At 38.3% G+C, this 288,358-nt stretch overlaps 1 protein-coding gene and 1 pseudogene across 3 annotated transcripts; one reads left to right on the top strand and one right to left on the bottom strand.

The window, feature by feature from the left end:
- Window positions 1-72,429: 72,429 nt before the first annotated feature.
- Window positions 72,430-253,130, bottom strand: TBC1D4 (TBC1 domain family member 4). 3 transcript variants are annotated; one of them, XM_087435978.1, is made up of 21 exons: window positions 251,844-253,130; window positions 141,468-142,055; window positions 139,594-139,683; window positions 135,841-135,945; window positions 129,776-129,908; window positions 122,964-123,055; window positions 122,572-122,682; window positions 118,751-118,870; window positions 111,749-111,823; window positions 110,214-110,440; window positions 108,234-108,398; window positions 104,346-104,369; window positions 97,389-97,546; window positions 95,116-95,325; window positions 91,776-91,934; window positions 88,148-88,306; window positions 85,346-85,590; window positions 82,362-82,521; window positions 79,600-79,769; window positions 76,423-76,599; window positions 72,430-74,777 (listed from the first exon to the last, which is right to left on the bottom strand). In XM_087435978.1, exons 1-21 carry the CDS (start codon window positions 252,339-252,341, stop codon window positions 74,544-74,546), a joined length of 3,900 nt encoding a protein of 1,299 aa, XP_087292104.1. In that variant the 5' UTR covers window positions 252,342-253,130; the 3' UTR covers window positions 72,430-74,543. The 3 variants fall into 3 exon arrangements, with proteins under 3 accessions (XP_087292104.1, XP_087292102.1, XP_087292103.1); XM_087435976.1 differs by lacking the exons at window positions 104,346-104,369; window positions 108,234-108,398 and having other exon boundaries at window positions 251,844-253,126; XM_087435977.1 differs by lacking the exons at window positions 104,346-104,369; window positions 108,234-108,398; window positions 139,594-139,683 and having other exon boundaries at window positions 251,844-253,128.
- A 16,663-nt stretch (window positions 253,131-269,793) lies between these two features.
- On the top strand, window positions 269,794-270,750 carry LOC101387361 (V-type proton ATPase subunit E 1-like; annotated as a pseudogene).
- The last annotated feature ends 17,608 nt before the right edge of the window (window positions 270,751-288,358 follow it).

The raw sequence follows: 288,358 nt of genomic DNA, 5'->3' as shown, positions 1-288,358 counted from the left end.
GATGGTGCCTGATTTACAGAGACCTGAGCACACTGTGAAACATCCCATGGATAAAGAAAGATAGGGGTTTCTGATGGCCTCTGAGTTGTGCTATAGCTACGGATGTGTGGATGTGGAGTTTTGTGGATGACCATGGCAGCTTTCTCAATTTGGGGGAAAAAAAAGATAGCTTTGCTGGTCGATGATGACTAGGTATTTATGGTAATGTCTGATGGATTAAGGCAATAAGGTAGAAAAAGCAAGGGATTGGTGAACAGGGAGAAGGGGATTTATAATCAAAGAATCGCAGTACTTCTTAGGGACTGGCAGATCTCTGATGTGCTTCCTTGGCCAACACACACTCATTTGGGTCTGGCAAGCTACTTCTCCCAGATTCCAAACCACTAACTTCCTTAAGTCTGGCCCACAAGGAAAGGTTTCCAAGTCTCTGCTTTCCATGAGGCTAATAATACTAAACCTGCAGTTCTATCCTTGGGATTCAAGGATTAGCGGAGACCAGCCTTCCTCTGTTGCCCTTGCCAACCAGCTATATGCTGAGTGCCAAGCAAAGACCATGTGATATTTTAAAAGCAACACACACATTAAACACCAAGAACAGTCCTATTTTTCAACCTACACCTCTCCACCTCATCAGGCAGCACTGGTGATTAAGATTTATTTAATCTGTATTGGAGCAACTCCTTCAGGGAAGGCTGAAAGAATTTGAAGATAAAGGCAGCGTGGACAGTTACTGTAGAATCTTTTGCTCACTGAAATCTTCTAATGAGGCCCATATCGCTGTTTCAATGCTCTGCTGAGAAGGCTCAGAAGGTCAGGGCAGAGACACTTCACGCTTAGCAGGATTAGCAACCACTGCCCAAGAACTTGACTTTAAAGTGCTCGATTATCCAGCCAGAGAGGGAAATTCTCCAAGAGATTATAGAGAGGGAAAGTGTTTTTGTTGTGACCTGGTTAAAAATCGAGGCAGAATGAAAGGCAGACACAAGGAGTAGAGAAAGGGCTGACTTTGCAATGAGTTATAGGAAAGACACAGCCAGGTAACAAACAATATTTTTAGATGAAACAGAACAAATCAGCAACTTTCTTATTCATTTGCCCTATTTGCTATGTGTATCGGGTATTTTTAAACAGTTTAATCTCTGTACTAAACTAAAATTATTTTCCCTATACCCTTCCCCCCAAAAAACTACATTGAAAAACATCCTTCTCTGAACCATCGTTGCACATCTAATTACGGCATACACTACTTAGTGCTGTGATTGTAACCATTTTAAGGAGATGAAGATGCTCTTTGCTCAGTAGGGGAGGGACGAAAAGGTCTGGTTTTTCAGGAAAATATAGATTGCCAAATGAATGTGACTTGAAATAAAATCAGCTTTAACTCTGCGGGAAACTGACCCTCTGACCTCATGCTTCCCAGCCCTCCACCACCACACCCACAGGCCTCCATTTCATGTTTCACCCTGGCGGGTCCCCAGGATACCAAGGCTACAGATCTCCCTCCCATTAGCTGCTGGAATCCAGAATATCCATGGCAACCGGTCTCTAACCCCAGGGAGAAGGCAGCAGAATTGAAAGGCTCCATTCTGTTTCTACATCTACAGCTCAGTGAATTGACAGCGTGGTGGTTCCCTTAGTTCAGTTAGATTAGGATACACTTTTCTCCCTTCCTTTGTGTCATCTTTTTACCTGTGTAGGTCTCAGCCAAGGTTGAGGAATTTTTCAAATGCGTATTTCCGCTCTCACCAGCTACTTCTTCACCTATCCAGAAGCATATTCCTTAAACATTCCTGGCTTTGCAGCATTCTTCTAAATAAAACAAAACATAGCTCTACTATTGGGCTTTTTACCTTCCTACAAAAACACCCCACATTTGGTGTGCATGTTGTGCAAATTACAATGGATATCCGATTTCAAACAAACTAAGTCCTTTGTGCGGCAAGATCTTATGAAAATTGGCACAGACATAATACATACGTAAAATTTTATCATGAAATTAAGTTGCAGCATCAAATAACTATAATCATGTTTAAGTGATTGTTTGTGCCACAGATATTTAGATGGGGTAACAGATTGCACAGTGCTCTCACTGTTTGCCAATGGAGCCTGAATAACTAATTGGTGCTCCATGCCCAGTAGAATGGCAGCTGAGTCCCCAGTGGATATGGGGAGAACTTGACAGGAGCAGACCATTTGGTCCGCAGAATCAAAACGAGACCGAAATGTTATGTACCGTATGCAATCTAGAGTCTTATGTTGCATCCTAGTTGCCTAATAATAGGTTTGTAAAGGGAAGTCAATCTGCCAGTCAGTGCTTCTTAACCCTTTTGAGTAAAAAGGACCCCATATAAAGCCAATGAGAACTGGAGATTCTCCTCCAGGGGAATGTATATATGTGTGAGATGGAAAGTCATATACGGCATTCTCTGTTGCTCAGAGTTTTGGCAGAAGCCTCAGAGGATGGGTATACAGTCAGCATCAAGGACCTCCCATATCCTAAGTGGAGAGGTCACTCCCTAAAACAGTAACTACTGGGGTACAAGTATAACTGGGGGTACACCAAGACTTCCAAAGGGGAACATGGCCACAGATGGTTTTAGGAAATTAATTTCTAGACATAGATAGATATAAATTTTTTTTCACAGAATCCCTTTTTCCACAAGAAAGGTGAATGTCTCACCATCCCTAATTCAACTCTGGTGTATTGTTTCAGTTGGAAGCAACTCCACGGTTCCAAAGAGACAATATACATATCCATGTCTGTTGAGATGATTTTCATCAAGCCCAGGTTTGAGTCTCAGCAGCATATTTTATATGATTTTAAGAAAGAAAAGGTAAAAAGTTCCAAGTTTACTGATAACAGATTAATATTACGTCTTTGAGTAAAAGGAATACAAAGATGGAGTATTACATTTTCTTGAACATTTATTCAGATTGTTAAGAGAAATTTTTTTAACTGTGACAAATGATTATTGAATATTCTTAATATTTATTTGATTTTTACTCCTTACTGTCATTCGTTAAACTCCTCCCTCCTCAATTACTCCCTGACACCATGTACTTCTTTTATTTGGATTTACTTATTGGGAAGGCATTGTAGATTTCACTGCAAATAATGCCGTAAAGGGTTGTAATGAATCTTTTGTAACCCCACACTTATTCATGACCCAATACTTTCTTTCACGGTTGCTGCTGATTTCCAGTAAATCCTCACTCACCTCAAAATTAAAAGAAGAAGAAGGAGGAGGGTAGGAGGAAGAGGAGAAGAAGGAAAAGAAGAAAGGCTTCATCTCTCTTTAGAAAGTACATTTCTGATAAAAGTTTACTTTTAGGGTTAGGGTGTATTTATCAAAACCTGTAATATTTTTATGCTTTGATCAACTGAGTATTAATAATTCTTATGATAATATACTTCAGAAGAAATTTTCTAATAGTACCTTATGATCACAAGAAATAACTTAAATTTAAATATGTATTATTTAACAAAAGTATGATAGGAATAAAAGATTGGAAAGCTCCAAAACATATTATGTATGGAAAAATTCTTTGGGTGAAGTGAAATGAAAAAAAGAGTCCAAGGGGGAAAAAAGAAGAATGTAAAATCTCTGACTGTTAGAAACGAGTTATCCATTTTGTGGGGAGGGTGGTGATATGTTATGGTGATTTATTTAAAAGATAGTAGTGGGCACCCAATTACTGTGGTAAGTTCCATTAGGTACATTTAAAAGAATAATGTAACAGTTTTATTTTTAAAAATTGATATTTACGATAAGTAACAAATTACATCCTTTGGTCCTCTTTAAATTTATGACTTGCAGACCACTTAAACTTATTTTGAAAATTGAACTGTGTACTCCTTACACATTTTTATGTTAATACCTAAATTTTTTTATACCGTATATACTGTATTGTATATTTGAAAGTTGCTAAGAGAGTACATCTTAAAAGTTCTCATCACAAGAAAAATAACTGTAACTATGTGTGGTGATGGATGTTAACTAAACTTCTTGTGGTAATCATTTCATAATATATACATAAGTCTAATCATTATGTTGCACATCTAAAACTAACACACTGTTATTGCAATAAAAAAATATTGCAATAAAAAAAAGGAAAATATGTTTTCCAAGTTACAGGTGGGTCTGTCATGGACATCAGCGTTGATAAAAAAAAGACTTACTAAGTTCAAAAGATTTTTCGGGGTGGCCCCATGGCCTACTGGTTAAGTTCAGCATGCTCCGATTCCACAGCCTGGGTTCGGTTCCTGGGTGCAGACCCACACCACTCATCAGTGGCCATGTTGTGGCAGTGACTCACATACAAAATAGAGGAAGACTGGCAACAGATGTTAGCTCAGGGCTAATCTTCTTCAAGCAAAAAGAGGAAGATTGGTGACAGATGTTAGCTCAGGGTGAATCTTCCTCAGGAAAAAAAGCGGATTTTGCTCTAGGCCACCTAGTACTTTACTCCTGGAACAATAAGTCCAGGTATTAAATGATGGTATTCCCCTAGCATACCTGTGTCAGGGCTCCCCTAGACATAATGCCCAGGTAATAACAAGCATAACATAACATTTTCACCATCTGATCCCCAAAGAAACCACAGTAGCCTCTCATTTTTTCTGCACACCTGAGATGGTACAGGGTCCTCTTTTTTAGATCACTCTACTTTTTCCCCTCCAGCCAAGCTTACCCACAATTGAAGGAGAAAAAAGCACTCCATCTTCCAGGCAGCCCATCCAACTGCTTAAAGTCTCCACAAAGGAATTACACTTCCTCCCCTAGACCAAATGTTATGCTTAGGACTAGAAGGGCCTCTCACGGATGAGTACCACAGCTGCCCTTCAACCCAACTTTTCTTCTCAAGGCTCTCACATCTACCACTTGCCTTCCCATTGTCAATATTCCAGTCCTCAAACTTAAATGCCTCCAGGATCCTGCCTCTCCATCTGGTTACTAAAATACTGCATTCATAACTCATTCTTCCAGGTGTAAACTTGAAATGGGTACTTGTTGTCTAAATCCAAACACCTTAATCTGCCGTTAAAGTTTCTTCATGGTTTGATACCCAATCTCCAAATTTACCTCTCTCATTCTCCTAAATACAGCTAGGCTTTGGTTAAATTGATCTCTTTCCCTCCACACTATTCCTACCTCTGTGACTGAAGTCATCATTTCCCCCTACCTGGAAATCCCCTGATATTTCTTCTGACTTACTTACTATATTGAAAACATTTGCTGCACTGGAAAGCACTACATAAATGACAGAAAGGTTTTACTTTGTTTTGTTTGAGATGTACTGTAGTCTAGTGAGAAAAGCATGGCACTTCCCAACCTACCACATTGGTGCATACATGCTCTCTATAATTCTTGTTTAATTGCCTGGCTGCTCAACTAGGTTGCAATCTTCATTCTAGTTGAGGGCAGGGGTTGTGACTACCTGTTGAATTCCTACTACCTGACAGAGTGCTTGACGTATTTGGTGAATGAATAAATGTTGAATGTCTGTAACTGCTTAGTAAGTTGCAGAAGTAGAATTCAACCTAAATCTTTGACAGTTTCCTTGGGTCTGTTTCTTTATCTGTAAAATAGGGAAATGTTTTATACAACAAATATAATGTCTGCATCCAATCCAACCTGTACTTTTCTCCCTGAGATTTCTTCATAATATAGTTAAGTATCTTTGTCTTCTAGATGAACAATGGCAATGCAGAGTAGAACACTGAGGTTATAAAACATTTAATACAGGCCCTGGTGTACACTAGGTATTATTGATGGAAGGAATGAAGGAGAGGAAAGAACAAATGAAAATAGGAAGACAAGATAAATTAAGGCAAAAAGGAAGGAAGATGTAACAGAGACTACTGCTTATTCCTGATACCTATTCTTTCTCTATTCCATAATTATAAAACGTTTAGCTGGGTACGTGGCTGTCCATAGTAAAACTAATTTTATATCTTCCTTGCAGCTAGATATAACCGTGCATTTAATTTATCATTGTATGTAAAGACAAGTTTTGTGGGCCAACTCCCTGGAACCTTCCCCCAAGAAACAGCTGGATCATATCTTTTGCTAATCCTTCTTCATCCCTGACTTCATCCTGCTGCATAGGAGGTGGTGTCACCATCTGGGACTAAATCCTAGGTTTGACAGAGAGGTGAACTGGAAAGAGACTGGATCCCTGAAGACTTTGTGAAGCAAAGCCACTGTATCAGACCTAGATCGCTTACCACCAACCTTCTTCGTGAGAGGAAAATAAACTTCTACCCTGTTTGAGAGTAACAGTTAACCCTACATCCCAATTAATAGGATCAATAAGAAAGAGATAAGGGCAGAAACAAGTGAAGGAAAATAGGCAGTGAGGCAAACATGGTCCCTGCCTTCAAGGAACATACAGTCTATGGCATAAACACTCCAGAATCCACAACTACCTGTTTTGTGGGAACATTATAAGGTCAAAAAGAGAGAACAGCAACCACGATAGTGTTTGCTTCCTTGCTCAAAATTAGCCATAGTGAGACTCTTGTAAAGAAGGGGAATTATTAGACTACCATTGTGAAAAACTGTGAGAAGTACCGAGGAAACTGAAAATTTACTTGAAATGGTAGAGGAGGAGAGAGTGACCCGAGGATAAGCTGGAGGAAAGCTCTTAAATTCTGCTTTTATGTCTCCCAAGCCTTGCCCAGGGACAGTCTTTGCCTGGCACTCTACTGCAGCAATTGGTCCCAACGCTGGCCTCACGATAACATTAACTTAAAGCAAACACCTTGCATGCCTAGAATGTTAATGAAAATAAGTGGGGGCTGACCAGCTCCTCTGGAACCTTCACTCCTCAATCCTCTCCTCGGCTAGGGCACCAAACTGTCTTCTCCCAATGCTGCTTCTCTCTGAGTGTTTAAAGATGAAAACTTACCCCAAGTGTTAGGTAAAATGTCATTGATGGTGGCAAGGCAGAATATAAGGCTACAACATGAGCTCACAAGGCAAAATAACTAGATATCTGAGCAGCATAATTACTATAAAGACAACAAAAAGAACGATATCTGAAGCAGAATTGTTGGAATGACAAAGAATTTAAAATAAGCATGGCTTTAAATATCTTTGAGGAGATAAAAGAAGTTACTAGTAACATGAAACATCAACAGGAAGTCATAAGAAAAGGAACCCACTGAAAACATTAGGTATGAAACATATAATAGTTGGAATTTTTTAATAGAGCAATGGGATAAACAGTAGGATGGAAACAGAGCACAAATTTGTGAGCTGGAAGATTAAATTCAGAAACTTTCCTAGAAAACAATAGGAAAAGATAGAAAATATGTACAAAGGGAAAGGTCACCATCTTAATATCTGACAAAATGTTCACATAATGTTACACAGAAAGTATAACTCAAAACTAGGACTCAAATCAGATCTATTGGACCACCAAGTCTGTTCTCTGAACTTCTTCTATGTTATAAGCTCTTTTGCATAAAAATTCCAAAAGTAGGCAAAGATGAGAGAAGAATAAATATAGATCTTACATGTGTGCCCCACTAGTTCTACACATTCTGGCAAAATCTCAAGGTATAGTCAGACGTTAGGACATTCATACAGAGGCAGGTTGTCAATATGAACTCCTGTAATTTTTGGATCATACTGCCTAAAAATCCACTTTGACAGTGTCTCAGAAACTGCCATTAGGTAATGGCCTCTTAGCTGTCTATCTAAGAGAATAAGGAAGAGTGAGAGAATTTTTTTTCTTCCTTTTGCAGCTCTTGTGCATACAGATACACCCTTACAGGGGAGTGCTATAGACTACAATACATGAAAGATTGGACAGAGAGCTATCCAAGAACAGGGACAATGCCTGGCTGATAGAAAGTAATCAATACCATGAGTTAAATTCAACTACAGTAAGTACAGAGAAGTCATCATGTCACAAAGCACTGTTGGGATGTGAAATATACCTCTCAATAGAAAAAAAAATTTTTAAGTATAAAAGAAGATAAATTAACTCAAATTTTAAAAAACAAGAACTGGGGGGCCAGCCTTGCGGCTTAACGGTTAAGTGTGCATGCTCCGATACTGGTGGCCCAGGTTCGGATCCCGGGTGCGCACCAACGCACCGCTTGTCTGGCCATGCTGAGGTGGCGTCCCATATACAGCAACTAGAAGGATGTGCGACTATGACATACAACTATCTACTGGGGCTATGGGGAGAAAAATGGGAAAAAAAAAAAAGGAGGAAGATTGGTAATAGATGTTAGCCCAGGGCCAGTCTTCCTCAGCAAAAAGAGGAGGATTGGCATGGATGTTAGCTCAGGGCTGATCTTCCTCACAAAAAATAAATAAATAAATAAAATAAAAATAAAAAAGAAGAACTGAGTTGCAGTAATGCAATAGAGAGAAGGATATCTGATATATCACTGAACACAGAGGATACAATTTGATTCAAAGTATAATTGTAGACTACTACATGCTTTTTTTTTTTTGCAGGGAAGAATTTGCCCTGAGCTAACATCTGCTGCAAATCTTCCTCTTTTTTCTTTTTCCTCCCCAAAGTCCCAGTACATGGTTGTATATCCTAATCGTAAGTCCTTCTAGTTCTTCTATGTGAGCCACGCCACAGCACGGCAACTGACAGACGGGTGGTATGGTTCTGCGACTGGGAACCGAACCCGGGCTGCTGAAGTGGAGAGCATAGAACTTTAACCACTAGGCCTTTGGGGCTGGCCCTACATGCTTTCCAAGATATTCATCTGAAGCATTTTTTCAAATCGAACCAAAAATTAAACTTAGTTGTAAAAGAAATCAACAAACATTGTTGGAACTTTGACTTTCAAATATACTGTAATTTTCAAACCTCAGAAACATGAGAAAATATTTTTGCTCACTTTTCAAACATTGGCCAAATTGTAACTGAGGAAAATCTACTTTTAACAATCGCGACTTAAAATTTCCAATATCCACACAAGTTTCAATGGCTGGACATCTATTTTCAAAAACATCAAAGAGTTAACTAAGATCTTTCAGATATACCTGCAGCTTGGGCACGGTTGATAGAAACATTTGTATGACAAGTTTGGGGGTTTTTTCCTACATCAGCAATAATTTTCTGTGTTTTCCCCTGCTGTCATCAAAGCAATTTGCGTCTGAAAAAGAGCTTCTCCTGCATAGAACCCAGTATCTCCTTCTGCTTGATCCTGCAGTGAAGTCATCATAATCTTGTTTTTATGATGCCACAGTCTGTTGCCATGAAAATAATTGCAATGTCATAAATTCAGCATTTCAACTTTACAGCAGGATCAAGGAGGAAATGATGATGAGGTTGTTCAAAGGGAATGGTACAAGTGCTTCTGGTAATTAGCTAGAGGAACATAGAAATAGTAAAATGCACAGGGAGAAAGAAAACGGATATATGGATCCAAGTCCTTTAATTTATGCCACAAAACTGCCTTGCACACTACTCATGAAGGTTTTACCATATATCCCCTTTTACCATTAATTACTGTGTGCCCATTGCAAAACCAGTGGACTTCCACGCCCTTCATGGGCTGAAGCATCTTTTCTTTGAATACCACACCAATACCTTGGACCAGAGTTTGAGTTTATGAGATACAGTCACTAGACTTTTGAGAAGAGAAGTGCTTGAAATGTTGCATTTAGAGTTTTTTCCTACCTAATTAGAGTATTTTTAACCTCACTTTTAGCAGGGATTTTATATCATGTTGAGGAAGTAAATGGATGTTAATTTGTGATTCAATTTAAAAATAAAATTTTGAAGATCAAAAGAAAAACATTACTCCCAGATTCATGAATCCTCAAAAGCAATCATTCCACATTTAGCTCTCTCTGGTGCCTGGTACCACGTCCTCTTTATCTCATATTATCATTTTGATTCTTATCTCCTTATATTTGTGTAGGGATAATAGAACACTCCTCACAGGGATAGCGAGAGAGACAAGAGTTAACCTAAGCATCTGGCACATAATACATGCTTAAGAACTACAAGTACTTTCCTGACTCCTGATCTTCAGTCTAGTGCCCCTTAAACTATGACCCAGTCTAGTTTCTGAAGTGCTTTGTGACAGCTTCACTGTCTATTTTAATTTGGCCTTCCGTCTTAATGTAAGTAACATCTTGAACTTCCATGAAAACTTCTCTCTTAGTTTTTCTCCTTTGTCTCTGGCCATGTCTTCTCTTTTCAGGTTCATCCTTCCTTATTTGACCATTAACTATTGCACTCCTCAAGGCTTCTCAGTATTTATCAAGGTTCTCATCTTTTCTCTATACAATCTCCCCACGTCAACCTCATTCAGCTCCACAGCTTCAGGTACCATTTACATATTGATAACTCAAAAATGTACTTCCTAGTCTGGACCTCTCCTTTGAGCTCATGACTCATCTACACAAATACAGCATCTGACATAGTGTGTCCAACTAGATGATTCGAATGTACCTCATACTCAACTTTTCAAAACTAAATTTTGCCCCTTTCCCTAAATTGGCCCTGTTCTAGGTGTCGCTCTGTCGGCAAATGGCACCGTGTACAAGCCGGAAGCTTTGACCCCTTTTTGCACCGCACACCTTCTCTTACCCATCTCCAATACCTGTCAATTTTATCTCCCAAACAGCTCTCAAATCCATCTGTTTGACGGCATTACCACCTCAGCTCATGCTGGTACCATAGCAATAGCCTCCTAACTGGTCATCCATATTTATTTTAATCCCCCCTGTAATCTGTTCTCTGTGCTGCAGCCAGAGCAATTTTTTCAAAATCCAAATAAGAACATATTATCTTCTGCTTAAGACCCTTCCACATTCTCTTGAAATGAAGGTCCAGTCATGAATAGGAGCACCTGGACCTGCATGATCTGATTCCTGTCTCCTCCTATTTCCGCCACTCAGACTTTTTCAGGTCCTGAAATGTATCTGTTTCCTTTCACTTCAGGGCCTTTGCATATGATGTTCCCTCTTTCTGAAATGTTCTTCCACCCTCCCTACCCTCCAGCCCTTCCCATAGTTTATCCCCTTTCATCCTTAATTATCACTTCCCCTGGGAAGCCTTCCCTGACTCCAGGTTTGGAAGTCAGTTTAGTGTATTTTAGTCTTTCACAGAATCACATTCCTTTCCTTCAAAGCACATATATCAGTGTACAATTATACAATTATTAGAATAGCTATTTAATTAACTATAGTTATTTAATGTAACTATAAGCTACATGAAAACAAGTAAGGTATCTATTTCCATTGTATCCTCAGCTCTTGGCACAGTGCCCAGCACACAATAGACGATTAAGATATTTTTTGAATTTCTGATTGGTATTCTTTTTGCAATTCATTGAGATATTATTATAAGCGACATTGCAAAAAGTCTTTTCCAAAAAAAAGGTAAACACACACCTACCACACTGCTCAACCATTTCACTGCTACTATTTTTTCATAGCAGCTTTATTCACAATAGCCAAAAAAAAAAAAAAAAAAACTAGAAAAAACCCATTGTACAGCAACAGGTGAATATATAAACAAAATGTGTAATATTCAGATAATAAAATACTTCTCAGTGACGATATATGCTTGAAAATATCTTTTATGCTCAAAAGATGCAAAAACATAATGATCTCAAAATCTTTATGCTGAGTGAAAGAAGCCAGACACAAAAAAGTATATGCTGTATGATTCTATTTTTATAAAGTTCTAGAAAAATGCCAACTAAACTATAATGACAGAAAACAGGCCAGTGGTTGCCTGAGGACAGAGGAGAGGGACAGATGATTGCAAAGAGGTACAAGAAAACTTTTGGGAGCCAGCCCTGATGGCCTAGTGGTTAAAGTTCAGCACTCTCACCATTTCAGGGGCCCGGGTGCATTTCCTGGTCACAGAACCACCCCACCCGTCCGTCAGTTGCCATGCTGCGGCAGCAGCTCACATAGAAGAACTAGAAAGACTTACAACCAGGATATACAACCATGCACTAGGGCTTTGGGGAGTAAAAAAAACAAAGAGGAAGATTGGCAACAGATGTTAGCTCAGGGAGACTCTTTCCCTTAAAAAAAAAAAAAAGAAAACTTTTGGGGGCTAAAGAAAACGTTTGTTATCTTGATTATGGTGACCATGTCATATGTGTGTACATATGTCAAAAACTATCAATTGTACCCTTTAACCATACGCAATCTATTGTTTGTCAATTATACTTTAATAACATTGTAAAGATGATACAAATTCAATAGGAATCATTACGAGCTGAATGCAACTGGTTCATACTTAACATAAACATATTATGTATTAAAGAGATCAGAGGTAAAGTAGGAAAAAAGAGATATAAATCCCAGGAGTTTGCTAACCATTACTTCATTATTTAGTCATGCAACAAATATGTTTTATTTCTAATAGAAATCAGGAAAATAAAACAATTAAGAAATCCTAAATTTTCTAACTAGAAAATAGCTCTAAAAATAATATTCCTTCTCATAAGCTTTTGGGTAAATTAAAAGCAGCTGCAACTAGAAGGATGTGCAGCTATGACATACAACTATCTACTGGGGCTTTGGGGGAAAAAAAAAGGAGGAGGATTGGCAATAGATGTTAGCTCAGAGCCAGTCTTCCTCAGCAAAAAAAGAGGAGGATTAGCGTGGATGTTAGCTCAGGGCTGATCTTCCTCACAAAAAAAAAAGATTAAAAAAAATAAAAGTAGCAAAGAAAATATTTTTACTTAGATATTTATTTGCTGGAGGTTACTAGAAAATATCATGACTTGAGTCCCAGAATCTTTGAGAATCTATTCCATATAACGGCCTTAAGAGATGGCACGACCACTGGCCCCATGGCACAGTGGTTAAGTTCGGTGCACTCCACTTCAGCAGCCCAGGGTTCACAGGTTCGGATCCCAGGCGCAGACCTACACCACTCATAAGCCATGCAATGGTGGTGACCCACATACAAAGTAGAAGAAGATTGGCACAGACGTTAGCTCAGGGCTAATCTTCCTCAGTAATAAAAAAGAGATGGCACACCAGAGTTTAAAATAAATTAGAATAAGCATAATTTTTTAAAAGGCGGTACTTCTAACACTAACAATAGTAAGCAACTCTCCCACTCAACTTCCTTTCTCTTGAGTTTTCACTGCAGTCTAGCAATCTGTGTTTAAGTAAAAGCTTTGCACCTTTTTGCTATAGGCAAAATTTTATATTCTCTTAGTTTTGTGATATGGAGGAGTCAGCCATTTCAAATTTTTGCAGACTAAATAGAATATTAATGGCCCTAATGATTTTTAAATACTATTTGCAAGGTTGTTTAAAATGACTGTGTCATAGTAATGATCGGTAAGGTAATGAATGTGAAAATACTCTGTACATGGCAAAAGGCTACCTAAGCATAAGTGAAAAGATGAAAATATTCAAACAAATTATTTTTCATTTGAAAATTATCTGGAAGAATAGAATGGATGGTAAACAATCATAAGTTATTCAAATAGAGGAAGTATTGAAAACAAAAAAGAGACAAGCATAGGTCACTTGAGAAAATGGAAGCCCACAGCCAGTTGTTTTAAAACTGGGAGAGATGATTTCCCAAATAGAAAATAAACCATGCTGAACGTATACAACTTTTTTAAAGGGCCAGAACAAAATGTTCCTTCATTATCTTCAGCACAGCAATCCCAAATCTAGAACAGTGTCTGCCAAAATGTTTTCCTAAAATGGTTCTACAGGAACACAGAGTCAAATAAGTCTAGGTCATTCTGAGTTAAACAAAGTTTAAAGGGCTATTAGAGCAATTTTCATAAACTCTAATACAATAATAATACGAAAGAGAAAATACCAAGAGAGAAATATATTATGCAACCTTTTCCATTCTTACTTGACCACAGAATTATTTTTGTCCCAAAGCCTATCGTGGGTCTGTGAAAGGATTTTAATCTAAAACCGAACCAAAGGATAGGAAATGGAGAATCTCACACACGCACCCTCAGAAAAACAAAACTTCAAGACTGAGAAACTGATTTTCCGTAAATGCGTGATTTACAGAACATCAAAATTCATCTTTAGACCAATGAGCATCCACCACGAATCTCTCCCAGTCTTTGAGCTAATGAACTCACTGCAGGGACCCTGGCTGGACTGCCCACTTCTGCACTCCTTGCCGATAAAAGCGACCTGCCCTAAACCCTCATCCAACCGCCCTGTAGCTTGCAGCAGTTTGTGCGGCTCCAAATGCAATTTCTCTGCTATTTCTGAATAAGCTTGATTTCTGGTAACTCAAGCTTGCCTCTGTTTACCTCTTTTCTTTTAGGTCGACAGGTGTAACATGGTCAATCCTTAACTAGAAACACCATGAGTTAATCGATATAGATGGTTTAGGAACCCTGATGAAGATCGGAGTGTATGAATCTTGCAAAACATAGTGTAACTTTGACTACATCGGTGTGAGGGAACGAGAAGATTACTGATTACCAAGCATTGCCTAAAAGGAACACTGCAGAAGGAGTCTGATTACAGAGAAACATGGGAGAAGCTTGTTTCTGGACAGAAGAGGAAACTGTGGGCATAAAAGTCGCTACTATGTTGGCCAAATAACTTCTATTTAGTGAAACCCAGCTTGTGTGAAAGTTCAGAGCTCCAACTAAAGCCAATTCCACAGCCCAGGATACGATGAGAATTCAACAACCCAGGGTCAGCTGCAGGTAAGTGTTTCTCAAACTGGTCTTCCTGGAACCCTGGCCACCCACATGAGTTCTCTACAACATCTGTCCTGCCTAGTCCCTGGGTGCATTGGGCAAAGTGGCTGGTTCCACCAAACATCAACCACTTCCCTCAGCATTCCTCACCCTCTTCAGTAGCCTGGGAAATCACAGTCATTTTCTAAATGCCACGCTGGAAAGTGGAGGCTGTGGGAAGTGATTCTCAGGCACAGGCCTTCTGTGTACGGTTGAGCCACAGGTGCACTGCGCAAAGACCTCTGGCCAGGGGAGCAAATGGGACTCCAAATCCTATCTGTGTCATGCTCACCAAGCTGTGTGCCCTGGCATTGCACTGCCCCAGTCTGGAGGAAAAGAGTCTTTGACTTTTGCAAAAAGGCACTGGGCAGCTGGGCAAGTTTGTACCTACCACTGTCCCTCCCTGCAGAAGGGGTGCCTTTTTCTAATTCTCACAAAGCCACCCTATCAGCTTGTAGCACCCTGCTCAGGACCATCAGCCTCGACCCCTTGATCAGTTATTTCTTCTCTGCTGCCTGAGAAGTGCCTTGTGGCTCTGGTGACATGAATAAAGGGCTTCTTGACAGGACAGAACATACACCTGAATGTGAACCTGTTAGCCTGGAAAGGCTAGAAAGTCTTTTCCTCTGCTCTTCCCTGTCCCCGAGCAAAAATAGCAGGACTTCAGGAAAAGAAATAGGACTGCTGAAAAGTGGAAATACAGCGGGGTATATTTCAGAAATAAAATCTCCGTAACAGAAACTATTGGCCTAACCCAGTCTCTGGATGGGACATTCCTGGGCCAGATGTCCACTCTTTTGGTCACTCAACACAGCCAGGGAGAAGTGGGTAGGGTTATATGATGCAAACAGGGCCGGCTGCTGGCAGTGGGGAGAGGGGTATCTGTTCTTAGAGAAAGTGACTATGGCCTGGGCAGGCCATAAGAAATCGACCGCTATATCTCTCTAGCCTTGAGAATAATAATCATTTTTATAACCCTTCTTCTTTAACTTTCCATGTTGGATTTTATATCCCAACTCCTTGAACTATAACTTTCATATGCATCTTTTTTGAGTTTAAAGTCTGCTTTTAGGTGTGAAACCGAGTTTTATAAGCACTTTGGTAAAGAGAGACGTGGGAGAATGACTTGGTAATTCGTTATGGTTTATGTCTGTTTCCAGTTCCTAATCGCAGACACACATTTTAAAGCATTTTCACATTGATATCGCGTGACCCTCCAATAAAGGGAAAAACAGGCAAACCCTTCAACAGGGAGGCTAGCTTTGTGAAAGAATGAGTCCCTCCAACTCCTTCCCCAATTTCTCTACCAGTTCTTATTCTCACCTGCTGCACCAGGGAATGACCCGGCCACAACTGTGCCTCTCAGAATAATATTCAGGGAGGAAAAAACAAACAAAAGATTCCATTAGATACTGACAAAGGAATCAGCTTTACTCTTTCCCAGGAAAATTAAAGGACTGTGGTTCTTTCTGCCTCCGTATTATGACATATCCCTAACATGCCTGGTTGAGGTAGTGCACCAAAGCGTTGACTGAAGGAAGGTGCGAGATCAGACGGGCTAGAAAGAAAGAAGAGGAAAGAAACCATCTCCTGCGCTCACCGAGAACTCCATGCACGGAGGCCAGCAGGGAATTACCCCAACTCTCTAACAGTGTGGTTGGTAACAGACACTGAAGGGAAGTGAGCCATCACAAGGTGTGATGGGGGAGCTCTGACAACACAAATGAAATCACAAAGGCTGTCAGCCCAGGCTGGCTGCTTTGGAATTCCAGTTCCCCTTCCTTCAGAGAGAATTCCCGAAGCTCATTTCTTCTATCTTATAACCAGTTTAACACTCATTCCTAACGCCCTGTCTGCGTGCCAGGACATTTTTCATTCATCTCTGGGATGTCCGGCTATTCGGGGAAGGTTTCATGGGAGGAAAACAAAGCACACACCACTACCCAGGTAGGAGCCAGGCACCGCCGACCTTGTCCTCACGCAATCCTCAGTGGATTTCTCCCCACCAGCTCTGTGCAAACCATTTGCAGCTGGGTATTTTGCTACTTGTGAAACAAGATTGTCTTCCCAGCAGAGCAGGACCTATTTGATGAATGGTGGCAGAGGGCTCAGGGGGAAGCGGATTTTGATTGCCTTGATTGCAAGAATCCAGGCATTTAAAAACAACCTAGATGGCTTAACCCTTTCTTATCTGTGCTACAGTAAATGATATAACAATAACAAAAAACTCGTGAATATACTCTGACACGAAACAGAAGATAAAATAGATGTTTCTTTCAGTGTGTTTGAAGGACTGTGATCACATTTATAGTCACTCTTTAACAACTACTTTATGACAAATAATTCATTAATATATTTCAGCAAAAAAGATAAAAGAATATAGAAGTATAGAGAGTAAAATGTACAATCCATTTTTTATCCCTCACCCACTGCCATTTTTCTCCCCGAAGGTAACCAAAGTTACCATTTAGGGTATATGCTGTAGTCGTTTTTCTATATATTTAAGTAAACAACAGATTTTTTCCTAAACATATTCTTCTGCCTGTTGCTTTTTTCACTTAGTGCATCTTTTAGGTCCTTCCACGTTACTATATACAGGTCTGCCTCATTCTCTTTAATGGCTACATAGTTGTGGTCTGATATAGTAGAAAATTATAATGTGTTGTCATGGCTAAAAAGAACTTTGAAAAGGAAGTGTACGACTTGCCTGGTTTTGCAGCAACTTTTTGAAAAATTAAATGGTAGTTTGCAGAAGCATGCTTACATTGCTGATCACTGAAAAAATGCTCAGCAAAATGAACCACAGAGCTCACTGCTCCCAGAGGCAGCCCGGCGTGCACCCCACCTTGTAACCTGGACGGTTTAGGGGGAGCTCTTCAGGGAGCAACTCTCCGCAATATCTCCTTGAAACTGATCGAGTTCAAATAATTTCCAACTCTGACAATACTTGACATATAACCTGTATTATCCTGTGACCCCATGAGTCCTTAACACAAAGTGAAGCCTGTTGGGGGGAAAAAGTGAAAACAAGAAACAGAAGAGCAACATTGATTTGTTAGGTTGATTTGTCTGACAGTGCATGCGGGCTTTCCATAAATCCTGGAATGGTTGGGCAACCTTTCAGTAAATTAGTTGTTCTTGATTGGGTTACTCACCTTATTACAACATTGGTCTCTATTTTTCCCTGTGAATTATTACTCTCTTGCTCTGAGCAAGTTAAACATTCTTTTTTTGTGTGTGTGTGAGGAAGATCAGCCCTGAGCTAACATCCGTACTAATCCTCCTCCTTTTGCTGAGGAAGACCGGCTCTGAGCTAACATCTATTGCCAATCCTCCTCCTTTTTTTCCCAAAGCCACAGTAGATAGCTGTACGCCGTAGCTGCACAGCCTTCTAGTTGCTGTATGTGGGACGCGGCCTCAGCATGGCCGGAGAAGCGGTGCCTCAGTGCGCGCCCGGATCCGAACCCCGGGCCACCAGCAGCGAAGCGCGTGCACTTAACGGCTAAGCCACGGGGCAGCCCCTAAACATTCTTTAATCTTTTTGGTAACCAAGTTTCAGCTATTGCAGGAGGAATGCATCTTGAGGAGTTTTCTAGTACCTTCCTTTTCTTTTTAAGAAAGTAAAATGAGCCTGAAGTTTAACAGGAAAAAAAAAAACTAATTGCATCCTGTAACACCTCAGGATCCTACACTTTTAAGTGAAAGTGTATTTTAGCTTTTCCCCAAGAGCTAAGAATATGGTCATTTCATGTCAGCTTGTAATGAATTCACACAACACTTTGATCAATGGCATCAAAGGCTATTGATAGCACCAATAATATAGATGTTAGAAAATTTTGCATTGACTTAACGCCTGAAATCAATCAACCTTGCACCATTCTATTTCCCTTCCATTGCTCCAGCAGGCCTGGATAACATTCAGATCCTGAATCTCCAGAGCCTCCTCTAAAGAGAAGAGTGTGGCCACTGGAGAGTCTAGTATTCCACAGCTACTAGATTTGAACCCATCAAAAGCTAGAATGGGTCACTTTATCCAAAAGAAAATTCTTCCTGCAAGGAAATGTCAAAACTGAAGCAGGCATTGTACTTCGAGATGGCCATATTTACAGAATTTTCTGATTTCATATCTCTTGCAATCCACTGTGGTTACTTGAGGTCCATGGTGGCAGCAAGGCCTTGCAGCCGAAACTGAGCCTGAATGCAGCTCAGGCTCTCCTCCACATTCCATTTGTTCCAGTAACTTTTCCAGGGCTATGCAGTCAGGCCAATTATCTTAGAAACAAGCAATTATAACCACATTCACAGCTCCCTAAAAGGGTGAATGCATTCTAGTAACAATTTCTCATGAAAGAAAACAGTAATTGAGGGATTGGCAAGGCTATTGCAACAGCCCAAGGCCTCTGGAGAGACATTTAATAGCACACGCGTGTGCCTACACACACACACACACGCACGCACACATACATGAGTCTACTTGCTTTCCCACCAGAGGAATTTTTCATTTCCATCCAAATCCACTAAATATTTTCTGGGAAAAAATATAGGCAATAGGAAGCAAAACAGATGAAGCTGTGGCTGGCATTCTGGGTTCTGATCATGCATTGTTCCTTAATATCTGTATCTGTTCATTCTTGCTTACATTTTGACTCACATTTGAATGTAAGTCGCAACATAAAATATTTGCAAAGTCTTCTTCCTGAGATAATATATATGGAAGTGTTTTAGAAAAGGTAAATTGTTCTATCACCATAAGGTAAGTTTTTAATCTTTTTTGGAGCCTAATTCACCTCGTCATGGATGGAGCACAATACCAGCTCCATCCAGGCGTGGCGCTTTGAGGCTACCGAATGACCCTACTTATCTAGATATATTGCTCTAGGTCGATAACAGCCCTCAACCTTGACTGAATGCGGCACACACTAACATGCACTTGGAGCGTACATGCACTGATTCAAATCCATACACCACACAACACTTGTGTTCTAATTGTCCAAAGGCTATTTTTCTATGACTAGGTAATACATTCTTTGAGGATAAGAACTTACTTATCTGAGTATTCCCCACAACACAGACTATAAAACTTGGCACATCATCACAGTCAGTAACTAATTGTTGAATTGATTAACTATCAGACATTTATGATAGTTTTTCAGATATTGGACCTCTGAAATGACATGCAAACATATGCTTTGAGTAGACTGGTGAAAACACTGTCCACAGTTGCTTGCTTTCGCCCAAAGGAAAGAAATATATTTTTTATTTATGTATATGTATTTACATATTTCTTTCCTTTGGACAAAAGTACATGTTTGTGGGATATATACATATCCTCACACACATGAATGTATATTTGGGCCTGAGGGCCACTCATTCCATTTGGTTCTGGAAAACAAGCAAGACAAACTATTGTGAGAGAGAAAGGAGACATCTGACCTTGCTGCTTTGTTTTTCACGCATTCAACCAGAGTATTAGGACAGAGGGGAAACAAAAGGTAATTGAGCTGGGATTCTGGGGAAGCATTTTGTAAGTGAATAAAAGGCCATAGTGATGAGTTCAGTGGCAGAGGGGGTTTCCAAACACATCTCCAGAGAATCTGGCCTGAACCTAAATAGAAAGGCTTTCTTTCTCAAAATGCATAAAATGCTAGGTTTAATATTTGCCTCGTGCCTGCGCGGGTAACACCGGTTTTCGATTTGAACGACAGAGCCCAGCCAAGGTGCCTCGGCTCCCTGGACGGCTGAGCGGGGACGGAGCGCCATCTACTGGCCGCAGGTGCAAGGAGCGCCCCGCTCCTCTCCCGAAATGGAGCCTTGAACAAACCATACATCGTTTCGGCAACAGGGCGTTTGGAACTCGGCTTCTTCAAAGTTAGGATCCGAAGAGAAATGACGAAGTGCAGACGCTTTCCATTCCCTGCTCTAGCTCTCCTTCCCCAAATATCCTTGAGAAGAAAACAGAAAGGAAAAGTAATAGAAACGTTCCCTTAGAAAAGCAAGAGGTGGCAGGATTTCGTTTTGGGGGAGAGGGAAGAATTAGGCTGGTTTCTGCCTCTGTAAGCCAGGCTTTAGAAAAGGCTCGAACCCGTGCTGGGCGCCATCTCCTCCACCCCCTCAGCTCGGCTAGTTAATGAGGTTGCTGGTTAACTGAAGGCTCAGAGGTGACCTGGAACAAAGAGACAGTGGGACAGAGCTGCAGGCAGATCGGCCCGGGGCTGCACCGTGAGCCGTGTCAAACTCTGAGCGAGAGGTGCTTCCACTCCAGGACAGAACAAAAGCCCCACCTTCCTCTGTGTCCCAGATTTCTGCTGGACCCAAGGACAGCCCTGGTGTCTCCCAGAACTACCCGGAGCCGCAGCCCCCAGGAGAGTATCTCCCCATAGAAAGGCCTATTTTCAGACCTCGGAATAGTTTGATCTTCACGGCCACCCTTGATTTCCGACCCAGGGTGGGGCTCCTCAACCACAAGCAGGCACCCTTTCTCACTGCCGACTGAGGCTCCATTATGAAGTCTCCACTCCCAACGAGTCCAAAGAACCACAGAATTCTCCATTTCAAAGGACCAAAATTCACAAGACCCAAATTAGGAACAGTTTCTTAGCTGTCATTGAATGAACAGTACAACTGATCCCTTCTGTGAGGTTTCTGATGTGTGTTTGTCGAAATGAGGAGCCATTCGCTTGTATACATAAAGCACAGGGCAGCAGTGTGAGTGAGCACGGTGGTTTCCACCATGTCTTCAGTCTGCTCTCCCCAACACTCCTTCCTCAGGGAGTTCTGGAACCAGCCCCCATCACCCACCCCACTGTTGACAAAATCCCAATGAATAAATCCCAGAGGCTGGCACTTTGACTCCACAGACAGGGTAGCCAACTCAAAAAGATGAGAATCTTTTTTAAATGAACTGAAAACACATGTTTTTAAAGGATGTGATGACTGTTTTTTAAAAAATGAGGCAAAAGACACTGCATTGGGTTGTCTTCATTTTGCCAAATACTCTTAAAATAAAAATAAATCCCAAGAAAGAAAGCAAAGAAGCACACTGCTGATGTATTTTTCAGCCTTACAAAACTTAGCAGAAGGGGCCATATAATCTAATTGCTTGGGTTTGGGTTTTCAATTACTTATAACCCAGGATCTATCTCCATGTGAAAGCATCAAGCAGGGATGATTCTTAGAGTGGTGGTTACAGCAGAAAGTTCTGGTATATCTATGACATTAAGAAAGTGAAAAACACCTATTCTTTATATGACACCATGTCCCTTCCTTCTTTCAAAAACCCTGCAATATTTAAGACTCTTTTTTTAGGAAACTAAGTCTTATCTACCTCTAGTGGATTCACTTACTGAGGCAACACCTAAGTATTGGTGTGTGTGTAGTGATGTTGACAAAATGGGGAGGAGGGAGGCGTGTCCTGATGGATGATGTGTCTATATGTGTTCTTCTTGTGTTGACCACACCCCTCTTGTTAAAGCTTCAACTCCTCTTGGAGAGAAAGGCTTTGTTTTTCCTCCTACTCCGTGGTTCAGGTTCCTAAAATAGTGCTTTCTGGAGAGCAAGTCCTCAGCAATGCCTTGTTCTAGCCCACTCAGCCTGCCTGATTTCTAAGCAAATCCACACTCAAGGGGAAAGCATAAAAACATGCCTCTGGCTCAGTGAGGCACTTAACTGACCATCTCAGACTCAGAATCAGTTAGCTCAAGAGCAAGCCCAGAACGGCTGCTCTCTCTTGGCTCCCATATAGGACCTGGATCCTCAGGCAGTTCTGTCCTGTGGCCCCAGAGTCCCCTCTACCATCACCACCTCCCCATGTTGGCCTTACCATAGATGTGCTCCTGCTCTGGGCCTTGTGCCTAGATTCTGGCCAGTGATTCCAGCCTATATCCCCTCACTCCTGAGCGTGAAGTTTGGTCTTGTGCTCCTGGGTCACTGAGCTCTGTCCTTCAATGATGATCAGCCATCTGCTTGCCTGGACTGCCAAACACTGAATGTCCTTGTCTCTCTGACTCACCCTCCTCACCACCTTCATCTCATCTTGATCTCCATGTCTGTAAATGATTTGCTGATTTTAACTGATAATGCTGTGGTTCTTTGCACATCTTTGTATGCCCAAGTGGCTGGCACATAAAAGAGATACATGTACAACAACTGTGGAGAAACAAATGAACAAATTAACAAATGGATGATACTGGTATTACCCAATTGACATCACCTCTTGGACAGCTCTCCAGAACAAATTCATCCCTAATAGGTACATTGCGTACCTGGCCCCAGGGTCCCCTACCACCTGCCTTCCTCTTGTCGATACAAATCTGGAGATAAGTTAGTGTTCCAAGTCTTCCTCCCCAGAGCCAGTGGCAGGTGTTGAACCAGGTTCTGGGTCTTTCAGAAGTTCCATCCAGTCATGAGAAGACAGCCATACCTCTGGTGAGTTCCCAAGGGGTGGCAGCTATGGTGAGAGACAGATATAGACCTAGCATCTCATAACAGTAACCATTTTATTTAAATAACACATCTAGAGTACTTACTACTGTGTATAAGACATTCATTTAATCCTTATAATAACCCTGTGCTTAGCATCTCATTGGACCCATGAGAAAACTGAGACACAGTGATGTTAAGTCACCTGCCCAACGTCACACAGTGGAGGGCTGGGCATTGAACTTCAGCAGGCTGGCTCCAGAGCCCACATTCTTGATCTCTATGCTACACTGACTTTCTATTCCATGACCACACTGTGGCTATTCTAGTCATCCTATCAAGAAAGGAGACAAAGATAAGTTGACACAAGCAATTTATGAAAACACTCAAACTTACACCAAACACAAAACTAATCTATCTCTTCATCTCTTCTCTGCCCCAATAAAAGGCTATTTAATTTAGAAATGGGACTAGGCCATGATCTTTCAGTGGAGGGGTAAGACTAAGGCAGTAGGGACTCTGAAGAAGGGCAGATGGGCAAATGCTTTGAGAGACATATTTGAAAGGACGTGATGTTTTAATGGGCAAGGAGTTAAGAGAGAAAGTAGAGCCTAGGATGGCTCCAGTATTCTTAGTACTGCTGCTTGGGTGAATGGTGGCACTTTTAACAAAGGTTAGGAATATAGGGATAAGAGCAGGTGTGACAGGGAAGGAGTGGAGGTGATGACTTACTTTTATATGGGCTGAGAAACACCTAGATGATTAAGACATGCTCTGCCCAAGAAGCACAATGTAAATGAAAGCACCTTTACAAAACTGCAAAACAACTTGAAAACGTTTTAGACCCATAGGAATTTCCATTTACCTAAAATTTGATTATGTTCTGCTCATAGTATCACCTAAATATATCATCGAATGCACTATATTGTGTTCAATGATTTCACATTTCACATTTTCAAATCTACACGTGGACACACTCATCCCTCTAATATTTCTGGCCAGGGTAGTCCAGGAGGCAGAAGGCCATCTGCCCTCCAGGTTCCCGCTTGTCTCCCCAAGCAGCCTCAAGGAGACCAGGCTGTGGCAAGGGAATGACCGCCAGGCAGGCCCCAGGTGTGGAGAGCATGCACAGACGTGGACTGTACCTCACCCAGGAGGTATAGGGACAGCTGGGCCCTGCTCAGAGGGATTCAGGACCGAAACCAAAAAAATTGACTTAAGCAGGAGTCAGGAATCTGGAGTAAAGGAATCACCAAGTCTAATATCGAAAGCTGCATGGGCTGCTCCCCTAAGACTTCAGCTGGCAGTCAGCAGAAGTGACAACTGGTACAGAAACATTGGAAGAATACTCGGGAGGGGAGGGGTGATTCAGGTAATCCTTCTCTTCGAAGAGACATTTCAGGGGAGCGACGATACACTACAGACCCACACACACGTTTAGTATCACGCGTTCACATTTAGCCAGTTTTCCACGGACTCACACTCAATTCTTTGCGGTCATCCTTCCTCTTACTTTCCCTACTCCAGCCTCACAGGACGCTCATGTGCAGTCTACACCTACACTGCCTATTACAAAAAACCTGTTTGTCAGTCAGCAGGCCCTACGCTGTGTTTACTCTCGTTTCAGAGCAGCCAATCAGAAGTGTCTCCCTAACGAGTATAGGGGAGGCTGGGGTTGCCAGCAAATAAAAATACAGGAAGCCCAGTTAAATTTGAATTTCAAATAAACCATGGATTTTTTTTAGTAAAAGAATGTCCCATGCAATATTCAGACATATGTACAGTAAAAAATTATTTGTTGTTAATCTGAAATTCAAATTTAGGCATCTTATATTTTATGCAAGAATCCGGTGGGCCTCCAAATTGTTTGGATTTTGACAGCTTTAGGGCTGAAAAAAATATCCCCTACAGTGTGCAAGAGTCTACAAGAGAGACTAACAAATAAGCTGTTGCTGGATATAGTTTTATAAAGGACTGGGAAACCACGTGCACTCAGACTCTGCCAGAAGCTTCTCCTCTTCCTGTTTTCCTAATCTTAATTAATGGCACTACCAGTCACCCAGTCGGAAATTCTGAGAACCATCCTAGACTCTGCCCTTGCCCTTAGCCCCACACTGGGTCACAAATCTACCTCCTAACTAGCTTTCAAATTCGCCCCTCTCCTCCCGCCGCACTGCCGAAGCCCCTTAGCTGAAATACTGCCATAGTCTTCTAAGGCGATCTCCACCTCCGTCTGACCCTATTCAAGTGAGCCGGGAGACACAGATCCATCTAAAATCCAAAGCTAATTGAGTCACTTTGCTCAAATCTATTTAACAACTAACTCTTTGCTTGGACGCCTAGGCTGTGTGCCTCAGTGCTATGCAGGAGCCTCACACAGGCTTAGGAGAGCCACCTGTTCACGTCTCTTCTCAACTCTGCATTCGGTGGCACGTTGTTGGTAGCTTAAAACCAGTCAAGGTTGGACTATTTACACCATAGGAAATCCACAAGCACTACAAATCAAGGCTTTTTTTTTTTTTTTTTTGAGAGCTGATTATGAAAACACCAGGTCAGTTTAGGACACATTCAGCTACAAGAAACAGAAAATGCAATCAATGATAGATAAACCACCAGTGATTCTCCAAATCTGGCCCCAGACTAGCAGCATCAGCATCATCTGGGAACTTGTGAAAAATACAAATTCTCAGGGCTAACCTCAGACCTTTGAATCAGAAATACAGCGGTTGGGCCCAGCAATGTGTGTTGAAACAAACACTCAGCTGACTCCGATGCCCACTAATGTTTGAGAGCTATTGACATCACCCCGTGCTCACAAACTTTAATGTTCACATACGTTAACTGGAGAGCTTGTTAAAATGCAGATTCTGAGCCAGTAGGTCTGGAGTGGGGCCTGAGATTCTGCATTTTTAACAGGCTCCCTGGTGATGCCAATACTGCTGGTTCACTAACTACATCTTTAAGTAGCAAGGGCTTAAGCCACCAAGACATTTGTAATTTATTTAGCAAGAAAATGAGAAGCAGGCAGTTCAGGACCGGTTCAGTGGCTCAGTGACATCATCATGCATCCTTTTTCTATTCAAGTGGTGTGCTAATAAATTTTAACAACTAGTTGGGGTGGGGGCGCCTGCTGATGTGTAGCGTTTTGATTTGCAGCATTTGCCAATTTCCATGGTGTAAATACTCCCACAATAGTTAATTTCAGTCTATCAATGTGATGCAAACTGGCTTGCAAATTCCTGAAAACTTAACAATCAGATCTCATAAGCCAGTAGGAGCTGGCTCCAGTCCACCAGTGGATAGAGAGCTGTGATCCCAGTGTAAAGGGAAAGATACCACTGGTGGGCATGACAGTGCTCTAAGCATGGGAGTCTTCAGCTCTGCAGATATATGAAGCACAAGAATGTAAGCTCCACGAGGGCAGGAATTTTTGTCCATTTTGCTCATGGCTTTATCCCAGCAACTCCCATTGCCTGGCATATTGTGCTTAATAGTTACTTGTTGAAAAGAATGAAGGTAAGCCACTCTTCCATGCAGCATCCCAGCTTCAGTGTTCAGATCAGGAGATGGCCAGGGAACTGTGAAATACACACTGGAATGAACAGATGAGGACACATTAAAGTCAGATTCCTCTGTGAAGCCACAGAGTCAGGAAATGGTATCTGCTGCTCTGTGTGGCTCTGCGGTTAGTTCAGGAAGAAATCCCATCCAATTGATAGTGAGGCCTAAATAGGACAGATGTTAAGGGGCAAGAAATACCCAGAGCCTGGCAGAGTGCTCTGAGTCCCCATGTTTCTTGGCACTTCCCCTAATTCACAAGAAATTAGCCAGTAGCAAAAGAAAGCCATTTGGCCCTCTAGGTGTGGTTCTCCCAGGGTTTTGAGTTCCCTCTGTGAGTGAGTTTCTTTCCTTTCAATGTTTAAATTTTTTCCCTCCATTCTCATGAGTTACCCCCAAACTTTTATGTTCTAACACACTGTATTAGTCTGCCAGGGCTGCCATAACAAAATGCCACAGATTGGGTGGCTTAAACAACAGAAATTTATCTTCTCACAGTTCTGGAGACTGGGAAGGCCAACATCAAGGTGACAGGAGGGTGATGTCTGGTGAGGGCTCTCCCCTCGGGTTGCAGACGGCTGCCTTCTTGCTGTGTGCTCACGTGACCTTTCCTCTGTAGATGACTGTGGAGAGAGGGAGAGCAAGCTGCCTGGTGTCTCTTATTATGAAAACACTAATTCTATTGGATCAAGACCCCATCCTTATCACCTCATTTAGCCTTAGTTACTTCCTTAGAGGCCCCATCTCCAAATACAGCCACAATGGGAGTTAGGCTTCAACATAGGAATTTGGGGGGGACACAACTCAATCCATAGCACACACCCTTTGTGCAATTTACACTAGTTGAAGAGAAAGAAAAAGGTTTAAAATATAAGCCCTGAGAATGGATGATGAGCTCTGAAAAGAATAGGTAAGGTGGACTTAAAGCATGAATACACACTTCATTAGCTAATAGAGGCCTCTGTCAGCAAGAAATTCCACTCCACTTGAGATTCTAGGGAAACTAAGAACTTCTTTAAGTTGATAACACTTTCATTTTTACAAACCTTCCCCCTAACAGGCTAGGCTAAGGTTCAAAACAATTTGAGTCATATACGAGGCAAATAACTTTAGGAAGTAGGAACTCGAGCCTCCTTCCCGCACTGGGCATCGGATATCCTAGCACAAGCTGCAAAGGGCTGGGGAAGGAGGCCACTATCTCCTCTTCTCTGCCAGAGCCAAAGACCAATGAAAGAGTTAAGTGCACCCTACTCTTCTCCATGCCACCCCAGCCTAGGGGAATTCAATATGATCACAGTAACAATATAAATTGCATTTTTCTTATTCTGCCCCCATCCTCTACTAAAGGAATTTCAACCCCCTCCAAAGGTCCCATCTGCCCCCTGCAGAACTATTTCTAGGCGTTCCCAGAGGAAAACTTGAATCCAGACTTCTCTCTTTCATAGAACTCCTTGTGGTGAAATGTTAATGAGATTTCTGCTCCTGAAGAATCCAGAGCACCTCAAATTCACCCTATATCTTCCCGAGCCTTCTCAACCCACCTTGATGCTTTTGAACTGCCCACACTGGCATTTTCTGGGGCCATAGCTGCCATTCTGCAGCTCCCAGTACTGGAGAGAAACTCCAGGGGCTTTACAACATTCAGATATATTCCTGGAGATCAAGAAAGCCACACATACACATAGGTCTGTGTGCCTACCAGAAAGACCTGAAAAGACCCTAATCTCTGATTCTGCCTGACTTTAAGGTTCCACACAAGCAGAAAGTGAAGACTAAGGCAGAGTTATAGACTGCTGATCATTGACGGCATGCCTATAATTAGTTTCCTGTTGCTACTATAAAAAATTACCACAAACTTAGTGGCTTAAAACAAGACAAATTTATTATCTTATATTTCTAGAAGTCAGAAGTCTGAAGTGGGTTTCACTGGGCTAAAATCAAAGTGTTGACAGGGATTCATTCTTTCTAGAGTTTCTAGGGGAGAATCCATTTCCTTTCTTTCTCCGTCTTCTAGAGGCTGTCCATATTCCTTGGCTCATGACCACGTATGACTCTGACCTCTGCTTCTGTGGTCACATCTTCTCTGACTCTGACTCTCTTGCCTCCTTCTTTACTTTTTAAGGACTTTATAAGGTAATACTATGAAAAGCTGTATACCAACAAATTAGATAACCTAGATGAAATGAACATATTCCTAGAAAAACATAAACTACCAAAACTGACTAAAGAAGAAATTAAAAACATGAATAAGGCTATAACAAGTTAAAGACATCAAGTTAGTAATTTAAAACTTCCCACAAAAAAATAAAGCCCAGAGTGCTTCACTGGTAATTTCTACCAAACATTTAAAGAAGAATGCCAGGCCTTCACAAACATTTCCAAAAAAACAGAAGAGGAGGCAAAATTTCCCAACTCATTCTATGAGATCAGTATTATACTAATACCAAAACCAGACAAAGATAGTACAAGAAAAGAAAACTACAGACCAATATCTCTTATGAATACAGATGCAACAATCTTCAACTAAATACCTGTAAGCCAAATCCAGAAACATATAAAAAGCGTTGTACACCATGACCATGACTTGGGATTCATTCCAGGAATGCAAGGTTGGTTTAACATCTGAAAATCAATTAATATAATATACCATATAAAAAAAATAAAGGACAAAAATCACCTGATAATCTTAATAGACACAGAAAAAGCATTTGACAAAATTCAACACACTTTCATGATTTAAAAAAAAAAAAAATTCGGGCCGGCCCCATGGCTTAGCGGTTAAGTGCGCGCACTCCGTTACTGGCAGCCCGGGTTCGGATCCCAGGCGTGCACCGATGCACCGCTTGTCTGGCCGTGCTGAGGCGGCATCCCACATACAGCAGCTAGAAGGATGAGCAACTACGGCATACAACTATATACTGGGACTTTGGGGAGAAAAGGGGGAAAAAAAAAAGGAGGAGGATTGGCAATAGATGTTAGCTCAGGGCCAGTCTTCCTCAGCAAAAAGAGAAGCATTGGCATGGATGTTAGCTCAGGGCTGATCTTCCTCACAAAAAGAAAAAAAAAACATTCAATGAACTAGAAATAGAAGAGAACTTCCTTAACTGGATAAAGGATTCTAAAAAAAAAAAAAAAAAAACCCACAGCTAACATCATATTTGATAGTGAGAGCCTGAATACCTTCCCCCTAAGATCTGAAAAAGACAAGGATGTCCACTCTCATTTAATACTTCTATTTAACATTTTTACTGAAGATAAGGGGAATTAGGTAATGAAAAAAAAAGGCACCCTTATTGAAAAAGAAGAAGTAAAACTATCTCTATCCACAAATGACATGATCTTGTAGACAGAAAATCCTAAGGAGTTCACAAAATACCATTAGAGCTAATAAACAATTTCAGCAAGGTTGTAGGATCAAGATCAATATACAAGTCAATTATCCTTTTAAACACTAGCAATGACCAATCCAAAAATAAAATTAAGAAAAAATTCCATTTACAATGGCATCAAAAAGAATAAAATATTTATGAATAAATTCAACAAAATAAGCACAAGACTTGCACACTGAAAACAGCAAAGCAGGGGGAAATGGGGAATTACTGCTAATGGGTAATGAATTTTGTTTTGGGCTCACGAAAATGTTCTGGAATTAGTGGTGATGGTTACACAACTCTGTGAATATACTAAAAAAACACTAAAGTGTACACTTAAAAAGGGTGAATTTATAATATGTGAAGTATATCTCAATAAATTGTTATTTTTTAAAATAGGGGCAAAGAAAGCAGTAAGAACTGTACTCACTCTACATATATTGAGGAGCACCTGTCAAATGACAAGGGACTTTTACATAAGAATACCCTGGGTGCTTGGTAAAAATGTAGATTCTGGAGAAAAGAGATACAGAGAGAGACCAGAATCTACAGCTTTAATAGATCTTCAAGAAATTCTTATGCACACCGCCATTAGAGAGCAATCCATGTGTAGAGAGTATAAAATGCAAAAGACACAGTTCTTGCCCTCAGGGAGGTTATAAAACAGTATTGGGTAATGTGTCCCCAGTCCTGGGATTCCATCATTAGTGTTGGCCTCTAGAGTCACATGGGGTAATCTGAGCAAAGATCAAGCTGGGAGTTTAGACAGTTTAATTATCCTCAAGACACTCCAGAAGAGAAGAAGGCCTAGCTCATAGGGTACATTATTGATCAAAACTTACTTCAGTCACAAGAAACATTGTGGACAACATTTCACACTCCCCTCCCAAATTCTGGCCCCTCTGCATCGTTGTAATTGTTGGGGAGAAAGGCTATTATCAGAAAAGCAGGAGGACCAAAAAATTTCACCTAAGATTCAGAAATGACAGTCTTCTGAATTTGACGATCTTCCTTGACTATCTAAGTGTTAGGGTTCTCATGATCCTTAGTATACGCCCAAAACACTGAATATCTCAGCTCTAAAGGCAGACATAGGCCCCTTTTTCAGGTACAGAATCAATGTGTGAAGGGAAATGGAAGTTTCTAGCATGTACCTATCTGCTAGGGTAAGGAATGTAGATCCTACATATAACGAAAGTAAAAGGCACACATTCTAAGAAAACAAGGAGTGCAGGCTACCTCTGGATGACACAGTTTAACAGATAAAGACACAGAGAATTGTGACATTGCTTAATGTAAAATGACAACAGGCTTATTGAATGCCTAATTTTTGAAGACAAAGAGAGAGAACTTTTTCCCAGAGCTGATTTGAAGCCTCTTTAAGTGGAAAGTCCATTATATTTCCCCATTTCCAAAATATGTCCTCTGTTTCAGCCTCCCCAACAGATAAAACATAAGTATAAATATAGTTACTAATTCATGGTATCAAGAGTGCTCCTAGAATGCAAAGTTCTCTTCCATCTGCAGAGGCCAAGTCCGTGATGGGGAAGGTGGCCTCGTAGTTACAGGAGAGATGTACCGTGTACCACAGGGTACAGTGCAATAAGCACTGGATTTGGCTTCTGAGGTCCTGAACTGGAATTCTGAGTAGTTATTGGCTTACTGGGTGTTTATTGGCTATGTAAAATTGCAAAATTTCCTTAACCATCCTGGGCCTTCATTTCCTCATCTGTAAATGGGGATCCTCTGAGGATAACAGGATGTAGTAGATACTGTGGTGCACCGCCCAGATCTGTGCCCCTTCCCGGTAAGACTGAGGCGCTCGTTAGTTCTCTCAGCTGCTGAGAGTGTTGGGGACTGACACTCACCCAAAGTTCTCACTCCAGAGATTGTCCTAGGCTGAAGAGAGTTGCTCTTGCCCAAAGACACACCTCCTGGGGAGTGGTGGGAGGGAGCAAACTGCATCCCATAGAGAAAGACGGTATTAAAGTTATTCAAGTCCAAGTCCCTGTCCCAGCTCCCTACAACTCTGCAGAGCCATCCCAGCTCCAGAGCTGGGTGCTGCAGAGATCAGCAGAGGCCTCGTCCTAACTGCATTGCAGCCCAGCTCCTCCCTCTGCTCAGACTTCCTTCCTTTACTCTCCCAGTTAACTGCCTGCCTGCGAACCTCAGAGTCTACCTCCAGGAATCCTGCAAGAAAGGAGATAATGCAAATGAGTTGCGTTTTGCAAACTGTGAACTACTACTCAAATGTTCTACATGGTGACACCAGCTTATGGGCGCAATAGGGAGTAAATTGGTGACAAAACAGCTGCAGTGCCCTCCCAACATCTAAGGGGACCAAACTCCCCATCTCTTTACCAGTTTTCAAACTAACACTTTCCTCTAACCACTAAGCAGGGCGTATAAACCTCCCAGATACGTGCATCAACTGTTAAAAGCTCCAAGAAAAGTCTGGGCTGTTGTAAGCACCTCTTTCTCCATTACAGTCTCCAGGGCTGCTGTGGCCACTGCTGTCCTGTTATTTACCAACGCCTTTATAATCCCTGCTCGGCCTCTGCAATGTTGTTCCACCATCTCTGCAGGAAAAGACTCGAGATACTCCCACAGTATAGCTAACCTGCTCTCCTCCCACAGACATGGAGTTGCTTTTAAGCTCCTTTCCTTTCCTGGCTCCTTTCCTCCTTTCCTCCTCCTGGCAGAGGGCTCTCCCAGAAAGCGAAGCTGCCTGGGTCTTGGATGTAAACCTGGGCATTGTATCCATGGAACATTTTTTCTTTTCCCCTTTCCCAGGCTAAGCAGCAGCTTTGACCCACCTTCTCTCCCTCAGCCAGGATGGGGGCTTCCAAGGTATTCATGAGCCTCTCTCCAGTCCAGAAATCTGCTTTCCCCATTCCCCTTTTAGTCAGCCACGGTCTCCATACGATTCCAAGGACAAGTTCAATTCTGTCTTTTTTTTTTCTTTGGGGTTTGTGTAGTTCCCATTAATGACGGGTAAACTCTCAAGAGGTAGAGGCAGAGTGGATGTTGTAGAAGAAAGAAACAGCGGAAAGATGTGAAGAAAGAAGGTGCATAATTTGTCCTGCAGACTGATGGAGACTCACGTAAGGGAGTACCGGGAGGAAAGACTGGAGAAGGACATGGTGGTCAGATTGTCCAGGAACTTAAAGGCCAGTCCAAGGAGTTCAGAATATGACCGCAGACTAGCGGTTCTCAAACTGATGCCCTAAGAAACTAATCCCATGAGACCCATTGTGGAGAAAAAACTGGAGGGGCAGAGACAAGAGTGTTCTATGGCCAAATAAGTATGGGAAATGGGAACCACCATAACCAACACCTCCTCAAGCATATTTCCAACTCACAGAAGTCCCAGAGTGAAAACTACCACCTCCACAGCTAATTTGTTTTACTTTGTTTACCCCAATGCTTTCAAATCCATAAGACCTTTATTTTGGTTAAAGGCAATTAACACATTCCATGGCAACATGCTTTGGGAAATGCTGCTATGGTTTAGGCATTAGTAACTGAAGATGTTCGAAAGAGGAAACTGATATAACTAAACCAATACACAGAGAAAATTAATTTGAAGTTCAGAATCTATTGGAGAAGAGAAGGGAGAGAGATCAATTAAAAGGAGAGATTTGGGCAAAAGTTGAGATAAAGTTGTACAGATCCAGATCGAGGGAGCTGTAGTGAGAATGGAAAAGAAGAGTGAAAATTAGTAGAAATTGTTGGCTTGAGTTAGCAGAAATTTCACTGACTGAATTTAGGAAGATGCCAAGGGAAAGAAAGGAGATAAGGTTTAGCACCTGATTTCTGGTTAAAAGAATAATGTCATGGCCGACAGAAACAGGGCCATCAGAAGGAGAAAGGTAATGGATTTGATCTCAGATGTGGAAATTTTCTTTCCATGTTATCTGGGAACTTGTTTTTCTTGTTTTATTCTATATTCCCAAAGCTTGACCCATGGTAAATTCCCAATTAATGTGATTGAATAAGTGAAAAGGACTCCAATAAGAAACATTAGTAAAATACGTAAGAAAAAAACCCTGAGACTTCTGTGGCCAGGAATAGTACTGAGGCTGTGAAAAAGGCTACGGATAAACCAAAATTGAGTCATCTTAGTCTTGCACATCATTTCACCCTAAATCCACATGTAAAATAGGAAATTAGGGGTTCTGACATCCAGAAAAATCAATGAAGGAGAATGGATTATCCATTTTCAAGTACTGTGAGTAATATTTTTAAGAAGACAAATGGGGAAATAGACCCATCAAAGGAGATAAAAATAGTAATCAGTAGGGCGTAGGGAGGGACGGAAAAATCTAAGATAGTGATTGAAATGATGTCAAAGAAAAAAGAAAAGAAATGACTAAAGCAAAAACCCTAAATGTAGATGGGATTTTTAAACATATTTGTTATGCTTATATTCTTAATGCTTATTTTTTTATGTGAAAAATATCCTCAACCTCAAGAAAGAGGAAGAGAAAAAGAGAGCTTTAAAAATCGCATGCTTCAGGCCTGTGGAAATCTGTTGTCTGCCAGCATCAGACATGGTATTTACTTCAAGCCATATTCAGCCATGTACCGTATTTCAAAAGTGCCACCTAGTAATTTAAAATGACAAGAAAAATAATATAATGGATGCATGCCTGATTTCTCCTTCTCCCATCCCACAATAAGCAAGGGGTCTGAAGGCTCTTGATTATTCTCTCAACAGAAGTAGCAAAGACTTTGAAAAGAGCAAAGTTGGATTTGATTTCTATTTATGGTGACCTGGACTCATTGATTCATTTCCCAGGAAGGGACAGAGCACACTGGGAGGGCATTAGCGTGGGGCAGGCAGATGGCCTGGTGGTGTTTCTGTTTTCTTCTCTGTGGAGTTTTTCCCTTTTAGGGACATGTGTACAGGAGTTTGTGGACCACTGTAACCAACACCAACCCAATCACTGATTAAAGCCTTTGGGAAATGCCTTATGACAGGATCTTTCACAGTGAGGCTCCAATCTACATTTTCCCCATGCTATCTCCCATCTGCCCTTCCCTGGACTCTACTCCCCCAAGCACGTGAACACACTCACAATTTCCTAACGGACTCATGCTCTTTCACATCCTCACTCGTGTGCACCTTCTGTTCCCTCTGCCTGGAATACCCTTCACTCATGCCCAATTCCATCTCTTCCTTAAGAGGCATTAACTTCCTCAGCGAAAACTTCTTTACTGTTCCACCACAAGGTCACCCCCCACAGCATGAAACATAGTAAAGGAGAGGTGAAGAGAAAGCCTAGGAGAAAATGAGGCTGATAACATCTATTTAAAATGCAGGGCTCATCCTCTATTTAAAAAAAAAATCAATCTAGGCAGTGATAATCAGTGGCTGCTAACATCACAAAAACAGAGACAACCAGACATTTAAGACTTGATGGAAGTACACAGCACCCTCTATGAAGTGTCCCTGCCAAAAAATCAAACCTGCTTCTGATCAAGCCTCTAGATCTAATGCCTACTGATAGGAAACACAGGCAATAGCACAAGGATGTAATCAGCAAAATCTAGGTTACGGGAAACTCTACAAGATGAATGATCACATTTTGTCAACAATGCAATTACAAGGAAAATAAAAAGAGATGTTAGGGAGAAGTTTTAGATTAAAAGAGACTTAAAAGACATCTCAACCAATTGCAGTGTATGGACCTTATTTTGTTCCTAAATCAAACAAACTACTTAAAAATAGTGAAACATCAGAAGTCTGTGAATACCGGATATTTGTTGATATTAAGCAATTGTTATTAGTTTTTAAGGGGTGGGTATTGGTGTTATGGTCATGTTTGAGAAAAGGGCTCTTACAGCCTCATCTGACTCCCCCCTCCCCTAAACTCACCCCAACCCCAATAGTGAGACCCCCATAGTTTCTGACTACCAGTGTAGAACCCAAGAAGAAAGAAACAAAATCAAACTTTGACTTCAAAATCAAACGGCATCATCCCAGTGTAAAGCAGCAATATTTTAAAGGAAATGTGAGCAGGTGGCTAAAGGATAATTTTCAAAATATTAAAACTACAACTCTCAGGCCGATATAAAATTAATATATGTTAAAGATTTTGTTCAATTCATTCATTAATGAGGGAACCAGTAAGATGTTAAAACCAATTCAAAAGAGAATTTGAAAAACAGATATATAGATAGATGATGATAGAGAGAGAGACAGAATCAGAAACACTGAAATAAATTTGCTAATAGATGCAAAATTGGTTATTATCTTGTAAGTCAATTGTGAGATGATAGAAAATATATATACTGGTCTCTGCCCCTAGTTCCTGGCACAGAGCTCCTAAAATCCTTGTAAAGTCCTAAGTGATAAGAGCACTAGGCCATCTTTTGTTCTAATAAAGCAACTCTGCATGGGCTCCTGGATGGGAGCTGGTCACCAGAAAGACCAAGCAATGATCAGAAGCTTAGAATTTTCAGCCCCACCCCCCGACAGTTTTCCAGAGAGGGGAGAGGGGCTGGAAATGGAATTAATAATCATGCCTACGTCAGGAAGGCTCCATAAAAATCCCAATAGCACAGGTTTCAGGGAGCTTCCAGGTGGGTAAACACATCCACGTACCAGGAGGATGATGCATCCCAACTCCACGGGGGCAGAAGCACCTGCGCTCAGGACCCTCCCAGATCTTGCCCTGCCTATGTATCTTTTTATCTGGCTGTTCCTCTGTATCCTTTCTCATATCCTTTAATAAACTAGTAAACGTTAAGTGTTTCCCTGAGTTCTGTGAGCCACTCTAGCAAATTAATCCAACCCGAGAAGGGGGTCATTGGAACCTCCCTTCTATAGCTAGTTGGTCAGAAGCACAGGTGATCACCTGACCCGGGCTTGTGACAGGCATCTGAATTATTGGCGGGGGAGGGGCAGTCATGTAGGACTGAGCCCTTAACCTGTGGGATCTGATGCTATCTCCAGGTAGATAGTGTCAGAATTGAGTTGAATTATAAGACACCCAGCTGGTGTCACAAAGAATTGCTTGCTGTGGGGAAAAAATCCCCACACATCTGGAGTCAGAATTGTTGTGAGTGTGGCAGCAATGTGAAAAGAAAGGAGGCACGCAGAAAAGAAAGAGAGAGGGGAAAAACTGGTGATTTTTCTTACACAGCAATAAATAATAATATTTGGGATCATATTTTCTATAGGTGGAAACCAACAGTATCTCTAGTGGTCAAAATTCATTTGCATTGTTATGGACAAAAATAATTTGCATTACTAATAATTTTTAAGAGTTAACTCCTTCTTCTACAGAGATGTAAAATAGTCTAGTCAATAGAAAAGCAATCAAAGGTGCACCCCCCCCATAGAATCATATAATCCTCAGAGGGTCTACAAAGCCATGATGTCTCAACCTTGCTACCATTGTACTTTTGGGCCAGATAATTCTTTGTTATGGAGGGCTGTCCTGTGCACTGTAGGATGTTTAGCAGGATCCCTGGCCTCTACCCACTAGACATCAGTAGCACATGCCTTGCCCAGTTATGACCATCAAAAACATCTCCAGACACTGCCAAATTCCCCTGGTTGAGAGCCAGTCTTCTAGACAATGCCTCATACTCCCTTGAAAGTGTAGTCTCTTTCACCCACTTTCAAGTCTTAGACAATGTTTCCCCACAAGTTCAAACTAATGTTTTCCCCACATCTTTCATACCCACCCTCTAGACTAGAAAAGATCCTCTGAGCTGGGTAGAAGTGGAGAGAATTTTTAGAGAGAGCCAGAGATATTCTGAACCACTGTTCTATTGAGTTAAGTACCAGGGCTGGAGTCAGGGAAGAGCAATGGAATCTCCTGTAAATAAAAGGATTCAAGAGAAGACAGAACTGTGTCTGTGGCTCCCAGGTATAGCTCAGGGAAAGAGCAAACCTCAGAGAGAAGTTCCCCACCTATGTGGTGCAGAGTAGAAATAGCAGAGGGCTTAACATAGGCACAGGAGGGTTTTGTAAGACCCTTGAGTTTTATAAGACCTCGAGTTCAAAACCTAAACGGGACCTAGTTTTTGATGAGAAAGATTGAGCATGCAGGCCTCAACTGAAGCTTAAACAAGGGGAAGCTCCCTCAGAGAGATGCAGCATGGACAGTCCTACTGGGAACTAGCCGCAACAAGTTGCATGTCAGAAGACTGCTGGCTCCAGGGAGCTGAGGAGAGCCCAGTCAGGACCTACATTCAAGGAAGCACCCCACAACGCCTGTGCTGAGTGCCAAAGGAATAGGTCATTAGCTGGCATAGGACAGAGTTAGCACAGAGAAGAGGCAACTCTGCCCTCTCCACCACTATGCCTTTATTCCCACCATAGAGTGTAGCAACAAGTCCATGGGGACAGGAGAACAAAACCTAAAATGTCCTGACTGTGACTGGGTTAAGCCTGAAGTGACTGAGAAATTGCCGAATGTGACTGAAATTCCCAGGAGGTTACTAGCTTGAGTTTTATGCTATGCTCAGACTGGGAGTCCAGAGCCCCAAAATAAAATTTTATGGACAATAAAGTTATATTTTTTCACACTCAAGTTGGTGACTATAAAATCTGTACCAGTGCAGGGATAAGAAAGTTAGTCCCTGGACTATCCAGAAACCTGAGATTTTTCTACAGATAGACATGGCACTTGCTGTGGAAAAAGTAAGACTGAACTAAAGAGAATGAACAGTAACCAAGAGAAAAATATGGCCTCTCTAGCAACTGAACCATCCCCCAAAACTGTAGGAGACATTGGCCAATGCTCATGGCGTGATAATGAACTACCACAAAATGCCTACAGCATAAAATCTAAATAATAGCTGGTTATTTTCATAGTATAATTTCTTTCTCATGCATTTTAGCACTATACCACAAACAAATGAGTTACTTTCAGAAAATAGGGACACCCGGAAAACAGATATTCCAAGGTTTCAATCTACTGATGGAGTTTCAATCAGAAGTGTAAATCATTTACAAATTCAACAACTGTGCATCCGGCATCTTATGTGCTAGATGCTGGTCTAGGCACTGGAGACAGAGCAGTGACAAGTGGATTAACACCCTGCTTTCCTGATATTAATGCTATAGGAGGAGAGATAGACATAAATCCCCCCAAAATAAATAAATACATAATGGGATAGGTACTATAAAGAAAAACAGAACAAGGTAAAGGGCACGGAGTGACATATGTTAGGTGAGTATTGAATGGAGTCATGAATAAGGTGACAAAACTCAGGGAAAGAGTGTTCCAGACAGAGGGAAGAGTAGGTTCGAAAACCCAGAGGTCTGAGAGTGCTTGGCCTATTTAAAGAATAGTAAGGAAGCCACTGGGGAAGGAGCAAGTGAGCAAGAGCAGAGGATGGTAGGAGTTAAGGAGAGAGAGGTAGGTGGGAGTAAGGTTATATAGGTCATAGTAAGGACTTTTGGGCCTTATTCTGACGGCATGGGCATCTCTTGGAGAGATGTTGACGAGAAGAATGGAATGATCTGGCTTACTGCTGTTTTGAAAATAGACTACAAAAGTTACAAAGGGAAGCAAGGAGAATATCTAGGAGGTTTCGCAAGAGATTATGTGGGATTAGACTGGTGACAATGGAGTTGGTGAGAAATGGTCATAATTATTACACACTCGAAAGGTAGAGTCAACAGGATTTGCTGATGGATTGAACATGGGATAACAAAGGAAAAAGAGGAGTCAAAAATAACTCCCAAATTTTTGGCCTGGAGTTATTTATTGAAGACTAGGGGAAAAGCGGTTTGGCAAGAGAATCAAGAATTTGGAAATGCTAAGTAGACATTGAATATTCGAGTCTAGAATTGAGGAAAGAGATTGGGGCTGAATACATTATCTTTGTGGATGACATCAGCATATGGATGACATTTAAAGCCATGTTCCGGGCCGGCCCTGTGGCTTAGCGGTTGAGTGTGCGCGCTCCACTGCTGGCGGCCTGGGTTCGGATCCTGGGTGCGCGGGACGCACGCTTCTCTGGCCATGCTGGGGCTGCGTCCCACATACAGCAGCTGGAGGAATGTGCAGCTATGACAGACAACTATCTGCTGGGGCTTTGGGGGAAAAAATAAAATAAAATTATTTAAAAAAATAAATAAATAAATAAAGCCATGTTCCTTTATGAGTTCCCCAAGAGGACTTTTGTCTTGAAGGACTTCCAAATGTATGAAGAAATATTGTCAATTTGAAGGTCAAAATTCAAACTCATAGAATAGATATTTTTGAATCTTTTACATCTGTCAAAGAAGAATCTCAGGATGAATAATTCATTTCTGTCATGACAGATGGTACCCCAGCTAGGCTAGGTCAAAAGTCTATATTTATCAAAATTTTAAAACAAGAAACTGACATTTCCCTTCTTATAGCTTTGTTCCATTATATGCTACATACTGAAAATATTTGTGCTCGGTTCTCTGAAGCAGACTGTACAAAAAGCATCACAGTTACAGTTGTTAAAATCACTCAGTAAATAGGCGCAAATGATTAATCATTGTCAGTTAATAGAATTGTTAAAACAAACAACAGGCAATAGATTAAAAGATCGTATATTCTTGGCCAATGCTGTTTGGTTTAGTCACGGAAATTCTTTACAAACATGTATTGTACTGTTAACTCCTATTCAAGATTTTCTTTGGGGGCCGGCCCGGTGGCGTAGCGGTTAAGTTCGTGCATTCCACTTCAGCGGCCCAGGGTTTGCTGTTTCGGATCTTGGGCGTGGAACTACTCACCACTCATCAAGCCATTCTGCGGCAGCATCACACATAGCAGAGCTATAACTCCACAACTGTGATACACAACTATGTACTGGGGCTTTGGGGAGAAAAGAGAAAAAGAGGAAGATTGGCAACAGATGTTAGTGCAAGGCCAATCTTCCTCAAAAAAAATAAAAGAGAGATTTTCTTGAAACAAAGAGAACACTTGCCAAATATTCAATAATCAAAGACAAAAGGGGCAATGTGATTTATGATTTCTCATAGATATCACACTGCATATGAATGAGCTAAATTTGAAGCACCAAGGAAAGGGAAAGCCTATTTGTGACTTAGCTAGACAAGTACAAAAATTTATATTGAAATTGAAATGGTTAATTTTACATTTAAGTAGTCATGATTTTACACATTTCTTCTGATATGAATCAATATTCAGAAGATTTTAATTATAATTAAAAGTGTTATGCAAATTGACTATGAAAACTATAAGAAAAATTTAGTGAACCCTGTTCTTGATAAGTTCTCTAAGTTGATAAATTTAGAGTTGCTTTTCAATTTATGCACTACTCTCCTTTGAATTTGATGTTAACAGTACTGCCTTGACACAAGAGTTAGTGAATTTACTTAACTTGGACAGATGTAGTTCCAAAACTCATATTCAGCTTCAAAGTCAAATTGATGCTTCTAAAAAAGATGAACAAATTTGTAAATGTGAATGTGAATATAAGAAGACAACTATTTTTCAGCACTCAGTTTAGTTACTGGAAAACTTTTAAGTATGTTTGGAAAAATTTGGGTAAGTGAATTTACTTTTCAGCTATAAATTTTATGAAATCTGAATGCAGATCAAGTATTGTCAATGAAAATTCTGCATTTAACATCCAAATTCAGGCATGCTGTAAATGTAAAATCCATACCAGATGTCAGAGTTGCTAAGAAAAAGAGAATGTAAAACATTTCATTAATACTTTTTATATTGATTACATGTTGAAATGACATTTTGGCTATATTGGGCTAAGTAAAATATTATTAAACATTATTTAAATTAACTTTGCCTGTTTCTTTTTATTTTTTTAGTGTGGCCACTAGAAAATTTAAAATAACATACATGGCCAGCATTTATTTCTGTGGGACAGTACTGGTCTGGGACATGTGCAGCAGTGAATGTGTTTGCACAGTGGGGTGAAGATTAGAGAGAATGTTGCTATGTAACCAATATGTACCGGATGTGAATGTCTAAATAGGAACATCTCCAAGCCTGGGGATATTTTACAGGTGTTGTATCTGAAATGGAATTTTTTTAATCTAATAAGGCATTCGTTTTCTGTTAAGACCTTAAGCAGGAAGTGGTTCTTCCAACCAAAAAGATCAAACTCATCTGCCAGCTTTAAACATGACAAATTTGTCAGAGAGGTTGCAGATGACAAAGAACATAGATACTGAGCATTCAGATTAAAGAGGCAGAGAGCATATCCCCAGTACGTTACAGGGAAGCAAGTGACCAACTTTTACAACGCATTTCATAAAAAAGTCAACGTACTTGAACTAGATTTGGTATATCGATACTAGACCTTGAAAAGTGCATGCACAAAGATCAACTTTCCACATTTTGTATCAGGAGTCCTGAAGCAGCCACTCCAGCATAGACTGTGATAAATCTACAAAAGGGCATCTACAAAGCCAGAAAGGAAAAGAAGCTAGTCAGACTAGATTTTCTGTTAGGCACATTGGCTAATTATTGCCAGCACTGACTTAGAAAGAACTGGAAGTTAATATTAAAGCCCACCATAAACTATTCATAGTTGGTGCATATTTTATGCATTTTTTATATACAAGGTAAAAAAATAGAGAAGTCTCACTCAATAATTTGAGTTCATGGATTCACAACTTAAATTTTTACCATTTTCATTAAAATCTGATTTAAACAACCCACCTGGAAACATTCATAGAAAGATACAGGGACTGAGTGGACTGTCACTCTCAAGACTAGGCGCTGGTGCCATAACAGGAGAAGACAAAGGAACAGTCTCTCCTGAAGAATTCAGCTTGAGGCCTGTTTCCATCTGTATGTGGATGTTAGCTTGCCCTAACACCCTCACAAATCAGGAGAGAACCAACGTCATTACATAAACACTTGGATTGTATATACCGATTGTGAAGAATAATACATGAAAAACATTACCAGGAAGATACATTGTTAGAGGAGGTCATTGAGAAGATGTGACCACCAGTTGACCCTTGAACTGGACCCAGACATTCGGAGGCTCCTTAATACACACACACACACACACACACACACCCCATCCTTGGAATGTATGATCCGTTCACTATTCCTGCACTAGGCGCCACTTTAAGGACAAAGTCTTGAGACAACAATGTGTTGCTGAGACCGTCTGAACTGCATATGTGGCTGAACCCCATTAAGGCCTTTATATAAGCTCTCAAGGGTCTGGCTGATGGGTGCAGAGATCTACTCATCCTTCTGCCACCCAAGACAAGCCTCATATGTAAATTCCCTTGCTTATTAAAACTGCCACCTACCAATCTGGAGTGGTCTGCCTCTTTCTTCTGTCTCTCGTTGCCCTCTGCCTATGGGGGCCAGTTTCAAATTTCACCCTGGGAACTCCCAAGTTTGCAAACCAACATATATTGGATATTAGATATATATTGGACATAAATTAGATATTATATATCTAATATCCTCAATAGATTTGAAAGAGAAATGGCCTGAGAATTAGGTATCAGCTTTGACAATATCACTGATGAGTGTTACTTGACCTCTCTGAAATGTCTTTCTTTTCTTTTCTCATTTTTCATAATGTGAATATGAAATTTATGGTTCTCAGTCAGAGGATCCTATCCAAATCCCCTAAGAAGTTTTTCTAAATATACATTGCCACCTCTGGGGGATTCTTACCTGCCATGACAGGAGGAAGATAGGGAGTGATCAAGAAGAGGGGATTTGTCATGTGGCTTTTGAAAAAACTCCTCAGCTGAATCCCATACACTGCTTGCCTTGTCCACTACATCCCCTACCACAGTCCCCAGCCAACAAAGACAATCCCTGATTCTATGAGTCATTGAATCATGAAATATCGAACAGATATGGCATAATACAAAGCATCTCTTCCCAGTGAATTATTCGACATTTGACCACAAATAGCCTATTAAGAATAATGAAGTTCCTATGAATGAGTACTCCCGCTGCTCCCCTCCAAAAATGAAACCCTCAACACCCTCCCTCTGTCTTATTCAAATCAGTTTCACATGCAAACCAGAGCCAAATTAGAAAATTAAACCTAGCAGACAGAACTGCACTAAACATTTGCAGAATAAGCACATGGAAAGTACAAGAATCAGTTTTTATTATGAAATTTGTAAAAGCAACTTGCTTCCAATTTGGAATCTTCTTCCTAGTGAAATCATTTTTCTCATCCTCCCAGCTGTGCAGGGAGTGTGAATTATCACAGTCCCCACTGTCACAACTCCAGTTCCACTGATGTCAGAGGAGTAAATGAGCTGCTCTCTCACCATATTGAACTGATATAGGGGATTTCAAATTTTAGTCAACTAGAGCACATTCTGCATATGTCGTCTGTCTCAAATGTTTGGACACCAGTTACCATATATCACAAGGTACCTGACAAATGACAATGTAACCAATAAATGGTTTAAAGTGTTCCTCTCTTCTACTTTGCATTTGAAGATTAAAATGTTGCTCTAGGATTATTTTGTTTTGAGGATACATTTTGAGATTAAATCAACAACCAGAGGGGGTGAGGAGTCAAGATGGCGGCGTAGGCAGACTCGGAACTCACCTCCTCCCGTGGACACAGCCAATTTACAACTACTCGTGGAAAAATTACCCCTGAGACAGAACTGAAAACTGGATGAGAGGAACTCCTGCAACAACGGACAATCCTAACTGGGGTGGAAGAGGCAGAGACTCCCTTCTGGAGAGGAAAAACGCCGCCTTCACAAGCCGCCAGCTTCACGGCCGCCGGGAGCAGCCCACAGGTACGCAGCCTCCCTGGAGACGCGGGGCCCTGAGCCGGGGAGCCCCCGCTGTGGGCATATTGTGGACCCAGCACAATCGACACCAGCGGCATAATATCTGACTGTGCCTGCTACTAAAACACTGGGGAGCACCCCCAGAAAACCCGGTTCACAAGGAAACTAGAACTGGCTCTTGAAGGGCCCGTGCACAGACTCACCCGTTTCGGGAAGCACCCTAAAATCACCAGAAAGAAAGGTGTACAGTGCTTTGGTGACAAGAGACTCACCTGATGGGCCCTGAGTGCATCTCGGTGAGGGGTGGGACCTCTCCAGGGACTGGGACATTGGCGGCGGCCATTGTTGTGGCCTGGTGTGGGCGGGCTCACACAGACGCCATTGGAGTTCTCCCCGAGGCCTGCTAGCCCAGGTCTGCCCCACCCGCTAGAGCACCTATTTAATCCAGCTCAGACAGGGCAGGCAGCCCACCCTAGAGACTAGCCCCACCCAACAACAAGCCCTCAGGCAACTTGTGGGCCTGCATAGATTGGTGACTGGATTCTCTGCAGCCTGGCAACTGAACCGACTTTAGCAGGGCAGGGTGTGCACAAGGAGCGGGTGGAGAGTGTGGGGCAGTGGCGGAGTGTGTGGGGCTCCCGCCGTGGAGAGACTGGGTCCGCTTGGGGAGGTCGGGGCACTCACACGGGGCAGGACTGTGTTGACTGTGTGTGTGGACCCGTGGGCGGCAGGGCTTCTCAGCCACAGAAGACTTGTACTTCTCAAAGACCCACATAGGAGGTTTGCTCCACCTTCCAAAACCTGAAACAATTGGGTGCTCCTGTGCCTGAGGCCAGCCCCACCCAGCTGCAATCCTCAGAGAGCTGACAAGAGACCTAATAGGCTAGAGGCTTACAGCAATTGTAAGGCCCTGAGCCTAACAACCTGCCACGGTGGAGGCCTACTCACTTAAAAGAAATACTGCAACACAAATGTGGTATTAGAACTTGCAGCCAACTGTGCTGGGGATCCCCACACCTGATAAAGAGACTGAAGGGCCCACAACAACTACAAGCAGCTGAGCATTACAACAGCTGGCCAGGAGCATAACTCAGCCTCCCTGGGCGCCTACAGGGAGAGCAAACAGGCCACAGCAGAAGGATACACGTAGCCCACATAGGGGTCACCCCTGGAACATTGAGAACTGAGGGAAGCACACTGGAAGCCTCCTAAGCCATCACTTACATAAGGTCACCTATCCAAGAGCAGGAGACGTAGCTGACCTACCTAATACGTAGACACAAGCACAGGGAAAGAGGCAAAATGAAGAGGCAAAAGAATACATTCCAAGTAAGGGAACAGGACAAAACCCCAGAAAAGGTACTAAGTGAAACAGAAATGAGCAACCTACCCGACAGACAGTTCAAACTAAGAGTGTTAAGGATGCTCACCGATCTGGGGAGAAGAATAGATGAACTCAGTGAGAATGTCAACAAAGAAATGGAAGATATAAAAAAGAACCAATCAGAAATGAAGAATACAATACTGGAAATGAAAAATTCATTAGAGGGACTCAAAAGCAGAGTAGAGGATACAGAAGAACGGATCTGTGAGCTGGACGAAAGACTAGAAGAAATTACCCGAGGTGAACAGGTAAAAGAGAAAAGAATTAAAAAGACTGAGGACAGTCTAAGGGACCTCTGGGACAACATCAAGCACACTAACATCCGTGTTATAGGTGTCCAAGAAGGAGAAGAGCGAGACAAGGGGTCAGAGAATCTATTTCAAGAAATAATAGATGAAAACTTCCCTAACCTAAGGAAGGAAACAGACATCCAGGTACAGGAAGCACAGAGAGCCCCAAACAAGATAAACCCAAAGAGGCCCACACCAAGACACATCATAATCAAAATGTCCAGAATTAAAGATAAAGAGAGAATCCTAAAAGCCGCAAGAGAATGTCAAGTTACGTACAAAGGAAACCCCATAAGGCTATCAGCTGACTTCTCTGCAGAAACCTTACAGGCTAGAAGAGAATGGCACGATATATTTAAAGTGCTAAAAGGAAAAAACTTACAGCCAAGAATACTCTACCCAGCAAGGTTATCATTCAAAATGGAAGGAGAGATCAAAATTTTCCCAGATAAGCAAAAATTAAAGGAGTTTGTCACCAAGAAACCAGTGCTACAAGAAATGTTAAAGGGACTGATTGAAGGGGAAAAGAAAAGACCACAAATAGGAAAAGTTATCTATTTCCATGATTAGAACGTAATGGATACAAATGCACAACAAAGAGGTTAGATATGATATCAAAAACATGAGGGAGGAGGGGAGTTAAAGAGTACAGCTTTCAGACAGAGGTCAAACTAAAGTGACCATCAATTCTGTATAGAAGAAGAAAGGAACAGAGAAGGACTACTAAAACACTGAGAAAAAAAAAGTTAAAAATGGCAGTAAGTACATACTTATCAATAGCTACTTTAAATGTCAATGGACTAAATGCTCCAATTAAAAGGCATAGGGTGGCTGACTGGATAAAAACAAGACCCATATATATGCTGCATACAAGAGACACACTTCAGACCTAAAGACACTCACAAACTGAAAGTGAAGGGATGGAAAAAGATACTCCACGCAAATGGCAATGAAAAGAAAGCTGGGGTAGCAGTACTCATATCAGACAAAATAGACTTTCAAACAAAAACTGTAAAAAGAGACAAAGAAGGGCATTACATAATGATCAAGGGAACAATCCAACAAGAGGATATAACACTTGTAAATATCTACGCACCCAATGTAGGTGCACCTAAATAGATAAAGCAATTATTAACAGACATAAAAACAGGAATAGACAGTAACACAATAATAGTAGGGGACTTTAACACTCCACTTACACCAACGGATAGATCATCCAAACAGAAGATCAATAAAGAAACATTGGCCTTAAACGACACACTACAACAGATGGACCTAGTAGATATATACAGAGCATTCCATCCAAAAACCGAAGAATACACGTTCTTTTCAAAGGCACATGGAACATTCTCCAGGATTGATCACATATTAGGCCACAAAACAAGTCTCCATAAATTTAAGAAGATTGAAATAATACCAAGCATCTTTTCTGACCACAACGGTATGAAACTAGAAATCAACTATAGGAAGAAAATCAGAAAAGCCACAAATACGTGGAGATTAAACAAAATGCTACTGAACAACGACTGGGTTAACGAAGAAATCAAAGAAGAAATCAAAAAATACCTGGAGACAAATGAAAATGAAAATACGACATGCCAGAATTTATGGGATACAGCAAAAGCGGTTCTAAGAGGGAAGTTTATAGCAATACAGGCCTATCTCAACAAACAAGAAAAATCTCAAATAAACAATCTAACAATGCACCTGAAGGACCTGGAAAAAGAAGAACAAACAAAGCCCAAAATCAGTAGAAGAAGGGAAATAATAAAAATCAGAGCAGAAATAAATGAAATAGAGACCAAAAAAACAATAGAAAAAATTAATAAAACCAAGAGCTGGTTCTTTGAAAAGATCAACAAAGTTGACAAATCTTGAGCTAGACTCACCAAGAAAAAAAGAGAGAAGGCACAAATAAGTAAAATCAGAAATGAAAGAGGAGAGGTTGCAACAGACACCTCAGAAATACAAAAGATTATAAGAGAATACTATGAAAAGCTATATGCCAACCAATTCGACAATCTGGAAGAAATGGATAAATTCTTAGAATCATACAACCTTCCAAAACTGGATCAAGAAGAAGTAGAGAATTTGAATAGACCAATCACCAGTAAGGAGATTGAGACAGTAATCACAAACCACCCCAAAAATAAAAGTCCAGGACCAGACGGCTTCCCTGGTGAATTCTACCAAACATTCAAAGAAGACTTAATACCTATCCTTCTCAAACTCTTCCAAAAAATTGAGGAGGGGGGGAAGCTCCCTAACTCATTCTACGAAGCTGACATTACCCTGATACCAAAACCAGACAAGGACAACACAAAAAAAGAAAATTACAGGCCAATATCACTGATGAACATCGATGCAAAAATCCTCAATAAAATACTAGCAAATCGCATACAACAATACGTTAAAAAGATTCTACACCATGATCAAGTGGGATTTATTCCAGGGATGCAGGGATGGTTTAACATTTGCAAATCAATCAACGTAATACACCACATTAATAAAATGAAGAATAAAAATCACGTGATCATCTCAATAGATGCAGAGAAAGCATTTGACAAGATACAGCATCCATTTATGATAAAAACTCTGAATAAAATGGGTATAGAAGGAAAGTACCTCAACATAATAAAGACCATATATGAGAAACCCACAGCTAATATCATCCTCAATGGTGAAAAACTGAAAGCCATCCCTCTAAGAACAGGAACCAGACAAGGATGCCCACTGTCACCACTCCTATTTAACATAGTACTGGAAGTCCTAGCCAGAGCAATCAGGCAAGAGAAAGAAAGAAAAGGGATCCAAATTGGAAAGGAAGAAGTGAAACTGTCACTATTTGCAGATGACATGATTTTATATATAGAAAACCCCAAAGAATCCACCAGAAAACTTTTAGAAGTAATAAACGAATGTGGTAAAGTTGCAGGATACAAAATCAACATACAAAAATCAGTTGCATTTCTGTACACTAACAACGAAGTAGCAGAAAGAGAAATTAAAAATACCATCCCATTTACAATTGCAACAAAAAGAATAAAATACCTAGGAATAAACTTAACCAAAGAGGTGAAAGATCTGTACACCGAAAACTATAAAACGTTTCTGAAAGAAATTGAAGAAGACACAAAGAAATGGAAAGATATTCCGTGCTCTTGGATTGGAAGAATTAATATAGTTAAGATGTCCATACTTCCTAAAGCCATCTATAGATTCAATGCAATCCCTATCAAAGTTCCAACAACATTTTTCACAGAAATAGAACAAAGAATCCTAAAATTTATATGGAACAATAAAAGACCCCGAATAGCTAAAGGAATCCTGAGAAAAAAGAACAAAGCTGGAGGTATCACACTCCCTGATTTCAAAATATACTACAAAGCTATAGTAACCAAAACAGCATGGTACTGGCACAAAAACAGACACACAGATCAATGGAATAGAATCGAAAGCCCAGAAATAAACCCACACATCTATGGACAGCTAATCTTTGACAAAGGAGCCAAGAACATACAATGGAGAAAGGAAAGTCTCTTCAACAAATGGTGTTGGGAAAACTGGATAGCCACATGCAAAAAAATGAAAGTAGACCCTTACCTTACACCATACACAAAAATTAACTCCAAATGGATTAAAGACTTGAATGTAAGACCTGAAACTGTGAAACTTCTAGAAGAAAACATAGGCAGTACGCTCTTCGACATCAGTCTTAGCAATATCTTTTCAAACACCACGTCTGACCGGGCAAGAGAAACAATAGAAAAAATAAATAAATGGGACTACATCAAACTAAAAAGCTTCTGCACAGCAAAGGAAACCATCAACAAAACGAAAAGACAACCTAACAATTGGGAGAAGATATTTGCAAACCATACTTCTGATAAGGGCTTAATCTCCAAAATATATAAAGAACTCATGCATCTTACCAACAAAAAAACTACCAACCCAATTAAAAAATGGGCAAAGGACCTGAACAGACATTTCTCCAAAGAAGATATACAGATGGCCAACAGACACATGAAAAGATGTTCAAAATCATTAACTATCAGGGAAATGCAAATCAAAACTACAATGAGATATCACCTCACGCCCGTCAGAATGGCTATAATTAACAAGACAGGAAACGACATGTGTTGGAGAGGATGTGGAGAGAAGGGAACTCTCATACACTGCTGGTGGGAGTGCAAACTGGTGCAGCCACTATGGAAAACAGTATGGAGATTCCTCAAAAAATCAAGGCTAGAACTACCATATGATCCAGCCATCCCACTGCTGGGTATTTATCCAAAGAACTTGAAAACACCAATTTATAAAGGTACATGCACCCATGTGTTCATTGCAGCATTATTCACAATAGCCAAGACTTGGAAGCAACCTAAGTGCCCATCAAGGGACAAATGGCTAAAGAAGCTGTGGTATATATACACAATGGAATACTACTCAGCCATAAGAAACGATGAAATCCAGCCATTTGTGACATCATGGATGGACATTGAGGGTATAATGCAAAGTGAAATAAGTCAGAGGGAGAAGGTCAAATACTGCATGATTTCCTTCATTATGTAGTAGATAATAACAACAATAAACAAACACATAGGGACAGAGATTGGATTGGTGGTTACCAGAGGGGAAGGGGGGAGGGAGGAGGGTGAAAGGGAAAATTCGGCACATGTGTGTGGTGATGGGTTGTAATTAGTATTTTGGTGGTGAACATGATGTAATCTATGCAGAAATAGAAGTACAATGATGGGCCGGCCCTGTGGCTTAGCGGTTAAGTGCGTGCTCTCCGCTGCCGGCGGCCCTGGTTCAGATCCCGGGTGCGCACCGAGGCACCACTCCTCCAGCCATGCTGGGGCCGCGTCCCACATACAGCCACTAGAAGGATGTGCAGCTATGACAGACAACTATGTACTGGGGCTTTGGGGGAAAAATAAATAAATAAAATCTTTAAAAAAAAAAGAAGTACAATGATGTACACCTGAAATTTTTACAATGTTATAAACCAATGTTACTGCAATAAACAAAAAATTAAAAAATAAATAAATAAATAAAATAAAATAACATAAAAAAAAAATCAACAACCAGAAATTGCATTTCTAAATAATATTATGTGAAAGAGATTGCCTGAAAGATTTTGCCAGCCTTCCTGAAAAGATGCCAGTGAATGAGCTAGCTATCTCAGAAAATTTTAGATTGACAGTAAAATGATATGTACACACAAGCGGAGGCAACATTTTTGTTCCCTTTCTGCAGTAAAAGTTTTGAAATTACTTCTCCATTTATATGCTTTATAAAAAAAAATAAATTCCAAAATGGAGGGTGAAATATAGTTAAAATTTATATTCAGAGTATCATAACAAAAAGTCCAGAGCAAATGTCACTAAATTGTATGCATGGCTTGTTACCAGCACCTGCATTTCAGAAAGTAAGCAAGTAGTGCTAGTAACTAGATATTTTTATAAACTCACTTGCATCTGAGTTTGACGTGAAACAGAGGATAAAATCTACAGATAATGTCATGTATTATTTTCAAAGATATTCCAGCTCTGGCATATGTGGTTGATATCTTTTATTCTAAAGTTATGGATTTATTTGCTTTATATTTCTTTACTTTACTTCTAATATTTTATTGTTCAAATAACATGTATTTATTGAGGAGAATAAGAAAAATCAAGTCATGCTTTGCAATCTTATTATCTAGAGATGGTTATTGTTAACACTCTCAATGAAATTTAAGAGTATGTACATATACGTGTGTGTGTGTGTGTGTGTGTGTGTGTTTGTTGAGAAGAAATTTTAAAATAGTGTTTATTCCAAAAATTCTTGCATCTATAGATGAACATAACAAGGCATCTTGGATTTTTCGGAGAAGAGTCACTTGACTGACTCCTCTTAGTTACACAAAAATAAGGGTAGTATGCTACCTATTGCCCGGGGGAAAGATATAGCAGAACCTTCTGGGACCTGACAATGTCTTGCCCTCCTTATATCCCGTGATATGCAGAGTTAGCATTTGTGGAGAAGGTGAACAAATTTGCATGAGGGTCTAGGAGCCTCCTGGGAGGAAAGGAAGGTGAACATGATATTTTCCCATTTCAAAGTTCAATGTTATTAGAATGTTTGGGATGGTCCCGACAATGGCCTGATGGTAGGAAAGGACCACAAGGGCTCCAAGTGGAGCTCTCTAGGATAGGGGAGGTCTAGGGTAATCCATTCTCTCAAAGTGAGGGCCTGAAGTCTGGAGAAAGGGCTTGTCTCAGCACAGTGTGTGGCTGAGCCTAGAAGAGCCTCCAGACCCCAGTGAGTCCAATTAAACACAAAAGAAGTAACCTTGGGATTCTGAGCATGGAGCCACAGGCGGCCTATGTAGATATCTGAAGCAGCCAACAGATGGCTGCCTCACTGCAGCAGGGGACAGCGGCACATGAGATAGTACCCCTAGAAGAGTGTGTGACCAGAGAAGGAACTCAGTAAAGATCAGGGGAGGAAGGCAGGCAAGAAAGCATATGGACCCAATCAACCAAAGCAATGCCTGCTAAGGAAAGGCCCGCCATTGAACCCATCAGATTGTGCACAGACCCTTTTAGACTGAATAATTCGGGGTGGAATAGTCCTCAAGAAAGCTATGGGACCTTCTCCTAAAATAAAACTTTGGAATCCCAAAAGATTTTAGAAATGAGAAGGAAACGACTGTATTTGTAACTCAAGCTTGTGAAGAGACTATACCGGTAACATGTATGAATATACATGTATTTTAAAACAGAGCATCATATAAAACATAAATTCTTATAAATTGATGATTATCTCTTAGGTTTATTATATGTTGATTTAAATATTCATTCGGTAAGTATTTATCAAACACCTATTATGTACCAGGCGCTGTGCGTACTACGTTGAGGAATGTACTGCCTAGCCCTCAAGGATTTCATAGCTTAATAGGCAAGAACGATAAACTACAACACAACTTGCTAAATGATATCATTGAGAATTGAACAAAGCATCATGGAAGGCCCGATTAATATTATATAAAAGTGGTTTTATTTCCTATTTCTCTGACCACTAATCCTCTCCCTTTTTTTCTGCTTTGCCCACAGAAGGAAAGAAAGCCAAGTAGGATGCTCAGCATGTCAAATGGTCAAGTCAGATGATGTCACTGGATTTGATACTTAGAGGACCACTGGTGAATCATACAAACAACATTTTTAAAAAATACTGCAACCTTTGCATTTCAGCGAGTTAGGACCCAAAATGAAGGTGAATTTGGTAGAATTTAATAAAGAAATTTGTTAATCTTTTAGAGTATTATGCAAATGGTAGTTGTTATTATTCCATCTCTGGATCTCCATCACCTTCCCTCTCCATTCAGAGCAAAGAGAATAACCTACCCTCTGCTTTTGGAAACCTCCTTTGTTTCCCAAGACAAAGGAAGAAATGGTCTTGCACCACTCAGAGGATCTCACTCCCCCTTCTGTGCAGCCTTGGTCCTCTCCTCCCTGATTTATGTATTTTGTGTATGTGAAGAAGGCTCTGTCTATAGAGGTAAGGGGTTGGGGGAGCTCATCCTTGAAAAAGACAAAGAGAAATTATTCTTTAAGTCATTCTGTAACCACTCTTCTCTATGTCAGCCAACCCCTCTAGAGTGCCCCTCTGGCTTCCCAGATTCAATGTGATACTTGTGTACCGAAGACGAGGAAGAGAGAAAATGATTTGCAATTCTCCCAGTTCTGTCCTTACAAAAAGATATTCCTTCCGCTCCTCTCCATTTTTTTTCCACTTCTTCTAAGAAGGTATTATAGAAACTTATAAATGGGAAATTGGGCTTCAGGAACTTGGAGCTTTACAAGCAGATGATATTAAAAAAGAAGTCACTTGATGGACACATTCACCCATCTAAATTTACCTGGTTGTAATGGGAGCTGCCCAACCCATTTCCCTTTAAAAATTCACAAATGTGTGTGGCAATAATTGTAGATCCACTGGCAGCTGATGTGTTTTGACAACGTGAAGGAGTCGCCATCTAAAACCTATAAACTGTCACAGTCTGTCATCACTGCAAAGATGTGGCCATTATTTAAATTAGACTGTGAATGATTTTTTTTCCCTGTGATGGCTTTTCAGATGGTGACATGTCATAAGCAGCCACAATAAACTGACGTTAAGCATTCTCAACCCATTAGTCCTGCTCGTAATTTGGTGCTTTCAGGAAAGCACACAGATGATATAAAAAAGATTTTGTCTCTGCTTATGTCTGCCAGGGGAAAAAAAAAATCCAAGGAAATGTTTTTGACATAATTACCCGAAGATGAGCTGGGCATTATGGCTGCTGTGGGGAGAAAAAAATAAACAAGCCTCACACTGTAGGCTCTGATATATCCTTGGTGAGAAGCCTCTCTTTGAGTCAGAGCCAAAAGTAATCTCTCATATTCCTTTAATACTCAAGAGTTCATAAAGCCTTAAAGAGACCATTTCATTTAATTTTCACAATAACATTATGTCATGGTATAGCATGTAGTCTCATCATTATTCTCATTTTACATATGAGGAAACTGAGGCTCAGGAAATTTTTAGCGACTCACTCAAGATTACAACAGAGTTAGTAAACGATACAACAACCTAAACCCACTGCTTCCACCTTCAGAGCTCCCACCTGCTAAAACCCGCTGTTGAGTCTTTTCTCGTTTCAACCTCTGTTTTGCATAATGAATTCATTTTCAAGTGTTTCAAAAAGGCGAGCAGTCAAATTCAAGAGACAGAATCTTACTGCAGTGGTTCTCACACCTCTCAAGCTACACATTAGAATGACCGGGGGAGCTTTGAAAAATACTGATTCCCAAGCCACACCCCAGCCAAAATAAATCAAAATATCTGGGGGTGGGACCAGATGTCAGTATTTTTTTTTTAACTCCCAAGAAATTACAATGTGCAGCCCAGTGCAGTGTTTCCAAAACTCACTGGGCTTTAGAATCTCCTGAGAAGCCTGTCAGACAACAGATAGCCCATCCCACCCTGGAAGACGTGACTCATTAGACAGGAAGAACTCAAGTGCCTGAATTCTTTAAAAAGCTCGTCCAGTGATTCTGAAAGTTTGAGAGCCATTGCTTTAGAGATTAAGAAGCTCAACTTCTGAGTCAGAAGGACCTGCATTTGACAGCTCGGCCATTTATCAACTGTGTGACTCTAGACAAGTTAGTGAACTTCTGGAAGCTTCAGTTTCCTCATCTATAAAAAGGAGATAACAGTAGTACTTTTCTTTTACAGTTGTCTTAATGATGAAATGATACAATGCAGTGGTTGTCAAAGTGTGGTCCCTGGGCCAGCAGCATCAACATCACCTAGGATATTGTCAGAAACACAAAAATTATCAGCCCCACTCACACCTGTTGAAGCAGAAACTCTGCGAGTGGGACCAAGCAGTATTTATCGAGAAGCCCCTCATTGATTGTTACACATGCTCGTTTGCTCACTGATATAATGCTTATAAAGTGGCCAGCCCAGTGCCTGCTACACAGGAAGTGCTCAACAAATGTTAGTTATTATCGACATCATTGTCATCATCCACATTTGTGTGAAAGGCTTTAAAAGCATGGTAAAATCAGCTCCAAAATAACAACTGGAAATGAAATTACAACCAGGAAGAGCAGGCTCAATGTCAAGATTACTACTACAATTATCAGCACAAATGGTCTTTGTCCTCATGAACCACTCAACATTCCTGGTGAATTGTGACCATCGGACCATATCATTTCCCTCTTTAAAAACCCATCAATAGTTTTAATTACCCATAGTACAGAGTCTAAAATCTGGCTTTTCCTTCCTCACCAAGCTGGTGTGTATAGCTTTCTCCCTCCCCATCAATGTCCCTGACATTTTTTCAGATTTTTGAATAAGCCATGCTCCTATCTACCACCTGATTCCTGATAATTGCCCTACTAAGCATCATTATATCGCTGGAAAAGAAAAGGATGCAAAACACGTCAGAAATTAGTCCATTAGTCAAAATAGACCTACTGAGTTCCATCTGCATCCCCAGTAAACTGCTGGGGCTATGTGAGTTAAAAAAAAAAAAACAGACCTTATCACTAATTTAATGGAGTCCAATGGAGGAAAAGAACGGACATTAAACAAATGTTCACAAATAATTAAATTGCTACATGTGTGCAAAATTCTACAAAAAAGAGGTGCCATACGTTAAGTGAGACTATACTGGGATACATGACATGGTCTGCAGGGGCTGCAGATGCTAGTGGGCTCAGGAAATGACTCCTGAGGAATGATGTTTAACCTGAGGTTGAAGATATGTAGAAGCTAGGCAAGAGGAAGGAGCATGATGTTGTCATCATCCCAAGTAGAGGGAATAACAAGGTCCAGAGGTGGAAAGAGCATGGTATATTCAAAGACGGTTTGGCAAGAACAAGTCAGAGTTGATGAATACCTGTCCACTCTAGTCTCTATTATCAACATTAGAATGAAGGGTGATGACAACCCAATATTAGTTTTATTCTCTGTGTTTGTCTGAGAACCCAAGAAACTATTGTTAGGTCATGTTGCTGAAACTTTGGGAAACTAACAAGTGAATCAGCCATGAACAGAAATCCAAAGTCCTTAGAGTATTTTGGATTCCATTTAGATTCCGGATCTCATCAAAAACTAGGCAGAATGAATGGTGAAGAAATGTGATGAAAACATAAAACAAATTATATTATTTTTGCCTTAAGGAAAGAAAGATGAAAAGCAATTTTGTATTGGTCTTCTATGTTTGAAAGGCTTTTATATGTAAGAAGATGATCTGTTTTTCTTGATCTCCATTGAGAACAGAGGAAGAAGAAATGTGTTTAAACAGCAATATTAAAAATATAGGTTTGATATAAAACAATTTCTTGACAATAAAGAGAATTAAGTTTTAGGGATGTTACAAAGGGAGACTTAAGTAGTTTCCCTGAAGGCTTTTATAAATAAGCTAGATTTTCCTATATTGGAGATATTTTACCTGGGAGCAGAACGATGAACTACATAATTTCTTCAGGCAGCTTGCTGTCCTATGAAGTCCATTCCAAAGAAAGCAAAGATCAATGCAAATAAATTGAAACAATAGTGTCATCTAGTGGAAAGCTCAGTAATAACACTCATAGACTATACCAATCTATGATTGAATAAATCTCTATATACTTTAAATATTAAAACTAGGGCCGGCCCCGTAGCTTAGCGGTTAAGTGCGTGCGTTCCACTACTGGTGGCCCTGGTTCGGATCCCGGGGGCGCACCAATGCACCACTTGTCAGGCCGTGTTGAGGTGGCGTCCCACATACAGCAACTAGAAGGATGTGCAATTATGACATACAACTATCTACTGGGGCTTTGGGGAGAAAAAGGGAAAAAAAAAAGGAAGAAGATTGGCAATAGATATTAGCTCAGGGCCGGTCTTCCTCAGCAAAAAGACCAGGATTGGCATGGATGTTAGCTCAGGGCTGATCTTTCTCACACACACAAAAAAAATATTGAAACTAATTAATTTTTTTAAAACCTGGATACAAACCTGTTTCAAGATTACATTTTCCCATTCATCCCTCAGCCACATACACTTAAGGGAAAAACAAGCCCAAAATCATCAGGCCAATAGATGACTGACTAAACCCTCCAGAGGGAACTGGCAGATTATAAGTACTTCCATGGTCACAGTTTAAAGATTAAACCCAATAGAATTGGAATATTTTAATTAAATTCTTAACAACCGCACTCCCAATGCATGTCTTGGATTTCCCAGATTTGAAGCCAAGAACAAATCTCTGTGGCTGAGATAAAGGGTGATTGCTGATAAGTAGTCTTCAGAAAGCTAAAAGAACTCACAGGCCCTTTGGCTGCCCTCCCACTAGTCTCTTCTAGGTGATCTCTCTCAGACAGTGTCTTTTGGGAAACATCCCATTGTTTTAGGTGGTCTTCCTCACCATAGATCCAAAACTCCAGCTTTGTTGTTAGTTAGAAAAAAGTTAGGTTCACAAGCTGCTATAGACTGAATGTTTGTGTCCCTCCAAAACTGTAAATTGAAACCTAATCCCCAATGTGATGGGATGAGAGGTGGGGCCTTTGGGAGGTGATTATGTCATCTCATGAATGGCATTAGTGTCTTATAAAAGAGACCTGAGAGCTCCCTTCCCCCTGCCGCCATGTGAGGACACAGCACAAGTCCCCCCAACCCTCCTCTATGGACCAGGAAGTGGGCTCTCACCAGACATTGAATCTGTCAGAGACTTGTTCTTGGATTTCGCAGTCTCAGAACTGTGAGAGATGAATTTCTATTGTGTATAAACCACCTAATCTACGGTATTTTTGTTATAGCAGACCAAATAGACTAAGACACAAAGCAGTGCCTCATGCCAATAAAACTTATATGGGACATACAGGGCTCTTGTCAGAACTGAACGAAGTAACCTATACAACTTACATGTAGAAACCATAGGTGCCAGGTATCAATGGATTGCTTTTGAGATCCAAATCTACTCTTTATTCTTTGCTCTTTGGTAATGAAACTGGATCCTATATTTTTCCTTTGCAGAGCTTGCATGATGATAAAATTTGAACTTTGTCAGTAGAGGGTACAGGAGGGATACCAGAGTGGGAAGGCGTTTTGCCTCCTGGTTCTGTGGTACCCCTTTGGGTAGGCTCCTGCAGTGGGTGCAAGTTCTGCAGCACCCAATTCGTACAAGCTTCTCCAACGCCACGCTCCTGCCAGCAGGACCTGGTACCTCCCACGCATGGCTTTCCTCCACATTCCCTTAGACAGCTTCTTAGTGGAGTGCCAGTGGCCTGGCACCTTCCCATAAATGGCTTCCTCAGCACCTCCTCCGGGAGCTTTACAGCCTCAGCAAACTTCTCTGCCATCCAGGGAACCACAGCCATGCCTTCTCCAATGAAGTCTCCATCTCAGCCCTGGGGTGAGAGGGAGGGCAGGGGAGGGGACAAGTTTCTCCAGATCTGTTCTTTCCCTGGTGCTCTCTCTCAGCCCTTAGTCTCTGCCCCCTTCATCTGCTATTCTTCTATTCTTCACAGTTCTTTTTCCTTCTTATTAGCCAATCCCCATTATTGTAATTTCCTAGAACAGTTAATAAATCCTTATACTCAGCAGTCCTTATTCAAGTTACTATGTGGTTTGTGTCTCCTGACTGATTCCCGATTGATATACCATACAATATATAGTAGCCTGGGGCAGACTCAAGTTTTCTGGGGATTCTAGGTATTTTCGCCACGAACATCTTTGCAGCAAGCAGTTGAGCCACAAACATTTTCATCGCACAACTATTTGGCAGTAAGGCAATTTTGCTGTACAAGGTAAGATAACTGGTTGATTAAATAATATGGTTTCATTTGGTTACAAACGGTGTTTTTAATTAAACATGAAAAATGAACAACAAAACTAAGAAGACTTGACTGTAAAAAATCAAAATACACAATATTTGAATACAAATATTTGAATATTTAATTGCATGTATATTCATAGCAATACTGTGCAAAGAACTGATTTTATTTTGTGGATTGTTACCTAAGCAGTGTGTCTTCCAAGTCTTTCCTTCATAGTATTATACTTTTTTTGTTTGTTCGTTGATTCGTCTCCTCATTCAGCATCGCACATTTTTTTCACTAAAATGTCTTCCTTCATTAAGAGAGGTATCAGTTTGGGGCCGGCCGGGTGGCGCAAGCAGTTAAGTGCACGCAATCCGCTGCAGTGGCCTGGGGTTCACCAGTTCGGATCCCGGGTGTGCACCAACGCACCGCCTGGCAAGCCATGCTGTGGTTGCGTCCCATATAAAGTGGAGGAAGATGGGCACAGATGTTAGCCCAGGGCCGGTCTTCCTCAGCAAAAAAAGAGGAGGATTGGCAGATGTTAGCACAGGGCTGATCTTCCTCAAAAGAAAAAAAAATAGAGAGAGAGAGGCATCAGTTTCATCCAGATACTAGGATGCGTATTTGTAACCATATGAACCAAATGAAACCAAAAATGTCAATCAACCAGTTATTTTATCTTTTATAGCATAATTACCTTTATGCCAATTAGCTGTGCAGTGAAAATGTTTGCGGCAAAAATGTTTACAGCAAAAACACCAGACATGTTTTGTGGGATCTGAAGTTTATATAATTTGAGGTCTCCTTTCAAAAGAAATAATATGAAATTATTAATACAAAGTTAGGTATAGAATCTTAGAAGGATCTCAAGTAAATGAGGAACCTGAAAGATTGGCTTCACAGTGAAGCCACCACTGAGTGGCTGTTGTTTTTGTTAGAAGGAAAGTGTTTGGAATATAGGTGCCTCATATCAGATTACATTCTTCTTCAGCATCCTGGTGTTGGGGAAGCAAAATCAGTCACCACACAGGTAGAGTGTTTTGAGGAATAGCTCATCAAGGAATGTCAAAGCCTAGCTAGTAGTCTCTGTCCTCAGGCCTTTCACAGGTCCTCCCCCTGTCCCAGCTCCCACACACTTGTCTCCCTGTTGATGCTCCTCTGACTCTTCAAGGTTCAGTTAAAAGGTTCCATTGCTTTCCTGCCTAACCTCCTGGGCACAACTAATTGTTTCCCTACTTATGTACAAATAAAGCTTCAAACACATCTTATTATGGAACTCACCAGACTGAAATAAAGATATTTATCTGTATTTTATTATAAATAAATATTTCTCTATACTTTCTCCCAGAGTATAGTGTACACATTAAATATTCAGTATGGATTGAATTGAATTAAATGATGCAAATTTCCGACACGCCTGAGATTAGCCAATGCTCTTCAAATCACTTTGTGGGTGATTGATTATTCCTCCTTTTCAAAGCTCTGACAGTGAAATTATTAATACAAAATGAGGTACTGTTTCCCAATTTGAGTTCTATGGACATTAATCCTAGATTGCATGAAGTATGTGTTTAATAAAATAAATTAGCCCAAATCAAAAAAGGTGATGCAACTCTGAGTTCAAGAGAAACTGGGTATCAGAAAACCAAACACATCTACAAGATGTTTTGAAATGACTTTCATTTAAATGATGTTAACATAGAAGTTACAGTTGCAATAAGTCATTTTCCATCTTTTATTCTCCCAATAAAAGGGAAGCTCATTTCCTAGATAGTCAGATCATTCTGTCAAGGGCAAATGACCCAACATTTTCTAATGATACTGCTTAATTACTTGATCAGACACCAGTGTTCCACAATGTTGAGATTTCTACCATCCCCTCACCAAGTCATCCAGCCAGTCAATATAGTAAAATGCTAAGCACAGATCTAATTTCAGAAATCTCTCATTCTAATCTGTTGGTCCTTCCTTTCCCCACACTGTTTCTCAAATTAGAGCAAAACTTACTTTCTACCGTACAACTTGCATGTCCCTAGAAATTCTAAATAGATTCAGATTCAATCAAGTCACACAGCTTTCTTTTAGTCACACACAAGCATCTGCAATCATGACAGATAAACCTGACTTTTTTTTTTAATATTTATTTATTTTTATTTATTTATTTTTTGTGTGTGTAGGAAGATCAGCCCTGAGCTAACATCCATGCTACTTGAGGAAGATCGGCTCTGAGCTAACATCTATTGCCAATCCTCCTCCTTTTTTTTCCCCAAAGCCCCAGTAGATAGCTGCATGTCATAGTTGCGTATCCTTCTAGTTGCTGTGCGTGGGACACGGCCTCAGCACGGCTGGAGAAGCGGTGCGTCGGTGCGCGCCCGGGATCCGAACCCGGGCCGACAGCAGCAGAGTGCGCGCACCTGCTAAGCCAGGGGGCTGGCCCCAGATAAACCTGATTTATAGTCCATCTAGATTGGATGTACTCAGAAGGTTTCCACAATTCCGTTTCTCCTTCATAAGCCCATTAGAACAGAATACCGTAACCTTGGCTCCCTCCTACAATGATCATCTTTTCTAGTCAAAGCCAGAGTGTAAGGCTAGAGAAAGAGATGAGGAGCAGAGCTGGAGAACATTAAGATATTTCCTCCTGTTTACTTCCCCCAACCCCCTAGATGGAACCACCATATGGACTTTTGGGTGGCGATGGCACTTGGGGGATACAAAGTCCTATCCAGGGATTTCCTTAACCTTTAATAGAAATCCACTAGAATGGAAATTTATATTTCTCTAATTTATTGTGCCCAGGCTCCAAGGAAAAAATAGTTGCTAAGAGCCGTGAGTTAGTTTAAATATGGAAATCCAGTTAAGAAGTCAACAAGAGTTCACAGTCACTCTCTGGCTTTATTTAAGCCTCTCTTCATCATAACTTTTGAACATTACAGATCATCAGAGACAAGAAGAATTCTTGTCAGACTTTGCTTTCTTCTCTCTTCTTTTCTCCTTCTTCATCCCACGCACTTCCGACCCCCCTAACTTTTAAAGGTTCTTTCCTCTCTGACTCATTCCTAAATTGCTTATCTCAGTAAAACCAACACGAGAAGCATTCTTAACTTGAACAAATGCAAGAGAAACCACATTGCAAGACTTTCTGAGACTCAGAGACGATGCAATGTAGATAAACCTAGGAATATTTTGCTGACCTGAGGAAGTCTATGGCAGCAATGGCAAAGTCATTGAAAGGACAAATTCTGCAGTTAGAATACACAGTATTTGAGTCCCAACTTCACCACTTAATAACCGTGTAATTTTCTTTTTGTCATTTGTAAAATTAAGATAGAAGTGTACTTTGTGTCATAGAAATATTACAAAAATTAGATGAGATAATGCATGTAAAAATGCACTAATATAGTAAGTTATCAATAGTGATAGTTATTATTGTTAGTTATTATTGCTGTTGTTGTTGTGTGAGAAGACTTTCCTTCACTCTTTGAAGTTTCATATCATTTAGAACTGATGAATTTATGCCATTTTCAAGAAGCTAGATTGGCAAAACAGAAAGCTTTGAAGGGAAATGTTCTTGGTTAATCTCACCTAGGATCTTTTTCTTATTTTCATATGTTGCTTCTTCATAATGCAATTGTTCATTGATCAGATCATCCTTTGGTTTCTTCTCCTAGTTGTACAGTGGCCAACTGCTACAAGGGCCAATTGTCACAGCAGTGGCAGGGGCAGCCCTTTATAGAGATGGGACGAACTAGAAACATCAGATATTTTACAACTGCTTTTGATAAAGCTGCATTCACAACTCTTGAATCTCTCTTCTTTCTGTGGCTTAGTGTCAGTAAAAGAGTGTATTTTCAGATTTGTGTGTGTGTGTGTGGCTGTTAATGTTAATTATTTGAGATCAGCACAGTGTGTGGTGAGGGAGTTGGGGATTGGGATAAGAAGGAGTCTAGAGTGAAAAACACAGCTTCATAATTTGGAGCTGACTTAGGCACAAAGAAAATAAACACTTTCATTATCCTACTTTCATTATCTCTTAATTTTATGCCCTCTTAGTATGTTTATGGTCAGCTTATAGACTTAAATCTAGTCAAAACCTGTATAACCTTTTATATGTCTTTTCTGCCTATGACATGAACAATTGAACCAGTTGACTGTCAAGTGTTCTATTATGCCACTGGTTGAATGAGAGGTAGAATTAAGAGTAGTGTCCAACTTCCTGAGAATGTCAGGCATGCTGACTCTGCCCTTTGAATGGTGACCTATTATATTCTTTAATCTGAATGAAATGAGAATCTCTCCAGTTATCCATGAGCCAATAGTAAAGTTAGAGAATAGACACATAAAAAAATTCACACTAGGCAACAGAACCAAGCAAATTAAAATAATCTTCCTCTTCCTTCCCCTGGGGCTTTTGGAGGGAAGGAATCTTGCTTACTGGATAAGGGTGGAAAAAACTAAAAGAAGAAGAGAAGCTAAGGTGATCTCAAAATAGAGAACTGGACAGCTTCTCAGGATGAGCGTTGGGGAAAGTTTTGGTAGATGGCTGAGAGTGAAAGGTTCCAGCTGTGGCAGAATTAAAGAAGAGAGTCAAGGGGATTTTAGAAGTGGAGTTGTGGTTTATAAAGTGGATCCTTTTTCTTGAAATGTCTTTTACTTTGGCTGTGAATTTGAAAGCCACAGGAAGGTGAGACTGGACTACATATGGATCTGGCTAATTTTGGGGTTATACTGCCCAAAGTAGAAAATTATCACAATTTCAATAGAAGTTTGGCTTTGTATATATTAAGCAAATTATATCATTTTACCCATGGTACATATATTCTCTACTGTTTCCAGGGAGGCATTGAACTATATTAAAAATTATTTTTCAAATGTTATCATATGATCTGGGGGCCAAAACACATGTACAATGCATGGAGCATAGGTAAAAAAGAAATATATTTAAAATATATTGCTTGCCTAGATAATCTACAGATATGTTTAATTCACCCTATACTAGGAGATGTAGCCTAAGCATTATTTTACTGAATAATGAAAGAAAACCAAAATACAATATAAGCTTTTAGGGAATGGGAAACAGTTGATTATCTTATACTAATTTTTTCAGTAGGTAGTTGAATGATTCAAATTGCATGATTTTACCTGAAGAATCTATGAAACTATACAAATATGGAAAATTTTAGTAGATTTTGGTTCATTTTAGTAGCCATTGAAGGCTTCTGGCTTAAGCCATTTATGGCTTCTGAGATTTTAGAGATTTCTAATGACATGAATACATTATAATATTAACAATATCAGATACAGAATTGTATTTATGACTATATCTGTGTTATAATGCATGGAAATGATGACAAAGGAAATATATCAACATATTAATGATTATTTGTAGGTGGTAGAAGTGATGTAAATTTTCAGTTTTGTAAGTAATTCTCCACACCACCTTTAGATTTAGAAAAAATAATAATAAAAATCACTTTTTTAAATGAGAAATATTATAGAAGATACTGATCAATTTAAGCCTGAAATTCTTTCAGCATCATGTAGACAAAGATAAATGACTATTTAAATTCCATTCATTTAATTAAGAGCCTTTAGTGCTCTCACAAGGTTGGGTTAGGTGGTCCCCCTATTTGTTTTAATAATATTACCTCATTACATCTAGCATGATACGTATCCAACTATATTGTATTGTTCCTTCTTTTCTATCCTCTCTGCTAGACTGTTCTTAGCTCTTAGCATACTGGCTATACAGTGATTTTTAATAAATGTGTGTTGAGTGAATAAAAAAATTACTCCTGCAATTTACCTCACTATTGGAGGTATATGCTATTTATGATTTTCTATATAAATAAAAACATGCATTTTCCCACTGATGAGGGCAAGACAGATACAGTCAACACCAAGAATGAAGAGAGGAAAACTGACTCATTCATCTACTTTTTTTTAAACAAGCCTAACCATATAGTTTCGATTTGACTTGTCCTACTTAGTGAAAAAAATAGTGACTGGTAAAACATTTACTTGGCTCATTAGCTGTATGGTATTTTTTTAAAAACAAAAGCCAACTATGGTATGAAGATGGAGTATGGTAGTTAGACTGAAAAGCAAAACTAGAATTCTCTTTGCACATGCCTTACTTAATTTATCTGGAATTTTGGAAAATCAATTACCACAGAAATCATACATACTGCTGAATGGAGCCTTACAGGTCGAGTTTAAGTCCATCATTTTACACATAAGAAAACTCAGCTCTCATGAGTTTGGTCACTGGCCTCAGGTCAACAATTAGTAAGTGGAGGGGCTAGAACTCAGCCTGGTCCACATGATGACAAACCCATGCTCCTAACACTGGGCGATATGGCCTCCTTGCCCACTTGGTATTCCTCCTGAGGAACCATGACAGCTTCAAGGTTCTGCGAAGCCCCGTGGTGAAGAAGTCTGTGTAATATTGCTTAATCTATTGTCTCCCAGAGTTATTTGGCCATAGAACCTGTTTACCTTTTAATAGCCATAAACATTCTCCAGGAATAAATTTTGGGGAATTCTGAGGTTGTCCAAGTATCCCTGCTATAGAGCCAGGGGAACTAGATCTCACAGACGCCACCAACAATCCACGTGGTTTTCAATCCAAAAATGGAATGGGTGAACCCAGTTTTTCTATGTAACTTGCCGTGTACACAAACAAGCTTGGGCTGGTGACAACCCAGCTCAATAAGATGCCTACAAAAGCACAAGAGTTTGCTCATGCTATCTGACTGTGCCTGTCACAGGAAAGGTAATCTGCACGGTGAAACAGTGCACAGCTGTCATCCCTTCAAATAGTCCTTCAAACAGAGGATTGGTACCGTCTCTCAGGAAGTAGTGTTTTGTTGTGACAGGGACTCTGTCTTGAAAGCAAAGGACTCTGCTCTTAATAACTCTTTTGCCCACTTCCTCCAGGCTCGGGAAGAGCAGAGGAACAGAAAAATACAATTGTAAGCTAGTATAGTTTCCAAATGTGCCCTTGTATTATGTCTTGCAATCCTTTCACAGAAACAGCATGTAAAATGTATTCTTTTGATTCTTTGAATATCTGGGACAGTTTATCCAAAGGCATACGTGGTTGATAATAAGCTCAACTTCAGGAGAAATGGGAAGAAAATCAAGCATATTAACTCACTCAGGTCACTGGTATGTTCTTCCTGCTTTGCCCTGTGACTTTAAATATAAGTACTGTTGAAGTACTAATGAATGCTCTAACTACACAAGCTTTAATAGACTTATTAACAGTGAACAGTGATTTCTTCCTGTAAGTACCCAATTTAAGACAGAAAGTCTAAATTAGGGAGCAGAGAGGATTCAAACACAGTAATTATTGACTAGACAAAATAGAACATAAATGTATAAGGAAAACTGAATGTGCCCAAGTTAGTGCAAGTCAACACAGGAAATCCCCTCATCCTTTTGTAAAGCCTCCGGAGACACCTCTGAACATAGAGCATAAGATGTATGTTTACCTGAAATGATTATCTCTGAATAATATAATGTTCTATTGAAAATAACATTTGTGAATTTGCAAATTACTAAATTTGAGAAGGAAGACAATATCAGACCACATAAGAATTTTACTTTGCAAAAGAAAACTTGAATATTAGCAACATTTGACTATCTCTTAGAAAAAATACTCTTCTCCTGTGTTTGCAAAAGCAGGATTATTATTAAGAAAACCAATTTTCCCACAATCAGACCTGTGCATTCTAGGGTTCTTTCCATATAATCCAAAAAATCAGCCAAAAGATGCCATTTACTCTAGTGAGTTTGCCCTAGTTTGGGGCCTTGAAGACTTAACAATTTGATTTCATCAGTACGCAGACCACAGATTCATTTATCATGGATGGACTCACAAAAAGCTCCTGAGACTGGTGAATCCCAGAGATATTTGGACACCCATGTTTGTTGCTGCATTATTCACGATAGCCAAAAGGTGGAAGCAACCCAAGTATCCATTGACAGATGAATGGGTAAACAAGATGTGGTATATACACACTTTACAATATTATTCAGCTTTAAGAAGGAAGGAAATTCTGATATATGCTACAACATGGATGATCCTTGAAAAAAGGATTTACTTATTTGCTAAGTAAAATAAGCCAGTCACAAAAAGACAAATGCTGTATGAGTCTGCTTACATGAGGTACTAGAGTAGTCAAATTCATACAGGCCAAAAGTAGAATGATAGTTGCCAGTGACTGGAAGGAGGGGGGAATGGGGTGTTATTGTTTAATAGCTACAGTTTCAGTTTTGCAAGATGAAGAGTTCTGTCGATAGATAGGGGTGATATTTGCATAAGGTGAATATACTTAATTCCACTGAACTATACACTTAAAAATGATTAAGGTGGTATATTTTATGTTATGTGTATTTTACTACAATTTTAAAAAATCAGAATCCTTGTTTTTAATTTATATAGAAAAACAGAACTGTCACGGGGACTTGAATATTTGTGCTTTTGTAACTAGCCTAGCGTCTATGACAGAGAAAAGCTAAATCATAAATGGAAGGCTGCTTTGAGGGCATACATTCAAACAAGAGGAGCACAATGATTTGGATGTTTGAGGCCTCTGTCCAACACAGATGACACATCAATCTCACGATGGGGACAGACTTGTCAGTAGGGCCAGGACACTTGGATTCTGGAGGCCAGGACTCTCTGTATCCGTGTTAACAATGAGTCCAGCCTTGCCAGGGGTCTTGGCTAAAGTCCTTCCGCTGGACTTGCCAAAACCTGCCTGGTTTTCTTTCTTCTCTATTTCCAAGACTAATCAATCCTCTTCTGATTAACCTAATCTTTCTTTGGTTATGCAAATCTATGCAGTCAGATCACAGTTGAAGCTTTTAGTCTCAGGTGCTATTCTGTCTAAGGTGACCTTACAGGCAAGAGCAAAGGTTATTGATTTCACATTAAAGAATCTCATATTCCCTGATTTATGAGGTTTTCGGGGATACCTCATTGGAATGCCCAGGTATTGACATTTTCAGACCTTACTTATATGATAGTAAATATTTAGTTTAAACCAAACTTTTTTCTTCTGCTTTATATTGTCGGTATCTAGGAGGGTCAACACTGACTTTATTCTTAGGAGCCACCAATTATGATGTGAAAAGTTGATGGGACTTACCGAAAGATCTAAGACAAAACATGCCTTGAGAAGAAGGAACCAGAGAAAGAAAATAGAAATTAACTATCAGATAGAATAAGAAGGAAAAAGAGAAAATAACAGCATGTATGTTACAGAGTATTTGTGTGTAGAATAGACAATATTATCGAATGCTGGGCAGCTCCCGAATATCACCAACATGACCTGTTGATAAACTAGAGCTGAGTTTACTACTTATCCTGGTAAGGGAGAACGCCAACTATAGAGCTTTGGTTGTGTCTCAGTTTAGTTTAAGGTGGGTGTTTCAATGTGGAGCTTGATTAAGACTGGGTAAAGATCATGATACAGTTTAAGTTTAGTACATGATACAGTTTAGTTTAAGATGGTGGAGAGAATAAGTGAGAATTTTGAGGTGAGAGGTTCAAAGAGTCTCAGAGTGTAAACTGTCTATTGAAAGGATTATGGGTCTTTTGGGAAGTTTCTGTAATGAACAATAAATTAATTTATCTAGATAAGAGTCTCCCAGAATAGTAAAATTATGCCAATGAAGACAATGGAATAGTAAAATCATGTTAATGTAGACCATAAGCTGTATGGTATGCATGATCTCAGTTCTCAGTATAACATGTATATGTATACTATTTAATATGTAATATATTTTATCAACTGCTATATTACACAGCTCCAGGGAGCACATTATAGTCTTGTAAATAATGTTTCTGAATTATACAATGCAATAGCCCTATTATATTCATAGCATATCATATTTAAGGTAGAGTGTAATATAATATATATGATAAAAATTGTATGTAGCACATAGCATATAGCATACACTCATGACAAAAAGTAAAGCACCAGAGTCCTTTCACAATTTACAAAGTGTCACTCCATACAGTCTGATTTTTTTTTCATAAAAACTGTGAATTTCTCAGATAAGAACTGACTCAAAGACGTTAAGAGAGACATTTTTGAGGTCCCAACTTCTAACAAAGTACCTGACCCATACTAGGCCATCAAGAAACAGAAAATGCTAAATAAAATTACACCTACCTCTCCATTTACCTGAAGTCCGTTAACATGTTTTTTATACCAAGGTAATGATGAAGTTACCTTATTTTTTTAAACATGTATAATCTCATCTGGGAGTCCTGAGATGCCTGTGAAGTTCAGCAGTACCCCCTGGGTGGCCAATGCTATGACAATACTCCCTGGGCTGTAGTGGGGGTGGTCAGCCCGTCCCACTACACAGACCCAAGGGTGTCCTGAAGGAGTGAGCCCAATGGAGTGCAGGAAGGAAGGGGCACTCCCAGACCCTTTGGAGACAGAGCAGTCTGTACAAAGCAAAAGGATGGTTGGTTCAGGAAATGAGATGGAGTTTAACCATTTGACTAGAGCAGAGGACACATGGGGCCACAGGCAGGAGACCAAGCTGGCCAGGTTATCAAGGACATGCTCATGAAAGGCCAAATGTGTCATCTTAAAGGTTGGATGTTCCTGGGAGGAAAGAAGAGCCTTTGAAGGGTTTTAAGCTAGGATAAACTAGATGAGATTTATGTTTTAGGAAGGTCCTCTGCCTGAGGCAGTCCAGGAACAGTCCAGGGAAGAGGTGATAACACATATTTGGGTAGGCTCCCTTTGGCACGCCCTCTCCTGCTGCACTCACCTTGAAGTAGGGTCTGTAGCAAACCAAATCTAGTTCCATATCACGGAGCGCCAAGAAATTGACATGATACTGAATGTCGTGGGTAAGCTGGAGGGAGAATAGGCTACTAGAGCAATGAGCATTTCACTCAAAAATCCCCACTCAACATCTCTTCTATTGCTTTTTTGCTATGCTTCCGGCTGATTCCCTCTCCCATCCTAGATCCTTCACCTCTCTTTGACTGAGACATTCAACCCCACCTTCTGCTTGCATTTCTCATTTGGCAAAACAAAAGCCAAGAAGCTCGATATCTGTGACTTAGGAATTTGCCCCTAGAAATGGGGAATGGTCCCAGTTTAACCCACCAGAAAACAAGGACATGAACTAAGGTGCCTGCAGTAGTGGTGGGGTTAAATGGGCTAATATTTTGAAGACAAAATAATTTCAGTGACTATATCAGAAAGAGAGAAGGCTAGGCTGACTTTATTTCTCAAGGGCCACTGCCCTAGACCAGGCCCTGACTATTCTTTTGGCCTAGATTTTGATCGCCTTCACCTAACTGCAGTCTCCCCTTCCCTAGTTTCTGTCCAAATATATAAAATGGATTGGAGCAAATCTTATTACGTCTCTCTCCAGGTGACTGGTCTTTAATGGCTTCCATTTCTCTCGAGGTAGAGTTCAAACTCCTTCACAAGGTCTACTAAGACTTTCATGACACAGTCCTTTTTTGTCAGTAGACTCATCTCCCACCACTCCCCCATGGGAACACTAACTATACTTCAGGATAAAGGCATGAGTTATGATTTCAGAAATATACCATCCTCTCTCATTCATCTATTGCTTAACACAACCTAGTCAACTCAACTGGTTCTTCTAGGCTCAGGTCAAGCATCATTTTCTCCGAACACTTTTGACCCCCACTCCGAGGGCTGTAGCCCCTCCTGTCCAGGCTGAGGGAAATTACTCTCATCTGGACTACTTTGCATACCTGTTATAGTATAAACTCTCCTGTTTTCTAATTATCTAGACCACAAGCTCATTGAGGGCAAGGACTGTATCTTCTCCACTTCTGAATACTCAGCATCTAGCTTGGCTTCCAAAAACCATTTGATGAATGAATAAATAAATCCCACCTTAAATCCAGTGCTTTTCTCAATCTATCACAGCCAGTAAGAGTGACACATCGTGGTAGATGACTAAATACTTAAGATAACAGATTTCTTATTCTTAATCTAGCACAGTGAAAAAAGTTGGTGAAATGGTGACGAAATGAGGAAGTCAACATAGATATTAAGAGACCATACTATTTAAGCCCACACTGACACTCAGAATATTTAACTACTATATATAGTGCAAAATATTTAAAAGTTTTAGTCCTAAAGTAACAAGAAGATACAGTATCCTTTTATTGGATTACAAATATATTTGCAAATATTCTGAGATATATATTTTATGTAAACATATTCACATCATATCCATCAATAAATGCACTTAATTCTTAATTGTTTGGGAGCTAATCCAATTAAAAAATTTTGTATTTTCTTATCCTCTTTCTCTCCCTTGCTATCTATGAGGGGGTGTAGAAAACAAGAGGTAGAATACAAATCTATCAGTGTGGTTGTCTTTTTCTTTTTATATTTCTCAGCAAAAGGCTCCACTGGGAAAGAAGCTGAAAATTGGTAACCGACAATGTACTTTCATAAATGTTTCTAAAAATTATCTTTGTTGTCTCTGATTCTATTAAAAAGAATTACCAGTGAACCAATTTTAAGCAGCAACAATCCAAACCATGCAGATTTTGTAAAGGACTCTAACCAAGCACTTCTTCTCTCCTATTACAAACAAAAGTAAAACCAACAAGCCAAGGAAACTGTAGCAACATATTTACTGGAAATGAACTAGACATTACATTGATTGGATGAAGATGTAACAATGCATGAAGCATAACTGGTACAACATTTTAAAAAATCACAAAAGAAAAAGAAAATTCATTTTCAAAAGAAATATAGTATCCAAGACACCTTAATCTCTGAACACCATAATACAACTCATAACATTGACTCAACATCCAGAATAAAATTTACTTTAAACTGAACAACTGACAGGAAAAGTTTCTTTTCCCAACTTGAAGATTCTTTGGCTACCACCTGTGTATCATACACATAAGGTAATTTTCATCACCAGAAAGTAACCAGATGATATTTGTCATATTCCTCATAGGAAAAAACCTCTCCTACAAATAGAGAAATTTTAGGGAAATCCAAGCAACAAATCAGTTGGTGGCCCCAAATGAATGGGGTACCTAGAATTAGCATTTGTTTGAACTTAGAAATTACATTAATTTTACTAACAAGACTTTATTTTCTTTTAAGAATCTGCCTGGATTAGAGGGCATGCTGATTTGTAACAAGGCATCACGTTTATACTGAGTAATGATGTAGAAGGGGGTTTCAGATGCTTATCAACTGCTCATCAAGGTTTTCCAAAACCTTTAGAGCTTTACTCTTCTACTCTATAATACATTATAGCTTGTGTATCACAAACTCCCTTTGAAGAAAATTATCCCAGATAATCCATCTGCGATAATATAAGTACTGCAAAAAGCAGTGATGATATATATTGTCTGGAAAGGCAAAAATGCTGCATCAACTTTCAGAGGCACTACTGTAGAATCATCTCTGAGATGGAGAACTGCACGTGTACTTCAAAAGTTACTTTCCTTCCATACACCCAGCATGCACGAATGTCTTCTATAAGCTATCCGTAGGCTAAAAAAATTGGGAGTCCAAATGCAGAATCGTAGGTTTTAGAAGGGCTGGGTGCCACTTTCTCTTTCCCTTCCAAAGGATTTCAACAGTTTGTTCTTAAACATTTCACAGTTCTCAGAAACTTTCACACAGAAGGGGAAGATGATTATGAGTTTATTAGATTCTGTCAATTGGCAAAAACCAAAAACACCCCAGCATATCATCTTTAGAAAGCCAACCATAATTGCATTTCCTTATCTTTCATTAAAGGTAGAGAGAACTAAAGTAAGAGTGCCTACATTTTGGTGGGAAAATGGCAAATCTTTGTCACTGACTTCTTGTTGGCACCAAATAAAGGGAAGTCCGTGCACAACCATAGGAGTAATTTAAAGATAAAAACTTGATCTAGACTATTTAGGTCTTACACTAAATTTTTGAGGCCTGATATTTTTAGTTTGAGTAACAATGCTGGTCTAATTTGCTAGAAAATTAGCAACGTTCTCTTTCACCTTGAGCTGGGTGGGTAGACTCCACCATAATGCTTGCTTTCTCCTTACTCACATCTAAAGTAATGCCTAACCAGACTCAAAGTGCATGTGGATACAACATGCTAGTTGGCACAAAGCAGGCAGGGGAGGAAGGCCCCCACTTTCCTGAAAAATCATAAGAGTGCGACTAACAATCAGTCGTTTTCCTCATATATACAATATCAGTAGATTTTAAGACAGGTACTCATAGGTACACAAATGTTTCCACTTCCCCACTATTGAGTGAAACATGCTGTTCTTTGGAGAAAAAAATACATTCATTTTTTTCAAGTATATTTCAATATACAAAGATGCTCTAGCTCTGTTTCACTACAAAGACAAAATAATTTCACATGTCCAAGGGGAACCATTTTAACTTCCCTTTGGTGTCGATTTCATGAAGTTTTGATTTAAAAAATTGCTCTAAATGTACATCTACTCCTTTTATCTGAAAGCATGAACCCTTTATGTCCATCTTATATATATATGTACATAGTCAACAACAACGAAAACAAGTCTACATATGTACAACGGCTTAGGACTGGCATACTCTAAGAAAAGCGAGGTCCACAGCTAGGACGAGGGCACAGCACCAGACTCAGGTGGTTCCGTTGGCTCCAGTGTCCAGCGCTGGGCAAGCAGCATGCAGACTCTTCGGTTCCACAGCATTCTAAGAGCACTTTCTGCTGAGATGGCACTTCTTCAGTTATGGCTTGTTTCCTGTCTTGGCTTTGTTGTTGGGGTTGCAGTTTAGGTCTCTCAGCAGCGATTCGCAATTGGCAAGAGCATCAGCTGGCAGCAGCTTCCGGATCTGCTCCACTGTCTTTTGATAAGCCATTTTCTCTTGTTCCAGGGTCCGGATTAAAGACTTCATTTTGGTCTCTCTGGTCAAAAGATTTTCCAGGTTGGATTCCAAGGTCTGGATTTTAGCATGAGCTATCTGTTTGGGAGCAAAAAAACCCAAAATCCTTCAAATCAAAAATCTGAAGACTCTGGTTCTTCATTATAGAAACAGCCAGGCCTTACATATATTAACTAATCATATCATATTACTTACTAAAATAGTATGTGAAGCAAATACTCTGAAACTTTCCATGAAATGGAGATTTTTACATTTCTCAAAAATATAACTTTGGTACTAAAATACATCTCATTTCACTGAATATACCAAAAATGCAATATTAAATCATCTTCCCACAGTGGTGGGGGAGCTCACTCCACACACTGTTGTTCCTTTGGAGTGAATAGGATCTGGCATGGCTGAGGGAGAAATCCTGACACTAACAGAGGGGCTAACAGAGGTGTTTTGCCCTCTGACCGGAAACACAGGGTTTTCTAAACACATCCTCGGGATCCTATCAGTGTTTACGGGTGTCAGAGGTTCCCACATAATTTGGGAACCCAGACGTGATGACAACATTGAACTTTCAATGAAAAAGTTTGTAACCATTAATAAAAATCAGTATAACATAAAGCAAGTGCAAACCCACTTTCCCTAACAAGGAAGTCCTCAATTAACCACCATTGAAACATCCAAGTAATAAGGGACAATACCCCAACTGTTTACTGTTCTTTTTGAAAGGACAACATTGGCTCTTTTTTTGAATAAGCAAAAGGCACAAAATTTTCTATGGGCCACGGCTAATGTAAGAGGAAGTGAAGGAAGTTAGTGTTCATATTCTTTGGGAGAAACGACTCTGGAGTTCCCCCATTTCTAAGCTATTTATTTCTCTCCTAGCCATTCTTGCCAGGGACTCACCACATAGAGCAGAGGTTCAGTGTTCTTTAGTTACATAGTATTTTATATTCCCAAGTAACTGTAAACTCCCTGATGGCTTGGATTATGTGTTTCATGTTTTCATTCAATTCTTTCAAAAATGTCCTTCTTTTCTTTCCATTTCTGTGAGTTTTACTCTAGACAATTCTCATCATCCCCACAGTTCTGCAAATAATTTCTAGCTGGTCTCCCTACCTTCTCTCCCCATTCTAATCTGTCCTCATCAAGGTTTCCAGATTGATTTTTCTAAAGCATGGCTCAAAAATTTGAGAGATTTCCCTCTCAACAAGATGAAAGCCATGCTCTTCTATTTGACACTGAAAGTTATCTACAAGTCTGCCTCCATCATATTTATCCCACTTCTCCCCAACATAAATCTTAAAACTGATGCCAAGCTGACTCTGCTGTTCCGCCACATCCTCCTTATTTATACTAGCCCCCCTCACTTACTTCTTTCACCAACCCCTCAGAGTCCAGCTCAAGCCCCAAATCTCCACAATTTTCCCAGTTTCCTATATTCAACCCCTCTTTCCTTGAACTTAACCAAATGTGTGCGACACCCAAAGGTATTTCATCAGATTCTGCTTTGAATTGCCATTTAACTATTTTGTGAGGGCACATTTTCTCTCCCCAGTGGTATTAAATTGATAAGTGTATTTGTAGCCCCAGGAGCACATGGACACAGTCTGATACACAGGCCCATGGTCAGCAATGGTTCAATCCACGTCACATGTCTATCATTCCCGCATAGCTCTGTGCATGCAGGAGGCATTCAAGTACTTTTTTGGTCAAATCCTTATCTCTTTACCTGTAATTTTTCTAGGAGGTCCATGTTTTGTCTTTTCAGTTGGCTATTGGCCCTCTCCAGCTTCTCGATAGGTTCGCTATCCTCACAGGCATAAGAAGATTCCTGAAGCTCATCCTGCAGCACATGATATTCCACCTCGTAGGCATGTAACTGTTTAGAAATATCCATCTCAAAAACCTGCCGTGAAAACACCAGGGGTTAGTCTGGCCTTCAGTATGTATACCAAATACAGTCTGTGTATCTGGTGTACTTCATCTAGATTTCCAAATACTTATTAATGAGGAATAGTATGGCATACTAAAAGGAAGAATAACAGATGTGACCGTCAATATAAGGACAAATAGATTATTTCTACACAATTGAATCATTCTCATGATGAGGCCAAGACACTAGAATAAGTTAACGTTCAAGGGCATTTTGCAACTAAAATATACATCATCTAGTAACTGTCTCCCAAAACGTAGTATACCAGAAAAGCAACATTTGTTATTGAGTAATTCTTATCTATGTTAGAGATAATCTTTGCTGATTAGTGAGCAAAATTGCATACAGCATTTCTATAATAATGAGACAAAAAGTACTTCTAATTGTCAGTGGGGCAGAAAGGTCTTGTAATAAATATTTCATCCATTTGCTAATCCATGTCAGCCTCTTAGGAGTCCCTTACATATTCTACCACACAGAGAATCTTCAAAATCGCACACCCTGAGCACTGTGCAGAGCTGTAGGTTAACTGGGGCTGCCTCCACTCTCTCATATTGCCACCCAACCAGAAGACAGTTTGCTTAGAAGTTAAAAGGCAGGAAAGCCCTCCATAGTCTAAACTTAATGGGGAAGGTAAGGCAGCAGCCGCTATTTAAGCAATGGTGTTTACACTGACGTTGTGGGGAGAAAAGAAACCACAAAAAATCTGACTGACTGACTTACCCTACTACTATTAGAGATACTCAAATCTCAGAATTCAAATGGGAGTTCTAGACAACCTGGTCATCCCTCTGAGACAAGCATCATTTTTCCCTACCTATTGGGTATGGATGCAATGGACTATTACACAACGATTAAAAATGATGGCATGGATCTATATTTATTGGCATGGGAAAATGTCCAATACTTTACATATATTTCAATTAAAAATCAGATTACACAATAGTATGTATAGTATGATTTCACTTACATAAAACTGTATACATATTTATATGTGTATATTAGCAAAGAGAGATGCGTAAAAGGAAGTTTAAAGGTTTTAAATCTTGAGGTGTTGACATTTGTCGTTACTTTTACTTTGTTCTTTGTGCTTTTCTGCATTATTTGCATTTTTTACAGGGACCATAAATGAAGCTCATCAAGGTCTCCTTTAATACCAGCAGTTCATTCCATAGTTAATCAACTCTAATTGTCAGAAAATCCTCTCTAATAATCAAGTCCAAATATACCTGCCTATAAATTTTATCCATTAGTCCTAGTAATAATCTCTAAAGCCAGGCAATTCCCTCATTAATTTTAGAAGACAGGTGATCTGATTTCAAATCAGAGATCACTTCTCTCTAAAAGCATAATCCCTGACTGCTTGCCAGTCAAAAAATATATTTCTGAAGAATTAACAAATAAACAAGTAACTATGTAAATAAAAGCTATACCTTTCAGCTTACAGAGCATTTTAACAAATAAAAATTGTTCACAGATCTTTACAGAATAATCTGCTTGTGATTTAGATCCCACGTAATGGAAAGAAAATTTTATGTGTAACAATACTAATATAACAAGAGTTCATGTTATAGTGTGAATTAGAGTGTATAAAATGCTTCAACCTAATTGGTTACTTTTGCTTCTAAAAACAATGTGAAGAAGTAATAGGATCTTTATTGTTCTTCCCATTTTGTAGGGGAGGAGGCTGAGATTCAGAGAGGTTATAACTTGTCCAAAGTCACACAGCTAGGAGGTACAGGGTAGCAGAACAGGATCTCAAACTCTCTTTCTCTTGCTCTAAACTCTGTCTTTTATCTGCCATCTCAAGTGCCTTTAGGAAAGTGGCAAATTTTATTAAAACTCATGAAGCATGACTGCTTTATCTACAAATCTGGTCTTATGCTTATTCATGTCATCTGAACAACATTAATATATAACTACACTTACCTGGTCCCTATAAAGAGCCAGAGACTAGATAGATGGTATGCTGAATACTCTCCATTTGCTTCCCAGATCCATTCTCTGCCCTCATCCATTCTGCTGGTCCCTGAGAGGCAGACCCTTGTGACCTGAATTCCCCATGCTTCCTTTCCTGCTGGCTTCTGGTTGCGTATGGCAAATGGGAGGGGTGGGCAGGAGATCAGAAGGAGCAGGAGAAAGAGGTTGGGTATTTCTTCCCTGCCTGGCTCACCAAGAGTACAACAACCTCCAGAGACCCCGCCTCCATAGTTCCGGCACTCACTGGGCCAGGGAACACTATTATATCTCCCCCTACCCCCTCAGCACCACGGGTATGAACAGCTCCTCTCTGTCACTAGTTTCCTGGCACCTGGACATCTGTGTTTGGTTCTCTTAACCCTTCCCACACCTCTGAAAATGGTACCTTCATTTGAATCATTGGAGGCAGACTCTGTTTACTGCAAGGGACTCTGGTTGATACATCAAGTCTCCTCATTTAAGCCTCGTAAAACCTCTCAGATCAGTATTGTCCCACTTTGGAGATGAGAAAACTAGGGATCAGAAGATTAAGGTGATGTGTGCAAGCCAAACAACTAATAAAAGAGCTAGAAGATGCAGATACAATACTGTCTAATTCCAAAGCCTATGCTCTTGCTACATGGATTCTTAGTATATTTTAAAACAGAATTAACAATACTACAAAGGCAAGTGGACCTCATTTTATTCTCAGGTCTTCCTGCCTCTGTCAGCTCTGTCTTCCACCTTACCATTGGTCTAAATTGGCAGGATTCCTGAAAAACTCATTATTGAACACTGAACCACTTTTCCTGTGCATAGTCACACAGACAATGTTACAATGTAGAAACTTCATAACAGTCTCATTTCTAAATAAAATATATCTGATCAAATAAAAAAAACTGAAAAAATAATACCTGTCAAGCAAAACTACATCTTTATCCTAAGACACAATATATAATCAGCAGAGAAACTGCTGTATAATCTTATATCTTATTATTGTCATTTAAATCATACCTGGGTGATAATTTTTTCCATTTCAGAAGTATTCATATCAGGTAGTGTGCTTTTAAGGAAGTCAACAATATTTTCAAAGCTTTCACATTCCATTATAAGTGTCTCTTGGCTGCTCAGTAGGCTGAGGGCAACCTTAAATATAACTTCAGTTCCCTGAAGAAATATAATATCTAAAAAAAGAGAATATAATTTTCATGATGAAAATTATGCATCTACTATTGTAAAGAGTATATCCTTTGTTCTGAAGGGTTTTTTGGTAGGTTTGTTGTTGTTTTAAATTAATGCGGCAAGATCAGAGAATATTTTGCAAAAGATACTGGTCAAAACCACCTAGATTTTTAAAAAAAAATTATTATGACTGAAACAAACAAAGAGATGTTTAAAGATTCCCCTTAGTTACTTAGGAATCTCAGATAAGGCCAGGTTAAAAAAAAGACAAATTATATATCTGTTTGTCTACGTATTTATTTATAATTTATAGTGACAAATTTAAAGAGACTAGATAAACCTCAAAGACATTATTCAATTGATATTGAGATTTTCCTTCAAGGGGAATACAAAAACAAATCAACATAACCAGTTAGTACTATTTAAACTCTCATTACCATAATAAAAAAGTAGATGAACCAGTTAACATATTATTAAACTTACACTAGAGCAGGAAATTTAAAAAAAAACTTTAAAAGACAAATCAACACCAATATATAACCTAAATCAGAAGTGAAAGAGGAAGAGAAAAGCTACCCTAACTCTGAACTCTGCTTACTAACAAACACAAACATGCAACAATTTGAAAAGCACCAAATACTTTTATGTGAAGGTTTCCCTCAATCTGTCATTCTGTAATCAATAATAAACAAGAAGTCTTTAAAAAAGAGGACACTGTGAAACAATTAGTTCAAACATGGTCTTTATTCTTATTCACGCATCTTTCCCCTTCCTGACAGTCTCTATTCTTTACTAAACTCAAAGAAAAGGATTGAGTAGCTATTGGAGAGCTGACAGCATCATTCATATTCTCATAGCAAAAAACAGACTCCTTAAACTCTGATATCAAGCTTCCAAGAATAAGTCAAAGAGAGGTGCCCTGAAACATCATTTTGATTTGATAGACTATTCTCTGAGAAGGAAAAAAAAAAATATATATATATATATATATATATATATATATATATATATATATACGTATATATATAAAAGGATTTATAGAAGACCCATCAATAGGAATCCAAGCTCCAGAGAAAACTTCACTGGAGAAAAGCAATCATGAATATCCGATAAAGAAGAGAAATTTGAGGGCTGGCCTGGTGGCGTAGTGGTTAAGTTCGCACGCTCCGCTTCGGCAGCCCGGTGTTCGCAGGTTCGGATCCTGGGAGCAGATCGATGCACCACTAGTCAAGCCATGCTGTGGCGGTGTCCCATATAAAGTAGAGGAAGATGGGCACAGATGTTAGCCCAGGGCCAATCTTCCTCAGCAAAAAGAGGAGGATTGGCAACGTATGTTAGCTCAGGGCTAATCTTCCTCATAAAACAAAAAAAAGGGGAGAAATTTGGTGAACATTTGATTCTATGCATCTTGATTTCTACACTTTTGCTGCACTATGTTTATGGATTGTATTACTGCAAATACAGTGTTTAACTTTTTAAACCACAGCCCCCAATAAGAAAGACTTCGTACATCGTAACCTGGAGTATGTGTACATATTACACATGTATCTTCAAAACTGAAGTTTTCCAAACATTTTTCCTTACTATTTGTAATACTCTCTGATATTTTCACTGTATTCTATTCTATTTCATTTTTTTCTAATTCTGGTAATGACTTACAGTTGTGCCAATACTCACAATTTGACAAAATGCCCCAATTCAGCAAAAACACAGTTATAAATATTGACTGCTTTCACCATGGATACCAGATAGAAGAGCAGAACATAAAAACTGTGGGAACCCTTTCTGAGGTCATCAAGGTCCTAAACAACATCTTTAGAACAAACCTCTAGTAAAGAGTTTTTTTTTTTTTAATTTTTGCTTTTTAAATAATGGACTCAGACAAACCCAACTAAAGACTTGTGAATAGATTTATGGGCCCCTAAAGGGAGCATAAACCATGTCACTCTCTTTTTATTCCTGCTGTCTAAAACTGTGACAGAGCAAGACAGGAACTCAAGAACTTGCCCCAGGCCCTACCACCTGTGCTTAGTGCTTTTCCCTGAGCCACCCAGGCTGAGAGATTGGTATGAAAGGAGAGTCACTTAAGCAATGAAACAGGCATTTCAGTTACCCTGTTAACAACAAAAATCAGATTAAGAAATGCCCTTAGAAAAAACACTGAGATAGGTACTTCCATGACCCAGTCAGAGAACATATTTCTCTGTCTTGAAACCAGGTTGAAGAGGACAATGGGGAAGGAAAACAAACAGAGGTAGGAAAGATGTGTATAAAAATCTGGAAAATTATATGGCGTAAGTCCTTAGTTCAGATTCAAAAAAATGTATACTCTGATTTTTAAATGAAAATAGCTCTCTTACAGCTTACCCAAATATAGGAGCCCAATTCTTCTTCTTTCCCTTTTAATTTCAATTTTATTTAAGACAGTATGTTTTCAAATTACTCTCAGAATGGAGCCAGGCACATTTATTAAATTCTACTAGCAATGTGCTATTCTATTTAACAGACGATAAAACAACCAGGGCACCATATGGCTAGAAGTATAGTCCTCGGATTAAATAATACCGTTCCACTTGATCATAGGCATCTCTTACCAAAAACTCTGGCTACAAATCCTAACGGAAACTGAGAGGCAAACAACGTGAGGAACCAGGGGGCAGCATAAAGACTGGGGCTGATTTCGTTTTCTTCAAGATGATTGTAGAGATCTCTGTGATAGTCATGAAGGAGCCTGGACAGCTGGTACATTTGAATCTAAAGTTGATTTGGAGAAGAAAAATAAAACATTATGCATTTATCTGAGTGTGCATAAAATACACTAACTTTAATTTTATTATTTTAATATTTATTAACAAAATCACATATATTCAATAAACAAAAGTATCATTTTATTTTTATTATTATTTTAAAGTTGATATTAAAGTCCAAGTTTACCTAACTGAGATCATAAAGCAAGTCACAAAAAGTCCCTCTAAGACTACTCGGCAAGTTTCTCTATTATGTGTGTTTTAGTATCACACGTTTACATGGAAATGGCATTTCTCCTCACAAAGGAAGGCATTGCTTTTGGAATTTAATCAGAACTGTCCTGGCTGAGGACTCTCATGGAAGGTCCACTCTAATTTCAGACCAATTCCAGAGAAGCCTCGATTCTAAAGAATCTACCACATTTGGTTCAGAAGCAAAGCCTGTCTCTCTTTGCGGCCCAGCATCTGATTGATGAGGGGGCTCTGGCTCAGACCTACCAGGCTATCTATATTGCTAGGATGCAATTACTAGGATTGCTCGGCTTAGAATGTTATGGAGCCAGAAGCTTGGGATGTGATTTCTAATATCCAAAGTATTCCAACAGCATATTTTTCATTACAAAGCGGATTAAAGCAAAAAGTTCAGTCACTTATGAATCTTTCTAGTATTAAAGGAAAAAGTTACTTCATTTGGCTACTGAGCTGATTACTGCTATTTCAAAAAGAAAAAAAACATTATAAAGATGCCATACAGAAACTTTTAAACTCTTATGTCTGTGACAGCTAAAAATAAAGCAGTAGGTAATAATAAACAAATTTGTGAACTGTGTTTTAATTTAAATTTTTATCCACACAGTTAACAGATTGAGTCGTAGTTCCTTGATCATTTATATCAGCTTGACATTTCAAGACATTTCACGTTAAAAGAAATGTTCATGCTCACCTCCTCCTTTTACAAATCAGGTAACAGATACCAGATGGACAGAGAGCCTGCAGTGCCCAAGCTCACGAAGAGAGACACAGGGAATCAGAAATCCTATCAAGTGATCCTAAGCCCACTGCTGCTGCCACTTCTGAAAGTCATATTGGATGAAAAACACTATCTTTTTGCTCTAGAAAGTGGAAAAGTGTTGTGTCTTACTTTATAGAGCAAAAAGATCTACTTTGCTAGAACAAGATCTACAACCATGTGGTGTATAAGAATGCTGCCACCAAAGATTTTCAAAGATCTTCATTTTCATAAATATAGACATAAAATATTTCTTAGTAATTCTAGGCCATATTAAATTCATAGATAAATCCAATTTATATGAATTTTTATAATGTCAAATTTATGAGAAAGTTTTAAATTGAAAAATCACTGCATTTTTAAAGTGACAGCTGTACCTTTCTTTCTATTTACGGACCCAAATCAAACATAACTCACAGATACTCTCTATTCTCTGAAATTCTATTGATAGCTACCAAACTGTCATTTCTGGAAATCAGAGCTATTTAATTCCTCACAAGGGTACCAATGCTTCCTATCGAACATAAGATACTGGTAAACTGTTTAGAAATAAAGTAAAAAATAAAACTGTCCATAGTCATTATTGACTTGTGGAATGTTTACAGACTTATGAATAGTCGTCAACTAGGAATCAACTCATTGTATTTGATTTATGTTTCCTGGTGAACACCCTTCATGTGAACTCACACCTGGAAACCCAACATTGAGAGCAAAGCCCTTACTCCCCAGCAAAAATTTCATCCTGAAGAGTAAAGAAAAATGGAGCACTCCCATTCCACTCATCCTCCCAAGAAAATACCATTTACTGTAACACTCATCAAGTGAAAACTCGGTCTTTTTTTGCCTGTGGATTGGTAACTGAAATATTAAATATGAAAACTGATCATTAGGAACCAGGAAAAAGAGTAAATATTAAAAGCATATTTAAAATATTGTACTTCTTATCTAAAGCATAATATTATGACTAACTGGGCATCATGCCTACCTCATTTCAAAGGAGAAGAACCCTGACATTCTTCTCTTTAAAGTGTTCCTTTATATTTTTACTACTAAAGGCTTTAAATTGCAAGGTAGTGGCTATTTGAGATATTATATCTATAGATAAAAAAGTAAACTTCTTGTTAGAAACCAATACGCTAAGGAAAGTGAGGTTTAAACTAGAGCAGAGAAATGTGTAAACAGGGAGTCTGAAACAGGGTGAAGACAGCAGTGGCAGTGAATATCCTACTTAACCAAAAAATCTTAACGGTGCTTCTTCAGAGCATGCTAAGAAAAAGCAGACTGAAAAGTACCACTGACTTGGAACACTTTTTCCTCTAAAAGGGCCTATCTGACATTAAGACAAAGGAGGGGAGACATGGTAAGGTCAAGAAGAAGCATGATATAGATACCTGCCCTTTATGCACTCAAAGTAAAAGAATAAAGGCATTATATTTTCAGATTTCAAACAAAAGATCTATGATTCTTTTCAACTCACAAGTTGAGGGAAAGTGAATAAAGATGACTTCATACTTTCTCCATATAACTCGTAGACTTAGGGGATAGAGACTTGAGTACCTACCACCTTTCTAGAATTGCTTATTTATTCACTTCAGGAACTACAGAAAAGTTATTCTGCATATGGGTATCATACACTTAGAGTTTTAGCAAAATCGCAAATCCCACACTAAAACTGTGAACTAAAACATGCCTCTACAGTTATCCAAGTTCCAAGACAATGAGTCCAAATTCCTTTAAATCAACTGTAATTTTTAGAAGAGGGCTACCACTAAGATTTCTGCTAACGGCTTTATGCGTTCCTCGTGAAGGTCTCCTGCCTGACCTGTAGCGACATCATGTCGGGTCTGTACTGCTTGCGGAAGCCCAGGTCGTACATGAGGAACTTCAACATTTCAAAGGCTTGCTCTTCGCTCATGTGTAGAAGCAGGACTCCAGCCACAAAGCTGATCCCCTGACAGTAACCCACTTCTGTGTCCAGCAACGAGTAGGCTTTCAAGAGGTTAAAGAGCGACAGCTGCCCCGCCCCAAGCTGTGTTGAAAAGTAAGGGTGAGTAGGAAATGTCCTTCCTGCAGAGGAAAAGAAAAGAAATATTTTTGAAACGTCCTCATGCTTAGGAGACCAGAGTGAAATCACAAATCAGTGATTTCCAGGCATAAACAAACACTCTTTTCCAAACCAGCGAGAGTTGCTTGAAGCACCCATCTAAGAATGTCCCTCTCGATAATTTGGCACATGTGTGTGGTGATGGGTTGTAATTAGTATTTGGGTGGTGAACATGATGTAATCTATGCAGAAATAGAAGTATAATGATGTACACCTGAAATTTATACAGTGTTACTGCAATAAACAAAAAATTAAAAAATAATAATAATAAAAAAATAAAATAAATAAAATAAAAAATAGAGTAAATCACACACACAAAAAAAAGAATCTCCCTCTCTTTAGCAAGTCCCAAGTCCTATCTGCCAGACCACCACCCCATCTCTACAAATATGACAGTGGAGCAAACACGTGATGATAACCACCACTTCCTTCTAGAAAAAAACAAAATTCCACAAATGAATAAAGGACATATCCAGGAGAGATCACAGGAGAAGAGAACATAAAATTTATTCTGACTATAAATCAAGGCAAATTCTAAGTTCACGTAAAGACTATCCTCTAACTGAAGTCACAATGCTACAAGAGGCATCATATTATTTAAAAGGAAATCTTAGTAGTCCATAAGCAGACTTATTTGTCTGCTTTTCTTGTAATCAACAGTGGAGGGACCTGTGGGGATTGTTTGTTTTACATTTGCTCTATCATTTAGGAAAATATTCCTTCTTTCAAATATCCTTTGCTCTCTGTTTCTTAAACCACCTCTATGAGGCACGTAGAACTCTTCTCCTTTTTCAGTATATCCAAAAAAGACAAGGACAGTAAAGAGTCAAGCTGTCTTTAAATAAGTTCCCCTCTAAAATTCACCTCTGGGTATAAAATTACCATAGAGACATTTCAGCAAGCAAATAAAGTCAGTCTTGGATCACTGAAACGCTGGTACTAAACAGTGAAACAAATCCATCTTCACCACCAAAGCTGTGTACCCTGCTACGGGACTTTCCTTGTGCCACAGAAATGAAGGGGGACGTTAGCTTTCTTGTGAAATGATTACTCATGTCGGTTAGAACTTGTAAGAAGGCCAGATTTTTAAATGTTTTCCACCGCATATGCTTAAAAGTGATTTTTTTCCCCCAGGAACTGATAAGATTAATTCTGCAGAGCAAGAAAGGGGAAGATATGAGAAAATAACAAGAACATACTGAGGAAACACAGATGGCTACATGTAGAGTCAAATAAACAATTTTAAAAATTATTTTACTTTCTCACTTAAAATTTTTGCTAAAGAAAACTACAAATATACTGTCTATCCAAGATGTTAATTCTAGCTCCATTTCTTTTCTGACCAGCCTTTCCCTGTAATGTGATCTCATCAGCTCCTTCTCTTTATTAAGACATCGTGACTAGACCTAAATGCACCATCCCAATTTCTAGTCTCATCAGCAATTTCCTGTCACAGAACCACAGATCTGCAGGGATCCATAGGGACTGCCTATTTCAACAGCCTCATTTAAGAGAGAGGATTGAGACTCAGAAGCAAAATAATTTGCCAAAAACCATGGTTCAGTGGTAGAATCAGGACAAGAAGTAAAGCTTTCAGTTTCTCTGTAAAATTCCCTTTTTCAATTCTACTGGGATCAAAAAATATTAACAGAATTGGGCCCTTTCCCCAAAAAAGTTTTTTGTCATCTAAAATAAACAGAGGTCAAAACTAGGTTTTAGGGCCCGCCCCGTGGCTTAGCGGTTAAGTGCGCGCGCTCCACTGCTGGCGGCCTGGGTTCGGATCCCGGGCGTGCACCGACGCACGGTTTTTCTGGCCATGCTGAGGCCGCGTCCCACATACAGCAATTAGAAGGCTGTGCAACTATGACATACAACTATCTACTGGGACTTTGGGGGAAAAAAATAAAAAATAAAATAAATAAAATAAAAACTTAAAACTAGTTTTTGGCCAGTGATTTTTTATATGCTGTAATATAAGGTGACCCCAAATATAAGGTACTCCCTTGTTTTCCCATATGGGCTCAAGTAACACTTCTGGCCATTTTAAATACATCAGCTTTTAGAGATATAGATGAAACAGTCAAATGTCAATGTACAATATTTAATCCAATAATTTATATATTTTAAAATAATAAAATACATATTATGTTAATTTAGAGAAAAATTAGAGATAAAATAATTTTTAAAATCATACCATTTTTACTTTCTTTAAGTTATTTAAAATTCAGCATTTAAAAAGATAGCTTTATAACGCTATCACTGGAAATTCTCTCCCAGGTCACGAGTACCCATTCATATAACATTAGGACAGCTAATTTGTCTTTCATCCTATAAGGATGTATTCATGATTTCCACATAACCACCTATTGTATTGCTTTTTAAAGTGATATTTAAAGGCTTGTTTTCAGCAATATGTCCAGGAATACTTATTCTTTATTCATAGCAAAAAACAAACAAAAAACTCAACAAAAGGACCTATTGTTTACTTTTGTAAATTGTGAATATGACTGACAAACATACCTAAATCCACGAGAATAGCATGCTGCTGAGCAGTGAGCTGCTTTAAAAGCTCTTTATAGGATATGTCGGGAGGTTGTTGTTTATTAGGCAATCTGTGTCTTAGACGATATTGTAAAGCTAGGAACTGCCAGATTTCTCCTCGTCGACTTTTGGGAACACCTACAATCAAAGAGATAAAAAAGCAAGGTCTTGAACACTGGAATGAAGTTGCCAGAACACAGTTGATTAGCTATGTGATACCACTTGAAAATAGGCAGCTGTGCTATCGTGCATACCACCCTACAATCACACGGTAAGCTGTACTGACAGAGCATATTTTGACAAATTTAATCAGTAATAGTTGCTCATGTATATGAAAGAAAACCCTCGAGTAACAATGATAGCAATGACGACATTAACAACATCAGCCAACAGTGATGGAGCACCTAACACAACACTTATTGAGGGGACCAAGCTACTGAGCTTTGTAATTACAAAAACTGCACCCACACTATTCACACATGCTCAGAAGACAATGCAATGAGATAGGTAATTACTATTATCCTCACTTTACAGACGGTGAGCTGAGGCAGAAAGAGGCTAAGTAACTTGCCCAAGTTCACAGAGCTAGTAAGTGGCAGTTTAGAATTAGAATTCTGGACGTCTGGTTACAGAGGCCACATCCTGAAATCCTGAAATATATTACTGCCTATTTTCACCTTTTATTTGGTTTGAAGCTAGTAACAAATGCTCATCTTCATATGATAATTTCTAAGTAATTTGTCATCAACAAGTAACTTTGTCAAAGAGTACTAAATGGCATTCTTATTTGGTCATAAAAGAATTAAATAAAAAAATGGTAAATACAATAAGAAGGCATAACTGGAATGCTCCAGAACATCATTCAGCCTTTGAGAAAAAAAATATCTAGCATATAGAGTCATGCGTCGCATAACGAAGTTTCAGTCAATGACAGACCACATATATGACGGTGGTCTTGTAATATTAGTATCATATAGCCTAGGTGTGTAGTAGTCTATACCATCTAGGTTTGTGTAAGTACACTCTATGACGTTCACACAACAAGGAAATTGCCTAATGATGCATTTCTCAGAACATATCCCTGCCGTTAAGTAACACGTGACTGTATAATGAAACATTAGCTCCATTATGCTTGAAAACCAAAGGGTATCACAAGTAGTTCAAAGTAATAACCGTGTTTTTTATGCTAAAGCATATGAAGTAAAGCATTGAGAGGGACAGAATTTGATTCTGTACAGTGCAGGCAATTTTATTGTACTAAGTGTCTTCAGTTCAGATAGACTGGAGCTGGAATAGGTTCCCAAGCTCCAGCTGGTTAAAAGAAGGTTTAATGGCACTTATCTTCTTGCAATGCGATGCCACAGTTTGCATAAGCTGAAAGTATTGTTGTCCAAAAGGTATAACCCAGGCTCACTGACATGTTTTATAAGGCCCTCCACAATATACCTCCAAACTACCTTTTTTGTCCCATTCCCTGCCATACACTAAATATAAGAAGCTTATGGTTATTTCCACACCTCCAGTTTCTTATTCCTACTGTTGCCTCTATGGAATTCCAAGCTCCCCCACTCAACTGTCTAGTGTGTTTCTACTTGTCTTTTACGGATGAACCTGAATGCCATTCTTCTGCTGAAACTCTCCCTAACATCTCTAGGAGTGATCCCTCCCCTTTCACATACTATAAGACTCATACTCTAACATCACCCTATTGGATTACAGTTAGCTTTATACTATATATCTGTCAATTTTCCCCACTTAGATGATGAGCTCCTTGAGAACAGTCAGCATACTTTAATTTCTGTATGATGAAATCCAAAAAATGCCTCACTACTTAAACATTTGTTGAATGAATGATAGCATGTAAAATCATTTTTAGAGGGTAACATTCATTAGCCCACTAAATGAATCCTGATAACATGAGTGGGCTGTTTTATTATCCATCTAAAAACAATTTTACAAAAAGGTATTTCACTTTAGTTAAACAAATATTTATTGAGCATCTACTATGTAGCAGAGTATAGAGCACGGCACTGAGGATTCCTCATCACTGAGAGATGAATAAGTCTATTCTCAGGAAAATTGGTCTCTTTCACTTGTTCATTCATTCATTAAGTCACTTGTGCAAAAGCTGTCTTAGTTGCTAGGTGTGCAGTGGTGAGGCAAGAAAAACATAAAACAAATATCCACATAAATACAAAATTATAAATTATGATAAAGGGAAAAAATCATAAAGCGAATAATTTATTTTGGTGGAGGAGAGGGAATGGCACTCTGAGGAAACAGTATTTGAATTGAGATCTGAGGGATAATAGGATTCTCCGGGCTGGGACTGTGGGGAGCGTTTACTTCAGGAAGAGGGGAATGTGTGGCCCTGAGAGGGGCAGAGGAAAGGGGAAAGAAAGGAGGAGTAAGAAGATGGGGGAGAGAAGGGAGATGGGAAACAGGGAGAAGGTGGAGAGATAAGGAAGAAGGAGTGTAGGGAGGGCTCGAGCGTTTCATGCAAGAAATAGTCTGGGCCATACTGGGACCTGGAGTAGTTCAGCCTCTCTGGAGCCCTCGAAACAAGCTGGGGGAGGCAGGAAGTGAGATGAAAGGGTGAAGATGAAGGAAGGAGAGATTATGGAAGGTCTTGGGCACAGTGCTAAGAAGTTCAAACTGTATGATGTAAGAAATGGGAAGATGAGCACTCTAAAACACCTTTAAAAGTCAGACCAAAGAATGGTGTGATCTCACCACATTCTGTTAACCACTATTTTGTCTCCTAAATAATGCATTCAATGAAAATCTTTAAAATTTCTATATCTTCAAGGAAAAAGAACAATATTTTAGGCTTGTAAATGTAGCATCTTACAAAATTAATCTTAATGATGTTTCATACATTACTATAAGCTTTTAAAACAGGTTTCATTATCAGATTTCTTTGGGTATTTTTGCATTGTTATTTTACACCCAGTTTATGTAGGCCATGGAGATTGTCATTTTAATATATTTAATCTGGGTCACAGAAATTGCATCTAAAATATTCACATACTAGTTTTAACTTCAAATTTAAGATGTTTAAATATCAGTCATTTTATATGGCAGAGCAGCAATGCAATATAATGGCTAAATAAAAGAAATTTTCCAAACTAAATAAACAAACAAATGGATGGAAGGAAAACTGATTAACAAGAATATAAATCTGTATATATAAACACGTACATGTAGGTGAATATACACATACACACAAATTTACACACATATATACATAAACACTTCTGACCAAATAATGGAAACGAGTCGAGTTTGTAAGCCTGAATTATTTTTATGGATATGATCAAAGACCTGTACCAATGCATAAGCTCCTTCTTGGTAAACAACAACAGACAGCTGAGAACAGCTGGTTGAAGGAAGCAGGAAAGGCTGTAGAAAAGGTGTCTGCTGCCTCTTCAGGGACAGTCTCTCCATTAGTACCATTTTCTTACCAATCAAGCCACTAACTGCAGGCAGAAACAAATTACCTTTTTTATCAGCAAAGCACAAACACAAAATTATGCCTGGGCTGCACAAATCAAAGAATCTCTGAAGCTTTTCTAAAAACAAAGATTATTGAGAGGATCCAGAATACCTTCTTTAAGAGAAATATGAATATCTTCCATATCACATCTGATTTTAGCTCTGCAGTTTAACAGCTTCTTATCCCAGGTTATTAAGACATCCTTCTGACATCCTCCAACTTCTTCATAGTCCAATTTAACTTTTCTGGACTGGAGTTCATCTCTGCTTGCTAAGAAAAACAAGAGAATTTATGTAAGATTGATGTGTTTTTAAAACATAGCATTTTTAACATTTTATTGTATTTGTAAAACCAGACCAAATGACTTTTAGGAATCAACCACTAACATTTTCTCAAAAAGAAAACTTAAAAAAAAAATTGAGGCCAAATGAAAGGTTTTCAGACTTTGAGTCACTTTCTGTAAGAAAATATCAGGAATAACTTCCTAAGGAGGTTTCACTCTGTATCTTACAGACGGTAACCCTGCTAGGCACAAAAAACAAACCATGTTCGCTATGCTATAAATTTCAATTTTTTGACAAATGTGATAGATAGCCTCATAAGTGACAGCGTGCATCATTTCAAACACCATTAAAATGTTAATATTTTATATATGATATATACGAGAAAACAATGCCTCATGCTAACCTTGATTTGAGAAATATTTGACCATGATAACCTGATACATTTTTATAACTATTTCCAGAGTTATCAACACTGCCCTTAACAACACTAAGTTATGTGTTCCTGTAACCTTAAAGAGGAAAATTCATTTTACTGAAGTTAACACTCCCTGCATTTTTTAAATCATACAGAATTCTTTCTCATTTGATGATCTAAAATATAAGCCCAGGGCTCATTAAAAGAAATGTCGATAAAAGCAAACACTATCTTGACTTGGTCTTTATCTTGAATAACTGATTCCAAAAGGGAGAAGGAAGAGAAAATGTGTAGGTATATTTTTCTCTTTCCTTAGGATCACTTTGAACGGGAGTTTCTCAGGGTAATCTGTAATCATTCAAGCTCTCAGTGCTCAACCGCCTTACCTTCTGCAACACAAATCTTTGTCATGCATCCAAAGTCCTCGACAGCAGAAAAACAACAGCAGGAGTATTACTCTTACTTAGTGTGTTTGAAACTGGTTCAAAAGAATTTAAATATCTTATAACAGACTGCTATTCAAACAGGGCAGTAAAAATTTCTACTTAAAAGTCCAGACATAATCAAAAGATAAATCACACTACAAAAATAGTCCTCCTGGATACCACTAGATGGCTTTCTAACAGTTTAGCTTTGCTTCTCAGTATTTGTTTTATATTTCTCCTTGATAATCTATTTTTTAAAAGGAGTGAGTCCATTAAAGCTAATAAATATAATCCTATATGTAACTTGGCTAATGATTTTATCACAGTGGACAAAGCATAATATTTCCTGAGATTTTTTTTCTCCAACCTTCTCTAGATCATTATTCATTTAAAATAATAAGTGCCTACTATGTGCCAGTCACAGGCCCTGAGTAAGTCAATATCTGCCTTCAACTGGTTAACCAGGCAAGAGTAAAGAACCATTAAGAAATGCTTACCATTGGCTAGAATTTTAATGGGTTAAAGTATTTTTTGTCTTAAAATACAATACTTTGTCTTAAAGTACAGTATTTTTTGCCTTAAATACAGGACTGATAAAGGTTTCTCACCATATATTCTAAATGTCACTTCCTTTCCTACCCTGTCAACTTATATAGTATACTGAACTCAGAATACACAGAGTCATTTGTATTAAAACGTTTCATTTCCTTATATTAATACACATAGTAGAAAAATACTGTGGGGTACTGGGAAGAGCCCAAGAACCATCATAAATAAACCTAAGTTTTAGTACTTATTCTGTCAGTACATTACTGTTTGACCTTAGGTTAATTCCTCAGAATCCCCAAGCCGGTCACTAACTCAGCTGCAGAATGAAGAATGGAGCTAAATAATCTCTAAGGCCATTTCCAGTTCAAACAGTCTATGCTTCTAAAACTATCTGTTAATACTTAATATTCTACTGTACATAACTCCCAACTGTTAATGAAATATAATTTCATGCTTTCAATGTTTTACGAGAATGATAACCATCCTTTTACCAACTTCTGTTTCTTTTTATGAGTTAGTTCAAGATGTAATCAACTGCATAAAAATATGAATTCAATTCCTTTCAAAATCTATGGAAGCTCGAGTGGCATATCATTTATTACACTGAACTTTTAAAAGCTGTATCAGTAACAATTAATTGCATTTTTAATTTTAAAGAAAAAAAGATTTATTTCCTAGGGATGTTTAAAATCTTATGTAGTTTCATTCTGCTAAGAAAATATAAACAAAGAAAATAAATTGTGCCCTTGCAAACTAAATAAATATTGTTAAAATTCAAAATTGAATTGAATAATAAGTATAGTAAGAGGAATCTTAAGATAGATGATGAACACAGAAATGTGAATACCTGTACTAAAAAACCTTTTTGGAAGACAACATAATAAAAATCAAGTCAGAGAAAAACCTATATTATACATTTTCCAATAATTTTAAAAGTCAAAGGGTCCACTTAAGCTAAGTCTTTCATTTTATAAATGTAAAACACAAAGTATGTATAGGTAGGTAAAAAACATAACCTTTTATGTTAAGTAATTTGCCCAAAATAATGGCATTAATACATTTTTTTGGATTTTGGTACTGTCTGTGCCTCTCCCTGTCTGTGATTCTATCCATATTGGGGTAAATATCATTATTTCAAAATCTGGAAACACATTCTAAAGCATTTGGTATTCATAAACATAGCAAGAAAGCATTACAAATAGCACAACTACTATAAACTATCCAATTATAAATTTAATCATTTGAATATGATTTTTTAAACAGAAAATTTATAAAGCAGGAACAAAAAATAGAAACTCTGATTTGATAACAGGTAATTAGATAGTTGAATTGAATACAACACAAAAAAATTATTTAAAATAGACATATTTCTCTTATTATGAATACAATTAGCGTGAACATATAAAATCATATTCAAAAAGAAGAGAATTTGCTTTTTCATATTTAAAGGTTTTTTAAAGGAATACATAATGATACTAAACTTTCAGTCATATCAAATACACTGACTCCATATTATCTACATTCTCTATTACCCAAATATACTTTAAGGTTGTTTGATGTTTTAAATCTATTAAACAAAAATCTAAATATCTTAGGCTGAATTTTCCCATGTCATAACCACCTCACAAAACAGAAATACACAATTATAATTAGTAGATATTTGAGCAAAAGTAAAAAGTATACAGTCTGAGAATAAGTGTGAGCGTGTGGGGGGACAGTTTTAGTCTACATCCTTAAATTATAGTATCATATCATGTAGCCCTGTGTGAATGGCTAACCTTCAAGTTTCTGGTTTTCTTTTTCCATTCGAAGCAACAAGATTTGTTGGTGTATCGCTTTTCTCCACAAACTCCTCAGTTCTTCTGACTTGTTTCTTTCTTCAACCTTTTCTGGGTCATCTTCATCAGACATGAATATAACCAGCGGTTCCTCCTCCATGGTTGGAGCAAGAGGAGACAGTGGCAGCAGCTCATTCCTATCCAGGCCATCTGCAGAGAAGAAAACAGTGAGAGGCATTCCTAAGCAGTAACCCAGACTACAGAAGTTTTCTCTAGAACTGAAGCTCTCTCATCCTATATTCCACCTTTAAAGCTTTTCACAAAGCCACTCTCCCAGTAACCGCTAGTTTCTGGAAGTAACGATTTAAGCAAATTCACTAGACTGAATTCCCCTTCCAGATTTCCCTCTCGTAGTGAAATGAAAGCATATGTAATTTCACCACTTCTTCTTTCTGCACAAAATGACCTATGAGATAGGTGCTCCAAAACAAACAGTTCTTTCCCCAGAGTTCAAAACTTCTGCAATTTATCTATGTATATTCTCGAATTGTGCAAAACAAAAAAAATTAGTAGTTACCAGTGATCTCCTAAGGTCTACGTCCACCATCAGAATCCACCAAGAGGAAAGCAGCTGAGCCACTCGGCATGGCCTGGCTCAGCACCTCTGCTCACCCCTCCTGCAACACTCTCTCACCCAATTCCTGGAGTTCATTCTCTCCCTCTGCTCCAGGCCATCTTTTGCACTGTTGCCAACTGTTTTCCTATTAACACGTGATCATGTCTCTTAAAACATTTCAATGGTCTCTTATATCCCAAAGAATGAAGTCCAAACTACTAGGAACAGCATAGAGATCCCATCCAACTCTGGCCTCAAGAAACCTTCCCTTGAGTCAATCTCCCATCCTCTGCTCCCCACCATGCTGAATTTCTCATGAGTCTCCGACCCGAAAAGTTCTCTCCAATGACTCCAGAGCTTTGCTAGTCCCTCTTTCTGAAACCTGCCTCTACAAGAAGTGAGTTTAAATAAATATCTAACTTTTCTATAAATCTTTCTCTGACCACTCTAGGCAGAGTTAATTTTATCTCTAGTAATGTCTGTTGTTTTCTTAGTTTTTTTTTCTTTATTAATGGACCTCTGCCCTTATTCTTATTATTTATTTTCTTAATAAACATAATTTTTAAAAAAATTTTACTCTATGGTTCTTTTTCTAGCATCTTGAGTTGAATACTTAGTACATTTGAGTTTCAGCTTTCTTGGTTTTAGAATTGCCCTCTAAATACCACTCAATTTTGATATGTAGGGCTCTGATCATATTTTCTTCCTTGTAGTTTCTAGGAATACAGTTTTCAGTTTCCAAACACACGAAATTTTTTAGTTGTCCTCTAATTCTTCCCTCCCTCCCTCCCTCCCTTCCTTCCTGCCATCTTTCCTCACTCCCTCTGTCCCTCCCTCTCTCACTGTGATCAGAGAATATAGCATAAATAATCATGATTGTCTGGAATTCATTTAAAAATCTTTGTAGCCAAGTACATAATTAATTTTATGACTGTTCCATGTGTGCTAAAAATGAATGAATTTTCTCTATAGGGGGCAAGTGTCTGTATAAATATTAGATCAAGCCTATTTAATTGTGTTTCTCAAATATTATCTATATTTAATTTCTTTATATTTAATTTTCAGAGAGGACTATGTTAAAATCTCCCATGAGAGCTATTAATTTATTTATTTCTCCCCAAAATAATGTTAAGTGTTATTTTCTAGCTCTCAAGACTATATAATTATGTATTCTCATCATTGTTATATCTTTTTGTTACATTTACTCTGCCCCTTTGGATGTTTTTGCTTTAATTTCCAAGACATCTAATATGCAGAGAGCTGCCCATGCTCTCTCTTTTGGTTAACATTTGTCTAGTGTATCTGTATCCGTTTCTTTATTGCTCAACATTTCTATGTCACTTTGTTTATGTGTGACTCTCATAAGAGAGTATGTTGCTTTTCTAAGAATAAAAAGATCTGTGACTTCTTTTCTAGCACTATCGTAGTTCCTGGTTTTGGAAACTCACTCACTCATTCACTCCTTCATTCAACAAGCATTTACTGAATGTCTAACATGTTCTAATGATATCTGAGAAGTTAACCACTGTATCAGACATAGAAAGAAGTCATTTCTCCACTGGAATCACTTAAATTTCTTTGTACACAAAGCCTTGCCTTCCATTCCCTAAAATATGACCCTAGCAAGGAGGAATTCTTCAGTGAGTACCACACAGACCCTGCTGCATTGCCGAGGGAGATTTGTTCATGGGAGAGGCAACCCTGAGGAAAATGCGCTGCCGCCAGGAGATCCGGCGAGGAGTGACAGGGGTTCCTCCAGCATTTAGGGACTCGTTGCTGCAAGTAGACGAGGTCCTTTTTCTCCCCTCTCCATCACTGTAGAAAGCAAATAAATACATAACTTGTAAGGAGAACTGCATAACATGGTTCTTCACAACAATATGGTAGCACAAGCCATTCACAAGTTCTGCTGGGCAAGCACAAGCCACAGGCAACACGGAGCAATGCGTCACTAGGCACACTGGTCACCCAGGCCACCGCATCCTGGGGAAAATGCAGTCCAGCCACAGCCCAGTCATGAGAAGCTCACTTGTTTCTACTCATTCCGTAATAGCCAACCACTCCAAGTTCTAATCCGACGAATAGAAGTACGTATACAGAGGAGCAAAGGTTGCTTAAGTAATGAACTCATGCAGTATATTCTAAACAATGTAAATATTCCATAAAAGGCTCCTAAAGAGCTTTTCTTATCACTCTTATAGGATAGGCTGATAAAGATAGCTTCTAGTTAAGATCTGTCTCTGAATTGTTAACTACCAGTAGCTGGATCATGGCAGAAAGTAACCTGAATAAAGGCAGAACGGTCAATGTTGGGATTATTGTTAGATGACATATTAAGAAAAAAACTGTGGTCAAATAAGATTGGATAGGTTAAGTTGAGAAACATTAAACATATTTCTTTATTGCAGGACTTCTTAGAGACTGTAATATGCTGGCATGCATTGTGACTCTCCAAGGGGGAAATAGCACAGAAACTCCCTAACTTATTTAAATTATTTGACCCCAGAATCCCCTTCCCCAACTTTTGAGAAGTGGGGGGTGGAGGTGTCACATTTTTCTACATTAGTGCTTTGTGAAACAAACATGCAGAAATGCTGGTCTGCTTTAAGAATTTCATTTCCTAGGAAAGAGCACTCTAAATTATGCTATGCCTGTTTGAAATAAAAAGTCATTATGACTCAAACTTACTTTTGAGACCAATTGTGTCAGCAGCTGGAACACCATGCAATAAGTGGTGCTATTAGTGATGGGAATATTTTACTTTTTTAAGTTTTAAAGTCTCTGAGCTTTCCTGAACGTATGATGACGATATCAATATTCACAGGTGGTGATTCCAACAAGGGGAAGGTACAAGACTTTTGATGGTGTCAAGAAGTATCAGGACTTGGGTCAGAAATGAAACTCAGCTAGAAAAGCCACAACCCTGCTCAGATACTCAGAGGAACTCAGGAGTGCTGAGGCAACCAACAGTCAGGAGAGCCATTCAGCACTTGCTAGTCATATTTTTATTTACTGTATATATCCATACTGACAGTTATCAGGTAATTTAGTTATTTCTAATTTTGATCTATCTTTCTGGAAATATTACTTCTGGATTAGCTAAATTAAGGTTAAGAAAAAGACATACCTTTGAGCTCTACACAGACAGCAAGGGTCATGATGTATCATGATACTTCAGAAAGTAGCTGATACACACATCTCAATGTAGTCAAACCCCCTTTGTTATGTATCCTGAAGAAAATTAAAACCCTAATATGTGTCCACGGTGCAAAACTCCCTGCAATACTGAATAAGTATGTTCATCTTTACTTCCATGTTGGGAAGTGTTAATTCAAGTACTTCCCTTCCAGAAACCATGACTCAAATGTTCTATATATAATAGTCATATCTTAATACACACTCTTGAAGTACCTGTATCTTCTGTTTTTTTTTTTGGCTGGGAAAGATTCGCCCTGAGCTAACATCTGTTGCCAATCTTCTGCTCTCTTTTTTTTTTAAACCCCCAAAGCCCCATTACATAGTTGTATATTCTAGTTGTAAGGCCTTCTACTTCTTCTATATGAGCCGCTGCCACAACATGGCTACTGATAGAGGAGTGGTGTGGTTCCACGTCTGGGAACCAGGCCCGGGCCACTGAAGCCAAGCACGCTGAACTTCAACCACTAGGCCATCAGGGTTGGCTCTGTATCTTCATTTTTTTTTTTTTTTTTTTTTAAGATTTTATTTATTTAATTTTTTCCCCCCAAAGCCCCAGTAGATAGTTGTATGTCATAGCTGCACATCCTTCTAGTTGCTGTATGTGGGACTCGGCCTCAGGATGGACGGAGAAGTGGTGCCTCGATGCGCACCCGGGATCTGAACCCGGGCCACCAGCATTGCAGCGCGTGCACTTAACCACCAAGCCACAGGGCCGGCCCTGTATCTTCATTTTTGTAACACATCTCACTGGCAGTTATTTGCTAACTGCCCAGTTCAAGGATGTATTACTAGCTCCTAGTGCATAACTGGCAAATAATAGTAAGCACTCAACAAACGTCCATTGAATAAATTAATATTGTAAAACCATATGAAACATTAACTCAGAAGGTTAAGTAAAATGGACAAAAAATAACACTGGTTAGGCTAACATGTCGAGAATAAATAAAAGATCTACCTTCTTAAAACCCTTTGTTGGTAGTCATGACTTTTAAGTTTTTCTGGCAAAAAGTTCTAATAGCTCAGTTTCCCAAAAGACAGACTGAGGTGTTTATAGCACTGGTAGGTATCAACAATGACAATACTATTAATAAATGACAAAAGGCATCTTTTTTCCAAATAAGTGTTGTTCCTTTCCTACATAAGGGCATCTAATTTATAATTTAAGCCTAGAAACCTAAATTAAATGAAATATGTAAAAGCACCTATTTCAATGACTCACAGGGTAAGTGTTCAACAAATATGAGCTTCTCTTGACTTTTTATTAGCAGCTCTAACAAACAATACTAGAGTAAACCAAACCAAAGGATTCTGAAACTTTTCTATTTTAATGCTGGAATAAAAAAAAAATCCTTTAAAAATCACCTTCCAACTCACTGTTAATGATATATCAAGCGTTTAGATAGTACTAAAAATAAAACTGAGACGTACCCATGCCAGTTTCATTATCACCTGTAAAATACACGGTTTTGGGGCAATATGTTATAAAACAGGTGCATAAAGTACCCTTACACTAGCCCACTATTACATATTCGAAAACTCATAACACCTAAAATTTTTAATCTTGTAATCTAAATAAATTGCCAAATGACACATTTTCCTCCTATGTCTGGAATTTAATGCCCAGTAATAAGCCAAAAATTAACAGCCAAAATATAAGAGCATAATATATTGAAAGGAAGAATTTAAATAACAGACCATCGGCCCCTTGTCTTATACTGGAAAACGACATCCTGGAAAAGAAGTTGGGTGGCTGAGATAAGGCAACAGCTGCTCTGCTTCATTGAATGAGAGAAGACACGTATTCAGAAGTTATGGTTAAGACAAGGGTCTCAACACACAGTGCACACACCCAACTTAGAGCACTTTAGTTTTTGATTGCATTTAGTCAGCAATCTGACATGTCTGCAGTGGTAATTTCAAGAATCAGAACCAAATGAAACACTTTTGTGCATCAAAATCCTTATATCCCATCTTGGAAACTGCACTGGGATGAGGGGGCACAGTGTTTTTTGGGATTTTTTTTTTTTTGCTTTTCTTTTTTTTTTTTTTTTAAATTTTATTTTTTTTTATTTTTATTTATTTATTTTTTTAAATTTTTTGTTTATTGCAGTAACATTGGTTTATAACATTGTAAAAATTTCAGGTGTACATCATTGTACTTCTATTTCTGCATAGATTACATCATGTTCACCACCAAAATACTAATTACAACCCATCACCACACACATGTACCCAATTATCCCTTTCACCCTCCTCCCTCCCCCCTTCCCCTCTGGTAACTACCACTTTAACCTCTCCTTCAACTAAACTTAGCAGGTAGCCAAGTATAATGTCCACTTTTTGAGTGAAAGTAAAAACAAAACAACATGTGGTATTTGCTATCGTAATAATCAAGCTAACACAATAAGCACGTGCTATGCGCCAGGCATTGTTCTAAGCAGTTTACAAGTATGAACTCATTTCATCCTCAGAGCAACCGTACGGGGTAGGTGTTATAAGCGTTCCCACTTTTAGTGGGAAAATTTAGGTAGAAAGAAGTTAAGTAACTTGCCCACAGTCCCACAGATAAAAAGTGGAGGAGCCAGGATTCAAACCCAGGCAGTCCAGAATCCAGACACGTAGGCAATGTAGTTTATCACACCAAGGTAAACACTCTTGGCATTAGTTCAGACAAAGCTCTGCTGAATCTCAAAAACAAAGCTGTCAGGACTCCCAGGATCCTGTGTATTTCTGGTGAAAAAATCAGTTTCTAATTAGCATTAAGTCTTTCAGCCAATACTTCTCTTTCCATTTTTTAATGGAATAATGTCATTTATTTCAGCAGAGAAATAACTTCAAACTACTATTAGATATTCATTTATGTAAATGTCTCAATCCTTTTCTTTGCTTTTGAAATCACTGCATTCCAAAATGTCAATACTTTATTTTTAAATAGGAGGATCAAATCAAAAACACATTATATGGTGGAATATACATATATTGGTATATTTATTATCTTTACATTTTAAAATGAAACAAATTAGAACCATTCTCTTATTTTCTCATATAATCTTTTTCCTCCTTCTTTTGTATGTGGGAATATCAACATGTGCATCATAAAACTGTTTCCCAAGAGACATATTCAGGAAAAGTATTCTGTGCCAGCATTACCTCTAGTGAAAATTTATTAAATTAAAAATGAATAACTAGGAAGGAAATACAACGTGGAGAATTCCCACCTATTTCTGTATTGGTATATTCCATATACACTATTGCCTATTACCAGTCACCAATTAATCAAGACCGCAGTCTGTGAACACAAATGAGGGCTTTATAAGGGGAGGAAATATCCTATATTATGTGTACCACCATGTAGGCTGGGAGGCATCTCCAAGTCCTTCTGGATATAGCATTAATCAAAAGCTATGGATATGATATGAACTCTCCCACAGAGCTTCAGGATAACTTGATGTATCTTTGACCAGTTACAGCCTTCACGACATCAACTATTAAGTTAACACTATACTTCTTATGTTAACACAGAATTTTAATGCACACTTGCCTGCTTAAATAACAATTCATTCACTGGATATTGTACTTAATGAGGGTGCTTTAGTGACCACTCACAGGGACTCAACTTTAAGAAGGATGCGGTCATATTTTATTTCTCACCAGGGCAACATAGATACACTTTTCACAAAGGTAAACTCTAAGGCCAGGGGCAGCAAACTGCTGAGCAGCAAACTGCCCCCCACTCCCCAATTCCCTAGTGCCCATCTAAAACTACTAGGATCATAAAGTCCAATAAATGACTACACATTGATTAAATCTGTATCTAAATTGCAATGTATTAAACTCAAGATAGAAACAAAACTTGATTAATGTGATAGCAACTATTTAACAGAAGTCTGAAAAAGCTTTCTCTTTGTAGATGCCTGAAGAAAGGCTGCACGGAAAAACAGAGTGATGAAACTTTAGTTTTTTTCCACAGGATCCACAGTATAATTTAACACATAATCGCATCACGTGCACTAACAGTTTAAGTCCTGGCTTTCAACTGGATACATATCTATCATCCTATGGAAAATCTTTACTAATTAAATAAAATTGAGATGGAACTATTTTAATGGAAATCAACATATAGCATCTGAGCTATGAGTCAAAAGAGAGAGACTAGTCAGTGGAATGAGGTGTAAAAAAGTGAGGAGAACAAAGAATTTTATTTTCTAAACTCTAAGCTGAATGCAAATTTTTTTTAAGTAAGTAAATTCTTTCCATTGGAATTTAAAATATCTCTGGATAGCTCATTTGCTTATTCACATCCTTATAACCTAAGATTAAGAAAATAATATCAAGCAAGATATTAAACCTCCCTGTGGCTCAGTCTAACCAAATGTAAAATAAGGAAATTATAGGCCAGATGATCTCTAAGACAATAAACAGACCTAATTCTATGCTGTTGCAGAATCTAAAAGGACACAAAATAAAACTATCATTTCCATTAGGCTTTTAAAAGTAGATAAGAAGTATTATCTAAATGGTCTTACACCCAACCATAAAAAAAGTATAGGTCAATTACAAGTCTCAAAAAGGCACATTTTATCTTATCGATGTGGCCAAAATAATTTTCTGGAACATTTTTCTCCTTGAACATCTCATTCTAGTCCAACCTATAATACTGTGTTTTTATTCCAGTTAGAAAGAAATCTAAATGTCAGTAGCCTCAAATAGGAAGATGGGCATGTCTGTTTTTCATTGGGCTCATGATATGAGAAAAGCATAGAAACTAGAACAAAGCAAAGAATAACCATTTTCAGTTAAGTTGTTGAACGGCGATTCTGGATGTTTATCACAAAAAGCATGCGGATCAAGAGGAAGAGACGTCACCACAGATGTGGTCAGACTTCCATAATAAGGAAGTAGGTGTTTTCCTGTGTCCAGACCAGTGAGAAGTCTGGAAGGCCTCAGAGTAACCAACATGTCAGGAATTAAGAAGAACAGAAATAGACTAACAATCCTCTTCAGGTGAAAACCAAACTCGATTTTATGAGCATGTTTCTTTTAGGATCCTCATTTTTGCATGATCTTGGGATTTGAAATAAACTCATATGTACATATGTACCTCCCGACTAGCAAATTCACTTCTATTAATTCAAATTAAAATCAGGCTTTGATTTAAGGCCACAGCACAGTCTTAAGGAAATATCAACATGGAATAGAGTAGAAACAGGATTTCTGTTTGCAATCAACATGTTATATGATCATTCATGATCTCTGATTACCCCAGGCGTCACATTTTCCGTACTATATACCCATCATAGCCCCAGATGATGGCATGCATTCGGGAGACAGCCAAAACTGATTTTGGAACTAATGGTGATATTTAGTTGGAGAATTTATGAAGTTTTTAAATGAAAATATTAAGACCTCTAATCACCTTGATTCTGAAGCGGTGTCCTGTCTAGTACAACAGGAAGACAAGAAATGGCATTAGCACACAGAGAGAGGTATGTCCAAAACCAGGATTTAGAATACAAAGGCATTCCCATAAGTCATCAATAAAGCATAGATAGGTTATTTCAATAATGAACCATAATGAGTGATTATGCTATTTTTTTGTCAGTGAATATGAAAGAACTGTAGGACCAAAACTACACCACAGAATCAGCCAACATCTTATTTTCTCATTGAAAAATCTTACAAGTGAATAGAAGTAATGCCTATCACTGACTTTTGACTAATGAATTTCAATATAAATAATTTTTAAACATAGGCTTAAAAGTTGAGAAGCAATTATAAGGAGTAATAAAGATGCTTTTTGATAGAAAGGATATATTTGATAAATGGATGTTACATAAATATATCGTATCATCATACACAATTATAGTTTAGCTACTAAACAGTGAAATAACATTAATTTTTAAAAATTAATTCATAGTAACATAAAACAAAATATACACTTATTCCCTTTCCTTTATCATTTGAATGTTGTGCAAATGAACCTACTAATCAATAAACCATGATATTAAAAAAGATCTTGGCTTCTTTTTCTCAGCCTGCTTATAAACAATCACCTAACACGTTTTTAATAATTCAGAATAGTAGTCCTGGAGAAGGATGCCTAATCTGAATTTAAAATTTCAAATTAATATGCTTTTTAAAAAGTAGTATTTGTTAGCCTCTATGCTAACCTACCCTATACCTTACTTGACTGTGCGTATTTAGAGATCCACTCCATGCAACTAACAAGACATGAGGTACTCAAGTGAAAAGAAAATTACAATCCATAGTATTATGAACCTTCCTCTCTCATTATTCTGGAAAGTTTCAGATATCATGGTAATTGTGTCCATATGATGTTTTCTCTTAAAAGTAGTGCTAATGAGAGATGCAGAGTTCAGAAATCACTGGATTGACCATGCTCTTGAATATCTTCAACCTTAGGAAATACACACTAAAGTATTCAGAGTAAACGACATGATGTATGCAACCTATTCACAAATGGCTTAGAATAAAAGAATATATACGCATATATGTATGCATGTATAAATATGTAAACAGAGAGCAAATGTGGAAAATAAAGCGAATGTGGCAAATGTTAAAAATTGATGAATCTGGATAAAGTATTAGCAGTTCTCCATAATAATTTTGCAACTTTTCTGTAAACCTGAAATTATTTCAAAATACAAATTTAAAAAATATCCTCTCCAAGATTGTAACTAGTAAATTTATATCTAAGTGACTTACTAGTTGAAATAAACCTATTAAGAGTGAATTTTGTCCAACAATTTTACTACTTTGTAGACAATCATCAATAATGCATAGGTATGTACAACTAAAGCCATGTACAATAATATCCAGGACAGTACTCTTTTAATAGCTAAAAAACTAGAAACAACTCACATGTCCATCGTCAAAGAATGGATACATTGTGATATGCTAAATGGAATACTATACAGCAATAAACATTAATGAAGTGCACATAAAAACAGGAATGAATCTCACAAACTAATGTTCAATGAAAGAAGCCAGATATAAAAGAATTTATGTTGTAACATCCCATTTATATAAAGTTCAAAACCAGCCAAAACTAAGCTATGGCATTTGAGGTTAGGATCAAGAGTGGCAATTGGGGGGAAAAATAAGGGGAGCTGCAGGGTGCTGGTAGCGTTCCATTTATTGACTGGGTGGTGGTGACATGGGAGTGTTGACTCCGTGATAATCCATTGAGCTGTATGCTTACGGTTGGGGTACTTTTTAATGAAAAAAAATTGTAAGTGTTTTTTTTTTTTTTGCCTGTTGATTCTATGCTGTCAATTACAGAAAAACGTATAAAAAGTATTTAAAAATGTATAAAAAAGTGCTCTCTGATTTTTAGAATTTCTCAGAGCCATGAAAACATTACAAAGTATGGAAAATTGGATGATGTTTAACGATCCTACAAATTTAAAAGTTCTCCACCATTGAATATAGCACTTCAAATAAGATAGCTGCAAAAAAACGAAATTTTTCAAGCAAAACTTACATATATTTGCCCTCTGACTTCAATATCCTTCTTTTAGAATGAGGTATAGAGGGCTAAATGAAGCTATAAGCAAGAATAATACATACGCCTAAGAAAAACTACTGAAGATGGACATATAACTTTATATTAAACAGTATAAATAATCTTTTTTAAAAAGTTACTGCTTTTGTACTCCACATCTTATTCATAGTTAACCTTTGACCTTCTTAGTGGCTTCCTAATTTTCAGGCATGGTTCTATTTCCGAAAGGAAACTAGGATTCTCCAGATGCTCACTTTAACGTAACAATTAAGAAACTGCAAATGGGTTTCATTGAAAGTATTGTGTTCTTATTAACAGGTAGTACTAGAGAGAGAACGCAAACTGGTATTTTTATGTGGACATTCTTGGTTCTCTAAATTCATTGCATATTCCACATATATTATACTATTTTTGTGGGTAACTTCCTTTAAGTCTTCTCCCATAAGGTGGTCCCTGAAAAACCCTTTAAAATCAACTCTTCGTCAACTTTCTTCATTAGAAATTCAATGTTTGAACATGACTTTGTACTAATTCAGAGGAAAGTTCAGATTCAAAATTTTATCAATCCAATACTAATTATTCTTCTTGGACTGAAAAAAAATTGACACACATGGACAAAACATAGATATAATTCAAGGATTAATCTAATTTAACTAGTTACTGAGAGTTACCTATTTATATGCTAACTTTTGGGATTTCCTAAGCCTAAAAGAAAGGAGGCCAAAAGAATATCCAAGAAGATTTTAGTGGCACACAGCCTGGTTGATAGCAAGTATTCCTCTCCTTGACTACAAGAATTGCCAATTGAAAAACAACTAGAAACAACCCAAATGTCCACCAGGAAGAGAGTGGATAAACTGTGGTGTATTAAATGGAATACTATACAGCAACAAAAATGAATGAGTTAAGCTACACACAAAAACAGGAATGAATCTCATAAACTTCTAAGCCAACAACAATCTCTTTAGAGGAATTCCCACCTTAACCCACCTCTTTCCAAAGGCTGGACGACTTCACTAAGAATTTTAATGATCAGTAGGATTTCATAAACTCAAATTTTAAAAAAAGGCACTTCTCCAAAAATCACTACATTTAATTTTGTGTAGCTATAAGAGCAAAGAACAAGATTTAACAGGCTACACATTTCCAATACTTGGGACAAAAACAAAACAAAATCAAATGTCTACAAGATTCAAGAGATCCCTCATGCTATCTGAAACAGTTGCTATCAATATGTTCCTGGACCCATATGTGACTTATACCGAGATTCAGAAAAGTAAGTCTATGTCATTGAAAAAAAAAATGGCCAGGCAATATTCTGTATACTTAAAAAAAATAAAAGATATATTGTATCCATCACTATAGTACAGTTGTTTAAATCAGTGGCTTTTGGGTTCCATAAGATATGTCCAGAGAGGCTAAGAATAAAAGGCATGTTCAGGGGAGGTTTGTTCAGTAAGTGTTAGCACCAGGTCTTGTTCCAAACAAAACAAAGCTGAGACTCTGGGGCCCAAGGCAAAGAAACACACAAACAGTACAAAAAATACAATTCAAAAAGTAAGATAATCATGTCATCAAAAAGCTTTGAAAAACTGGTTTTAAAAGTTTTTCTTCATAAAATTAATTGGAATTGAAACCAGCATATAAGAAATAGATTAGAATAAGCACAACATATGGATGCATAAACGTCACTCCAAGATTAATTAGCCACTTTTTAGTAACATATCAGTATAGCACTGCAGAAAATTTTGCTTTGCACACAGAGGACACTGATCTCACCTGATTTCATTTTCATACTGTGGGGACAGTCTACCTGAATTCTGGTAAAAGCTTTTCAGGAAAGAGGGGGCAGTGAAGGAAGGGGCAGAGAAGGAAGTGTGAAGACTTGGAAGACTGGAAGAAGAATTACTCTCCTTGTGAATGCGCCGAACTGATGGATGAATGCTGAGTACAGAAAATACAGCAAATTTGTCTTAATTTATATTTACGCAAAATCTTCATTCACTATGAAAATGCATATAAACAGGTTCTTGCTATTAATTTAATCTTTCCTTTAAAGGCTCAGGACTGGATCTTACATGGAAAAAAAAGAGCATGCAGTTCACTATTTAGATGACTATGACCCAGTTCACTCTTTCACAAATTGAATTCCTCAGCTATGCAGTATTTCTAATCATATGTGTTTGTCTCTAAAAAATTCTTAATTTTATGACAAAGTGTTTGTTTTAATATGCAAAAGACACTTCAAGGGAAAAAACTAGGAAAGCACAAATAATTACAGGAAACAGGTTCTAGAAGGAAAAAATGATTATCAGTACTTCAAAGACTTACTTATTTTAAAAATATAAACCCTTCTAAAAATTTAAGAACAACATGTTTGGTTGTTGGAAGTCATCATAATATCGTTGGCTTAACAAACATTAACGTCCATGTTCTTTCCTGCAGCCTGTGGAATTGTGCAGCCATGGTTTGATCCCAATCCCTAAACCTCCTACAAAGCTCTTTTTCTTTTAGAAGATTCTTTTCATAGTAAGTTTTTACAATGATACAAATAGCATCTTTTTATGTTGATAGAAATTATTTGAGAGTATAAATTATAAAATGTGGAAAACATAAGGAAGAATAGAGACATCATTTATAGTCTAAAATAATTCATGTTTTAAATTCTTGAAAATATTTTTCCTGGAAAAAAGAGAGTTATTGCCTTGGGTAAATATAAATGAAGCGATCATAAAAAATCTTGATATACACATGAATACTTAATCTTTTTCATAAAAGAAGATCTGAGGATAATTAATTCTGTTACTTTACTGTATTTTTATATATCTTAAATATCTTATTTTTAATCTCAAATCATTCAGAAAACAACAAAGAGGATAAAATTGTATCCTTAAAAGAAATGCTGGTAAATTTGATAACAACTGATATGAAAATTAACCTTCTTTTTACTTAGAGTTCTGGTTTTTTTTTTTTTCCTCCAACTGGGATCCCTAGCCAACTCTGTTTCCTGTATCAAACTCATAGGTAAAGAAGAGAAACAAAATTAATTCTAGGATATAAATTCTGATTTATGCTACACAGTAAGAAGTATAATCATTCTACAATTCCAGGATTACTTCCTTTATTATTTCTTACCAAATGCCAAATAATTTTGTTAAATTATTTCTTAAATATCATGTAAGATAATTTCTGATGGACATTTCCTGTCAATTATGGTATGTGTATTCTTCTTTACAGATATCACTTTATTCTAGATAAAATTTTTAACAATTTTAATATTTGGTTTTAATTTATTATGAAATAAAATGTAGCCAACTTTGATCTCATATATGAAGGCAATTTAGGTGATCTTTTTAACCTTTGTATTTTACTGTAACCTAACAGGAAGTTCTACTGCTATGTTATTTTCAAATTTGCTGACTGTTTCATCAGAGCCATCATCAAGGAGACACTGAGTAACACGTGTTGTCAGCAGATTTTTCAGACAAAACAATTACATGATATCTTGTTTTCTCCATTTTTCTGGAAAAATAAATGTTTCCATCCAGGGTGCTTTAACTCTTCTCCTTGGGTGTGTCTTAAATCTTGCCTTGTTTCCCTTGGTAACTAAGGTTTTTATCATTCAATTTATTTTTATGGTCTTTCTAAAAACTCAATGTTGGCTCCAGCATGAAGTCACAGTCGATCTTAACTCCAGAGTGCTCAGAACAGAGTGACAGGAGAGTTTTCTCTCACATGAGGAGAGAGGTTTGGACTCACCTGCACTGCTCAGTGGAGCTCTGCCTCAGAAGGGGGGAGCGAACGCCGTGAGCCCTCGCATCCTGTAGATTCAGCTTTCTCTTCGTGCTGGAAGGTGGGTGGCTGAATGTGTGTGCCCGTCTTCGAAACTGCGGGGAGTCGAAATCCTCTTCAGGGAACGTCTGCCAAGCTGAGGACAGTGGGGAGGCTGGCGGTGTGCCTGGTGGAGAGTCTCCTGGAGAGTAGTCCTAAAAAGAAGCAGAAGTGAGGTCTGTCTTTCCTACCCGGATCATGGCAGACCTGGTTACACACACAGCTCCAAAGCGACCAGGAGCCTCTTCTTCCTCCTGAGTCATGATAACACTTTTTTTCTTTTTCACTCAATCCATGCTGAAGGCTAATCAGTATCACCACAACCCATTTCTTCTGATAAGCAGCTGCAAGACGGCATCCGTAAAGATAGGCCAGAAAGTGAAAGGGATGATAAGAAAAGGTATTCTTTCCCCCAATACTTTGTGGTAAAATGCTACAGCTACTGTACTTTTGTCATTGTTGCCAGAAAGATGAAAAGAGATCATGACCCAAAGAGGGTGGAGTCTGTGTTTACGTAGCTAGTGATTTCCGTGACATATCGGTTGCATGTTTCCTGCACTGTCAAAACAATATCACAACGCTTAAGTGTCCAAGTCTTGTGGCAAAGTCTTCAGGAAAATAAAATAAAGCCTGTTAAGTATCTTCCTTCACCGTGGATGTTTCTATCCAACTACATGTTCCCTGAGGTAAAATTTTTTAAAAGACATGAAAAACAGGAAATAAATGGAAAGTGAGCTATGCTGGAATGCCTCTCATATTGCATGGACAGACATCATAAATCTTTCAATTTAGACAGGTATGCTGTTCATACTTTCCAGAAGAGGCACCATTGTAGAAATGTGTAGCTTGATAAACATGGGTTAGGGTTAGTAGATGCACAGCTGGACTAAGTCCTCAATTTTATCAATAGCAAGTTTAGTAAAAAATATTTTAATATTTTTCCATTAAAAAAACAGGTTGCATAGGTTACATGTTGCATGATACAGGAAACAGGAAACCAAACCTACTGAGAATTGTCTATGAGATAAAGCAGAAGAGCCTAATGTGGCAGTTAAAATGGTTAAAAATGGGGGGGAAAAGTAACATGGGGAGAGAACAAAAGATAAAAAGATCACTGTACAAGCGCAGTAGTTACATGGCTCATTTCTCTATGGCTTGGGATCAACAGTTGCTCAAATATTGTCCTCCAAAGCATGCTGTCTCCAAACAGTAAAAAGCCTGATAATCAGAGCAAAGTTAGCCAGCAAGGGATGTGTTCTGTCCCTCCATGAGAAAGCTTCAGCTGAATGAAGAGCAACAGGCTACTATCTAGAATTTTCTTATTTAAAATAATAAAGTCTCGAATATTTATTTTTTTTTAAGTCAGAAAGGATCATAACAAAATAAGCGTGCATATTACCATACCAGTGTTGGTTTTTGTCAAGTCGCAATTAGTGGTAAAAAAGGGAGCTCTGTGTAGATACCTTCTCTGAAGCAAGACTGTTGGACCGTTCAAAACTGTCCATGCTTCCAAGCCGACCTCGCATTCTGTTAGCTCCCTGAGTAAAGAGAATGAAATTAAAGCATTCATATGGTTTGAATTTTTATTTTAAAACCATAAAAGGCAGTTAAAGCTTGCCTCTTTATGTTAGCATTAAATTGATCCTTTCATGGTTCACTCAAATTTGTTGGCACTCTTAGCCATTCCAGCACAGTAAACAGAACTATTCGCAATCTATTTCCACTATTTCTAAATCAGCCAAAAGACAACGAGATACTCAGACCAAGGTTTTTGAAGTCACTTTGGTTACAAGGTTAAACATTATTCATCCATAAGATCAGGAGATCCCCATAAGATCAGTGAAAGCCCCATAACTTTGTATCTCATACAGATAAACACAAATGTGGAAGGTACAGCACAACAGTTATAAAGAAAATGGTTTAATACATACAATCTCCATACAATCTAGATTACAAACACATAATTTACATTACAGGATTACAATAAACACACGTTAAAAAAAGAAAACTGCATCCTAAAATGTATGGATTTAGCTTCATTCATTATTCCATAACACAAAACTACTTCAATAAAACATGTCTCTCTAGAAGACCACTTCAGTATTGGTGAACTGGTTCCTGTTTTTCTTTTCACATAGTCCTTTGGTATGGATTTCATAGATGATCTAAGAAAGAAGAACCAAAGAGATCATCTCATCTATTTCCCTCTAAAACTTTATATAGGAAGAAACTGAAGCCAATTATTGAAGAAAAGAGGATGGAAAGGCAGGTTGGGAACTAGATCATAGAAGGTCTTAAGAGACAAAATACAGACTGAGGCATTCTACATAATTCTAAAACACATGGAAAAGTGCTAAAAAGAATAACTAGAAATACAAGTCAAGTCAGTGTGACAGACTTTGCAAAATAAAAAACGCACAATATTTGTAGAGCACTTTACAGTTTTAAATTTGTCTCCATACATTCTTGGGTTTAATTTTTTGAGGGGAGGGGGTTAAATTTCATTTTAATTTTTAATCAAAGTAATACCTGCACAAAATTTCAAAAGTCAAATTGTGCTACCAAGCTTATAATGAAAAGTGGCAGTCACCAGCCCCTTCTCTCACACACTGAATCCCATTCCCCAAAAGCAAATACTTCAAATTACTTATATCAATGCTTCTGCTATTCAGTTTATATTACTATTCCATAATCTTTCCATTTTAGGCCCTATCTATTGACTTCCCACTCTGGAAGACGAGACTTCAGTATTCTCACTTCATTACCTATCCCCACACATACTTCTCTCTTTCCCTCTTCTCTCAATATAGTTATACCACAAGTTTCAGTTAAATCAATATTTTGTGCTTAGATGTTTATGACTTTGTAAATCCTGTTTGCATCTGAGCTACATATTTTACTATTATTACAACTCATATCTTTTACAATTTATTTTTCATGGATTTAACAACTGCCTCAGCAGTTACTAACTTATCACAAAAGTCACCAACAAATCTCAGTATGGTCAAACATCACATAATCCATCAATTACTTTTTTTTTTTATTTGAGCTACCCTTTATGGAGACTTCTGTCTTCCTGTCCCAGTCTGGGCTGGTTGCAATTTAGGCTTGCTGAATAGATCTTCCCAGTATTTTCCTTCACAATCAAACTAGAAATTTCCTTTGATGCTATCCTATGTTGGGATTTGTTTCCTTGATCCCATGTTTTCCTCTTTTTTAGTTTACTTTCTCATTTTGGTGGAACATATACTCCAGGTGCTTTCTGAGAAAGGGAGACTGGGAGGTAATTTTTTTTTAATTACAGGTCTGTAAATGCTGGTATTCTGTGCTTATATTTCATTAATACTTTGGCTGAATATATAATTCTAGTTGGAAACTTTTCTTAAGAATATGTTAGCATTGCTCAAGTGTCTTTTGGTACGGAAGTCTAATACCATTATCATTCCTGAACCTGTGTGTGTGTGACCTGCTATTTTTCTCTGGAACAGAATCTAAGTTTACCCTTGGGCGTCCTGAAATTTCACAATGTGCCTTGGCACGGCTTTATTCAGTCGTTCTACTGTCCATTTTCTGAGCCCATTAAATCTTGAAACATGTCAATTAGCTCTGAGAAACTTTTTAAATGATTTCTATGAAAATTTCTACATGCATTTTCTCTTTCTGGAATTCCTACTATTTGGCTTTTGGATCTCCAGACTGATCCTTTAACTTTTTACCTTGTTCTCCTATTTTCCATGTCTCTGTCATTTTCCTTTACTTTCTGGGAGATTTTTTCAACTCTAGCTTCCTAAGCCTTCTATTGAATTTTTATTTTTATGTCCACTCTCAGAAAGTTTTAAGAGTTCTTTTTTATACTCAATTGACTATTTTATATTTATGGTATCCTATCTTGTTTCACAGAAGCAATATTTATTCTTACTTAGTATATTAATTATAGTTTTCTATATCTAGTGGCTCCCTAAATAGCAACTATATCAATAATAAAATTAACAGCTGCATCTAATATTATTGAATGTTCATCATGTGCCATATACTATGCTAAACATTTTACAATGCATTATCTCATTTAATCCTCACAACAATTCTATGAAGTAGGTATAGTTATTTAGCTCAACTTGACAGATAAGGAGACTGAAGTTCTAATAGATTATGTTGCCAAAGTTTACACAGTTAAAAGATTTTAACACAGCAGCGATTTGAATCCAGGAAGCACAATTTAAAAGTAAAGCTATTAAGCTCTTACTCAATGCTACCTCCTGAAGATAGGCTTTGTGAAAAGTAGAACTACAAATAAAACTAATCAGCCTACACTGGTTAAGTGTTATTTTGCAAATGTCCTAGAACCTGATCAAGGTTCTTTCAGTTCTTCAGTTCTATACCATAATATGGCATACTTCCAATAATAAACTATATATATATGGCTGATAAATTATTGGGTTAGTGTGTGTGGCCAAGAGGAAACTATAGTAAAGGCCATGCTGCCTTCTGCTACTTACATGCCAACCTGCCTGGTTATCTCAAACAGGTTATTTGGTCACAAAGGAGAAAGTAGTCAGATGAGTATCAAACCATTTCCATTATTAGAAAAGCAACGTAAATCACACATTTTACTCATACAAGTGTTTTACCCACGTGTTTTTCTGACGCACAAAGAAAAACAAATTTACTTTAAAATTATACTCTACCACATTCATTAATTCACACATTTCAACAAGTGAGGACAATGGACATTACTCTGAAGAAAGCATGAAGTGAGGACTATTTTCCAATGACTCACACTTTATATTAGGAAATACTTCTCTTTTGGAAATATATATATCTATTAATAAATATATTAGTAAATATTCCTTTTTTGGACAACTTCAACTTGAGAAAAAGCAACAAACAACCAGAATACAAGACACTGTCTTTTCACCTCTGAACAGATAGATTTTTCCGATTTACTATATTATGATGTGGTAATACAAGTGTCAAACCTTTCTCCTTGGACCCACTTTTTAACCGTTAATGAGCTGAGCTTTAAAGCATTTTTAAAATGTATCCTATTTCATAAACAACTATAGTTAGTTAAATAAAATATTTTGACATTTAAAAATGGCAGCCACTGTGAGCCAAACTCTATGACTGGAGCATCAATTTTCTACTATAGAACTCAGACAGAAAAAAATAAACTAACAAGTTTTAGAAGTACACAAAACCCTTTTTCTATGTAACCTTTACTACAACACGGGTAGCTGCCAACCTTTCCAACAAATCTATTCTGCTGCACATGGCGCAAGCAAGACCTTGTTAGGTCACATAATTTATGGCACTTGGCAGCACTTGGGGACACAAAAGTTACAGTATCCACCTTGACCAAAATAGATTGGCTGTGCCCTTGCTGAAAGAGTCATTACAGCCATTCAAGGCTATGTAAGCGGTACTTCAAAGTCGGCTGGGCAAGGACAGCACAGAATGCCAAGGTCCTAAATGGGGAGAAAGAAAATAACACTCTAAATACCCTTCATCAATCTGTAAATGACAGAGGTTTCAGAGCTTACCACCGCTGTACATACCGCCTCATATCTAGACTGTGATATTTTCCTAACATGCTGACATGTCATCCTCACAGTAATGTGAAGCAAGCAGGGATTAGTAGGCCATTGCACAAATGGGGAAACTATGGCTTAGAAAAGATAAATAAATTGTCCAAGGTCATAAATATAAAATCTGCTAGGGCCAGGTCTTGGATTCATGTCCCCTGACCTCTTAAATGGCCTTTCTACTAAAATTCTCACTAAATGCTATGAGAGAGAGGGAGGAAGGGGGGAAAGAGGGAAGAAAGAAGGAGGGAAAGAGAGAGAAAGAAAGAACATAACTGATTTATAAATTTTGAAGAAAAAGAGGTAGGAAAATTTTAGGGAAAGTTGCATTAACACACTTCTAACAAATCTTCTAAATGCTCTTTTCCTAGATGCTGTTTTCTCCTGATAAAATAGTAGCATTGTCAGGGGCAGGCCACATGGCCTAGTGTTTAAGTTTGGTGTGCTCTGCTTTGGTAGCCCAGGTTCACAGGTTCGGATCTCAGGCGTAGACCTACACCACTCGTCAGCCACACTGTGGCAGGGACCCACATACAAAATAGAGGAAGACTGGCACAGATGTTAGCTCAGGGCTAATCTTCCTCAGCAAAAAAATGAAAATAAAAATAATACCATTGTCATTGACCATGCTTGCTGCAGGGCTTTTGTGTGAATTAGAAGAATTTCAATCATTAAGAGAAATACTTATAAGAGTATTTTGAGTTCTAGCAAAGAAATAAAAATAAGAACACCAGATATCAGAAGTTACTGTGTCCTAATGCTCGACTGCACTTGACTTTCTTTTTTTTTTTCTTTTTTCTTTTTTGTTGGTGAGGAAGATTAATCCTGAGCTAACATCCGATGCCAATCCTCCTCTTTTTTGCTGAGGAAGATTGGCCCTAGACTAACATCTGTGCCCATCTTCCTCTACTTTATATGAGATGCCACCACAGCATGGCTTGACAAGCAGTGCATAGGTCTGCGCCCGGGATCCAAACCTTCGAACCCTGAGGCGCTGAAGTGGAGCATGCGCACTTAACCGCTGTGCTGCCGGGCGGGCCCCTGCACTTGACTTTCTTGAACTTTACACTTGCGAAGATAACAGACTAGTTCTCTGATTGTACCTCGGTTTGGGTTTGATGATGTTTCCTCATGATTAGATTCAGGTACTGCCCTTTTGGCAGGAATACCACGGAAGTGGTGCTATATTCTTTGTCTCAGGTGACACAGGATTTTGATTTGTCCCATTGCTGATGAGGCTCAGTTTGATCACTTGATTAAGCTGGTGTCTGCCAGTCATCTCCAATGTAAAGTTACTATTTTCCCCTTTGTAATTAATAAGTATTAACTACATCCATTAAATATCCTGATCATAATCAAACCTTCAATGCATTCATTTATTTTTCATATCAGAATAGGCTCATAGTTTCCTATCTTATGCAACAGGTTATAATCTGTTGCTATCACTTATTTTGATGCACAGATTGTCTCAGAGTCATCAGTGAGAGCTCTTCAAAGTTATTATGTCTTTATGACACATTGCCATCTTTCTTTGAGCACTTCTTTACAGAACACCAAGCTGCCTGGAACTAGCCATTTCTCCCAGGATCCTGGTTCCTCCTTGGAGAATGATATATAGAAACCAAAATCTGGGTGCTAGGTTTCACCCAACCAGGCTTAATATATTATCTGGTATGTACAGAAAAGCTGTTCTCAGCTCCTATCAGTGGACAGAGCCAGGGACCATATGTACACCTTTATATACACACAAACTCACATACACATATATGTGTTAATACATATATACTATATATATGTATAATATTATATATAAAATTCTATTGCTCAAAAAAATACACAAATATATAGATAACCAAGATTCCCTCCTGTTACCGCTGAGTTGAATCCAACAACACAGGGTTCATTTTAATTTCCTCCCTTTTCATGTTTGTAATTCCTTCTCCCAGAATCTCACTGTCCTTAATACATTTACGCATTTGGTCAGTCCCCCGTGTGTAACCAATCTCCATAATTGCCACCTCACAGACACTCTCCTCACTCCCTCAGTAGGGCTGCCACTCCCACATATGGATGCCATCCTCACTCTGCTCAGACTCTAACGCCTTGTACCGGGCACCTTGAATGCTTTTACCCCTCCATCCTGGCTCTGACACCCTGCACCAGACCATCCCTCTACAGGGATGCCCTCTTCACCTGCTCACGCTCCGACTTCCCAAACCGTGTCACCCTCCTAAGCTAACACCCTCCTCACCATACTCTGGTTTCTACAAGCTGCATTGGGCCCACCCCCACCCCCAGCACCCCAATAGGCTCTGTCTCCCTGCTCTGAGCTACTGTGGCTCCCCTGCCTTCCAGACCCAAGACATCTACCTTGCTGGATCTCATCTAACAGCTTTAGGACTGAACTGTTCAGGAAGAGGAAAACGAAAGGGAAGGGGAACCATTTTGCTTATGTTTAAATAGAATATATAAATTTACTAAATGGAATACATAAATTCTGTTAATTTATACTTACTATTGTCAGCATTCCCTATCAGCTCCTAAGAATGAGCAAAAAAGGGCTTCTTTATAACTTTATGTGGCAAATGATAAAAAGTTCTTATTGTATTGGGCATCAATATTCTATTTCCCCTTTTCTATCCATAGTATCTCTCTCCCACTAAATCTCTACTGCTCAAAATACAGGTAACAGAGGCACCAGAATAAATCTAGATCTGAGAATGAAACTTATTTTGAGAGATTATATTAAATAAATGTTAACTAAATTAAAGTTTTCTTAGCAGTTTTTTTTTTAAAGAAATCTTTTGTGAGCCAGCTGAGAATGAAGCAAAGCAGTTAGAAAACACAGACATTAATAACTACAGAGTCTCGGTTTAATCTTACCCTTGAGAAGATATTCTCCAGGGAGCTAGTTAAGGATCTCTTAGCTTTATTCTTCAGAATGTCAAGTTTGAACCTTCCACTGCTTGTCGCATTTTCTGGGATTGTACTATTTGAAATAGTCTATAGAAAGAAAAACAGAAATTTTAGTTTGGAAATACTCAAGGTTAAATGAAGCTTTAAAGACAGGCGTATGACTAAGCCATTAAAAAGCACAGGAATTCTTCTATAGCTCTACTAAGAAGTAATAATTTAGGTTCCACACTGTGAACACACAGATTATAAGGAAAAGAGTTTAATTTTTAATATTGTAAGTAATAAAAAAGATAGAAATAAGATCTTTCTTCTATGCCTTTCCTTTCTGCTAATATATTCCTGCTGAATTTAACAAAAATTAAACTTGAGATGTCAATTTTCACTGCTATTATTTTGATTAACAACTACAACTGTCCCTTTCCAAGATGCATATTTTGTATCCATATTACCAAGGAAAACACAGCAAATAAATTTCAAAGAACAACACATCTTCCAGTAAAGCTGGATTCTGCTAATGCCTGTTACAATTCCATTTTCACTTATGAGTGGGTCATCTATCTTTTAGACCAACAAATATTCGCTGATAGTACTAAATTGTATGAGAATCTACAATGTGTCCATTATATTAGGTTCTCTCTATATTTTATCCTATTCAGCTAAGAAGCTACTATGTACATTACATGGTTCTTAGTGTCAGAAGACTTTCAAGAGAGAAACCTTATCACTCGCTTTCATGAATATATTCACATTTAGCTGTGACACAAAGCAACATATAAGCACCAAATGTGGAAGCATGAACAATGGTTGTGGGTCTCAGTGGTCTGGAATTAAAGGATACACAGGATTCAGACAGGCAGAAAAAAGGGGATGAAGACTTTCCAAGCACTGGAGATGGTGTTGGCCAAATCACAAAGACTGGAAGGCTCACGGGATAGGGTGTCAGTGCAGGTGTTCTACTAAAACAGAGGGAAGTCATGGAAGGTAACGTGAGAGAGTGAGGCTGGAGATAAAACCTTGACTGGTCTTAAGTGCCAAGTAAGTAGGAAGAATCACTGATCAGAATTTATAAGTAGAGGGGCATCACTGTGAAAGTAATGTTTTGAGGAGATTTATCTGAAAGTAGTGTTCAAAAAACATGTAAAGGATAGGGAAATCAGAGACCGAAAGACCAGACTGGAGGCTTCAGTACAGTTTATGCAGGAGGCAATAAAGGTCCACACTAGTGCTGGTTCCATGGGATCGTATAAGAAGTTACTGATAAAAGAAATACAACCTCCATCAAGAATGGAAAAGAAAGCAAAGAAAACAATGGATAGGAATGTGGACTGAATGGGCTTGGGGTGTGTATAAAGGACTGGGATGACTCCTTAGTCTAAGGTTTTCAGATGAATGACATGACTAAAATAGGGAAAATGTATTGGCACTTTGCACAATGCCTGACACAGTAGCTCCTCAGTAAATACCAGCTGGAAGAAAGAAAGGAAAGTAGGAAGGGACAGAGAGAGGGAAAAACTTAACTACTAGCAGGAAAATATAAATAATTTGTTAAAATCTCCTCCTCTATGGTCTTTAGTGCCCTCCATCACAAGAAAAATGTACATCACCACTCACACACTGCTTTTGACCTTCTGGTCAACATCATTATCATCATCAATGACTGATATAAGTAAACCCATTAATAGTTTCTAGTCTTTATTTTTCTTGACCTTCCTATATCATTGGACATTGTTGATCTTCTTGAACTTTTCTTACATTGGTCACCCACCATAATAAATCTTTTTAAGTCTCTTCCTACCCCATTATTCCCTTTCAGTCTTTTTCATTGGCTGTATTTGTATTCACTCATTGCCTGAAATGTGGTGTTCCTCAGTAGGTCCCCCTCTGACTTCAAATCCATGCCAAAGCTCACTGTTTTCCATATTTATACTATCAACTCAAATTCCTCTATGGGCACCAAATCCGTTTTTCTAATTAAACCTAAAACACGTTTTCAAAATTGAACTCATTTCCACCCCCTGCCCCACTCTTGTCTTCTTTTTGTATTTCCTAGCTCAGTTTCATCCAGTTCCCCAAAATCTGAAGCCTTGAAGTCTCTCCCAGCAACTCCGTCTCCCTTCCTTTACATATCTATCCAGTCAGGCACTAAGTCCTAATGACCGTGCCTCCTAAATAGCTCTTGACTCAGGCCCTTCCTCATGTCTCCAGTGCTCAAGTTCAGCCTCTCTCCAAGACAAAATAAACTTTTCAAGACAGAATCATTCAATCTATTTATGTACCAGTGCTATCTCTGGCTGGTACATACTTAGCTCATTGTACCAATCACACCATATTTCCATATTTTAATTTATTTCATTACATGTTGGTTTCTCCTCCTAAACAGTTAGATGGCAGGAAAGAGCTGTCATTATTCATCACCATTGCCTACTACATAGTATACACTTGATAAAAGTTCATGCAATAATTAAATAAATCACTTCTTGCATATTCTACTACAAAATTCTCCTAATTCAAGAATGTGACTTCAGTCCTAACATCATCAACCTCCTCACCCACCAACCTCCCCCACACATCCACAGCGACAGCAGAATTATCTCTTTAAATTGCAAATGTGACCTTCTCACACTCTTACCTCTAATCTTTCAATAACAAAGTCAGGCCTAGCCCTTAAGGCCCTTCACCATCTCACCTCTGCCTCTCCTTCCAGCCTTATTTCCCCACCAATTCCCAAGCGCACCCTAAAGAACTAGTAGGTACTCTAAGGGCCTCCATGGAGCATGTTCGGTCATGGTCACACAGTTATTACATAACTTTGTGTTCAATGTTCCTTTCTTAAAACACACTTCCTCAACTTTTCCAATTAGCAAACTTTATCTCCCCTAAAACTCCAGCCCACCCAAAATCTCCTCCTCTTGAAATCTTAAATTCTTCCCTCTACCATTTCTCTCCACTCCAGCTCCAGAGAAAAGACATAGCTCTTTTGTGTTCACTGCACATTCTTTTAAAAAGCCACTTCGTTGCCTCTATTATACGTATCTATTGATCTGTCTGCATGCCCCTTGGGAATATGTGATCTCTTCTCTGGAGGGAACATCATTCTTGCATCTCTTTTCTGTTCACCATTATCACCCAGGTTTGCTCACAGAAGATTCTCTAGAAGTGCTTGTTCAATGCATAAATTAAGGAATTACTAATAATGTGATATCAATTTGTTCTGAATATAGTGAAATAAAGACATAACCCGAATCAGGGCTATTAGAGGTAAGTATGTCATGATCCCTTAGATGCTGTTGCTAGTGGTCTTGCTTTATCTGTATACAGCTGGAAATCCCTTCTACACCACGTACACAAAAATATCATCCCTTAGTCTGCAGCTAGGGTAGCTGCTTCCGTGACACTATTGCTTCTTCCCATGTTTGCTCATGTTGACCATTCAGGCTGTGTAAGCTTTTGATGATATAAGATGTTTATACGAATTTGAAATAAAATAATGGATTAATATAACTAAATATGCATGTGCATTCTAAATCATGAACACTTGTTATTACTATTTTTATACCAAAAGCCACATATGTTTTTACATTTTAAAACCATCATTATTTTATTTTAATGTGCCAACGCCTGCTAAAATTTCCCATAAAACTCCTAAAATGCTAAAAAATAAATCTGATAGGATTTTAGCCCTAAAGATGAGAAAACAAAGGAAAGAAACTCCTTTCACATCTTCTGTGACACTTTGACTAAATATATAAATAAACCAAAAACAGGTCAAGGAGAAAACTTCTTCTCACCGTTGGGCCTTCCCCGATGTGAATGTGTGTCCTCTGCTTGGTTTCGCACAGCTGTCTCAGATGTAAAATCACCAGTTCATTTTCCTCCTGGTCATTGATTGGCTTCATTTTCTGTTGAACAGACAAACAAAAAGCACACTATGGCAACACAGCTTCTCTTGTTTTATTTTATTCCCACTTGGTTTTATCTGTCTTGCTGACAAACAGAAATAAAGCTAAGTGTTTAACTGCTCTTAGAAGCAATAGTAAAAGTGGCATTCTAGTTACTATCAAATAGCACAATAGATACATACCTTTAACTTCAGATACAGGAATGAAAAAAGAAACTTACAAAAACAAGATCCAGTTCTGATTCCTTATATCTTATTCGTGAGAACTATAGATAATGTTACCTGAACTCGTTCAAAGATGTCAGCTTGCTCATTATCTGTCAGTGATGAGAGATGCCTCTGTATTACCAGTTTGGCTCTTGGCGGGTAGAGACCTATGGAATGTGATGGGGATAAGTATTAACCAGAGTTGAGCTGCAGAGATCAAAATGTATATAAGGCATTGTAGCTTGTCCCTTCTCCAGCAGGCTCTGAAGTTAAATCTTCTCAAGGAGATGTGTTCCTGCCTACAACAAACCACGGAACACTACAATGAAATGATCAAAACAAAATGGAAAACCTCTTCACCAAAATCAATGGCCCCTGTCAGTGATCCTGAAGTCAGAATTATTAAAAAAAATGACACCATTTCTCAATGACACCAAATCAACAGCACAACAGGATACCATTTAATATACTAACAAACTTAGCCACTGTAGAAACTCATAGGTGAATACCACCCTTAGCCAAAATCTCTAAGCCTAAAACTTGACATTTTAAAAAGAAAGAATAATAATATTTAAAAGGCAGAGCCACAGCTTTGACAGGAATCTCTCCTCCTCATGTGGGTCTTGCTCTGTGCTAACAAAATTCCAAGGACACTATTAGCATTCAGTGACATTTTTAGTGTTATTAGTTTACCAAGAAACTGTTTACTTCTTTATATCATGTTATTTATGTATCTATCACACTCTTACACATAATTTAAATCATATTCTTATATATTTTTTTAAAAGAGAAAATTTAATTCACATTTACAATGATTCCTTTCTACTTACAACTTTCATGTTTACATTCATAATCATTTATATCTATAATTAACCATCCATTTTTAAGGAACAGACTTCCTTTACAATAATTAGGTGTCACTTATAGTATTGCTACTATACTTTGATTAGAAAGAGGATATCTAGCCATATCTAATATTTAACAAACCTTATAGGAAGACTGGCACTTTAAAATCACTGAGAGAGAATCACTTCAAAATATGCATGATTTTAAAAGAACTAGATTTATTTCATGGTTGTTGGAACGTGTACAGTGCCACCACTGGATCTGTTTTAAACCACTGTACGGTATATAACGGGAATCAGAAGAAAAGCTTCTGAAACCTTCTCAGCTTTACCTTTCTTTGTGCAATGTACAACAAAATTCTGTGAAAACCTCTGTGATCGCATACAGAAACAGCAGCACTAAAATTCATTTGGATGATGTGATGTCACTCACTATCATAGCTTATTATTTGCTAGCAAAGTCTCCTTAGGCAATATATTAACAAACTAATTCACATAATTGTTTTTGTTTTGTTTTATGTTTACTATTCCAATGTCTTATTAACATGCCTAGGAGGATAAAAGATTAAAAAGGAGAGAAGTAAAGAGGGTAGTTATTTGAAATAATTTAACTAAATCCATAGCCCAGGAAGTTTCTTTAGACCTTTATTTCAGGAGAGGAATTGGAAACAGCTGGAGTTTATTTTCAAATTATACATGCCCTTTCCACTGCTGCGAATCTGATTTGACTTCTTTCTTCCCCCAATTTTGGAATCACTGATTACTGATATTTAAGTATATTATTTATCCCTCATGCATGTTAGCATAGGAAAACAAGATTGAGGATAATCGCTCCATCTCCATGATGCTCAACATCGCTTTAGTTTCACCTTCTGAGGCTGGTCCTTGGGAGATGGAGTTCTCTTAGACACTTGCTCCTCAATTCACTTTGGTCCACGGACATGGCTGGTGTTGTTCCTCCCAGTCTAACTGGCAAGACTCACTTAACAGAGGCATAGATGACTAGGCTCAGATCAGTACACTTACCTACTCTCTTTCTTTTTTTTCAATAGAAATAGAACTCCTTATTAATGCAGCCACACATATTGACAGGAACACTATAATTCTGAGTAAGTGATATGAAATACTAACAACACACACTTTTAAATATCTTTCTCACTAACTTTCTACTCCTATTAATTTGTGTTGAATCGAAATGTGGTCCTTCGTTCAGCATTACACTTTGTACCTATGCAAAAAACAAGCTTAGAATTCATACCCTTATCTTAGACGAAAACACCTCTCTGGGAGACACACAAATGCCGAGGCTTCAGGGCAGCTTGGCCCTGAAATTCTGATATTCTCTCAGAGAGAGAAATCAGATTTGAAAACAGATTGAACAAGTCCAAATCCTGGTTCTGGCCCTTCCAAGCAACGTGGATGTAGCCGTTATGACCGACTATGTGTCTCAGTGCCTCAGTTTCCTCATGAGTAAAACGAGGATTAAAAACAGTACCTATCTTTGGGGATTTTTACATGGATTAAGTGGGCTAACATATGCAAAACATAATAGTGCCTAGACATGGTGAGTCCTATGGAAGTATCTGCTTTATTGTTATTACTTTTATTCTTATTATCAGAGCACTGTCCTATCTTATGCTCTTTGCCTGATATAGAAGGTGGGGGAAAAGTCATATCAGAAGGTGTTCTCCAAGGTCTTAGGAAAATAAACCTCTGTGAATCTGTTTCCAGTCAACATGGACTCTTCCTTTGCTCCCTTCAGATATATGCATACCCTGAAGCTAGCAAAACTGAAGTTTCAGAGTCCCTTCAGAACCTTGGGAGGGTTCTACTAATTTGGATTCATAATTTTATATCCTTTTTCTTTAAAACACTTCAGATGCCACAAAACTGAGGTCCAGCCCTTTGTACATTCAATCAGAATCCTTCCCGCCTGCCATAGCTCCCCTATGGTGTTACAGCCAGCTTCTGACAGACTGTCCACTTTGATGAAAGTTTAAAACTTCTTTTCTATAACAGAAAATGTATTTTAAAACACACCTCCAGTGTAGTTTTAAAAAGAAATACCAGGGCCGACCCAGTGGCGTAGTAGTTAAGTTCCCGCACTCCGCTTCGGCGGCCCAGGGTTTGCAGGTTTGGATCCTAGGGGCAGACCTACACACTGCTTATCAAGCCATGCTATGGCAGGCGTCCCACATATAAGGTAAAGGAAGATGGGCACAGGTGTTAGCCCAGGGCCAATCTTCCTCAGCAAAAAAAAAAAAAAAAAGAGGAGGATTGGCAGCAGATGTTAGCTCAGGGCTAATCTTCCTCACCAAAAAAAAAAAACAGGGAGAAATACTAAGTTGCTTCTTTACTCCTAAGTGTTTAGCTTTGTCTACATAGAAATAACTTATTTCCATAGAGTGAAGTTTGAAAACTAAAATTCAACAGGGAAAATATTACTCATCATTATTCTATTAACATTTGGGGCATATTTGCTGTCAGGCTTTTTTCCTATAAATATATATTTTTTGCTTTATATTTTATTACCTAAGTAATATAATAAGCTCTACATTTTGTGTGTGTCTGTGTTGAGAAAGATTAGCCCTGAGCTAACATCTGATGCCAATTCTCCTCTTTATTTTTTTTCTTTTGCTGAGGAAGACTGGCCCTGGGCTAACATCCATGCTCGTCTTCCTCTACTTTATATGGGACGCCGCCACAGCACAGCTTGACAAGCGGTGCATCAGTCCGTGCCCAGGATCCGAACCTGCGAACCCTGGGCCCCCAAAGCACAAACTTAACCACTACGCCACTGGGCCAGCCCCAATAAGTTCTACATTTTAAAGATATTAAAACATTATAGAGAGAGCTAAATTTGCCTTTGACAGATGCTAGAATCAGTGGGTAAAGGTGTGAGAGCAAAGATATTTGTGTAGATTCAAACTATCTTCCCTAAAATATTTGTTGACTCCAGGGGGAATGATGATAATTTTACAGTGGAAAATTCCTGAGACCATCTTGAGTAGGTGATAAGGCCAACATGACCAGTGATAAAACTTATCAACATCACGAGCCCCACGATATGATGTGCTAAGAAGGACACAGCACCATTTCTATAGTGCTCTTGCCAGGGAGCAGTGACCTCGGTCCCAATGTGAGAAGACGCTAGACAGGCGGAACTGAGGGACACGCAGCAAAATAACCGAGCAATACTCATTGGTATGTCAAGGTCATGAAAGACAAGGAAAAGACTGAGGAAGGGTTGCAGATTCCAGGAAACCAGGACAAAATAACAACTATGTACAATGTGGGATCCCGATTGGGATCCTAGAACAAAGAAAGGACATGAGTGAAAAAAATGGTGAAGATCAAATGAAGTGTTTAGTTTGGATAATAATATTGTACCAATGTTAATTTCCTGTTCTGATGATTGCACTGTGGCTATCTGAGATGGTAACAATGGAGAAGGTTGGGGGTAGGAATATTTGGAAATTCTGCAACTTTTCTATAAGTCTAAAAGTAGATCAAATTAAAAGTTTTTTTAAAAAAGAAATAAAGGGTATTATTTTATGTATTTTTCCAGATATAGCATGAGTGTGTGTTATTCGGCAGATTATTTTGTCACTCAATAATTTTAAGAGACACTCAAGTTGATATAAAGTTCAAATTCATTCCCATTAATTGCTTCATTATATGAACATACTTCAATTATGTTATTGATGGACATTTAGATTGTTTCCAATTGTCCATTATTTTTTTACAAACAATACAACCTTGAAAATGTCACCTTCTGCATTTATATAAGAGTTTCTCTTATCAAGACATGGAACTGCTGATTAACAGGGTATGTGCAATTTTAGGTTAACGAGTTTCTATTAATTCTCCCCCAAAATGGCTGTACCAATTTACATTCTCATCAGTATCACATAAATGTATTGATAACCCTATAATTTCACCAATAATAGATGAGTATCTTATTGTTGTTTTCATTTTCATTTCTCTGACACCTAGTGAGGTTGAGTGTCTTCTCATTTTTATTATTGGAAATTTTAATTTCGTTTTCAGAGAAATTTTTTTAATGATATGCATAATTTCCTACTGGTGGTTTTATCTTTTTCTTATAGATTATTAGAGTTCTTACCAATTCTGGCTACCAATCTGCTATCTCCTTATTTGTTGCTTACCTTTTAACTTCCAAGTAAGCAGCTATTGTTATGTAAAACTTTTAAATTTTTACGAAGTCAAATCTATCAATATCTGTTTTTAACAGTTTTTGCATTTTTGTGTCGGTTTTTTTTTTAAAGATTTTATTTATTTATGTTTTCCCCCCAAATCCCCAGTAGATAGTTGTATGTCATAGCTGCACATCCTTCTAGCTGCTGTATGCGGGACGCGGCCTCAGCATGGCTGGAGAAGCGGTGCGTCAGTGCGCGCCGGGGATCCAGGCCCGGGCCGCCAGCAGCAGAGCGCGCGCACTTAACCGCCAAGCCACGGGGCTGGCCCTTTGCATTTTTGTGTCTTAATAAAGGCTTCCTTGTTCAAGGACATCAGAATATTCTTATTTTCTTTTAATAATATAAATATGTTGTTTGTTTATACTGAGGACTTTGACCCACCTAGAATGGATTTTGAGTAGGATAAGTGGAAGGAATCTTTCTCTCTTTGGATAGCACATTAATCCAACACCACTTCCTGAGTAATCCAGTCTTTACTCCACAGATTTATAATGCTCCCTTTACCATACACCAAAGAATGTTCCATTTTTGTAAATGTTTTATACGTGTTTGAAAATAATGTGCTTTCTGTAAAATTATGATTATAATTTTTTAAATCTGAATATTACATTTATTTTTTTTATACTTTTTTTTTTTTAATTTTATTTTATTTTTTGCCCCCAAAGCCCCAGTAGATAGTTGTATGTCATAGCCGCACACCCTTCTAGTTGCTGTATGTGGGACTCGGCCTCAGGATGGACAGAGAAGTGGCGCCTCGATGCGCACCCGGGATCCGAACCCGGGCCGCCAGCATTGCAGCGCGCGCACTTAACCACCAAGCCACAGGGCCGGCCCTGAATATTACATTTAAATAGTCCTTGATCCACAGTTGAGTGGATATTTAGTAAACACTGCTGTTCATCCCCAATTTTGCCAGGAGCCTATGATTCTGCTGCCTACTGAATAGAAATCATAATTTGCATTTACAATGACTAGCCCATTCTCTGCTTTGTTTTGAGTTGGCACTCTCCTCATTTACTATAACACGTTTCATAATGAATTGCATTTATTTGCTCACATGCCTATCTTCCACTTTAGACTGTAAGCTTTCTGACAGCTTAGTCCACAAAGTCCACATCTCAATCATTTCTATATCCCCAGTGCCTAGCACATTGCCTGGTGCATAGTAGATGCTTAATAGGTGTTGATTAAATTGTGTTTCTTCTCTTGTGCAGTAGTTTTCAACCTTTTTTTGTTAGTAAGAGATAATGAGAAAAAAGGGAAAGTGAGTCACAGAGCCATCTCTCCCTCATGCCCCTCTCCCTTCCTCAGAACACATTTTTTTATTAAAAACTTGCTTTATGATATGACATCTATCACCTCTGTGATTTTCAAATGTCTCTCAAAAGCTACTCCAGTTTCATTCCTGTTCTACACTTTTATGAAAAAGGAACACATCATCAAGTGATGGGGGGAAAAAAGAAAGATTTAGGTAAACAGTCGACATTCTGGATGGTTTTGCCTCTCTTCATTCATCCAACAAATATTTTCTCAATTCTCGCTACGTACACAGCAGAGTCTTCAGAACTGTGGGAAATACAAATCCCTTCCTTGAGTCTGCCTTCAGAAGAAAAATGAAACATAAAGAAGAAAGAGAAAGAGAGAAAAAAACTCCGAGCATGTAGGAGAGACTGACAGCACAAATTTGACTGGACATGAGAAATGATTCTTTGGGCTCTTGTTTCATCTCGAAACAAAGAACCCTTCAATGACAGTAGCGACTTTCTCACTTCCCAAACGCCAAAGCAAACTCCTCTTCTGCCAAGGCCAAGTTATACCGTACCTTCGATCCTTTCACAGAGCTTATGCAAAGAGTGCATCGGGCAGGCCTCACACAGCTTGATCTGGGTCTTGGCACTCTGCAGGGCAGCAGCCGTACTGAAAGCCTGCTTGAGAGTCAGCATTACCTCATCCACCTACAAGAAGAAACAAGACTCCGGTCTACAAAAGTTTGCTTTCAGGGTAGCACATTGAAGCCCAACAGCAATGTGAGACTTTGTTGATACTGACTAAACAATAAATAATGGAATTTTGACGACTACAGAGCTGGTAGAGAGAAAATATTAAGTCTGGAAGTTTGACTTTCAGTTATACATGGAATTGAAAGCTGGATGAAATAAGACCATTTTAATGTGTGTCATATAATACTGATCTGTTACTTGAATATTATTTTTGAATCCCACTGAGTGCTACCTATCACGGGCTGGTTAATTGACAGGCAGTCAGGTCCTTGTTTAATTAAGTAGTTTATCAGAGAAAGATCTCTTTGGAAGTTCTTTCTGCAATATATAGAGAGCAACAAAAGAGGTTTAACATTTACTTGTGTTAATAGGTATGTTACTTTACTTTATCCTTCTGGAGCATTTTTAGTGTAAAAACAAACAAAACATGTATTGAGGCATAGTTCTGGGGGAAAATGAGTTCAATTTAAATAATATTGGGGGAAGTCCATGAAGGTTGCTGGTCTTATCTCAACGGCTTCTAATTTATTATTATTTCACTGCTGGTTTGTGACACTAAGTAGCCATGACATCGTGTTGGCTAATAACTGGGTCTCCACTAGGGCTGCCAGCCAGTTTCTTTCTTGCTCTTCTAATGACTCAGTCAAGAGGTTTGAATCTTATCTTCTTGTTTCCCAGGTGCTTCTTTGAGGTCAACTAACATCCTCATGCTGGGTAAACCAGCATCCTCATCCTCAAGCTGGGTAAACCGACTTTAGGCCACGTCTCCTTCTCCGCGACACAATCGTCAATGTAGGGTGTGGTTTCCCACACTGCAGAACTTAGATCAAAGTCTAAAACCTGCACAGTGGAGCTATAGAGGACTAAGGACCACATCTGAACTAACTTTGATATTCAAAACCATTCACCATGCTTGGACAATCATTTTTTTAAGACTTTTCTTTCTCCTTCCTCTATGGCTTGGCTTAAGATTAAGCTATTATTTAAAGGATTTCATCTACTTCTGCATTTGAGTGTATGAGGAACCTAATATAAAAAGAAACTTTATTGTTTGCATATTACTGAAAGGAGAGATCATACACTAAGCAGCCTGTCTTTATTCAGTTATGTTTTTCTATATTATCAACTTTTTAAAAGGCTTACGAATAATTACACATCATACCATGAATAAAAAGGAATTATTCATAAAATCTGTTCTTTTAAACTATAATTAAAAAAATAAAGATTTCTAATTCTTAAAAATAAAAGCACTAAATATTTAATGCCTTTTGCATTTTGATTTCATTTGCCTTATTATGTATTCAAAAGCAATTTCAATTACTTTTGCAGATGTTTATTTATCTCTATTTTCTTGCTTCTTGTTTATTTAAAAGGCACCAAAGGGGTGAGTCATCTGATTAGCTTTCACATAGGTTTATCATTTATCATTTAGTAATATTGCCTTGTAAAAGGCCTCCAATGGAAATACCGAACTTTCACGTTTTCTTATCTATTTCTAGATGAAACAAGAGGCCATTTCAATGGTGTTTGAAATGTGGCTACAATTTATCCTAGCCACAAATATTACTAAAAACTTTGACTTCTGGGGCCGGCCTGGTGGCATAGAGGTTAAGTTCACTGGCTCCGCTTCAGTGGCCTGGGGTTCGCGGGTTTGGATACCAGGCACGGACCGATGTACCGCTTGTCAAGCCATGCTGTGGTGGCATCCCATATAAAGTAGAGGAAGATGGGCACGGATGTTAGCCCAGGGCCAATCTTCCTCAGCAAAAAGAAGAGGATTGGCAACAGATGTTAGCTCAAGTCTAATCTTCCTCACCAAAAAAAAAAAAAAAAACCAACTTTGACTTCTAAAATTTTAAATGTTTTATATTTTTAAACCCACCATTTTTTCCAGATGGCCTATAAATTCTACCATGGGATCAGAGCAACCAAAAGTTCAAATTAGTGCACTATAAATAACTTAATTATTTTAGTTTAGATATAACAACCACAAAAAATCATAGGTTTGGTTAAAAGTACAGGAATGAGCAAAGATAAACCAATCACATGCAAACAAAAAGAAAGTATTCTTAGCATTTCCATCAGGCAGAATCAAATTTCCAGTGAAAAGTATGAGACGGGACAAAGAAAGCCACTTTACGATATTAAGGTGAAAATCCATAATGAAGATAATGCTCATAAACATTTACATACCAAACTTAGGTATTTTATAGCATTTTATAATAAGTCTAAGAATCACAGAATGTTTGAGGACTTCAAAAGATTATCTAGTCTAAGTCTTTGGAAAAATTTAAACTATTAACCCCATACAAGTTCTGGGTCTTTTCTTTTCATTTGATTATACTTCCTCTGGATACTGCTGTCTGCATCCATGGAGTTTTACTTTTTCTTTGTCTATAAGTAGTAGTAACTTACCTTTTTTCACACCTTTTAAACCAATTTTGGAGAAAACAGAAATGATATTTTCTACAAATCTCAAGGGTTGGTTAAACAAGATTAAGCCACCTGTCTACAGCTATTTTCCAAAGAAGGAAGGAAGGAAGGAGTACAGAGCATCTAAACTTCCCCTGCGACCACCCAGGGCCCATTAGAACACTATACTGTTTATCAATTCATAGCGACTGCTACAAAGAAACAAGAGAAAATGCTAGTTGTGTATTCTTTATACTCAGAGAAGATAAGTCAGCAAGTGTGGTTTTGCAATACTTTGTCTTACACAACTGCCAAGCCACATCAATCATAACACTGCTTAGACCTATAATATTTAACTGACTGTTTTGTTGTGTTCTATATGTCAAATGCTTGAGCCATCCTCTGTTATACAGGAAATTTACATTTAATTTTTCTTCTAGCTTGCAGTTCTGATGCTTCACTATTCAGTTAAGATGCTTACTGATAAAATTAGAGGAAACAGGTTTCAAAGATTCTGGCATAGGCCTGATCTTAAGAATAGCGATGCCCAAATTGAGATTCTGACGCAGCTTCAGTGTAATAGGAAGACATTCTTAGCCAGTCTAGTCTGTTGCCTTAGTCACAGAGCTTCTTAAGGTGGAAAAATGAAGTACATTCCCAGACTTTCTACTCTGACTTCCTGTTTCAAAAACTCATTCTCCACGCATGAGGGTAAAACGAAAATACTAAAAACTACAAACAAAACAAAACTTGTAAAAGAGGTTGGAAATAAGAAGGTTTTACTGGTCTTCCTTTGAGTGCAGGTTATCCAGTAACCAGAGATTAACTAGCACCTAGACAATGATTGTCTGAAGTTAAGAGGGACACAGTCACTCAAAACACACGTAGCACCTGCTATCCTAGCAACACTGGGGGATACAGCAAGAGTAAGAACGGTCCTAACCTCGTGGGATTCACAGTCTAGTGGAGTAGAAAGTTATGTGAACAAATAAATCAGTGTGGGGATTCGTAGGAACTGTTAGAGCCTGTGAACAAGGTGCAGCAAGACACTGACCACAGAGCAACTAAAGGAGACAACTCCTGAAAACAAGGCGTCAGAAGAGGCTTCACTAGGATGTGATATTTAAGCACGGTCCTAAAAAATACGTGGTAGAAAAGAAGAAAAGGGGATTCAAGTCACAGTAGAGTAAGGCCAGGCCTGCTTCACATCCAACGGAGCAGCAGCAAGCACAATGTGAAAACTGATAACGAAAGCATGGCACAATCTCCCTGTTCAGTAGCAGGGAAGACCCTTGAGGCAACAGGGTCGCCTCCCCGGCCTGACAGTATAAAAGCAGTGAGCCTCGGCTCTGGCTGCCTCTGACTCGCAGGCTCCACACTCCACGCAGCCAATAGTGACTGCAGAACTTCACCTGCACTTCTGTGAGCCCCAGCCTCTCACTCAAATCCTTCATCTCATGTGTCCCATGCACAAACCATTTGCTGCTTCAGTAGCAAACCAAATAAAAGCAACATCACACGAACCGTCACACCAGCCTCTGCAGTCTGGCCTGGAGGACAGCTTAGGAGGCGGAACACCATGTGCAAGGACACAGTCATGAAAAGGCATGGTCTTCCGGTGGGGATTAGAGAAGAATGAGGAAAGCCCTCCTGCCATGTTAAACAATCTAGATTTTTGTCCCTTAATGAAGAGGCATAAACCGCTTTCTGGTGAGGACATTTTGTGAGAAATAAAGCTATAGCATAAAAGAAAGTGGATAGATGACAGATTAAACCAGGGGCAGGGAGACAATTTAGGACACTAATACAGTAGTCTAAGCAAAGAAGATGAATGCCTAGAATCAGCCAGCAGACAGAGAGAAAAAGGAGGAGAGATGAATATAAGGGACGTTTCTATCTTTGAGTTAATAGGATTTGGTGAACAAGTGGATATAGGTGAAAGAGAATGCATTATGGGTTCTAAATTGGGAAGTTGGGTAAACGAAGCTGTCACAATAAAATATGGGATATACAACAGGTTTGGGGAAGGTAGGAGTGTAAGGGATCCACAATATAGTGGAAGAATCAGCCTTAGATAGGAGGAGGGACAGAGGAGGCAAGGAGTGAGGGGGTGAGCCAGGCAGGGGATGGGTGGGGAGTAGGGCATGGTGGGGAGTATCCTAGATTATCATTTTCTACCTAACTCTTACTTGATTGGCATTTTCCAGTTTTGTGTCATGGGTTCTCTTTGGCTTTCTCTCTCTTCTTCCCCTCATCATTCATTCACCCCCATGCCTTACATATTATTATTATGTTGCCATATATATTATTGTTATATTACATGTTATTGTTATATGTTATTATTTACATAATAACGACTCTCCAATTTCTACCTTGAGTCCTGAACTGAACCTATTACACAGTGGTCACCTAGATAGCAACATGTGGATTCTTCATAGGTATGGTTAATTATCAAGAGTGAGAACAAAACTCAAATGGAGCTCTCCTGAGTAAGAAACTGTTAGCGATGGGAGTGCTATATTCCCTAGAGAAAAAGGTTGAGACCCAGAGGGCACTAGTCAGAAAGTGCCTTTGTACCAGCTCACTCCCATTTCTTCATTATTCCTAAACTCAGTGTCCACACTGGGAATATGGAAGGCAAGTAGGAACGACTGCAATATGCCCCAAAGGAATGAGGGGAAACTGCGTGGCTTATTAGTATATGTCTAAGTGGTGTGTGTTTCCCTGCAAGAAATGCTTATGGGATGATTATATGTCTGAGGAAATATTTTTCTTCAAAGTATGGTGATATATCTAAAGGTTCATGTTCAAATGTTTAGGAGAGATAACACAAGTGGAAGAATAAGTAAAAAAATTTAGAGAAAAATATCAACTCATTTTTAGTCACTCAGAGGTATTTCCAAGTTTGCTTACATATTTCTTCTTGAACTCCAACTGCCCTCACAAAAGGGGGGTGCAGTGGGGAGGTGGGAGTGTTCGAGAGAAGAACTGACTTCCAAATTCCAAAGAAAGAAAATGAAGGCTAAAATAAGACCATAAAGAATAAAGTATTTAAAAAATGAGGACAGGGCTAATGAAATAAAGGGAAAAAATAAAATCGTTCTCTACTCTGTTACATGATATAAGCATTATCTACTCTGAGATGTTATAGCAATTAAGAGAATAAGAGATCTTCCTCATCTTCTTACATGAGCAATGGAAAAAGTAACAGCTCTTCTATTATCAGTCTTTTCCTACCTTTTAAAAATACTTCTGGTAACATGACTGGATTTGTTAAACTCAAGAAAGTATCTAGGCTTAAAAATTACCGTCACAATTTGGTTTTGTTTTTCTACTGTTGTCCTGCTTTAAAGGGCAAAAACATATTTCTAGATGCCCTCTTCTTTTCCCACTGATAGCCGCTTTGTGAGGCTTGGGTTCAGAAGAGATGAGGCTGTGGGGGCAGGAGCACGCGGACAGCAGTGACAGCACCTACCAGAGACTCACTGGCACACTGGAACACGTAACAGACGTACTGGCTCAGCCCAGGCTCTGGCGACTCCCGACAGATAAAGCCGAAGTGATCAACGTGCTTTATACCCTAGAGGGAAAAGAAGTACAGTGTTCACGGGAGTGTGTCCTTCTAATCAACACTATGGAAATCAAGACCAGTTCTATGCTTTCCCACTTCCACGAATTTCTCCTTTACAGCACTAGGGGACATAATGTCAGAGCGAATTTATATGGTGGCCTTTTGGTACATAAAATAAAAGATGAAACTAACTCAGATTGTTTTGTCTCTGACAAGCTCTCTGTGACTCAGAGCCATAAGAGGAAAAATATGATGGCATGATCCACTGTCTCTTGTAATAAAACCACTACTCAGCGTTTGTAAGTAATGGAGTTCCCAATTTATTGGTCTTAGAACGGGCAGTCTGAAGATTCATCATAAATCCTAAACCCGTTCTTGTCTATATGAGGCTAACAATCATAAAAACTACAACTGACAATGCTATAATTAAATGGCATGCAATTCCCTAAACTATGCATTAAAAATAATATTTGTCTATTTATAGACATTCAAAGAGCCACAACAGTTAGAAGACTAATACATTAAAGAAACTATTGCAGATGTCAATTATCCAAATTCACAAATCACTGGACTTCCTGAATGCAGGTTAAATAACCTCAGCTACACTTAATAAAAAATTCTGAATCACCGTGAATTTCAGTCAGCCTGAATATATACATACCAATTAGTAGATAGCTCTGGTTTTTTGTTTTTTTTGTGTGTGAGGAAGATCAGCCCTGAGCAAACATCCGTGCCTATCCTCCTCTTTTTGTTGAGGAAGACTGGCCCTGGGCTAACATCCATGCCGATCTTCACCCACTTTATGTGGGACGCTGCCACAGCATGGCCTGACAAGCGGTGCCTCGGTGCCCGCACGGGATCCGAACCCAGGCCACCAGCAGCGGAGCGCCCGCACTTAACTGCTATACAACGAGGCGGACCCCAGAACTGTCTTATTTTAGTAGCAAGCACAGTACTTTGAAAAGCCAAGTAAACAAAAAATTTAAAATTGTCCTGCAATCATTTAAATCCCAGTGAAAAGAAAACAAGCTTTGGAGTCAGACAGATCTGTGCTTCAATCTTGGTTCAACGAATCTAATAGGTATGAGATATCGTGCTGGATTGCTAATAATTATCTCTGAGGCTCCATTCCTCATTACAAAATAGTAGTAATGGCATCTTGTCAGGAATTTTTGAGATTTAGAATTTAGAAATATCTATGATAGTTACTGGTGTGTTTGCTATACGGTAACCACTATTCTTGTAATAATAAGCTCAATCTATCCAATAGATATAGAAAAAGGAAATCAGCTTTGGTATAAAGAAAAAAGTCAATAAGGAGGAGTGAGGTTACCATTCATAAGGTGAAAGTAAGCTCCATCTGGTACAACTCAGTGATTAAAGAATATCTTTTACTAGCTTAGTACTAAGTGGGAAAAATTCATAGGACCTCATTAGCTCAGCAAGTCTTCAGGCAGCGGCAATGTTTCCAGGAAAGAAAACCACTCCCTTATTCCCCACACTTGCCAGGGAAACAGTCCTGCAGATTTTGAAGAAAGAAACATTTGTAGGCGTGCATGTGTTAAAAAGCATTCCTGTTTCTGAACGCAGTCACCTTATATCAGGTCAGTTCTGCGGAAAGAAGTACTAAGAGTAGGGCCGCTCAGTAAGGAGCAAGGTCAACCTGACCATTGTTCTGACCAAAAACCTTTCCACAAATTTCCCTCATATTTTTGTTTAATTCTTTTTCTGAACCAGAATGTCAAAATACAAAGCTTGCTTTAAAAAAAAAAAAAAGAAAGAAAAAGAAAAAATGAGGTTTGAGCTGCCAGTTTTATATACCTGGTTTAGCTGGTTCTTTTTTTCTTTCTTTTTTCCTCCCCCCTCTCTATTTTTTTTTTTTTTTCCCTTTGGACATTTGATGAGCATTACTAGTTTTCTTACTGGGAGGCTTGGGGAGTAAGGGGGTAAGAGGCATAGCTTTTTACAATGTCTTTGTGCTCTGGGGAGCAGAACTCCACTGGTTTGTACACCACTCTCTCCCCAGTACTTGGCACCAGGCCCAACACGTAGAAATATTCCTTCAACATTTATGGAACACCTAAGCATTAAACTCTATCTTAACACGTTTTATTCTGATGCCCTACAGAATAAGACACCACAAAATAAGACACCTGTCCTGACAAGAGTTTATGATCTTGCGGGGACCCCCCATAAACAGATAACTACAAGAATGCTTAAAAAATACTTTTTTGGGGGGCTGGCCCCGTGGCGTAGTGGTTAAGTGCACTCGCTCTGCTGCTGGCGGCCCGGGGTTCAGATCCCAGGTGCGCACCGACACACCGCTTGTCAGGCCATGCTGTGGCGGCGTCAGGCCACGCTGTGGCGGCGTCCCACATAAAGTGGAGGAAGATGGGCACGGATTTTAGCCCAGGGCCAGTCTTCCTCAGCAAAAAGAGGAGGATTGGCATCGGATGTTAGCTCAGGGCTTATCTTCCTCACAAAAGAAATAAATAAATACTTTTTTCAGTTAAAGTGAATAATATTTCTACCAATTTTTTTGTCCTTTAAATAGGAATTTAGAAATTTGCAATATATTCTTCCTACAGTCAGATACTGCCTCTCTCTGTTATTAGAGCAGAAGATTTTTATCTTCACAACATAACTTTGTCTCCACATAACAGAACAAATAGTAAAACAAAATATTACAAGTGAAATCATATTAGCTGAGGCTGAGGTGAATAATTAACAAGATGTATAAAAGCTTGTCATTTTCGAAGGAAAGAATGTCTGAATATCATACCTATGGCAATTCTAACTCCAAAATAAAAAAACAAAAGGTGATACTGATTTTTCAACATAAAACATGGAAAGGGAACTTGGCAAGATCCAGGTCCCTGAAGGTACATCTAAGTCACCTTGCTAGGAAAGAAGTTAATACTTCTCTATTCTAGGGACCTCTTCTGAGGCATCCTTGCACTTTTAACCTTCCCATATTTAGATTTAGACATTCCTCTACTCCAAATCTTTAAAAGTTCTTTCTACGTTTACAACATATTTAGGTAGCACTAACTTCTAGACAGATATGCTAAATTATTACTATGGTACTTAGGACACTAGTTTATGCCTAGTATGACCCTGTACACATTTAGCTGTCTCGATTATTTCAAAAACTTTTAAATACACAATTTGCGAATTAAAAATAAACAAAAGAACAAAAATATACCAAAACCTTCTTTTCAAAATTTATCATTTACATTAATCGAAGCTGAAAGTCCTAGTTCTCCTTTTACTACCTACCATGGTATAAAGAACAAACATGACTCAGTGATACCCACACGTCCCACTGCCCAAGAGTCCGGGGCACATTAACTGTGAGGGTATTTTCACAAGAACTCATCACCACAAAAATTCCGTCAGTGGAAGGACTTTGACAAAGTGACGCTCCAAGGAGAAAGGGCTGACAATTACAAGGATAAACTATTATGATACTGAGGGATCTGAAAGGATTTTGTTAAATGGCATAGGCATAAACACACAAACACTCTTAGTTTAAGAAAAATCTATTTTTAAAAAAAATTAAAATTTGAAGGGGTTTAAGCCCAGTTATTTTGTGGTTAATTTAGAAACAATATTTAGTTGATTTCTTCAAATACCATGATCTACTTCAATACATACCTGAGAACAAGAAGAGATATCTTTAAAATTCTTTTCAAGCACAACTGATTTAGTGTCTGGACTGATAAGGTTAATCTCAAACCGCCCAACCTTAAAAATAAAAACATTCCAATTAATTTCAAGTCATAAGAACCTAACATCTTACTTTACAATTAGGTATTCAACTAACGATATAAATTCACATGCTATATCCCAGATATATGCATTCACATGTGCATCAGCATCTAATCCAACCAACATTTCAAGCCCAAATATCAGCTGTCTCAAAACACGTCTTCCTTTCATCTAAAGATCATGAAAGTTAAGTTGGTCTTAATTTACAAGAAACAAAAAACCATTTTTTTCAGATTAGAAATGACTGTCTTTTCAAAAAAATGCAACCTTTCCTCACTTCATAATTTCTAAAAATACCAATTATTTAATTATAATTTATAACCATACTTTCTCCCAAATGGTCAAGAAAAAGATATATTTGCGATTGGGTGGATAAGTTAAAATTTTTAAAAATAAACAACCATTTAGAAAAATTAACAGCCAAGACTGTGCTAGCTAAGAAAAAGAACAAATCTAATAGCTCAACACAAGAGGAAACTCAGTTAACATAGCACCCAAGAAAAGACTATAGATACTTTAATTACACGCCTAGAGTTATCAAAAACAAAACAGAACAAAACAAAAAACCCACGAACTTCTGATAAAGCAAATATGACACACTGGGACTGTTTACCAAGGTAACTGTGGAATTTCCTTCTCAGGGGTTCTTTACAACAAGATAAAAGGACACATTTTTTACAACAAAACTCAAATCTAAGGAAAACTCAAATTAGTCCTCAAAGCTGAGGATTAACTAAAGAACCTCTACAGGGCATTGTTACGAATCCAGTTCTTTTAAGTAGAACTTGACGTATTCTTTATCAGGTACAACTTCAAAAACTACTTTTTAGAATTATCTTTTACACCTATAATATAACTTACACCCAATTATTTTAATAACTGATCCAGTACATTACCAGGACTATGGTGTTTCTTTTTCTTTTTTTTTTTTAATATTATATTGAGGTCATATCAGGTTATAACATTGTGTAACTTCAGCTGTACATAATTGTATATCGGTTTCTGTATAGACTGCATCGTGCTCACCACCAATAGTCTACTTTTCATTTGTCACCCTACATATGTGCCCCTTTACCCCTTTCACCCATGCCCCCACCTCCTTCCCCTCTGGTAACCACTAACCTGTTCTCTTTATCCAAGTGTTTCTATATCTTCCATATATGAGTGAAATCATACAGTGTTTGTCTTTCTCTGTCTGGCTTATTTCACTTAACATACTGTGGTGTTTCTTCAACCTTCCCTTTTGTGTGACAGAGTAAATTGGTGTATTCTCATCTGAAAATACACCTAGGAGTCTCTGGATTTCTTTTTTTCTCTCTAGAAAACTCCCTCTTTCTCCTCCATGCCTATTCACACTCTCTTAGATTCACATCTTTAAATCCTTTATAAGATTGGCTTTCTGCAGTCATTTAAAAACAACATGTATTTAATAATCAACCCAAGGCAAATGCTGGCGATACTAGGAGCAATCTACTCTTATTCTTTCCACCAGCTTTCCATGATGCTCCTTTCATAGCTTCTTTCTCCTCCTCTCCCTTCCCTGCTCCTTGATTTCTTACAATCCACATTCCATATCTGCCTCTCACCCCATCACTACTTTTCTTTGCTCTCTTTCTCCATCTGCCTTATCTGCTTCCCAGGGGGTAAGAAATAAAAGTTGGATTATTGCAAAATGAGGAACGGGGAGGAGCTGGCCGCCCGGCTGTTTCTGTCTAGCAATGGATGATGCAACACCCCAGAGCACCGTGCCAGGGCCGCACCTGAAACAGCATTGTTCTGTTCTTCTCCGAATCCGAGGGCTGTACGTGACTGGGCGCGCTGGCGTGTCTCCTTCGAGGCTGTGGTTTTTGGCTGTTCTCATGAACTTTCCTTTGCAGAACTCCAGTGACGCTGCTGCAGCGAGACCGGAACTCCTGCTGTTCATCCAAGCCAGAATCTTCCAAAATCCGCTCAGGGAAGCACGCTCGAGAGCTGGACAGCACAGGCTGGCTGGCCGGGGCTGGAAAGGCGGGGTGGGTGTTGGTGACGCCGTTCCCTTCCCCCGACAGAGTGTCTGCGGGTGAACCGGGCGCCTCGGCCTCGAAGACCGCGGGGTCCTCGCCCGCATCCGCGCCGCGCTGCTCGCCCTGCAGCCGCAGGCGCTGCTGTTCGTGCAGGCTGAACTTCTCAATGCAGTCGTCGATGAGGCTGGACGGGGCCTTCTTGTGGGCCACCGTCACCTTGCCGCAGTACAAGACTTCGAACTTCTGCGAGTTGTAGAAGGCGTCCTCATTATCTTTGCTGGGTCTGGCGTCCTCTTTCATGGCAGCTTTAGATAACTGCCTTATGCTGCTGATGACATCAGGAACCTGGAAAAGAATTAAAAATCCTCATTTCAGTTGAATATTGAGAGATAATTGATGTTTACCTAGACCACTTATTCTCACATGGAATGCATTCTCATCCTAAAGGATAAAATACAGAAAGTAATAGTCAGACCCTACATAAGATAAAGCGCAAACTTAAATTACACTGCCGGATATAAATGACTTAAAAGTGAGATTGAATTAAACTTTCCCATGTTAAATATTTTTGTTTCCCGAAAGCAAAGCCATGAAACTATACAGGCCACTGCCAACCTTTAATAAATCATAATATATATATCGTTTGAGTACTTTTAAAGTATAATGAGGGCTCAAAGGTTAAAAAAAATTAAATAAATAAAAGTGTAGCATACTAAGGTACCAACCACAACTGAAAAAATAAATAAAAATTATTATGAGCCTCAGCTGAAAAGAACCAAAGTTTCAACAATGAGGATATAATGAACCTCCTGGATGAAGAGATTAAAATACAGACACCCCCTCATCAGCATTTGCCATCAGGGAAAATGCAAATTAACACTATAGTAAGATACCATTACACACCTACTAGGATGGCTAACATGAAAAAGACCAAGTGCCCACTGGGATGTGGAGCAACTGAAACTCTCATACATTCTATGCAGAAATGTAAAATGGCACAACCACTTTAGAAAACCAGAAGTTTCTTAGGAGTTAAACATAGACCTATCTCATGCCCCGGTCATTCCACTCCCAGAGATTTAGCTAAAAGCTCTAAAAACATATGTCCACACAAAGGCTTGCACACAAATATTCATAGAACCTTTAGTCATTATACCCCAAAACTGGAAACAACCCAAATGTTCGTTAACAAGTGAACGCTCACTAACCATCAGGGAAACGTAAATCAAAACCACAATGAGATGAGCCAACCCTGATGGCCTAGTGGTTAAAGTTCCGCATGCTCTGCTTCGGCGGCCCGGGTTTGGTTCCCAGGCACGGAACCACACTACTCGTCTCTCAGTAGCCATGCTGTGGCAGTAGCTCACACAGAAGAACTAGAAGGACTTATAACTAGAATATACAACTATGTACTAGGGCTTTGGAGATCAAAAAAAAAAAGAGAAAGATTGGCAACAGATGTTAGCTCAGGGCAAATCTTTCCCAGCAAAAAAGAAAGGTGGGGTACAGTTCACATATTTCTGGGGAGGCTGTCTGCCACTGATCACTTAAGTGTGTAGAGACATCATTTAAAAAACAAAACAAAACAAAAAAACACAATGAGTATCTGTTACACCTGTTAGAATAGTCATCATCAAAAGACAAGAGATATCAAGTGCTATCGAGGCTGTGGAAAAAAGGGAACACTGTTGGTGGGAATGTAAATTGGTGCAGCCTCTATGGAAAACAGTATGGAGATTCCTCAGAATATTAAAGATAGAACTATCATATGATCCAGCAATTCTACTTCTGGGTATATATCCAAAGGAAACAAAATCACTATCTTGAAACGATATCTGCACATGGAAACAACCTAAGTGTCCACTGACAGATAGATGAATGGGTAAAGAAATATATACAATGGAATATTATTTAGCCATAAAAAAAGAAGGAAATCTTGCCATTAGCAACAACATAGACAGACCTTGAGGGCATTATGCTAACTGAAATAAATCAGAGGGAGAAAGACAAAGACTGTGTGATCTCACTTATATGCAGAATCTAAAAAAACATAACTCAGAGATGAAGAGAACAGATTGGTGGTTGCCAGAAGCAAGGGTGGGGAGCGCAATGGGTGAAGGGGGTCAAAAGGTACAAACTTCCAGTTATAAGATAAATAAGTCTAGGGATGTAATGCACAGCATGGTGACTATGGTTAATAATACTGTATTGTATATTTGAAAGTTCCTAAGAGAGTAGATCTTAAAAGTTCTCATCACAAGAAAAAAAATTGTTGACCATGAGGTGAGTCATGTTAAACTAAACTTATTGTGGTAATCATTTCACAATATATACACATATCAACTCATTATGTTGTACACTCTGAACTAATAAAAGGTTATATGTTAGTTATATGTCAATAAAACTGAAGAAAAAAATGAACGGATAAACAAATGTGGTACGTTCTTACAATGGAATACTACTCATCGTCTCTCACCTGGTTTACTACAATAACCTTTTAAGTGGTGTCCCTTGCCCCCTTCAGCCTGCTCTCAAGTTAAAAGGATCTTTTTTAAACTTAAGTCATGTTTCTCACCTGCAATCCTCTGAGGTCCCTATTTCATTAAAAGACAAGATCCTTACAATGCCCTCCAGAGCCCTCGCCATATGCACATGACATACATACAGATTAAATGTGCCCTGTGGCTACACATCCTCCACATGACCTTTAGGTAGAGTCAACCTGGATTTTCATCTTTTCATCCTCACCTCATTTCCTCTGACTTTAATCCTACACTGTACTCCCTCTCTGCTCCAGCCACTCTGGCCTCCTAACTATTCCTTGAACAATCCAGGCACACTCCTCCCTCAAGATCCCTGAACTGCATGCTCCTCCCCCGGATAACTGCATGGCTAACTCCCTCATCTCATTTAAATCCATGCTCTAATGTCACCTTGCAAGGAAGCACCCATCCCCCACCCAACACACACAAACACACACACACATGCACGCACACACTGATATAGCCAGCATTCCCCTCCATTTTTTCCTCTACTTTATTACTTGCCATAGCACTTACCTCTTTTAACATTCTGTATAATTTTTTTGCTAGAATGTAAGCCTTAGAAGCGTGGGGTGGTGATTTTTGTCTTTTTTTTTTTTTTTGCATTTTTTTTTGTAACTCCAGAGCCTAGAATAATTTCTGGTACAAAGTAGATCCTCGATATGTGTATTGGCCGGAAAAAAAAAATTAAAAACTTTTTTGGTCATTTTTATCTTTGGAAAAGAGGGAGGTCATCTTATACTTAGGGTTGCTTCACATTTAGACATATATGGTATATCTTCAAATCTCCTAGCACAAATTCTAACACCAGAACTTCTCTCTTTTCACATACTTATTTGGGATACGCTGCCAGAGCATTCACAGTTTCACAATCACAAGAATTTCAGCTTGCTAGTGGAGTATTTCCTAGGAAAGAATAAAGTCCAAACGCTATAGTTTCAATGACCCACCCTGAACACTTGACACGTCTCAGGGAAAATGTCAGGTGTTTTGTACAAAAGCATGACCAGCACCCTTCGCCCTCTGTCACCATCTTTTTGCCTTAGTATCTGACAAGGGCCAAAGCTGTGGAGAGTGAGCTAGACAGTCAACTCTGCAAAAGGTAAAATGATTCTAGGGTTAGGCAAAGCCCTAAGATAGATGATCCCTTCTTCCTCACTAAGCCTATTTCCTTAAAGACTTTTCATCTGATTTTGCAACCCACGTGCTCCTAAATTTCTGAAGTGTCTCTACAGAATGCAGAATAAGAAATATCATCCGCAGGAGTTTTTTTGAACCTGCAGAATTTTGATCTTGTCACAAATATTTAAATAATTATTAGAGTTATATTCTACCAGTGAGACTACAAATAAAATCAATTCAACCTTAGTTGTGTCAATTCCTCTGTATTTCATGTCTATACTTTTTCTCTACCATTATATTGAGAGCTCCTACGTGAAAAACTGATTAGTGGCTGAATTTCTAGTCTTACAGGACTTCCCTGTGACCACAGGTAAATGCTTAATATCTAAATGTAATTCAGTTAATGACCCAGTTTATATAAGCAAAACGTATCATCTTGACTAAACTGAGTAGGTAATTTAATCTTCCAACAATCTGAGTTGTTAACTGCACCATAAAACACAGATTCTAGTCGCCTTTAATACCTTTTCTCAGCTTATGACTAACATTAGCTTTCAATGACCTGGGCTGCAGAAGGACTATAACTGTGAAACCCATTTAATAACATTCAGCTCTGTTTTTGCTTATCATTATGTGGAAGACGCACATAAAAGTTAAAATTACACAGCCCCTGCCTACACACTGCAAGCCCACACCACAAGTGGCATATTGATAAAGCAAGGACAGTAAAATATCCCTAGGGGGAAATGAGTTATCAGAGAACCATGAAAATCTTCTACTGAGGCATTTATTTAAGGAATCAATCAGAAGCAGCACAAGAGAAATAAAATCTCTATCCAGAACTTGCACATGGTATTTCGGGAAAATAGCACTGTCCTATAGGACGGTGTTAACTGACATATATTTACATGAACATTTACCGTAGATATGTTTCTGAATGAATTTGACTCCTTGTGTGTACTGCGTCTCTCAACACGTCTTTTTTTCTCTACCATTATACTGTAAGGTCTTAAGTGAAAGACTGAGTTGGGGTCCTTTTGTGTCTTCCTAGAGCTCTTCCATACAACGACTGGGAAAGTAGCCTGTGCTCAGAAGAACTGAGTGACAGCTGTCAGCAAACAAAGGTATATAAATAGTAGCGAACAACTATCTAGAACCCTGATAAAGTTCTCCAGGTTGAGATAGTTTTAGTAAATTCCTGTTGGTGACTCAAGAGAGATCTAGCACCCCTCAAAAATGGAGAGCTGTGGCTTTGCACTCTGCTCAGTGCTCATCCCAACTAGGAAGTGAATATGTGTGTCAGGAATGTCTCCAGATTCTATGGAGCTCCTCGAGCCACCCACTCCAGGTGCATACTCTAGTTATTCACCGTCTGGCCACAAAGAATGCCATTGCTCAGAATGTGCCTACATCCCACAGAGCCTGATGAGGATTTAATGCCAGTTCAAGACAAGGTTTTTATTCTATGGCAGCACATAATCTTTAACACAAAACAACAATAAGGAAAAAAACTCTACCAAACTAGGGATTGAGAGCTCTATCCCCAGCTCTGCCAGGAATTGTGCTATTCTGTATCCCCGAGTTTCCTCACCCGTAAAGGAGGGCACTAGATAGATGGTCAATCAGATCTCACCTAGATCCAGATTTCTGTGGGTTTATTTTTGCATCAATGTCAATATAGGTGCAAGATAATATATATTACGTTATAATGGAGATGGAAAAGAAATGGAAAATCATCCCTATTATTAAACCAGAAATATTGTAAGTCATTGAAATTATTCATTCCCATTAACACACAATCATTCTAACAAACGATAAAATGAATGGGCTTTTTTCAAATGCCTCATGATATTTAGAAAAAGCACAGTGCCACTTTTAGCTGCTATTTTGTCATTACACCTTCACAAAGGATTTAGATTCAAGTATCAAAATTCAGATATTAAAGCAATTCCTCACTCTAGAGAGAAAAAAAAATTGCCACTAGATCCCCAGATGTCATGCTGTTGTTTCTCATTAATTAATTATCATAATTAGTTACCACACTTCAAGCAATCCAATGGTATTGTAAAAAATTACACCTCACCTGACTTCAAAAGAGAACAAATATCTACAACTACCACACACTGATGTTTCACAGGAGAAAAATCTGGACAGTCAAAAGCACTAAGGAAAGATACCTTTGGTCAGGACGCCAGCTGAAAACTGGAGCCGTTCTCCAAGTGCACTGAATATGCCAAAATGACGTAGTCATCAGTATTAGCCCTTTGTCGCAATAAAGAAATTCTTTTTCTTTCTAAATAAGCCAGCAGTAGTTTCGTTGTATGGTTAAAGTCCACGTTATCACTATGCAGCCAATTATAAAACTTCCCAGGAATAACCGTTACTGCTTCAAAAGTATTTCCTGACTCCGCAATCAGGAAACACACTGATTGTTCAGGACTGACGAGCAGAAGCTTCAGCTTTCTTTAAAAAGAAACATTTTAAATTTGCTAACCATTGTCTTTCTTATGCTGTTTAAATAATCACAAGTGTCCAAGGCTTATTAATTATAAAGCTAAGAAAAGATTAATCAATAGTACGATGTCTTTTTTCCTCATAGAGTTCATTGATAAACAGACAAACCTCAGCAAACGTTTAAAAGTGGATACAAATATGAATGTGAGAATAAGCTTCTTTAAGCAAAAAAATAACTGGCTAAATTCTTTTACAGTTGATATGAGCTTAACTGCTTGATTCATTATTAATCTTTTTATAATAATTATAGTAGGCACAGCAAGATTTAGATAAGTACAAAAAAGAGGGAAAAGGTGTAAAAAGAAGTGGAGGAAAACTACTAGGAAACATTTCCAGTAAACTGAAAAAATGCCTAATGAGAAAAACTAACAATTTAAACTAGTCTCAATCACAGAGAGACAATATGGAAAAGAAAGATATTTTGCTTTGGAAGTAATACAAGCCTTTAGAGGAACGTGTAGATTTCCTTTCTAATTCTGTTTTACTTAAGGAACTATTAAGATCAGTTTAGCATTTTGAGAAAAGATTAATTTGGTCATTCAATGTTATAATTTCTATTTGGCTTTTTAAATCTCATCTTCATCCAATGGAAAATGATTGGAAGGTATATACGTGCCATGAAATAGTTAACTTTTATATTAAGGAAACACTAACCATTTCCTAAGAACCCATGAGGTTTTCCCAACCCCAGTTATTCTGGAAGCATACTCAATCTGTGTTGTCTTTTTAAAGATTTTTTTAATCTCAATAAGAAATAAAACTTATTTTTAAACCATTTTAAATTTTATCCAAAAGTACTTCAACGACTCTCTGTACTTGGTTAAAAATGTAAATTACTATTTTAAGGTAAATTTTGCACAGTCAACAGAGGTCTAATTATCACTAGGTCTAGATTCAAAATTGACTAGAGTAACACAGTGATTTTAAAATCACAGAATTTTAAAACTAAAGGTATCCTTGCGGAATCAGTGGTCCGCACTGTCTTGTTTTACAAATGTGGAAACAAACAGTTTACATCCAAAGTTAAACCAATAAAGAAGAAAATAATAAGATTACAAGAAGGGAGGCTATTCGGGGCCAAAGAAAGCACAGTATTTTTGCAACTTACAGTGCGGTCATACCCGTTGCCTGGTTTTTGAATCTTGGGCTTCAGCCAAGACAGTTTCCTCTCAGACCAGGCTTTAGTTCTTAGATATTCTCAGCCACTTTGCTCCACTTTGGCTCAGCTCTTCTCTAACTGCTACTTTCTTGGTGGCCTCTGAGTTAGCTCAAGCATCAGAGAGAGAAATCCCCCAAACCTCTCTACTAAATTCTCCCCTCCCATTCTGTCTCACTGCACATATAGTTGAATTCCTTCTCTGAAAATATGACTTGTGCCTTTATGACAGTTCCAAATTTGCAACAGTGATCAGATATAAAACATACGAGGGTAACTCACAGAAAAAACCCAGGGAATCATGTGGTTTGATTACGAGAATGGAATGTCCTGAGCAGCGACTGAGTTTAGAGCTAGAGGAAAATATGAATGTACCAAGATAGAAGGGGTGGGTGATAAGAAGTCAGATGGTGAAGGATAGGCAAGGACAGTCCTTTTCAAATTCCCTTTCAAAAGCAAAATCATTATTTTAAAAGTGGATTAGTCCACAGCATGGCATATTAGAAAAGTACATAACATGCAGTTAGAGGTCGAGTTTAAAGCCCCATTTCAATGTCTATTACTGTCTGTAGAAAAGACAGTATACCATTCTCAGCCTCTGGTTTTTCATCTGCAAAATGGGAATCACGTTGTTTACTTCAGAGGTAAGCTGGGAAAATTAAATTAAATGTGCAAATGTGGGCCGGCCCCGTGGCTTAGCGGTTAAATGCACGCGCTCCGCTGCTGGCGGCGCACCGTTGCACCGCTTCTCCAGCCATGCTGAGGCCGCGTCCCATAAACAGCAACTAGAAGGATGTGCAGCTATGACATACAACTATCTACTGGGGCTTTGGGGGAAAAAATAAATAAATAAAATTATAAAAAAAAAAGTGCAAATGTGCCTGACACAGGGCTGGGACGGCGAAAGCATTCAATAATGTTTAATTCAATCTAAAACGTAAGTCTGATTTGTACCGTGTAAAGAGATGAAAGAAGTGAGAAGCCGCTGCTAAATAAAACAACACTGCCTTCATGAAATTTAAATTATATTGGGGGGGTATAATAAATAAATAAAACGTAAAGGATTATAGATAGTGAAAATTGCCGATGAGAAAAATAATGCAGGGAAAGGGGACAGGAAATCTGGAAGGGGTGGCAGAATAGTTGCAATTTTAGAGAAAGGACTCCATAAAATATTTGAGTGAAAACCTGAAGTCAGCAAGAAGGTGAGTCATAAAGATATCTGGGGGAGGAACATTCCAGGCAGATAGAACACCAAGTACAAAGGCCATGAAGCAGAAATTTGCCTGGCGCATTCAGGGAACTTGGAGCTGGAGCCAGCATGGCTGGATGCGAGTGAGTGAGCAAGAGATTATCGAAGAGGCCACTGTGGGGAACATCTAAATCATGCAGAGCCTTGAAAGGACTTTGGCTTTTACTCTCGGGGAGACAGCAAGCTCAGCTCTAGAGTGCTGAGTTAAGTGTTTAAAGTATCCCTTTGCCTGCTGTGCGGAGAAAATATGGCAAGGATGATGCGGCAGGAGCCTACTACACCCACAGCAACAGCAAGGGAAGTGGTAAGAAGCCAAGTGTTCTGGATATAATTTTAAAGGCACAGTCAACGTGATTTGTTAATGGATCTGATGTAGGCTGTAAGAGAAAGAGAGGAGGCATGGATGAACTTTGTAGGTTTTCGCCAGAGGAACTAGAAAAATAGAGCTACAGAGTAACAGGCTGAGGCAGGGGGGTGGCTTAAGAGAGCAGGAGCTTAGCTTTGGACGTGTTAATTTTGAGAAGCTAATAGACATTGAGGGATAGATCTCAGTCAGCAGCTGAATATACATGTCTAGAGCTCAGGGGACAGGACCGAGTAGAGAAAGAAAAATTGGAAGGTATTAGTACACAGATCGCATTTAAAGCCATGAGATTAGATGAGTTCATCAAGAGAGTGAGTATAGAAGACAGAAAGTGAGCAAGCGAGAGAGAGAGAGAGAGAGCATGCACTAGCTAGGCAGAGAGAAATTTCTCCAAGGACTGAGCAGAGAGACACACAATGCTTATAGTTTCACAGAAGGAGAGGTATGAGCAAGAAAAACACTTCAAGAGCCAGGGGTAAAACCAGGTGAGAATGGTATCCTGAAGCCAAGTATGGAAGGTTTCCAAGAAGGAGGGAGTAATCAATATGAGATCATAGGTGACTTTGACAAGAAAAGCATTAATGGGGGCTTAGAGTAAAAAGCCTTACTGGAGCAGGTTCAAAAGAAAATTTCAGGAATGAAATCCAAAACAATAGGTACAAACAATCTATTAAGGCAGCAGCTGGAGGTTCAAGTGAGTCAAAAGAGAATTCTCTCACAGATGGAAGAAATGACAGCTTCCAATAGAGAATATACAACAGTGAAGGGGAAACTGATGATCTAGAGAAAGAGGGTAGAATTGCTGGCAATGTCCTTAAGTAGGCAAGAGTGGACAGAATCAAGGGCACAGTGGAAAAGTCTGAACTGACCCAGGGGGAGGGACAGTTCATCTCAGAGGAAAGGGCACAACATAAAGGCACAGATGCAGGAAGACATGCTGGTGGGAGTGTGGAGAATTTCTCCTCGACTGCTTTAATTTCCTCAGTAAAATAGAAAGCATGGTCATCAGCTGAAGTGAGGATAGGGAAGAAGATCTAACAGAGTGTTGAATATTGAACATTTCATTTACTTCAGGCTGACTGCAGGCAAAACTGCAAGGTGAGGTTATCTTCAGAATCCTCAGGCTACGCTTTCTGCACTCTGATGATGTGGAAATGTGACCCTTACCACCACTTAATGGGGAAATTCACATTTTAATCTAAGGTTTAATTTGAGAACTCAAGTATTTTAGGTGAAACTCAGGAATCAGCCAATAATTAGAAGAGAGGTTTTGCACCCTGAAATGAAACCATGTAAGTAAACTGCTTTATCTGCCTAGTATGAGATTGAGAGCTATCCTATACAAGTAATATTTATATAAGGAATAAATTTTGGAAAAAGTTGGCATGTAGTTAGGCAAAAAAAAAAAAATACAGTGTTGTACCTTATCAAAATAAGAATAAGTTTGATTATAAAGTATTTGTGTAATTGAGAAAAATAATTCTAAAATTCTTTGATTAGATATGGATATTTATATAAATATGACCAAAAAGATGACATAAGCAAAGTCATCAACCCCAAAAAATCAAACTTCTTATAAATGTGTAATCAAGAAAGTTAATCTTCCAATTTCTAACTGTAATAACACAGAACAGGGGCAGCTAAGAAACACCCCGATCAGTTATATTTATTTATTTATGCTGGCACCAAAAGACCCACAGTTTCAAATGCAGCATATCCCTCTATCCAACCACAAAGCACTTTCAAATATTAACCTACTACGTGTTTATTCAATATGATGCTTTTTATTCATGAGATTAGTCCTATTATCTGCTTCATGCTCACATTTTAAAAAGTATACAGTTCAAAATCAATAACCTTCTAGCCAGGCTAACTAAGACAAAAAGAGAGAGGACACAAATTACTAATATCATAAATGAAAGAGGGGATATCACTACAGATCTCATGGAAATTGAAAGGATAATAAAAGAATACTATGAACCACTTTATGTCCAGAAATTTGATATCCTAAATGTAATAGACCAATTCCTTGAACGACACAATCTGCCAAAACTCACACAACAAGAAAAACACAATCTGAATAGGCCTTTATCTATAAAACAAATTGAATCAATAATTAATAATTTTCTAAAACAGAAAGCACCAGGCCCAGATGGGTTCACTGGTGAATTATATCAAACATTTAAGGAAGAAATTATACCAATTTTCTGCCATCTCTTTCAGAGGACAGAAGCAGAAAAAGTACTTCTTAACTCATTCTGTGAGGCCAGCATTACCCTAATACCAAAACCAAACAAAGACATTACAAGAAAAGAAAACTACAGACCAATATCTCTCATAAACATAGATACAAAAAATTCCTCAACAAAATATTAGCAAATTGAATCCAAAAAAGTATAAAAAGAATTATACACCAAGACCAAGTGTGATTTATCCCAGGTATGCAAGGCTGGTTCAACATTTGAAAATCAATTAATGTAATGCATCACATTAACGGACTAAAAAAGAAAAATCACAGAATTATATCAATAGACAGAAAAAAGTATTTGACAAAATTAAACACCCATTCATGATAAAAACTCCCAGTAAACTAGGAATAGAGGGGAACTTCCTCAACTTGATAAAGACTATCTAGAAAAAAAACCTACAGCTAACATCACACTTAATGGTGAGAAACTCAAAGCTTTCCCACTAAGATTAGATACAAGGCAAGGATGTCCCCTCTCACCACTCCTTTTCAACATCATACTGGAAGTCTTTGCTAATGCAATAAGGCAAGAAAAGGAAACAAAAAGTATACAGATTGAGAAGAAAGAAATAAAAACTTTGTTCACAGATGACATCATCTATGTAGAAAATCCAAAAGAATTAAAAACAAACAAAAAAACTCCTGGAACTAATAAGCAATTATAGCAAGGTTGCAGGACACAAAGTTAATATACAAAAGTCAATTGCTTTCCTATATGCCAGCAATGAACAAGTGGAATTTGAAATTAAAAACACAATATCATTTACATCAGCACCCCAAAAAATGAAATACTTAGATATAAATTTAACAAACTGTGCACAAGATCTATGTGAGGAAAACTACAAAACTGATGAACATAAGCAAAGAAAAACTAAATAAATGAAGAGATAGTCCATGTTCATGGATATGAAGACTCAATATTTTCCAGATGTCAGTTCTCCTCAACTTCATCAATAGAGTCAATGCAATCGCAATCAAAATCTCAGCAAGTTATTTTGTAGATATCAACAAACTGATTCTAAAGTTTATCTGGAGAAGAAAACAACCCAGAAAAGCCAACACAATATTGAAGGAGAACAAAGCCAGAGAATTAACACTACCTGACTTCAACACTTACTATAGAGCTACAGTAATCAAGACATTGTGGTATTGGTGAAAGAATAGACTAATAGATCAATGGAACAGAATAAAAAGCCCAGAAATAGACCCACATAAATATAGTCAACTGATCTTTGACAAAAGAGCAAAGACAATATAATGGAGCAAAGATAGTCTCTTCAACAAATGGTGCTAAAACAACTGGACATCCACATGCAAAAAAATGAAACACAGACCTTATACCCTTTTTAAAAAATTAATTCAAAATGGATTATAGACCTAAATGTTAAATGTAAAACTATAAAACTCCTATAAGATAACAGGAGAGGGGGCCGGCCCCATGGCTTAGCGGTTAAGTGTGTGCACTCCGCTACGAGTGGCCAGGGTTAGGATCCCAGGCGCACACCAACACACCGCTTGTTGGGCCATGCTGAGGCGGTGTCCCACATAGAGCAACTAGAAGGATGTGCAACTATGACATGCAACTATCTAGAGGGGCTTTGGGGAGAAAAAGGGAAAAAAAGGAGGAAGATTGGCAATAGATGTTAGCTCAGGGCCAGTCTTCCTCAGCAAAAAGAGGAGGATTGGCATGTATGTTAGCTCAGGGCTGATCTTCCTCAAAGAAAAAAAAAAAACAAGGTAACAGGAGAAAATCCAGATGACCTTGGGTATGATGATACCTCTTTAGATACAACACCAAAGACATGATCCATGAAAGAAATAATTGATAAGTTGGACTTCATTAAAATTAAAAACTTCTGTTCTGCAAAAGACAGTATCAAGAGAATTAGAAGACAAGCCATAGACTGGGAGAAAATATTTGCCAAAGACACATCTGCTAAAGGACTGTTACCCAAAATATACAAAGAACTCTTAAAACTCAATACAACCTGATTAAAAAATGGGCCAAAGACCTCAACAGACACTTCACCAAAAAACATATACAGATGGCTAATAAGCATATGAAAAGATGCTCCAAATCATATGTCATCAGGTAAATGCAAATTAAAATAACAATGAGATATCACTACACACCTATTAGAATGGCCAAAATCTTGAACATTGCTGACAATCAAATGCTGACAAGGATGCAGAGCAAGAGGAACCTTCATACATTGTTGCTGAGAATGCAAAATAGTACAGCCACTTTGGAAGACGATTTGGTGGTTTCTTACAAAACTAAACATACTCTGACATACGATACAGCAATCACACTCCTTGGTATTTACTCCAAGGATTTGAAAACTTCTATCCACACAAAAACCTGCACATAGATATTTATAGAAGCTTTATTCATAATTACCAAAACTTGGAACAACCAAGATGTCCTTCAGTACATGAATGGACAAATAAACTGTGTTACATCCAGACAATGGAACATTATTCAGTGCCAAAAAGAAATGAGCTATAGGGCCATAGGGAAAGAACACGGAGGAAGCTTAAATGTATATGAATAAGTGAAAGAAGCCAATCTGAAAAGGCTACAAACTGTATGATTCCAACTATATGACATTCTGGAAAAGGCAAAACTATGGAGACAATAAAAAGATCATTGGTTGCCGGGGGGGGGGGGGCGGTGTAAGGGGGAGGGATGACTAGGCAGAGCACAGACAACTTTAGGGCAGTGAAAATACTCTGTATGATATTATAATGATGGATATATGTCATTATAAATTTGTCCAAACCCAAAGAATGTACAACACCAAGAGAGAACCCTAACGTAAACTAGGGACTTTGCGTGATTACGATATGTCAATGTAGGTAACAAATGCACAATTCTCATGAGTTATGATGACAATGGGAGAGGCTATGCATGTGTGGGACAGAGTTATATGAAAATCTCTGTACCTGGCTCTCAATTTTATTGTGAACCCTAAATTGCTCTAAAAAAAATAAAGTCTTAAAAAGAAGTATACAGTTCAATACCATTTGTATTTACTACTACAGACACTAGAGGGAGCTTTCCCACATAGCTAGTTTACCTAAGCAAAAAAAAAAAAAACAGAAATCAAAAGGTTTTTTATAATACTGAAAAAATGCCACTGTTTATAAAATATTATTACTAATGTTCTCATTTTAGACATAAAATTAATCTCTGGCAAGTAAATTAACTGAAATTTTAACTGATTAGACAAGTTTGGCAATAAAATTAATGTTAATAAAGTTAGACTGAAAAAATAAGGGTATATCAAAATCGGTATATCAAAACTAGTAGATCAAAATCTTGATAACATTTAATCTGTTAGATATTCTCAAACAGAATGCAATAAACATAATAAGAAAGATATGTCTTGGACCTTTATTGTGATACATCAAAGTATAAAGTCATCTAAACAAATACCTAAAACTGGACACCTAATAAGTAGTTTTAGCTTATGAAACATCTGAACCCCCGAGAGGAGAACTTTTTGAGCAAGGCTTAGTTGTGAAATGGAATGGGCCTTGGGAAAAGAGGCAAGTGAGCGAAGACTGAGCCCAGAGGGACCTGGACATGACACAGTCTGGCTGAGATCAGTAGATAAAGCTGTAACATTATCAGGAAGCAAAAACACCATGGATTTCTCAGAAACCTATTTCTGTCCTGGCCTTCCATATTACTTCAGATATTTATACCACCACAAGAGATTTTTCACTTGCAAATGAAAATAATATGACATTCTTGAACTTTTATTCAGAGTCATCAGTTACTTGTACACATTATCATCAACCACTAAATATGCGTATGTCTCCCTTCTTCAAAGAAGAGTCCCAACTGCCTGCTACCCAAGGATAAAAAGGAAAACATACACTCATCTCTCTACAAAATCAGGCTGGAAGGAAGGGCAATAGCAAGCAACCAGATGCCTAATCTCTGACCTGGACTTGCACTTTCTGTGTGTGAAGGAAAAGCACTGTCTCCACATAGTGACAACTCACAGTGGAGCTCTATACTGCACTATATCCAACCCTCACAGTAGAATTAAACTTCTGCAAACAACACAAGTCATAATGGAGTGTGCCTGATACAGTTGCTCCTGGTGAAATGAAAAATTAATACAATGAAATCTTGTAGCAATATTGCCTTTCTGGCCCTCAGTCCTTCTTCCCATTTGCAACTATGATGAACATTCCCTAGAAAAGTTTCTGGTCAGAAAGGCTTTTTTCAGAGCTAATATTGGCTGCTTGAAGATCTTCTTCTTTGTTCATTAGTATCAAAGAACCTCCCCCATCCCCACCAGCCTCCCCTTCTCTTGTGTGTTCTGGCTAAATGATTCCAAGTATAATGATGTAGGTGACTCAACTCCATCTTCCTGTTATCTTTGATTGCGGAAAACAATGAAAAGCTTGAGCCTTTCAGAGTTCTAGAGAAGGAATATATTCTTTCTATGTACTTCACAGACATCTGACTTCAAATCAGATTAATAAATATAGTACTTACAAAGCAATAAACCTCTACCTTTGAAGTCTCTGAAATGTCATCATATTGCTCGAAAGCCATCCGGAAGAGGGCACTGTCATGACTAGCCTTTGCCCAGCACAAACTAGGCCCAATCCACCCTTGGACATGCCCTGTGGACAAAGATCTCCTCTCCCCTTCAACAGAACTCAATTCTATGATACTATTACCATTCAACTAATTGATCTTGCACGATTTGTTAAGATTTCAAATAAACTTTGGTAACTCCATATACCAAAGCCCCTCCCAGAGTATTTTTACTTATCACATTTTATGTATATCAAACATTTAACTGCCAAATTTTAATTCCTTGAAGGAAACTCCCACTTTAGAATTTTAAATAAAATGTGTGGCACTGAAATATTTTTCATGATGTAATAGCCATAATGTTCTAACACCCCAAATGCTTCCTCATATCTATATTAAAAGAGCTAATGATTATAGCAATGCTTCAATGCTGACATTACAATCAACATGACTGAAGATAAAAGAAATTAAGGAAATCTGTTCAGTGGCTACTAATAATTAGCCTGTATAGTGTGATAATGTGACCAGACTTCATTTTCATTAAGATTTCTAAACAAAGGATCTAGCTAAGCTGCATCTTGCCAAAATTCACAACTTCAAAGACAGAAAGCAAATTCAAAGCAAACTAGCAGCCCTCGTTTTTTTCATACATGGACTGCTTTCAAGAAAGAATATAATTCTTATTGTAAATCATTTATGAATAACTTATCAACTGAAATAGGCACTGTTTTATCTAAACAGCACCCACCTTAATTTAGAACAAATAGTTCTAGTGGACTATTTGTTGCCAATCCTTGCACTCTCCCCCAGCCCTACCTCCCAACCCGCCACAAAGTAGACCACAATGAAAGGCTGGACGAATGATAGATACAGGGATGGGCATGTGATCCAAGCCAGTTAATCTGAGTTGCTCCCTAATATTTTTCAAACAGAAGACAAGACACAGTAGTTTTCTATATGAGGCCCAAGCTATTGAGGAAGTTATTGTCTGGCACCACAGGTGGCCAACTCCCTTCCCTGTAGAAAGCCAAGCTAGAGTAACACAAAATGAAACCTAGAGAAAAAGAAAATTAAAACCAAGATATGGAGAGAAAGACTCCTGGTGGAGTCAGGTCTCTGGCTGTAGACATCCATGAAAGGGTGACTCCTGAGCTCTTGGTCTCCTCCAACGCTGGGGGTGACTCAGGATCCTTTCATATGGGTGGCAGTTTTCACCCTGGCCTCTAAGAGGCCTACCTAGGATAAAAGTCTGAGAATCACTGGGATTGATTCATCTGCTATGACTGAAACCCAAAATAGTAGTTGGTTACCCAAAACAGAAGTTTATTTCTCTCTCACATTAAAGTTCAGTTAGGGGTACAGGGCTGTTTTGGTACTCCATTATGTCATTAAATATCAAAGACTCAAGTTCCTTCTATCTACTTGTTCTGCCTTTTGGGGGTCAACTGCATGGTCCAAAATAGTGGCAACTGTATTCTAGGCAGGAGAACGTGAAGAAGGAATGAATAAGGAGAAAAAGAGAGCAAACGCACACACATACACACACAAAACGGACACTCTCCTTCTTAAGGAAGCTCCCACACAAAAAATCTACTTATACCCCACTGGCCAGAACTAGAGCAATTCCTAGCAGCAAGAGAAGCCAAGAAATGGAGGCTTGACTCTGGATGGCCACGTACCTAGTTTAAAATTCTATTACTAAAGAAAGGAGAACAGACATCAGGCACAACTTGCATTCCTGTCATAATTGTCAATGATCCATCAGAGAAAAGGCATCAGTCAAAGCTCTTCAACAAAGACAGATTAGGGATAGATATAAATCATTTACGAATATTTAAATCACATAATCATTCTAAAAAGAAAAGACTCATGTCAAAGCTAAAGAAATATGTACTTAAGATAAGACTAGACTAGGTGTTTCATCACTTTCCTAAATTGAAGAAGCAGAAAACCTCATGACCAACCCTCCAAGACAGAGTTGGGACTATAGCTTCTCACTTAAAGATAATAAAGCACTTCTGATGGTAACATCGGCGAGCTACATCTACAGTCATCACTGAAATTTGTAAATATTTTTTCCAAAGAGAACCATGTTAGTCTGGTGGTCTTTAAGTAAACTTTCACATTTCTATAGCGATAGCAATGGGGCAGCAACCCACAAATAAAACTTATTTCAACCTGTAATATGCCCCTCCATATATTATTCTGGTGCAGTCACAAAGCAATGAGACTAGTTAATAAATACAATTAATATAAATTAAATTCTTAATTATGTTTCATCTTGGGAAATACAGATTCAATTCATTCCAAGAGGCCAAGCACAGGGAACATTATTACCTTTTAAACTAGCATTTATCTTATTACAAGAATTTACTGAGCAGCAGCGACTTAACTGTGTTATCTATAACTCTTCATTTTAATCATCTGGGTGTGTATTATATACATCTCTGTCTCCATAAACAGTATCCACTAGGCATAATATAAATGTTTCTGTCTGATGTAAAGTGTGAACATCATACCTTCAATGTAACACAGTAAGGTCCTCCTGTTCCTAGCCCTCTACTAAATAAATATCAAAAACTATTTGCATGATAGGGTGGAGAACCTTCAACTTCAAACAGAGTGAGGCAGTTAAATGTCAAATATGCCCCATGTTATCTCCAGGAAATATACTGCTTATGAGAGTTGGAGCCCTACAAGAATAACTGCTATGGCCATCTGCTTACTCTTGTAGACTTTGTTCTCCAAAACTATAGAAGGTCTGACACATGACTCACTTTCTGATTCTTTACTAACACCTTTCTTGTTTCTAGAAGAAAATGTCTCAGCAATTTTCTTGAATGCATTTTTCAAAATGGCCCTGAAAGCCAACGGGAACAAAAGGCCCAGTTGCAACCATTATGTGATGCAAATAACACTGTACTATCCCACGGGCACTGCAACTGTATCCTCAAACACGAATGAGCAAAAACAAAGACATTCGCTTACTCTCCTACTATTCACTGATAAAGTCCAGTCAGAACTTGCAAAAAACATTTTAATGATATTCTATTATATTAAAAAAAACTATATGTATCAATTGAACCAACCAACAGAATTTACTTGGGAACTTACTGCAATGAATACATAAAAGTAACATGCAATTATATATTAGTGACGTGCAAAATACACTTCTAATAGAAGCCGTTTAATGCCTTAAGTTCTCTTTTGAACTATAAAAATTTTATGATTTGGAGTTTTCATATCTTAAAAGTTTCAAAGTCATAATTTATAATTATTGTAATGTTAAAGAGTAGCACATCAGTACTATGGTAATGTCTAGCATTTTGTCAGTGAAAAATCCATTAACATGATTTTACTCCTTGTCCTTCATTCAATCTTAGCCTCTGTTTTCCACATAATAATCCAACTTGTATAATAAACATTCATCAATATATTCTTAAATTTTATTTTACTAAAAGTTGGTTAAAATTATTAAAAATTCTTCAAATGCACATTAACTCTATATTAACAATTAGAAACTGTTTTCAAATAACTAGCATACAAAAAAGATTACAAAAATCACCTACTCATTCTTATGTTGCTTACTGTCAATCTCCAGATTTTCATAAAACTCCACAGTTAGAAAAAAGAAATAACAACAACAACAAAAAAAACACTGAATTACCTAAACAATGAAAGAAAACAATAAATGGTAAAAAAGATTCCTGATGCTGATCAGTGATACAGATAGAAATTTGGGGATGACAATGAAATTTTGTATTTTATTAACTAAACAAACAAACAAATCAGATATCCAGCTCTCCTTTAGTGCAGGAGTTAACATAATGAAGAAGGAAAAAAGATGATCACAATAATAAGAACTACTTAACAATGAGAGCCTGTGTTAAGACTTTTACATGCTTCATTCTCACAACTTGCCAAGATAGGCTCTATTAACCTCACTTGCAAAAATAAATTTGACTACACAGGCCAGCCCTTGGCGTAGTGGTTAAGTTCGGTGCGCTACACTTCAGCAGCCCAGGTTCTCGGGTTTGGATCCTGGGCACGGACCTATACTACTACTCAGCCATGCTGTGGTGGTGACCCATATACAAAATAGAGGAAGGCTGGCACAGATGTTAGCTCATGGCTAATCTTCCTCAAGCAAAAAAAGAGGAAGATTGGCAACAGATGTTATCTCAGGGCTAATATTCCTCAGCCAAAAAATATATATATTTTAAAAAATAATAAATTGGACTATCTTAATTTTTCTGTAAATCTAAACCTGTTCTACAAAACTATTAAAAATAAATTGGAAAATTGATGGTCAGAGATACAAGTGTCTAATTGTTTCAAGTTTAGAAGATTCTGATAAAATGAATTTACAGTTTAAGAGAATAATGTTTTTTAATACACTCTAGAATTTCTACAGTACTTTTCAAAGCTTCATATCTAAGCTTCTGCAAAACTTTCAAGATTTCCTCTATAGCTCTTTCACTATTATTGACGCTGACTGAGTAAACTTATTATTTAACAAGTCTTAGATTCTATTTTAAGGACAAAATGAATTAATTTAGGTTTTTAGAATTTTTTTTAAGTATATAAACATCTCAATCATATAACTTCATGACTGAATTTAACATCAGAAACTCTCACCAACATCCTCCACAAATTACTCTGAAAGTAAACAAGAAAATGAAAACCCAAAGAAGCTAAATGACTAGCTCAAAGTCACAAAGCTAAATTATTACTTGATTTTCACTTACGTGAATTTTTATACACACATACGCAGTTTTTCAGCGTACATCTATCTAAAGAAGGTAAATCTACAATGTTCGATGATATCAACATCTTCAATGCCAAACATCACTATGCATAAGTGTATATCCATTTGTGTAACTATCCATTTAAAGTCTGCCAACCTCACTAAATTTTAAGGAGGATGACAGCAGGAAGATATCTACCTGGTTCATCACTGTACACTCCACGTCTGCCATAGAGCCTAACACAAGTTCAGTACTCAATAAATATTTGATGATTGAATGAATGCTTTCAGAATTCAACAGCCTCTTAAGTATTATGAAATCTCATATACCAAAATGTCTATTTGACTTATATCTAGTACAAACACAGACTCTACTGAGATGTTGAGCAAAGAGCAAATACAAAAGATTTTTAACGGTTAACTGATATTATAAGTCCTTGGGGCCTTATAGAGCCTCATTTCGGAAAATGATTCATCAGCTTCAAAGAGTTTCCTTTTACTCTCCTGGGTCAGACAAAACTCCTGGGTCTAGTTGATCCAATCAACTAAACACACATTTATCATTATTGATAAAATTAAGATACCCTAATGAAAGTTAGTGTTTAAGTGTATCTGTTTTGTTCATCTGACTCTCCTACTAAAAGGCAGACATTTTTTAATCTGAGATATCTGTCTGTAAAATGGTAATGAACTAGGTAAGTTAATTTTTTTTTTAATCTTCAAAGGATGTAACACAAAAAAAAAAAAAAAAAAGGATGTAACACAGAATTTATAAACAATCAACTTTCCTGAATTCTTTTAGTAGAAATTATCTCCCTCCCACCAATGGCATAAAGTAGGCACTCGATAAATATTTATTGAATAAACTGCTAAAACATTTTGTTTTAATCCTCATGGTACTTATTACATTCTGGCCTGTACACAATTTGTCTTCTTGCCTTGATTCTCCTACAAGATTCTAAATTCCTTGCTTAGTACTCTTTCTTATCTCATTATATATTTCCTGGGCACACAGTCTGTCACTTCCCTGAACTATTCTTTCTCATCTCCTGTTCTCCAGCTCTTAAACCATTTCAAAACTTATCTCCACTGAGCTAACAGACTTCTTTCTGGACACTCCTGCAGCACTGCATCAAATGAACCTGACAGTAACGCCCTAGTTTCTCGAAAAATTCTACTTCAATTTAGCGACATGAGAAGATGAAGGCAAAAAAAAATAGTAAAAAAAAAAATGCAAGGCAAAAGATAAGAATAGGATCCCCAAGATTTGAAAATTCAATTATAATAAAAGATTTCTTTATACAGATACCAGTTAAATGGTTTTCCTATGATTAACCTACATGTTTGTGAATGGATTCAGAAAAAAGAATTTGGGAAAGAGTATTCCTTCAACATTTCTGAAATAAACAAACAAAAATAATGCTTAAAAAAAAATTATGTTTAAAAGAACCTAAGGAAATATCTTTCAAAAACTCCTTGCTTTTATTAAATATTCCTAAAAATTTTGATGACCTATAAATATTGGATAAACACATAAGCTCTCTGTTAGCCTACAGAATAGAATGTGAAGAACATAAAAACATCACTAATAAATCTTCCATGCAAACTGCCTCTAGGGCATATCAGCAGACGATAAGATGTCCTGAGAACGGGGAACACGTGAGACAAGAACAAAGCCACTGCTCTTCAGCCTGAGAGGCCCTTTTGCCCACGGTTTTCCCTGACTAACATGATTCCCCTCAGGGAAATTTCCCTCCATAGCTCTTTCCAACTGGTGCCCAACTCAAGAGCCCAGTAACAGCAACAGGCCCCTCCAAATCGCCCACAGCACCCAGTGCTTCCCCCAAAGCACACTTAACACACCATATTTGGTCACCCAATGGTATCTGTCTCTCCCACAGATGTGTCTCATGCCTTTTTCTCTATCCCTAGCACAAGGCCTAGCATATATGGCTTACACTCCATATATGTTTGCAAAATCAATGAGCAAACAAATAATCAAAGAGAAAATAGTGGCTCTGCTCACTCTCCTAGATCAGAATACTAAACAGATTCTTACCTGAACCCAGAGTGTTTTCATTTTGGAGAACAGTATTAATCAAACTATGAATGCCACCTGAAACGCAGGTGCCTGCTCTAAAAAGAAAAGCAGGTAAGAGCCTTTGCATAACCATTGCTAATGTACATACACAAACAATTCGTAAGTGAATATTTGGGAAAGTTAGCTCTTTGTAAGTAATATTTGCTATGGACTGACTTTGTGCACTTTCTAGATAATAACAGCTAATATTTATCGCGTACCTGTAATGCGTCAGGCACTGCTCTAAATGCTTTCTATATTTTATCTCCTTTAAGCCTCACAACCATCCTCTGAGATAATTCTATTATTATCCTCATTTTGCTGGTAAGAAACTGCCCTAGATTCTGCAGATTTACTTAACCCACTCATTAAATCTTGTTAGCTGAATCAAGAAAGTGAAGATGACAATTTCCAAACTTGAGAGAAGGATGAGATCAAAGATTGTGCAATTATACAAGAAACTAGACATCACTGGGTTTCGGTGACAGTGTTTGCTTATGATTAACTGTGTACACCATAAAGCCACTATGTCCTGCTGTGATTTTAAACAATTTACAGTACTTTTATAAACATCATCAGTATAATTCTATCTTACAAAGCTTATTCATAAATACTAGAAAGGAAACAAAGGGATTTATAAAGTCGTTAATGTACAGCAGCATTATGAAATATCTAATACCAGTATCTACTGAGTCAAGCTACCAATAACACCATCTTAAACTTGTAGAATCAAACTACTACATTAAAGTTTTCGGCAATAAATTTGGACCACAAACCAGAACTATTATTTAGCATCTCTAAAAATGATTACACTATAAGAACAGCTTTTATGAACACATTATACACTTTTTATATGGTTTCATGTTTTTATAAAAACAACACATGCTATAAAATAATAAAATGTGGTTTTTACATTGCTTTGCTGTTTTCTTTAACATACATGCTCATTGTAAAATAATAAAACCATAAAGACAAGTTCAAATAAGAAGATACTCACCAGAGATTACCACTACTGAAATTTTAGTTCACCTCTCCAGATATTTTTTATGCACATATAGTTAGCACAGGTATAAAATTTTGAATAAATAGACTCATTCTAAACACAAAGTTTTGTGACCCTCTCTTGTGCTTGAAAACATGGCTTAGGCACTTTGCCATCCCAATAATTATAGATCTTTATCATCATTTTGAAAATCCTTTCTAGAACAGTGATTATCACTCTTTAAAATTGTTGGGAGACTTCTAAGAGCTTCTGTGTGTGTGATTATATCCATTAATATTTACCATTTTAGAAATTACAATTGAGAAAATTTTAAATATTTAATTCATTTAAACTAACAATAAATCATTACATATTAACCTAAATGCTGTATTTTTATTAAAAAAAAACAAAAGATTTTGTGAGAAGATTGATATTGTTTTACATTTTGGTAAATCTCTTTAATGTCTGACTTAACAGAAGGCAGTTGGATTCTTTTATCTCTTTCTGTATCCAACCGGCTACAATATGTTGCTTTAGCTGAAGTGTATGAAGAAAGTCCAGCCTCCCTCATACAAATATATATAAATGGAAAACGGAAGATTTTAAGAGCCTTTTCAGAAAATTGTGAATATTCTCTTTTGACACTATCCTCAAATCCAGTAAGTCATAATTTCTTAAAGATTTGTTGCAGTGCGAAATCTGAAACTGTATTAGTGAACTTTCTATACTCCGTTTGATTAAAATCCATGGCTTCATTGTGCACTTCAAATGGATCATTTACCAATGCATGACTTCATAACTCACGCATTGGTCTTTTGGGAAATATTAGTTCACTGAGTTATACAAATGCTGACATTGACACATCTTATTAAATATCAACAAAATATCACATTTGTTAATATCACCACTAGTCTCATCACAAATATTTAGTATTAGCAAGCTCGCAGTGATAAATACAAGTGTTTCCAAAATTCTCAATAGAGTCCGTTGTTTTCCTTGAAGTGGCAAGATCACTTTGTCCATTTTTGAGAAGATGTAACACCCAAAACTGACTAACCATCTTTTGTTGGGAGTTATTCTTTCAAGTAAAAATGGTGTTCCATGAAAAAAGTGACTAGTTCAGCTCACAATTTGTATTTGTTTTCTGTTGCTGCCCCAACAAATTACCACAAACTTCGTTTACTGCCTTACAGTTCTGCAGGTCAGAAGTCCAGTACAAGTCTCACCAGTGTAGTCATGGTGCTGGCAGACTGTGTTCCTTATTGGAGTCTTTAGGGGAGAATCCATTTCCTTATGGCGGTAGAACTGAGGACTGTTTTCTTTCTGGCTATCAGCTGAGGGCTGTTCCCAACTTCTAGAGGGCATCTGCATTCCTTGGCTTATAGCCCCTTCCTCCATCTACAAAGCCAACCACAGTGGGTCAAGTCCTTCTCATATCACATCTCCATGACCTCTTCTATCCTTCTCTTCCTCTTTATGGACTCACGTGATTACATTAGGCCACCTGGATAAGCCAGGCTAAGCTCCTCATCTCAAGATCCTTAACCTTAATCACATCTGGAAAGTCACTTTTGCCATGTAAAGTTAATATATTCACACTTTCCTGGGATTGTGGCATGAACATATTTAGAGGGCCATTATTCTGCCTACCATACAACCTATACAATTGCACAAATGCTTCTCCTGTAGACAAACACTATATTTGAATATGTAGTTCCCATTTTGTCACAAACACTAAAAAGATGTGTTCTCAAGGGTCAAAATTTAATAAACTGAAAAGTTTCTATTGATCCATCAAAGTCATTCTTCAGTGGATATGGCTTTTTTTTTTTAAACTCTAAGTTCTTGGTGGTGAAGAATACAGTAACTACTAGTAGAGTTTGGTGCCACTATATTGATTCACGCTAAGGCACCAGTAGTTTTATTTACCATTGCTTTTGTACCAGCAGTACAAATGTCAACATAGTGACAAGAACTCATAACATCTTCACATTATGATGAAAAGAGTTGTGCTGACCCACTGTGAGTACCTTAGGGAACCCCAGAGTTCTGCAACCATATTTGAGAACCCTGGTGATAGAGTATTCCACCACGCTCACAGTAATCAAGTATTATAACATTAACCTAAGTTATCGCCACTGCATTCAATTATCTGCTAAACTTATAGACATGCAGGTCATCATCAAAATTTAATGCCTTCCAAAACTGTTCCAGCTGGCTCTAACATCAGCTCCCAATTTACTGGCTTATACAAATTTATTATTAACTTCTCTAAAGCTTCAGTTTTGTGTGTCTGTATAAAATGATTTAATGATACCTACTTCAAATGACTGTTGTAAGGATTAAATGAGAGAGTATATATGCTTGACACATAAGAAGTGCTCACCAAATGGTAGCCATTGTTGCTCACCATTTATTCTGGGCTCAAATATTTTGACTTTTTTTAATTGACAGATAGACTGTAATATTCTAGACTCTTCTTCTAAAACAGGTTGGCAATATGCTTACTTGACTCTTGCCTTAATGACAGCTAGAAGGATATGATGTATTGCCAGGAGGACTCACTCTACAGACTGGACCTGCTTCTATCAGTCACCTACCCTGCAGCCAAATGAACTATAAACAACCTTGAAAGGAGATTTAGAAAAAAGACAAAAGCATTAATCATACTATTTATGCTTCACATTAAAGTTAAGTCACAACCACATCAGTTTCCTATGTATTTTTATTTATTTCAGAGGCTACAATTAGGGTTTTTTTTTTCTTTTTTCCTTCTTCAGAAAGGCACTGTATGTAAAAACATACTAGTTTGTAGAAAAGCTTAGTTTTATGTCACTGTTATATTTGGTTTTTCTTTTTTTTAATATTGTAGATTACGACAGACTCAAATACTATAGAATAAAAAAATATTTTTACTAATAAATCATTTCATAAGTTTAGGAAATCGTGATCAATTCAGGCATAGCAATTATTGAAATTTATAAACCCAATTTTAAAAATCCAATCAATTATGTTAAAATCATATTGGCTTCTGAACAACAATTCTAGGCATCAAGACAATTGTGTTAGTCAGATGGAGACAAGGACCAGCAGAAAATGTGGGCAGAAAAGGTCTGCAAGTTAACAATTAAAACACAGAAAACTGTGGGAAATTATCAGCAAATCAGAAGTCTGGGATCCCAGTAGTCACAGAAAGAGTAAGTTCAGAAGACAGGTGATTAAGCCAAAAACTTAAAATGAAAAGTTCAAAACAGAGATTAAATGGAAAGTCAAGTCTCAACGGTCAAAAGGTCCAGTACCCAGGAGATCAAGTACAAGTCTATGTCCAGAGTGATGAGGATACGGAATCAACTGGGACAAGGCTTTCTCTCACTAATCCAGCACCAGGGCTCAAGGGTGTTTTTAAAGGTGCTACTAATTTCTGACACCAGGGGACTCTTTCACTGCCACCTGCAGCAATCTGCATTCAACTCTGGGATTCCCACCTCATTTACTAATATATAATGGCAGTCCCCGAGTTAAAATGCAGTCAGTAAAAGTGAACCAGCATCTAACTCTAACATTCTGCCTTTCTAACAGGAATTCCTCAAGGCTTGGAGTGAAAGCTTAAGGATGTGCTATACATGAACTTCAAAGAGATTCACAGCAGACCTCAAGGTATATGAGTCACCAATTGTCCAAAGACAAAAATCTCACCTTTCTCTTCTATTTGGTTTGTCCGAATCGTTGTGTATGTATATGTATGCATGTGTGGATGGGTAGATGGAGAGAGAGAGAGGTAGATAGATAGACAGGCAGATAAAACATATATTATCTTTGGATATGTATCCAAAGAAAGCTTTCACAAGTTCTTCCCTCCACATCTAATCACCTATCTGCATCTGTGCCTTTATACTCTGCCTTGTCTCCTGTGAATAAACATGCTGTTAGCTAAGGCCACCCTACACACACAGACACACACAGGCACAACTTGAACATCAAATGCCATTGCCTCATGCATGCTAAAGGACGCTGTTCTATCAATTCTCCCCTCTCTCTTCCGTATCAATTTTTCATTCTCTTCTTTATCTTCCTCATCAGTTTACACACATGCTATTTTTTGCCTCCCATCCTAAAAGAATTCTCTTGACCCCAATTCTCTAGCTACCTGCAAATTCTCTCCTCTCGTCACAGTTAAACTCCTTGCAAGAGCTGCCTCCGCTCACAGTCTCTAATTTCTCTCCTGGCTTTCCTTCTTGAATCCACATCAGTCAGGCAATTGCTCCCACCATCCCATCAAAATAGATGGTATGACTGCCACATTGCTAAATCCAGTGGTTAATTCTTAGTCCTTCTCATTCTAGACCCATCGGGAGCATTGACAGTTATGCTCATTTCCTCCTCTTTGGAATACTGTCTTCCAGACACCACGCTGTCTTAGTTTTTCTCCACTTCCCTGGCTCTCCTTTTTCAGTCTCCTTTGCTTATCCCTTCTCATCTCCCAGAACTCTAACTCTTGGAGCTACCCAGGGTTCAGTGATTGGTCCTCTTCTCTTTTCTGTTTACACTCACTCCAGTTAGTAATTCCATCCAGTCTCACAGCTTACAAGCCCCTATACTATCTGATTCTCACCACCTCTCTAAGCTCATCTCCTGTCTCTCTCCCCTCACTCAGTCTGCTCCAGCCTAATGGCCTCTTTACTGTTCCTTTAAGAGACCAGCAGGCTTCCTCCTCAGGTCCATGAAATTCCTGGCCCTCTCCCTCACCTCCTTTAGGTCATTACTCAACTGTCATCTCAGTTCTCAGTGAGAACTCCAATGACCACACTCCCTAAAACTAATTCTTTCTTTTTTCCCTCTCTCTCTCTCCCTCCCTCTCTCTCCCTCTCTCTCCCTCTCTCCTTCCTCCCACTCCTTTTCTGTATAATTTTTCTCCTTAGCAGTTATCACTATTTAACAAACTATATATTTTACATCTTTATCTTTTCAACATCCGTCTTCTCACACTAAAATATAAGCCCTATGAAACCAAAGATTTTGAACAAATATTTGTCAAATAAACATATAAATATTTGTTGAATTAACAAAAGAACATTTTTATTTTATTTTATTTTTTAGTGAGGAAGATCAGCCCTGAGCTAACATCCATGCTAATCCTCCTCTTTTTTTTTTTTTTTGCTGAGGAAGACCGGCTCTGAGCTAACATCTATTGTCAATCCTCCTCCATTTTTTTTCCCCCAAAGCCCCAGTAGATTGTTGTATGTCATAGTTGCACGTCCTTCTAGTTGCTGTATGTGGGACGCGGCCTCAGCATGGCCAGAGAAGCGGTGCGTCAGTGCGCGCCTGGGATCTGAACCCAGGCTGCCAGTAGCAGAGCACGCGCATTTAACCACTAAGCGACGGGGCCAGCCCCAAAAGAACATTTTTAAAAATGCACACATAATAACCACAAAGATTGTCATATTTAAAGATTCAAACAGTATGTCCCAAATATTACCAAAAATATCACCATATCCTTCTTCACACTTCATTTCTACTTCATTACCAAAATTCATTCTCCAGCACATCCCTTAGATGATCATTTCCTATAGTTTCATTTATTCTCTAAGAATCTTAATCTGAAAACAGAAGAAAAGGTCCCCACAGCAGACAATCTACTTTTAATTTAACAGCACTTGTAAGACCACCTAGCATAAGTTCTTTCATGTGCCTCCATTCCACTTCAGTATCTCACAGTCCCAACATCTATCTTCTCATTCCTTCCTCTAACCACTGAGGATGTCTCTCTTCCCTTCTCTAGAGTGAATCCTTCATCTTTACTGAGCCCCTAATCCATATCCCCTTCACTGAGACTCCAAATTTTACAATATACCCCCTTCTTTAAGATCTCCAATCATTTCTGCCCTGTGGGCTTCATCTGTTTTGCAATCATAAAAATATAATAAAAATTGATATATAAATTAAATACTTAAAATTTAACAAATATACCCATGCACACACATACACACACACACACACAAACAGCCTTTGTTTGATGTTACTACTACACTTACTTTTCAATCTCTGAATATGAAGTGGATAGTCATTTCTTAGGAACTGCTAAAACCCTTGTTTTCTTGCTTTTGACCCTGTTCTACTAAGCTGGACTCCAGAATATTACACTTAATCACCTTTTTACTAGCACAACTAATATTTTCTTGGTTTTTAATATTTATGTAATAAAAATTACACAGAGCTTATTGTGTGCCAGGCCCTGTTTCAAACATTTTACAAGTATGAATCGATGGATATCCTTTGCTGTACTAGATCCACCAGATAATATACTACCCACTACTGCCCATTTGGCTTGCTATGTGCAGGCCACGTCTAGAAACTGTAGACTTTCGAAGAGATTACAAATTACTTTTCAACTAATTTTAAGTTGACTCTTACAATTACTTTATGAGGAAGACAGGACAAGTATAATTAAAGAAGTAAATACAAGTTGACTGTCATCTCAGACCCATTTATTTTGAGCTCAAATTCAAATTACCATAGTCCTTTCTTATTTATTATCCCAGATTTAACAGAACCATATATTTTATATTCCACAAATTTTAGATCTCGCCAGGGCCCTTGTGAATTCCAGAAAAGAAATAACATTATTAAACACAAAAGGTCATCAAAAGCATTGACATACATGAAAAGAATAATGGTAATTTTGGCAGAGTATTAAATCAGTTTGCTAGATGTTTCAGCTGTGATATCTTAAAAAAAAATAAGGAAAATACGGAAAAGAAAAAAAGAGAGTGCTCAGAGAGAAGCACCACCTACATGCCAAATACTTGCTAGAATATACACCTTATTACAAATAACACAAATAATTATATTTCATATTTCAAATACAATAGAAGCCAGATTTGCTAGCCAATCTTTAAAAACTTTAAAAGTATGTAGCTATTTTTGTTTGGTTCATATTTTACTTCTCAGTATAAATCACACACCAAATATGCTCTTGCCAATGACTCTGAGCACTGGAAGCAATGTTACTGTGTTTTCAATACACTAACAGTGTGGACTTTGAGTTAAAGGAAAACAACAATAAGAACAGGACTGTATCTATTAATTTCATTCAACAAACATTTATTGAGCAACTAATACGTGTAAAACCCTTGCTAGATTTGGCAGAGTCTACAGGGGGGGGAAAAAATCACTGCCTTCAAAAAGATTGCATCCAGTATAGAAGTTACCAAGTACATACACAACCATTTAGAGTCAGAGTGTAGGCACTAAATGCAGAAAGTTTGCACATAGAAGTGTGTAAATTAAAAAATGAGTTCATCGAATTTTAATATATTTTCTGAAAGAATATTGCCGTTCCTTTAAGTGTTCAAGTCGTCCTGTGAGGGAAGTTTCAGCACAAAAGTAGACGGTCCCTGAAATCCAAAGAGATGAGAACCCTGCAGGTGTATGTCCTGGTCTGTGTCTATTCAGCAGTGGATAAAGTGAGGCCTGAAAAGGACACTTCTCCCATTACTTCTCCCCAGTGACTCCTCACCATAGAGGCTGTGGCTCTTAACTCTGTGGAGTATCTAAATCAGGAATGATGTGTAAAAAGCTGACTTCAAACTAGAAGACCCCTTTCACACACTTCTTTTTTCAAGTGAGGAGTGAAGTTCACAGGTTATAACATGAAATGCATCCCTCCAACATTATAATAAAATATCTGTATACTATCAAAGGCCATTTATACAGATGCCCTGTATTACTCGATGAGTTACTAGAAATAGCAAACCCATAAACAGTTTATAAAGTTCACAACCCACTAGAGAAATAAAGTAACACCTTGGTGTGTACCATGGCTCCGGAACCAGTTAATTTTTGTGTTCCTTCCATTTTAATTGGTTGGCTTGTTTAAGCTTCCTCATTTATACACGGGATCAGGTTGTTTTTGCAACCCACTGGCTCTGGACTTCCTGACAGAGCACCTCGTTGGTCTCATGACCTGCTATTAACGTAGTTCCTGATTTCAAGCAATGTTTTCCACAGGGTTATTTCATACGCTTATAATTTATGTATAAGCATAAGGTACATGCTTAATCCAGTTTCTTTCATTAAAAATCTCAAACATCAAATCTCACACCTCTAGAGGTGTAGAAAAAACTCAATACAGCCTCACAGACAGCTCCATTCATTATACTAAAACAATAAAGCACATTTTTCTTTCAGGCATGAATGCTGTTAATGGAGTTTATTTCTCAACCTGTCATCATCTCCAACAGCTGTTTCAAAGGAAGGGTGATTACCTAAGAGTACCACTGCTCAGAGGTCTAAACTCTTTTCAGAACTTTTTTTTTTAATTAATTTATTTATTTATTTCCCCCAAAGCCCCAGTAGATAGTTGTATGTCATAGCTGCACATCCTTCTAGTTGCTGTATGTGGGACACGGCCTCAGCATGGCCGGAGAAGTGGTGCGTCGGTGCGCGCCCAGGATCCGAACCCGGGCCGCCAGCAGCGGAGCGTGCACACTTAACCGCTAAGCCACGGGCCGGCCCTCTTTTCAGATCTTGTTGACTGTGTTTTAAAAAGATAAAGCTCAAGTTCACCTGCAGAGACAAACCTTCCTGAAACAAGAGGTTTGAGCAATCTGACCTTATCTCACCAGGGAAAAAAGCAAAGAATCTTAAATAAGGACTAAGAGAGGATACTCCCAACATTCTTGTGTTTTTTCCTAAAAGAGCCCTATCTATTTGCTTCACAATAATGATTTCCATTTAGGAAAATTTTACAAGTTTTTCATCTAATGTAATTAATTATCAACACATAAACCCAACAACTAATGTCTGATTGCAATTTCTACAATTCAAAAATATGAATACTAAAAAAAAAAATTAAACAACAATGATGAAAGGGACAAACAGAAGATCATAACATAGATTTTGGGGAAAAAACAAAAACAAGTATTCACACTCCCTTACATTTATTTACATAATTAAGAAACAATGTTCAAGTACTTAGGTTTTTCTTTTCCTACAATGTTGAAAAAACATTCTGGTTACAGAATAGACACATTTTCACATGAGAAGAGATTCAGAAGGTTTACCCATACAAGGATTTTAGAGAAGTTATTTAAAAATATGCTTGAGCAAAATAAAAGAGTAAAATAAGAAACAGGAAATCATGGGATCTAGGAAAAAGTGAATCCAAACTTGAGGGCTGTGCCACAGACAACAGTGCCATCAGTCCCAACTGAAACAGGGAAAGAGGGCTCTGGCTGAGGAGTATTTAAGAAACGAAGGGTTTCATGGAATAGTTAGCATGCTTGAGACATCTGAAGAATTTAAGGATATGATTAAAGCAAAGAAGGCAAGAAAAAATTGGTAGAGACTCGGGAAAAACAAAAAGCTGTAAAACGAAAGATGTATAATTACGGCACACGCACTCTTTAGTGAATATTTACAGAGTCACAATAGTATGACCTATTACTAATGATCAAATTTTGAAATCAACCTACAAACAAAGCATGAAATTAATTATGGGCACATCACAATGTAATGATATCAATTTTAACAACATAAAAAAAGTGCAGATACCAGGAACCAGAAAGTGGGAGTGGAAGAGAAGAGATAAAAGCAAAGGTGGTAGAATTGACATAGAAATTTTAAGAAATACTGTCTATAGCTGATATAAGAGGAAACAGAGATAAGGGGTAGAAGACCTGAAAATAGTAATAGAAGCATATTGTGAGGAGAGGGCAAGGAGAGAGAGAGTCAGTCAGTCTACATCTCTGGCAGGACCAGTTTCTTTTTTTGTTTTGTTTTGTTTTGGACTTGGTTTCTTTGAAATGTATCCATAAGTAAACCATGCCCTTGGCCAAAAAACTTAGTCCAAGTGAATAGCATCATAATCTGACAAAGTTACCTAAACCCAAAAAACCTAGGAATTATCCTAGTGTAGTGCATTTGAGATAGCTTCAAATTCTGTGTCGTTTTCCCATTGAGAGGTGAGGGCTATTTGCCTCCCCTAGAACTGGGGATTGCTCTTGGACAAATACAACTGAGTAACATTCTGGGATTTCCAAGCCCAGGCACTAAGGCCTGGCTGTCATTGCTCTTGCCCTCTAAAAAAAAAGCCAGCAGCTATGTAAGAACTCAGACTGCCACGAGACCACCACGCTGTGAGGAAGTCCAAGCTAGCCATGTAAAGAGGCCATACAGAGAAAAAGAGATGCTTAGCCAGGCTCCAGATGTTTCAACTGTCCACCTGAGGCTGAAGACATGAGAGTGAAGGGGCCGGCCCCGTGGCGTAGTGGTTAAGTGCTCGCGCTCCACTGCTGGCGGCCCGGGGTTCAGATCCCAGGTGTGCACCGACACACCGCTTGTCAGGCCATGTTGTGGCGGTGTCCCATATAAAGTAGAGGAAGATTGGCACGGATGTTAGCTCAGGGCCAGTCTTCCTCAGCAAAAAAGAGGAGGATTGGCATGGATGTTAGCTCAGGGCCGATCTTCCTCTCAAAAAAAAAAAAAAAAGACATGAGAGTGAAGAAGCCACTGTGGATGTTCCAATCCCAGTAGATGCTATGTGGAGTAGAGATAAGCTGTTCTCGCAAAGGAGAACCCAAATTGCAGGGTAGTGAGCGTGCCATTTGAAGCCACTGAGTTTGAGGGTGGCTCACTGTGCAACACAAAAATCAGTATCTAGAATTGAGGTGGTGCCATAACAAAAACCTAAAATATATTCCATTGGCCTTGGGAGTGGGCATTGTGAGGAGGCCTCAAGGCGACTGCCAGCAGGAGCTGGAAGGTCAGTGAGGAAATTGCTGTTGAAGGCTGGAGGAAAGGGGACATGAGTTTTGTACTGGCAAAACAATGAGTAAAACTGTTATTTGCAGTAATGTGCACAACAGAAAGAGAATCTAACGAACTTGTAGATCAGGTTAAGGAGATTCTAGGCAGAAAGTCAAAAGTGCAACTGACTTCTTTTAGCTGCCTGTGATAAGGTATGGGAGAAGCAAGATAAGCTAAAAAGAAACTGTTCTGTTTTCAAGCAGAAATTAGAGGAAATATAAAAGATCCAGAACTTTATGAGTCCAACAGTAAAACTGCTTCTCATCTGCAGTCTTTCTCAGCAAAAGAATCTCAAAGTTAAAAATAGCCTCATGGTCTCTGGGCAAAGACCAAAATAGGGCTCTGCCAGTTAAAATGGTCTCAGGATACATATCAAGAAAGTAAGACTCTTTTTTAAAACCTCAAAGGTTTGAGGACCTGCCTCCTAGACTCTCTCAGCTAGACAAAGGGGCTTCTAAGACTCTTAAGGTGTTGTCACACAACAATCTGACACTCAGCCTAAAGTAGAGAAGGGCCAATCCATCTCAAAGATATTTCTGGGTGTGACTTTTGTCCAACAGAGTAGGCTGTAATTTGATATATAGGAAACTCTTAAAAAGTTTGGAAGCTCTACCAGCTTGGACTAAAATGAAATGAGACATTCCAAAACAAAAAGAGGCCTCTGGGCCCCCAAATTTCTACGGGCAGGAAGCAGGCTGAGAAAGCTATTCAGCTGCAAATGCAGTCATTTCTCATTAGAAGGAAAGAGGACACAGAGGATGGAGCCATAACTATAGAAAACCATTCCCAGTGAGAACTGAGCCCTAATCAAGATGCATTCCCTGCCCCCAGAACAGGGGGAACTGGCTGGATTTCAGAATTGTTATGGACCAGTACCTGTAATATAGTTCTGTAACCCACTCTCACACATCCACTTGAACAGTGTCCACTGTGCTTATCTTGTCCCAATCTTCCCATTTTATATTGGAGGGGGGAAACAGATAACATGTCCTGAAGCGATTTCATGAAATGCACACTTCATCTGCACCTAGACATGATTTAAAGAATGAAATTCTGGTACTTCAGTCTGAATCTGATGCTGTAATGGGATGAGCCTGCTGGGCATCTTGGAAGTGGGTGAGTGTATTTTACCTACCTCCTTTATATTGCTCTAACAAGCCCACCCTTCTCTTCACTCCCACTGTTTATATTCAGTCTCATCATTTTTTGAATGGACTACTCCAGTAGCTTCCTAAAATCCCTTCACCCATTCACCACCACCCTGGACATAACCAATTCTCCAAATTACAGTTTCCTTTCTAAATGCAAATCTAATGTCATGCCCATGCTTAAAATCATCACTAGCTCTCCATCACACACAGGATAATCCCTCAGCATAGCACACAATGCCTTCCATAATTTGGCTTCGGATCACCTCTTCAGCTTCATGTCCCATCATCTCCCACTGGCAGTGGGCACTCCAGAGAAAGAATAAGTCTAGCAAGAAAAATCCAAGACCAGGTTCTGGCATCTAAATGCATTTATGCTGCCACTAATTAATCCTGTGAAGCTGGGCAAGTCACTTTAAACAGACTTCAGTTTCCGTGACATATAACATTAGTATTAGACAAGAACTAGATGATTTCTTGATTTCTCATCCATCTCTAATATGCTGTAATTCTCAAAATGCTTTTTAGGTATTAGTCAGAAAAGGAAGAAAATATGTTTCAAAAGAGAAGTTACCATCCTTCTCCCTGGCCCCAGCCCTACCCTCATGCCTGCTTGACAGTTTGTCTCTAGGATCAGCTCTGCTTCTCTCTTCTTAATTTCCCCCCTTTCTTCCTCTAAAGTCACATTATCTTCATAAACTCCAAGCTTCCTTCTCATGATGGCTCCCATGATGATGGGGGCGAGTGGAGGGGTGGGGGATGTCTGTTGTAATTTGTATGCATGAGCTGTTTATAAGCCAGGTACTTCTCAGGCAAGGACCAGCTCTATAAGTATTTTCAGTCGGTACACAATACTAAATGATCTTGGAATTAGGCAGCTTTCTCAATAGCTGAAAGTAAAGTATAATCAGAAAGAACACAGTACTTCACCTTCAGAGGCACAATAAATTCTTTTCTATCAAGAGTTACGTACAAAATTTAAAAATACAATACTCTAGCAATGAGAATGTCTCTTAGCAATAATTAACAGAATTTACACATTAATATACATTTTCTCACCCACAGAATGCAGCAGGTTTATTTTCCAGATAATGAAGATGTTTTTGGTTTGGATTTTTAAATTTTTTTAGCTACTGGAAAAAAGGCAAGAAGTTCAAACTAATTTTAGAATGCGTCTATCAAACTAGAAATCACAAGAAAAACTATATTATACACTCCATGAAGACAGGCACTTTTTCCGTCCTGGAGACTACAGTATTTGTCAAATTAACGAACAAATTAATGAAAAAGTATTACTCAAATCATGAAAACCTGCAGACTTTTACTCAAATGAAGACTTCAAATAAAAATTCTGGTGAGCATCTTCTAAAACATGTAGATCTTGAGCTCTTTCTCCTTCATCTATCACAAAGCTGTTTAAACGAAGTTATGTGTATTCTGCAGGATGTGTAACAGTCAGCCAAGGGTGTCCCAAAGTCAAGGATATACATGGCGTGCATTCCAGCAGAATCATTCTTACTTACAGACTGGAGGGAAGGGGTTAAATAATTTTACTGGCAAGCAATTTAAAACATTTTTACATTAAAATAAACAAGAGGTATTACACAATAGACTAAAATCTGCATTTATTCTTAATATATAGCAAGGCTTCAAAGTAATTTAGAGCTTATGGCAGACTGCAAAGCTTCCACCCCCACTCTCCCCAGGTGTACACCTTCACTTTCCTCTGCCTTGAAGCTTTGGTTGAAAAATCCAAAAGGACTGAATAGAACATTTCACAGAATATTTCACCATTCTTTCACTACAAGAACCAATCATTTATATAATAATGACTGTAGTATAATAAATACTTCCAATCCCAGGTAATACCTTCAAAGAAAAGGATAAAATATTTAAAGGTGAACTTTCTGATCACATTCCCCATTTAAAAGGTCATTTGCTTACCTCAATCCATATGTTTTATTTAGTACATAAAACTTTTATTTTAAAAACTATTTTCCATGTGGTCTTCCACCCTTAGTAAACACACACACACACACAAAAGGATCACGATCTGTGATGAAAAGATTTCTAACAAGTTATTTCCTATGTGCATTTTAATTCAGGTGAGCACAGAATAAAGGGTAAAATTTACAAAGAATGTAAAAGTGCGAGAGATACCAGAGGCTTTTTGTATCTAAAAACATATACTGCCTAAGCACAAAAGAGGAAAATGGAGCTCACAGAGAGGTAAAGTTACACACACACAAAGCGTCTGAACTTCTGTCCCAGCCAGAACAAGAGGAAGCTGTGAAGCATGCCAGCCATCATGCCCCGGGTGAATGAGCTCCACAGGCCAGTTTCACAGTATGCCTGGCATCTGCAGTCACGAGGAAAGAACATGCAGCCCCTATACTCCAGGGCCCCTCTCTTAGGACTGTTCCAGGCATGCAGGTCCAAAATAAAGCAAATCAGGAGACTGAATGGCCTTTCACCCAGGGTGATGACCCACTGCTGTACATGGCCAGGTGTCATAGATTCAGGGTCAATGCATTTTTATTTCCTCATCTTCCACCACATCCTCAGCTTACATCATTACTCATTTTGTTTTTCAGAGAAAAGTTTTTGGATTCCTTTGGTGGGGGAGAGAGGGCATTAACATAATTATTGGTTCTAATTTCACAGGCAGTAATAAAATCATTTGCTAACAGCTAGTTTTTCATTGTTACTAAACAAAAGTGTTATTATATTATTATTGATTATTTATATTGCTTAAACTACATTCTAAATGATTTTGTGTTTTTTTGCATATTACCACATGGTTACAAAACTTACTAATTTTGATCTGGTAGATACCTTAATGAATAAAGGGAAGAAGTGTAAATAATTTTGTTAAACACTCCACCATTCCCAAAATTCACACACTGCTCCAAAATAATTAACGCATATACAAAGAAAATGATTTACTGCTTACTATTATTTCTATATTTTCTTATGCACAAATTTCTGTTACATTATATTTTATCATAATAAATTACACTTTTTCCTCTTCCTAGTTGCACTATAGCATCATGATAAGAGTACACATAAAGCTGAATATTTCTTCTCTTTTGTGCTTACTGTTATATATTATTATATATTATCTGAAGGTTTTGTGTTTACTATTTAAAGAGCTCAAGCAAATTGACAAGAAAAACAGATTCAAGTTAGACAAAGGATATGAACAGATAATTCTTAAAGATAATGAAGAGATGTTTCAATTCAAAAATAATTAAAGAAACAGATTAAATTAAGAAGAGGCTAGTTTTGGAGAAGATTATAAAACAAAAGATTATACACAATGCTAGAGAAGGTTCAGTGAAATCTCTACATTTACCTAAATCTTTTTTTTTTAACTTCTCTAAAATCATTTTTTTTTTTTTTTTTGGCTGCAAAAGGAAACAGTTAAAGGGAAACCATGTAGTTAAAAATGGAACAACAGCAGAAATATGTCCATCTGCTGTCCCCCCTCCCACGCTCAGGAGTGGGAGCCACACTTGTCTACCAGCTGTTGCTGATCCTCCATTGTCACCAGCAGCCATGCAATTGATTTGACAGCTGTTGAACGACTTCTAGGTACTGGCACATCTCTTTAGGCTAGAGCGAAAGAAGGGCAAACTATTTGGGGAAGGTTGACCTTCTTCCTGACATCTCTCTTATGTATAGGCCAACATCTAATACCCTTATGAATACACAAAGGGAGAATTCAGCTCATTAAATTCTCATCTATATGGAGAGAAGACCATGAACTAGTAGGTGAAAAAATCAAGTTGCAGAATAATATAAATAGTATGATATAATTTTTACAAAAAGATATGATATACACTCCTCTAATAAATCATATATATGCATGTTTTTAAATCAGTCTCTCATTTCCTGACAGAAAGGAGAATTAAAAGGGAAGTTGTTTTGTGTTTTTTACTATTTATACTTTTATATGGTATAAACTTTACCATAATCACCTTTTATTATTACCAAAAAAGGTTTTAAAAGATAATATAGAAAAGCTTTAAGCCAAAAACTCATTTATTGAAAGAGTTAAATTAACCAATATACACAAAATTAGGCACAGTTCCAAAGAGTAAACAAAAAAAGGAAGTTTCAATAATTTCAAGCATGACATACCAAGATTACAATTCTTCATTTACCTTTTAAGAACGTAAATGCCATTTTTGTGTGTTTTGTTCCTTTTTTTAACTGAAATTAAATGTAGCTGTCTATATTCGCTGCACATCTCTCTCCCCCAACTATATTATTTTAAGAAGTTTGTTCATGACAAGCTCTAACACCGATCAGGGAGCTAGGTTTCTCAGCCATAATTTAATTAGTTGACTCAGGCCTTTCAAACAGCTGCAGTGTCTAAAAGCATCCAAATGTGAGCGCAATATGCCCACATGTTCCTCTGCTTTTTAACAAGCTGATTTGATACACATATCTCAAGAGAATCTGTTAAGAAATCCGTCCAAGAGTCCAACCCAGAAATGTAACACTAATCATTTTCACAGCCGTTTAGAGAGTGAACACAGTGCTCCTTATAATTTTATTATTTATGTATCTTACTTATTTCCAAGATCATTGGCTGCATCTGGATTTGAAAAATGGCAAAGGTATTCAAATTTCTACCCATCTCAACTTCTTTGAGTTAAAGCATTGCAAGCTTCGTTAAAACACAAATAGATACGCTGTCTTGAACAGAGAGCACATTTCATGCCTTCATCCTTCATTTCTATCCAGTACAATTTTATCAAACTAAATGTGGCAAAACACAGAGTACCAAGGAAATGAAATACTGGAAGGTAAGTGTTGATGAGGAGGAGAGAATCAGGAAGGATTTAGCACATCACAGGAGCTGGTCCAAGGTGACCCAGAAGCAGTTTCAGAAGAATACAGGGCCTTGAGGGAATTCATTTTTGTAAGATAGATAGTTCTATTTACTAACGTTTAATGGCTTCTAGGAGGGTAGAATGAAGAAAAGTGATTTATTAGAGAAACAGAGAGCTGAGCAAAAATCAGACAGTTTTCCCCCATACAGGATTGGTAAGGTCCTGCATGACAAGACCCTATCTCATACATGTGGTTTGTTTACCCACAAGCAAGGTTTAGGGTAGTTTAGGAGTTGGAAAAGGAATCTAAGGCTATGGACTTCTGGGTCACAGGCCCAGCACCTATGGGACAACGAAGGGTCTAGCATACTCACTCAGGTGCATTTAGAATCCAAGCAACCTAATCATCAATATCTTAGGGATACTGCAAACTTCACATGAGAGTTCGGTATCATTTCGCAAGTTCTTAACGAGCTGAGGCAGGTAAAGGAGCTGAATAGCTGGCCAAGCTTCAGATGTGTTTCTCATCTGCATGTCTAAGGAGGGGAAACCGTCCATCCAGGCCCCTGGATGTCAACACCGGTAAGTGTGTCCTCGCTATAAATTCTAGTGCACTCTCCGTCAAGCAGTCATTCATCTCTCTGCACGTCTATTTATCTGACTAACGTTTATGAGGGTGTTAAGTAATACCAGGGCCTGTGCTAGGTGCTGGATTTAGAAAGATTAATGAGCCAGGGCCTCTTCCCTCAAGGATATTTAAATCTCCAGAAGAATATCCTCTGTTGGGGGCTGCCCAGTGGCCTAGCAGTTAGGTTTGCACGCACTGCTTCAGCCACCCAGGGTTCGCCGGTTCGGATCCCGGGCGCAGACCTACTCACTGCTCATCAAGTCATGCTGAGGCAGTGTCCCACACAGAAGACCTACAACTCTACAACTATAATGTACAACTATGTATTGGGGCTTTGGGGAGAAAAAAGGAGGAAGATTGGCAACAGATGTTAGCATAGGGCCACTCTCCCTCAAAAAAGAAAAAAAAAGGCTGTTGCATTATTTAAAAAAAAAAAAAAAATCCTCTATTTTTGCCAGACTAATTCCTTCCAAATCCTTCTTCAAATTGTCTGAAAAAATTACACTTGTGAATTCTAGAAAGAAGGCAGCAGCAATGGAAGCACAGTTTTTGAATCTTCCAAAATCTCCACATAAAAACAGAACAACTGATATCAAAACCAAAACCCATGGACAACATCCACAGCAAAATTAGGTGAGAAAGTATCTTTTGAATCCCAAAATACAAGTGGTTTGGTACAAGACTTGCACAATCTCCGTATCTCTGAGGAAAGAAGGAAAGGGAAGCCCCCAGGTGACTAAGACGCATGAGAACAGAAGACTCCAGAGCAACTGACAAGGATTCACTATGCAGCCTGGCTGGCCAATCTGAGAACAGTAGCTGAAACTGGAAGGCTTCTGTCTACTCCAATAACAGGTGTGTGAGAGGGGCCCACAGCAAAGTCCGAAGGTCTAAACTCTGGAAAGTGCTCGCCCAGGACTCACATTTGAGATAGGAACCCACACTGATGAGAAACTGCTAGGCACGGAAGCAAACTTGAGCAGGAGAGGGACAACAGAAAAAGGAAAGAGAAGGTTTGGATAAAAGGGAAAGAGGGGAACAAGCCAGGAAATCTCAGAAAATAAGCTACCATATTTTTTAACAGCTCTATGAGTATATAATTTACCTACCATAAATTCACTGGTTTTTAGTATATTTACAAAGTTGTGCAATCATCACCATTACCCAATTTTAGAACATTTTCAGCATCCCAAAAAGAAACCTTGTACCTGTTACCAGTCATACCTCCATACCCTTGACCTTCCTCCCCTCCTTCCTGCAGTCCTAGGAATCGCTAATCTATTTTCTCTATAATAGTTTCGACTATTTTGAACATTTTATATAAATGGTGTCATACAACATGTGGTCTTTTGTGACTGGTTTCTTTCCTTTAGCACTTTTTTTTTTTCTTTCTGGTAAGGAATAGTGGCCCTGAGCTAACACCTGCTGCCAATCTTCCTCTTTTTGCTTGAGGAAGATTGTCCTTGATGCAACATCTGTGCCAATCTTCCTCTATTTTGCATGTGGGATGCTGCCACAGCATGGCTTGCCGAGAGGCGCTGGCTTGATGAGTGGCGCATAGGTCCACGCCCAGGATCTGAACCCGCAAACCCCGGGGCCACTGAAGCAGAGTGTGTGAACTTAACCAATATGCCACTGGGCCTGCCCCACCCTTAGCACTTTTTAAGATTCATCTATGCTGTAGCATGTATTAGTAATTCATAAGCTTTGTTTCTTTTTCTTGCCAAATAATATTCCATGGCACAGATATGCCACATTTTGTTTACCCATTCATCACTTGATGGACATCTGGGTTGTTTCCAGCTTATGGCTATTATGAATAATGCTGCTATGAACTCCATGTGCAAGTTTTAGATGCAGTTATGTTTTCATTTCTCTTGGGTAGATACTTAGGAGTAGAATTGCTGAGTCATATGGTAACTCTATGTTTAACCTTTTGAAGAACTGCCTGTTTTCCATAACGGCTGCACCGTTTTATATTTCCACCAACAGTGTATGAGAGTTCCAATTCCTCCACTTCTTCAGCAACACTTGTTATTGTCTATCTTTTTTACTATAGCTGTTCTACTGGGTGTCAAGTAGTATATGGTGGTTTTGATTCGCAGTTATCTAACGACAAATGATGCTGAGCATCTTTTAATGTGCTCACTGGCTATTTGCATATCTTCTTGGGAAAATGTCATTCTAATACTTCGCCCATTTTTTAATTGGATTGTCTTTACCATTGAGTTGTAAGAATATATTCTTTATATATTCTGGTTACAAGTCCCTTTAAATATATGATTTGCAAATATTTTCTCATGTTCTGTGGGTTGTCCTATCACTTTCTTGATGGTAAAGGCACACAAGTTTTAATTTTGATGAAGTCCAACTTATCAGTCTTCTCTTTTGACTTCTGTACTTTGGGGGTCATACTTAAAAATCACTGACTGATGAAAAGTCATGAATATCTGATCCTATGTTTTCTTCTAAGAGTTTTATAGTTTGAACTCTTACATTTAGATCTATGATTCACTTTAAATTATTTTTTGGATATGGTGTAAAGTAGGGTGCACATTCATCCTTTTGCATATGGATATACAGTTTTTCTGGCACCAACTGTCGAAAAGATCATTATTTCCCCATTGAATTGTCTTGGCATCCTTGTCAAAAGTCAATTGACCATAAATTTAAGGGTTTATTCTTTGACTTGGAATTCTGTTCCATAGATCTATATGTTCATCTCTTTGTGAGGACCACGCTGTCCTGATTACTGCAGATTTGTAGTAAATTTTGAAATTGATTAAGTGTGAGTCCTCCAACTTTGTATTTTTCAAGATTGTTTTCACATTTCTGGGTCCCTTACCTTTCTACATGAATTTTAGGATCAGCTTATTAATTTCTGCAAAAAAGCCAGCTGGGATTCTGATAGAGATTGTATTGAATCTGTAGATCAACTTGAGAACGCCATTTTAACAATATTCACTCTTCTGATCCATGAACATGGATGACTTTTCATTTATTCAACCTTCTTTATTGTTTTTCAATGACATCTTATACTTTTCAGTGTATGACTTGCACTTCTTTTGTTAAATTTATTTCCAAGTATTTTATTCTTTTTGATGCTACTGTAAATGTAATTTTTTTTAATATCATTTTTGGCTTATTTATTGCCAGATGGAAATTTCAGGTCTTAATCATTTCACCCAGAGCAAACTACATACACACACACACACAAATATATTAAATACCAGTTTTTCAGAAAAAGCTATTGATCAGTTACCAGTCTTACCCTCAAGAAAACTTCTACTGAAAGTAATACTTTGAATATACAAATGTGTGTGCACATAATTATACACATGTGTGTGTATTTTTTTAAGGCTAGGAATGTACATACAGAATTTTACCAATGTTCATATCACAGTGACGGATGATTACAGGCAATTTTTTCCCTCTTGGCTCAATTTGTTTTTAAATTTTTGTATAACAAACATGTACAATTTTTTTCTTTTCTTTCTTTTTTTTTTTTTGATGAGGAAGATCAGCCCTGAGCTAACATCTGATGCCAATCCTCCTCTTTTTGCTGAGGAAGATTGGCCCTGGGCTAACATCCATACTCATCTTCCTCTACTTTATACGTAGGACGCCTGCCACAGCATGGCTTGATGAGCAATGCATAGGTCGTGCCCGGGATGCAAACCCCAGGTTACCAAAGAGGAGCACACAAACTTAACCACTACACCACCGAGCCGGCCCCATGATTTTAAATTTTTTATTCATTTTTTAAAAAATGTGTTTTCAGGGGCCAGCCTGGTGGTGCAGAAGTTAAGTACGCGCACTCCGCTGCAGCAGCCCAGGGTTTGCAGGTTCGGATGCCGGGTGCGCACTGACGCACCGCTTGTCAAGCCATGCTGTGGCGGCGTCCCATATAAAGTGGAGGAAGATGGGCACAGATGTTAGCCCAGGGCCAATCTTCCTCAGAAAAAAGAGGAGGATTGGCATCAGATGTTAGCTCAGGGCTGATCTTCCTCACCAAAAAAAAAAAATGTGTTTTCACTTCTGTTCAGGAAGTTTGTCAACTGCCTCAATTTAACACTAGGGAAATAATGACTGGGTTCACAATTATCTTGTTATTCCACTTCAGTAGTTTCAGCAAACATTTGATTCTTTTCCAGAATAGATTTATTGAAAAATACTCATTAGGGTTTTTTTTTTCCCCTTCAAAATACTCTGGTTGATACATAATTTAAAGTAATTGGGCCCCTCTGGAATTTTCGCAAGTTAGTTTAGTTCATTTCAGTTTGAAGTGCACAGTTTGATTCAGATTGATCCTTGGTGAAGTTTCACAGTAAAACAAAACCCCAAATATAATTTTAAGGAACAAAACTAAAAATCTCTTTAACAAATTAATATTCTGCTGCCTACAAAGACCTTCAAAGAGGTAATAAATGTTCTCTGCAATCCCAGCTTCTCTTTAGACATTTATGTAACTTCAATTAATAAATTTTGCAAACCCTTTTCTAGATAGCTAAAAAAGTTCCTTCTAATCTTAGGATGTTAAGACACTACTGTCAATTTATACTTGTCCTGCTATATCACCTCTGGAGGAAATGAATCTGAATGCAAAACTTAAATGTTCTGATCTACTTCACAGAAGATATAAAGGATTCACTCAGTTTCGGGATTTTTAAATTTGTTCACCAAATTCATGTTCATTTATTTCATCCTGATTTGCCAGACCTAATACTCAGTTGCCTATTTTGTACAAAGGAAATAACAATTCTCTCAGAGTATTATTGTGAGGTTTAAATAAGCTAATATATATAAAGCTCTTAACACAGTGTATACTCATGATAATCACTCCATAAATGGTAGCTATGTTCATCATATTCCATTTCAAAGATTTTTTATATTATGCTCATCCCCCCCCCTTCATATTAAAAATTCCTATGCTTTTAGTCTGTCATCCTGTATGGTCTGCCTAAACCACACCCACCATAATGTGCATAGTAATCTGGGTGTGGACATACCCCAATTATACACATGATAGGACAATGTGTCTTCTTCTGTCTCCTTCTCCTCAGCTGACCCTTAAATATTGCAACCCATAATCCTAATGAATTATGCCCCAAATAAACTAGGAGCCAATGAAGACTAGAAGTCAAAACTATAAATAAACTCCACACGTTCTATATTTGCTTAAGAAGATGGGTCACAGCACACCACTATGTGATCTATATTTGGTTACCAAAAAATTAAACACATTTTTTTTTCAGAGATACCACATGGAAATTAAAAGTGAAAATACCTTAGAAATACTAAAGGGCAAAATTCAAAACCTACATTCTAAGCATATAAAATATTTCAATCAATCTCAAATGCCAGACATTTCACACAGACCATGAATCCAAGTGACAAAAGCTTTATCAGGCCAAAGAGATAAAGAAACCAAAGTATCCTAACATTGTGCCACATATTTTGTAACAAATGATTTAAATTATCTTCTCCACAACTGTTTCTTTGCTTTACTGCGCCTAAAAGGCAAGCATACGGTAAATATGACAATAATTCAAATTCTAATGCAGATAATTAGATTGAAATAAAATACACAATACCATTCTTTCCAGCTTTTTATTGTAATGAAATGGAACTAGTTACCACTTAGTATGAAACAGGAGGTCTTATGTAAAACCCAATTGCTATTAGCTATTATCAATATTATAATTGTTACAACTATAAATCAATATATATAATGATATATCAATAAAGGCCTCTGCTCCACGAGGCCTTTAGGATCCCCCTCAAAACCACAAACATTTGCGGGAAAGGATATTTCCCAAAATGCTTCAGTGGCAGGGACCATTTGACCACAGCGTATCAAAAGAACACTGAAATTGTTGTATAAAGCTGTAGTAACAGCCCCTACTTATGAGTTAAGCAACCACAGGATGCATACAGAGCCTTTTAAGACCCCTGGGGCTCAGAAAGCACTACCTCCATCTGCAATATTAACTTTACTTAATCCTACAAATTTTCATAAGGCTAAGGAAGAATCAATCACTCACTTTGCCTGGGTATATTTTTCGTTTTTGACATGAGATAGGGAGGATTCTAGGCCTAGGTCAATGGACAATCTTGATTGAGGTCTGGATGATGCTACAAAAATAGCTGATGTAATTAAACAAAGACTAGTTCACTCTGTAGAAAGTCTCAATAAAGAGCACACAAATGTCCATCTTCCTACCGAAATCAGGGGCATGGCAGAGCAGGAGTTCTCAACATAGTGAACAAAAAGGTGAATTGCCTACAAAGTCAGACTAAGAAGTCCAGACTACATCCTTTAAGCATGAGGAACCATCCACTGAAAGTTTTTTAGTATGTTGAAATGATGGAAGTACTTTAGGAACATTAATTTGACCATGAGCTAGATCAATTAAAGTGTGTGTGTGCGTGTGTGTGTGCGCACGCAGGAAGGGTACAGAGGGGCTGTTGGTGTGTGAGTGTAGTCTGTGTGGGTGTGTGAGTGTGGTGTGTGTGTGACGGGGAAGAGAAAATAGAGGGAGGTAGACCAGTTAGGATGCTATGTCAATAATCCAGATATAAGGTGATACAGCTTTGGACTAAGGATTTGGAAGTGGAAAGGAAGAAATGCATACAAAGGCCATTCAAAGTCAACAGTGTGAAGACTGTTTGAATATGGGGGGGAAGGAAAGAAAACCAAAGGTAAAATATGAGGCTTAAAGATAGGTCACTGAACTATTACCATAAACTGAAAGGAGGAGGTCAGGAGAAATGCTTAAGACTTAAAAAAATGAATTGATTTTAGACACACTGAGTTTAGAGTGACATAAGACATCCAATTATAGCCAGCAGTGGTGGCAAAGATGTAAAAATTTCTAATAGCTGCAAAACTACTAAGAATGGGTGACACTAGAAAAGTATTGAATTGATGAATTTCCAATACAGGTGATTAAGTTGTCTGCAAAAACAAATTTATCAAGCCATTTGTACATAGGCATTCCATTTGAGAGTACTTTTAATATGAGCACTGATGTTCCTTTAGGATTTAATGTGCTCGTGAATACATAAATATTAAATAACAGACCACCAAATGTGGTTCTGGCAAATAGTGATAAGTGTGCATCACATTAATAACACAAAATTGATTCTGTTGTTTGAATTTATTTAGGGCTTTGGCCTTTTCATGTATTTTTCTTACTTTAATTGACTTTCTTTACGATGATTCTGTGAGGAAGACCACACAATTTGTTTGGATCAAGGATATAAAGGCTGGGCTATACAGGGAAGAAAATTTCTTAGATTAAAAAGTTTTACTTGATCACTGCCTGATATTTTATGGTTCTGTACAAAACCACCTGAACCAAAAATAATCTTAACTTTTAATTCATGTTATTTCTGGCAACAACACGAAGCACTCCATCATGGAATAGAAAAGATGACAGCTCACATAAATATCAAGCTCTTCCCGAACCATTTTAAAAAAAAATATAACTACTTTGTGAAATTCAAGGGTCAAGGGACTTAGTGATATGACTCACTAGGAATTTTGCAATGTACTTTGATTTATAGCTGAAATTAGAAAGCATTTTACTTGTAGAAAGCAAACTCATGAAGAAGTTTAACAAATAGTACAAAGCCTTGATCCAGAAATCAAAATGGCTACTCTTCAAAATACTGTGGCATTCTTTGCTTTACTATCTTCTACTGTAAGAAGTAGAATTTATACAGATAAAAAGTAATCACTGATTCATTAGTAGTGACAAATGTACCAGACTAAAGTAAAATTTTAACAATAGGGGAAACTGGGCCTGAGGTATACAGGACCTCTCTGGACTATCTTTGTCACTTTTCTGTAAATCTAAAATTATTCTAAAATTAAAAGTTTCTTTTTAAAAAGAATAATCACTGTGCTTTTTCTTGCTTTTTAATTAAAGATCACATTTTGCTTAATTTCATAAACCAAACATTTATTCAATAAATATGCATTGAATGAATGGGTGCCCAGCTCTGCGTGATTTATAAAGATGAGTAAGATCTGATGATGAACACATCATCTCCCTTTAATCTCTAAGCTCCACACTCAAGGGGCTTAACGTCCAGGACAGAACAAATAAGACCCAGGACACTCAAAGAGAAATATACGAAAGTCATGAAGCAACTTTTTCCCCTTCTCAACACCCCTATAAACCTAATCTGCCAGGCTAAATCTTCCTCTGACCCTGGATTAAATCTCAGATATCCCACTGTCATGTCACAGGTGTCGGATAATAAAAAGTCCCTAAAATAGCCTCAGTTCAGTAATTAAATACCCAGTGTCTGTAAAAACCAAACTGTGGACTTCTTTCAAAAGTAGAGCATCGCCCTCGCCTGGCTTAGGCTGGGGCAGGAGGGCAGGCTCTGCTCCCTCTCTGCACTTGGACAGCAGATCTCCCTAGGCCCCCAACGGCTGATGAGTAGTTGCTTCTGACACCCTTAGGGGAGGTAAAAAGACAGAGAAAGTCATAACCGCCCTGCAAATATCTGCTTGGCTTGCTGTGCAGATGCTCAAAGCTGACTGCTCCATCCGCAGGTGGGGCCCCTGCCCCATCCTTGACAAGCATGAACGCACCTTCTCTGGATGGTCACTTATAATTGCACAGAATACCTCTGGGCCACTGTCATTGGGAAATTACTTCCCAAACACTGTCCTCTACTCTCTGCCACTGGCTGTATCAACCAGCTTCTTCCCCTTTAGATGTCTCTGGCATGACTGACACACGGTCCCCTCCGTTCCCCAAGCTCCTGGGCACACATATCAGGCTCTCTTTGCCGCCCTCTCGCTGGGATGGGGCTCATAGCACACCAGCCACATCATCTCCCTCTAATTTCTAAATCTCCTTTCAGTCTCACCAGCCTCATTTATAGGCTGAAGATGGGTGTTGAGCTGGCATCCCCAAACATTCTTCCACACCCTACCCTTGCCAAGTCCTGCTTAGGAGGTGCAGCACTGCACTTTGGACTATGAGAGTGATGGCCACGTAAGACCTCAGCTCAAACTGAATCCCATTTTATCACCCTGTTGAAACTACAACACTAGATAGAAAACAAGAGCTATAAAAATAAAAACACTGTATGGTTTCAGAATCGGATGCTGCATCTAGCCTAGGGGAAAGGCTTGATCAAAGGCCTGGCTTTGGGGCCAGACCTTAAACTTGCGGAGAACAGGAGGACGTAGAGATGAGGCAGAGGAAGAAAGGCACATCCACTGAAGGATACAGCCTCTTTTAGGGGCTCAATTGTGGCTTTTTTTTTTTTCAGATAGCTAAGAATTAATATATGGAAACCTATTTTAACTAGTAGTATTTACTCTGACTCCAATGATTCATGTGTTACCAGCCCTTATAAATAAATGCCCCAGATGGCTGCTGGGTTTATTCACTTTTTAGTTCCAACTCTGCTCATAGACAGATAAGCTCAGAAATCAGATAGGGTTAGGTTCAAATCTTGCCAATTACCTAGTTATGTGACCTTGAGTAAGTCACATAATCTCTTCCACATCTATCAATGTGATAATAATACTAATAACACCATAGGGCTATTGCCAAAATTAAATAGACATATGTCTAAATCAAAGTACATGGAATATAACAAATTCCCTATATATGTTGACTACTGTATTTTTATTATTATGATCACCATCATTATTGTTAAAGATATTAAAAATTACATATTTCTCCTGGAATCATAAAATATTAGACCTGGCAAGGATTGACTTGAAAATCATCTAATAGCATTCACTGGAAATTAAGTTCATCTAAATTTCCAAATTTTTTAATTCAGTCGATGTTTGAGTGCTTGTTTTTTGTCACTGTCAGTACTGAGCCCCACGATATAGTGTTGAGGATGCCATAATGCTTCCCCTTACAGTCTACGGGGAAGTCAGAATGTTAAGAAAAGTCATAATGAAAGGTGTGAAAAGACCAATCTAAATGAGAATCCTGATGGAGGGACAACTACTTTTCATGCCAGAAAGGGGATGGATCGGGGACAGTTACACGGAGCAGGCGGCATCCGAGCTGGGCCCTAAAGGATAAGTAGGAATCTGCCAGGTGAACAAGCGAGAAGAGAATTCCAAGGAAAGGGACAATTATAAGCAATGAAAGACATACATTTGGCTATTGGGCCAAAACTTCTTGTTAATTAATTCAAGAAGTGGTCCCTTAAACATTTAAAGAAATCTGTACATTTAAAATAGAATACTTGTGTGGTTGCCAGAGGCAGGGGGTGGAGGGTGGGCAAAATGGGTGAAGGAGATCAAAAGGTACAAACTTCCACTTATAAAATAAATAAGTCCTGGGGATGTAATGTACTACATGGCGACTATAGTTAATAATACTGTATTGCATACTTGAAAGTTGCTAAGAGAGTAGATCTTAAAAGTTCTCATCACAAGAACAAAAATTCTGTAACTATATATGGTGACAGATGTTAACTAGATTTATTGTGGTGATCATTTCACAATATATACAAATAAAGAATCATTATGTTGTACACCTGAAACTAATACAATGTTGTGAGTCAATTAAATCCTAATATAAATAAATAAATAAATGAAACAGAATACATGCTATCTAAATAAATATTTTCTTGACAGTATTTCAAGCAATGTTTAAGTGAAAAATATAGGTGACATGAATACACAGTCCTACATAAACAATTGCTAATAATTTGTCTCAAGACGGGTCAGCTCTGATAAACACTTCTTTTCAAAAGTTTGTCTTTCCTCCATTTTCGAACTCACAGAAATTCTAAAACTTCAAGTACTGTATTTGAATTATTTTCTTTATCTACTCCCTGCGTGTCCCCCACACAAGCACCCACATTTACCCTGTTTCTATTACAGCAGCAGTTCCGGTAGTGTTAAAGATGGATCAGAGATGGAGGTAGGATGAGGGCAGCCACCTACGTGTGGGGTCATTTGGGTGGCAAAATTCCAAAAGGGTTGGGGATCCCTGACCTACATATTTGGTTCCTGTAACTATTCTCTCTCTCTCTCTCCCCCTCCCCCTCACTCCCTCTCGCATGCACGAATGGATATTATAACCATAGATAATTCAAGGTACTTTTACAGTAATTCAAGTTTGAATATGATCTTTACTTAAGGAGCCCCGTTACCATGTGGCTAGTTTTACAATTCCCTCAGATAATTGCTTAAGAAAGTTTTGCTGGAGCTTATTTTGCTGGCCAAGCTCTGTCGCAATCTAAGAGGTATTTTTAAAGCAATCATCTGGCGTCTTTACAGTTCTGCCCTCTTCCCATTCCAGCACTGAAGGAAAAACAAAAACGCTGTGGAAGTTTCATTCAACATTCTCACACCCTATTGCTTGGACTCCTCCCTAACAATGCATGTGCCTAGTTAAGAATGCAGATTTTACCAACTTTTTAGACTTAGTAGTAGTCTACTATCAGCTATAAGAAAATATAGACAAAAGGAAGGCAAAAATCTTTGTTCAGGTTAAGCACACTCCTAAGTTATATGGAAAAAGCTATTAAAAGTAATATTAAATAAGAAAAAATATTCTTCCAAATATTCTAATAGGTATGTTTCTTAAATTGCAATAGGAAATGAATGAGAACCACACGGTAGTAAAAGGGTTTATAATAACTTACGGTCTTCCAAAGGATGAAGCTGAAGTGAGCACCATACATTAACTGTGGTCCCCCAACCATTGCTACCTTATGGGTATGGGTATATTTGGGACTCACAAATTTCCTTAAATCCAAAAATCTTTACTGAGTGCTTATTATGTGCATGGCACCACACTGCATGCTATAGGGAATATAAAAATAAATTACATGATATAGTGACTCATAGGGGTGATAAGATACATGCAAATAACCACAGAATACCAAATATGATAAACACTAAAAGAACTATTGTGCCCCTAGCAGAGACTACAGTTTCTGGAAGGATCAGAAGACCTCATGCAGGAAGAGGCATTTGAGCTAGATTTTAAAGAGCAGGATTTCACTGGGCAGAAATGGGAACAACACTGCATTAACAAACAGAGAAAGAGGAAACGGAGGAATGTATCTGAAGAATGCAATTAACACATTTTGGCAGAGACAGAATAGGCCAAAGAAGGTCAAAGAGCCTGGATCAGGGAAATTCCGCAGTGGCAAACTAAGTTAGATGCTGAAAGCTTCCGGCAGGGGTGGGAAATGAGCGCTGAGCGGAGCAGTAGAAACTGGAATGGAAAAGAAACTTCTCTTATTTGAGAGACTCTTGACCCCAGAGAAGTTCCAATGAATGAGGGCTGAACTCCTCATCAGTTGTAGCTAGCCTTCTAACCACACGGCCTTTGCACATGCAGAGAGCAGAAGAAGTAGTCAAATATATGGGTTATTAACGGTATGTAAATCCTAAGTATGAAGTCAGCATAAGTTTTAGATTTTAAAAGGTTTGAATTTCTTTTTAGAGGGCTACTTTAGTAAATAATCAAGAAAATCTACATGTGTATTCTTCCTTCTGTAGTTTGAAACTACATGGGTCTCAAGTGGGGATTTGGTGAGGCAAATAAGCAAGAAATTTAGAAGTGCTTAAAGCAACCTGAAATGCAGATACCCGTTTCCAAGAAGATAAGCAGGAATCATCAGATCTCTATTAAATGTTCCTGTAACATAACCAGAAATAATAAAAATTTTCAAATAACCCCACATAATTATTCCTTGTGAGACTTTTGTGAATTTGACCCAACCATAATTTAACGGGTTACATCTAATATAGTGGAGTATGCAGACTCCAGGGGGACAGGAAAAGAACAAACACTGCAAGAAAACATAAAAGCAGGAAATCATTCAGGAAGAAATGAACAAATTCTAGAGAAGAAATGTAGCATACATGAGCAGAACGAGGCCTTTAGAAAATGGAACTTGAGTGAATACAAAATGCAAAGCAGTTACTAAAAGTTGGAATGATTTGGGCCAGCCCCGTGGCATAATGGTTAAGTTCGCACGCTCCACCTCCGCGGCCTAGGGTTCACAGGTTCAGATGCCCGGCACAGACCTATGCACCACCTGTCAAGCCATGCTGTGGCAGGCATCCCACATATAAAGTAGAGGAAGATGAGCACGGATGTTAGCCCAGGGCCAATCTTCCTCAGCAAAAAGAGAAGGATTGGCAACAGACGTTAGCTCAGGGCTAATCTTCCTCACACACAAAAAAAAAGTTGGAATGATTTAAGTAGATTTATACCTGGTTATTATTAAGAGCCTGACCTTAGACATTCTGATAGTCAACAAATAAAAACATCTTTCTTCATTCAAAATTTAGATGTTTAATTATTCACAGAAATCCTACCCACATATCCAAAATGAAGCACTAATAAAATCTTGGAAGCCTTTGCCATATTGGCTTTCCAAGTTTCTTTCAGAGAAGCGATAAACTGGGGAACAACTGGGTGGCAGCAGCACAGCACAGGTATTTGAGGTGCTTCTGCAAATTTCTTGATGGCACAAATGACATCTCAGGATGGTGACAATAAAACAAACCACTTTCTTCACAAAGCCTTTTCTGACCCTTTCAGCAATATACAATCTCTCCATCCTCAGAAACATCCCTGTGGTTGGTTGGTTTTGGTCTCTCCTCCCCATTCCCAGTCTCCCTAACTGTGTAATCTTATACCCTAACTGAGTTCACAAAAGTCCTTGAGGACAGGAGTGGGGTCACATTCATCTTTGCAACCCCTGAGGGCCTGGTATAGAGTCCTCAGGAATTTCTTGTTGAGTTGAAAACACTATTGCTAAATTTTTCTTTGGAGTATATTTATACATGCTTTCCTGTTACAAAATGTTCTAAAACAAGGACTCTAGAATAATTATTTTTGCTAAGAACAATTACACTTCAAAGGAGCACCAGTGGTTACTCTACTGGTTGTGTGTAGTCTTGGAAGAAAAACATGATATGAATCAGCATATCATAGACTAGTCAAAGAGAACTTCTCTAACAGATTATGTCTTCAATAAAACAATTGTAGGCTTTAAAAAAACACATGCCTCATTTCCTTTAACATTAAAAACAAGTAAGGAAGTACTTTGAAAGTGACAACTTTCTTAGTAAAAGACAACCATATTCTAAATCTATAAAAGAAATTTGTTCTAAAGTTAATTATTGTGACTTAGCTTAATCACTGATACTGGGATGAATCAATCACTTATGTTCTTTGTTCTTCCATTTCATCAAATGTTCTACAAAGATATTTTCTGCCCCCCATAGGTACCTGGGGTACAAAAATTGTGGACTGAAATGTACATTTAGTGAACTAAATACTGTTTTTGTCACCTGTTGTAATACACACAGACCTTATCCCAAGGATCTAGTGTTGCTGATCCACATTACGAAATACTGAGCGAAGATGGGTCTATCTGCCCCTTGACCTCATGGAGTTCCCTGGGATGCTGTCTGAAAAATATAGTGTTAAGAAAAAATTCAAAATAATTCAGGCCTGAACTTAGAGGGCCACTGCTTCTGTGACAGCTATAGAATGATATTAGCCTGTCCTTTCTTTCTCATAACCAAGATGAGAAGCTGTAACACACAACTCCAGATACTAGTTCATTTATCTCCATCTTAAAATACCCTTTGTTAAGCACATTACCCTTGTATCCGGCAAAGATTCATTAATCATTTCAAATGGAAAATTAATTAATTTTGGAATCAGAAAAAATCAGAAGTTCATTTTAAAATATTAAGAACTTCTATAAATTTTTCATTAACAAAATTCTTTCAAAAATTCAATCCTTTACAATATTTAAATCCATCTTTTTAAAAACTGTTGTACTTCTGTTACATGTTTATTGAATTACGTTTCATAACTGTGCCAGAAAGACTGTGAAAAGGATCTTCTCTGGGCATTTATGTTAAATGTAACATCAATGTAATGTGCCTCCTAATAAAAATAGTCACTGATAAAAAAAATTACTTTTTTCTAATAAAAATGGAGACTGAGGAGGAAAAAAATCCTCAAAGCATTTCTAAATATCACAAAATATTTAGGAAATCTTTAATTTGATAATTTGTCTATACAAGCAAAATAGAGAATTCAATCAAGTCTCCAGCTACTTCGGGATTTTAAAATGAATTTTTGCCTTGGTTTTCCATTAGTTTATATGTCTAGCCACCATCTATGCACCAATTCCCCTTTAATTTACCTTATAGTTTTTATTCAAATTAAACTTCAAAAAAATCAGGACAATTTTAGAGCTGCATTCCCTATTAATTAGGCTAAATGACCCAGTTGGCAAAGAAAACGTAATATAAGGGCATTATACCAGAGCTAATCTTGGCAGGAAGAGTTTCAAAAAGCAACAACACTCTAAATTGGAACTATAAACATTAGTCCAAAGTAATCACAAAACTAGGTCTAAATAGAGAGCTGGCATTGCCCTCGGTCAACAGAAAGTTGCTACAGTTTTATTATAACATATCTACATTAATGTTTAATTTATATAAATATCTATATATTTAAGTGTTTCCTCTCCATTTAAAGCTAACTGGTAAGTTTTAGGGAAATATCTCAGAAAATTTGCATTTAATTTATTTCCAAAAGAAATGGTATAATAACGTATATTTTTCGCCCTGTTATTTCAGCAGTAAAAATACAGGGAAGCACTGTTTTTAACAAGAGGTGCTTTGTTAGGACTAATACCTTGCTACAGAAGTTGTAATTTAAGAAAGAGAGAGGGTTTTCTCTGAAAATTGGAAAAAAAAAAAAAAAGGAAAGGAAGAGATTGAATAACCAAGTTGCAGGAAGAAAAAACCAAGCAGGTGAATACATCAATCAATTCCAGGCATTAATTACTCTACTGATTCTAGGTACTGCAGCCTGGGGAAGGAAGACTTCTCTATGAGACTATACACAAAAACTTCCATGATACAGTAACTCCATAGCTACTTTTTCCGTTGAGTCTCCATTTTAAGACCTTTCTAGTATAATTCCTTTGGAGGATGAGGGGTCTTTGCAATATTTTTATACCACAGGTTATATTCTCTCTCAATAAAAAATAATTTAAAAAATTATGGATGAAGAATTGCTCCAAGAAAACTGTCATTTAATGAATTTTAAATCTTTTAATTATATTGGACTTTTCGTAACTGCTTTTTTTAAAAATCATTTTAGATGATGCTTAAGTCAAACTATTTTTCAAAACTAACACAGTGAGTGATTTCTATTACCAAATGATTTCACAGGAAGCAGGTACACAGCTTATAACTGGGAGGAGGTTAAACTTTTTGTTATGATTGGCTTCTGCTAACCCTGTGATTTTAGACATATTAGGATAAATGCATATACTAAATCAAATAATGCTTGTTCTTATTCACCTCAAATTTAAATTCATTTCCTAGCAACACTGGGATAAGCTTCTAGGAAGTACTCAGCCACGGGCTCAACTTCTTACCTGATGGGGCAAACACCTACAGGCTTGGAAGCAGTCTTGCACAATCCAATGTCTGGTAATAACCACAAAAGGCTTTTCATGTCCAAAAACTACGTGAAAGGAAAAGCACTCCCAGATCAAAAATCTTTAAACAAAAATAGAAAGAGTGAATATCTACAAAACACTAACTTTTAAGTACCCGTGTATATCAACGTTATTAAAACAGAATTTTAAGAGCAGTTCATCAACCTCATACTACTGTGGCCCCACGTTGAAGCTGGAGGCTGGTGACTTCTGTATTTAGACCCCACTGGGCACTTACCCCTGATCCTACATTCACTCTCTTGAATTACTCATAAACATTGCTCTCCTTCACTAGACTTATAAGACCTTGTAAGGGCTGGGAGCACTGGCCTCACTCATCTTTGCATCTGCCATAGCATTTACAACAGTGCTTTATTCACTAAGTAAAATATCTATAAAGCATGCATTTCTGTTCTCTTTTGTTCTTTGTTGCTTAGAGGAGCAAAAAGAAAATGCTCAATCACTTTTCTCATAATAATTAATTTAGTAAATTATTCATCAATTTCTGATATACTTTGGGAAACACTCCTCTAACAATTTATCAGCAGGAAGAAGGGCTGAAATAAGCAACAGACTGAGTACACACCATAAAAATAGTTAGGAAGCAACTATTTAATACTTGGTATTAAATAATATAAAACTTGGTTTTTAATACCTGGTATTCCCTACAGGTATAAAAACTTACAGAAGATATAAAATTCAGCCTTTACTAATGGAGTGCTTCAGTACTGTGGGGTTTGGTTGTTTATTATGGTTTTGGAGGGGTTTTTTGGGGAAGAGGGTGAGAGATAAAGCAAGCAAGGCTCACACGTTACTTCTCATCTTCATCTCAAGAGACAGATCTCGGACATATATCTGCTTTTGTATATTCTACGCTAAGGTCTGATGTGAACTACCAAATCAAACTTTTAAGTAATTTACCTATGAAAATTTTCATGTTTTGCATACCCCTCCAGCAAGTTTCTGGTCCACCCTTACTTTTTTTAATCATCTATATAACAGTAAGTATTGGAAAACCAGTATAGTGTTTGCTGATCTGAATCTATACTAGATTTTTCTAGAAAAACAAACAAGTCAGGAATTATTATATAATAGTTTCATTTAGCTTTTATGAATAAAAACAATACTCATAAGCTAAATCACTCTATGTATAGAATCAAGGGACAGAACACAACAGAAATGAAAATATAATAGACAAATGAGGAACCATTTTCTTCCAAAGTGACTTTGGCAATATAGTTGCCTGGATTAACTCGTTTGTCCATTTTGAAATGGAATCACACTGCATCTAAAGTAGTATTACAAAAGTCTTTGCCTTCTTGGACAAAGCTTATTGCAAACATCTTCAGGGCAGATTGAGGGAGAGGTAAATAGGAAAATGCATATGGAGCAGAATTTCTGGGTGTGTTTTTAAAACAGAGTGATCCAGGGTTGGCCCAGCACTTTCAAGATCTTCTGGTCTGACCTTGCACATATAAGGCTTCAGGGCTTGACAGATATGGTCCTATTTCCCAGGACTTCCTTGCCTGGACATTTAGATTTCTATCAGATCAGAAAGTCCATACAATTTTTATTCAAAAAAAAATCCTGGATAAAATAAAAGGTATTAATTTAAAGGAGCCCAAAATGCTTTTTAAATTTATTTATGCAGAACTGCTATTAAAAAGGGAAAAGAAAGAAAAAAGAAAACAACTGGGGCAAATTAGAAAAAAATGAAAAAAAAAAAAAAAACCTTAAGATACTTGCTATAGACGGAATATTGGTGCCCTCCCCAAATTCATATGTTGAATTCTAATCCCTCAGTGTGATGGTATTTAGAGCTGGCATGTTTGGGAGATGATTAGGTCTTGAGGGTGGAGCCCTCATGAATGAAATTAGTGCCCTTAGAGACCCAAAGAGCTCCCTCATCCCCTCTGCCATGTGAGGTTATACCAAGAAGATGGCCATCTATGAACTAGGAAGTGGCTCCCTACCAGACAATGAATCTGCCACCACCTTAATCTTGCACTTCCCAATCTCCAGACTGTGAGAAAAAGATTTCTGTTATTTATAAGCCACCCAGTCTATGGTATTTTTGTTATAGCAGCCTGAACAGACTAAGACAACACTGAAATGCAAAGAGGAACTTAGAAGAACCTCAGTCTGAGAACCCATATGACTTCAGAGCATAGAGTAGTCCTGATGAACTTGAATAGAATGAATAGACTTTTAAGTTAATTTTGCAATCTACATAATAAAGTATTCCAAAAAATACCCATATGGAAAAAAGGAGGAACACTAGAGTTAGTCCACATTGAATGAGCAAGATTGAATAAAAGTATTTCATTCTAGATCTCCAACAAGGATTGAGCAGGACAATTTATTCATTTACTATAGCAAGCACCCTGATGAACATGGTAAAACAAAAATATGACAAATATACACAACAGTTGAGAATCCAAGTTTACACAAAATATTCTCACAGTTGCTATATCTCACCATAGATTTACTCTGTAATTGGAAATTACAAAATCTACTCTGTAATCTGGATGAAGAGATGACAAAAATCACCCTTTAAGTTGGAAGACATTCCTTTCTCACTGTAAAACACACATGGCTTTAAAGGCTGACAACTTTCTACTCTGAAAATCAGAGTTGAGTTTAGCATTGTTTTATTGCTTCAAAATTAAATAAATGGGATTTTGTGAATTCTAAATTAAACAGGCCATTTTTCAAAATAATCTACACTGCACCTTCACCCCACCCCAAGCACACACTCCAAAATCTCTTTATTTCTTATAGTCTCATCTTCTTTCCAGACAGAACCAAAAGGGTCACCACTCAAATTTAGAAAGTGGAATGAGAAACTGGCGTAACTGGGAAAGAGATCGTTACAAGGGCTTCTCTTGTTACGTGTGGTTGCTTTACTCCAGTTTAGTACTCCAGCTCAACAGGGGACAGATGGAGAAATCACAACTTACCAAATGTTTATTATACGTGCAGATGGCTGTTTCTGTTTTGAATCTTCCATTTTTTTATTTCCTACTTGATCTGTGTGGATATGAACACTTGCTTCCCTAAGGCTTTTTTCTGTGCAATGAGGGCTCCTCTGGCATAGCACCTCACTCTCTCTTCACCCACTCCCCCCTATAATATGGCCCATGCGCCTCCCTCCTGGATGTGTTTGCCCACACTTGCCTTCCCAAACCACTCCCCCCAATCCTGCCACCGTAACTGAGAAAATCTTTGCTGATTCTCATTCAAGGACAAGGTGAACCAAAGCGTGTGGCTTACAATGAGCTGGACTCAAACTCAGCTCCTGAGAGAACCCCAGCAAATGAGGGCCCACAGCAAGCTTATGCTAAGCTCTTTCTGGAGTTGTCTCAGAGAGAATAAAAGGGACACGAAGCTGTAATGGGCTTTAAAACAGCTTTCCTAAATACTGCTAAACAATCAATTACAGAAGATGATGTAGAAATTATAACTGATGGAATTTGCTAGTTGACTTGTAGAAGCTGGTAAAAATACATGCAAATTATTACGAGCAATCTGAGTGTTGGCTTTGTTTGCAATTCTCAGTCTCTAAGGAAACAGATGTCATAAGTCCATCAAGCATATGGATGGTAGGGTTATAGAAAAGATTTTTGTACATTTTCTAAATTTTCTAAATGATCTTCATTACTCTAATGATCAGAGTTAGGCAACAACTGTAACAATAAAAGTAAATAAAAAGGAATTCTATATTGCACTTTTGTCACCTAAGATCTTTAAAATTAAGGAACCATTTGCATATAGTTGAGATGTAGGCATACCCTTGCCTTGTCATTCAGTGAATTAAACAAACAATTATTGAGTATCTACAGTGGGTCTGTATCTGTATGGGTACTGAGCGTTCATACTATTTATATTCTAGGAACAGGATATAGTAGGAGATATAGACTTGTGCACAAAGAAATTTCAAAATAAAGTATTAGAAAGCACTATTGAGAGCCAGCTCTGATGGCCTAGTGGTTATTTAAAGTTCAGTGCGCCCTCCTTCGGCAGCCCAGTTTTGGTTCCTGGGCGCAGAACCACACCACTCTTCTATCAGTAGCCATGCTGTGGCAGTGGCTCACAATGAAGAACTGGAAGGACTTACAACTAGAATATACAACTATGTACCAGGGCTTTGGGGAGAGGAAATAAAAAAAGAAAGCAGTATCGAGAGGAACTATGAAAAGAGAAAGGCAACTCAGTTCCATCTGAGGGTTAAGAATGGACTTTTTAGAAGAATTGAATTTGCTTGAACCAAGCCTATAGGATGGGTAAAACTTAGTCAACTGGAGTGGGAGAGAAAAGAATTCCAGGCAAATCCCACAATCTCTGCTGAAAAAGGTAGAAATCCAACTCAAACTAGCTTAAGCAAAGAGAACTCATTTTTGTATAACCAGAGAGCCGGTGCGGAATCAGCTTTACCGGCACCTGAAACCAGGGACTCTCCATCTCTTTGCTCCCTGTGAGTTGGCTTTGTTCCCTCTTGGCTACAGGAGCACCCTTTCAGCTCTGTCACAGAGGAGGATGGGCTCTAGCGCGAAATATCCAGAGAAGAGCTCTACCTGGTCTGGCCCAACCCTGGAGAAAGCACTGTGGCCAAGGTGTAAATGTACTAACTGCCCAGAAGAGGTTTTATGGGACCGGGAGGGACTAGGACTGCAAGCTTCACTAAAACCACAGGTTCTGAGGCATCAGTTTCCTGTAGCTGACTGTGGCCCGGAACTGACCAAACAATAATGCCCAGGACGCAGAAGGAATGTCAACAACCACCCAGAGAGATGAAACATGGGCGAAGCAGAGAAGACTTCAGGGATGATCAAGAGGATCACGTTCCCAGTGCTCTGCTAGCATTATAGGTGAAGCTAAAGTTTGGCTGGGGAGGTGTGGGCATTTATAGCCACTTTTAGATAAAAATGAAAATGGCACAGAGCAAGCAATTCAGAATGTGTAGTTAATACTCAAACAGAGTAACTATTTCAGTAAAGAAATAAAGAAGGAGGTAACTAATAACTGTTTTTGAGTCTGATACACTTTCTATATCCTCATAACCACACCATATGCTAGGTATTATCATCTTCCTTTCACAAATGAGTAAACTGAGATTGAAGACTTAAACAGCCTGTAAAGGACACACAGCAAGAAGTAGAGACAGCAGTAAAAATCACGCTTGTCTTAACCATGATGCGTACATTCTTTGCATGCTGCCTCCCATAAAGATTAGTACAAATAACTGAAAAAAATAAAACACACTTACACTTAATTGCCTCCAATCTCACTTGCCATTCCATGCCATTCCATAAACACTGAGTACCTTCTATGCATGAGTTGCTTTCCCTGTCATGCCACAGTGACCCACATTTTGTCACCCATTCACTGCATCTATCTCAGGTGCCAGGGGCGTTCCTCAGCCTATTCTCTCATCTCCTATGGGAAACACAGGAAGCCACTCCAGTCCACTGATCCAAAACATTCTCTGAACCATATTGCCCTACTACGCAGTACTTTTAAGTATGTGTGGAAGAGGGGATTTTTAAAAGAACTTACAGATTCTTTATACAATCTGTTCCCACTTCTGTCATAATATTTTGATCCAAAGCACGAAGACGCAGCGAGTAGAAGTCAAAAATAAAAACAATCTACTTTCCCTTGTTAGGAAATGAAAATGTAAGATTCTTTTCCCTTTTACAAACACTGAGGTGCATGAGTATAAGATAAAGGCAACGAATGTTCTTTAATCCAGTAAATAAATTACTTGCAGTAGAGATAGATCTTTCCTCACGTAGTTTACTGCTATATTATACCACACATAATACTACATCATATTGGGGCCAGCCCCGTGGCGTAGCGGTTAAGTGCACCCGCTCCACTGCTGGCGGCCCAGGTTCAGATCCCCGGCGCGCACCGACGCACCGCTTCTCCGGCCATGCTGAGGCCGCGTCCCACATACAGAAACTAGAAGGCTGTGCAGCTATGACATACAACTATCTACTGGGGCTTTGGGGGGAAAAAAAAAAGGAAGAGGATTGGCAATAGACGTTAGCTCAGAGCCAGTCTTCCTCAGCAAAAAGAGGAGGATTAGCATGGATGTTAGCTCAGGGCTATCTTCCTCACAAAAAAATAAATAAATAAATAAAACTGTAAAAAAAAAAAAAAAATACTACACTATATTGACTCATATTATACTGCAAGGTAAAAGAGACTTAATGGCAAATTGAAAAGCTTCAAACAGATAACTGTTTGAATTTTTCATATATAAGATTTTAAAACACAAATATTTCATATATGATTTTAAAACATTTTAATAATGTATTCAACATAACAAAAAATATGAGAAGTTGTATATTTTTAAATCTATAGAATGAAAGAGTTCAGAGAATTTCACAGACCTAAAAATGGTTACTTTCATTACTTCTAGTTATATTTACCATATAAAGAGAAGGAGGGGAGAAAAAAGTTCAACTAAAACATACACGAGGGCCGGCTCCGTGGCTTAGCGGTTGAGTGCGCGCACTCTGATGCTGGCGGCCTGGGTTCGGATCCCGGGAGCGCCCCGAGGCACCACTTCTCCATCCAACATGAGGCCGAGTCCCACGTACAGCAACTAAAAGGATGTGAACCTATGACATACAACTGTCTGCTGGGGCTTTGGGGGGAAAAAAACTGAATAAATAAAACATACACGATTACAACAACTAACAGAAAAAAACACTGATACCAGTGATATAATCAAAACATCTTCAAATAGACACATAATGTGATTCCTTCACGATAACTTCAAAAGAAGACTTCATCAATAATAACTCTGTAACAGGGGTTTCTTTTTTTTTTTGCTGAGGAGGATTCACCATGAGCTAACATCCATTGCCAATCTTCCTCTTTTTTTGCTTGAGGAAGATTAGCCCTGAGCTAACATCTGTGCCAGTCTTCCTCTATTTTGTATGTGGGTCACCACCACAGCATGGCTGACGAGTCATATAGGTCTGTGCCAGGGATCCGAACCTGCGAACCCAGGCCTCTGAAGCAGAGTGCGCCAAACTTAACCACTATGCCACGGAGGCAGCTCCTGCAACAGGGGTTTCTAATCTGAACTTCACAACCTTTAAATATGAGATATTAAAATGCTAAGGCAAGCAATAACTTCTATCACAAAGACACAAAGACATGTTGTTTCTATTGCTTCCTTTAAAAATGTACGATAAAGTATTCCAATGCAACTAGTTTGAATATGTTACAGAAAATAGTGATACCTTATTCCTTATCCATTTGCACATCTATGTGAAGTTGCAAGGATGACCCTCTACTTGGCTGGCAAATTGGCATGTTCCTTGGGGCTGGGGCTGAAGCTTTGGCCAGTCTTGTTGGGGCCTAGGAGGCATCACGTGTCATCAGGATACTACATGGTAAGAACTAAGAAAGCAGCCAACTCAATCAGAAGCTTTGTTACATACAGGGATGTATGTAACAATTGTAAATAATTGAGGATGTAAATATTTGAGGATATAAATAGTTGAGTATAAGGGGAGACAGGTTTCTCACTAACGGAACACGAAGTAACAAATTAAAACAAGAGTCTAGAATAATTTGTGGTGTTGGGTTGGAATTGGAAGTATCAGTGTGAATGCGTGGTTTTAATATCAACAGATAATTTTTAAAATAATTTTAAAAACTCACGCTTTTTAATATACAAGTAAGAGAAATATAAATGGCACAGAAATAGATGAGGATAAATGTGTAGGCATGCTATAGACTGAATTGTGTCCCCCCTAAAACTCATATGTTGAAGCTCTAACCCCCATTGTAATAGTATTTGGACATGGCCTTTGGAGGTGATTAGGTTTAGATGAGGTCATAAGGTGCAGTCTTCATGATACAATTAGCACCCTTATAAGAAGAGAAAAGAGAGAGTGCACTCATTCCCTCCCTCTCTCTCTCTCTGTCTCTCCACCATGTGAGGATATAGCAAACCAGGACGAGGGCTCTCACCAGACACCAAATCTGCCAGCACCTTGAACTTGGACTTGCCAGCCTCCAGAACTGCGAGAAATAAATGATTGTTGTTTAAGCCACCCAGTCTATGGTATTCTGCTACAACAGACCAAATTGACTAAGAGAACACATACATACATGTATTTCATAAGTCTATCCGCTGAGAGATCCTAGAAGCTATGACCCAGGAGCAATGAACAGACCAAGTGTCCAGGTCTTGGTTTCTAAATACCATTTTCCACTATTAGAATCTGGGGGTCCTTGAAGAAAAGGCTGATTCCCAGGCTAGGGCAGGATAAGTATAGAATGAGCCTGAAACATGTTTATGTGCCAGAAGAAAGTGCTCAAAAATGATGTGAGTACGTAAAAAGACACAGAAGTCAGCGTAAAGGAGTTTCTAATAACCAAATCTTGGACAACCTGACCTTCAAAATAATAATGACAGTAACAGATTATAGCCCATTGACCAAAATAGGAATTTGCAAATCCACACTGATAGAAAGATAGAGAGATAGATGATTGATTGATTGATTGATTGATAGATAGATGGATGGATGGATGGATGGATGGTTGGATGGATAGACAGACAGAGAGACAGAAACAGACAGGTAGATAGGTAGGTAGATAGATAGATAGATAGATAGATAGACAGACAGACAGACAGATAGAGGGACAGCTCTACTTTATGTAGAATGTCAGCTAATTCATGAAGATGGAATGGTGGAATCAAAAATTATCATTTCACAACTATCACAGTAATAATGGATTTAGGTAAGAATCATCAACGAACACTAATGGGTAAAAGTTTAAAAAGTATCGCCTCACAAAACATGTATTATTCTCAAGTACAAAATTCTTATTAATTTTATGCTGGAGAAACCTGGCAGACACCATCTTAAACAAGTGATAAAAGTTAACATCACCAATAATGGGACAAGTCAACAACTTGTGCCTCCTGATATGATGTACTGAGAAGGACATTCATCTGTGGTATTCCTTCCAAAAATGCATAACCTGGGCCGGCCCCATGGCTTAGCGGTTAAGTGCGCGCGCTCCGGCGGCCCGGGTTCGGATCCCAGGCGCGCACCGACGCACTGCTTCTCCAGCGATGCTGAGGCCGCGTCCCACATACAGCAACTAGAAGGATGTGCAGCTATGACATACAACAATCTACTGGGGCTTTGGGGGGAAAAAATAAATAAATAAAATATTTAAAAAACAAAAAACAAAAATGCATAACCTGAATCTAATTATGAGGAAATATCAGTCAAACCCAAATTGAGAGACATCTTACAGAGTAACTGGCCTATTCAAAAAGTAGCTGTTGCTCTTTAAAAATGTCAAGGTAATAAAAGAGAAGAAAAGACTAAAGAACTATGCCAGACTGAAGGAGACTAGAGAGACACTGGATATGGATCCTGGGCCTATGAAGGACATTATGTAGATCACTGATGAAATCTGAATGGGGTCTGTGGATTAAATAGTAATAATAGATCAACGTTAATTTCCTGATTTTGATGGTAGAACTGTGGTTATATAACAGAGCCCTGTTTTTATGAAAAACACACTTAAGTATTAATGGGGCATCACATCTGCAACTTACTTTCAAATAGTTCAAAAAATTCATAAAAATGTGTAAAAAATATATGGAGAGAATTATAAAGCAAATTTGGCAAAAATGTTAACAAATGGGAAATCTGAGCAAAGGGAAGATGAGAGTCCTTTGTAATGTTCTTTCAATGTTTTTATAAGTCTGAATTTATTTCAAAATAAACAAAAGTTTTTAAAAAGAATTTTTTTTAAAATCTACTTCAACGGGATACAGTATACACATTCCTTAAGTCTAGTAGGAAACTTATTCCCTTAGAGTAAATTCCTTGAAATTATATTCTCATTATAGACAATAAAAAATGTGGGGTTATTCCTAGCTCCTCCACAAAACACCAACAAACAACATTTCAGATTTGATATATTCAAGTCGGGCAGTTCTCCAGGGACTAACAGACTCTCAGAGAACAGCTAACTCATCAGTAGCAGCCAACGCCTCTATAAAACTGAGAAGGCTGTTAAGTGTCCTGACCTTCTCAGTGAGAAGTCGCTGCCATTCTCTGTGAACTATTTGAAGATGCCTTAACACTTTCTAGTTACTGGTGGGGCCTAAAGTGTAGAATTGTGCTTTAAATCATTAATAAACCTGTTGTTATAAATCTTTTCTGAAAAATGTTAGAGAAAATATATCTGCAATTATTGCAATTTGGGGAACATGCTGCTAGCCTAGAAGATACTCAAAAAAGCTAAACTAATTGAGCAAAAAGAAAATCTGCAGATTCTCTGACCACGTCCCAATTTTCCAATGTCATAAACTTCTTTTTGTCACTTTGCTTTATCCAATAATTAAAATCACAGTGACTTGAGTTTTCACAGTCAAGCTTTCCTCTTGAGGTGGTGCATATTCCATTAATTAGATTTTCCTAGGAACTACTAGAAACTTATAACTGATAAGGAATGAAGCAAATAAGCATCTCTACCAATCTGACCATCTTAAAAAAAAAAAGAAAAAAACATTCCTTGGGCCCAGTCCCATGGCCTAGTAAAGTTAGTCGTGCTCCGCTTTGGCAGCCTGGGTTTCTTTCCCGGGTGTAGACCTCCACCACTCATTGGTGGCCATGTTGTAGCAGCAACCCACATACAAAATAGAGGAAGATTGGCACAGATGTTAGCTCAGGGCGAATCTTCCTCACACACACACAAAAAAATTCCAAATAATTAATTCAAGCAATGCTTATGCTCAGTTTTCTCTAGAAACTTTTACAATGTTAAGACTTTCATCCAGAAACATGGCATGTCTCTTCACTTATTCTTTGTAACAGTTGAATGTCAACCTCATCCACTACAGAGAAGCAGTGGCTAATCCAATTCCCTTAGACTCATATTTTAGAAAATGTAGAAATAGCTTCCTACAGCTATGTACCTGTATAGTAAAAAGGGCATATGAGATAAAAATATTTACAGTTTAAGGTAATTTAAGTGGAGAGCTACATTTTTTCAGTACCAAACGTTTAATGGTCTATTTTATAGTATTATGTGCACCATATATTTTAGAGCAAAGAGCTTAGCTGCTGCAGCTGAAGATAAGCTCAAGCAATGTAACTATTAATGTTTCTCTTTAAAAAGAAAGTTCTATAAATTTTTTTGCCATAGAGAAAATCTCCAGAAAAACTCCCTTGTTCCTCATGCAAGAGGTAACTGCAATTTCTTGACAGAGACTGTAAGTGAAATTTCCCACATTGAAACATCTTTATGCCAACCTTTATATATAAATTTGAGTTCTTACAATATTTATGCTAATTTTTATTCATTAAAGGCCAAGCACTGTGATAAAATTTATAATTTTTACTTTTATCAGTTCATATTTAATACTTTGTCATCAGTCTGAATATGCTACTTCTGACTCTGTAAGCCTAATACACTTGATCTTTTAACCTTGTGTTCTTTCTCCAATGCAAATCATACTGCTCACTCAAAGATATTATATTAATTACAGAAAATCATAACGTTGCCTGGTTTGGAGAGTATTTAACAGAAACTATAAACCACTGACTCTGTCTAAATCTTGGTATAAATAAATACTTCACTTGCTGTTGCTTAGAACACATCCCTCAATCTATTGTTTTTTCTGTCAATTACTATTTTTTTCTGCTTACTGTTTAGGAAAACAAGTAAGTTTTTAAGATTTTAATCAGTGTGGCAGGCAGAATAATGCTTCAAAGACGTCTGTGTCCTAATCCCCAATACCTTACATGGCAAAAGAGACTTTGCAGATGTGATTAAGTTAAGAATCTTGAGACGAGGCGATTATCCTGGATTATTCCAGTGAGAACAATGTAATCACAAGGATCCATATAAGGGAAAGAGGGAGACAAGAGAGTCAGAGAAGGAGATATAACAGATTTAACTACGGAAACAGATGTCAGAGTGATGCAATTACTGGAAGGGAGCCACAAGCCAAGGAACGCACACAGCCTCCAGAAGCTGGAAAAGGCAAGGAACAGATTCTCCCCTAGAGCATCCAGAAGGATGCAGCCCTGTCAACTTAACTTTAGTCTCATAAGACCTATTTCAGACTTCTGACTTCCAGAACTATAAAATAATAAATTTGTGTTGTTTTAAGCCACTAAGTTTGTGGTTATTTGTTACAGCAGCAATAGGAAACTAATACAGTCATTTTTATTAATAACTAGTAGAAGTTGTGTCAGTACAAAAATAACTGGTGTATATACAACAGTCAAAACTTCTTGGAAAACAGTATACTAAATGTTAAAATTAACATCTGACTTTAAACTGTATCTTTTATGAAAGAATTCCTGTATACTTAATGAGTATAATAATTATGTGGGATCTGAGGACAGTATACAATCATTAGACAAGAAATTTTTGATCTACTGTGTGTCAAACACTGGTATTTAAAAGATGAACAATATAAATATATCAAGGCAGAAATCCCCATCTTCAAGTAGTTCCAAAGAGTCACATAAGTGAATGAACATTTATACCAAAGTGATAAGCACTTTGACTGGGAACAAAGAGAAGGGCATTTCAGTTGGAGGTGGAGGGTACACCAATGAATGGCTAAACCTTGAAAGGGGAATAGGTCCCCTGAGAAATCAGAGGCTAAGCTGAGTCAGGTCACACTATGAAGTGTGCATTAAGCCATGTGTAAAATTGGACATCATCTTTCAAGTAATGAGAAACCTGATGGGGGTTTTAAGTAGTGATTGACACAATTAAATTTTAGAAGGAAAAAACCACTGCATGTGATGTGAAGGATGTAAAGACTAGACTGAAAGCAAGAATTACATATTGAAGACTGAACCTATGTTTCTATCACCATATTTTAACAGTAATTCACAAATATTCAGTGATCATTTACCTTCTGTCAGACAGGTGCTATGGTAAATGCTAGATGATAAAAAAAGAATAAGATATGATTAATACCTTTGAGATACATAAAACTATAACTTTGTATACACAAGATACAAAATATATATAATGAAAGCAGCTATCTCTACCGAGTACTCATCCAGAAACCATATTTTCAAGAGTAGGCATCAAATTCATACCACAAGAAACCACAAATTAAGATAAAGAAACAATTATTAGGTGTGTACTTTAAAAAAATGCAATCTAGTCAATCTCAAAAATAAAAATTAAGGAAACTGCATTCTTACAAAAAAAAATTCAAATAGCTCCTCCCCACTTACAGATACTTTTAAAGCATTATATTCTTAATATCTCTAAGAAATTAAAAATATAGCATTTTATTTGCCATATCCCAGGATGGTCTATGTACCACATGCAGATGGCACACAATACCTACTTTGTTGTAAAATTACGTAGTCATGACAGTCTGAACTAATTTAAAATTGCAAGCTTTAACAGGATCAGTTAAATCCAGAAACAGAATGACAACTCTATAGCCTTCCCCAATCCTGCAAGTAAAAATCAATCATTGTATTCTCTTTGCTCTCACTGCAATTTCCCGCCTGAATTACAGCAGCCGTCACAATCTGATCTGTATTACAGTTTAATCGTATATGTGTCTGTTTCACCCATAAGAAGACAAGTATACTCGCACTTATACATCTTTGTATCTAATAGTATGGTATAGCTATACTCAGTATTTAAGCTCCACCAATGTGTTGAAGAGAACTGAGCTAAATGTACTTAACTAATAATGATTAGTCATAATTTCCATTTTTAGGCTACTCAATGATTTCAGAAAATACTTGGATAATTTATAAATATTATAAATATACTATATATGTACATTTTTTGTACTTCCTCGGTCATATAATCAGTAACCTCAAAACCAAAACATCAGGTCTCAAAGAGGAAGAAGTGGTATTTAGTTTTTGGCAAATGCCATTTTTACATTTAACCTCTTAAAACCTCAGTTTCTTTATCTGTGAAACAGGGTTAATAATAAAACTTATCCACAGAATCACCTTAAGACTAAATAAAATAAAATGTCCAGTAGATAACCTAGCACATAATCAATGTTCAATAAACATTAGTCATTGTAGTTGTTATAATTAATATTATTATTAAGATCCCAATGATCAATAGTAATAAAATATAGCAATGCTAGAATATCCCAAAATAGAAGACAAGTATAAAGCTACTTACATTTGGTTCTGGAATATAATCTAAGACTAACATTTAAATTTGAGTGTGACTGATTTGGGGGAAAAAGATGAAATAAAGATCATGAAAGTTGATAGAAAAAAACAGAAAACAGTGCAGGCTCCCTACCCTGCCAGGGCTGAGCACTCTTCTTTGGGTCCTGGTCTATGCTAAAAATAGCAACACCACTCAGCCTGATGAAAAGCACCATCTCCAATAAACTGCTACATGTATCATTGCTCTGTTTACTTAATGAAGTTTATCATAGCTCCTCTGGGCTTATGTAAGTAATTAGTTAGTTCAGTTTAGAGGCCCCTAGTTGAATGTGGGCAGATGGAAAAGCGAATACAGTTGCCAGGGTATGTCACTGACAAATAACTGTGTAACTGCTTTTTTCCCTATTGAGTTTAACTATCAAGAAATTAAAAGGTAAGATTTTTCTGAAGTTGACTAAAAGAACATAAAAAATTAGAATTATAGATACAAAGGCAGCTAGATTTGCCAGATATTTGGTTTCTAACCAGACAATATTTGAGCTTTTCTTTACGAATTTATAAAGTGCTTCAGTATTTTGGTTATAATCATCTGAAAGTACTAAATATAGCATGACATAAAACAAAAACATAATCACATATAAATCAAAGCACACTGCCAAGTGTGGGCAAGATCAGGTAAGAGGTTGGAAAAGTTCTCATCATAACGTGTCCAGAATCCAGGGGAGCTGGGTGTCCCCATTGGAGAACAATAAAGCATCTCTCGAACACTGCTTTCCAGACACAAAGCTCAGGTCACAAGGGAAGCAGCAGCAGGAAGACTTGTTTCACCTTCCCTTTTTCTACTTCTCCCTTCCCTTGAGTGATTCTCAAGGAAGGAAAAAAAAACGTTCCTCAGAATCACCAAGACCCCTTCCACCCCACACCTCAGAACATCGTTTTGTGTTTGCCAGGGAGCCCTGTCCCTGCTCTGCCTCACAGCCACCAGCAATTACAGACACCGGGGAAAATGAGGCTGAAGGCACGACATGTCTTCACCTGCCTCGCCAAGCACTTCAGACCACCAATAACTCTGAAATCCAGGTAGCGGGAATTAGAAGAACATGGAGACACGACAACGGGGTAACTTGCATAGTTTGCTTAAAGCATTTTATAGGCAGATAAACTAGGAAACACCAAACACCTGAAAAAAGCAGTGGCTGTTAGAGTAACAGAGAACAAAGCCAAAGCAACCACTGATACTAGATATTCCCAAATGCTCAAGAAACTATATTTAGTTGTTGGGGAAAGGTGGAAGAATGTAATTGCATAAATCAAATGATACTCCTCAGTAAAAAAATACTGTGATCATCAATGCAGATAAGAGAATAATAAAGTGCAAGAGAATAGAAAAAAGTACATCAAAAGTTTAATAACTTTACATTGTAAATAAGAAATCCATTCTTGTTCATGTTTCATTTCTTTATTTTATTGAACACCTTGATGAAACATGGAATCTTGGGTTTAAAACAACTATAGTGTATTCCCCAGCTTTTCTATAAGCCACCTACAGACTTACAAAACTACTTAAAGGAGAAAGAATAAATAAAATAAAATACCTGTGGCTCTAGGCTTGATCATTTATCCCTGCAGTCTGTATGTTTGTTTATAAACCTAATTTCAAGTTTTGTGTCAGTGCTGTGTTAATACATTAATTTATAATGTGAATTAATTATGACAGGTTTTCACTTCTCTATATTTCAATATTGGAAGGAAATGATATGATAACAACCATTTATTGATTGCTTACCATGGGCCTGGCGATTTTCTAGGCTCTTTATGTACATGATCCATGTAACCCTCACAAAATCTCTGTGAATAGACACAACCACCTCTATTTTTCAAACAACACTCAAAAAAACTGTCCCTTGCCCAAGGTCCCAGACAACCAATGGAAGAGCTAAGTGTTGGCATCAGGACTACGTGAACCCCAAAGTCCATGCTTTCTCCTCATACTGTATGGAACCTAGTATTTTCTAATAATATTATGCAGCCATCAAAGAATATAAGCACATGGATAAGTGCCATTTCTCAATTTTAGATCTCACAGAATTTGAAAGAATCTATGGGTGTATATTGTACATCTTTGTATCCCATTTAGCATATAGAACAATGCATGGCACTGTTCTTGAAAATGTTGTAGTTGTTACAGAATAATTAATATTTTCAAATGTGTAGGACAGAACACTTCCTTGTCTATAGGACCCACTGGACTTCTTGTGGAGATCTGAATGAACTAGCCGTGGACCTTGAGCACATTGTTCCTCATTTGTGCCAAAAGGCATAATAATGTCTGTTGTTGTATTTTCCTCAGAAACCATTGTAAGGATTCAATGAGATAATATATGCAAAATGCTTTCTGAACTGCAAAATCCTCTATAAATATAAGCACTAAAATCAGCAGTCTCTCTATAGTCACTCATCCAGAGCAACATTTAGTAGTGGTAATATTCATTTCATCTCATCTAATTTATGACCTATGATTGGTACAAAAGCAAAGAAAAAATTCTAGATTGGTAAACTTAGAATTTACCAACACGCAACATACAAGGGTACATTGATTGATGATACAGTTTTTTTTTTGTTTTTTTTTTTTATTTATTTATTTTTCCCCCAAAGCCTCAGAAGATAGTTGTATGTCATAGCTGCACATCCTTCTAGTTGCTGTATGTGGGACGCTGCCTCAGCACAGCCGGAGAAGCGGTGCGTCGGTGCGCACCCAGGATCCAAACCCGGGCCGCCAGCAGCGGAGCACGCGCACTTAACCACTAAGCCATGGGGCGGGCCCTGATACAGTTTTTTAAGCCTAAACAGAATTTACCACTACTTCCCAGAAAGTATGAACAGATAAGTTGTGAAATATTGCTGCCATTTTACTATCATATTTATAATCTACTTCAATGACTGCTGATTCCATAAGCCTGAGTCAAAGCCTAGAAACTCTTGTTTTTAAAAAGTGATTTCAGGTCATTCTGAGCCACAGCTGCTTTGAGAACCACTTCAGTCATCTCTCCTTTAAATAATTATTGCCCTTAATCAAATCTAAGATACCACAGATTGTAAGACACATCCAGACGGCAGAGACATTAAAAAGTGGGAGAAGATATAGATCTTAGAATTAAGGAAATAGAGTTAAATTGAAGACTCGTGCCCTTACTTTAGGATAACCCTGAACACTAGGGGGCGCCCAATTTAGCAGCACTGCGGCTGCACTTGTGCACTCTATACACCTCTGAACAGTCCACAGTTTTAAGAAAAATCAGAAATAAACATTGTTTTGTTTGTATTTTTATAATTAGATTAGGTTGCTGTAACTATTTTTGCAGAAACACACTACAATACACTGATTGCACTGATATTTATTGTTGTCAAAACAAATAATCCTTTATAATAGGACCAGGTGGTTGGGGTTTGAAAGATTTTTCCATACTCAAATTATTCTCAGCTCAGGCCTCTTATTACGTAACCTTGAGAAAATCATCACACTTCAGTGATTGCTGTTTCATCTGTGAAGAGAAAGGATTGCAGTAGATTATTTCTAAAATTCCCTCCGGATTTAAAATTCTATTTCTATGTCATTGTTTCTTACGTGTAATCTTTACACCTCCAAACAGACAATCAATTCCTTAAGGATGAAGACCTTAAATAACTCTTTCCAGGGTACACACACACCCAGAGAAGTGCTTGGTACAATCCTGGGCTGGGTCCCTGCCTGGCAAGCACTGGTCTTTTCACTCTATCTGCTCTGTCACCTGGGATCCTCTCCTCCTGGAACATGAAAATGCATGCCCCTTCCCTTCTCACCCAGAATTTTCCAGAACTCTTGATCTCAGCCTCAGCAGTGAGATAACAAATGCAAAAATCTAGTGCCAGCCCCTGATTTCTACTCTTCTAGCTCTTTTGACAATTTTGTAATTTCCTGTAATAAATCTCTTCTTTATTTATTATTCCTATTGGAAAAACCGGAGTGGTATCTGTTCCCTGCACTGACACCTAACTAATACAACATTCCATTTATATTGTTTACATACTCAAACAAAACAATGTGAAATGTATCAGAGTTGGCTTACTTGGAATCATCAAAATGTCAGGACACCACTATATCATAGGCCATTGAGTCTTAAAGGACTATGTAATGTTAAAACTACAAGTTATTTATGACATAAACACATATGTCAATATTATATGTGTGTTAATACCATATAATATCAATGTAATTGGTATATAATTATAATCAGATATATATAATTATATATATGTAGTTCAAATATGTGAATGCATATGCACAATTCTTATCAAAAATAGTAATTTCACAAGCTGTGATATGAGTGTCATTTTCACATGTTAGGAGTCATAACTGGAGCAAATTGTACAAAAGTTCACATAATCTGCTATATTTTCAAAGACTGATTTAGTTTATTTTAAAGGGGTGTGTAGTTTGCTAAAGTTTATTATTTACTAAACATGACCTGGGGAAGTGTTTTAGATCCACTGGAGAAAACTGCCTTTTCATATTATTTTCTCATTACCAAAATATTTTGTTTCTTCTGCAAAAAGCTTGCTCATTTCAAATGCCTTATGGCTTACATTTTAGCACTTTGCCTATTCAGTCGAGGACATTTAACAAAATACTTATTTTAATTAATATGTTCAATATAAAGCATAACGGGCGTTTTAAAAGATAGGAAATAGAACGAACAAATGAATTCAGTAAAGTTGAGGAAACAAAATCAACATACAAAAATCACTTGCATTTCTATACACTAACAACAAACTGCCTGAAAGAAAAATTAAGACAGAAATCTCATTTACAATAGCAGCCAAAAAAATAAAATACTTAGGAATAAATTTAACGGAGGTGAAAGATCTGTACAATGACAACTATAAGATATGCCTGAAAGAAACTGAGGATGTAAATAAATGGAAAGATATCCCATGTTCCTGGATTGGAAGAATTAATATTGTTACACTGTACATGCTACCCAAAGCAATCTACAGATTCAGTGCAATCCCTATCAAAATTCCAACAGCATTTTTCACAGAAATAGAAAAAACAACCCTAAAGTTTGTATGAAACCACAAAAGAGGGGCCGGCCCGTGGCTTATCGGTTAAGTGCACGGGCTCCGCTACTGTCGGTCCGCGTTCGGATCCCAGGCGGGCAGTGACGCACCGCTTCTCCGGCCATGCTGAGGCCGCGTCCCACATACAGCAACTAGAAGGACATGCAACTATAACATACAACTATCTACTGGGGCTTTGGGGAAAAAAAAGGAGGAGGATCGGCAACAGATGTTAGCTTAGAGCTGGTCTTCCTCAGCAAAAAGAGGAGGATTAGCACAGATGTTAGTTCAGGGCTGATCTTCTTCTTCAAAAGAAAAAGAAACCACAAAAGACCCTGAAGAGGCAATGCAATCTTGAGGAAGAAGTACAAAGCTGGAGGTATTGTGATTCCTGATTTCAACTATATTTCAACTATACCACAAAGCTACAGTAATCAAAAAGGGTATAGTACTGGCATAAAAACAGACATATAGACCAATGGAACAGAATAAAGAGCCCAGAAATAAACTCAGCACATATGGTCAACTAATCTTTGACAAGAGCACCAAAAACACATAATGGAGAAAGGATAGTCTCCTCAATAAATGGTATTGGGGAAACTGGATAACCATATGTAAAGGAACAAAACTTGACCCCTATCTTACACCACTCATAAAAATCAAGTCAAAATGGATTAAAGAGTTAAATGTAAGACCTGAAACTGTAAAATTCCTAGATGAAAACATAGAGGAAAAGGTCCTTGACATTGGTCTTGGCAACAATTTTTTGGATATAACACCAAAAGCACAGGCAACTAAAGCAAAAATAAACAAGTGAGACTACATCAAACTAAAAAGCTTCTGCACAGCAAAGGAAACCATCAACAAAATGAAAAGGCAACTTATACAAGAGGAGAAAATATTTGCAAATCATGTACCTGATATATACTTTATATATCTAAAGTATATAAGGAACTCATACAACTCAATAGCAAAAAAAACAAATAATCCAATTAAAAAATGGGCAGTGAACCTGAACAGACATTTTCCCAAAGAAGACATACAGATGACCAATGAGTACATGAAAAGATGCTCAACATCACTAATATTCAGGGAAATGCAAATCAAAACCACAATGAGATATGACCTCACACCTGTTAACAAGGCTATTATCAAAAAGACAAGAGATAACAAATGTTGATGAGGATGTGGAGAAAAGGGAACCCTTGTACACTGTTGGTGGAAGTGTAAATTGGTACAGCTATTATGGAAAACAGTATGGAGGTTCCTCAATAAATTAAAAGTAGAACCACCATATGATCCAGCAATCCCACTTCTTGATACATATCCAAAGGAAATGAAATTAGTAATTCAAAGAGATATCTGCATTCGCATGTTCATTGCAGCATTATTTACAATAGCCAAGATCTGGAAACAACCTAAGTGTCTATCAACAGATGAACAGATAGAGAAAACATGATACACATATGTAAACACATATATATGTATATAGACATATACATACACACACAATGGAATGTTATTCGGCCATAAAACAAAGAAATCCTGCCATTTGCAACAATATGGATGAAACTGGAAGGCAGTATGTTAAGTGAAATTAGGCAGACAGACAAAGACAAATACTTTATGGTATCACGTATATGTGGATCTAAAAAAAAAAGTTGAACTCATAGAAAAGAAAGTAGAATGGTAGTTGCCACTGGCTAGGGTATGGGGGAAATGGGAGGATGTTATGTTAGTCAAAGGGCAAACTTTCAGTTACAAGATGAGTAAGTCTACGGATCTAATGTACAGCATGGTGACTATAGTTAATAATACTATATTGTGTACTTGAAATTTGTGAAAAGAGTAGATCTTAAGCATTCTTACCACACACACACAAAAAGTAACTATGTAAGGTGCTGGATGTGTTAACTTGATTGAGGTATTCATTTCACAATGTATACACGTATTAAATCATCACACTGTACACTTTAAATATCTACACTTTTATTTGTCAATTATACCTCAATACAGCTGGAAAAAAAATACAAGATGGGAAATAAATTTTCACATAAATTCAATGTAACATTCCATTTGACTTGAAAGAAAGAGACCTGTGTCCCAAGTCATTCATTCATTCAATAAACTTTTATTATGCATTTACTCCATGCCAGGCCCTGTACTAGGTGTTGAGAATGCAACAATGATTAAAACAATCCCTGTAGAGGATATTTGCATACTCTCAAAGTATCATCCCATAGCTCCTCTATTAATTACAAAGCATAAAAATTACCTTTAGATGGAAAGATCTGGAAATACCACCTTAACCTAGTTATCAACTGCAGCATCACTAAAAATAGAACAAATGACATACGTGCCTCTTGGTGTGATGAAATGCAAAGAACACAATCTCACCTATATAGCATTCTTGCCATAATGTTTAACCTGAATCTAACAGGAAATACAATCAAACAAAACCAGACAGGGGGCATTCTATAAGAAAACTGGCCTGCACTCTTCAGAACTATCAGTACTATGAAAGATAAAAGGCAGCAGGGACTTTTCTAGATTAAAGGAGACTAAAGAGGCATGACAAGCAAATGCGAGTTCTTTGACTAAATCTGGATTGCGGAAAAAAGAACAGCTATAAAGGACATTCCTGGGACAACTGGAAAAATTTGAATATAGATTGTATATAAATAACTTTACCAAATCAATGTTAAATGTCTCAGCTGTAATAATGATAGGATGGTTGTGGAAGGAATAAAAATGTCCTTATTTTTAAAAGATACATGCTGAAATATCACGTCTTCAACTTACTTTCAAATGGTTCAGCATTTAATAAAGGAGACAATACAAATGCCCCCAAAATGTTAACAATTGGTGAATCTACGTGAAGGGAATACTGTGTCCATAGTACTATTTTTTCCACCTTTTACAGATTTGAAAATTTTTAAAATAAAGTTTGGAGTAAAAAATATATAGACCATGCCCATCAGCTTCTAGACTGATGTCACTATGTCACCACAGCCTTCAGTTTCCTCTTCTATAAAGTGACAATAAGAATCTCTTTTTGTATTATATTAGAAAAAAGTGTTAATGATTACACCCAGTGCTCACAAACATGCACTGAAACTGGAACTCTCTTAAACTGCTAGTCGCACCAGAAATTAGCAAAAGCTTTAGGAAAAGCGACTTGAAAGTAGGTGTAGAGAACAAATAAAATCTATTTTAATCTTTCCATACTTCCACTGTTGGTGATAAATTTACCAAATCTAAATAAGGAAATTTTTGTCTACAAATATCTCCCAATTATTTCTAGGTTTGCCACCTACCAAGTCCATTGACTACAACAAGTACCTTCCGTAACAATGTGCAACAGTTGTGTATCTTTGTGCACAATGAGGCTTATACTTTGTATCATCTATGCCTCATTACATAAACATACAAAAAAGACTTTAGCCTTCAAACTATAATATTTCATTATTAACTACAAAACATACCCTGGCTCAACCAGGTTCCCATCCCCTCAGAACCTGCTGACAGAGGCCTTCTTAAGGACTTCCTGCCAACCTCACATTCTGCCTCTTTCCAGTTAAAAAATTATTGGGACTATTTTGAGATCAAGCAAGTAGAAGTCATATATTTGTGATTCTGCTATATCTAAAATTCCTATCATCACCTCACAGAATAATATTGTGCCCTTAGCTTTTATTGAAGGTTACTACAGAAAGAGTCATATTAAAATGCTTCCAGTGGGCCGGCCCGTGGCTTAGCGGTTAAGTGCACGCACTCCGCTACTGGCGGCCCGGGTTCGGATCCCGGGCGCGCACCGACGCACCGCTTCTCCGGCCATGCTGAGGCCACGTCCCACATACAGCAACTAGAAAGACGTGCAACTATGACATACAACTATCTACTGGGGCTTTGGGGAAAGAAAAAAGGAGGATGATTGGCAATAGATGTTGGCTCAGAGCCAGTCTTCCTCAGCAAAAAGAGGAGGATTAGCATGGATGTTAGCTCAGGGCTGACCTTCCTCACAAAAAAAATAATAAAAATGCTTCAGTATCCACTGTAAAACTGTACTCACTCAATGTCATATCAAGTCCCAAATGAGAAATTTCATTTAGAACTGAGTGTCAAGAAAAACTGTTTCCTCTGAGGAGCTGGTTTTCTTCTCTGCTTTTAGATTGCTTATCAGATGTACCTTAATGCTCAGCTGCTGGGAAGCCTAAGAGTCAACTCTGACATTGAATAAAACAGACATTAACATTTGTAGATTACATATTAGCTTCCTTCTCCTTTCCTTGGTTCTGATCTTCCATTTCTATTTCATTAACAGTCTTTATTGGACGCTATTTCCAAGCCCTTTTTAGAAAGAAGCCCAGTATAAATAAGTTCAGTAAATAAAATTTCAAAGTACAGAACCTGACTTATGATGGTTCCACTTATGATTTTTCGACTTTACTGTGGTGTGAAAGTGATACTCATTCAGTAGAAACTGTATTTCAAATACTGAATTTTGATCTTATCCTGGGCTGGCGATATGCAGTACTCTCTCATAATGCTGGGTAGTGGCAGCAACTCACAGCTCCCAGTCAGCCACGCAATCACACGGGTAGACAACTGATACAATTAACCACCATTCTGAACTCAGACGACCATTCTGTTTTTCACCTTCAGTACAGTATTCAATATTACATGAGATATTCAACACTTTATTATAAAACAGGATTCGGGTTAGATGATTTTGCCCAACTGTGGGCTAAGGTAAGCATTCTGAGCATGTCTAAGGTAGGCTAGGCTAAGCTATGATGTTTGGTAGGTCAGGCGTATTAAATGCATTTTTGACTTACGATATTTTCCATGTATGATGGGTTTATCATGAGGTAACCCAATCATAAGTCGAGGAAGACCCGTACAACACAGTGATGAAAATATTTTGGAACTAGATGGAGGTGATGGTTGCACAACATTACAAATGTACTAAATGCTACTGAATTGTACATTTTATCTAAAATAGTTAACTTTATGTTCTATAAATTTTACCTCAATAAAAAAAAAAGGACAGCATAATCCCACCAAGTAGCAATAGGTTAGCAGCCAAACAATCATACTATATTCTTCCCATTTTCACTGTAGTGTGTGGAGAGAAAACGAATCTGTCCTCTGCCATCTGTATTGCTTCTCCCTTGCTTCTACTTTTCTATGTATCAGTATAATTTTCAACTCCTCGGTTTATGTTAAAAATCCTTAAACATTCTCTTAGGCCAGTGGTTTCTAAACCAGCCTGGTTTTTGGATTCAAGAGGATTCTTTTTTTCAAAGGACATCTTTCATCCAATCCCAATAGACAAATCAAATAAAGCCAGCTGCTCTGGTTGGAGATGCTGAGTGAGAGGTATAAGACCTCCACGCACTGTCACCCTGGGGTTCCTCCTTGGGTTTCCCTAGAGCACCAAGAGGCCACCTAGAAAGCGAGAAACAGACACTATGAAGAGAAAAAAGACTTTCATGTGACATTTCTAGATAACCACAACTAAAATGTTATCTTATCTCCTGTGATCCAGATAATTACTTCACTCCTCCACTTCACTCACCCATGAGGGACTGAAGTCTTTTAAGACATAATATAGTTTAACCTCCACCAGTTTCTCTGGTGAAAATTACTTGGGGAAATTTGTAAGAACTTTTATGGAATGGTCATGCAAGGGATTGTGGGTTAATATTTAATCAAGAAAATTAATTGACAGGTTCTTAGAAAACTATGAAAATAGAACTGATTTTTCTATAAACCACTTACTCATTTTTATTAATTTTACTGCGGCAGTTAATAAAGGTTTCAAATAATATTCCCCCATTTTTTAATTGGTGTTTTAATTCAGCTTTGTCAGACAATGTGGCAAGTTTTAGAAAGATTCATAATTCAAAATTCATAGTTTTATATATGTTCATAGTTTTATAAAGATATGCTCATACGTTCATAGTTTCTGAACACACGGAGCTTTGCATTAGTTAGGGTATTTGGCATCACAAATTCCAATCTTGTATCTTTTTCTTCCATGGAGGAGGTACAAAAGCTAATCTGATTTCCCATTTCTGGGCAGACAATAGCAAATACTAAGTAATCCCAGGTGTTATAAATTCAGGTAAACTCACCTGGAAGAAAGGAGAAACACAAGCAGGTGCATAACAAATGTAAGCAACTGAAAAATAAAAATGCAGTCAAACCTCAAGTAACTGGTATAATGAAAGCAGTCAAGAGGAAGGCGACACAAAACTAGTCAAAATATGGTAGAAAACAGTTTACTTATTTAAAATTACATTCTGTGTTTAAGAACAAATTTACAGACATCATTCAAAAATATAAAACTAATTCAAATAGAATAGTTTAAAACATAAATCACGAACTGGTTTGCTTGACAAGAAATGGCCAAGTGTCAAAACAGTTGTATCAGTTTCTTGGCTAAATGTTCCTTTCAATACATATACACACATATATAATATATACTTTATATATACATTAAATATAATATATATTTCTATTTAATATACATTCATATTTATTACAAATATATATTATATATTATAATATATACTATAAATATACCATAATATAAATAATATATATTTAGTATAAATATTAATATATTTATATATTTAATATATATGTTACAAACAGGATCCAACCTGGACAAAGACAGTCCTAGCTGCATGCTTACAAGTAGCAGGGAAAAAAATATCTACTGATTCTTAAATATAGCACTTGATTATAGTGCAAATATGCACATAATAATAACCATTATTATTTTATAGAACACCTTTTATGTGCAGACACTTCGTAAGGCACTTTACTTTTTCTCTAATAAGTAAGTAATATTAGCTTCCTTATACAGACAAGAAAACTGAGACTCAAACAAGTTAAGTGATTTAACCAAAGCACATAACTAGTGGAGAGTAAAGTTCTGAATCAAGAGCCCTTGATGCTCACTGCAATTCATATACATTTAAAAAATGACGCATAGTTGAACTTTGCAGGCACCTAATAAAATAAGACATACTAGACTTTTAGGGGGAATAAAGTGTCTGTAATAAGAATCGGCTGGCTTCTAAATCTTGGAATTTCCCAAGTGATAGGAGTATCTTTGTTCTTCACGGTAAGCCCTGGGATTACTCTCCATAGTTTATCCTAACGAGGTGACTCATGCCCCTTAGATAACTTATGCTGCAAGAAGACTCAGCAGAAAGACCAACCATATGATTAGAGGGTGGGGCTTTGTGGTATCATGTGCCCAATGATTCAATCAAACATGCCTGTGTAAGGAAGCCTCAAAAGAAACTCTAGACACTGAGGTTTGGGTGAGCTTCCCCAGTTGGCAAGACTCCTCGTGTATTGTCACATATTGATGTTCAAGGAAATAAATCGGAGTACTGAACACTTATAAGAAGAGAGCAAAGTTACCAATTTCACGCTTTCCATTTGTAAATTTCCTGGAAAAAAGCCACGTAACATATATGTTTGTTAAAAATTAAATAAATGGCAAAGATGCTATCAAAAAGCTTAACACTAAAGTAAATGAATAGTATAAATAGTATAAAGTAAATGAATAGGCAATATTAAAATTTGGTACATACATATTTTCAAGAATGTTGCTATTACATTAAATGATGTACACCTCTAGAGGAAAGATGGAAATTCTGACAGCACATAATAATGAAGAAAAGGAGAACAATGCCAAAGAAATGAACGGCAACTATGGCCACTAAGATGTAAGTTAGGGGCTCGATACAGGTTCAGTGAACCCATAAAGTGACAATCATGAAAATATTGGCTTTGGTCAATTTCAGTCTTCTCTACCAAAAAGTAAGCAAAATTTCAGGAAAACTATTTTCAAATGTAATTCTTATCAGCTTGCGCAAGTTTTATTCTTCGTCTCTCCAGCGTACCTGGCACAAATCAGTCACAATAAATGACCTCTGAATTAATTAAATCTGATATTATATTTCTTTATGAACAGTGTAAATAAGATTATTAGGTAGAAGTTCTTCGTTTCCAAGTATCCTCAAACATTGAGACGCATACTTAGAGATAAGCTGGTTACAAGGCGGTTTTTTTGGCTATTCAAGTCCAAATTCCCTAAGGATCTCTAACAAGCAGTACATTTCATATATCATAGCCTTTATTTTCAACACAATAATTAAATTATACAATTAAAACTTAAATATGGATTTTTCACCAATCATACTTTCCTCCCCAAATACTGCCAAATAATTGAGACATATTTAAACCAAGTTATTCTTTCTTAAAACAACATTAATTACCAGTATAATAATGCATATGCTTCCACTGGGGAGAAAAAACTTTTATATTTTAAAAGATTTTTATTTAATAATGTTGAATAAGAAAAAAATCACATGTAGAAACTGGCACCTGGAAATGTCAACAATAAATAAAGCAAAAATGAAAATAAAAGGAATATTTTAGGAAATACAGTTATTTCTAACCATGCCTCATACAACAAATCTCAATCGTGATTTAAAAATAAGTATATAGTCTATCATTCCAAAATGTAGCTTAAACTATCTACTCATATCTACTTATACTATTCATCAGGGTTCTTTCCAGGCTTAAAAAAAAAAGATTGATACAAATGTTAGCATAGATGTTCCATTTTAAATTCTTGTAAATTCAAATTCTAAATTCAAGACTTCCCCTACAGAATATAAACATATTGTCCATGTGGAATTAAAGCTACATGCAAAAATTGCTTCCAACTTTTAACTAAAAGAGTTTAAGTAAAAGATACTATCATTTCGGGCCGGCCCGGTGGCTTAGCGGTTAAGTGCACGCGCTCCGCTGCTGGCGGCCCGGGTTCGGATCCCAGGTGTGCACCGACGCACCGCTTCTCCGGCCATGCTGAGGCCGCGTCCCACATACAGCAACTAGAGGGATATGCAGCTATGACATACAACTATCTGCTGGGGCTTTGGGGGAAAAAATAAATAAATAAAATCTTTAAAAGATACTATCATTTCCAAAATTAAACAAAGAGTCTATCTTGCTATATTTATTCAGCTTCTATAGAAAACATATAGGAGCTGCTAGACTTTATTAAGCAACGGGGAGCTTCAAATTGGCAGGCTGCTTTTCAACACAATTTATGGGGTAGAATTTGACGTGTTGGTACAAGGCTGACTCTGGATACAGACAAGCAAGACCTAACAAGAGCCTGCAAGTCCCCAGTTCTTTTTCCCAGGGTTTATAATGATTTGATCTAAAGGTATACATAGTTTGCTTCTGAAATACCATCTGTAAAGTACTTTACATAATTACACTGGAAACATACTCAAATACAACCTTTTATAGTTGTCAGATTCCTCTACCTAATCCCAAACTATGATTTCAGATTTGAAAATTATGTACTCTCCAGGAAAAACGCAGAAATGAACATATAAATGTTTTCCCTACTTAAATATGTGGCTACTCTTTTATCCACTTCTGACTCTTTTCAGAAAATATGAATTGGTAAAAAATCCGAATTTAAGTTTTAATTGTCTAATTTTGAGAAGCTAAATTAGAGACTGTTTCTATATAACTAATCAAAAAGATCAAATTATCTGGTTTTCCCTCCTTCCCATCCTATCTTTCAAACTACATGGCTCAATGAGAACTGGTGAAGCTTTCTTAATCACCCTTCCCGTAAAGGAGTTGATGAATTAACCCTCGCTCTCCACTGCCTCTGTAAAACATGCGTGTCCCCTGTGGCCACAGCCCCTGGCTACTAGGAGCTAGGGGCCCATCCTCCACACACGAAAGCAAATCTGTCCCCCTAGTTGAATCCTATGCTTATGAGTCTACTGTGTTTGTCCCCAGTCCTGTTTGCACTCTATGCAGCTACTGTAATCACATTCATGTAATTAAATATAATGTAAACTGATAAAATGAGTTCCAAATGGGGGAAAAATATGTGTCTTACAAGACTAAGACGAGTCACTAAAACAAAAAAAACTGTTGTCAAATCATAAAGGAAAATGAAAAAAATTGTAAAAACGTAGGATGACTTTGTACTCAGACCAATTCACAAGTGTCTGACTCCACTTTAAAGAAACCTTTAAAGTGTGATTTAGTCAAAAAATGGAATAAAGACTCCACTCTCACTAACTACTCATCTGCAAAGAAAGGTCCTTGACCTGGACCTACCTCAGAAGACTAGCTTATGGCTGGCTTAAAATGCTTAAGAAACGCATCCTCTCTGATACCCTGCTTTAACCAAAACACATTAATCCCCCAAGTGCCTATCCCAATTTGCCAAGTAAAAGGGCTTCTCTAATATATATATTATTAGCCTGCTACTCATTTAGGCTTTTTATAGAATATCTAATTTAAACCAACTGCATTACACCAAAACAAAAAAAGCCATGATTGCTTAAAATCTGCTTCACTACAAAGGTCAGAGCTAACACAGAAGCCTAAACATCAAAAGACCTCAGGAGTTTGGGACAGGCAATGACTTCTTTAACAGGACACAAAAGCACTAACTATAACAGAAGACTGATAAGTTGGATTTCATTAAAATTAAGAACAGCTACTTAAAAGACAAAAAAGAATGAAAAGGCAAGCAATACACTAGAAGAATATGCTCACAATATATCTGAAAAAGACTCATGTCCAGAATATATATAAAAGAAAAACCTACGAATCAATAGTAAAAAGACAATCAATTTTTTTTAATAGGCAAAAGATTTGAACAGGAACTTCAAAAAAAAATATCCAAAAGTCATGTGAAAACGTGCTTACCACATCATTAGTCATCTGGGAAATGCAAATTCAAACTTCCATGAGATACCACTACACTCCCACATAAATGGCTAAAATGTTAAGAACCGACGATACCAGACAAGAGGCAGGAAGTAGAGGTACTAGAACTGTCACAATCACTGGTGGAGTAGAACACTCAGGAAGCCTGTTCGGCAGTATGTGCTAAGGCCAAACAAACAGGATCCTAAGATCCAACAATTCCACTCCTAGGAATATACGCAAAAGCAAGGATTGCCTGCGTCCACCAAAAGACATACAGAAAGATGTCCACAGCAGTTTTACTCGTAACAGCCCCAAACTGGGAACAACCCGAAGTCTGTCAACAGTAAAATGGATAACTAAATTGTAACACACATACCACAGCAATAAAAAAGGACGCACTTCTGCTACACACAACATGAATATAACTCCCAGGGATAACTTTGCACAAAAGAAGCCAGACACAAAAGAGTACGTACTGTATGATTCTATTTATATAAAGCTTAAGCACAAGCAAAACTCATTTATGGTGACAGAACTCAAGGTAATGATTTCTGGAGGGAGAATGGGTATTTCCTGGAAGAGGGCACAAGACACTGTTTTGAGTGTTGGATATGTTCTACGTTTTAATATGGATGCTGATCACGTGGTATACATTTACCTCAACTTAAGACTTAATTCATTAACTAATTATTTATTAATTAATACAGACAGACAGACCTTAGGGGCTAACCAGGGCTTCTGGACCTTGGCACTACTGATATTTGGGGCCAGTTAATTCTTTGTTTGCGGGAGGCTGTCCAGTGCACTGTAGGATATTTAGCATTATCTCTGGCTAGATGCCTGTAGCACCCACAGCCCCAGTATGACAACAAAATATGTCTCCAGACATTCAAATGTCCCCTGGGAGATAGAATCTACACCCCTCTCCTATTGAGAACCCCTAGGTCTAATTCTCGGTCTAAGTGGAGAATGTAGTAAACCTTTCTTATGACCTCTCTCACAGTCTGAATTGGAGGAGTATAATCAGGCCATGACTTAGAAATTAAATACTAGAATCCTTGACCTACAAGGACAGAACGATTTAAAAGTCTTTCATTTGACACGAGCAATATTTAGTCCAGTTGCTCAATCTTAGGAAGTACCTGGGATGCTTATAAACATGAATTCCCAGGTGCTTTCCCTAGAAATTCAGTAGGTCTAGGATGAAGCCTAGAAATCTATATTGTCTAACAGGCACCTCAGGTGATTTTCATAAACAGGCAAGTCTGAGAACAGCACTCTAAGACAGCTATATTTGATATATACACCTTAGGTAGAAAATCTTTTGGCTATGTTGTATGACAAAAATCCTAAACATTTCCACAAGCATGATAAACAAGACTTTCTTTTTTTATCTCATACTTAAAAAAATAAAAGTCTACTAAAGCTGAAACACTGGGTATAGGAACTATCTAATATTTCAAGAAAGACAGGCCAAGCAAGTGGTTGTGGCCTTCCCTAGGGACCTATGAGACTCACACCGTCTCTGGATTGCACGACCTTGCCTTTCAAACCAGAAGAGCAGAAAGAAAAAGCATTATGTAAATTTAAACTGGGATCCTGTTTCCCATAAACCTTTCAGCCATGTTTCTACCTCAACAACCTCCCTACTTACCTCCACCACTACTCTATCTCTTGTCACAATCTCCCCTACTGCAATTTCCCACTTTCCACAAGTCACCCTAATTACCAGCTCACGCATTCAGCACACCTGCTCCCACCAGCAGGCCTGGGACTGGTCACACTCAGCGATTGCTCCAGTCCCAGCAGGAAGCAGATCATTTTTTTTACCAGCCAAGGGCAAACACTGCCTCAGCTTCAAGGTCATCTTCTTCTACCAGTTCTTTGTGTTCAGCTCTCAACTGCTCTTCAAATTTCTCTGCTTTTCCCTTCCCCCAACACTGACCAGACACCAGTTCCTTCCCAACTTCCTTTTGGCCAATCTGATTCCTGAGTCCTCGCCTTTATCTGCTCCAAAGGTATTTCTGATGGATTGTTTGGCTTCTCTTTTTATGGTTCCCTCATAAAGGTGTGTTTTTATGCCTGCCTGCTACAATTTAATGATAACAACTATAATAACAATAATAATAAATCGCTATCCTGTGAGTGCTTCCTTTGCTGCAGGCATTACACTAAATGCTTTGTATCAATTATCTCACTTCTGTTTCATAATTCTGTGAGACAGGTGCTAATATCATTCCCACTTTATAGAAGGGGGAAAGTGACTTAGATTAAGTAATTTGCTAATTCTTCCAGTTCCATCTAGTTTCTGTACTCAGGCACTGCTTTATTGCTTGCTTTTCCTCCTCCAAAATACATGCATGCCCTCTATCCCACTTGCCTATATCTCTCCTCTTCTGTATAAACACAGCATCATTTACCCGGCTCCCTATTGAGGAGCTATATGCTTTCTGTGTGTTCTTTTTCTTAACACAGTGGTAATACCATTCCCTGTCTTTAATTATTTAACATTTTCCCTTTGAGTCTTTTCTCTTACAACTGCAATATAAACCTCTTAAGGCCCAGGTCAAATGTCACACTTCTTATACCCCTGGACACATAGAACAATCCTACTCAGGAAGAAAACACTCAAAAACAAAAAATAAATGTATATTTTGTTGAAATCATTTCAACAAAGCATATAACGAATGCCTAGTACATATCAGTCATTGTGCTAGATGCTAAAGATACAAAAATGGCACTGTCTCTACTTTCAATGAGTTTAAAAACCAGTAGCAGGAAGAGGCTTGCAAATAAACAATGAGAATATTTGAGGGGCTCACCCGGTGGCGTAGTGGTTAAGTTCGCGCTCCACTTCGGCGGCCCAAGTTTCGCTGCTTCGGTTCCTGGGCATGGATCTATCAAGCCTTGCTGAGGCAGCGTCCCACATAAAGCAACTAGAAGGATGTACGACTATGACATACAACTATCTACTGGCACTTTGGGGAGAAAAAGGGAAAAAAGGAGGAAGATTGGCAACAGATGTTAGCTCAAGGCCAATCTTCCTCCAAAAAAAAAAAAGAATATTTGACAATTGCTGAAATAAGGTTATAAATAAGGAGTGTGGGAGCACAGAAGAAGAATCAACTTTCAGATAGGGGAAGGGGGTCGATAGAAAAGATTTTACATAAAAACCAGTGACTTATGAGGGACGTTAGTAAAGATTAGGAGACCACACCACCAGGATGGTGAATTAGAAGACAATCCCAACAAAAAGACCAGTGTGCAAAGATAAAGAGTGAAAGGCCAGGTGGGCATGAGGAATGGTGAGAAGTTCACAGAGACTGGAAGGCAGAGCTGGAGTACGGGGCAGGAGAAAGGGCAGAACTGGGGTCATGTTAAGGAGCTTGGGCATTCTCTGAGCAACCGGGCTGGGCATAAAAAGGAGAGAAACAAGGACTGAAGTAAATGGTTGAGCCAAATTTACCCCATTAGTGACTACAGGGTCTTCTAGACTGGACACAAGCATACAAAACTAAGCTGCACCCATTCATTATGTGTTTCCATAAATAGTCAACACAATTTTTCATCATCATCTTCCATACCATCGTGATTACTTAAGCCACTAGCTTACAGAAGAGTGCATCTAATATTCTACTATGTGTTTGGCGGCAATTGAGTGTTTGTGCCACAGGAAGTAAGCAGCAAGGCATCAGGAGCTCATGTTCAGTTGACCACTTTTTTTAAACAATTTTTTGTACACCTCTTAGAATCTACAATACACACAATGGCATAAAAGGAATGCAAGTAACGGCTTAAAAGAAAAAAGGTTTAAAGACTATGTTTATTTCTTCCTCACCACATTCCAGAAATACTCCAAGTGAAGGACTATCTGTGGATTTCAATTACCGTATGCTCTTGAACTCCCATTTCCATAGATAATGGAACTATAAATTTCTTTAATACCACAGCTTCAAAAAATTCCTAGGTGCTATAACTTTGCAGCTCTACCAAGATGCTCTTTCAAAGTGGCATGATTACCTTTCTAAGCAACTTGGAAATCACCACGAAGCCATTTAAAAATTTTTTTAACCTGATTAAACCCATAAATGCCACAATCTTTACAGAAATTTAAGAATGACAGGAAAACCACTGCCATTAAAATTTCCTAATCACTAAGTTCTTCATTTCCTACATACAGGTAGATGTATTGACCTGAAAAAGTCTCAAACAGATTAAGAGTGACATTTCATTAAAGAACAAAAACCTTAAGTGTTAATTATCTGTCATTTCTCTCTCAACTCTAGACCCTGAAACTTCCACATCCCTGGAGACTAAAAGCAGATCCCATGTCAGGGAATATGGAGTGCCCCAACAAATATGTGTTCTCTCAACAGCTTCCCCACATAATTAACACAGCTTATGCTACTATCACTGTAGAAATCACTTAAACCTCTTATTCCCTGTGCTAACTCACTAATCTTACACTTGATTAGCCTCAACCAATATTTGTTAATGGCCATGGTGGAGCTGATAACAATGGTGGTGACAAGGAAATTAAAACATTCTAATAACTACAAGATTCTCATGGCTTCCACTGTCTAACACATAACCAAAAATCATCCTCTAAAAATGCTATGCTGACACCATTATTATTTTCATTTTTCCCAGGTCAACTATTTTTTAAATATAAAAGCCAGTTCAATTCTGGATAGCAAATTGAACCAGAGGAACAAACCCAAATGTGTCCAACGTTCTGAAGCTTCATATGATACCAAAGACAATGACCAAAGTGTATATTACTTCAAAAATAAATACGCAAAGAATGTTAGATTTACATTGTGTTTTCTCTCTGGGGAAGTCAAGTCATAAACCTGTCTCTTACTAGGTAGAAGAGTTAATATGTTGCCTCCTTCCGGGACTAAATGTTCTCCTTCCACCACTCATAAACCCAGGAGGATAGAGGTTGGAGAAAAAAAAACATATAGCAAAGCAGAGCTAAATTTCTCCCAAAATGCCCGGAGTATCATTTTCCAAAGCTGTGAGAATCATTACCACCTTGGGCAAAGTGCCTGGCTGCCAGCCCCAAATGACCATAAATAAAGCCTTAACTACATTAATTAGAGCAATTTCTTCCTGCAGAGCATCTCATTGTTTGGGGGCCCTGTCTCAGCCTTGGAGCTGGTACCCTCCTTCACTCACCCCCATCACAGACATCTATCTCACTTCCCCACTGCTTATAACAATGCTCCTAATTATGCTTCACTGTGTCCTGGACTCATTTTTTCTTCAAGACCCCTTCTCTCTCTCTGACAACAGATGTCATCTATGGTTGTTATGTAGCTTCTGCAGAACGTGGGTAATAACGTCCATGTAATGACTGTAGAACATAACCTTATGGTTAGAGGCTGATCTACAACCTGATGTCTCATAGAATTTACCCAGCTACTGATATGTAAAGTTATATTTTAACTCTGTTTGTGACAGATATTCTAATAACCATCAATCAAACACCTAAGCACTGGTAACTGTTAATACACTCGAAATATTGCCAATATGCCTGCAGTCAGAGTTAGTGCTGTGACTATTACTATAAAAAGAAAACATGTCATAACAATTTGACCAAAGGTCGTACAAGAAGCAGTAGTATCGTAACGGCAGCTGAGGCATTTTAACAGGACTGGGATGTGACTACTCCTATGGGTCTCGCAGTTTCCTGAGCTTAGGTTAATTGAAAGTGCTTCCTGGAGTTGTAACCAAAAACTTGTACAGGAAGGGGCCTTGCACCCCCTAATGCACTGGTTCTCCAAATCCAGGCGGCATACAAGCGCCAAGCTGGCTGCATCCCAGTTACCTGTTTTTATATAAATTCCCAGGTCCCACCCTCGAGATTCTCATTCAACATATCTGGGGAGGGGCCCAAAAATGAGTGGACATGTATACTTTTCTTAAACTCCCCACCAGGTTCTTATGTGCAATCGAGTTGAAAAATACCCAATATCACCTTCCCTACCCCCTGCCAAGATTCTGATTTCACTGGCCCCAGTATTGGTGGAAATGGTTGCCAATGCTCTAGAAATCACAACTACTGATGGAAGGATGTCGTCTCTCTCAGGTATCTTAGGTCAGGAAAAGAAAAAGTTTGCAAATGACTGTGAATATCAAGCCATCTCATTTTACAAATGAGAACTCCTGATTTAGCCCCTAGAACCTATTTCTCCCCACTCCTCCAACCAGCCTTCCTCATATCTGTAAATGGTATCAAATGCACCCATTAGTAAAAAATAAGCAAACTTGGGAGTCATCCTTAATTGTCATCTCCACAAGAGGCCTTCCCTGACCCATCTCTTGCTTTTGGCTACAAGTTGCAGAAAACCCAACTCCACTCACATAAACTGAAAAAGTCGCAGGTAGATGGTAATCAGACTTGTTCCCATCAGAGTTCAGCTATTTTTTTCCAGTTCTCTCAAGAGTGCCCTCCTCAGGTGCCTTCATCATCACTGGTAGTGAAATAACTATAACAGTTCCAGGCTTTAAGTCCACACACAAAAACCAAGGAGAAAACTTTCTCAAGAGCCCCAAGCAAATATTTCTCCTCTTGCATTGGCACAAACTGAGATACAATCCCTGGGGCCACTGGATCTCCAGGTACAAACTTGTAAACTGGTTTGTGCCTGGATTCCCAGACAAACCAATGGCATTTCCCACCTTGGAGCTGGAGATGGGGCCAGCTTTCCTGTAGCCTATGGGCTGAGTGACAGACGGAGAGCTAACTGAAGAAAACATTAAGATTTTATCAGGAAAAGAGAGCTGGAGAATCTAGCTACCACACAATCCAATCTAGAATAAGTTTCCTCTTTTTATTCTCTCACAGCACCGCATTCTTTTCCTTCATAGCCTTTATCACAATTTGAAGTTGGTACTTGTAGATACACAGCTAACATTTACAGAACACTTACTAGATGGCACTGTTCTAAGTGCTTATATGAATGAATTCACTTAACGCTCACAACAACTCTATCATCCGCATATTACAGATGTGGAGATCAAGGTACAGAGGGGTGCTGCAGGGCATGGAGCCCACAAGTGGTGGAACTTTGAGTCCCAGCAATCCAAATCCAGAGCCCAGGCACTCAGCTACTGCACTATGCAGTGCTTTTCACTCCTCCACAAAACTACCAGATACATGAAGCAGGTATGCATTTGTTTCATACGCCACTCCAATACAGTACTAGGCATAGAGAACATTCAATTCATCTAACAGCTGAACAAATGAATAGATGGTGAAGGAATGAGCGAATGAATGAACGACATAATGAACAAGGAACAACTAGAAAAACCATAATCCAGATTAACAGATTTTTCATGTTACATGATTAATTATGGAAGACTGGGGCCAAGACCTTCAATTTCCTGTGTCCTACCTGGCTTCTCTAGCTGGAGGTCTGTTATCTCTGTTCCATATGGTCACACCTACATAGTCAATAATAAATGGTCTTTTCTCCTTCAAAAAGCCACCAAACAGCAAATGAAAACTCAAGCAGGAGTCGGTCTCTTCACTTGAGACAGATCTTACGTGAACATGTTCAAAACAGAGAACGATAGGAGTTAAGAATGGGATTTTCCTGCATTTACCCCATCTGCATCAGACAAGTGAACATTTTGTTCATTGAGAGTAAGAATCAAAAACTGAAAACATATACAAAGCCCTTTGCAGTATCAGGTACAGAGGAAATTTAAAAAACATTTTTTAAATCATTTTTAACATTTTTAAATTTAAATTAAAACATTTTTTAAATTTTTAGTAAACTAATCAGTTCAAAGTCTCCACTAGATTTATGGAGATTTAAGTCTATGCAAAGCGTTTGTTGTAATTCTCTTTCATGGTGGCAGCATGAATTTTAAAAATAAACCATCTGGAAAATGTAAGCAGCTAAGAAAAAATTATAGGGCATACATACATGTGTCAGTTCCCACTGTCAATGTCCAGAATTAATTCCGCTCTCAGAAGAAAGATCATAGCTAAATCACAGCAAATAATGTTTCCAGGGAAACTATTAATTGGTATAATCACATGCACACAAAAGCTATTAACCTGACTGGTTCCTAAGTAAATGTGGTAATGGAAACAGGGTAACTCTAATCCAATGCTAACAAATAGCAACTCTCATACTCAATATGTACATTACAGGTTGTCCCTCTACAGAAGTGACTTGTGAGTTTATCCTCCATTCTGGGAGCAAAAGAAAACAACCTTAGTAAATAAGCAAACGTTATGAAACTATTTACATGTTTGCCTTTGGCCTTAATAAGGAGCTATATCTGCTGTTTTCAACAATGCAGCATCAGCAATATCTGTGTCTTCAAGCCAAGCTTCCAAATGGGAAGCAGGTTTTCAAAGATCATTTCAATCATTAATAAGGGACGATGACAAAAACAGAGAAGCTCATTTAGAAAACACACACTGCTTCATTAATGGAGCAAAAGGAATCTCCTACCCCATGCAAAGGGATCAAATGCTCAAGAAAACGTGGAGATGCTTATAGGTAGACAGATTATGCCTGAGCAATGAGGGAATAAGGAGAAAATACCCTTTATTGAGGATACGAGGGAGAGGCAGGGGGCCTATATTCACAAAGGCAAATGACTGTGGTACTTTTTAATTTTTCCTAGAAAAATAAAGTCATCGTTCCTCGTGTCATTTTTTCTTTAAAGTAGAACCTCAACCCATAGGAATACTGCACAGCATGAATACTATCTTACTTTGCAAGCTTGGTTCATGCCTCAGGGGCCACTGAAAACTATTATCAACCAATCAACTGCTCCTATGATAAACATTAGATAAAATGAAAACAAGGGAAGTAATTATTCTGGCACAAGGGCATGCTGTTTAAGCAAATAAAGAAATCCAGAATACAAATCCTACGTCTTATTATCAGTCAACAGTTCACTGCGGAGAGTGGCCAGTTTTTTTCTTTCCCATCCCTGGTCTCATCCTGGTGGATCTCCTCTCCATTTTCAACTCCCTTTTTGATTTAAAAAAATTGAGACACCTCTTAGGCCTTCCCTGCCCTTTTCAGGATAAGTCTTAAAAATCAGGGCCTAAGAAAATGGTGCATTTTAGATTTGGGAGTAAAAACCTACAGAAGCCATTCAAAGTATTATGTAACTAAGTAGTCTTCCAAATGAGATCATATGTCCACAGAGAAGCCTAAATACCTGAACTGAAACAGAAAAATAATCCAATTATGGCAAGAATATATTCACATCACCACCCTTGCTGATCACCTTCCAGGTACCTGAATGCTCAATTCACATTTTTCAAAGAAAAGGCCCTGGAGACGCCTGTTCTCAACGTTGGCAGCTTTAGTAAACTTCCTGTGTTTTGATAGGGGGGAACAAAGTCCATCTCAAATTAGTCTACAAAATCTTTTCAGCAACCACATAATTCACTTATTAAAGAAATGCCTGCCTCATAATCCCATTTAATATTAGCAGTATGATGTCTCTAAAATTTTAAATGTTCACAACAACAAAAAAAATATTGTACAAACAATACAATCAACACTTGTTAAAGTTAATAACTTTACCCTTGCCACTAGACCTTAAACTCTCACCAGTGGATTTAAATTACTTGAGGGCCAGGACCAATTCTTACTCCACTCAGTTTCAGTTTGTTGGAATGAACCCTTATTACAGAACTAGGTCCCAGGCATACAACCATGAAGAGACAAGGTCTCTCTCCCTATGGAGCTGACATTCTAGAGGTGGTGACAGCACCTCAAGAAAGTGTTAAAAAAAAAAATTAATTTTAAATATGTAAGTGCCAAAAGGAAAACAAATAAAGATCTGAGGTAGAAGTAAAAATTGACATATGTACCTACTTTATTAGATAGAGTGTCACACGGACCAATCTGAGGAAGTGACACTTGTGAGTTAAGCAGAGAGCTGAAACCTGAGAAAAAGCTAATCTAGCAAAGAAAGGGAACCACACATGCCAAGGCTTTGAAGTGATCTAAGAGTTGGGCTTGTTTAAGGATGGCTGAAATGTAGAGAGCGTGCGGGAGGGTAGCTAAGATGAGACTGGAGAGACTAACGGGGGCAGTCATACAAGATCACATGAGAAGAAATTTGCCTATTACTTGAGTGTAAAGGCAACCCGATCTGAAATTTGCCTATTACTCTGAGTGCAAAGGGAACCTGATCTGGTTTGTGTTTTACAAGGACCACTCCTACTGCTCCATGGAAGATGGGATGGATAGGAGCGCAAGGGTAGAACAGGGCAAATAGCTGAGAAGAGTCTCATAGTCCCAGCAAGAGATGACAGGGGTTAGACCCAGGTGGTGCTGTGATGATAGAGAGATGTGAACATATTAAAACTAAGTTTTGGAGCAGAATCAACATGACGTCCCTCAAGCACTGAAATTGGGGAGTGAAAAGTAGAACTCACATATAAGTCCTAGCTCACCTGCATCAGCAACTACATATTCAAGTGCAGATGTCAAGTAAGCATTTAGATATCGAAAAAAGCTGGAGCTCAGAGGAGAGGGCTAAGCTACAGTGATAAATTTGGGAACTATCAAAAAAATTCTACAAAGTAGGTTTTAGAAAGTGAATGAGGGGGCCAGCCTGGTGGCATAGCAGTTAAGTGGGCACCTTCCACTGCGGTGGCCCGGGGTCCGCAGGTTCGGATCCCTGGCGTGCATCGACACATTGCTTCTCAAGCCATGCTGTGGCGGCGTCCCATAAAAGTGGAGGAAGATGGGCACGCATGTGAGCCCAGGGCCAGTCTTCCTCAGCAAAAAGAGGAGGATTGGCATGGATGTTAGCTCAGGGCTGATCTTCCCCACAAAAAAAAAAACGAAAGTGAGTGGGGTTTGGAGACCCAGATCTGCTACTTGCTAGCTTGTATCCTTAGGAAAAGTACAGAGTTTTCTCACCTATAAAACGGGGATAAAAATATCTATTTTTACCAGGATTGTCTAGAGCAAAAGTCAGCAAACTTTGTCTGTAAAAGGCCAGATAATAAAGATTTTGGGCTTGGTAGCCAGAGAGTCTCTCTGGAAAATACTCAATACTGCCATTGTAGCGTGAAAACAGCCATTGACAATATGTAAACAGATGAGTGGGGTTGTGTTCAAATAAAACTGTGTTCACAAAAATAAAGGCCAAAGTTTACCAACCCCCGGTCTAGAACAGTCGTTATCAAAGTGTGGCCCTGGACCAGCAGCATCAGCATCACCTGGGAATTGCTCGAAATGCAAATTCTGGACCTTACCCCAGACTTACTGAATCAGAAACTCTGGGGGTGGGGGTCAGCAATCAGTATTATAACAAACCCTCCAGGTGATGCATGCTAAAGAAAATAACATATATTGCTTAGAGCTATTATTAATACATATCTAGAGGCTGGCCCCGTGGCATAGTGGTTAAGTTCAGGGTGCTCCACTTCAGTGGCCCAGGTTTGTGGGTTCGGATCCCAAGGGCAGACCTATACCACTCATCAGCCATGCTGTGGTGGCAACCCACATATAAAGTGGAGGAAAACTAGCACAGATGTTAGCTCAGGGCTAATCTTCCTCAGGAAAAAGAAAACAAACATATCTATTATTACTATTAACCTGTCTCCTAGAAGTTTAGAGTATAATTCTTAAAGATAGAATCAAATGCTGGATAAGTGTGGTGGATCAAGCAAAAGAGAGATAACAAACTCTGTTAAGCTATAAGGTGGGCATAGGTTAGAATACTTTAGAAATTAAAGATTGTTTTTATATACTCCTTATTCCAAAGAACTCCTATACTTTCTCATATAGTAATTAAGAAAGATTTAATTTAGTCATGTTCACACTCCACTTATTAAAATGAACAATACAATTTCAAATATATGTTTCCAACCTAACTTCCAAGAGAAAGAAAGGTTTAATGCCAATTAACTTCCAGATCCCTAATGGCATATTAGCTATTAATTAATAGTCTCTATTGCTATAACACATTTTATTTACATGAACATAAAATAAACAAATTTATCAAGTGCCATTTATTATTGTAACAGAATAATGTGACCACTTGAAAAGGTTTAAGATCAATGGGGGAAGTTAAAATATAAAGGGCTGTCAAGAAATAGAATATAATACCACCTGTTTTCATATTGCTTTAATATTGCTATTAGAAACTAGTAGAGATCTGCCTTTTGAACCTGCTTCAAATTAGATAAAAGAATTACGGATGAATATAGAGGGGTCATGCCCACTATCACCACTAGACTATGTTCATGCCAACAGACCTTTGCAAAATTCCATATGAAAACTAAAATAAAATCAGTACACGATGGTTAACAGCCTTAGAAGAAGCCAACAGGAAAGGGCAAGGACCAGACACCAGATCATCTCTCAGAAGAGGGAAGACCAACTTCTATTAACTGGAAAGAAATTCAAGCAAGTAAAGATAGTGCACAATATTTAAAGAGTTAGGAAATTGGCTTTGGGTGATCTTCAAAGTGAGGAACAGGATCAGGGAGGTCCTACGCAGAGTAACAAGGTATCCCAACAAGTATAAACACCATGCTACTGGAAATCTAAGGGAAAGAAATATTTGGAGAACCAAGCAAGAAGCATATTAGTTTACTTTCAGGTAAACTCAGAAAAATCTCTCAGGTTTTTCTCTCAGAAAAATCTGTCCAGCTAATGAGAATTACGGCTGAAACCAGGTGAAGAGGTGAACTGAAAAAGCTGGGAGCCATCTATGGTCTGAAAACAGATTGTTTATTGGTTTGTAAAAGGCCTAAGCCATAAATGTATTTGTCCAAATTATGTAACCTATTACTGAAAATGTATATGAAGATACAATTATGAGATATAAAAAGACGATACAATTGTGAGATACAAAAGACTACTTGATTTGCTCAACCGGAAGCACTGTTTGACTTTGAATCTGAAATTGATGATAAACTACTCACAAGTTATATAATATTGATAGTATGAAGTTCCATGGTTCTAACTTGGAGAATTTTAGAAATTCATGTAAAATTCACAACAGTTCCAAAGTGAAGACTATTCAACTAGTTAAGGGCATCCACAACATAAAACAACTGAAGCAGCAAATTTAGACTTCTATATTTAGCCAGGAAGATACCATTACTTGGAGATCCTCTTTCCAACCCAACCTCTTACAAGAAATGAAACTTGGAAGAGATTGATAACTTAAAAAATAATAACTCCCAAAATATTTGCAAAACATATATCTGACAAGGGGTTACTCTCCATAATATATAAAGAACACACACAACTGAACAACAAATAAACAAACAACCCGGTCAAAAAATGGGCAGAGGAAATGAACAGACACTTCTCCAAAGAAGATATACAGATGGCCAATAGGCACAAGAAAAGATGTTCAACATATCTAATCATCAGGGAAATGCAAATCAAAACAACACTAAGATATCACCTCACACCCATTAGAATGGCTATAATCACCAAGACAAAAAACAGCAAATATTGGAGAGGATGTGGAGAAACAGGAACCCTCATACACAGCTGGTGGGAATGCAAACTGGTGCAGCCTCTATGGGAAATGGTACAGAGATTCCTCAAAAAATTAAAAACAGAAATACACTATGACCCAGCTATCCCACTACTGGGAATCTATCCAACGAACCTGAAATCAACAATCCAAAGAGGCTTATGCACCCCTATGTTCATTGCAGCATTATTCACTACAGACAAGAAGTGGAAGCAATCCAAGTGTCCCTCGACTGATGATTGGATCAAGAAGATGTGGTATATATATACAAGGGAATACTATTCAGCCATAAAAAAAGACAAAATCGGGCCAGCCTCCGTGGCTTGGCGGTTAAGTGCGCGCGCTCTGCTACTGGCAGCCTGGGTTCGGATCCTGGGCGCACACCGACACACCACTTCTCTGGCCATGCTGAGGCTGTGTCCCACATACAACAACTGGAATGATGTGCAACTATGACATACAGCTATCTACTGGGGCTTTGGGGAAAAAAAAAAGGAGGATTGGCAATAGATGTTAGCTCAGAGCCAGTCTTCCTCAGCAAAAAGAGGAGGATTAGCGTGGATGTTAGCTCAGGGCTGACATTCCTCACAAAAAAAAAAAAAAAAAACAGACAAAATCATCCCACTTGCAACAACATGGATGGACATGGAGGGTATTATGTTAAGTGAAATAAGCCAGAAAGAGAAAGACAAACACCATAAGATCTCACTCATATGTGGAATATAAACCAACACATGGACAGAGAAAACTGTATTGTGGTTACCAGGGGCAATGAGGGTAGGGGGTGGGCACAAGGGGTGAAGGGAGACATGTATATGGTGATGGACAAACAAAAATGTACAACCAAAAATTTCACAATGTTATAAACTATTAAAACATCAATAAAAATAATAATAATAATAACTCCCATATCCTTTTGGTGGGACTGCAAAAATCCGTGTCAAGATGATCTGAAATTCAACCAACCAAAATTTTAATCTCATATTTTTTTCCTTTCTGTCATACAATCATAGATTATCAGGGACATATTAAATAATATCTGAAACTTGAAACCCAGATTTTTCCAAACTTATGGTTGTTCAGAATCCTTTTACAGGTAAATTAAGATGTTAACACAATTATTTTACTGTTACTTTATTTAAATACATTCACAAAAATCTAGATATAAACTTCATATGCTTATAGCTCTAGCTTTTAAACAACTCTAAAACCAAAACCAATTTACAAAATACCCACAAACAGAAGTATAAAACCAGTAACATTTATACTAACAACCTAAACTCAATGTGACGAAAGATGTTATTTTCTAAAACAACATGACTATGGCACCGGATTCCAAAGCACGGGTTCAGCATGCAGATGTTACTATGGACTCTGTGATTTTTTATTTTTGGAACCACTTTTCTCTCCTTGAACTCTTGCAAAACCATACATCAGCCCATCAGGTCCTTGGGCTTTATCTGATCTTAAAATTTACATATTCTTTTCTCTTTAACTCAAGGTAATTAAGATAGCTTGACTTGGTGCCAATATTTCTTGCTTTATTATATATGTTTTATAATGATAAGATGCATTATTTTTATATTTTATAATTTTACACAATACTACTTAATTATATACTTTTATATTATAATAAATACAGTTTAATAGTTCATACATTATACTTTGTAATACTTTATAATATTTATATACTTCATGATTCATAAAACATATTCAAATTTATGGCTGTACTTGTTCTTAAATACATATCCTAAAGATTTTTTATTCTAAACTAAAGTAGCTATAAAATTACAAATAAACTCTCAAAGTTTACTTCTTTGCAATTCCTAAAGACAATATATAAAAGATACACCAGAGTTCAGTTTCACCAGCCCAACAAATCATACAGACTTTTACTTCCCATGAAAACAAAAGTTCAGGGCCAGCCCCATGGGCTGGTGGTTGGGTTTGGCACGCTCCGCTTCAGCAGCCGGGGTTCAGCTCCTGGGCATGGACCTACACTACTCATCACTACTCAAATCTTCCTTAAGCAAAAAAAGGGGAAGATTGGCAACAGACATTAGCTCAGGGTGAATCTTCTTCAGCAAAAAAAGAAAGAAAGAAAAGTTCATACTGGCGTAACTATATCCAAACATGCGTTCAGCATTAATTATTATTTTACAAATTTAATAAGCATATTTAACTGTGGATATCTTTAATATAAAACTGAGAGAAAGTAGAAAAATACTGCATGATCTCACTTATTATATGGAATCTAAAAAAGTCAAACTCACAAATGCAGAAAGTATTTATGCATTTGGTGGTTGCCAGGAGCTGGGGGATGGGAGAAATGGGGAGATGTTGGTCAAAGAGTACCAACTTTCAGTTATGCAGGATCACTATATTCTGAAGATCTAATGTACAGACAGCATGGTGACTATATTTAATAATACTATATTGTATATTTGAAATATGCTAAAAGAGTAGATCTTAAGTTTTCTCACCACACAAAAAAAAATGATAACCATGTGAGGTGATGAATATGTTTGTTAATCAGCTTGATTGTGGTAATCGTTTCATTTGATAGGTATATCAAAACATCACATCATACCCTTAAATATATACCATTTTTATGTGTTAATTATACATCAATAAAGCTGGAAAACAAAATAAAATAAAACTACTGTATTAAAAAAAAGAGTGGGAAAAAGTGATAGCGTAAAAGTTTATAACACTAACAACTAAAAACTAATTTTTCCACAATTGCATTCTAGAGTAGCAGATAAGAGAACAGGTTTAGAATCTGTCTGCCTGGACTGGAATCTGCTTCTTTATTACAAGCCTTGTGTCCTTAGGGAAATAATTTAACCTTTCTATTCCTCAGTTTTCCCATCTGTAAAATGGGAGGAATACTGGTACATACTTTACACAGTTACTGTGAAGATAAAATGTGATTCCCAGTAAAAGCACCAAAGGCAGGACCATCACCCAGCAAGAGCTCAATAAATGTTAGCTTTTAAGTAAATACATTAAAAACTTACTCAGATAGACACATTATGGTGTACGGTATCATGTTACAACCTTAAAGTAACAAGTTAATGACATCCTTAGTTGATGCCTCCCAATAAGTTATTAAATTTGTATTAGGGCCGGCCCCGTGGCTTAGCGGTTAAGTGAGGGAACTCTGCTGCTGGCGGCCCGGGTTCGGATCCCGGGCGCGCACTGACGCACCGCTTCTCCGGCCATGCTGAGGCTGCGTCCCACATACAGCAACTAGAAGGATGTGCAACTATGACATACAACTATCTACTGGGGCTTTGGGGGAAAAATAAATGAATAAATAAAAAATTAAATTTGTATTAATATTTTATGTAGACCATATTTAAAGCAAAATACTTTTCCTGAATATTCTGAATATTCTACTAAATTAAATTATAATTGATCTGTCCCTCAGTTTTTTGTTTTTTGGTTTTTTTTTTGTGAGGAGGACTAGCCCTGAGCTAACATCTGATGCCAATCCTCCCCTTTCTTCTTGAGGAAGATTGGCCCTGAGCTAACATCCGTAGCCATCTTCCTCTACTTTATATGGGACGCCGCCACAGCATGGCTTATCAAGCGGTGCATCGGTGCGCGCCTGGGATCCGAACCTGCGAACCCCTAACTGCGCGCACCTAACCGCTTGCACCACCGGGCTGGCACCAATCTGTCCCTCATTTTACAAGGGGCTGCATCAAAGTAACTGCATTTGATTTGGTTCCGCCATGCCAACATAGCCCAAATGAAATGAGACTCTAAAACAACAATCTAGATGATTTTAACAAAACAAACAAAGGCCCTGAGATTAAAAAAAAAAAAAAAAGGAGTTAACAGAATTGTTTGGATTAATTATTCAGAGTAGCCATCACCTTATTCACCAAATTGTCAACTCTCTATTTTTGCCTGATTTTCTTAATAGCTACTATATCAAACATGCTGAATGCTGTTATTTCTCTGGATGCAAATAAATAAAGCTTTAGTATTTGCAAAAACATCAAATTAGGATATATTCCTAAAAAATTGTTTATTTCACCTGCAGAACTTAAAACTTTTGCTTGAAAGGGAAAGTTTTCATTCAACGTGTGGCTAGTCTTACGATGCCTGGCAGAAGCGTCTATGCAGGGAAGAAGATATGCAAAGCTGTTAAGCAAGAAAATGAAGTTTCTTAAAAATCTTCTGTAGTCAGATCTTCATCCTCATACTCACCTTCAACTTTCAAGTCTGAGAACAACTGCAAAAATAACCAAGGAAACAGAAGTGGTCATAAAACCAACCAAAAGAACAAAATCATTGAGGGCAGTAGTTCTCAAGCTGTGGTCCCCAGACCAATAGTCTAAGCATCATCAGGGAACTTCTTAGCATCGGAAAGCAAGGGTGGGGTCCAGCAGTTTGTTTTGACAAGCTCTCCTGTGATTCTGACGCACACACAAGTTTGAGAACTTCTGGTTTGTGATAAACAAGCCCTGATAATGAACAAACTCAATCTTCATTAAAATACTTCCTCACAACTGGAAGCCTCCAGGCACACATTTTTACCTTTCCCCTAGATATCGCAAGCAAGATTCTTCCATGCAGCCAGCACAAATTAACCTCCACCTCAGATCAGGAAGAGAGGGGAGAGAACCAAAAAAAGATATCAGCAAACATGAGGAAAGACCTACCTGTCCAGAATAGCACAAACTACACAGAAAGCAGAGAGAGAAATGGGAAAACTTCCAGATTTCTACTTCTCTGGTGTCCTGACTAGTATATTCCCAAAGCCACTGACCATCAACTATGACGAGGAACTGAGAAATGACCTTTTTGAAGTATATCAACGAAAATTAAGTCGAAAATTGGTTACCTGAATAAAGCTCAAAGAATACTAAATATTTTTAAAGGAACAAAAAAACTACAGATTTAGAGAACTTAGAACTGGAAAAAACTGGTATCAAGTTCATTTTTAATGTTAAGAACACAATTTGCAGGGGCTGGCCCGGTGGCATAGTGGTTAAGTTCACACGCTCCACTTCAGCAGCCCGGGGTTCACAGGTTCAGATCCCAGGCACAGATCAAGCCATGCTGAGAAGGCGTCCCATATAAACTAGAGGAAGATGAGCATGGATGTTAGCCCAGGGCTAATCTTCCCCAGCAAAAAAAAAAAAAAAGAGGAGGATTGGTAACAGATGTTGGCTCAGGGCTGATCTTCCGCACAGAAAAAAAAAAAGAACAATACAATTTGTAAAATCTCTGAAAATACATTCTTGAAAGCTTCAAGAAACATATACGTAAACAAAATCAATGAAAATTATGGGAATCATGTTTTTGTCTTTTAAATGATTGCTCATTCTATAGTTATGCTTATAGTTATGAAATAATTTTCATGTTATTAAGAGTCTCATGCAAATGATAACACCTTTAATCTCTAACAATATTACAAACACTAATAACTCTTGCTTGTTTTAATATAGTAAAATATAATAACAAAACAATTTCTGCTTTTTAATAGGGAAATTGAGATAACGCTATATAGCCTCTTTCTGAAAGTAAAGATAAATATTTAAAGAATATTAGTGACCTACCGTAGATCCTAGGTAGAGAATCAGATATTTATACCAGTGGGATTTTTAACATAAATTTTTAACTCAATTTATGCCAATGGGATTTTTTTTTAAGTACTGTACGTAGAGTTTAGCATTTTTACTAGTTCAAATATCCAAGTTTGGCTGAAATGTGCTAAGGCTGACATTCCTCCTGTGTAAGACTACACAGGCTTAAGTAAATGGAAACCAATCTACATTGGCATATATTTGATCTGGAACTGGTTCGTTTGCTGCCAAACCCACCTTTCTTTGTGAGAGAAATAGCTCTGCCTTAGCCCTTCTGGCTGGGCGCAACTCTAGATACACATCCTTAAAAGTTGACTCTGACCCACCAGGAAGGTGTGGAGTCAGAGGGCACATCACTATGGCAACTCCCCACAACAGACCCAAGCTGCTAGCACAACACTCATATCTCTGAGGTCACATGTAGATCCACTCAGAAAGATGTGTGAGTAGATATCCTGCAAAATATTATTACTTTATATATAGAAACCACAATCCTCCATCTCAGTGGCTGGGCATAAACACAAACTTGACCATTCAGCTATGGTCACCGTACGAACCGGTTTGCCCTAAACTGTCCAGGTTTATACTTGTTATGCTTGTATAATTATTGGTGATGTCCCTTTTCACAATAAAAACTGTCCCAGATGAAACAATAAATTATATGGTCATCCTACAGACAGGCGTATTTCAGAAAAGGGGCAGGCATGAGAGACAAAAAGAGGTAAGTTTATTTGGGCATGTTTGCAGGCCTCCCGCTCTAGGCTACCTTCCATACTTCGTTCAGTGACTGTGGAAAACACTTAAGAGACTCTCTTAACAACAATTTTAAAGTCCAATTAAATAATTCTCCACTTCAAATGTAGAACTCAGGGTCAAAGCAAACGGGTCTTTTTCCTTCTGATTTCAAAGGTGCCCAGAACCATCCAGAGCCTACTCTATATGAAGCATACTGCTGGATGGTAATGATGTGATGAATTCACCCCTTTAACACGTTGAACTGCAGAATCATCACTTCTGGGAATTTTACTTATAAATTCTTCCCAAAAGATGGTCCTAACTCTCCCCACCATGAGAGCCATATGGAGTGAATTCAGATGCTCAGAAAGAAATGTAGCAAAGAGCACACAGTGTCTGACGACTGCACTTGTCCACTCAACAATATTTATGCCAAAGATGGAAAGTGGCTTCCCTTAGATCCCTGAAACCAACCCTCAGAGGTATTTTATTTGGCCCAGATAAGATACTTAAATGTTTAAATAATTTGCTAATACTTTAAAATGTGCACTTATACATAAAAATCCAGATTTCCACTTTCTCTTGGGAAATCAGAACCTCCAGCAACTCTAGGCTTGTACTCTGTTAACGCAATTTCCAGCCGGAGCTGAGGGCCATCTTCAGAAAGGACACCCACCATGTATCCTTCACGGTCCTCACTCAACCTTCTTCCCAGGCATTTGAGTTTGTAACCCCTGATTAATGGCCGGAGATATCCTTAGGTGGACAACATCTGGCCTTTCAAATTAACAATCCTCTGCTAGAGATTCTCCAGGTTTGAAGAAAACAGGAATCCATATCTTTAGATCAAAGACTCAACTGGGAAATGGCAATAAGCAGGAAAAGTCAGATTTTTTTTCTTCTGTCAAAAAGCCATGACTTCCACTGCTCCTAGAGAACCAAAAGGGGAAAATGAGCCTAAGCATGCTATTATTTGTGAAGTAACAGCACATTCAGCCTCTAACACCTAAATATAAAATGAAGGTAAATAAAAGAGGATGTTTTTAGTTGACCTACCAATGAATCAACAGCCACTATTAAGAATTCAAAGTGGCATAACTCATAAACAAACTATGACCATCAATGAAACTAGCAATGATGTGTCATGTACCAGATCTGAAGAAAATAACTTCAACATAAACCACCAAAAATCATGAAACATTCCCTAAAGGCTCGGGAAAATGCAATTTCTTCCTCCTCACTGACAGAACCAAAAAAATCTTAATACAATAAAGATAGTGATGACTTCCAGAAATAAAGAACTTGCTGCACTCCAATTTCAACATTGGTGAAAGCTAAAAATAAGTTTTGAATAAATAATCATAAAATGAAATTTATTTCAAACATCATTAGGATCTTGAGACAATTTGTGATAAGGTATTTTACCATAATATAACAACAGTCACATAAATTAAAATTGCTCTCTTCACATTGGGAGTTCTGAGTGTTAAGATATTAAACTACAAAGTAACCTATGAAATCTAAGACAATGAGCTTTTATTTTCTTCAACTCAGCTATAGGCCTTTTGTGAAAAACTACTGGACAAACAGAAAGTCTTTCAATTACAGATACTAGCATAATAAATGAAGAAAAAATTAAAGCCTCATTTAATATAGGATGTTTTTCTCATCTGACTATTAATTTCCCAGCTACCAAAGGAACCACCACATGGGGCAACTGAGACTTTAATTATTTATTTATATTTAGACAACACTTTTCTAAAGAATCTAAAGTACTTTGCAAACATTAAATAACTAGAAGAGCATTTGGGGGGCTTTTGATATGTAAAAACCTTTTACACACTAAAAAAAAAACAAAAAACTCTTTTCAAAGACAATCACTGCCTTAAAGTTTTGTTGATTCCTCTTGCCATTAGATAAAGGACCTTGCCCGTGTTTAGGGAAGTGAAAATGCACTGTTTGGTAACAGATACCTCAATTGTTTTCTAACATCATTTCTCCAGAGTTTACTAAATCGAGATCTTGACCTCTTCTACGATACTGAATTTAAATCACCCAAGTAGGTAGTGATTCTGTCTCCAATTAGTGTGTGAAAAACTGCAAAAAAAAAAAAAAAAAAGTCTTCTTTCCACTCCATATTTGAACGCAGATTCCTACTTTGCTGACAATGTGACAACGTCTAATAACTTTTCCCTAAGACCCGCTCCGAAACAACCTCCTAGACCCAAGACCTTCAGATGCTGCTGTGACTAGGACGCGACCGTCCAAATGGGTTAAGGGGCAGAACTCCACCAAGACCAAGAGTGACTGCGGGGCCTCTAGGAACCCAACTCTCTCCGGCGTCCCCTCTCACACACATGCACACACACATGCACACACACACACACACGACCAAGGCCCGGCATGCCATCTCCAGTCACATCCCAGACACCACGATCCTCCCGGGACACGCGATCCTCCTAGGACGCGCCCTCTCCTCCACGGTCGCTGGACCGCTCTCCGCCTCCCTCCCTCTCCTCTGCTCCCGCGGGTCTTTCGCTCCCGCCACCCCGCCCGCCCCGAAGGCTTGCTCTCCGACTCCGGGTCAGAGGAGCGGGAGCAGCGGGCGCTCAAGCGCGCCACGTGGAGGGCGCGCGCCAGCAGCCGGACCACAGTCGGTCCTTAACGTGGGGTCCCAGCGCCTCCACCCCTTCTACTCCTCCCGGGCGCGCTGGGCCCTCCCCCGCGCCTCCGAGCCGCTGTCTTGCCTGATTAGGGTCTGTGGCGCGGAAAACGTGGCAGGCCATCTGCGACTCGGGGTCGTCGGGCTGCGCCTTGATCAGGTAGGCAAAGTAGGTGAGGTCGTGGCTGTTGTGGATGAAGCGCGAGATGTGCTGCGCCTTGTGCTCGAAGATGAACACGGCCGGGTTGGGCTGCGCCGCCGCGGGGCCGACGCCCCCCGCGGCCCCGGCCCCTGGCGCGGGGACGCAGCGCAGGAAGGGCGCGCTGAGCACCAGGAGCACCTCGCGGGCCGCCTGTGCCCCGCAGCTGCCCGCCTCGGGCTTCTGGCTGCGCCGGCGGATCTCGGCCATGAGCCAGGGCAGCATGGGCAGCGTGGTCCTGCGGTCCAGGCACGACCCCCCCACGTACCACAGAGGGAACCGCTTGTCGCCCGGCTTCCCGGGGCCCGGCTGTGCCGGGGCGCCCGGCTCGGGCTCCAGAGGGTGCGGGAACGGCTCATCCTGAATGCAGCTGAGGGGCTCCATAACTCGCGCCTCCAGAAGGCACCGAGACGGCGGGGCAGGCGCACCGCGACCCCAACTCCCGCGCTGCAGGCGCCGCCGAAACTGTGCCAACTGCCGCCCGCGGCCCCTGCGCCCCCCTCGGCGCGGCGCGACCCTGAACTCCGCGCTTCAGCGGCCCTGCCCCATGCAGCACTTCCCCGGGCGCGGCTCGGAGGCTCCGGCGGCGGGCACCGAGGGAGCGCCCGGCAGCCGACTGGCAGGAGAGGGCGAGTTAAATCGGCATCCTCCTTTCTTGGGCTCGCGCCGGGGAGCCGGACTTCCCCCTTCCTCCGCCGCGGCTCTGCTCGCTCAGAGGACGGCGCCGAGGGCCCCGCGCCGCCGCCCGCCGCCGGTGGCCGCCCGCTCCAGCGCTGCAGAGCCGCTGCGGCCGCCGCGCTCGCCCGGGGCAGGCACCGCGAGGCTGGGCGGGGAGTAGGTCTGTGGGCGGGAGGGGGTGACTTGGGGCGGAGCAGACTCCTACCAGGGTGACCGGCTGTCACCTGGAAGGTCGGGGCCGCCGGGCTTCGGCGCGGTCAGTCCTCGGGAAGGGCCTGCGAGAACTATTCCGATGGAAAATAAAAACAAAACGTGGCCTCGCGGGGGCCGCTCCTCCTCCAGGCGCCGCAGCCCAGCTCGCTGCTCCTCCTCCAACTGTTCCCGTCCCTCCCTCGCTCCTTCCTTCCTTCCAGGCTGCTGCTTTAATCGGGCTGCTACCCCGCCTCCCGTCCGGCGGGCGGAGAGCGTAGCCTGTAAAAGCTTATCTGTGAAATAGCCTCTCCGCCTCTTCCTCCGGCCCCTGGGGCAGCAATCCTGCGCCTGGCGCGGGCACTGCCCGAAGCAACTCGGCCTCTCTCGGGTCCCCAAGATCGCGGTCCTCTCCTGGGCGTCTCTGCTGCCCCCTGGAGGGGGGGCCACTCTCAATGGGGCTCTGGGATTTTTTTTTTATTAATACTATTTATTTGGTTTCAATTTCTTCTAAAGCCTGCATAATAATTTCTGAATCTTCTTTCCTAATAATCTCAAAAAATAGTCGTGTTTTAAATCACAATATTAAAATAAAATATTTTTAATTCTAATTTCACTTTAAAATATAACATTGTATGACAAACATGAATCTTCCTAGCTCTTAATGCAGCCAACTTCTTAAAATTTTAAGAAATTGCATTTATTTACTATGTATACCCAGTTTAGAGCTAGGATAGAGATTTCTCACTGTTTTATATATAGTAATGCATATTTCCAAGGAACTCAAAAACATTATAGGGATAATTTGATTATTCTAATTTTAAAACAGAAAGGTAGAGAAGTATTCTTCTTTCCATTTTAGCAAATTGTACTCTCCTTCTCTCTTTTTACTCTTGTTGAATTATAATTAAGAACTTATAATTAAGAATTAGATAAGAGGTAAACAAAATAAATGGGAAAGACACTGCAAGTTCCCAACTTTCTCCAAAGTGCTTATAGGAAGAAGAAAACCCAGTTTCTCATTGTTTTGAGTTTAATGGTATTCTCACTTTCTATAAAGCAATGGGACTTTTTAAAATCCTATTTATGTAAGACCACTATGATCAACTGCCATTATTATTCCTATGCTGAATTTCTGGGTGCACCCTTGTGGCTCTCTTGTAAATAACATGTAAGCTCCAACATGGAGACATCATTAATTTCTTAGGTTTAGTCATTTGGTTTAACCAGTCCACCATAACTTTGTGCAAAACAGTCTTCAAGAAGCAGTGAAAAGTTCTTGGAATGTAGACTGAAACTTTCTAGAACCTTACCAGAAAATGTTATACAGATCCCATTTTCCTAGGAAATGGAAGTCTTGTGGATTCCACCAAATCAACAGCTTGGGACCTAGGATTGACTCTGAGCCCCAGCAGGCCATTTCTTACTGGTAAAAGAAAGTAAAGCAATAAACAACTTTCACTTATTGATAGAAAAACAAAACTGTCTCTTATTACATGGCATCCTAAGTGTGATTGCTTCCTGCTCTGGAATGCCCCTAGCCCTTCCTTTGTAACTTTTTTGTGATGTTTCTTTTACTATGCAGTAATGAGCGTTATCACTGTTTACCAATATCTGATCCTCTCTACAGCCTGACACATGGGAAGATAGCTCTTCTCCGCCCCTTTAAAGTAGGCATGGTCAGAAGACTTGTCTTGGCAGTGAAATGAGAGCAGAAGTGACTTGGGTCACATCTTGAGTAGAAGCATTTAATTGCCAGTAGTCAACGCTCCAGCGCACTCTTGCTCTCCAGCCCCGTCTTCCCTTCCAGCGGTCATCGTGGAAACAAGATGTCCATGTGGAGGTTCCTCGTGATCAAAGCAGCCCAGAATGCTGAGCCAACACACAGAGGACAGTTGTCCTGGAGAATGTCCCAGGCTCACAGCTCACTTCTTATGAGTGAGAAATAAACTTTTTTGTCCTGTTAAGCCACTGAGACTGTGGAGTTGTTTGCTACCGTTGTTAATCTATCCTATCTTGTGCAATAAAATTATTATACTATAGTATATCATATAGTGTGTCTTATTTAACTTGTTTTATTATCACATATACATTTGACTTATTACATGCATGAACTAGACGGTGAGCTATTAGTTTCTTACCACCATTGTGTCATCTGCAGAACCTTAGAGAATTGTGTGCACACACAATTATATATTTGATCAATTGAATTTAGAAAAAGATACAATTTTAAAATGTTTGGTAGGTATTACACAGAATTGGCAGGTTTATGATGTTTACTAAATAGTGGGGCAATAAATCAACCTCTGACTCCCAACTCCTCCCATCTCAACCCCACCCCCTAAAAAAAAGGCCAAAGAATACGCTCATGAATAGCATTTCCAATAGTCTGCAAGAAATTATCTTCTGAATAGTCTTATAGGCACCTCTACCTATGATACCAACTCAGAAGTCATATATTCTGTGAAGATATTTCTTACTTCCGCAGAGTTAGTGGCTTTCTCTTCTTTGTTCTTTTTTTAAGCTTTCCACTGTTATAGCTCTTATCTCATTGTATATAATTGCTGGGTGATTTGTCTGTGTCCCCCACCACAAAGAGAACATCTTGAAAGAAGGGGTTATTTGTTTTCTGCCACATTTTCTTCCAGCAGAAAGCACAGTAGCTGACACTTAATAGGTTCTTAATAAATACTGAGTGAATGAGTGAATTGAATTGAATAAATAGCAAATTAGAATTTAAGAAACTAAAGATTGAGGGGAGTTTTAATATCACAGATGGTTTAATTAGCTAATTTCAGGTAAACATACTAAATATATCCACCAGCTAATTATCAAATACTAGAAAATAATAGAATGACTCTCAAAAGTTGTGATGGAGTTCTGACTGGAGATGGCATACAGAGCACAAGCATTCGTGACAGAATAACATTTTGAGATAATAACAGGGTTTTCCCCCCTATTGTTCCTTGTTCCCTGTGACCTTCCCCAGCCCAGGCAGCCAGGGCACTGCATCTTCACTGCTCTAGGAAAAGGATGACACAGCAGAGCACAGATAACAAAAGAGTCCATTCTTAGCTTTCAGGTTTCAAAACCTAAGGACCTGGCAAAGGCAAAAGATTTAGAACATGTGCTCTAAGAGTCAGTGTCTCTTGCTCTAGATACCAAAGAAAGTTTTCCCAAACTGGGGAGATGGAGACAAAGAGAAAGGGAATAAATAAGGGATAACTACTACAAAACCACATAGACGATGTATGGCATTCAAACCAGTAGAAGACTTATTTGTCCAGTGGAAAAGGATAGAGAATAAAAAGGAAAAAAAGAAAGTAAAGGAAACAGAAATAAAGTGTGATAAATAGAAAACTTAAAATAGTATGGCTAAAGTAATTCCAAATAGTAACTATAATAAGTATTAATTAGTTACTCTAACCAATCAAAAGATAAAGACTTAAAGATCCAAGAATATATTGTGTACAGAATCACTTTTCTTTTTTTTTTTTTTGAGGCAGATTAGTCCTGAGCTAACATCTGTTGCCAATCCCCCTCTTTTTTGCTGAGGAAGATTGGCCCTGGGCTAACATCCATGCCCATCTTCCTCTACTTTACATGGGACGCTGCCTCAGCATAGCTTGATAAGCAGCGCGTAGGTCTGCACCCAGGATCCGAACCTTCGAACCCTGGGCCACTGAAGCAGAGCATGCACAAACTTAACCACTACGTCACTGGGCCAGCCTCCAGAATCACTTTTAAAACAAGGATATAGAAACAGTGAAAATAAATAAATACAAGAAAATATATCAGGCATATATGAATGAAAAGGAAGCCAAGGTAGTGGTTTCAATATCAGATTAAATAGAATTTAAGGCTGATAAAAGGGGGTCATGAAGAAATATTTGCTGGTAAACGTATTAAGGAGATGATATTATTTTTAAATAAATACACACTAAATAAATTGCTCCTAAATACATAGAACAAAAACTAAACAGGAAAAGTAAATACATCAACATTTTTAGTTGGTGACTTGAACAAATCATTCTCAGATACTATAAGGTTAAATAAACTAATCAAATTTATAAATTTCAATAATGTGATTTTATAAGTTTAAATATATATATGTATAGTGAATAAATGAATAGAGAATACAGAATTTTTATAGAGCACCTGTGAAAGAAGCTAAAATCGACTGCACTATTTCACTCGGGAAACCCATCAATTCCAAATAATCTCTATCATATAGAACATGTTTTCTGATTATTATTCAAAGTAAGTTAGAAATGAAAAAGATAAGTTTAAAAATCTATATATCTGGGAAGCAAAAAACATAGTATGGAGTAATCCTGATTAAAAAGATAATTATAAGAAAAATTTAAATATATGGGATTAAATGATAAGTAATTTTATGTCAAAACTTGTGGAACACAGGTAAATGTATTGGTTAAAGTTGTTTATAAAAATAAAAAAGAAAGAATGAATGGAAATAAATGAACTAAGAATTCAACTTAAGAAGAAATAGAAAAAATGTCATGGAGAAACCCAAAGAAATAAAAAGAAAGAAAGAAAGAAAGATAAGTCTAGTCTGGCCGGCCCTGTGGCTTAGCGGTTAAGTGCGCGCACTCTGCTGCTGGCGGCCCAGGTTCGGATCCGGGCACGCACCGTCGCACCACTTCTCCGGCCATGCTGAGGCCGCGTCCCACATACAGCAACTAGAAGGATGTGCAACTATGACATACAACTATCTACTGGGGCTTTGGGGAAAAATAAAATTATAAAAAAAAAAAGATAAGTCTAGAAATCAGGAAAATAAAGAATAGGAAAACAATAGAAAGGAATTGCAAATAATCATCTTTTTGTGTCTATTGATTGTCTACATTTCTTCTTGAAAGATTTGGTGCTCATATCTTTTGCCTATTTGTTTAAAATAGGGTCAAATTATAGAATCTCCCTGTATTAGTGATAGTAACATTTTGTCCAACACACATCTCATATATTTTTCCCAGTTTATCATTATCTTTTTTGGACATAACAAAAAGAAAGAATACAGATTTTTTTCCAGACACTCATGAAATATTCAAAGAAATTAACCACACCTTGTCTTTTGACGTTGTTTATGTGTCTTGAAAAAAAAATTAGGTAATTATTCATTTACTTCATTCAACCCACCTCACAAACATAGCTGCTACTTCTTAATGCTCCTGACAGATAAATGGATGGCAAGAAGTATAAAAGTGCCATTTTTTTAGATTAGGAAATTGAGGCACAAAATAAGTGGGTAATGAGAATAATGTAGAAAATGAATGGAGTACCTAGCAACTATTGCTAAACAAATGCACAGTGCTTGGCACAGAAAACGTCATTGACAAATGTGTGGTGAATGAATGAATTTAGAGCTCTCTTGAATGCCAAAGAACAGAATCAGTTTCAGAAGTTAAAAATTTCTACAGAGGAAACAGATTTTTCTTCCACCATAAGGCTGGGATAATTTTACAATATCCATTTTTGTCTTAACTGCATACTTTAGAAGTGCCTTGAGTGGTCTGAAAAACTCAGTTGTCATAAAACCTATTTGAGGGATGAAAAGAAACAGTTAAAATGAACATTTATTTAATGCATGCTTTCAGGCTAGACAGCTCCACATCAACCACTCATATGAAATAAACTACAAACTATATCGTATATTTGAATGACAATATTAGTATAGAGAGATTAAACACTTCCCCCACTACACACTCCTTTATCACTGGGTGAAACTTCATATTTGTGCTTTCCGGAATTATGTGGATTTACATTGATATTATTGTTTTCTCTTGAACCTAATGAAAAGCCTTGCAGCTGAAAGCAGTATTGATTCACCAATAAAATTGTCTCCCTGTTAAAATGCTTCATGTTTAATTACAATTTCTAATGGTCCCTAAAAAGCTTAAAAATAAATCTATTTTAAATCTGTCATGGATGAATTACTCCAAGTTTTGCTTGCTGATTTTAAAATGCACCATTCAAGCTACTAATATAATAGAGATTAAAATGAACAAGTATGCATGTAGTAGTTTTAAAACCAATAATTGTTTTGAATAGGTAATATGTGTAAATGGTACAAATTCAAAAATTACAAAAAATATATATACAGCAAAATATAAGTCTTCCACTCCTTTCCCCAGCTACCCTTTTTTTGTTTTCTGGAAGCAGACATTGTTACAAGTTTGTTATGCATGAAATAATATTAATAGCCACCATTTGTTGAGTGGTTACTCTGCTCCAAGAATCCTCACAACAATCATATGAGATAAGTACTTCCATTATCCTCATTTTACAGATGAGAAAACTGAGTCATACAGACATTAAGAATCTTTTTCAGGGTCACACTTTGTAGGTGTTAGAATTTTGTTTCAAACAAGGGTCACTGCTCATATTTGTACAGGTTGTACTCAAATAGGTACTATACTCAAGAGAATAGTTAAGAAGAAACTAGCTGAACTAGAGTAATAGTTACTAGGGTAATAGAGATTTGATAAAATTTAACAGTGAAAGATCCTTTTATTTTTTTTTTTTGGTGAGGAAGATTGGCCCTGAGCTAACATCTGTGCCAGTCTTTCTCTATTTTGTACATGGGTAGCTGCCACAGCATGGCTTGATGAGTGGTATAGGTCCATGCCCAGGATCCAAACCCTCAAACCTGAGCCGCCGAAGCTGAGCGCACCAAACTTAACCACTATGCCACTGGGCCGGCCCCTGAAAGACCCTTTAAAGGGTCTTTAAGAATTACCTTATTTTCTTATTAAGTAATATTTATTGAGTATCTACTATGATCCAAGTGCTGGAAACATACTTGCCATCCTCATGGAGCTTGTCCAGTGAGGAATGCAGTCAGTGAAAAGCAATTACAATATTATACAGTATATAGAACTGGGATGGTGCCACAGCAAAACTCTAAAATATGTGACATTGATTCCAGGACTATGTGGCAGATGGGAAGGAAAATGTTAGTGGAGCCTGGAAAAATAGCAAGAAAACTATTGTGGGAGACTGGAAAAATGGTGCGGAAACTGCTATAGAGACTAAAACAATAGTGACCCATGTTATGTGGTGGTGAAAGTATCACCTGTAGTAACTCACAAGAAAATCCAGCCAGTAACTTGAAGGACTTTGGATTTGAGCAAAGAGATTTCCAAGCAGAAAATTGAGAGTGTCAGCTAGTTTATACCAGCTAAAGTATAAGGAACTCTAAGAAAAAGATGGATTCGGAAAAGAACTGGCCAATTTGTAAGCAGAATTTAGAGAGGTTATAGAGGGTCTAGAATTTGCCAGTCTGAAATATAAACTATTTCTTATTTCTAAACTTATTATTAAACTTATTTTAATTATTAAACTTATTTTAGACTTATTATTAAACTATTTCTTATTATATAAAAGGTTCTCAAATTAAGACATGGCATAAAGCTAGAGAACAAATCAAAGGTAAGACACCTTTTTAAATCTTCTAAGGAATTTGAATTCCTTAATTTAAATTCAGCTTTCTCAGCTGAAAAAAAAGGCTTCTCGAAAGGTTAAAGATATAGTCGCACCGAAGCCTGATCCCAAAGTAGCAGTAACTCTGAAAAGAGACGCTTGTCTTGAAAACAGTTGTGGGTTTGGCTTCTAAAGCATGGAGTGAACTTTAATCTGATATATAGAAAGCCCCCAAAGCTCTTAAGGGAATTGTACCAGCAAAAGTACTGTCACCCTGGACTAACAGGGACCGTGACTATTCATATTGGAAAGAGATTTCTAGGCCCCTAACTTTAGACAGACAGCAACAGGCTGAGAAAGTTGCTCAGAGGCCGTACAGGGAGATAAATTGGAATTGGGCATTTGGAATTTTAAGTATCTGAGGGATATCAGAGCAGAGAAATCAGAGGAGTTGAACACATAATCCTGGAACTTAGGAGACAGATCAAGTCTAGAGATATAAATTTGAGAGTCATTAGCACATAGTGAAAATACAAAATTACAAATTGAAACTTTCAGCCTTGGTTGAAATATAGGTGAAATCTTGGGACCACACATCACAGTGTTATTCAGTGAGAATCCTTAACAGAAGCAGAAAATTAGTGACACTAGTGCTTTTGAGAATGCAAATCACTGGGCTAGTTTTACAACATTGTGATATCAGTCAGGTTCCTGGATAGAAAAAACATTCACCCTAGATGGGTTCAAATTAAGACTTTCATGAAAGGAGTATTAACAAAGGTGTGGGCAGAACTGATGGGACAAATAGTGAATATTGAGGCACTGAGAGATTGCAACAACAAGAAACCTTTATTATCCTGAGAACTAAAAAGTCAAGAGTAGCGGGGGCCAGCCCTATGGTGTAGTAGTTAAGTTCAGCAAGCTCTGCTTTGGGTGGCCCAGGTTCACCCGTTCAGTTCCCCAGTGCATAACTACACCACTCATCAGCCATGCTGTGGCAGTGACCCACATACAAAATAGAGAAGGATTGGTACAGATGTTAGCTCAGGGCTAATCTTCCTCAAGCAAAAAAAGAGGAAGATCGGCAACAGATGTTATCTCAGGGAGAATCTTCCTCACCAAAAAAAAAAGCAAGAGTAGGAAACAGTGTTAATGGAACCCAGTGGGAGGCACTGCGCAGCAGAACTTGTAGCTGAGGAGGACACAGCTACAGCCAGAGATATGGCACTGAGCAGGGAGTGGGCAGAGAAGAAATGCTCTGGCCTTGCTGTCCTCCTGTGTTACATCTCCTGCTTGTATACCTCCTATTGGACAAGCCAAAGAAGCACAGGTAGTACAGTCCTCAGCGGACAATGTCTCAGGGCACAAGTCAAGAGAGAGAAGGGCAGAGAATGTATCTGGACAAGCAAATGGAGAATAACTAGCACAGGTTTTAGGGTAAAGGAGAAGATTTAATAATATTTATAAATCATATATCAAAAATGTAGAAAGAATATATAGCACTAGCCAGGTGGGGAGAAGGCCATGTTCAATTTAAATATACAGGTTCTGTGTCTTATAAATGTGAATCACTAAACAATTTGCTTGAGAAGGAAAAAAGAACATCTTTTGTGATATTCTACAAAAGGGTTATCATTAATGTCACCGTCGTTGTCATCATCATCATCTCCTTTGGAATGTAACATTAATTCAAGGCAATAGATACTGCAAAGTTTGGTTTTCATGTTTGTTATGATAATGTGTTTATGCACTACTTCAGTACTGCACGAAACTGTATCTGTCAAAATGTTTGTTTTAAGAATTGACTCTACACATCTACGTTATAAAATATACCAAGCATTGTGATGACTAAGATACTAACTATAAACCTAATAACTTTGTTCTGTCACTCCACTGGTATTTAATCGGCATGAAACAGATTGCTAATCAGGATTCATTTACACATTTATTTTGGCTTTCTCCTTATAGGACTATTTAAACAAGACAATCTTTGTGATTCCAACAGCTTCATGGCTAAACACCATGTCAAGTATTCTTACATAATCTGGATGATAATTACAGTCTTAGGAGCTGACGACATCAACTATTGAGTACTAACAATGAGAAGGAAAGATTGCTTAGGAAACCCTAAGGAACATCAACATTTAAGGGAAATACAGACAAAAATGTAGCTTGCAAAAAGACTGAGAAGAATGAACCAGAGACATAGGAAGAATGTGGTGTCATGAAAACCCAGTGAAAAAAAGAAGTGAGCCACAGTTTTTAATGCTACATACAGATCCACTAGGGTGGGGACTGAAATGGTCCCATTCAGTTTAGCCACATGCAGGTTATTGGTGACTCCAGTGAAAGCACTTTTAGTGGGAGCCGTAAGAGCAGAAGCTAGAATGCTGTGGGTTGTAGAATGAATGAGAGATGGAGACATGAAAATACCAAGTATAGACAACATTTTAGAGATGCTTGGCTTTGAAAAAAAGAATAAAGGTTAGTAGCTGAAGAAGGAAGTAGGGGTGGCAGGAGGAATTTTTTTTTAGTTTGGTTTGGTTTAGGTGATTTTTAACTGGGAGACAGTATTGAGCATGGTTCAATGCTATTGGGAAGAAACCAGTGGAGTGAGAGAAGTTGAATCTATAAAAGGGTAAAGAGTCAACCAATCAATAGACCATGGTGTCCGTTACAAAGTAGATGCTCGATAAGTGTTTATTAAATAAATGAGTGAATTCCTTAAGAAGGCAGGAAGGCATTAATCCAGAAACTGTGAAGGAATTATCTGTAGACAAGAGGCAGGATATCTCTTCCATCAAAAAGGCAAAAAGCACGAAATAAGTGCGGATGCAAGTCATTTGGTAGATGTGGTGTCAAGAATTTGGGAAAGTTCCATCAGATGACTTCTATTTTCTCTATGAAATGGAAGATGAGATCATCTGAGGAAAATAAAAGAGGGGTGGTAGATTGGAAGGACTGAGAAGTATGAAAAAGGTTTATGAACTAGTCTCTTGTGTTCTGACAGGACACTTCAGAGAAAAGCCCCTTTAAGCTGCTGCCAGCCTCCAATGTGTGGTGGCTCGTGAAAGAAGTGGCCCAGCGGATTCTCCCTGCTGGGCCTCAGTACTGAATCAGATGAACTCATCCTCACCTGGAAACTTTTCCTGTCCCTCCCTCGCTTGAAACTCTAGGCCACAACCTTCAATACTTATTCTCTCCTTTGTTTTCCTGGCATTGTTCCACCAGATTTGATACATACTCATTGCTCCCTAGAAGTCCACAACCTTGGACAATTCTGCCTCCCTACTCCGACAATGTTTCATTGTTCCACCTTGAGGACATTTCCTATAGCTCATTACAATTCTGAGTCCTGCCAACCCAGACACTGACCCTACCATCGAGGCACCCACTAACCTTCAAAGGAGCAAACTGAAAATAAGGTGTAAGAAGTGGGGTAAGCCTACTTCATTGTCCACTTAGTCCCTTCCAAGGAGCTTGAGTCATCTTTGGGCAGAGAAGCAAGGGACACAGAAGCCTGCCCTTAAGCCCCGGCTCTAGCCTGCCCAAGGGCTTAAGTCCCTCCACTCTCCCAGGTTGCTGACAGTGGAAAGGACTTCCTTTGAGAGGAGATCCCGCTCAAAATCTACAGCAATTTGACCTTAGCCTATGGCATCAACAAGGAAACTCTATCAGGATATAACTCAGAAAGCCCCAACACCCCTCTGAAAGAGAAGATAGTTGTAACATAGGTGGTTTTGTTACAACACTCAGAGGAACTCCCAAATCTGTATAAGGATATATATTACAGTCCCACACAAAAATCAAACAGAAGAATGAATAAACTGCATGTTGATTTTTGTCATTACCTAACCAATAAATGGTATGTATATAAAGTGTTTTTCACAACTCTAGGAATTTTAAGTCAGTTCTCATCAAAATTTGAGAGGATGCAACACAAACTCTGGAATAACATATATAGCTTCAAAGAGAGCTTTGCCAAAATAATTGATTATCTAGTGGTGAGATTACTTAAGAGAAAACACTGGAAAAGTTGGCCTTTAGGAAATTTATTTTAAGCAAATGGGTTGGGAGAAATGGAAGAAACAAAAAATGATGGCTGAGGAGTTAAAGACTCCAAAAAAGAATGCTACCACCTCTGAATTATATAGTCACTAAATTTTCTCATCACTTTGCTCTAATATGTATGAAAAAAAGTTATTTAGACCAGGCAATATTCTTTTTGTGTGTGTGAGGAAGATCAGCCCTGAACTAACGTCCATGCTAGTTCTTCTCTTTTTGCTGAGGAAGACAGGCCCTGAGCTAACATCCGTGCCCATCTTCCTCCACTTTATGTGGGACGCTGCCACAGCATGGCCTGACAAGCGGTGCGTCGGTGCGCGCCCAGGATCCGAACCAGGGCCGCCAGCAGCGGAGCGTGCGCACTTAACCGCTACGCCATGGGGCCAGCCCCCCAGGCAATATTCTTTATGGTTATGGCTATAACTCTAGAGAATTATTAATCTATTTTGGATCATTAAACCCAGTATGTACCTTTGATTAAAATTCCATTCTTCGGAAAGAGAGCTCAAAAAGATAATACCATTTACAATTGCATCAAAAAGAATAAAATACCTAGGAATAAATCTTACCAAGGAGGTGAAGGACCTATAGAATGAGAACTACAAGACATTATTGAAAGAAATCCATGATGACATAAAGAAATGGAAAGATATCCCATGCACGTGGATTGGAAGAATAAACACAGTTAAAATGTCTATATTACCTAAAGCAATCTACAGATTCAATGCAATCCCAATCAGAACCCCAATGACATTCTTCACAGAAATAGAAAAAAGAATACTAAAATTTATATGGGGCAACAAAAGACCCCGAATAGCTAAAGAAATCCTAAGAAAAAAGAACAAAGCAGGAGGCATCACAATCCCTGACTTCAAAACATACTACAAAGCAATAGTAATCAAAACAGCATGGTACTGGTACAAAAACAGACACACAGATCAATGGAACAGAATTGAAAGCCCAGAAATAAAACCACACATATACGGACAGCTAATTTTCGACAAAGGTGCTAAGAACATGCAATGGAGAAAGGAAAGTCTCTTCAATAAATGGTGTTGGGAAAACTGGACAGCCACATGCAAAAGAATGAAAGTGGACCATGTGCTATCGCCATTCACAAAAATTAACTCAAAATGGATCAAAGACCTGAAGGTGAGACCTGAAACTATAAAACTCATAGAAGAAAATATAGGCAACACACTATTTGACATTGGTTTTAAAGGAATCTTTTCGGATGACATGCCTACCCAGACTAGGGGAACTAAAGAAAAAATAAACAAGTGGGACTTTATCAGATTAAAGAGCTTTTATAAGACAAATGAAACCAGAATCAAGATGAACAGACAACCAACTAGCTGGGAGAGAATATTTGCAAAACATACATCTGACAAGGGGTTGATCTCCATAATATATAAAGAACTCACACAACTGAACAACAAAAAAACAAACAACCCGATCAAAAAATGGGCAGAGGAAATGAACAGACACTTCTCCAAGGAAGATATACAGATGGCCAATAGGCACATGAAAAGATGCTCAACATCACTAATCATCAGGGAAATGCAAATCAAAACAACACTAAGATACCACCTCACACCCGTTAGAATGGCTATAATCACCAAGACAAAATACAACAAATGTTGGAGAGGATGTGGAGAAACAGGAACCCTCATACACAGCTGGTGGGAATGCAAATTGGTGCAGCCTCTATGGAAAACGGTATGGAGATTCCTCAAAGAATTAAAAATAGAGATGCCCTATGATCCAGCCATCCCACTACTGGGAATCTATCCAACGAACCTGAAATCAACAATCCAAAGAGGCTTATGCACCCCTATGTTCATTGCAGCATTATTCACCATAGCCAAGAAGTGGAAGCAACCTAAGTGTCCCTCGACTGACGATTGGATTAAGAAAATGTGGTATATATATACAATGGAATACTACTCAGCCATAAAAAAAGACAAAATCGTCCCATTTGCAACAACATGGATGGGCCTGGAGCGTATTATGTTAAGTGAAATAAGCCAGAAAGAGAAAGACAAACACTGTATGATCTCACTCATATGTGGAATATAAACCAACACATGGACAGAGAAAACTGGACTGTGGTTACCAGGGGCAGTGGGGGTGGGGTGTGGGCACAAGGGGTGTAGGGAGTCATATATATGGCAGTGGACAAACAAAAATGTACAACCCAAAATTTCACAATGTTAGAAACCATTAAAACATCAATAAAAAAAAAAATTCCATTCTTCGGGCCGGCCCCGTGGCTTAGCAATTAAGTGCGCGTGCTCTGCTACTGGCAGCCCGGGTTCGGATCCCGGGCACGCACCGAAGCACCACTTCTCTGGCCGTGTTGAGGCCGCGTCCCACATACAGCAACTAGAAGGATGTGCAGCTATGACATACAACTATCTACTGGGGCTTTGGGGGAAAAATAAATAAATAAAATTATTAAAAAAAAAAATTCCATTCTTCTCTCAGCTACCCATTATGATATTCCCTGTTTTAAAGTAATTCCCATCCAGGAGCACGGAATATCTTTCCATTTCTTTGTGTCTTCTTCAATTTCTTTCAGAAATGTTTTATAGTTTTCGGTGTACAGATCTTTCACCTCTTTGGTTAAGTTTATTCCTAGGTATTTTATTCTTTTTGTTGCAATTGTAAATGGGATGGTATTCTTAATTTCTCTTTCTGCTACTTCGTTGTTAGTGTACAGAAATGCAACTGATTTTTGTATGTTGATTTTGTATCCTGCAACTTTACCATATTTGTTTATTACTTCTAAAAGTTTTCTGGTGGATTCTTTAGGGTTTTCTATATATAAAATCATATCATCTGCAAATAGTGACAGTTTCACTTCTTCCTTTCCAATTTGGATCCCTTTTATTTCTTTTTCTTGCCTGATTGCTCTGGCTAGGACTTTCAGTACTATGTTAAATAGGAGTGGTGACAGTGGGCATCCTTGTCTGGTTCCTGTTCTTAGAGGGATAGCTTTCAGTTTTTCACCATTAACGATGATATTAGCTGTGGGTTTGTCATATATGGTCTTTATTATGTTGAGGTACTTTCCTTCTATACCCATTTTATTCAGAGTTTTTATCATAAATGGATGCTGTATCTTGTCAAATGCTTTCTCTGCATCTATTGAGATGATCATGTGATTTTCATTCTTCATTTTATTAATGTGGTGTATTACGTTGATTGATTTTCGAATGTTAAACCATCCCTGCATACCTGGAATAAATCCCACTTGATCATGGTGTATAATCTTTTTAACGTAAGATGTCCATACTTCCTAAAGCCATCTATGGATTCAATGCAATCCCTATCAAAGTTCCAACAACATTTTTCACAGAAATACAACAAAGAATCCTAAAATTTATATGGAACAACAAAAGACGCTGAATAGCTAAAGGAATCCTGAGAAAAAAGAACAAAGCTGGAGGTATCACACTCCCTGATTTCAAAATATACTACAAAGCTATAGTAACCAAAACAGCATGGTACTGGCAGAAAAACAGACACACAGATCAATGGAATAGAATCGAAAGCCCAGAAATAAACCCACACATCTATGGACAGGTAATCTTTGACAAAGGAACCAAGAACATACAATGGGGAAAAGAAAGTCTCTTCAACAAATGGTGTTGGGAAAACTGGATAGCCACATGCAAAAAAATGAAAGTAGACCCTTACCTTACACCATACACAAAAATTAACTCCAAATGGATTAAAGACTTGAATGTAAGACCTGAAACTGTGAAACTTCTAGAAGAAAACATAGGCAGTACGCTTTTCGACATTGGTCTTAGCAACATATTTTCTTTTTTTTTTTTTTTTTTTTAAAGATTTTATTTATTTTATTTTTTGCCCCCAAAGCCCCAGTAGATAGTTGTATGTCATAGCTGTACACCCTTCTAGTTGCTGTATGTGGGACTCGGCCTCAGGATGGACAGAGAAGTGGTGCCTCGATGCGCACCCGGGATCCGAACCCGGGCTGCCAGCATCGCAGCGCGCGCACTTAACCACCAAGCCACAGGGCCGGCCCTTAGCAACATATTTTCAAACATCATGTCTGACCAGGCAAGAGAAACAATAGAAAACATAAACAAATGGGACTACATCAAACTAAAAAGCTTCTGCACAGCAAAGGAAACCATCAACAAAACGAAAAGACAACCTAACAATTGGGAGAAGATATTTGCAAACCATATATCTGATAAGGGCTTAATCTCCAAAATATATAAAGAACTCATGCATCTCAACAACAAAAAAACTACCAACCCAATTAAAAAATGGGCAAAAGACCTGAACAGACATTTCTCCAAAGAAGATATACAGATGGCCAACAGACACATGAAAAGATGTTCAAAATCACTATCAGGGAAATACAAATCAAAACTACAATGAGATATCACCTCATGCCCGTCAGAATGGCTATAATTAACAAGACAGGAAACAACATGTGTTGGAGAGGATGTGGAGAGAAGGGAACTCTCATACACTGCTGGTGGGAGTGCAAACTGGTGCAGCCACTATGGAAAACAGTATGGAGATTCCTCAAAAAATCAACGATAGAACTACCATATGATCCAGCTATTCTACACTGTTGGGTATTTATCCAAAGAACTTGAAAACACCAATTTGTAAAGGTACATGCACCCCTGTGGTCATTGCAGCGTTATTCACAATAGCCAAGACTTGGAAGCAACCTAAGTGCCCATCAAGGGACGAATGGATGAAGATGTGGTATAGATACACAATGGAATACTACTCAGCCATAAGAAACGACGAAATCCAGCCATTTGTGACAACATGGATGGACATTGAGGGTATAATGCAAAGTGAAATAAGTCAGAGGGAGAAGGACAAATACCGTATGATTTCCTTCATTAAGTAGTAGATAATAACAACAATAAACAAACACATAAGGACAGAGATTGGATTGGTGGTTACCAGAGGGGAAGGGGGGAGGGAGGAGGGTGAAAGGGATAATTCGGTACGTGTGTGTGGTGATGGGTTGTAATTAGTATTTTGGTGATGAACATGATGTAATCTATGCAGAAATAGAAGTATAATGACGTACACCTGAAATTTTTACAATGTTATAAACCAATGTTACTGCAATAAACAAAAAATTAAAAAATAAATAAATAAATAAATAAATTCCCTCTTAAGTGATCCACTGTTTTCCTTAAAAAAAAAAAAAAATGCAGTGAGAGGCAGATCTCTGAAAGAGGCTACATATATATTTTTTTCTTATTACTTTGCAAAAACAACAGGAAAAGAAGTCCTGGAACAGGAAGGCTAGAAAATCTATCTTATTGGACCCCCCCCCCCTTATAAAAGTGTAGGAAAACTTATTTCATTTTCAAAATAAGCAATAGAAAAGAATTGTGGCCAAATCTCATCCAAAATTATTTTAAGAAAAAGGGGTAGAATAAAATCTTCACAAACCATGATGGAAACACTTCAAAAAGAAATGCTAACAAAATGTGAAAGGGTAAAAGCTAATATTTCAAAATAAGCTAGAAGAAATTAAGGAAAGTATAAAAGCTATGAAAGAAGAACATCAGTTAGCATTAGAGGAACTTAAAATACCAAACCCAGAATCTGGGGTTATAAAGCAAGGAATCGGAGATCTTTGCTGAGTTTCTCTCTGCCGTCTCTTCCATCTGGCTCTTCAACCATCATGTTGAGCCCACTATTCTCTAGGTTAGCTTTGCCCTTGCCATGGCGCTTGGCAACGCTGCCATGCATGGCAGATTAAGCACATGGTGGCTTTCATTGAATAAGAAGCCAATGGGAAAGCAGAAGCAATAGAGGCAGAGGCAAAGGCAAAGGAAAGGTAAAAGGTTGAGAAAGGTTATCTGGTACAAACAAAAAGACTGAAGATTATAGACTATTATGAAAAGAAAGAAATGCGGATGGTGCAGCAGAAGGAAATTCAGATGTCCAACTTGATGAATCAAACAAGTTCAAAAGTCCTCTGAGCCAGAAATGACCTTACTACAGACCTAAGTGAAGCAAAACAGACACTCAGCAAGATGGTAAAAGATACACTCAGGGACTGAGTGCTACTGGCAGCATTGGTCCTCCAGGATTTGTACTTGTTGCTGTAGCCTCTAACGGCTGCTCATTGCAGGAATCAAGACCTCCTTCTCGTAGAGGGTGAAGTGCAAAAAGTGATCCCTATATACAAAGTTGCCACCAAGAAAGATGTTGATGTCTAAATTGATCAGGAGGCCTACGTGTCTGAGTACATAGCTGGCAATGTTAAAATCCATGATGGAGATCACAAAATAAGGGTTTCCAATACCCTAAAAAGCCAGCTGGATCTCATAGTTCAGGATTGATGCCGGAAGTATGGTGAGTCTTGTTTGATGTGAATACCAACAGAAAGTTTTTGGATTAAGCCTTTGGGAGGTGGAGCTTACTCCTCTGCGGTACGACTATACTATGAAAGCAACTGGTACATGAAAAAACAAGATTTCCTATGTCACTTCCTCTTTGATGTTCTGATATTGTTCTATATTTATCCACGGAATGCCTCTTCTGTAGCTGTTGCCTTTCATCTAATCATTAACACCAGGAGAAAGATTCACGTGAATAAACAGGAACATGCCTCCAATTCTAGAAGTAACACAACTGTCAGTGGATTTGAGCAGGAGGTAGAGGGGATCAGACAATGGTTGTCTGACTTTCACCCAGTCTTCTGCCCTTTCTCCACCTCCAGATATCCAGGTTAGAGAGTTTTAAGTACCTTTAAGTCTCTGCCCTTTTGATTTAGTATGTATGTGGCAAGCACTCATTGTAGCAGTTGTAGCTTCACTGTTACCTATTTGGGCCTAGGAGTTTTCCTCATAAGTAGAATGTGCTTTATTTAGTAGATCAAAAAGTTTATATGGGGAAAAAATGAGAGAACCCAGGATATAATTTTAAAATTTTTAAGGAAGAGTAAACAAGAAGGAATACAAGAACAAAAAAACCCCAATAAATAATGTCTTAACAGAAACAGAAGATTAAAAGGAGGAAAATGTTAAAATGCAAAAAGAAATGAAGGGGCTGGCCCGGTGGCGCAAGTGGTTAAGTGTGCGCGCTCTGCTGCCGCGGCCCGGGGTTCGCGGGTTCAGATCCCGGGCACGCATTGACGCACCGCTTGCTAAGCCATGCTGTGGCAGCGTCCCATATAAAGTAGAGGAGGATGGACACGGATGTTAGCCCAGGGCCAGTCTTCCTCAAGGAAAAAGGGGAGGATTGGCATCGGATGTTAGCTCAGGGCTGGTCCTCCTCACAAAAAAAAAAAAGAAATGAAGAAAGAGGTGAAAAGGATTTGAGAGAAAGTGACGGATATAGAAGATAGTCAAAGACATTCCTACATATGTATGCTAGAAGCACCCGAAGAAGAGAACCAAATCAATGGAACAGAACAAATACTAAAAGCCTATAATCCCAGAAAATTTTCCTGAAGTAAAAAAAAAAATACTTGAGAGCCAGCCCTGGTGGTCTAGTGGTTAAGATTCAGCACTCACTGCCATGGCCCGGGGTTCATTTCCCAGTCGCGGAACCACACCACCTGTCTGTCAGTTGTCATACTGTGGTGGCGGCTCACATAGAGAACTAAACTAACAACTAGGATACACAACTATGAACTGAAGCTTTAAAAAACAAACAGCGACAACAAAACTTGAAAATACATATTGAAAAACACACTACGTACCTGAAAATTGATCCAAAATGACCAACACCAACTTATTCTAGTAAAACTAATGGGTTTTAAAGAAAAACTTTAAAAATTTATTTTGTATCTAGACCAGAAAAACCAAATCATTTATAAGGGAAATGATACCAAATCGTCATCAGATCTTTCTACAGCAATCCTTTATGGTTGAAGATAATAGAGTGAATATTTAACACACTCAAGGGAAGAAAATATGACCTAAGAATTTTTCTACCCATGCAACCTGATATTCGAGTATAAAGACCATACACAAACTGTTGTGACCCAAACTACTGTGAACATTCAAGATGTATAGAATCTCACCTGCGCACAAATGCATGTAGAGAATTCAAACTCCCCCTTAAAAGGGGCAGTTACTACTCAGCTCTAGCCAATTATTGGCACTGAAGAATGTAAGCATAGCATTTTGGGGTCTTCCAATTTTTTGAAGGACTCTCAAATTAAAAATAAAAATATTGTGGAGACGAAAAGAGTATTTCTGCGGAACAACTAGATGTGTGATCTCTTAAACTGAGGCTAAAGAAAACCACTTATTTATTCATTTAATATTCAGTTATATTGTTTGAAGTTTTAACAATGACCACACAATTTATAAGACGTTTTAAAAGGATGAATACTTGATTTTATTATTTTGCAACTTAATTCATGTTTCACATTCAATAGAGCATAATTCCTGCCTTCAGATGTACACCATGACATGGGAGGGGTTTTTTTTTTAATGTCTAGGTTATTTATTCCATTCATCTTAACAAATCCCTCTGTCCTATCTTTTCATCAATTTGTTTAAAACTGTTTTAAATATTTTAGTCAAATTAGTATTTCTAAATACATTGAGTGTAAAACTACTTTTGGAAATTTGTTAGAGTCAAACAAGCATCTTTTACTGCCAGTATAATTATGGAACAAGCTGCTTACCAATTCATGCATCACTAACCAAAATATAAAAAGGACATCATCTGACTCAAAGTATACTTTAATTATGGTATTGTGTATGATTTAGGCCAGCGGCATGATAAATATTGCTCTATGATGTACCTTGGTTTCCCATCTTGGAGTAAGAACAAATATATTTGTAAACTAAAGATGCTAGTGTCTCTTGATTTTTTATAAAACATGGTAAATTCCCAGGATTTAAAAAAATAATTTATTATGGAAATTTTCACACAAATAAAAAGATACAATGATATAATGAAGCCAAATATACATATCACCCAACTCCAACGATTAATAAATGGCTTATCTTTTACCTACACCTTCAACCACTATCTAAGGATTTGTTGGTAGGAACAAGCTCCCCAGCTGATTTGTACTCGTATAGTTTGAAAACCACTACCACAAAATCTTATCTCCTCAAGGGCATAACCAGTTTCATTTCATCTCAGTATCCTTGGCTCTTGGTATATGCTTGGTACAGAGTACGCACCAAGTATATGACTGATGAATGGTCAAAGGGGGCATGGGTTTTTCCGCCCCCACCTCCCCAGGGGTGGCATTTTTTAGCTGGAAATGAAAAAATACCCTCTTTCCTCATCCCCCAAACTAAGCTACTTCTATAGTGTGAAAATGTTTGCATATGTTGGAAGGAGACAGCAAACAGAATCTGCTTCTCAGGATTCCCCATGTGACCCCCCATTCCTTTGGAAACTCCTATGAGCCAGAATGTTAATTTCTGTCTGAATTCCTCAAACCTGACGCCTGAGTCATCATGGCTTAGAATCTGAAATCTCCCTATATCCTGCAGTTATATTCTTGATAATAACAGTTCTTTAATAGCACATCTTAAATATTCCTTTGCCCTTTCCCTTGGCACAGAAATGTGAAACACAGTAAGATATGTAAGTGCTTTTCTTTAACAAATGTTCTTCTTATACTGAAATGGTAACCAGCCAAAGATTAATAGCTACTTTCTCCGAGGGCACTTGTAATTCGGAAGAACATAAATCAAGATCAAGTTAATCAAGCTATGCAATCCCTTATACTTAGTATTTCTATGTGCTATGAAATGGTGGTTAAATCAACAGCTGGAATATCCCACTTATCAAATATAAGCCTAGTAAAATCAGCACACTCGGAGAATGACACATGAAATAGGAAAATTTCATTTAAATGGTGGCACATGTAAGTTTCTTATTCAAATTTGAAAACTGTTAATACTTAAATTCTGAAATTCTTGATCAGTGAATTCTTGATCAGTACAGTAGAGTGTATGGGCTAAATTTATTCTAGCATCATTCATTTCATGAGAATTAATGAAATATTAATATTAATGAGCTAACACAAAAGCAGGTAATATAAGAAGCGATATAGCAAGTTACCTCCAGAATTTTTAGACAAGTTTAATTACCCCTGTGCAGAGAAGAGTTAACATAGCAGCCGTGACTGCTTATAATTGAAAAGGCCTGCTTACAAGGTTGGCCCTTGGCTGGCATCTGGGAACTTGGATTTCAGGAGGGTTCCCACCATTAACTGATATGAGTGTTTCACTGTATGTAAACTGTCTCTATAAACAATATAATTTATGCAAATCCCTGCATTTCTTCCGGGAGTCTGAAATTTGAGTACGTGCCAGACAGGGGTTGCCTATATGATCAGCCTCCAATAAAAACTGAGTCTCTAATTAGCTTCCCTGGCTGGCAACATTTCACACAATTTGTCACAACTTGTTGCTTGAGGAATTAAGCACATCCTACGTGACTCCACTGGGAGAGGAATCTTGGAAACTTGCATCTGCTTTGCCCCAGACTTAGCCCCATGTGCCTTTTCTCTTTGCTGGTTATGCTTTCTGTCCTTTCACTGTAATAAATCATAGCCATGAGTATGACTCTATGCTGAGTCCTGTGAGTACTACCATTTCTGCCTGGGGCTGCCCCTGTGGCCTCCAAATGTCCATGGGCTCTCCTCTTCCCACACATAGAAAACACCACGTTTGTTTTAAACATGCAACATCTGAACTATGCAAAGAACATGGGAGTACAGATATCTCTTTGAATGAATTAATAGCAATGTATGAAACTGCTCACATTTTCGGGCTGGCCCTGTGGCCTAGTGGTTAAGTTCAGCGAACTCTGCTTCGGCGGCCCAGGTTCAGTTCCCAGGTGCAGACCCACACCATTCATTGGCAGCCGTGCTGTGGTGGCAACCCATACACAAAATAGAGGAAGACTGACACAGATGTTAGCTCAGGGCAAATCTTCCTCAAGCAAAAAGAGGAAGACTGACAACAGATGTTAGCTCAGGGTGAATCTTCCTCAGCAAAAAAAATAAATAAATAAAATAAAAATTGCTCACATTTCTTATTTGTTAAGTGTTTACCTTCAGTCAGTTGAAATTTTCAGTGTAAAAATATATTTGTGTTGGGGCTGGCCCAATGGCATAGTGGTTAAGTTCACGTGCTTTGCTTCGGTGGCCCGGGGTTTGCAGGTTTGGATCCCGGGCACAGACCTATGCACTGCTTACCAAGCCATGCTGTGGCAGGCATCCCACATATAAAAAAAGTAGAAGAAGATGGGCACAGATGTTAGCCCAGGGCCAATCTTCTTCAGCAAAATAAGGAGGCTTGGCAACAGATGTCAGCTCAGGGTTAATTTTCCTCACCAAAAAAAATGCTTGTCTTAAAATAATTATTACTAATCTCTAGCATTTCAGAGTTTTAAAAACATTTCTTTTTCATTACTTATTTAATTAAACATAAATTTTAAAATCAGTCTATGTCATATCAATCAACCTGGAGTTGTGAGCATGGTAATATTACTGAAGTTTGTTTGTTGTATCACAAATAACAATAAGATAGATAAGATATAATAACATTTTTATATTTGGGAGATCTTTAGAGAATTTATGTTATCAAGTAAAAGTGGTACTTTGTCTCATTTCAAATATTATATTAGTCTCTAATTTAGAGAGCCAGCAATTTTAAATATGAAATAATAAATTCTGTCACTTACTGCCCATATAATGACAAATAAAACAGAAAATTAACAAATTAAAAAAAACTCTATCAAAATGCAGGATCTCCATTTGATGCACAGTTGGCTCCATCATATCCAATATAGATGCATGCAGTACAGCAACCTAGGAACCAAAGTCAACATATCTGCCCATCCCCTACACACCCAATATACACTGGTGGAGCAGGGACAGGATAACACAGGTAAGACTCCCATTTGGAAAGAGATGAATGGGAGACACAGCAGTCACTTGTCCACAGCAGTGATGAAATCCTGCCAGGCAGGCATTGTGAAGACCTCCTGCCCAAAGTCACACAGTTAACTCAATTTCTTCAGTCTTCAAAACAGATAAATCTGGGCCGGCCCCGTGGCTTAGCGGTTGAGTGCGTGCGCTCCGCTGCTGGCGGCCCGGGTTCGGATCCCGGGTGCGCACCGATGCACCGCTTCTCCGGCCCTGCTGAGGCCGTCCCGCATACAGCAACTAGAAGGATGTGCAGCTATGACATACAACTATCTACTGGGGCTTTGGGGGGGGTGAAATAAATAAATAAATAAAATCTTTAAAAAAAAAAAAAAAAAACAGATAAATCTTCCACTCTACCATATTGCATAAAAGGCTGATCAGCTGATTTTATTAGTATGTTATTAAATATGACTTCCCCAATAGATTATAAGCCCTGTGAGAATTGTATTCTCACTATTATATTCCAAATGATTAGCAAAGTGTCTGGTACATCAGAGATGTTCAATAAATATTTGTTGAATGAACAAATGACATAACCATTACAGTCTACTTGGCCATTGTATTTTTCAGTGTAAATTAATAAGTAGGAATTTTGAGTTATATACACCAGTCTTCAACTAAATTTGGTCAGCATGAATCATTCCTCCCGAGGCAAGATCACTGGCCTGATTGAGTTTTTTGACTTACAAAGCTAAGCTCTAGATGGTGAACTAGTAGACCCCCCCTACATGATCCATAGCAAAATGCCATATATTATAGGTTTTGTTGCTTGTCTGTTCACTTGTTTTTGCTTCAGAAGCACAGACTTGAAACTAGACTAATAGTTTAATCGTGGTCCTTGGTTTGTGGTATACTTTCGTCATTGGTCTAAATATGGCTCTCTTGTCTTTTATGTATTTATTTAATGATATAATAAATACTATGAACTTATCACTCAACCTTAAGAATTGAACATTACCAGCAATTTACATCTATTATGGGTTCCTCTTCTATCCTGCTCCTAAGGTCTCGCTACCTTTTAGCCTGGAGGTAACCACTAATCTCAATTTTGCTTTTCATTCCCTTTATTTTTTTATGTTTTTACATACACACACATATATTCCACATTATGTTACTAAGATTCATTTATGGTGTTGTGTGTATTTTTAGCTCATTACTTTTCTCTCAATAAAATATTCCATTGTGAAAACATACCACTATTTATTTACCAGTTCTCCTATCCATGGTCATGTGGGACATTGTCAGGTTTTTGCTATTGTGAACAGGAAATTATGAACATTCATGAAGATAAATGGGTAAGAATTTTAGCAGTGGAGGGGCCGGCCCCGTGGCTTAGCAGTTAAGTGCGCAAGCTCCGCTACCGGTGGCCTGGGGTTCGGATCCCGGGTGCGCACCCACGCGCTGCTTCTCCCGCCATGCTGAGGCCACGTCCCACATACAACAACTAGAAGGATGTGCAGCTATGACATACAACTATCTACTGGGGCTTTGGGGGAAAAATAAATAAATAAAACTTTAATTAAAAACAAAAAGGAATTTTAGCAGTGGAATTGCTGGGTCATAGGACATACATAATTCAACTTTATAAGATAATCCATATCATTTTCAAAAGTGATTGGACCAATATATACTCCTTTAAGCAACATATGAGTTCCCATTGCTATTATCTAGCTTCTTGTTTTCCTGGAAACAAGATTTGATTTGCCTGGAAATGCCAATTCTCTCTGGAAAAGCCAAAATCTCTATGTTTGAATATATTTATCACATCACTTTGGAATGACCAGACAAAAAGGGAAAAAAGGAAATTCTGCAATGCCAAACAATTTATTTGGGGTTTGCAATAATGAATTTTATATTCACATTTGACCATGTGTAACATTGTTTAAACATAATTGTCACTAAAAGCTAGAAGAATCTTATTACTGTATAATTTCTTCTTTTCCTGATGTTTTTTTCTTTCTTAGGGTTGACTAGAGCCTCCAAGAAGTCTTTAGCAACCTACCAGTCTCTTGCATATTCATATAATACTCTGTACATACCTTTATCTTAACACTTAGAGCAGAAACTATTTGTCCCCCAATATCTGTTCTTTCTTTCTTTCAGTTATGGAACTTTTATTCAGGCATAGAGTTTCTAAGCTAAAGAGTATAACTCCCAGCTTTCCTTGCAGGTAATTGTGGCCGTATTACTGAGTATGGCCAATGGGAAGTAAGCAGAAGAGATGAGGGCAACTTCAGGGTTATGCCCTTAAAGCATCCTTTCTAATGGAATTTGGATGTGAAGCTAGGAGTTAACATAACCACCTTGAACCTGTTAAGGAAAATACATGTTGAGAATAGCAGAATTACAAGATAGAAGCATAGGCCCTTGATGTCTTCAAGTAGAATTGCCAGCTTGGACATAAGAAATAAGGCTGTTTATATAAACTATTGTCATTTTCGGATTTCTACTACAGCAGAGGGACTGATATCCTAATACATAATTTGTACCTAAAAGTGAGGTGCTACTGTAATAAAACCTGTAACTGGAAGCATTGGCAGTCAGGAGTCAGGCAACAGGTAATGAGAATACTGTAGACTGGAACACTGGTGACTCTTGTGCTATGGAAAACATTTGGTAAAACTGTCACCATTTGATACCTAAATTGCAGACCACATGCCTGTAGAGCCTACAGCTCTACGGCAGTGCCTCTCAACATATGTCCTATTGGCATTTTGGATGGAACAATTTTTTGTTGTTCAAGAACACCCTAAGCATTACAGGATGTTCAGCATCCTTGGCCCCCCACCCATGACATGCTAGTAGTAAGCCCCAGTCAATACAACAATCGAGACCTTCCCCATACATTCTCTAATGTCCCTTATAGGAGCTGGACATCCCCCACATAAGAACACTGCACTAGAGGAAGTAGCTAGAAAAAATTTCAAAATATTGGTGTTTTGGCTCCTTCTTGCCACTTTTGGCAAAGTTCTGCAAGAGAGAGAAACTCAGGCTAGGTTTACATGCAGAGATGGAGGGAACAGAGCTTTGGAAGGGAGGTTCTGTCCGTGGCTGGATGCAGAAACTGGATTGGACTTGTGGACTGTCTTCCTTGGGAAGCGTAAACATGTTCTTCAAAGGGAAAGAACGGTACCTATAATTGGTGGACAAGGAGGACGACTGTGGCAATGATTGCTAGTTTTCCTCAGAATCCATTTTCCCCTGTAGCATAGCAATAGAACTTTTAACTGGGTACCCGGATACCCAGCTACAGACGTTTTCTAGTCTCCTTTGCAGTTGTGGCTACATGAATAAGTCCTGGCCAAGGGCATGTGAGCAGAATGAGATGTGTAACACCCAGGACATGAGTTTATATGGAAAAGTATGCCTTTCCCTTTCCCTTTCTCCCTTCTGCTGGCTGGTATATAGGCATGATGACAGAAATTGAAGCAGCCATGTTTTTCATTAGATGGAAACCACATGTTGAGAGGATGGCTGGTCAATTACATAGAAGGACCTGGAGCTCTCAATAACTTGCAGAGGAGAGCCACCACATCAGCTATCGTACTTAGCCCACCTCACCAGGAAGATACATCCACATTCTTGCATCAGTGATCTCATATACATTACTTTTCCCTGTTAGCTGGTTCAGGTTCAATTGTAAACTGAAGTGATAATAACATTAACTGAGTTCAGGTCATCACTCTCACCAATCCTAAAACATGAGCCCCACTTTGTGGTCTGACCTATCCTAGCAGCAGAACTTTTCTTTCAGACTTCTAAATTTTTTCCCCAGTTTTATTGAAATGTAATTGACATATAACATTGTATTAGTTTAAGGCGTACAACAAAATGACCTGATCTATGTATATACTGCAAAATGATTACCATAATAAGTTTAGTTAACATCCATCACCTCACATAGTTACAAATCTTTCTCTTGTAATGAGAACTTTTAAGATCTACTCTCCTAGCAACTTTCAAATATACAATATGGTATTGTTAACTATAGCCATTGTGCTACACATCAGACTTCTAAATTTTTAATGATCTCAAAATTTAAAATACACAGCATACCTAGGACCGAGATCTTGGTTTCTAACACCGTTGTCCAGTAAAGAGAACCTGGGCTCCTAGGAGAAATGGCTGATTCTAGGACTGGGGCGTGAAATATACAAGATGAGCTTGGAGCATCTTGTAGTATCAAGTGTCAGAAAGTAGAGATATCCTCAAAAGAAAAAAAAAGGAGAGGGTATCTCAAAGGGGCACAGGAGCCAAATGAAAGAGCTCCCAACAGTCACAGTTGGAAGGATTTGAGCAACAAATACTATTCAATTATAACCCCAAGTATATAATAAATATCCATGAGTTCATACTGATATAAAGAAATGATTGAATAAATTAATAATCAAGGAGAAGAGACAAATCTCCCTCTCAGAAGAATTCCAAATAAAATATGTAGATACCTGTCTTGACATGAGTACAGCCATGTTTGGCCGCTCCACTGACCTACAGCCACCAGCACAAAAAAATATATAAAAGCTGCTTTCTGCGTGGTGGAAACTGGCCCTTCTCCCACGGAGAGAGTTGCAAGTTGTAACATTTCAAGGCTCTTGGAGCGTCGTAGCACGGGATGGACTGGCCATCTGTGCCGGGCTAAGACGATAACCAAAGAAAACAATGCATGTACACAATTACTGGGCTGAAACGTTAGCCAAGGGGCTCAGTGCACGTACGCCACTGATAACCATTTGTGCATGGGAACACTAGATGCTTGCTCTGTAAACTCTTAACTGCTTATATAAACTGCTGGAGACTGAGACCCGGTGTGAGTTCCACCTGTGGAAGGGACGCCTTGCCCAGGACGTGTGATCCTTGCCCAGCTGTGTCAATTGACAGGACTCTCCTGGCAGTGGGGCGTGAATGTTGTGAGTAATTGATTTATTGTAAAGTAATTGATTTGATGTGTTCTCTTTTCGGTCAACCTGGTGTTTCTCTTTCCGGTTGATTTGCGTCATTTCCCTTCAGTTGATCTGGTGTTTCCCTTTCCGATCGATCTGATGTTTTTCCCTCTTATTATATGACCTATTCGGATCTGCTGCTATCTCAGCCGATGTGGATGTTTTCCCTTTCCAATCAAGCTGGTGTTTTTTCCCTCTTATTATTTGACCTATTCGGATCTGTTTGCGGACTATCGCCTTTACTATCCTCTATATAATAAAATATACCTTCGGTCTATTTGTTTGGAGTGGAAAGTTTCTTTTACGTCTCCGATCGAATCCCCAAACCTCTCATAACATAATTGGCGCTGTGAGCAGGATTCCATTAAGGAGATGGCTTTCCTGTTCAAACAAAAGGTAACTGAAGCCAAGGTGGAAGAGATCCCAGGATGGGAGGACCCTACCTTTTGCACTCTGGCTGGGGAGTGGACTTATAGGTCAGGATTATGTGAATCTTGGGATGTTCGTCTGCGAGATATGAATCATTGGATGTGACCAAAACTTTGCAGACAGTAGGAAAAAAGAGATGATGTTTCTTTTCTGGCACGACGAGGTTGGTGTTTATTGACTGCTTATCGTTGGGCTATGGAAGATAGAGATAAAATACAAGGGAGAATGCACTCTTGGAAAAAAAAGTTTCAGATTTACAGTCCCAGCTGATGTCACCCAAAATAGAAACTCTTTCCTTGCCATGAGCCTGGCATTCTAGTTTTATTTGGCACCTCTTAAGTGACAAATAAAGAGCCTGAATATGTATCCAATAATAATTTGGCGAGCCAGCCAGGAGGCTCTTTGTCCATGGCTCGGTGGCCCTGGGCTGGGTGGGATGTCCTGGGAAACAGTCCAGCAGCTGCCTAAGTGATTTGCCCTAGGGACTGCTCCCAGTGCTTTCCATCTGACCTGGCACCGCGGACCCTGGGCACATTTTTCTTATGACAGGGAAACAGGCTCTAGAATTGTTTGTTTGTCTATTTGTTTGTTTGTTTTTGCTTACACCAAGAACTCCCTTCCCCTCCATCTGGAGTCCTGTCTCTTTGAGAGGCAGGGCTATCCCTACTGGAGTGGGAATAATTGTAGGACTTTAACCTGGAATCTGTTAGATGCATCTATCTGTTCTGTTTGGGATCCCATTTAACTGTCTGTTCTGTATGTTTGTAATTTTGAAGGGGGGAAGTTCCATCTGTCCCCAAGGAGAGCCCTCTGGGCCACCTCTCGGTTAAATGGGCTATATTCAGCTAGGAGCCCATGTCCAAGAAGAAGATAATTTTTTTTGTAACACCACATGGCCACAATATTCCATAGACTCCAGAGAGGAAAAGTGGCCAAAATGGGGCAATTTCAATTTACCAAAACTAATGTATTTGCTTATGCAATTGGAAAAAGCCAGCTAAAAAGTTAAACAACTAGTGGGAAGCCTATTTTAATCTTTTGAGGTTTTTAAATAAAATCAGGAATACTGTACTGCCTCTTTAAGAGAAAATAATTAAGTAATTAAACATGCTGGCAGCCAAAGCTGAATCTGCTGCTCCTCTCCCCTCTCTTGCTGAGCTTCCCGCTTCAACTCCCCCGAAATTCCTGATCTGAAATTACACAAGTGAAAATAAGTAAACTTTTGAAGTAATTTGAAATTGGGATGGCTATTCTGGAGAATCTGTTTCAGATGAGTTCACCTTAAGGGTCACCCTTAAAAGAGAGGATTCAAAACCTCTCACGATGAAATGCAATCTTTAATTAATACACAGAGACTTCTAAAAGCAAAGTTATTTCAAAAACAGCTTCCAAAATCTTTTTGGTAACTTGAAGCTTTAGAGTTTTGCTAAATTAAGTTGATAAAAATTTATTGATTCTCTGGGTCATTCCCACATAAAATAAAACATTAAAAATCTGTTACTAAGCATAGATTTGTCTGCCTTTGGTTTCTTATCTCAGAGAAACTGAAAGATGCTTGCGTTTATTGATAAACATGTTCCGTGCATGTTGAGGAATTTTCTGTGAGAAAGTACATATTTCTAAAGTCTGTATACAAAAAACAAAATGTATGTTGTCCATAAAAAAGATATAGAGAATAGAGATATTTTTGTTTGTTTTATTAAAAAAGATAAACTTGTCCTAAAGTTCTAAAAAAAAAAAAAGGCATGGGACAAATTCTAAATATAAAAAATAAGTGACAAAAGGTTTATAAAAGTAAAGCCCTGAGGAGTTGTATACATGGTCAAGTTGGCTAAAGTAGGCTAATAAAAAATTAAAATTTGACTTTCTCTCTTATAAAGGTAATTTTCTTAAACTTTTAGTCTGCTCTTTATATAGAGATTAACAGGTGTTCTTTTGAGTAAGTCTACGTAAAAGACAAAACACCTATGTTTTGTTAAAGTAATTTCCTATGTTCAAAAAGACTGAAGTCTCTCTATTAAGGTTTTTCTTTTGTTTTTTGACTGTTTTAACTCGCTGTTTGCCTTTAACTGTTTCTGTTGTCAACTTGATTAAATAAGTAACTAGGCATTGTTTCCTATTTGACCAAGTGTTTTAAAATCTTTTGATATTTTTGATAAACTTCTGCCAAAATTAAAGTTTTTTTAACTTAAAAAGAAATTACCAAGGGGCCGGCCCGGTGGCGCAAGCGGTTAAGTGCGCGCGCTCCGCTGCGGCGGCCCGGGGTTCGCTGGTTCGGATCCCGGGCGCCCACCAACGCACTGCTTGGCAAGCCATGCTGTAGTGGCGTCCCGTATAGAGTGGAGGAAGATGGGCACGGATGTTGGCCCAGGGCCGTCTTCCTCAGCAAAAAAAGAGGAGGATTGGCGGATGTTAGCACAGGGCTGATCTCCTCACAAAAAAAAAAAAAAAGAAATTACCAAAAGACATATGATTATGATGCCAAAATACAATTGTTACTGTATTTCATGTTGATGCTCACAGTTCTTTAACTTCTACAAAACAAAAGTATAACTCTCATGCTGATCAGCTGGTGCAAAGTCATGCAACGCACAACCCAGGCTTAGCACAATAGGTCCACGAAAAGAGTGGACACTTGGGAGAACAAGCTTCATACAGGTGGGCACAACAAAGGGGAATCCTTGTCATCCATGATGATATTGCCACTGCAGTACAACAATGTCAGTTATGCCAACAGTTAAATAAACAGGGAGTTCCACACCCCTACCAAGGTCATATCCAAAAGGGATTATTTCCCGCCCATACATGGCAAATAAATTTTATTGGACCATTGCCAAATTCTTGTGGATATACTTATGCCTGCACTGCTGTTGATACATATTCTAGTTATTTATTGGCTATGCCAGCTAAAGTGGCCACCCAAAAGAGTGCCATAAAATTATTAGATACAATTAAGTTACATTATGGAACACCAAGGCAAATTCAGAGTGACAACGGTTCCCACTTTACAGGTAAGTTGATTCAAACTTATACCAAGGAAAATTATATAAAATGGATTTATCATATACCTTATTACCCCCAAGCTGCAGGCCTCATAAAACGAATGAATGGATTGCTTAAACAACAATTGAGAAAACTCAGTCATGGCTCATTAAAGGGGTGGCACAACCATCTAAGTACTGCTCCTCTGTCAAGGTTATTACCAGCAAAGATTACAGAAGTGACAACTGCCACCCATGAGTTTACGACCTTAACCTATTGGCCCTTGACTCAATCTGCTAAACTGCCTTTTTGTGCCACGGCCGAAGCGTCTGGATTGGATTTATCTACTGTTCATTCTATTCAATTGCCCCCTAAGAAGCAGTCTATAGTCCCTACTGGGATAAGGATACAATTTCCCAAAAACACCTTTGGTTTATTAAAAGGATGCTCTGGACTAGCAGCAAAAGGTACTGATGTACTAGGAGGAGTCATTAATTCAGATTACCAAGGAAAAATAAAATTTATATTATATAATGATAGTGACACAGTACTAACTGTAGAGTCTGGGGAACGAATGGGACAATTATTGGTGCTTCCCCTCCTGACTCCAAATGTGTCACAAGGACAACCTCCAAGTAAATTAACTAAAAGAGAAATGCAAGGATTTGGGTCTACAGATGGATGGAAACCTGGAGCAAAAGTGTGGGTGACACATCTGCCCGATGCGGCTCCCCATGCCGCAAAAGTAGTGGTCCAAGGGCCCACTGCAACACTCATAGTTATGTATCCAGGAAATAAACAGTTATATCATGTTCCTAAAAATTCTGTTTCTTTGCGTGAATAGATATTCCTGCCGTGCTTGCTATGCTATCCTGCACTTCCATGTCTGCTACAGACCTCCACACCAACTGATGTCTCCGTAGGACAACCTTTGACGCTGCACTGCTGGACCAACTGCTCTACACCAGTGGGATCTATAACCTGGACTATGAATGGCCGAGAAATTTGGTCTCAGAAACAGCAAGCGATTTCTCAATATAAGGTAATTTCTCTATTACCCTGCCTTCTGCTACCCTCTGTGATGGGGGCTCATCTGGACTTCTACAAGCTAGTTTGTTAGGCCTAAGTGTTACCTTATCTAATGTTATCTTTAATGCTGCACATGATTTGCAAGATCAAGTTAATAACATTTCATATTCTAAGGGGTTATTTGATTGGTTACCTTGGGGTTTGGGTCCTTTATTGTGCAATAGTTTTATAATTATTGTAGTCATTGGATTTTGGATTCTTGGATATGCCTTATGTACTTGTGTACAAAGTTCATTGTCTGTGCATATGTTGTCTTATGATTAATGGAGACGGCCACGGCCGAATATGTCTTGACATGAGTACAGCCATGTTTGGCCGCTCCATTGACCTACAGCCACCAGCACAAAAAAATATATAAAAGCTGCTTTCTGCGTGGTGGAAACTGGCCCTTCTCCCACGGAGAGTTGCAAGTTGTAACATTTCAAGGCTCTTGGAGCGTCGTAGCACGGGATGGACTGGCCATCTGTGCCGGGCTAAGACGATAACCAAAGAAAACAATGCATGTACACAATTACTGGGCTGAAACGTTAGCCAAGGGGCTCAGTGCACGTACGCCACTGATAACCATTTGTGCATGGGAACACTAGATGCTTGCTCTGTAAACTCTGTAACTGCTTATATAAACTGCTGGAGACTGAGACCCGGTGAGAGTTCCACCTATGGAAGGGACGCCTTGCCCAGGACGTGTGATCCTTGCCCAGCCGTGTCAATTGACAGGACTCTCCCGGCAGTGGGGCGTGAATGTTGTGAGTAATTAATTTATTGTAAAGTAATTGATCTGATATGTTCTCTTTTCGGTAACCTGGTGTTTCTCTTTCCGGTTGATTTGCGTCATTTCCCTTCAGTTGATCTGGTGTTTCCCTTTCCGATCGATCTGATGTTTTTCCCTCTTATTATATGACCTATTCGGATCTGCTGCTATCTCAGCCGATGTGGATGTTTTCCCTTTCCAGTCGAGCTGGTGTTTTTTCCCTCTTATTATTTGACCTATTCGGATCTGTTTGCAGACTATCGCCTTTACTATCCTCTATATAATAAAACATACCTTCGGTCTATTTATTTGGAGTGAAAAGTTTCTTTTACGTCTCCGATCGAATCCCCAAACCTCTCATAACAATACCTCACCATGAAAGAAGGGGAGCGTAATTCCACCCACTTTACATACGGGCTGCAGATAGTGACTTCCTTCCAAAGAGTAAAGGATAGAAAACAGGGGGAAAAGAGTAACATTACAGTGAAGAAACCTGACACACGCTACTTCAGCCAGGTTACTAAGATCAACATCAACAGTGAGCAATCATACTGCTACTATATACCCTTGATATGATGCGAAGAATATGGCACTTGATCTCTGTGACCTTCCTCCCAAGTACTCATCACTATAGTCCAGAAAAGCATCAGACAAATCCCAACTGGGGCACATCCTGCAGCATACCTGACCAAAACTCCTCACATCTGTCAAGGTCAACAAAAACAAGGAAAGTCTGAGAAACTATCATAGACAAAAGGAGCTTAAGAAGACATGACGACTAAAAATGTAATATGATGTCCTGGAGGGGATCCTGGAATAGAAAAATGATGTTAGGTACAAACCAAAGAAACCTAATGTATCAATTGGTTCATAAATTATAACAAATGTATCATATTAATGTAAGATGTTAATAGGGGCAACTGGGTGTGGGGTGTATGGGAACTCTCTGTACTATCTTCTGTAAATCTAAAACTGAAAAATAGTTTATTTTAAAAAACCTGAAGTACACGACATTTTTTAAAAATTGTTTGAAAAGATAATTCTGCTTAAGCACTTTTCCAAACAAGGCACCGTCATATTTCAATCCCTTTAAGTAAATATGACTATTTTGCCTTCTTTCCACATAAATCTGATGTTAACTTGTCTCTGTAGCAGAATGTATGAAAATACTTGGATTTTGCTTAATGAGCTCAGGGGCAATCTATTTCCTTTTGGAAACTAAAAGCTCATTAGTACATTTTCAACTTGAGATTGAGTTATTTTCTAAAAGTTTACATTTAAGTCAAGTGTTTGAAACTTGAAACACATTTCCCCACAGAAATGTTATTACAAACAGTGGTTAATTCCCAGGCCAGCCCACTGAAGCTCATTAAACTCATAATAAGCAAACATAGACATTTGCAATGAAAACAATATAAAACTCTATTATTTTTAAAACCTGCCTTTTAAATTAAAAGATAAATTTAAACATGCAACTTAAATTTATTCTCATCAAATCCATCCCCCCCAGTGTCTGAACCAGGGGCTCACTTGGGGCCTCTTTGCATACAACCTTCAACACTGCAAACGGGGCAGGGGAGGAGAGTGGAAGGTGTTAAACTCAGGTGAGTGGGAGATGGAGAGACCCTATGCACAGTTTGGGAAGGAAAATATGTCGTTTTAACCCAGATGGCAGGGGAGGGGGGTGTTCTACTTTGATTTCTGGGAGTACAATGAAGTTGGTGCCCCACAGGATAGAGGAAGGGATAGAAAGGGGCCTTTGGCTTCTCATTATCCTAGAATCATGAATGTGCTACTATCCAGAGGGTGGGGAATAGAGTATGTCTGCCGGCAGTTGGTGAGCACAAATGACTCTAACTCTCTCAGTCATCTAACTCTTCAAGCTGGTGGGATCTGAGGA

This window comes from Ceratotherium simum, chromosome 10 (assembly GCF_057802395.1).
Source record: "Ceratotherium simum simum isolate JZ-2026a chromosome 10, ASM5780239v1, whole genome shotgun sequence".
Lineage (NCBI taxonomy): Eukaryota > Metazoa > Chordata > Mammalia > Perissodactyla > Rhinocerotidae > Ceratotherium > Ceratotherium simum.
This window is presented reverse-complemented; position numbering and strand designations above follow the sequence as displayed.

What these genes read in the sequence shown, in the direction of transcription:
- TBC1D4 (XM_087435978.1), bottom strand. Translation starts at nt 252,341, where the DNA reads ATGGAGCCCCTCAGCTGCATTCAGGATGAGCCGTTCCCGCACCCTCTG. An exon ending in TGGAGAATATCTTCTCAAGG is followed by an intron (nt 111,824 to 118,750) that starts GTAAGATTAAAC and finishes CTCTTTACTCAG; the next exon opens with GGAGCTAACAGAATGCGAGG. An exon ending in ACAGTCTTGCTTCAGAGAAG is followed by an intron (nt 110,441 to 111,748) that starts GTATCTACACAG and finishes GCTTCTTTTTAG; the next exon opens with GACTACTCTCCAGGAGACTC.